Source organism: Canis lupus, chromosome 17 (assembly GCF_011100685.1).
Source record: "Canis lupus familiaris isolate Mischka breed German Shepherd chromosome 17, alternate assembly UU_Cfam_GSD_1.0, whole genome shotgun sequence".
NCBI classification, from domain to species: domain Eukaryota; kingdom Metazoa; phylum Chordata; class Mammalia; order Carnivora; family Canidae; genus Canis; species Canis lupus.
The window spans coordinates 58989657-59202495 of record NC_049238.1 but is presented as its reverse complement, the minus strand read 5'-3'; the positions used below and the strand labels follow the sequence as shown (position 1 = coordinate 59202495).

At 40.5% G+C, this 212839-nt stretch overlaps 3 protein-coding genes and 1 long non-coding RNA gene across 24 annotated transcripts; 2 read left to right on the top strand and 2 right to left on the bottom strand.

Annotated features, from left to right (window-relative positions):
• The first annotated feature begins 8663 nt into the window (after positions 1-8663).
• PDZK1 (PDZ domain containing 1) lies at positions 8664-48892 on the top strand. Of its 3 annotated transcripts, XM_038561993.1 has the most exons (10): positions 8835-9273; positions 21666-21728; positions 25263-25474; positions 26367-26616; positions 28404-28540; positions 29394-29589; positions 32151-32347; positions 37106-37330; positions 46107-46397; positions 47981-48892. In XM_038561993.1, exons 3-10 carry the CDS (start codon positions 25265-25267, stop codon positions 48032-48034), a joined length of 1560 nt encoding a protein of 519 aa, XP_038417921.1. In that variant the 5' UTR covers positions 8835-9273; positions 21666-21728; positions 25263-25264; the 3' UTR covers positions 48035-48892. The 3 variants fall into 3 exon arrangements, with proteins under 3 accessions (XP_038417922.1, XP_038417921.1, XP_038417920.1); XM_038561994.1 differs by lacking the exons at positions 8835-9273; positions 21666-21728 and adding an exon at positions 8664-8688; XM_038561992.1 differs by lacking the exon at positions 21666-21728 and having other exon boundaries at positions 8849-9273.
• On the bottom strand, positions 47360-108510 carry GPR89A (G protein-coupled receptor 89A). Of its 3 annotated transcripts, none has more exons than XM_038561995.1 (14): positions 108291-108509; positions 100984-101043; positions 99446-99549; positions 94707-94813; positions 94166-94267; positions 86572-86692; positions 85567-85647; positions 69827-69936; positions 66919-67025; positions 65482-65574; positions 52873-52968; positions 50843-50932; positions 49835-49900; positions 47360-49707 (listed from the first exon to the last, which is right to left on the bottom strand). In XM_038561995.1, the coding sequence occupies exons 1-14, from the start codon at positions 108330-108332 to the stop codon at positions 49501-49503; spliced, it is 1386 nt and encodes a 461-aa protein (XP_038417923.1). In that variant the 5' UTR covers positions 108333-108509; the 3' UTR covers positions 47360-49500. The 3 variants fall into 3 exon arrangements, with proteins under 3 accessions (XP_038417923.1, XP_038417924.1, XP_038417925.1); XM_038561996.1 differs by having other exon boundaries at positions 66919-67007; XM_038561997.1 differs by lacking the exon at positions 99446-99549 and having other exon boundaries at positions 108291-108510.
• A 6587-nt stretch (positions 108511-115097) lies between these two features.
• On the bottom strand, positions 115098-185231 carry GJA8 (gap junction protein alpha 8). Of its 17 annotated transcripts, none has more exons than XM_038562004.1 (8): positions 168926-169491; positions 147965-148103; positions 146808-147037; positions 146652-146719; positions 134461-134575; positions 134139-134342; positions 130477-130508; positions 115098-121355 (listed from the first exon to the last, which is right to left on the bottom strand). In XM_038562004.1, the coding sequence occupies exon 8, from the start codon at positions 121342-121344 to the stop codon at positions 120025-120027; it is 1320 nt and encodes a 439-aa protein (XP_038417932.1). In that variant the 5' UTR covers positions 121345-121355; positions 130477-130508; positions 134139-134342; positions 134461-134575; positions 146652-146719; positions 146808-147037; positions 147965-148103; positions 168926-169491; the 3' UTR covers positions 115098-120024. The 17 variants fall into 17 exon arrangements, with proteins under 17 accessions (XP_038417932.1, XP_038417941.1, XP_038417942.1 ...); XM_038562013.1 differs by lacking the exon at positions 146808-147037 and having other exon boundaries at positions 115098-117887; positions 120349-121355; positions 168926-169476; XM_038562014.1 differs by lacking the exon at positions 146808-147037 and having other exon boundaries at positions 115098-118127; positions 120349-121355; positions 168926-169475.
• LOC111090704 lies at positions 169128-207077 on the top strand. The gene is made up of 4 exons (XR_005372705.1): positions 169128-169216; positions 179333-179497; positions 204449-204751; positions 205019-207077. It is a non-coding gene; the product is annotated as an uncharacterized LOC111090704 (long non-coding RNA).
• Positions 207078-212839: the final 5762 nt, after the last annotated feature.

Here is a 212839-nt window from a genome sequence, read left to right as displayed (position 1 = left end):
CATGATAATAACACTCTTGTCACAGGATTGATGGCTAGTTTCAATGAGAAAATGCATGTAAAACAGTGTGGTACTTGGCACATAGTACTCAATAAATGTTATTGTCATTACCGAACTTCCCGTTCTACATGGAAGTCCATCAAATCTCTGAAGAAAGTTAATCCTACTAGCTAACATTTCTCTTTCAGGGCTAAATGTCCCTGGCTCCTTCAACTATTCCTTATGGTGCAGTGTCAATATATCCTTCAGCCTTGTCACTCTCTCTGAATGTAATCTAGTTTGTCAGGTTCCCTTGTCAAGTATGTGTGGGGCTCAGACCTGCCATCTGCATAGCATAGTCAGAGACTCGTCTGGTCACTGCAATCAAAGATGGCTTTAACTTTCGTGACGAATTTCCACATTTCACTTGACCATATTGGGCTTTTAGGCAATGAGGAAGCCAGGAACCATGTCTGCATGCAGAGGGAAAATTTTGTCATTCTGTCGCATTCCCCCCTGAAGTTTACCTGGTTGCATCCACATATGGCTCTTACGTGTGTGAGGTTGTGAGGGTGTTGTTTGGGGAGAACACCCCTTATTTTTTATTGGACGTGGGGCTTGCCCCTGTTTCGTGACTGGTGTGACAGTCAGCAGCCAGGTGACTGTGAGGCAGTACCTCAGAGGTTGAAGGATCTATACCCTTCTCTGCCTTGGCCTCAGCCCCTCTTAACTCCAGGGGCTTGGTGAGAGAAGATGAACTGACCCCTCTGTCATAGCCAACAGTTTTCTGGAAAGAAATCAAACTTCCGGGCCAGAAGGCACTTAGCTGTGTAGGTATTTCAGTCCCCATCCCCGACCACTGTCCCCACTGGCTTCTTGCCCAGAGTCCTAGGTAATATATGAGGAGGGAGTCAGGGCTGTTTTATGATGGAGACCAGGTGGTAGCTGCAGGGGTTTGAGTATCAAGATGACAGAACAAGCCTTGGGAAGAGTATCTCTCTCAGTTTCAATTCTAATTTCCAGTCTGTAGTGAATGGCTTACCAGGAATACTGACCTAAAGTTCTGTCCATTTAAATAGAAGGCAGAGAAAATCTGCTCCAGTCACTATGGTGCATTAGCAAGTCTGTCTTGTCTCTCCCTGGTCATTGAGGACACCAGCCATGTCAGGCCTTGTGCTAACAGAGGACCAGGCCCAGAGGACCGCTGGCTCAGCAGTCCAAATGCTGCCACCCTCTCCACCCACAGATCTGCACAGGGGTAATGTGAGTTTCTCCGGGACACAGCCTGATGGCAGAAATGGCTCCAGTCACAGTTCCTGTGTGTCCTCTGGGCTAGCATGCCCTTGCACCCTACCAGAAACCACACTGTGCTGTGTGAACAAACAGGAAAGAGGCTCCTCTCTGCAGCTCAGGGTCACACTGCCTCCTGGACACTGACATCATACAGCACATGGCCCTACAGCTACTGATGCCCCCTCCCTCTCCTTCTCACCTGCTGAGAGCAGCTTGTGAATCCAGTGCTGGGCTGTCTTTGGCCACAGGCGTTGAGGAAACCAGCCTCCCTTACTTTGTGACATCTGCACTTTCTCAGCCTTCCCCCAGCTCCTGGGAACCTCAGGCCTTCCTGATGCCTATTTCTTGGAATCAGGGACTAACAGTTTGTCCTCCAGGATATTTCCAGGCTGGTTAGGGGAAAGGTAAAATATAGTATTTAGCAAACGATCCCTGCCAAGGATGGAATCGCAGGTACTCCTCTAACCAGCTGGGCATGGAGGCCGCACTCCACCTTAAGGCAGATCAGATGAGACTGTCCTTGTTCTGACTTGGGCTTCTGAGAAGAAAATGTACATTCTCCAGTGGATCATGAAGGCAAACATTGCTATTATCTTCCTGGCATGTTAGAATTCTCAATAATGAGAAAAAACAGGGTGTGCATAGATTAAGGTTGCGCTCAAAACTGGAATGTCAATCTAAATAAAGCTTCTAAAGTTTCTAAAAAAAAAAAAAAACCTGGAATGTCAGGAGGCACCAGAACCATCCTGGAGGAGGAAATACTTTGAAGCAGGAGTGTCTTAGTTCTAGCTATTCATTCATTCATTTATTTATTTTAAGTAGGCTCTATACCCCATGTGGAGCCCAAAGTGGGACTTGAACTCACAACCCTAAGATCAAGACCTGAGCTGAGATCAAGAGTCGGGTGCTTCACTGACTGCCACTGAGGCAAGGGTGGCTTTTAGATGATGTCACAGACTTAGGGCCACTAGGCTGCTCCTAGTCTTGATTCTCTCTCACTGGTCCTTTCCCCTTGGGTAGGCTGGTCTCCAGTCTCTCTGTGAGGGGTAGACTCAGACTGAGTTTGTGGCCTTGAGGTGACTGGCACTTTCCCTTGCTGTCCTCCTGTTCCCAAGCTTGTCCCTCTGGGGCCCCTGAGAAAGGGTCCAGATTTCCTAAGTCCCAGATTTCCTTCTGCTTCTGTGTCTGTCGGAAAGAGGCAGGTGGAGACGCAAATCCATCCTCTGAGAGTACCCAGACTTTGGCCCATGCAGGAACCCAGGGCATGGCTTGTCCTGCTTCCGTACCACAGTTTCCTTTTAGTACAAAAGTATTGTGTATTCTGCTCCCCTCAGGCGAAAAAAGAAGGAAAGGAATGACTACTAAAGTATCATTTGCAGCCAGCTTGCAAGTGTTAATAATTCACAGCTCTCTAGGGGTCCTCAGGCCTCCCTTGACCTGCCACCTGGGTGCTGAGGAAAACGAGAAAGTTCAGATCAGCAGTCATGTGGGGCTCCAGTGAGCCATGCAGCAGAGGAGAGTGGCCTGCACTGCTTGCACTGCTGTAAAACATTTATCTCAGTTCTGCATCTGGACCCTGGCCTAATAAATTCCTCCAAAGGTATGCAAACTACACAGGATGCCTCTTCAGGTGGTAGATGAGGCCAGAGTAACATGGGGACTCAAATGTGGGGCAGGGACCGTCATAAATACTGACTCAGGACAGGGACAAAAACTCACTGGACCTTAAAAAGCTAGGCTTCAAGTTAATGAACTACTAAAGCGACAAGGTAAGACAGGGATGATCAGATCTGAAGTTGGAGTAAAACTTTGAGGGCATCAGGAATGGACCTCAGATGTGAGGATCGGAGGCTGGAATTTCATACCCAGGTGGAGGAGAAAAGGGCCTCGGCCTTGGGGATAAAAGCGTCTGGTTGTAGCCATGGCTCTTCTATGAAGCTGGGGTGACCTAGGCTAAGTCATTTCAACTCTCTGGGTCTTTGTTTCATTTTCAGTCAAAAAATTGAGGCAGTACAACTCAATAACAAAAAACCTCAAACAAGCAGATTAAAAAATGGGCAAAAGACTTGGACAGACATTTCTTCAAAGAAGATATATAAAAGATCAATAAACATGTGACCAGATGCTCAACAGCAATAATTTTTAGAGGAATGCAACTCAAATGAGATGTCACCTCACACTCATTAGGATGACTATTATAAAAAAATCAGAAAATAACAAGTATTGGTGAGGATGTAGAGAAATTGGGAACTTTGTGCTGCTGGCAGGAATGTACAACAGTGCGAAAAGAGTATGGATAGTGCCAAAGAAACACGTAAAATCACCATATGATCTGAGAACTCCACTTCTGGGTAAATACCCCAAAGAACTGAAAGTGGGGACCTGTGTTCATAGCACCGATGTTCACAATAGCCAAAAGGTGGAAGTAACAAATTCATCGCCAGATGAATGGATAAATGAAATGTGGTGTGTACATACAATGGAATGTTACTCAGCCTTCAAGAGGAAGGAGATTCTGACACATGCTACAATATGGATGAACCTTGAAGACGCTTGCTGGGTGAAATAACCCAGTCACAATAAAACAGATGCTGTATGATTTCACTTATGTGAGATACCTAGAATAACCAAATTCATAAAGACAGAGTTAGAGTGGTGGTTTCCAGGACCTAGGGGCAGATGAAAATGGGCATTTATTGTTTAATGGGCATGGAGTGTTAGCTTGGGAAGATGAGCAAGTGCTGGAGATGAATAGTAGTGATCGTGGCATGACAATAGGAATGTACTTAATACACTCAAAAATGGTTAAAGTGGTAAGTTTATGTTATATGTATTTTACTGCAGTGAAAACAACAACAACAACAACAACAAAACAAAAAATAAAAAACAAAAAGCCTGAGTTGGAGAGATCAGATTCCTGGCCAAGGTGTAGAGGTAATGCCAAGAAATTGATCCCTTCCAATTTTGGACAGGCCAGGCAGGATTCAGGGCAGCTGAAACCCTCAGGGTAGGTCACCTTCAGCCCTGAAGAGCTTTTTCTGTTTACCCCAGTATGTCTTACACATATTTTTTAAAATTTCTTTTTTCTTAACCTTATAAATTGTGAAATATATAGAGAAAATGCATAAAACTAAAATACATAGCTCAATATTTAATCATTCATAAACACCTATTCACGACTGCTTAGCTCAAGAGCTAGAATGTTGCCAGCATCTCAAAAGTCAGAATAGAGGGCAGCTCTGGTGGCTCAGCAGTTTAGCGCTGCTTTCAGCCTAGGGCGTGATCCTGGAGATCCGGGATCGAGTCCCATGTCGGGCTCCCTGCGTGGAGCCTGCTGCTCCCTCTGCCTGTGTCTCTGCCTCTCTCTCTCTCTCTCCTTTCTGTGTATTCTCATGAATAAATAAATAAAATCTTTTAAAAAATCAGAATAGTGTTTCTATTTATCCTTAGGTCTCTAACACCTTAGAGACATCACCCAAAGTTCTGCCTGACATTTGGGCCTTGCATAACTGGAATCCTAGAATGAAAACAAATGAACATGGGGATACCTGGGTGGCTCAGTGGTTTGGCGCCTGACTTTGGCCCAGGGTATCATCCTGGGGTCCTGGGATCGAGTCCCACATCAAGCTTCCTGCATGGAGCCTGCTTCTCCCTCTCCCTGTGTCTCTGCCTCTCTCTCTCTCTCTCTCTCTCTCTCTGTGTCTCTCATGAATAAATAAATAAAATCTTAAAAAAAAAAAAAGAACTCTAGCTACACAGAGCAATAGGTATGTATCTCACAATTACAGTGAATGAAATAAACCAAAACCAAAAGGAATACACCAGAACAATTTATTGAAAAAGACCAACCTTTCCCTGTGTTCTTTGTCATAAATTAACTGTTTTTATTTGTACTGGTCTGTTTGGGGGGTTTCTAGTTTATTCAATTAGCCCATTTGTCCATCTGGTGCCCAAGCATATTGTAATAATTACCGTCTCTCCACTGTCTTGTTACCCAGGAGGGCTTCCTTAGTCTTATTTATCAGAACTAGCATGTCAACCTCCACCAAAAAACCCCAACCAAATAAATAAACACATGTGCTCTGCAAGAAGTTTGATGGGGAAATACCTTAATCTGTAAGTCAGTTTGGAAAGAATGAACATCTTTATAGTGCTGAAGTTTTAGTCCATGAGTATGGTATAATCTTCATTTCCTTAAATTTTCTTTAGTTGCTCTCAATAATGTTTTATCGTTTCCTATGAGTGTGACAAAATATCAATCCCTTTAACCTTTGAGGAGTCTGGGAGAGCTTGGGGCAGCTGGTCCTAGGTGGGTCACTCCAGTCTTGAGAAGCCTCATCTGTTTACCCTAGGGAACTACACAACTATTAATTTCTCTGTGTGACATGGTGGGAAAGTATTGGGAAGCACTGGGAAGTCTTTGCAGTTTTCTGTTTCTGATCAGTTGCACAGAATGATGCATCATGGGTCTGCAAGAATGTCATCCATAATGCCCCCAAACATCCTGAACTCCTGACTTGCCCAAGGTGTACTCCTAGCCTGTTTATTTGCATGAGCTTGTCTGTACAATATGTGCCCATAAATCAAGAGAGCATGACTTGTAAAAACAATAGTAATAATGTTATTATATGCTTGCTTGCTTTATTTATTTATTTATTTATTTATTTATTTATGTATTTATTTATGCATTTACTAGGTTCTGGGTGATCTACAAAAGTCTTCTCACTTAAGTCTCCTAAAAATCCTATGAGATTGTTAATATTATCTATATTTTATAAAACAAAAAGCTGGAGCTTTGAGAAGAAAAGTAACTGCTAAGTGATAGAACTATTTCTGGAAACATGGCAGACTAGATAACCTGAAAATCCTCTTTCTACAAAGTCCATAGAAATGCTGGTTAAATATATCAAGTATTTTTTTCAACAGAGAGTTAAACTTAGAAGAAAGGAAAGAAATCTCTAAGGTCTAGAGGTGAAGAGGAAACTGAAAAAACAGTAAGCAAGCAATTTGTTCTCACAGAATCACTTTGGGATAGGAGATTAGACCCTCAAAAATCTACATTCCTAGTGAAAGGGCCAGATAAAAACCAAGCTGGCAAAATGAAATGCATCTTTTCACTCCTTTCTCAATTTCATTTTTTGAAAGCTTGCTATAATTTAGGCTTCTATTCCAGGCACTTGGGATGCAGTGATAAAAACGCTGGGCATGTAGGTAAGAGTTATGGGCATGGGCTTATGAGCATGAAATCAAACAAATGCTGTATTGAATCCTAACTCTACCATTAATAATTTTGATAGTTTTATACTTTTTCTCTAGGAATCCTTGGCAGCCCTAGTGGAGGGTTTGCTTTTGTTTTTGTGAGGTAGCACCTCTCCATACCCCTAGAATAATGAAGAAAGGCACTAACAACAGGGTCATTTTATGTAACTTGCTTTAGTGTTTCTAGATCATGCAAATAATCCACATTTATTCATTCATGGAAGACACAGAGAAAGAGAGAGAGAAAGAGAGGGGCAGAGACACAGGCAGAGGGAGAAGCAGGCTCCACACAGGGAGCCTGACGTGGGACTCGATCCCAGGTCTGCAGGATCACGCCCTGGGCTGAAGGCAGCGCTAAACCACTGAGCCACCGGGGCTGCCCTTCTCTTTGATTTTGAACCAAAACTTTCTCTGAGTTTATTATTTTTTTAAGATTTTATTTGTTTATTCATGAGAGATAGAGAGGCAGAGACATAGGCAGAGGGAGAAGCAGCCTCCATGCAGGGAGCCCGATGTGGGACTCCATCCGGGGACCACAGGATCACATCCTGAGTTGAAGGCAGGTGCTCAACAGCTGAGCCACCCAGGCGTCCCAGCATTTATTTATTTTTTTTAAGTTTTATTTATTTATTTATTTAGAGAGTGTGTGTGAGCAGTGGGAGGGGCAGAGGGAGAAGGAGAGAAAGAGAATTCAAGCAGACTCCCCTCTGAGAGTGGAGCCCAATGTAGGACTTGATCCCAAGACCCTGAGATCAGGACCTGAGCCAAGGTCAAGAGTCTGATGTTCAAACGACTGAGCCACCGAGGCACCCTACTTTCTCTGCATTTCAAGGTCTTTTCCATTCATAGGTTCAAACCTTGTGGCTATTTCTCCATCTGTGCTGGGATGAAGGGGAAGTCTGAGAAGTCTCCTGATGAGAATATGCTCTGCTGTGAGGGCTGTCTTTATTTTATTTTCTTTTTGTCACTCCAAAGTTTTTAAATTTTAGAAGTGTCAAGAATAAATATTACTGATTTAGGCTTCTTAGCAATTAAAGTATTTTTTACATGCCATGTGATTCACCTGTTTTACGTGTATAGATTGATGAAGTTTGATAATTTTAGACAGTTGCATAGCCACTCCCACACTCAAGATATAGAACAATTCTCTCACCTTAAAGTTTCCCCCTTTAGAGTCTGGGAGCCGGGGTGGGGGGGGAAGACCTGAAGTCATGGCCTAGGCAGATCACCTTAGGGAATAAGGGACATTCATTGAATCCCAGAGAAAAGAAGGCTTATGGGGGATATAACAGCCTTCAAATATCTGAAGAGCTGCTGTGTAGAATAGACTCAGAGTGGCTCCAGAGGGAACTTTTAGGATTTATGGGCAGAAGTGAGAGACCTTTTGACTCAATATTTTAAAAATCTCTAAAAACAATATAATAACAATTATTTACAGATGACGAAGGTAAGTGAGACTCAGAGTTAGAAATGAATTACTCTAGATCAAACACCTGGGAAATGGCAGAGTCACATTTGAACACAGGTATCCTAATCTTAAATCAAGATTTTTCCATTCTTCTTCGCCACTTAGGGAGAGACACAGGAGGCCCAGGGGGCATGGCAATCCAGGTGGACATAATCTGATTTGAGTTGGCTGCTCAGATGTTTATCATTTTTGACCATTTACCCTCTGGCTTGGGCCAGGCCTTTCTTGGGAAAAGCTAAGGCCCAGCCAAGACCAGTAGCCCAGCATAGGTGGAGGAGGATGAGATCACCCTGTCCTCAGTTTGGGGTTTGCTTTGCCTTACTGCCTAGAGCAATTTCTTGCCCTGATTTCCAGTGTGGGCTGAGAACCCAGGTCAGTCAGAAGCCTGGCTCTCGGTCTGCCTGTGTGGGTGTTGCTGATGGGATCGGCTGCTGCTCCAGGGCAGCTGGGGCAAGGGGCCGAACACGGGGCCCCTCCCCACTGCCCAGGCAGCCATGCTGAGGAGCTTGTGGAAATGCCTTCCACCTTCCCCTGCTGGGCTTGCCTGAGAGGCTCTGAGTGGGTGGCAGTGGAAGACAATTGTTACTAGGTTAGAGAATAGAACACAGTACCCTCAGGTAACAGAAGGGAGTGAAGAGAGAACATGTAAGAAGAGGAGAGGTCTGGGAAATAAGACCAGGGTTTTGCATGTAGGTAAAAACTCCCAGGGGAGGAAGAAGGGAGCCTGAGGGGTTTTGCTCCATTTACTGTGGTTTGTTGGCACACAGGCCTTCTACTAGGTAGGGGTCACAGAGGTTCCTGCTCCCCATGGAGGCCTGAATGGGTGAGGATGCTCAGGTGGTACCCCAAGCCCTGACCCTGGAACAGGGCACAGTGGAGCTTCTTAATGCATTGAGTGTTGGTTGGTGTGACTGACGCATCTGCCAAGGGAGAAAAGCAAAGAAGGCAGAGGCGCCTCCTCCTCCTCAGCTGCCCCTTCCCTCCTCTCCTTTCTCTTCTTTGGGAGGGGCAGGTGAGCAACAGCGTCCCCATGGGGTGAAGCAGGCGGGCCCAGCACTGGGCTTGCTGCAGATGTCTCAGCTTTGCTCTGCTCAGGGCCCACCAGCTGGCAGGAAGCAGGACAGAGGTCACTTGAACTCAGACCACAGGTCGCTGTTAAATACATCAGCTTTTAAATCAATCTTTGTTCAAAGTCCAGTGAGTTCCAAGACTGGAGCTCACTAGCAGAGAGAGAACTTCCAGAACGGACTGGCTCTTCTTCTTCCCAGTTCCAGGTAAGAACTGACTCTGTCCCTCTGACTTAGGGCGCCAGCTGCTTGGGCCTGAACCACCTTCTTTCTTTTCCTTTCTCCTTTTCCAAGCAGTAGCTGGCTGTCCAGGGCAGAAGGGAGGCTTATGGGGAAGCCAGTGGCCCTTTTATGATGGTGGTGGTGGTCGGTGGGGTAGGTATGGGCCACACTCTGAGGTTCTCTCTGCTTGTGATGTCTGACCCTTGCAGGTTAGGGTCTGCTTCACAAAGGAATTGGTAAACTGATTTACCAGAAAAAGCTTTCCAAGGGTTGCCTGGGAGTTTGATGTGCAGCCAAAAGGGAGTGTGACAAAAGACCTCCCAGGTCACCAGGGATATACTCCTCGGAGCTCCCCAGTAGGCAAGGGCTTTGTGTTTTAGAGATTTTCTTCTGGAAGCAGCCCTTAAAGAATAAAACCTAACTTAATTTTCCCACTGGATAATAAAAACAGACACCTCCTCCTTTCATCACGTTATAGCACTAAGAAATGAAGAAAAGACAGTGGGTTTCTAGGCTGAGTTTTAAAGCAACTTCCCCAGGCTCTACCGTTTGGAGTTTATAATTCTTTGGATCTTGTGTGGGTCTGAAAATTTTTGTTTCTTTAACATTCCAGATGATTCTGGTGTGCAGCCTGGTTAGAGAACCCCTGGCCACTTCCTAAGCAGAAGAGTCCAAGGGACTTAAATATGAAATTCGTCTAAGGGCTCACCAGCCAAAGACTTTTCTGGTCTGGGCTGGTTCCTTCCTCCTCAGCTGTCTCTGCAATGTTGCACCGACGTGCTTGCTCTCGGTTCCGTATCCAGAAGTCACAGGAGCTGGTTGTCTAGTCACCTGTAGTCACATGTTTTCTCCTGCGGCAAATAACTCAGGGACTTTGAGTTTGTGTGTTATGACTAAGTAAATTGTTCTTATCTTTGGCTTTTTTGCATGTTCTTTGCACCATAAACTATGAAGCTGCTAGTAATGATGTCTTGTGTTCTGGCCAGACAGTTCCCTCTCCTCCAGGGGAAAGGACACAGGACTGGAATGCAAAGAGCTTAGGCTGTGGTTTGGTTGTTAGTGACAGACCATTAGACAAGTCAGCCAACTGGAGCTTCAATTTCACCATCTATCAGTGAGGGCCTCTCTTTCCCCAGGGCTGTGCTGAAAATAAAATTATAAACAGGATGAGGGGATTAGAGGCACAAATGTAAGGCATGTACATCTCCTGTGTGTGTCCAAAGGATCTGTGGGAAGAAATAGGCTTGCAGTCAGTTGGGGCACCTTGTCCTGGTGTTTGCATCTCAATGAGCCTCTCTTTACTCCTCTGTAAATCAGGAGTTGGGACTAGATCACTGCTAACATCCTCTCCAGCCCACTGGAACTTTAAGTATGAGGACCTCATAATCCTGCAGCTTGGAAGGCTGACTCCTTCTTGTCATTTGAGTATGAATCCAAATGTTACCTCCCCAGGAAGGGCTCTCCAAGCCAGCCTCTCCCTTTGTCCCACCACCGCATCTCCATCTTTCATAGCCTTTGTCACCAGAAGTCCTCTCGTTTACTTTCTACTTGTCACCCTTGCCTGATGTCAAGTTTCAGGAGAGCAGGGATCTTGTCCTTTGTGTTACCTGCTGCAATCCTCATTCTTAGGATGTTACCTGGCATAGAGTAGATGTTTAGATATTTGGTTAAATTGAAGTTAGTGTGGCAGGGAATGAGCTGAAAGGATAGAATCATGGTGTTTTGATAAACTGCTCTTAAGAAGAGGATGCTTAAGAACTCTGATACTCTCAGATCATCTAAGATCCTGGGTTTGATCATGTGGGAGATGTGCGTCTCTGGTCACATCTTGGTTAAATGATTTTCATATTTGTTGCATAGGAGTTTGATAAGAGTAGTTCAACTAGGCATGTTTCCTCAAGATCTCAGCAACATCTGTCCTTTGTGTTTCGTGAGGAACTGCCCAAATTTTCTTAATCCTGTTACTTGGTGGTCGTGGCTAAGTGATGAAGAGCATAGGCATCGGCACTGGAAGCCTGCACTGCAAGCAGACACATTCTTCTTCTCTGAGACTCTTTGTCCTCCCCCATCAGATGGGCACAATAGTACCTCATTGTAGTGTTGGGAGGACTAGATGGGAGAAGGCACGTAGGGCCTTGCACACCATAGGTGCTAGTGTTCTGATGATCTTCAGACAACTTTGCAATAAGCATGACCCCAGGAAGGAAGGAGCCCAGGCAGTGGCAAAGAGTTGTGATAAATAGGAAGGATAACCGCTAGGTAACTTGATGGCAGCTATACAGTTTGCTCTTGGTCTGAGATGGCCTCCAGCTTCTGAGGCTCTAAGCCTCACGTGACACAAACACTGAAGCTCTTCCATAATCTGTAGGAATGAGCCTACGGTGCTTCCCAGTCTAACCTGACCTGCTTCTTCCTTTCCACGTATACCTATTCTCTGGCTTTCTGAACCACTCACCATTCCTGAACACACCTGTGCTGTTCCTTTTACCTAGGGTGTCTTCGGTCCTTCCAGTCTAACTACTTGTGTCTCCTAACACAGCATATACCTCACGGTTGGGAGGCTGGGGAGATGGTGGAAGGAACCCAGACTCAAGTGGGTTTGAATCTAGGCTCTGGGGCTTAACCAGATAGCTATGGGAAATCAACTGAACTTTGTAGAATTTTTTTTTTTAACTTGTGGAATGGACCATTAGGATTAAATGTAAGCTCATGAAAGGCACCTTAGGCTGGTGATTGGCACTTGGTAGAGCTCAGTAAATATGTATAACAATAGTAAGACATTTTCTTTTAAATATTCCAGCACTCATGCCACTGTTGGGTAATTATGTTTATAACTTTCCCCACTGCACTCCTGGGCTCTGTGAGGGCAGGACAGTGTCTTGTCTGGTTAGGGCCTTGGTATCTGTCTGCCCCATGGTAGGAACAAAATATAACTTGTTGATTATAGAAATGATACTTGAAATTCAGACAATGAAGTGATGCCTTCAGACTGTGGTGGTCAGGAAAGGATTTGTGTTTAACTTAACATTTGGACTGAGCCTTGAAAATGGGTAGGTTTTTAATTCATCACTTGGAAAGAATGTTTACTTAGGATCTACTATGAATAAGTAATCAGAGCGAGGAAGGTACTCCAGGCAGAGCAGGTGGCATGAGCCAAGGGTAGGCTGGGTGTGGGTGACTATGAATAGGCCATTTGGGTGTCTGCTGAGGAGCCTAGGGTAATGAGGTAGGGCTGGATTATGCTGAGGCTCATAGCCTGAGCAGGGAGTCTGGATTCTGCTTTTTGAATGATTGTTTTGTTTTTATTTATTATTATTTTTATTTTATTATTTTATTTTATTTTATTTTATATTTTATTTTATTTATTTTGAGAGAGAGAGCAGAGGAGGAGGAGGAGGAGAGAGAATCTTAAGCAGGCTCCATGATCAGCACAGAGCCCAACATGGGGCTGGATGTCACAACCCTGAGATAATGAGCCCAGATCAAGAGTCAGACACTTGACTGAGCCACCCAGGTGCCCCTTGAATGATTGTTTTAGAACCTGACATGATGACGGCAAGATCTCAAGGCAGTGAGTGGGAGAGCCTGGAGGCGGGAGAACTCCCTAACATACGTAAACAATGAATGTGTAGAAAAGCAAGGTCAAGAGGTCTTGTAGAACAAGATGCCAGTTTGAGGGGATAGCTCTGTTCCAGCCAAATCTCAGGACGGTTTGGCTATTTTCAGGTTTTTTTCAGCTTTACCAGCAGCAAAAGGGTATCCTCTCTAAGGGCATCTTTGTTCCTACAAAATATTGACTCTGTCTCTCTCCCAGCTTGCAGAACTCTTAGGTAAGCAAGTCAAGTGTGAAAGACCTTGACCTCCAGCCCAGAGTCCTGCCATATAGAACAAAGTATCATTCATGATGCCTGGGGGTTGGGGGGTAGTATTTAGCGCTGGCAGGCCAAATGAACTTTGAGATAAGCAGATTCATTCCTTATCATAAACGAGAAATAAGAATTACTCACTGGGCCTGGGATCATTCTTTTCCACATAATGCTCAATGGAATGCACTTCATTAATTTCCCACATGTGAAATCTCTTGCTGGCTAAGACCAAATGGTAATTGTGACAATGGGAAAGTAAAGTTAGCAAATACATATTTTAGGGCCCCACTTATCCTTCTGTTTTTGACACTAATTCTTTAAAATGAATACACTTGAGTGTTTGAGTTTCCATAGGTCTTGCTTCTCCAAGAAGGGATCCAGGTGGCCTTAAATGTATTATCTGCAGCAAAGACATAGGATCTGCTCTAGGTGAAATGTTTTTGAAGAAAGATGAAATTGAATGGCCTTTATCTCTTCCTTGCTGGAGACATCAGTCAATACCAGCTGCGACACAATGGGTTTCCTCTTATGCTGTCTGAAGCAACTGCATGTCTGAGGCTCTGAGGCTGGCCCTGAAAGAAGGTGGACATGCCGGCTCAGGGCAAGAGGAGGGCACAAGGAGGCCCTTGGTCACGGCCGACGGCTAGCAGGGATTCTTGGCCCATTCACAGGTGCTGACTTAATCTCTCATAGTCTATACCAACTGTGTTTTTCTGACAGAAATCTAGTGTTTTGCTTGTCTAATTACACAGATGCACACCAGTAGTGAAGGAACAGCATTCTCTGTGAGGGCACAATGTGCGATTTGCCCAGCCAAACTTCCTGGGAATGTTGCCTTCTCCTTGCTGAAGTTCCAAGGGTTTTATAGACCAGCAAGGAATTCAGTGCAAAGTGAATACCATCCAGGTTGAATGTTACCCTGGGCTCCCACCCTATCTTCCTCTCATGACTTGATGAAACGGAAATAATTTCCTCTATGGTACATCCTAGTTATACAGTCAAATATCTATCCACAGTCACGATGACTAGGGTTAAACATTATTTACCTGCTGTCTTGCTAAGTTTTTGCTGTGTAGTTTTTCATGGCTTGAGTGTTGGTTACATAAGAGCCTTTTGAGGAGAGACCGTTTTCTTTGTGGTCTGGTACTTAACTGCACCATTGGTTCCCAACTATTAGATAAGATGGTGCTGGATCCATAGTGTTCGTGACTAGCAGTTGGGTACCATGTTTGTAGAATAATCCTGCTGCATCCTAGATGGAAGACAGTCCCTGGGACCCCTTTCCTGATGAAGTCATTGTACCTGGTTGTCTGTCACTGACAGCACCCTTCTGTTTTTCTGCCTCCAAACAGAATGCATTTTTTCCATACCCTTTCTTTAATCTTTTGGAAATTCAATGATGCTTCCTGGCAAATGAGCCTGTTCGCTACTTATTCCTTGGCTACCATGGTCCATCCCCGGAGCAGCTCTCCGTATGTAAGGTCACGCTTTCCTCATTCTATCTGCTCTACCTTTCTGTTCGTTGGTCCCTGTGCTGGTTACCTGGTACACACACCAGTTAGAGCTCAGCTGCTTCCAGGGGTGGCACCTCCTGACCCACTTAGTCTTGAAGTTTTATAAAAGCTCCCAAGAAACTTATACTTCCTTGATATATGGTATTTGGTTCTATTTTTGCAATTCCCTGGCTTTCAGGCTTACATGATACTTCTGGGTTCAGAGAAATCTGAATTCATTATATGAGTTTTGTTTCATGAGGAACAAGATCTGCAGCCCTGACTTTTCTGACAGCTAATGCTAACTTTATAAGGGTGGACTGCAAGCAGCAGGTAGAGAATCGCTGGCCTGATGATCAAGGTGCCTGGGGATCCCCAGCCCATCCCTTCCAGTCTGCTTCAGAGAGAAAACTGGAAACACTGCTCAAGTGTTCTCACAGAAAGAGGGGTTCCCATGGCATCGGGGCTCCCACCAGAGGACAGGAAGACGATGCGCATGTATTGACTTCTCTGCCCCAGATACTGTGCTTAGATGCTTTACATAGTCAATCTTAAGTAACCTTCACTGTGTGCATTTCCTATTCCAGGTGTACTTCTGTCTTCAGCTCAAGGTTAAGGAAGTCACCCATGCTCTCACAGCTAGTCAGTGGTGATGCTGGAATTACAAACTGGGTTATCTCTAAAACGCTTGTTCTTAGTGATGTCCTTTACCCAGACTCAAATGATTGTGGGACAATGGAATAAAAATACTGATTCCCTTCACAGCAGCTACACACCTAGACATTTCTTTTAGATTTTTCATGACTAGAAATTACTCTGTTCTACAGGTCTTTTAAGATGACTTTTAAGGTGACCCCCCTAATTTTTGAAACTACTCATTCAGTCTCTTCTTCCTTCTCCCCATTCATCCTGCTGAACCAGTCCCTAACACACTTTATCTCTCCAGCCCTACCTTCTGTCTTCTCATACCTGCCAACTCATGTTGGTCTAACATTCCAGCTCTGTGCTCATCGTATGTATAGAAATCCTCATCTCTGAGCCTTCTGTTTTTTAAACATGTCAAACCCAAAATTAGGATAAAAGTTACTACTTTCTCCTTCTATTCTTGGCGGACACTGTGGTGAGAAAAGCCCTGAGAAGCCATTCTGATTGGTCTGTTATCAATTAATGAGATCTACCTATATATCTAATGGGGGAAAAAAATCACCCTAGGCTGTTTCTTAGAAAAATGGATTCGATTTGTTGACTCATTGTAGTGAAACAATGCTGTGGCTATTGGAAATCCTTTTGGCCAGTGGTTATAAACTGCCAGCTCAGGGTCTCAATTCTGTTGAGTTTACATGGAGTTTCTTAAAGATTTGAAATAGAAAAAAAATTGAAATAGCTGTCAGCTTTTTACAGTGGTGACATTTTGCATAAAGCTGGATTTCCAGATTCTCTTGAGAAATTGGGAGATCTGGCATTCTGGGTTCCTATTACCTCCCAGCAGCTGTCTTTTGGTGCTAATAGCAGCAAATCCACGGGCCTCTCTTGGGCACCCTCAGCGATTTGTCAGTTTGAGCCCATTGGACATTTGGGTCCATATCCTCAGAGTTCCTGGTTTGTGTCAGTTACTCTGCGGGAAGAATTGAAGCTGAGGTAAGTGACTTTATTTTCCTCTTTATCTCATTTTTTAAAAAACTTCTGCCCCAGTGGAAATATTCCATCCCATCGGGGTGGAACCCATTTCCTATGCTCCTCGTATCCTCCCTGATACATCAACATACTGCTCATTTTCTTCACCGTGAGAATAAAACCATCAGCCCTGCTTTCCCCTCAAGCTGCTATCCCGATTCTCTCTGTCATCTGTTTTGAGATGTGTCTAGATTCATTGCCTCTATTACTAGCTTCTCGAGCCTTCTCCGTCCTGGACTTCCATGTTCTAAGCTTAGTGACATATTCAGTTTTCATTCTCTTTACTTTGTAATGACGTCATTTTGCCTTGCTAATCACTCAATCTTGAAATTCTTCTTTTAGTTTGACTATGCCATAAAACCTTGGCCTTCTGATTATTCCTTCTCTGCTTCCTCTTCTGGTTGCCTGGATATAGGGTTACTCCAGGCCTTATCCTGGGCCCCCATCTTTCCATGTTCCTACTTGGGGGGTGGGTTTCACCTAACTCTGTGGTGCACACCCAATCCATTGTCCCTGAGCTCCAGCCACACTCCTATCTACCTGCAGGATGTTCTGCAAGTCCTCTGATTTAAGCCCATCTCAAATGTGGCTGTTGCATTTGTCATGGTGACACCATGTTTTAATGGTGTCACTTTTCCGTTAGTGAGCTTGGTTTTCTGACCCCTTCCCTGTGCAACACCCAGCCCAAGTAGAAGACGCATTAGTCTCTGTGCAGCTATAACAAGAATACCATAGATTGGATGGTGGAACGTGTGTGTGCATAAGCAGCAGAAATTTATTTCTTTACAGTTCTAGAGGCTGGAAGTCCAGGATTAAGATGTTGGCAGGATTTCTTCTGTTGGCAGGCAGAAGACTGAGGCCTCTCTCCTTGGCTTGCAGATGGCCACCTTCTTGCCATGCGCCCACATGGCCTTTCCTGGGTGCATGTACTCCTGGTGTCTTGTCATTTTATAAGGATTACTAGATTATTTCCCCAACCTGTGACCTTACCTACCCTTCATTATCTCTTTGTTAAAGGCCTATCTCCAAATATAGTCACCTCAAGGGTTAAGATTTCAACATTAAGAATTTTGGGAGGGATATAGTTCAGTCCATACAGAAGGGGAGTCTAGGGTTGAAAATAGGAAAGATGTCAGAGTGGATCAGCAGGAAACACTGAGGTAAGGCAGCAAATCTAAGTAACAAATGACCTTTATGGAGCAGTGACAGAATGAGAAGATGGCTCCAGGGCTGTAGTATCCTTGTAGCTCAGAACGGAGAAGAGCCAGAAACACAGAAATAATTTTGAACAGAAACTCAGAACTCTGTTCAAATAGAGCTGTGGCCTCAGCAGACTTTACTGTGCATGTGCCACCGAGTGCAGCAGAGGCCCCTTCCTGATGAAGGAGAGGCCACAAGCAAGCAGCATGTGAGTAAGGGAAGCCTATGTTAGGGAGAGGACCAGGGACCCCTGACACTGCTGGGGGCCGCAAATCTGTTGTATGTCCTGCTCACTGGTCACCTAAGTGTTTTGGACATTTGTGTTATGAAAACTGTCCCGTCTGTGGCCACCTGTCATGGAGAAATCTGAGGGAACGGGATTGAAGAGTTGATACAATCCACCCTCACTGTAGTTCTTCTGCCACTGTCACCTCCACTCTACTCTCACAGCTGCCATCCTGGTCCAGGCCTTGCTGCATGTGAGGAGGGTTATTACAACAGTCTCTTGGGCAGCCCAGGTGGCTCAGCAGTTTAGCCGTCTTCAACCCAGGGTGTGATCCTGGAGTCCAGGGATCGAGTCCCACATCAGGCTCCCTGCATGGAACCTGTTTCTCTCTCTCTCTCTCTCTCTCTCATGAATAAATAAATAAAATCTTTAAAAAAAAAAAAAAAAACAGTCTCTTACCTGGACTTCCCACAGTGTACCTTTGCTCCAGTTCATCCCACCTGCTATTCTTGGAGCCCATCTCTGGTCCTGTCATTCCTCTGCTCATAAGCCTTGAGTGGAGTTTGCTGACCACCAAACGAAGGCCAGATCCTTGGGCTGGCATTCAAGGCCTTTACAGTCTAATGTGTCACCATGACAGAAAGTTGGCTTTCAGTCATGTTGAGTTTTTTTTTTTTCATGTTGAGTTTTTAACTCTTCTTTAATCATACACAAAAGCGTTCCCACTTCCATACCTGATGTTCACATTCTCTGTTTAGAATGTTTCTTCCTATTTGCATACATACTGAAATCCTACCTATCTGTTGTCAAGGTCTACATCAAGTCCTCCCTAATCTGTGAAGCTTTTTTGAATTTGTTCCATGTTGGAAGTCTTATGATATTTATCCTCTGTTCATACTGGTAGCTATTTTTGTACTAAAACTTTTCCTTCACCTCTATTCAACTATAAAGTCCCTTGAGAATAGAGTGGTTTTCAACTTTATTCCATCAACCACTTATGAGTGTTTTGCATTTGAATGTGAGCCAATCCAAGGTGGCATGGACAAATGAAATCAGGTTTGGAGTCATAGGTCTTGATGTTCAAGAGAAAGTTGAAGGACCTTTGTTCATGATCCTAGATAGACTTTACCCAGTCCAGTATGTTAACTGAAGAAGCTAAGGGGAGGAAGAGGTTGGCAGGGAACAAGAAACCATGAGGTAGAGCTGGCAGGTGCTACTTTTCCTTAGGAGCTCACAGGATGACCAGTAGAGCCTCAGATATGAATGGAACTTGAAACTCTACCCACAGGGTGATGGGGGAGGAGGCATGGCCTCTGCTTTTAAGGTGGTTAGATTTAGGGGATGGGGAGTGGCCCCACAGATGTAATTCCTAGAATAAAGAACACATGGAAGCTGTTCAAGGTTTTTTTTCATCTGCTTGATTCTGTTTGTCTGGCTCAAAACTGGGACTTGGGAAGGGAGGCGCAAGGCACAGACTTAAGGTCACCATACCCTCTATACTGCTGGCCAGGGCATTGGCTATAATCAGAGCTGGATCCCAAGGACTGCATAGTGTGGCAAGGGCCTCTCCTAACTTGCCCCCTTGGTTTCTCCTGTTGAGTAAAGGTGAGCTTAAGGTAGCTGTTAATAGTTCACCCAACCTTGACATTCTTCTCTGACCCAATGAGGGTATTATCCCAAGACTGAGGAGAGAAAACAGCAGTTAGAAGCAGAAAGGGGTGGTTTTAAGCACAAATGTCTTAAGCTAGTGGAGGGGGTGGTTTCTCAAAATGGGCATGTTCAGGTTTCAAGCAGAGAGGTTGAGTCTGTAGATCTGAGGTGAGGCATAAGCATTTATTTTTACAAATCTCTGGGGGTCACTGGGAATTGAAAAATAAAATCTGTAAGGTGAACGTGAGGGTTCAGTGAGATTCTGTACCATGCCTGACACATAGTGAGTTTTCAAATGGCAAAGTGATTTATTATTGCAGGCATCACTTGAAGGCCTATAGATTTATACTGTTTCAGCTAAATATTTCTGTTCGCTCAGATAAAACCAGATGGTGCCTTTGGGCATGAGTGGACAACTCCCAGGATTGAGGAGATAAATGAAGATCCTATAATTCTTGCTTTACTTTACTTTTCTAGGAGCTGTCCTTTCTTTTCCTTCCTCAGAAGAATTTGCTCTCTACTGACTTGTGTTGTATCTGATCTTTAGCAACTTCAGGATTCCTTTACCAAATAATACCTGGATTCGTTTAGCAACTTCAGGATTCCTTTACCAAATAATACCTGGAAGCTCACAGGTGTTAGACAAATAACTCTGTTTTGGAGTAGGGAATGTTTCAGAGACTTTTGTATTGGGAAATGTTCACTTTTGTACTGGGAAACTCTTTGTGTTTTTGTCAGGCTCCCACTGACCTTGAGACTCTCAAATATTGTTAGATCATAGATTTTTGATGAGTTAAGTGGCTTTAAATTTCTTCACTCCCACCCCTGTTTCCTACAGTGGGTAGACTTATGAGTATTCATGCCTAAGATAGGTTGCTTTTTTTTTTTTTAAGTAGGCTCCATGCCCAATATGTAGCTCAGCACAGGGCTTGAACTCATGACCCTGAGATCAAGATTTGTGCTAGGATCAAGAGTGAGTTACTCAACCTACTGAGCCACCAGGCATCCCTTTAGGCATCCCTTTATGATAGTTTTTATTAGAAATCTCCACTTATAACCATTATTATGGGATGGAGAATTTTCTTATTTATTTTTATTGGGGTATAGTTGACACAGTGTTATACTAGTTTCAGGTGTACAACATAGTGATTCGACAACTTTATATGTTATGCTGTGCTCAATTGTCACTACACAGTGCTATTACAATACTATTGACTATATTCTCTGTGCTGTACCTTTCTTTTTTTTTATAAAATTTTATTTATTTGACAGAAAGAGAGAGAGAGAGCACAAGCAGGGGGGATAGCACGCAGAGGAAGAGGGAGAAGAAGGCTCCCCAGTGAGCAAGGAGTCTAATATGGGGCTCGAACACAGGACCCTGGTGTCATGACCTGAGCCAAAGGCAGACGCACAACCAACTGAGCCACCTGGTGCCCCATGTGCTGTATCTTTCATCCCCATGACTTGCTCATTTCATAACTGTAAGCCTGTATCTCCCACTCCCCTTCACCCCTTTTGCCAATCCTCCCACACCCTTCCATCTGGCAACTATCCATTTGTTCTCTGTATTTATGGGCTGTTTCTTCTTTGTTCATTTTTTAGATTTCACATATAATGGAAAATGTTATGGTATTTGTCTTTCTTTTACTTATTTTCCTTAGCATTATACCCTCTAGGTCCATTCATGTTGTGGCTAATGGCAAGATCCCATTCTTTTTAATGGCTGAGTAATATATACATACATATATATATATAATATATATCTATAAAACTGGCTATTCTGACAGGTGTAACAGGATACCTCTTCTGGTTTTGATTTGCATTTACCTGATTAGTGATGTTGAGCAGTTTTCTTTGGCCATCTGAATGTCTTCTTTGGAAAAATGTTTGTTCAGGTTCTCTACCCATTTTTAAAAATCAGATTATTTGAGTGTTTTTTTTTTTTTTTTTTTTTTTTTTTTTGGTAGAACAGAGAACTTTTTGATGTGCAAGGTGTCAGGGCAGGCATACTTCACTACAAGTCCCAGTGACATTGGAATCAATTGAATGGAGTCTCCCTGCTTTCCCAGCTAGTTCTGCTAAGGAGAGTTCCACAGCCACCAGCCCCATGCACGCAAACAGAGGGGACAATGAGATGACTTCTCAGTGGTGGCCAACTGAATTGAACTCTCCTGGCTTTTTGGGTCTTGTTATGTAGATCATGCTCCCTTCAGCAACAGCTCCTGGCTCAGACTTCTTCTTTTTTTTTTTTTTTTTTTTCTGGCTCAGACTTCTGTCCTGTGTGCAGGCTGCTGGTGAGTGGTGCTGACTTGGGGCCAGAGACCGGCACAGGTTGGTGGCTGCCTGGGAGCTGAGAAACCTTAGCCTGCCTTGAGTTCCCTGAGTCTCATCAGCTATTTCTTTCCTGTGGAAAATAGCCCAGTGGCTTCAATTCTTTCTTCTCTGGTCACATCCACAAGTCTCTGACACCTCTGTTGTCATTGTCCTGCCTTCCCAACTTCTAAAGTGTGCAGAACTTTTCTTCTTGACGGTAGCATGTTATTCTCTTTCCTGGTAGCAATAATCTAATTCCTTTGGAAGAAGGTGGAGTCTAAAGGTATGATGAATAATTAAGATTGATTAAAAACATCTTGGGGGGACAGTGATGCCTGGGTGGCTCAGTCAGTGAAGCATCTGCCTTCTGTTCAAGTTGTGATCTCAGGGTTCTGGAATCCAGCTGCTGGTCAGTCTCCCTGTTCAGCAAGGAGTCTGTTCCTTCCTCTGCCTCTCCCCCTGCTCATGCTTTCTCTCTTTTTCTCTCTCAAATAAATCAATAAAATCTTAAAAAAAAAAAAAAATCTCTGCCTCTCAGCTCTGAGTCTTTGTTGTCCACTAGCCAGCACTTTGTTCTCTTTCCCACAGACAAGCAACTTTGTTGCCAAGAATTGACTTTCCTCCCAGAGCTCAGCAGTGGCCTAGAGCTTTCTTTTATTTCCAGTATTTTATTTTGGCTATCTGAACTGGGGGTAAAGGCTGCTGAAGATTTAATGGATTCCAGCATTGGATGATTGCTCATATGGTATTATAGAAATCCTTACACCTTCACTAGTTAAATACCTGTCCACCATAGGGGTCCAATCTGGATTTTCTCAGGAAGCAGAAGATGGGGTTGGGGGTGAGGAAACAGGAATGAGTATCCTTAAATACAAAGATCTTTCCCATGAGGCCCTGTGTTCCAGAGTCCCAGGCATCTTTGTCACAAAGCAGTGATAGTCTTGCTAAAGTCATGGGTCCCACCCCTGACTTAGGGGCCAGTGTAACACCAGACGGATCCAGGTCTGGAGCTGGACCAGAGCCCAGGCATTGGGATCCTAGTTGAATTGTTATTTGGCAAGATGTCAAAGGAAATAGTTTCAGGGACCCAAGGGCCCCATGGGAGGGCCCGGCTTCTGGGGTTTTGGTCTGCTTTTCTCTGTTGCTGTGGTTGAAGGTGTTAAATATCTCATCAGTGTGGGGTGGGCACTGTCATTAATCCTTCATGGGCTGCATTGTGGGGAGGGGCTGATGTGGTGGCAGGAGGGGGCAGGGGGTTCAGAGTGGCAGCTGTTTCCCAGCCAGCATCCGAGGCTTCAAACACGTAAGTTCAGATCTGAGTGATTGCTGTCTGGCTGTTTGAAAACTTTCACCAAACAAATAAACAACTTGGGGTTTTGCCAAGAAATAGAGCTGTCTTTCCTGTGTGTCTCTGTTGAGACCTAGGAAAATGTTATCCCTTCCCCCTTGGGATAAACATGAGACTAGTCTGGCTAGCAAGGTTCACTTTCTATCCTTACAGATCTTCAGAGAAAGAGATTATGATCCTGTGGCTACACCCAGAGTGTAAGATTGCTAAATTTTAGGGGAGGGTGCCTTAGACACGAGCATGCATATGCTGATGGCAGACTGTCTCCTCTTTTGATGAAAACACAGCATTGAATGGTTTTTATTTTGATTATAAGGACATGTTGCAGATTTTGTAGGACATGGTTAAGGTTTCTCCATCATTACCCCCAAATTTCAGAGGGCTTTGGTATTTTTCAATTTTCAACCCTATGAAACTGAACATTGAGAAGGATCTAGAGGTGAGTTTGGGGATAGATGTAGATTTGAGCTGGAAAATGGAACTGATACATGCAGGTCAGATGCTAAGCAGAAAGAGAAGTAAAGGTTCAGGGATCCCAGGTGCCTGCACATGAGGAAGCCCCCCCACCACCTCTGGTGATGCCCAGTCCCCTCCCCCCACTATCCTTCCCCATTTCTTCCCAAAGTGGTGTTTTCCTGGTGAAGGGTCATGCTATGAGAGCTGCTAAGCTCTGCCAGGGGTGGTGGCCAATGACCACAGGATTGTAGTTCTATTTTTCTCTTCCCTGGAGATGCAGTGGGGAGGGCTCAGGCCCTGGGCCCTTGGCCAGAGATCACTTGAAACAGTGTCTGTTTGTTTGTTTCTTTGACTGCTTAGTTGTTGGTACCTCTGGTGGCATGGCTGGGAGGCTCTGCTAAGACTACTATCTGCAATGGCCAGGTTGTCAGGCAGCGGGAGCCTTTCTGCCCAGTTTGTACTGTATGTCTCTGTGGGCAAGAAGGTCAGAGATGGCTCTGGAATCACCATGTTGTGGCTTCTAGGGAGCCTGGAGCACTTTGCCCTCTCTCCTCCACCCCACCATCCATTCCCTACATGGTCATCTGTTCCTGTCCATCCAGGAGGGAAGGCACAGACAATTTATTCTCTGATTTCCTGGTAGGGAACTGTGATGAGCCACACACAAGGCTCACCCTGTAGGTAATATAACCAGCAGAGTCCAGCCTTCTGCTTTTGGGCGTCTGCCTTGCACCTGGCGCTCTGGCCTCCAATCTTATTCACCTATAAAAGAAAATGCTTAAGCGAGGAGGGATTGATGACATTGGCAGGAGCCTTCCCCATGGGAACTGGGTGCCAAAGGCCCAGCTGGTGGTTTTTACACTTGTCCTTTCTTCTGTGGCCCAGGACCTTGCTCCAGAAGTGGGGCAAAAGGACGGGCAGGAGGGATGGAAATGGAAGCTGCTTCAGGCAGGAGAAAGTGGACCCGGCCACAGGAGTCCTTTCTCCATGGGCCATCCCTACTCTGCTCTGACTAGAACTTCAGGGCTCCTGGTCAACCACTTTCTCATCTCCTCTCCAATAGATCAGGCCAGCTCTGAAGGGGTTGTTTCTCTGTTTTTAATTGTTTGAAGCCTTCCTGATCCTGTCCTACCTCACTTGACTCTGACTAGTCCTTCAGGTCTTAAGAAGGTCATTTTTTCCAGGAAGCCATTCTTAATTCTGCTCATCCCAGTCCCTACTTCCAACACCCTTTATTATATTCTGCTTTATCACTCTGTTTTTCCCTAGCGTATCATTCACCATGTGTTGTTGTAAAAATATATTCTCTCTGATGTGAGAGGCAAAGTATAGTTCCGTCTTGTCTGCAGATTTATCCTCAAGGCCTAGTATTTGGGAGGCTCTCCAAATATTTGAATGAAAATGGGCTTGGAATTTCTTAAAATTTTTAGGTCAGATGTTAAGACCTACTTTCTTTAGATCAGGGGGACAAAGAGGAATTTAGTTTTGGAGTTACTGAGACTGAAAAATCTGTCCAAGACCCAGCCAAATACGTGGGTCTGAAACTCCTGTAAAAAGGACATCCTTGGGGAAATAGATTTGGAAATCATTAGCAAGTCCTGGAAGGCAGCCTTCTATCCTCCCAGTGTTGCTATGGCCTAGGTTTAGCGTGATTAGAAGAATAGGATTATGAGAGATGGAGGACAAAGCTTCTCTCTCCTAGTAGATTTTTCTTTCCCATGGGTTTATTCATTTGTTTCCCATTCCAGAAATGGCTTCCACCTTCCATCCACGAGAATGTGAGCTGTCTAAACAAGAAGGGCAAAGCTATGGCTTCTTCTTACGAATTGAGAAGGACACTGATGGCCACCTGGTCCGGGTGGTTGAGAAGGGTAGCCCAGCAGAGAAGGCGGGCCTCCAGGATGGAGACCGAGTTCTTAGGATCAATGGTGTCTTTGTGGACAAGGAAGAGCATATGCAGGTGAGTGGGACATCTGGGGTTCTTCTTCTAAGATCTCTCTAACCTGGGCAGCCCGGGTGGCTCAGCGGTTTGGTGCCGCCTTCAGCCCAGGGCCTGATCCTGGAGTCCTGGGATTGAGTCCCACGTCGGGCTCCCTGAATGGAGCCTGCTTCTCCCTCTGCCTGTGTCTCTGCCTCTCTCTCTCTCTCTCTCTCTCTTTCTCTCTCTCTGTCTCTCATGAATAAATAAACAAAATCTTAAAAAAGAAAAATCTCTAGCCTCCACATCTCTGCTGATTAGTTTTTGGGATCATCAGAGATTTCCCGGCTGCCACTGGCAAGGCAGACACCTTTATGGCTATACTTTCTGCGTGCTAATCAAATCCCCTCCAAATTAACTGGAAACTATAAAAGTATTCCTGGATTGAATAGTGTCAGAGCCAATAGGCATCATGTTTGCTATATGCCAGGAACCATGCTAGGCAATTTCATATTCCTTATTTTGTTGAATACAATCCATGAGCTACATATCACCACTTCACAGAAGAGAGCTCAGAGGCTCCGAGAACGCATGCTAATGTGTTCATGCAGTGAACACACGTGAAGGTCTGACATCCCAGTTCTGCCTGCCTCCTAGTGGATGCTCTTTTCAATATACCATGCTGTTTCCATTAGTCCAACTGGGATTGGGCCCCACTCTAGGTTCCACCAGTGCTAGAGCCCTGCCCCCTCCAATCAGCACCTAGATCTTAGGAGGGATGGGGTACAGATGGCTGGAGCACTACCTGCTGACTCTTTGGGCTCCAGAGGTCAGCATTCAGAATCTCTAGGTCCCCAGAATGAGCCAGATGGTGAACATCCTCTATGGTGGCTGATGGGGTTCTTGGTTAAAGTTATCTTTTTCTTCCTTCTAGGTTGTGGATCTGGTCAGAAAGAGTGGGAATTCAGTGACTTTACTAGTCCTGGATGGGGATTCCTATGAGAAAGCAATGAAAAAACAGGTAGACTTGAAAGAGTTGGGTCAAAATCAGAAGGAGCAGAGTTTGAATGATGAGAAACTGTCCCCCGTGGTGAATGAAGGAGCACAGACTTGGACCCAACCCAGGCTCTGCTACCTGGTGAAGGAAGGGAACAGCTATGGCTTCTCTCTGAAAACCGTCCAAGGTGAGCTTGAGGGTAGGATTTTCAGGAGAAAGATATAATTGTTTAATGACTTCTTTGACGAAATCTTCAGATGCTGTGATTATCCAACTGCAGCTCCTCCCTCCCTCCCTCCCTCCCTTCCTCCCTCCCTCCTTCCTTCCCCCTCCTTCCCTCCCTCTTTCCCTTCTTCCCTCCCTCCCTGGACCTTCCCTTGCTTTGACAATTGTGCAATGAGGAATCAAAACACTGGAGCCAGCACAGGGTGGGGAGGACCACTGGGCACTCTGTCCCCCAGTGTTTGTTAGGCTGAGCCTTGGAGGGCAGGGGGTTAGAGGACCGCCGATCCTTTGTTATTATTTCCTCACTTCTTGAGGGTGAGAGTGGAGGGGAGAAGTGGGAATAAAAGGCAAGAAAAAGAAGATTCTTCATAATAGCTACTTTTGAATAAGGATATCTTTTTACTACTGAGTGCTCAGGTGATCATTTATTCAACACATTCTTGAGTATGTTGATATGCCAGGCCCTGTTATAGTTGCCAAGGATGCTATACTAATCCCCACCCTCCTGTGACACTGAAATAGTACCTTCCACTGTGGCCCAGCCTCAACTGCTCTGAGATGTGTCCCTGACTTCTGAGAGGTACATAGTGATTTGAAAAGCCCCAATCATCAGGAAGTACTAGAAGCTCTGTTTCTAGGATTTCAGAGATGTACGCTGACCTTTGCTCAGTTGACTGTGGTTCTGTAATGGTGTCTCTGGGATTTAGGTTGGAGCCATAGAAGCTATATTAGCCTTTTGGTTCCACCTTGAATGTTGCTCCTCCCACATTCTTTCTGATACTAGAGAAACACTGGTCTTGGGTAAGTAATAAAGAGCAGAACAAGAGTATAAATAAAGTTGTTTCCAAGGCTTATTTAACCTATAGCAAGAGATATAAAGTAGCTATAAGAGGTATTTCTCAAGTTTTTCTGTTATTAAACATAATGATGTAGGTGGTCAAGGGAAGCTTGGCATTTCTTAGAAGTCCATTATCAGCAAAATGGTGAAAAAAATAATAATTCAGATTCTATTCATTTGACCCTTGTGCTAACATACATAATGAATGGTTTAAAATTAGCTTATTGAAGAAAATGTTTTCTTCATGACAAATATATAACAAGGTAACAGGAGAAATTTTAAGGCAGCAGTTTATACTGTTATTCCCTACAAATGATTTATTTCATCATTATGAAGCTACCTTTTGCCTAGGTTGTAGTATTAGTATCTTGAAAGAATTGACAGCATTTCTATAAGAAGCACCTAAATCACACCATCCAGTAATCCAGACCTGACTGTATATGTGTGTACATCCTCTCCCTTCTGTGCCTCTGTGCTCTTAGGCCTGCATAAGTGAGATTTAGTGACTTCATTAGTATGTGATGCTTGGTGATAGTACTAATTAAAGAGGACAGAATGGAACAGATACCTTCTAATTCCACAAATATGAAGAACGGGAGTAAGACACAATGATACAGCATGGGTATGGCTTGGTGCTTTCTGATTCAAGAGGCCACTGCCCTCTGAGATTCCTTCCTTGCATTTAGTTGGGCTCAGGAATTCTATTCAGATCAATAAGAACCAACTGAATAATGTCTGTGTCAAGCTTTGTATTAGGAGCCATAATTTTAATTCTAGATCAGAAGCCATAAAAGCTAACTATTTGAGTTAGCCATAAAATTAGAAGTTGTATATTACATTATTGGGAGAAAACCCTTTATTGTTGGACTTTCTGTGTAATAGGGTTGTAATGCTTATCCATGTCCTTTCAGGGAAAAAGGGAGTGTACATGACTGATATAACACCTCAAGGTGTGGCTATGAAAGCTGGTGTCCTGGCAGGTGATCACTTGATTGAAGTGAATGGAGAGAATGTAGAAGATGCCAGCCATGAGGAAGTGGTTGCAAAGGTATAGCCCATAGGGATACTTACTTTTCACTCTACTCTTATTAGAAGTGACACGAAAACAGGAATGGTAGTTTATGATGGGAGGAATATAACGATGAGAAGTTAACCAACCCTTTGTATTAAGAATGAACAGACTCACTAGTGGTATCAGCAGTGTTAAGATAGGGTTTTGGAATAAGGCCTTTACTAGTTTCAGGTTTTCGGAGAAAAGTATTCTAAAGAATCGTTAACTTTATCTCTTGGATCTTATCTGTACCTGATTGGGAGACCCCTCTGAATTTATAATAAAATCAGTTTTAGTAAAAACATTTTACTAAAATGTTTTAAGACAAGCTGGCAGATGACCAATTGTGGTTATGAATATAGAGCTACACATGGGGAGTGTTGGAAGACCTGTTACCCCGAATCTTATGTCCCAGCACGGTTCCATGATACATGGATAACACTCTGAGGTTTTCCTTTGAGATAATATGGAACCTTGAAAACTGACCAACTTCGTCTTCTTTTGGTAGAATAATTTTTCAAAGTAGACCTTTACTTGCTTTTCCAAACTCCTTTTCTAGACTTGAGTACCTCACTTAAGTACCTGTCTGGGTTTTTGGAGTTCTAGCTCTCACTTGGGTTCAGTTAGCACCTGTGTGGGTGAGGTCATACTTAACAAAGGGAAACACAACTGTGGATGTGGAGATAGATCAACATCAGTGAGATGGTAGGAAACAGTATCACAGTTTAACTTGGGACTTACATTCTATATTCTATTGAATCTAGAGACTGTGCTTCCAGGCAGAGACTTTCCTACTTTCCAGCATTGTTCTTGCAGCTGGCCATGGGGTTACCTGTGTCTGCTGTTGTAGGTGAAGAACTCCGGAAGCCATGTCATGTTCCTGTTGGTGGACAAGGAGACTGACAAGCTCCATACTGAGCAGAAGATAGAATTCAAGAGAGAAACAGCCAGCCTGAAACTGCTACCCCGCCAGCCTCGGGTCGTAGAGATGAAGAAGGGAGGCAATGGCTATGGTTTCTATCTGAGGGCAGGTCCAGAACAGAAAGGTAAGGCACTAGTAGAGCAGAAAACTTGGTGGTGTCACCATGTAATTCTTCACCCAATCTGACTCCAGGCTTCTGTTAGGCCCCTGAGTCCCTACCAGCTGCATGAGGGTACGGTGAGAGATTAAAGAATATAGCTGGGTCATTTTCTAGGGGGAGCATGACAGGCATCTGAAGGTTTCCTCAACAGAATGATAAGGCAGACTTTTGGATCTGGGCAGCAGTATGTTGTAAATTTGCTCTCTTGGACAAAAAAGGCACCCTGATTTCTAGCTTTTGTTGATTTTTTTTTTTTTTTGTGGTGTGGGTACTCCCAATACATCTGATTTCAAGCTACCAATGTTCTGTCACAGAATGCAAAGTTGAAAAGTCTTGAACAGAATTGGTTCTCATGAGCTTATGTGAGCCAGCTCCAATACACCACTAGATCTGAGACAGGGGTGTCGGCTGGGATCTGGGAATCAAATCAAATAGAATTGGGAATCTTTCTGATTCCTTGTAACTCAACAAGGAAAGAGCTAAGGTCCTTCTTGGGAAGCTGAAGACATAAAAGAATGCAGGTTCAGGCCATTTGCAAACTGTCATTCTAGACGTTGATATTTTCTTCTCATTATGTATACTTACATTAATTTGTCAAATATTAATTTTGATTCATATTATATAAAAATATCTTCAGAGCCTTATATAATACCAAGAGAATCAAACAGGGATTCTTCAGTCAAGGAGCCCACTATTTAGTAGAGGAGATACAACACATATAACAGAAGGTGAGTGGTGAGGAGCACCGTCATATGGGGTAGAGTACAATTGGAATTCAAAGTTGGAGCACATTTTTCTTACTAAATAAGAACCGGAAGGCCTCATACAGCACCTGAGACAGCACCTGAGCTCAGACTTTGTAGTGTGAATACAATTTGGACAAGTAGATGGTATGGGGACAACGAAGCCCGTTCCATGAGGATTGTGTGAACAAAGCAGGGAAGCATGGGCGTAGTTTGATTGGCATCTAATGCATGACACAAAAAGTCACATTGGAAAGGAAGGTTGGAAAGAGATGATGAGGGCCTTTAAGGCCAGGTTGAAGAGTTTGGACCTGGCTCTGTAGTTTATGTGGAGTTAAAAGTTTTTTCAACAGCGTAGGAAGAAAAAATTAAGCCTACCATATCTTGGAGGCTTTACACATCTCAAGTACTCCTAATAATTCTGCAAGAAGAATTTCTGAAATTGAGGGCTGGGAGAAGATACAGTAACTATAAGGACAAATAGTTGTGGTTTAACTGGGATCAAATTCAGGTCTGTTCAGTTCTTTTTTTTAAATTTTTATTTATTTATGATAGTCACAGAGAGAGAGAGAGAGAGAGAGAGAGAGAGAGGCAGAGACACAGGCAGAGGGAGAAGCAGGCTCCATGCACCGGGAGCCTGACATGGGATTCGATCCTGGGTCTCCAGGATCGCGCCCTGGGCCAAAGGCAGGCATTAAACTGCTGCGCCACCCAGGGATCCCCAGGTCTGTTCAGTTCTAAAGCCCACGCTTGTGCTGCTGGACCAGGGAATAATTTGGTTAGATGTTGCATAAAGATGAATCTGAAGGCAGATCTGTATTGGAGAAGGCAAGGATTAGGGACAGGGAGAGCAGTTGGTAAGGTGCTATAGTCCAGTAGAGTTTAAGGCCAGAACTAATACCATATGCATTTAGGGTAGAGGAAGTGGGACCAGAGAAGAAATGTGTCAAATATTAAGGTAGCATCAAATGACCTAGCAGTTGATTAGAATATGGGGAGTGGATACTGAGGAATAATTGATGCTAACTGTTGGTAACTGAGGGGATAATGCTCCCATGAACAAGTGAGCAAGGGGAAGAGCTTTGGGATGGGGGAGATGGGCAAAGATGACTTTTGGTTTGAATATGTTACATTTGAGGGATCTATGGGCTACCTAGCTGGAGATGCCCAACAGCTAGCTGGAAAAGTGAAACTGGAACTTCTCAAAATAGTGGGAGGGACAAAAAAATGTGAGAGACCTGAAGGCATCTCATGAAGACAGTTCAAGTCAGGAGAGGAAGGGTAAAGACACATCCTTGAGGCACACACATACAAGCACATTCACAGTTGAATACACCCAATCGCTACTAAAATGCTAGCATGTGTTTCCTAGGCTCTGAGTTCTTTGGTGTCGTTCTTTTTTCTTCTTCCTCATTTTAATAGCTTAGCTTCTACGTAAGATGTATGGGCACAAAGATATTCACTGACTTCCTGGGAATTTGCTGATTCTTAATGCTTAGGATGTTATTTTGTCAAGACTGAATCTCACACACTTTTAGTAACAACATGATTCTTTTCTGTAAGATCCTTTCATTGGTAGTGGTTGGGTTTGTTCGTGGAGTAAGTTGTGGGCAGGGGATGAGGCTGGATAGGGTGTTTATTGTCATCCTTGGATGCCAGTGGGAGGGGCAGTAGGATTCAGCACACCTTCCAAATTCATTTTATTAGAGTGGTGGGCTCCCACAGAACTTCCTCAGTTTAATCTAGAAGTCTTTCTGATAGTTTAATTTTTTGGGAGGCTAGGTCAAGTCATCAAGGACATAGATTCCGGAAGTCCAGCAGAGGAGGCTGGCTTGAAGAACAATGACCTGCTGGTGGCTGTCAACGGCGAGTCTGTGGAATCCCTGGATCATGACAGTGTGGTGGAAATGATTAGAAAGGGCGGAGATCAGACTTCGCTGCTGGTGGTAGACAAAGAGACGGACAACATGTACAGACTGGTAAGTAATTTAAGGCTGCATATTCATGCATTAAGGTTGGGTCAATTCACTCAAGTCTCAAACTTTGGCTAGGTTACCACTTTGATTTTCAAACTGGAAGGGCATAACAATCCTCATTAAGACTGCACTGAAGTTCAAATTGGTAGTCATAAGAGAATGCCAAGTGATTGGTACATGAGTTTTAAGTCCTTAAATTTAAGATTTTGAAAGAATTTGCAAATATAACTACAGAATTACTCTTGTTGATCTGAGAAAAATCTATGAACAATAGTCTGGAAATAGGCAGATGTAGCACTAACTTTCCCAAATAGGAAACAATTGGATTTTAAATTATAGACCAATAAATTCCATTAACCCCACATAAAAGCCTAGAAAGTATTATTAAATAGCTTCTAAGCCCTTAGCAAGGAAAGAGAAACATGGATTCAGCAAGACTAACTAACCTTAGGATCAAACTAACCTTATTTGCTTGCCACTTTTAATCACAACAGGTGTTAACGTGCATATTTTGCTTTTTAATAATTTTTAAATTTTATCACAAGAACTGAGGTATTCAGTCTAGTTTAACAAACATTTAGGGACCTTCTACATACCTAATCTGTCTTGCTAGGTGACAGTCACAAAGATGAACAAAGATGGACTTGTTCCATGTGATAACACAATAATGGAAGCATCTAAATGTACATAACTGATACAGAGGGAGGAATATGATAGGGGGTGGCATTGGCTCCTTTTTATAGATTACCAATTTCTTAGTCTCTCTAAACTTTTTTTTTAAATACCTCAGCCAGTATTTAAACCCAAGTTTTTAATTCATTATACCATATACATTCTCAGCACATTTTGATTAGCTATTTCAAGATACTTGTGTAAAGAAGATTAAAGAGTGAACTGGATGATAGAACAATTAATGGCTTTTTAGGTAGTTGTACAACCATACCTGAAGAATAATTCGTATTGGAACAATGTCAATCTGAATAGATGTCTCCAGTGGTATACTTCTTATCATAAGCTAGTTTACTGCCAAATTTGGATGGAGACCTGGAAAACGTTTAACATACTTAACTCGTACAAATGGCTTAATGTGTTGATGGGTAATTAATTTACTAGAGATTATAATATTCAAAATATGTAGTCAGGATAGAAGAATAAAAACTAATAAGTTTAAGTTTAAACAGGAATAAGCTTCAGGTACTAAACTAACTTAAAACTAAATTGTATGAGTACCAAATGGTGAGACCTGATTTGAGGACTATAAAAAAAAAAAAAAAAAAAAGACCAGAAACCTGATGATACTCTAAATAGCTACCCCCATCCCCAAAAGGCAATTTAAAGTTACCTTAACTGACACTCGGCTTTTGGAGACGATAGTATTACTGTACTGAGTTATTCAGACCATACTTGAAGTGACTAGTAATGGAATCTTGGGCAAGTTACGCTCCTTGTGCTTGTTTCCTTAGTGGTAAGATGGGGGATAGCTACTATGAAGGGTTATATGAGGTAATATCTAGAACATTCAGAATAATACCTGGCACATAGAAATGTTATGTTTGTTAAGTCAACACTGTGTCCAGTTCTGAGAACATGACTATAAGAAGACCAGTGTCAGGAAAGGTAATCAGGGGGCAGCCCCCCGGGGCGGGGGGGGGGGGGGGCAAGTCCCGGGGGGAGGGGGACAGCCCCAGTGGCGCAGGGGTTTAGCACAGCCGGCAGCTCAGGGTGTGATCCTAGAGACCTGGGATCGAGTCCCATGTCGGGCTTCTTGCACGGAGCCTGCTTCTTCCTCTCCCTGTGTCTCTGCCTCTCTTTCTCTCTGTGTCTCTAACGAATAAATAAAATCTTAAAAAAAAAAAAAAAAAAAAGAAAGGTAATCAGGGCAGAGATTTTGGAAATCACCATGTGAATATTTAACTCGAATAAGCATAGGCTTTGGGGAAGAAAGGAGAATATCCTCAAGTAACTTGAAAGGCTAAATGGTAACTATGTAAGGTGATAGATATGTTAATTACCTTGACTGTGGTGGTCACATCACAATGTTATCAAATAACACTGTACACTTTGAATATATACAATTTGTCAATTATACTTTAATGACGCTGGAAAAAACATAAAGCAAAAATTGACAAACTTGAAAGTAGAAATACACAATTCTATCATAATAGTTGGAGGATTTCAATATCCCATTCTCTATGGTGAATAGAGCCACCACTCAGAAGATAAGGAACTCAAGGACTTGAACAAAAGAAACTAACTAGATCCAACAGAAATACAGAGCACATCTACCCAACAACAGAACACATTCTTCTCAAGGGCACATGGGACATTATCCAGAATAGACCATATGCTAGACCACAGATTAAGTCACATTAGCCCAAAGATGGAATCAACCCAAGTATCCACTGACAAATGAATGGATTTAAAATGTGGTAAATAGGGGATCCCTAGGTGGCTCAGCAGTTTGGCACCTGCCTTTGACCCAGGGCGTGATCCTGGAGTCCTGGGATCAAGTCCCACATCAGGCTCCCAGCATGGAGCCTGCTTCTCCCTCCTCCTGTGTCTCTGCCTCTCTCTCTCTCTATGTCTATCATAAATAAATAAATAAATCTTAAAAAAATGTGGTAAATAGTGTGTGTATAAATATATATATTTATATGTATATAAATGTATATGTATATATATTTTATATTTATATATATATGTAAATATATACATATAAAAGAATTCAGAAGTCTATTACATAGGGAGCTAGCTTTTGGCTTAGGACCACTGAAGCTGCCAGGAACAGGGGGAGCCATTTTTGCTGAGTGGTGACTTCCCAGGTGGTGGATAGTTCAGGCAGAAGTCAGGAGGTTCCTGATCTGGCTGTTGTAAAGGGGATTCAGGCACCAATTATTTTCCAGTCCCTCCTAAATTTATGACAATGATGTAAATAATGTTCTGGTTAATATAAAAGAGAACTTTGATCTAAAAAGATACCTATCCCCATCTTCTTCCTCCTCCTCTCCAAATCCCCTCTAAAGTAGGTTCCAGGGCAGCCCTGGTGGCTCAGTGGTTTAGCGCCGCCTTCAGCCCAGGGCATGATCCTGGAAACCCGGGATCCAGTCCCACGTCAGGCTCCTTGCATGGAGGCTGCTTCTCCCTCTGCCTTGTATCTCTGCCTCTCTCTCTCTCTCTCTCTCTCTCTCTCTCTGTGTCTCTCATGAATAAATAAATAAAATCTTGAAAAAAAATTAAAGTAGGTTCCATACAGGAGTGTGTGGGGGTGGGCGTATCTTTGAGATCTATCAGTGAATAAAACAAATGCCTAACTCAAATATTTGAAAGTGAATAAAAACTCATTAAGTGTTTAACATTACTGTACTTGTCTTCAAGATTAGCTGCTACTATCACTTACAGTTGATTTGCGTGTTGGATAGTGATTCAACAGTATTTCTATATGTGAAGAGTCACTGATAACTTTCCACATTTTAAAGACAGAAAGAAATGTGGGACACTTGCAAATATATCACTGAAATGTCTGAAACTTAGTTGAACTGGGTACCTAGGAAGTTCTTAGCTGTGCTATTCTTGCTTAGGAAGGAAGATGTGGTCTTGTGGTTAGAGAGATGATAATCAGAGGACCCCAACCTAATTTTAACCAGGCTGCTGAACAGTGTGACTTGGGGCAGAGCACACATTGTACTCACTTTCTTTTTTTTTTTTTTTTTGTACTCACTTTCAATTGCTTGATTTTCTACTCATTGCCTAACAAATGTCCTGTATACTCGTGGGCAGCAATTTAATTGCTGATCTCAGCTCTTACCATACCCAAATTTACCCTTTTAATTCTCTCAATTAAAACCCACAGTGTACTAAGCTCTTAATTCTTTTAAAAAATCAGTCATATGTTTCCTGTTCTATGTCTCTTTTGTATTCAAGACCATCATTCCCTTCTTCACATGGATGGTCTGAGAGTGGAGATGGAGTAGAAGTATTTAAAGTTGGTGAACAGGGCAGCCAGGGTGGCTCAGCGGTTTAGCGCTGCCTTCAGCCCAGGGCGTGATCCTGGAGACCTGGGATCGAGTCCCATGTTGGGCTCCCTGCGTGGAGCCTGCTTCTTCCTCTGCCTGTGTCTCTGCCTCTCTCTCTCTCTGTGTCTCTCATGAATGGATAAATAAAATCTTAAAAAAAAAAAAAAAAGTTGGTGAAGAGTTTGGCATAACAAGTGTCAGCTAAAGATTACAATAGTAAAATGAGTACAACAAATTACTGTGTGTACTTAAGATGGTGATAAAAATAGTGTTTTGTTTCACTTTCTCTGATGTGTTTAAGGAGCTCTGAAGACCATCTTACTGAAGAGGAAGGGCTATAGGAACCTATTATGCATGAACTACAGAGCAAGTCCCTTGATGTGTGTAATCTCCCACAGGGAGACTGCCTACAGTTGGTCAGTGACTTGCTTACTATCACAAAGTCAAAAGAAACTAGCAATTTTTTAAACTTATTTTTGAATCTTTATGCAACATTCTATACTGCTTTTATTTTATGTGTATGTGCATTTATTTACATATTTATACATATTACTCCATAGCCAAGCTCAATCTTTCTTCATACGTTTCCTGGTTGGGGTAGTAGAGAAATTTTACTGCCCCCAATCAAATGTATTTGCCAGAGTTGTGGAACATGTATGATACCTTGTAAATTAAGCTACCACATTTAATAAAGTATAACTATTCATACTTACAATTAATGTTTTTTTTCCCCTTTTATTTTCAAAAGGCTCATTTTTCTCCATTTCTCTACTATCAAAGTCAAGAACTGCCTAATGGTGCTGTCAAGCAGGCTCCAGCTCCTACTCTTGCTCCTCCAGAGGTTTCAAGTTCAGATACTACAGAGGAAGTAGGAAATCATAAGCCTAAGCTCTGCAGGCTGGTTAAAGGCAAAAATGGCTATGGCTTCCACTTAAATGCGATTCAGGGTCAGCCAGGCTCCTTCATCAAAGAGGTATGGTAATCTGGTTCCAGCAGCCCACTGACCACAGTCACACTTAGGAGAGCCATAGTTTCTCCCACTCATCCATGGCTTAGTAAAAAGTTTGCATTGAAGACCTACACTGAGGGTCTCACTTGGTTTTAAAGAAATGTCATGGTCCCGTACCCTTTAAGATAGTGAGTAGTACATCCTAAGCTCACATCTTTTGTTTTTCTTAAACACCTAACTGTCTTTAGATACTTTCAAATCAAGTAGAGTGAATCAACATGACTGTACTTGACAGTCACTATCAGCTCTGAGAGTGATAATTATTTACTTTTGTGCATTTGGCATAACGTCCCTAGCCTATAGGGACTGACAGTGCGAAGTCTATCCCTATAGCTCTCAAGTTGGGAATGAAGAAAGGGAACCTATGAAATCTAATTAATGCCTTCAACCCAGAAGACATATGATAAGGTATTTAACCATTGCAATGCTACTCATTTTTTCTTCTGATGATCTTAATAATTTTTTTAAAAAGTTGAAGTATAGTTGACAATGTTCTATTATTTTCAGATGTACAACATAGTGTTTTAACAATTATATATATTACAAATGCTCATCATTAGTAAGTGTAGTTACCACTGTCACCATAGTTATTAAATATTGTTGACTATATTCCCTAAGCTGTACTTTTAATTCCTGTGATTTATTTATTGTATAACTGGAAGTTTGTACTTAATCCCCTTTGCCTATTTTGCCCATATCCCCCATCTGCCTCTCCTTTGGCAACCACCAGTTTTATTCTCTGGATGTGAGTCTATTTGTTTTGTTTCTTGGATTCTATGTATAAGTGAAATCATAAGGCATGTGTCTTTTTCAGTCTGACTAATTTTATTTAGCAGAATACTATCTAAGCCCATCCATGCTGTTGTGAATGGCAAGAGTTCCTTCTTTTTTATGGTTGAGTAATATTCCATTGTGACATACACATGCACACATCTTCTTTACCCATTCATCCATCATGGGCACTTAGGTGGCTTCCGTAACTTGGCTATTGCAAATAATGCTGCTGGGAACATAGGGGGACACAAATCTTTTCAAATTGGTGTTTTGTTTTTTTTTGGGAAAATACCCAGAAGTGGAATCAATGGGTTTTATGGTAGTTCTGTTTTGAAATTTTTGAGGAATCTCTATACTATTTTCCATAGTGGCTGCACCAATTTACATTCCCACCCACAGCACACTGGGGTTCATTCCCATTTCTCCACATCCTTGCCAATACTTTTTATTTCTTATCTTTTTGGTAGTAGCCATTCTAACAAGTGTGAGGTGATAATCTCATTGTGGCTTTGATTTGCATTTTCCTGATTAATAAAGTTGAGCATCTTGTCACGTGTCTTTTGACCATGTGCATGTCTTCTTTGGGAAAATGCCTATTCAGGTCTTCTGCCCACTTCTTAATTGGATTATTTGTTGTTGTACGAGTCCTTTATATATTTTGGATATTAACCCCTCATTAGATATATCATCTGCAAATATCTTCTCCATTTAGTAGGTTGCCCTTTCATTTTGTTGATTTCCTCTGCAGTGCAAAACCTTTTTATTTGAGATAGCCAGAATAGTTTCTTTTTTGCTTTTACTTCCCTTGCCTAAGGAGACTGATCTAGAAAAATATCGTTACGGCCGATGTCAGAGTAATTACTATGTTTTCTTCTAGGAGTTTTATGGCTTCAGATCTCACATTTAGGTCTTTAATCCATTTTGATTTTATTTTTGTATGTGGTGTAAGAAAGTAGTCCAGTTTGATTCTTTTGCATGTGGCTGTCCAGTTTTCCTACCAGCATTTATTGAAGACACTGTTGTATGTTCTTGCCTACAATCTACAACAAAGGTTGTAGACTGATTGACCATATAAGCATGGGTTTATTTCTGGGCTCTCTATTCTGTTCCATTGATCTATATGTCTATTTTTGTGCCAGTATCATACTGTTTTGAATCCTGTAACTTTGTGGTATACCTTGAGATCTGGGATTGTAAGACCCCAGCTTTGTTCTTCTTAGGATTGTTTTACTTATTCAGGATCTTTGTGGTTCCATACAAATTTTAGGACCTTCTGTTCTAGTTTTGTGAAAACCACTATTGGAATTTTGATAGGAAAGGCATGGAACCTGTAGATTGTTTTGAGTAGTATGGACATTTTAACTCAGAGTACAGGTCTTTCAAAGCTCCTTCTTAACCTCCTTGGTTAAGTTTATTCCTAGATATTTTATTCTTTTTGATGCAAATATATATGGGATTTATTTTCTTTCTTCTTTCTTTCTTTTTCTTTCTCTTTTTAAAAAGTTTTATTTAAGTAATCTTTTTTTTTAAGATTTTATTTTATTTATTTATTTTTTTAATAATAAATTTATTTTTTATTGGTGTTCAATTTGCCAACATACAGAATAACACCCAGTGCTCATCCTGTCAAGTGCCCCCCTCAGTGCCTGTCACCCATTCACCCTCACCCCCCGCCCTCCTCCCCTTCCACCACCCTATTTAAGTAATCTTTACACCCTGTGTAGGGCTTGAACTCACAACCCTGAGATCAATAGTCAAATGCTCTTCTGACTGAGCCAGCCAGGTGCCCCAAAATGGAATTGTTTTCTAAGTTTCTTTGCTACTTTGTTATTAGTGCACACCAACACTACAGAGTTCTGTACACTAATTTTGTATCCTACAACTTTATTGAATTCACTTACTCTAATAGTTTTTGGTGAGTCTTCAGGGTTTTTCTACATGTAGTATCATGTCATCTGCAAATAGTGACAGTTGTACTTTTTCCTTATTAATTTGATGACCCTTCTTTTCCTTTTCTGATTTTTTTTAAAAGGATTTATTTATTTGAGAGAGAGAGAAAAAGAGGTGAGGAGGGGCAGAGGGGGAGAGAGAATCCCAAACAAACTTCCTGTTGAATCTGGAGTCTGAAGTAGGGCTTGATCCCATGTCCCCGAGATCATGACCTGAGTGGAAACCAAGAAATAAACCAAGATCAGTTTAACCAACTGAGCCAACCAGGCACCCTTCCTTTTCTGATTTTTGTAGCTAGGACATCCAGTACCACATCAAATAAAGGTAAGAGTGGATATTTTTGTCTACTCCTGATCTTAGAGGAAAAGCTTTCAGCTTTTCACCATTGAGTATGATGTTAACTGAGGGTTTGTCATATAGAGACTTATTTATGTTGAGGTATGTTCCCTCTAAATTTACTCTGTTGAGTTTTTATCATGCTGAATTTTGGCAAATGTTTTTTTCTGCATCTATTGAGGTGGTCATTAGATTTTTAACCCTCATTTTGTTAATGTGGTGTATTACATTGATTTGTGGATACTGAACCATTCTTGCTACCCTGGAATAAATCCCACTTGATTATGGTTAATGATCTTTTTACTGTGTTGTAGAATTTGGTTGGTTATTATTTTGAGGACTTTGCATCTATGTTCATCAGGCATAATGATGTATAATTTTTTTGTGTGTGTGGTGTGTTTGTCTGGTTTTGGTATCAAAAACTTGTCTTGTAGAATGCTGGCTTTGTAGAATGACTTTGGAAGCTTTCCTTCCTCTTCTGTTTTTTTTGGAATACCTTGAGAAGGATGGGTATTAACTCTTCTTTAGATGTTTGGTAGAATCACTTGTGAAGCCATCTAGTTCTAGACTTTTGTTTGTTGAGGGTTTTTGATTTTTTTTTAATTTTTTTCTTTTTAAATTTATTTATTCATAATAGTCACACGGAGAGAGAGAGAGAGGCAGAGAGAGACACAGGCAGAGGGAGAAGCAGGCTCCATGCACTGGGAGCCCGATGTGGGATTCGATCCCGGGTCTCCAGGATCGCGCCCTGGGCCAAAGGCAGGCGCCAAACCGCTGCGCCACCCAGGGATCCCGGGTTTTTGATTTCTGATTCAATTTGGTTACTAGTCTGCTCAGATTTTCTATTTTTTCCTGACTCAGCCTTAGAAGATTCTGTTTCCAGGAATTTATATATTTCTTCTAGGTTGTCTAACTTATTTATTTTTATTGAAATATAGTTGACATGTTAGTTTTAGGTGTACCACATAGTGATTTGACAACTGTATATGTTATGCTATGCTCAACCACAAGTGTAGCTAATCATCTGTCAGCACTCAACATTACAGTATCATTGACCATATTCCCTATGTCTTACCTTTTATCCCATGACGTATTCGTTCTATATTTCACCATTTTTGTGTATGGTGTGAGAAAGTGGTCATTATATAGCTGTTCAATTTTCATAGCACCATTTATTGAAGAGACTATCTTTTCTCCACAGTATATTCTTGCCTCCTTTGTTGATTAAATGATCATATAAGTGTGGGATCATTTGTGGGTTCTCTATTCTGTTCTATTGATCTATTTTTTTGGTGCCAGTACTATACTGTTTTGATTACTGTAGCTTTGTAGTATATCTTGAGATCTGGGATTGTGGTATAACAAATTTTGTTCTCCTTTCTCAAGATTGCTTTGGATATTTGGCATTCTTTTGTGGTTCCACACAAATTTTAATATTATTTGTTCTAGTTCTGTGAAAAATGCTGTTGGTATTTTGATAGGAATTGCATTGAATCTATAGATTGCTTTGGGTAGTATGAACATATTTAACAATATTTGTTTTTTCAAACATGAGCATGCAATGTCTTTCCATTTGTTTGTGTCATCTTCAGTTTCTTTCATCAATGTCTAAGTCTTCCGAGTACAGGTCTTACACTTTCTTGGTTAAGTTTATTCCTAGGTATTTTATTCTTTTTGGTGCAATTGTAAACAAAATTACTTCCTAAATTTCTTTTTCTCCTACTACTTTATTAGTAGTAGAGCACAACTGACTTGTGTTAATTTTTTATCTTGCAACTTTATTGAAATCATTTATTCTAATAGTTTTTGGTAGAGTCTGTAGGGTTTTCTTTGTATAATATGTCATTTGCAAATAATAACAATTTTACTTTTTCCTTATCAATTTGGATACCTTTTATTTCTTATCTGATCCTTGCAGCTAAGTCTCACACTGTTATGTTGGATAAAAGTGGCAAGAAGGAATGTTGTCCAGTTTATTGGCTTCTAATTTTTCATAACAGTTTCTTACAATTCCTTGTATTTCTATGGTGTTGGTTATAACTTCTTTCATTTTTCATTGAGTCCTCTTTTTTTCCTTTGCTGCATCTGCCTAAAGGTATACAGTTTTAGAGAACTAGCTCCTGATTTCATTGATTTTTAAAAAAGATTTTATTTATTTACTCATGAGAGACACAGAGAGAAGCAGAGACATAGGTAGAGGGAGATGCAGGCTTCCTGTGGGGAGCCTGATACGGGACTCAATCCCAGGACCCTAGGATTACGACCTATGCCAAAGGTAGATCCCCAACTACTGAGCCAACTAGGCATCCCTCACTGATCTTTCCTATTTTTTTTTTTTTTTTAGTTTCTATTTCCACTCAGATCTTTATTTCCTTTCTCCTACTAACTTTAGGCTTTGTTCTTTTTCTAGTTCTTTTAGGCACAAGGTTTAATTGAGGTTTTTCCTGATTCTTGAGGTAGGGCAGTAGCTCTATGAGATTCTTAGAACTGCTTTTACTCCATCCCAAAGACTGAATTGTGTTTTCATTTGTCTTCATTTATTTTTTTATTTCCTCCTTGATTTCTTGGTTGACACGTTCATTGTTTAGTAGCATGTTATTGGTGTTCTTTTTATTTTTTATTTTATTTTATTTTTATTTTTATTTATTTATTCATGAGAGACAGAGAGAAAGAGAGAGGCAGAGACACAAGCAGAGGGAGAAACAGACTCTACACAGGGAGCCCGACGTGGGACTCGATCCCAGGTCTCCAGGATCATATCCTGGGCTGAAGGTGGCGCCAAACCACTGAGCCACCTGGGCTTCCCTATTGGTGTTCTTTTTAGACTTTTTTTTGTGATTTCTAGTTCAACCAGTTAGCCACCCAGGTGCCCCAGTGTCTTTGTTTTAAAATCTATTTTATCTAATGTAAGCACTGCTACTTTGTTTTTATTTTTGGCTTCCATTTGCATGGTAAATGTTTTCTAGCCTGTCACTTTCAGCCTGGGTCTTTAGGCCTGAAGTGTCTCTTATAAGCAGCATATAAATGGATCTTGCTTTTATATCTGTTCAGTTACCCTGTCTTTTGATTGGAGCATTTAGACCATTTACATTTAAAGTAGTTGATAGGTATGTACCTATGACATTTTGTTAATTATTTCCTGGGTATTTTTGTAGTTCTATTCCTTTCTTCTTTTGCTCTCTTCCCTCATGACTGATGACGTTCTTTCTTCTTTTGCTCTCTTCCCTTATGACTGATGACTTTCTTTTAATGTTACACTTGGATTCCTTTCTAATTTTTTGTATTATTATAGGTTTTTGATTTATGGTTACTATATAACATTCCTATATAACATCCTAAATATATAACAGTGTATATTAAGTTGATGGTCACTTAAATTCAAACATATGTATGTATGTGTGTGTGTGTGTGTGTGTGTGTGTGTGTGTGTATATATATATATATATTTTTTTTTTTTTTTTTTAAGAGAGAGCACAAGTGAGTATGGGAGAGGAGGGACAGAGGGAGAGAGAGAATCCTAAGCAGGCTCCATGCCCTGCATGGAACCCAATGCAGGGATTGATCTCACAATCCTGAGAAAATGACCTGAGCTGAAATCAAAAGTCAGATGCTTAACCAACTGAAACACCAAGGCATCCCGAATTCAAATATATTCTAAAAGTACTATATTTTTATTCCTTCCCCTCCACATTTAATGTGTCTTATTTTGCATCTTTTTATTCTGTAAATCTCTTATTTATTTATTTGATATAATTGGTTTTACTACCTTTGTGTTTCAACCTTCACACTAGATTTTAAGTGATTGATCTACTATCTTTACGTGTTTTCTTTTATTGGTGAAATTTTTTCCTTTCATAATTTTCTTCTAGTTATGCCCTTTTCCACTTGGAGAAGGCCCTTCAACATTTCTTGTAAGTTTGGTTTAGGGGTTGTGACTTTAACTTTTGTCTGGGAAACTGTCTCTTTCCTTCAGTTCTGAAAATGAGTTTGCTGGGTAGAACATCCTTGCACGTAGGTTTTTTTCTTTTGGTCTTTTGCAGGCCAGAGGGGGAATGGCATATATTTGTCTATATGTTATATGTATATATAATCTCAAAGTTTCTACTGAAAAATCAGCTGATAGCCTTACGAGATTTCCCTCATAGGTAGCTAGCTGCATTTCTCTTGCTGCTTTTAAGATTCTCTATCTTTAATCTTTGACATTTAAATTGTTATAGGTCTTGGTGTTCCTTCTTGGGTTCAGCTTGCTTGGGGTTCTCCTGGACGTCTGTCTCTTCCCCAGATTAGGGAAGTTTTCAGTTATTATTTCTTCAAAAAAAGCTTTCTGTCCCTTTCTCTGTTCTCCTTCTGGGATTCTTATGGCATGAATGTTACTGTCCCAGAGATTCCTTAACCTAACCTCAATTAAATTTTTTTTCTTTTTGTTGTTCAGCTTGAGTGCTTACTGGTCTTTCCGGATCACTAGATTTGTTCTGTATCATCTGTTAATTCCCTCTTATGTATTTTTAAATTTTAATTATAAAAAAGAATGAATCAGAGATAAAGAATATATTTTCTATTTCTTTGAGTTCTTACTGAATTCATTTACTCTTCTCTGAAGTCTGGTGAGCATCTTTATGACCATTACTCTGAACTTCCTCGGGTTGATTGCTTATCTCCATTTTGTTCAATTCTTGTTTTGTCTTATTCTTTCATTTGAAACATATTCCTTTGTCTCAAACAGCTACATCTTCCTGTCTTAAAGGAGTGATCTTGTGTAGAAATGTCCCCAGTGTAGACTGCAGGTGCCTAGTAGCTTTGGGTGGAGCCAGCTCTGGTGGCATAGCTGAAGCAGGCATGGGCTGGGCTGATTTGGAGTGCTTTATGCCATGATTGCTTTGGTGAGGTAGCTGAGGGTGTCCTGGTGTGTGCCATAGTGGGCCTGCATTGAGCTGGTGTGGGCTAGGGTCCCAGGGCTTGTTGAGGATGGCTAGAGCATCTGGGCTTATCTTGCATTATCAAGGTGGAGATGGAATGTTAACAGTGGTACTTGCTAATACCCTGTGCCCCTGAGAATTTCAGCAGTTTCTCTACCATTTGGCAGATGCTCTCGGGTTAGTCAACTGGTTCTCTTCGATTAGTCTAGTTGCTCTTTTTTTTTAATTAAATAATTAATTAATTAATTTTTATTTATTTATTTTTTTTTCTAGTTGCTCTTTAAACTGCTACTATTTTTCTGTGCCCCAGGTCTGGGGAAACTGTGTGCTGACTCCTCAGTGGTCTCTCTCCCTACTGTAGTTTGTAGCATCAGGGGTGGGGGTTTCATCATTACTGTGTCTCCATCTCTTCTGCTGTTCTCTCTGTGGTCTATTCTTTTTTGTGTAAAAGCTGCTCAATTGGCCCTCAGTTCTTCAGGAGGAATTGCTCTTTATGTAGATGTCGATTTGGTGTCTGTGGGAGGAGGTGAGTTCAGAGTCTTTTTGTGCTGTCATGTCGGACCCCTCCTACCGTGGTATTCATTTGAGAACGGAAGTTGAATCTTTCAGAAGTGGAAAAGCATTAGAGCACCTTTCTTATGTACCTTAGGGAGAAATAACATGGTTAAGAGTACATTTTCAAACTCCTCTCTCCTCTGAAGGGAAGCTAAACTAAATTCCTTTATCCATGTCAGGAAGTGATAATTTAGAACCTCTCTTCATAGGTACAGAAGGGCAGCCCTGCTGAATTGGCAGGGTTGGAGGATGAAGATATCATCATTGAAGTGAATGGAGCAAAGGTGGTGGATGAACCCTATGAGAAGGTGGTAGACAGAATCCAGAGCAGTGGGAAGAATGTCACACTCTTGGTCTGTGGAAAGAAGGCCTATGATTATTTCCAGGTTAAGAAAATCCCTGTTGTTTCTTCCATGGCTGATCCACTGGATGAAACTCCTGATTCCAAAGAAGAAACACTGGCAGAACCAGAGCTCGAGTCACATGTGGCAAAAGAACGAGTGAGTGATGACAGACTTCTTTTAGTGATCTAACCTATCAGGGTATGATAAAGTCCTTAATAAGTACACCCCAGGTCTGTGTTGACCACACATTTCCTAGAATACTGGAAAATTACAAAGAGAACAAGCAAGTTAAATTATTTTGGTGGAGAGGAAGTGGTATGAGGACAAGCTTCTTTTTCATAGCATGGAGTTGACAGTAACTGTCTGGAGAAAAATCAATTAATAAAAGTTTATCAAAATTATAATGGAACCACCAGAAGAACCTGAATCAGACTGTGTACAAATTCTGATTCTGTCACTTAACAGCCTTGGGCAAATGGACTTATTTTCTCTCTGCCTCACTTACCCCACTTGTAAACCAAGAATAGTTTATAGGATTATTAGGATTATATTAACTATTCTTTAATTTAAAAAAATTTTAAGTTTAAAATCAATTAATATATAGTATATTACTAGTTTCAGAGGTAGAGTTTAATGACTCATCAGTTGCATAGAACACCCAGTGCTCATTCCATCACGTACCCTCCTTAATGCCTATCACCCAGTTACCCCATCCCCCCCAGATACCTCCCCTCCAGCAACCCTGTTTGTTTCCTATTAACTAAGACTATTAAAGTGCTTCAAACAGTGCCTGGTTAATAATGGTAAGCCTGAAACTGAATGGTAGTGGTTAGAGACATTCTTTTTAAGATAATTGGCAGGTATGTATGTTTTATTAATAGGAAAAAGCATTACTCTGGATTAAATTCCTTGATAAGTCTTTTATATTTTTGTCAAGTTCATAAAGGAAATGAACGGCAAAGCCAAAACTCCAAAAGATTTATGTCATTCTTCTTTCCGTTATATTTAATTCTACTCCATTTACATTAATTTTACAGATTGGTCATATAAATTAAATACTACTTGTTAATGAATACACACTTAGTTTGGGATGCTATAATAAAAGACCATAGACTGGGTGGCTTATAAATCACACACATTTATTTCTCACAGTTCTAAAAGGTGAAAAGTCCAAGATCAATTGAGTCACTGACAGATCTGGTGACTGGGGAAGACCCCTCATCCAGGTGGGAGATGGCCAACTTCTTGCTATGTCCTCACATGGTAGACGGGGATATGGAGCCCTGGGGGGACCTTTTTTCATAAGGCATTAATCCCAATCATGAGGGCTCTGCCCTCATAACCCAATCACCTCCCAAAGGTCCTACCTCCTAATATCACCTGACCTTAGGATTAGTATTTCTATATATGAATTTTGGGGAGATACAAACATTTAGACCATAGCACACACAATAGCCATTGACCTTCCATTCTTGATTGCTTAGCAAAGAAAGCATTCTACTTGTCTTTAAAGAATTCTCTATTTCTATAGCAAGTCAGTTATAGGGCTAGGCAATTATAGAAAAGAGATACAGACATTAAGAAATTTGTTACTGTCAAACAGCAAAGTAGAAACAAAGCCAAGTGTGAAATTCAGGTTACCTGGCTTCTAGTGAGTGACTCTACTCCCTGCCTTAAGTCATTCAACTGCTGACATTCACACTCTCGCACTTACAGATCCTTTGTTTTCTTTTGCACAGGCTCACAGTACAGCCTCACATTCTTCTTCCAATTCTGAAGACACAGAGATGTGATGAAAGCAAATAATGGCTTTGGCTGACAGCTGTTCCTGGGTATTTAGTACAAATCCTTTCCCGAGGAATGAGCTGCCACCCATTTACTGTCTCTATTAGAGAAGAACTCCTCTGGGAACCGCTTCATCATGTTTGACTGTCTTCTGTTGTTATTTGTCTTGGGGGTGACTATTGCAATAGATGGTTTATTTATGGTCAACTTAAGGCAGCAACCAGATTCTTTACATGTGATCTCTTTCAAGCTTCAACTTCACTACATTTCTCTATATGATATTTCTTAATTCTATAGGCTTCTTGTGCACTAAAGATGATTCATAAATCTGTATATGTGAGAGCTGCTATAAAATATCTGAGCAGATAAGCCTATTAAAATTATGCTTTTGTAAGAATGTTGTGATTGCTAAAATAGATGCCATTAAAAATGCCTCTCGAGTATACTTGAATCTTCCCTGTTAGCTGATAAAACCTTAATAGTGCTTTTGTTTTTTGTAAACTTGCTTTTATGCTTTACCCTTCATTTTGCCTCTAGAAACCCAAACCACAGTAAACTTCAGCATAAGATCTTAGAGACTTCCTGGTAATAAAACTCAGGATGGCTTTCCACAAATTGCATTTCGCAGTGTTCTATAAACTGTCTAGCATTGTGCTTTGACAGATGAGAGAGTAGGGTCTAGGATAGGAAAATGACTTATTCCAGTTAACAGTTATTCATTGTTTTACCCCCACAGCATGAAGGGCAGATGGAAGGAAAAAAACAAAAAACAAAAAACGAGGCAACATCAGCAAATTAAATGTACAGTAATTCATTCTCAGGTGATACTAACTTAAAAGGAAATCAATAAAGATGATATACCTGAATGCTCTCAGTAGAATCGATTTCAGTAGCACACTGTCCTATCTCCAGACAAGAACAGAGAACCTGTTGGTTATTTTAATGGGGCAGGGGTTGGCAGGGGAATGCCAACTCATGTTAGATTGCATAAACACACTACACCAAGCTACCCTTGATAAAATGAAGCTAAAGCCAAAGAGTTACAATCTGATTTTAATGATAGTCGATCTTAAGGGAAAGCCATAACCTCCTCCCTGTGAGCCTTGAACAGAAAATCTGGGTGTCTGGCACAGCTACCCGTGACTGCCCCTTTCCCCAGGTTCCAGTGTATTCCCACCACCTAGTTTCTTGGCTTTTTCCCACCTCTTTGTCCCGATGCTGCACCAGCTTCAAACCCCCATGGAATGCTCTCTGCTGAGTGCTAGCTTGAGTTTACTTCACACTCTCATGTTCTAGGTAATGCTACTCATGATCATAGTATCCACTGAGGAGGAAGGCATAAGCTGAGGGTAGAATATGCTACCTCAGCATTTTGATTGTTTAAAAAAGATTACGCCCTGGTCCCCTCCATTTTTTCCTCTTACATCCAAATCCTGACACCATTGGCCTGTCGCAGTCTGTAACAGGCACGTGTTCAAGGTGCCATATGCTTCTCTGGTGCTTGTTTGTGAGCCAAATAGAGGAACAGTATGCTGGAGAGAGCACTGACCAGGAAGATCACATCAAACCAACGGTGATAGAAGTTGAACTGTAGTTCTCCAAGGACTTCAGTGATTATGGTGCGGTATTCTAGAGGCATGCTCATTCGAATCAGTAGCACGGAGGAGACAAAGTACATGCCCTGTAAGTTAATCCAGAAGTCACTCTGAATGTGGTGAAGGGCCAAAGGGAATTGTTAAAATACATAGAAGTATAAACACTTCTGGTATTTTACAGTCATAAGCATAAAACTAGTTCATGAAACGTACCATTATCTGTGCTAATAGCAGGACAATGACGTTGGAGGACTTACTGCTGGAGATGGCATAAAAGAACTGTCAAGAAAGGGAGAATTCATTCAGCACTGCTAGATTCTTGTGTCACGAACATGAAGTACCATAGTTAACATTTAATTAAAAGTTTCTCTTCCACACAAATAATCCAGTACAGAACAACTGATAAGATTAATGCCGTGAAGAAGAGAAAGAGACTGAGAGCAAAGGATCTAGCTGTAATGTCCCCAGAAGGACAGCTGGTGGTTTTAAGAATTACATTATGACATGAAAGGATTCCAATAGCTGTCAAATTTTTCAGAAACTAGGTGATACACATGACTTTCATATCACTATAAAACATTAAAACAGATTACTCCAGGCCACTCCATGCCCTTGTAATTATTACTAGGCTCCTGAGCATTTTCCAAAATTGTGCTAGATGCCTGGAGAGCCCTTTTCCTCTTCTCTCCTCCTAACCTCTTCACTCCTTTCATTCAAACAATTCTTGGATACTGGGATCCCTACACCTCTTCTCTAAGAGAAAATTTACCTCTGCCTCCGTAAAGCCTTTCTATGTTGATCAGAAAACAGTCAAATATTCTGATTCTCCTACTTATATGTCCTCCTTACAAGTGACTTTCAAAGTTACCCTAACCTCAAATACGTATCTTGTTTGTTCATTCCAAGTATCTCTGGAGTTCTTACCATGTGCTAGTTTCTACTGCTAGGTGCCGATGCGGTATCAGTGAACAAACAGACCATGATCTCATTCTATGACCTTTGGTAAATGCACTCAACTGATTGGTGTATTATGTAAACCCATCAACATCAGTTTATATAACAGTTTCACTTTTAAAAAACTTTATTGCAGGTCTTTTAAATATTTGTGAACTGTTATGTAAGATCTCAGAAGGTTGAAATCTCTATTAGGTAAAATTATCTCATGGTGTCACACGAAATATCACAAATAGTAAGCCATTTAAACTTAGTGATACAACATACCTTGGTAAGAGTGATCAGTAATCCTCTGATAGATGTGACAATGATTATTCCAACCAGAATGAAGGAAATGTGCTGAGACCAGAACTTCACCTGCCACCATAAAAGGAAGGAGAAGTGTGTGTGAAATCTCTGTTGAGAGACATGTGAAGGCTATTCTGATCACTTACATGACTGAGAGAACTCCATTAGGCCCTACCTGTTTTAAAAAAATTTAGGGTGGGAGGAAAATGAGTAAGGGGCAACTACAGCACCTAGGAAGACTGCAGTGGATAGCTTTCTAAGAAGATTTAATCAAAACTTAGGATGGAAGCAAGCAAGTGCAGTGAAGTGATGAAAACACCACCAGTCAATTTGAAGAAACAGACAGAACCAATGACACAGCTTCAATGTGTTAAGTGAAAAGCATGGATTAGAAGGAAATTAGCAGCTAAATTATTTTTGACATCCATGAATGATAGTCCCTTGATCATCCAAAACTTAGAGAAATTTTTCTTTTATAATGAAAGACTATGTAAATATTCTCAGCTATGGTCTGGGAAATAAACAGTTGACCTTCACTTGAATTACATGATAGTACAGTTTTCTTCTCCTGGATTGCTTCACTGTGGGACCCTGTGCTGGATTCAGGTCTGAAAAGTATCTATGGGGGAACTGCTACTACTAACATCTAAAAGGTATTATACGTGGAGTATACAGATGGATTATAGATGAAATATACAGACACTACAGCAACTTAAATAGCTTCAGAAAGCACTGATGAAGAAGAACACTTTAATAATTGAGACCAGTAAGAATTTTAAAAGAGGAAAAGAAAACACATATGCAGAATAGTGAAGCCTTTTTTATGGTAGAATTTATAAACTACCTGGAGGAAAGATACCATGCTCCTTCACATGAAAAAGTTTACACTATTGACCTATCATCAAAAAACATGTGCTTTGAGTTGTTTTTCAAAGACTGAAGCTCAATTTCCTGTGTTTAATTTTCATTTTATCTAGCTACTAGGAGAATATCCAGCTGAGATGGATGGCTGGGGGTAGCATGCAGTCTGTTACTAGAATCATAGCATGATTCTGGTCTTACTACCAAAGTGCTGATTCACTGGCCACACACACACACACGCATGCACGTATTTGGAAAATATATTCTTCTATAAATAAAGACATTAAACTTAAACTGGGACAAGAGTGTGTTTAACCGACAAATACCCACCATTTGCTTCAACATGGATAGAACTGGGTATTATGCTGAGTGAAGTAAGTCAATTGGAGAAGGACAAACATTATATGGTCTCATTCATTTGGGGAATATAAAAAATAGTGAAAGGGAATAAAGGGGAAAGGAAAGAAAATGAGTGGAAAATATCAGTGAGGGTGACAGAACCTGAGAGACTCCTAACTCTGGGAAATGAACAAGGGGTAGTGAAGGGGAGGTGGGCGGGGGGATGGGGTGATGGGCACTGAGGGGGGGGCACTTGACAAGATGAGCCCTGGGTGTCATGTTCTATGTTGGCAAACTGAACTCAATAAAAACATATACAAAAAAAAAGTGTGTTTAACAATAGTGATATTATAAAACAGGCACAGGTTACAGTTACCATCTTTAGCTCAAAGTTCACATTAATTGATAGCTTTTTACGGCAGGCATGATTTCACTTCTAACATGGAACACTAATTAGTGATTAATTTTCTACTAGAGGAATCAAAGGTGAGTTTTGGATTTGAAAATCTCATGCATCAGAGATCTCATGTACCCAGTATTTGGGGAAAAAACTGGGCTGGGAAGCTGGCTATAGAAAAGCAGAGGAGGAGCTACAGAAATAATCAGCATTGATAATAATAATAATAATAATCAGTAATAAGTACCAGCTATCACTTATGGTTTTATGTCCTTAACAAATCTGCCATATGAATATGTCAAAAAAACAGAGGAGAGTGAAGAACAAAGGCAGAATGAAGTAAGGAATTAGAATCTTAACAATTTTAATTTACAGCAGATAAAAAAGAAACTAAGATCTTGATACAACTCACATCAAATTGGATTCCCAGATAATTCACAGTGATCTCAATGCCTCTTGTGACAGGATCAGTTTTTCCAACTCGGTCAAAAACGATATTAATGGTTGCCTGCAAAGACATGGACCTTTATATTAGAGCATCTCAATAATTACTATTTCAAAAAGTGACTTAAAATAATGAATCAATATAACATATATTATAGGTGGGATGTTCCTAAAAATGCAATTCTACTCTCAATCTAAATCATATATAAGACATTTATTTTGGTTATTCACATATAGACAAACAAAAGTCCTTATCCAGACCCTATTGTTCTTTTCTGTAAAGAATAAAGGGAGAAAAGGCTATGGTATATACACCTTAATTTCACGGAAGTTAGATGGGTAACATTCTGGTGGATGAAGTTTGAGTAAGAGAATCAAGAATTCCAGGGTCATTCACACTCTATTTTCTGAATGCTCTAAGAGCAATCACTAAAATAATGAAAAGAGAATTACAGCCAACAAGAGATTAGATAGAATTATGAAAAATACCCAATTAATCCAAAAGAAGGCAGAAAAAAAGGAAAATGGAAAAAAGGATAGGACAAATTAAAAACATAAAACAACACAGTTGGTTTAAATCCAACCATATTAATAATCACGTTACATGTAAATAGTCTAAACTAGGGGTTGGCAAACTCCATCACCGTAGTGATAGCCCCAGATGGTATGTGGATGAATGCGCTTGGCTGTGTTCAAATAAAACTTTATGTACAGTGATAGGTGGTGGCTGGATTTGGCCTATGAGCTCTAGATGGCTGAATCCTGGTCTAAACCTGCCAATTAACTGGCAGAGACCATAAGATTGGATAAAAAAAGCAAGACCCAACTATATGTTGCTTACAAGAAACCATTTTAAGTATAAAGATACAAATAGGTTAAAAGTAAAAGAATGGAAAAAGATATATTATGCTAACACTAATCAAGAGAAAGCTGCAAGGTCTGTATTAATATCAAAGTAGATTTCAAAGTAAAAAATATTGCCAGGGATTAAAAGGGTCATTTCAGAACAATAAAAGGATCATTTATTGAAATGATACAAAATGGGGTACAAAATGATCCTAAAGATATATGTACCAAATAAAAGAACTTTAAAATACATGAAGCAGGGGTGTCAGGAAGATGGTGGAATAGGAGGTTCCTGAGCTCACCTTCTCTCACATCAAGAGAACAGCTACCTCGGTGCAAGTCTGAAAACAGCCTGCAAACTGGCAGAACAGACCTTCTACAGTTAACTGTTGAGAGGAAGCCATATTGAAAAGGGTGGAGGGGCTTACATACCTGGGAGCCAAACCCCCTGAGACTAACCAAAAACAGGAGGGACACTACAAGCACAGAGAAGTAGAGAGGATGGATCCCAAGCTAGACACCCCTGGCAGTGAGATGATGAGTTCCCAGTAACATGTGGCTGTGAAAGCCAGTAGGTATTAATTTTGGGAGCTTTTAAAGTCAGCAGGGCTTAAGTCTAGGTACTTTAAAAATTAGTAGGGCTTAATTCTGGGAGAGTCAGAGGGCAAGAGAAAACTAGTCCCTGCTCTTAAAGATTTAGAATAAATAACTTGGCTTAAGAGTATAGAAATAGCTGTTTGAAAAGTGCTTGGGTATATGCGAAGGATATTCATTTACTAATCTCAACATGTGCTGGAGGGGCAGGGAGTCTTCTCTTCAGGAGACTTCAAGAACAAAAGTGCTGGTGGGCACCATTTCTCTTCTCCTCCCCAGCCTAGACAGCCAGATGCTTGTGGGAACCAGCACTAATACTACTCTCTACCTATCTTGCTGGCACCACATGCCCTGCCCCATCTTTCACCTCGGGACCTGCCTGCCTCAGGGGTTGGCTCTTTAAAACAGTTCCTGCCCCACCACAGCCTGCAAGCAGACTGAGTAGAGACCCACACCACTCTAAATTGACTACAGCCCTGGGGAGAGAGAGAGAACCTTCCACATCAGTGTGCCCACAGTTCTAATAGCTGAGTCTCTTAGTTGGGTGTGTAGGGGCCAAACCCTGCCCAGGGTGCCCACAGCAGGCAAAGCAGGTCACTGATGCCAACTAAGGCAAATGCAACTCAGCCACAATAGTAGGGTGCATGCTACCCATATAGGAGGCACCCTTGGGGCACCTGGTTCTGGTGTCTTCTTCTACACGAGGCCACTCTTTCAAGACCAGGAGTCAGAGCTGAGCCTCTGATACACAGAAACAGAGAGCTAGACAGAATGAGAAGACAAAGGAATATGTCTCAAATGAAAGAACAGGACAAAATCACAGCAAAAGATCTAATGAAATGGAGATAAGCAATATGCCTGGATAAAGAATTTAAAGTAATGGTCATAAAGATACTCACTGGACTTAAGAAGAAAATGAATGAGTCCAATGAGAACTTCAACAAAGATATAAAAAAGAACCAGTCAGAGATGAAGAATTTAATAACTGAAAAAAAAGAAAAAAAAACACACTAGAGGCAATCAACGATTAGAGGATGCAGACTGGATCAGCAATCTGGAAGACAGGTCCTTATTGAACAATGCATTAATTAGACTAGATGAACTATATACTATACATACTGAACATTCCATCCAAAAACCATTGAATACACATTCTTTACAAGTACACATTGAACTTTCCCCAGAATACATCACAACTTATGCCACAAAACAAGTCTCAATAAATTTAAGAAGACTGAACTCATATCATGCATCTTTTCCAACCAGACTGGTATGACCCTAAAAGTCAATCACAAGAAAAAAATCTAAAAGAATGTCAATATATGGAGGCCAAGTAACATGCTACTAAACAACGAATAGGTCAACCAAGAAATCAAGGAGGAAACAAAAAAGTACATGGAGACAAATGAAAATGAAAATAGAATAGTTCAAAGTCTTTGAGTTGCAGTAAAAGCCATTCTAAGAGGGAGTTTCATAGCAATATGGGCCTAACTCAAGAAACAAGAAACATCTCAAGTAAACAACCTAACCATACATCTAAAAGAGCTAGAGAAAGACCAAAGACAAGCTAGCAGAAGGAAACAATAAAGATTAGAGCAGAAATAAATGAAATAGAAAAAAAAAAATCAATGAACCCAGAATCTGTTTCTTTGAAAAGATCAACGAAATTGATAAATCTGTAGCCAGACTCCTCAAAAAAAAAAAAAAAAAAAAAAGACTCAAATCAAATCAGAAATAAAGGAGGACAAATAATAACAATTGACAACACTACAGAAACATAAAGGATTATAAGAGACCATTATGAAAAAATGTATGCCAACAAATTGGACAACCTAGAAGAAATAGATTCTTAGAAACATAATCTTCCAAAACGGAATCAGGAAGAAATAGAAAATCTGAACAGATTTTACTAGTAATTACTAGTAATAAAATAGAAATCAGTAATAAAAAAACTCCCCCAAAACAAAAGCCCAGGATCAGATGGCTTCCCAGGTGAATTCTACCAACATTTAACAAAGAGTTAATACCAAAGAGGTGAAAGATCTGTACTCTGAAAACTATAAAACACTGATGAAAGAAACTGAAGATGAATCAAACAAATGGAAAGATCTTCTATACTTGTACACCTTAAATAAATTAATGTATGTAACATTGTGTGTCAAGTCTACTAACAATAAAGAAGACAATACCTATTCTTCTCAAATGACTTTAAATTTTTATTATTTTTAAAAGATTTTATTTATTTATTCATGAGATACACAGAGAGAGAATGGCAGAGTCACAGGCAGAAGGAGAAGCAGGCTCCTCAAGGGGAACCTGATGTGGGACTCGATCCCACGACTCTGGCACCACGCCCTGAGCTGAAGGCAGGCGCTCAACCGTTGAGCCACCCAGGTGTCCCTCAAACAACTTTTAAAAAAAGATTTATTGATTTCTTTTAGAGGGGGGAGAGGGAGAGATGGAGGGAGAGGAAGTAAAGAATCCTAAGCAGACTTCACGCTGAGCACAGAGCCCAATGTGGGGCTTGATCTCATGACCCATGATATGACCTGAGCTGAAATCAAGAGTCAGATGTTCAACCAACTGAGCCGACCAGGCATCCTTCTTCTCAGAGGATTTAAAAAAAAATAGGAGGGAGGAAACTTCCAAATTCATTTTACAAGGCCAGCATCTCTCGGATACCAAAACCAGACAGATACTACAAAAAAAGAAAACTATAAGCCAATATTTCTGATGTGCATTGATGCAAGATTCCTTAACAAAATTTAGCAAGCTGAATTCAACAATATATTAAAAAAAATTGTTCACCATGATCAAGTAGAATTTATTCCAGGGGGTTAGCCTGAGTGGCTCAAAAGTTTAGCGCTGCCTTCAGCCCAAGGCCTGATCCTGGAGACCCAGGATCGAGTCCCACGTCAGGCTCCCTACATGGAGCCTGCTTCTCCCTCTGCCTGTGTCTCTGCCTCTCTCTCTCTGTGTGTGTCTCTCATTAATAAATAAATAATAAAAAAGAATTTATCCCAGGAATAGCAGGGTTTTTCAATATTCTCAAATCAAACATGATAAGCCACATCAATAAAGTATAAAAACTACTTGCTCATCTCAATAGATGCAGAAGAAGCATTTGACAAACTACAATCCTATTCAAACTACAATCCTATCCTATTCATGATAAAGTAGATTTAGAGGGAAGAAAGTGGCTTTAGAGGAACACATGCCAGCATAATAAAGGCCATATGTGAAATATGCATAGCTAACATCCTACTCATTGGTGAAAACCTGAGAGCTTTCCCTCTAAGATCAGGAAGAAGATAAGGGTGTCCGCTCTTACTACTTTTATTCAACAGAATATTGGAATTTCTAGTGCGGCAGTCAGACAAGAAAAAGAAATAGCGTTCAGAAAAAGGAAGTTAAACTTGCTATTTGCAGATGCCATGATAATACAGAAAACCCTAGAAACACCACCAAAAACTATTAGAACTGATAAATGAATTCAATAAAGTTGCAGGATACAAAATTAATACACAGAAATCAGCTGCATTTCTATACCCTAACAATTAAGAACCAGAAAGAGAAATTAAGAAAATAATACCATTTACAACTGCACCAGAAAGATTATCTGAGAATAAATTTAATGTAAGAGGTAAAACACCTGTACCCTGAAAACTATAAAATATTGATGAAAGAAATTGAAGGCAACACAAACAAATGGAAAGATACTCTGTGCTTACTGATTGGAAGTATTAATATTGTTAAAATGTCCATACCACTCAAAGCAATCTACAGATTTCATGCAATCCTTATCTTATGTTTATACAGCATTTTTCACAGTATTAGAATAATCCTAAAATTTGTATAGAACCACAAAAGACCCCAAATAGCCAAAAGTCTTGAAAAAGAACAAAGCTGGAGGTCTCACAGTCCTGGATTTCAAGATATACTACAAAGTTGTAGTAATCAAAATAGTACAGTATCGGCACAAAAACAGATATATAGATCAATGGAACAAAATAGAACAGTATCATATGATCCAGTAATCCTACTACCGGATATTTACCAAAAGAATATGATTTGGGAATTTAAAAAGCTTTATGCACCTCTATGTTTACAGCAGCATTATTTACAATAGCTGAGATACAGACCAAATTTCCAAATGCAAACCAAATTTCCATAGATAGTTGAATGGATAAAAAGATGTGGTGTATATATGCAATGGAGTACTACTCAGCCATAAAAAGAATGTGATCTTGCTGTTTGCAACAACCCTGGAGTGTACTATGCAGGGTGAAATAAGTCAGACAAGGAAAGACAAATAACACATGATTTCAATTATAAGCAGAATCTTAAAAACAAAACAAATGAACAAAGAAATAAACAGACTTAACAAAATTTTTTTAAAGATTTTTATTTATTTATTCATAGAGACACAGAGAGAGAGAGAGGCAGAGACACAGGCAGAGGGAGAAGCAGGCTCCATGCAGAGATCCCGAAGTGGGATTCATCCAGGGTCTCCAGGATCACGCCCTGGGCTGCAGGCGGCGCTAAACCGCTGTGCCACTGGGGCTGCCCAGAAATAAACAGACTTAAATACAAATAATAAACTGGTGGTTGCAAGAGGGGAGATGAGTGAAGGGATGGGTGAAATAGATAAAGTGGATTAAGAGGCATAAACTTTCAGTTATAAAATAAGTCATGGAGATAAAATGTACAGCATAAAGCAGATAATCAATAATCTTATAATAATATTGTATAGTGACAGATGGTGACTACATTTATGGTGAGCACTCAGTAATGTATAGAATTATTGAATTGATATGTTATACACCTGAAATTAACATTGTATGTTAACTACAATTGGATAAAAAAAAATACATGAAGCAAAAACTGATAGAACAAAAGACAAATCCACAACAATGGTTTGAAATTTTATCACCCCTTCCCTCAATAACTGATAAGATAGACTGAAAATTAGCAAAGAGAGAAAACTTCAGCAATACTATACCAACTAACTTGACCTAATTGACATTCATACAACATTCCAACCGACAAGAGCAGAATACACATTCTACTCAATTGTACATGGGATGTTAGCCATAGTTGAACACGTTCTGGACAGAAAACAAGTCTCAATGAATTTGAAGAGATTCAAATCATACTAAGTATGGAATTAAATTAGAAATCAATTACAGAATATTAATAAGGTCCCCAAATATTTGATAAAATATTTTTTTGATAACATACTTCTAAATAGCCCATGAGTCAAAGAAGAAAAATTAGAAATATTTTGAACTGAACTAAATAAAAACACAACACATCAGAAACACTGCAATTTGTGAGATGCTTAGCAAGAAAGTTATAAAATGAAAACACCTATATTAAAAGTTGTAAATCAATGATCTTAGCTTGGACTTTACAAAATTAGAAGGAGACCCAAAATAAGCCAAAGAAGAGAAATTATAAGGACCAGAGCAGAAGTTGATAAAATAGAACGCAGAGAAACTATATAGGAAATCAATTAATCCAAAAGCTGGTTCTTTGAAAAGTTCAATAAAATTGATAAATCTTGATCCAGACTGATCAGGAAAAAAGAGACACAAATTACCAATACCAAGAATTAGATGCCACTTCACATCCACTAGAATTACTCTCATAAAAAGATAAATAAGGGTTGGTGAGGATGTGGGGAAATAGCAACTCTTATGCTGTTGGTGGGAATGTAAACTGGTGCAGCTGTTTCAGAAAACAGCCTGGCAGATTGGCAGTTTATCAAAAGGTTAAACAAAAGGTTGACATTTGACTTAGCAATTTTCTTTCACAGGTATGTACCTAAGGGAAATGAAAACATATATCCACATAAAAATTTATATATGAATGGTCACAACCGCATTATTTATAATGGCCAATGTGGAACGCAAATGTTTCTCAACTAATAGATGGGTAAATAAAATGAGGTATATCTATATAATGGAATGAATATTATTTATCCAGAAAAAGGAATGAAGTATTGATAGAGGCTACAATATAGACGAACCTTAAAAACATTTACTAAGAAGCCAATCATAAAAGATCACATACTGTATGATTCAAGGTACATGAAATGTCCAGAATAGGAAATCTATTGAGACATAAAATAGATGAGTGCCTGTCTAAAGCTGGAGGAGAAATAAGGAATGACTGCTAATGGGAATTTCTTTTCAGGTGAATTGCTTTGTTGTGAATATCTCAATAAAGTTGTTATATAAAAAGAGGAGAGGGATAATATTACTACAGATTTTACAGATATTAAAAGGATAATAGGGGAATATTAAGAACATTCGTATGCTAATAAAACTGACAACTCCAATAAAAATGGACAAATTCTTTCAAAAAGACAGAAACTACAAAGGCTCACTCAAGAAACAAATAACATGAATAAACCTTATTATCTATTAAAGAAATTAAATCTGTAGTTAAATGATTTTCCTGCAAAGATGACTCTAGATTCAGATGCCTTCACTGGTGAATTCCACCAAGCATTTAAGAAAGAAATTATAATTCCACATAAACTCTTCCACATATTGGAAGAAGGAATTCTTCTTAACCTTTAAGGTTAGCATTGCTCTGACACCAGAGCCAAAGACATTACAAGAAAACCATACTCCAGGGCAGTCCCGGTGGCTCAGCGGTTTAGCGCCGCCTTCAGCCTGGGGTGTGATCCTGGAGACCCGGGATTGAGTCCCATGTCAGGCTCCTGATGGAGCCTGCTTCTCCTCTGCCTGTGTCTCTGCCTCTGTGTGTGTGTGTGTGTGTGTTTCATGAATAAATAAATAAAATCTTAAAAAAAGAAAAGAAAACCATACTCCAATATTCCTCATAAACATTGATGCAAAAATTCTTAAGAAAATGTCAGCAAATTAAACCCAACAATATACACCATGGTCAAGTAAGGTTTATTACAGGAATTCAAGGCCAGATTAATATTAAAGAATTAATCAATGTAATTCACTATATTAGTTGACTAAAAAGTCATATGATCCTCTTAATAGATGCAGAAAGAGCACCGTCCAAAACAAACACGCTTTCATGATTAAAAACACTCAATAAACTATAAATAGAAGTAACTTCCTCAACCTGATAAAGGGTACCTATCTAACCCTGTATTTAACAAGATCAGGATGACTGCTCTTAACACTTTTGTTTAATTTTTTACAGGAGGTTTTGGTCAGTGCAATAAGGCCAGAGAAGGAAGAAAGATGGGATATAGGATACAAAGGGAAGGGAAAAGAAGGGAAGGAATAAAAGGCATGCAGATAGGAAACAAAGAAGCAAAACTGTCTTTGTTTTCAGAGATCTGATTGTCTATGTATAAAAAATCCAATGAAATCTATAAAAAGCATTTAGAATAAGGGGATTTAGCAAGGTTGTGGAATATAAGATCAACAGACAAGAATCAATTGTATATCTATATACTAGTAATACTCAGAAACTGAAATCATAAAAATATAAACTATAATTTTAATTATATTATAAATAATAGCATCAAAATATTAAGTACTTGAGATAAAGTTGATGTAAAGATCTATACACTAAAAACTAAACATTGCTGAGTGAAACTAAATAAGATCTAAATAAATGAAGTTACACTGTTTATCAATTAGAAGACTCAATATTAGGATTGTCACTTCTCTTCAAATTGATCTGAAGATTTAGTGACTTTCTAGTACATACTTCAGCAGGTATTTTTGTATTTAGCACCATTAAAAATCTGGTTCTAAGATTCATATGGAAATGCAAAGGACACAGAATGGCCAAAATGAGTTTAAAAAAGAGAACAAAATTAGAGTACTTAAACAATTTGATTTCAAGACTTATTATAAAGCTACAGTGATTAAGCCAGAGTGGTACTGGCATAAATAAAGGCAGACATATGTATCAATAGGAAAGAACAGGGATCCCTGGGTGGCGCAGCGGTTTAGCGCCTGCCTTTGGCCCAGGGCGCGATTCTGGAGACCCGGATGGAATTCCACGTCGGGCTCCCTGCATGGAGCCTGCTTCTCCCTCTGCCTGTGTCTCTGCCTCTCTCTCTCTCTCTCTCTCTATGTCTATCATAAATAAATAAATCTTAAAAAAAAAAAAAAAAAAAAGGAAAGAACAGAGTACAGACACAGACCTGTCCATATATGGTCAATTAGTTTTTAACAAAACTGTAAAGTCAATTCGATGGAGAAAGGATAATCTTTTCAACAAATGGTGCTAGAACAAGTGGATATCTATATGAAGAAAATGAACTTGGATCCACATTCCTTTTTTAAAATTTTTAATTAATTATTTAATTTTAATTTTTTTAAAGATTTTATTTATCCATTCATAGAGACACAGAGAGAGAGGGGCAGAGGCACAGGCAGAGGGAGAAGCAGGCTCCACGCAGGGAGCCTGACGTGGAACTCGATCCAGGGTCCCCAGGATCAAACCCGGGCTGCAGGCGGTGCCAAACCGCTGCGCCACCGGGGCTGCCCAATTTCTAATTTTTTAATTTAATTTTATTATTTTTAAAATAAGCTTCAAGAAGATCAAACTGATCTTTTTTTTTTTTTTTTTAAGATTTTATTTATTTATTCCTGACAGACACAGAGAGAGAGAGAGAGAGAGGCAGAGACACAGGCAGAGGGATAAAGAAGCAGGCTCCATGCAGGGAGCCCGACATGGGACTCAATCCCAGGACTCCAGGATCACACCCCGGGCTGCAGGCAGCGCTAAACCGCTGCGCTACCGGGGCTACCCCCCTTCCCTTTTTAAAAAGATTGATTTATTTATTCATGAGAGACACAGAGAGAGAAGCAGAGACATAGGCAATAGGCAGAGGGAGCCTGATGCAAAACTCGATCCCAGGACCCCGGGATCACGCCCTGAGCCAAAGGCAGACCTTTAACCATTGAGCCACCCAGGCATCCTTTGGATCCACATTCCAACATCGTCTGAGAAAATGAACTCCAGATGTATCATGCACCTAAATGTAAAAATCTCAAAATATAAAATTCGTAGAATAAAACATGAGAAAAGTCTTTATGAAGTCAGGTTGGGCAAAGATTTCTTAGGTACAACACCAAAAGCATAACCCATAATAGAAAACAAAAGATAAAAAAAGAAAAAAAAAGAGATAAACTAGACTTCATCAAAATTAAGAACTTCAATTCTTAGAAAGACACTGTGCAGAGAATGACAAGCTAAGCCAGTGACTGAGAGAGAATATTTGAAAATCACATATTTGATAAAAGGTTTCCAGAATATAGTGAAAAACTTGCAAAACACAATAAAACCTAATTTAAAAATTGGGCAATAAATTTGAATAGATCTATCCTCCTCCTAAAAATATACAGGTGGCAAATTAGCACATGAAAAGTTGTTTAGCACCATTAGGCATTAGAAAAATGCAAATTAATCAATACCACCTCATACCTACTAAAATGTCTATAATTTACAAGACTGACTATAAAATGTCAGCAAGGATGTGGAGTAAATCAAATACTGAAACAATGCAGGTGGAGATGTAAAATGTACAGTCTCTTTGGAAAAGTTTGGCCATTTCTTCAAAAGTTTAACATCCATCTGTCATGTGACCTAGCCATGCTACACCTAAGTGTTTTCTCTCAAGAGGAAAGACAGCATATGTCCACATATAAACTTGCACACAAATGTTCATAGCAGCTTTATTTATAATATCTTCAAAGCAGAAACAAATACCCATTGGCAGGTGAATAGATAAACTGTGGCATAATCATACAACGGAATACTACTCAGCAATGAGGATCACATAATAACATAAATGAAACATAAAATAATTATGCTGAGTAGAAACTTCCAGACAGATAAAGGATACCTACTTTAAGATTTCATTTATATAAAATTCTAGAAAATATAAACTAATGTATAATGACAACAGATTGGTGGTTGAGTGGGGTTGCAAGAGATATGTTACAGGGCTTTTGGAAGTGATGGATGGATGATGTTCTCTATCTTAAATGTGGTGATAGCTGTTGCAACAGATGTATACCTCTGTCAAAACTTACCCAACTATACCTTTTAAATATGTGCAGTTTAGTGAATGTCAATTATACCTCAATAAAGCTGATAAAATGATATGCTCCCCTTAAGGCTATAGTTCAAGAAAAACTTTTTAGTAGCTTAGCTCATTGAACATATATGATCTTCACTTATCATCTTCAACTTGAATGAATCAAAATTTAAAAATGTTCTCTGAATAGGTACTGACATCAATTTATTATAATGTTAGATCCATTAAAATCCAGAATTTTCCATTTATCTCTATCGATCAAAATTAACAAGCTGACAAAGCTCCTCTTTGTGCAAACACAGCTCTAGTAGGGAAGTCACAGAACCAGAAAGTTCAGCCTTTTCTGTAATCACACTGAAATCCATGAATATCTACAGAGGAGTCACAAGAATGTACATAAAATGCACATAAAGAATAGAACGTTAAGAGAGAGCCACGAAAGAATAAGAGCTAAAAGCACATAAGATGAATTTATCTCTAGAAATATGTTTTAGTTATACAATTTACTTTGGATTGAACTTTTTTTTTAAAGATTTTATTTATTTATTCATGAGAGACACACAGGAGAGAGAGAGAAGCAGAGACACAGGCAGAGGGAGAAGCAGGCCCCATGCAGGGAGCCTGACGTGGAACTCGATCCCGGGTCTCCAGGATCAGGCCCTGGGCTGAAGGTGGCGCTCAACCACTGAGCCACCCGGGCTGCCCCGTGGATTGAAGTTTTTAAGATATATACAGGTGATTAAAAAGGAGAGGTGGTTTCTGTTCTGAGCTGAAGGTAGGGATTATGTCACATAGCTATATTCAAGGGTAATAGGGAAAGCAGAGTATAAGAAACTTTCGTATTCCCTTCATATAATTTATAAGCTATGGCCTTATTAATGATATCTGACTGAAGGAAAATGCACCCTCTAGGTGATCTAAAAAAGAGAGGGGTAGGAGTTAGGCTCGGCCATGTGATAGGCAGCATTCTCTGTTGACTCAACTGAATTTGGTATTCAGTTCTGTGCCTCAGTCAAACCCACTTTTCTTTCTGTCATTACCAGGGAAAATAACCTAAACCCTGATAGTTAAAACAAATATACTTACCATGAAAATTTTCCAAACACAGTAAATAGAGAAAAAGTAACCCAGAAAATTAAAGTATTTCCCCTTGAAAGTTTTGGAATATTCTATTCTCTCCTGAGAGAAACAAACAACAAAACATGGTTAGTCTCAGCAAAATGTAAACTAATACTCAACCAAAACATTCTTGCCTCTATGAAATCACTGCTTTGCCAGGGTGAAAAACCCACACGTGATATTAATATTAAAATAATACTAGTGGGCAATATTTATTACTTGATGCTTACTTTAAGCCTGATACTAAGATAAACCCCTTACATACATTATCTACTTTAATTTTTATAACAACTCTTATATGTTCTATTATCTTAATTTTACACATGAGAAAACTGAGGCTTACAGGGATTAGATAATTTGCCCAAGGTCACACAGCCAGTGAGTTGGGGAATTTAGGCCCAGGTCTGTCTTCAAGGCCCATGTTAACTTCTATCTTATATGGCTATTCCTATGAAGTGATCCTTGAAAAGTATAAAAATAGTTCAAACGAACTTAACTAATAGATTTTGCTTATTTATTTATTTATTTATTTATTTATTCATTCATGATAGATGTAGAGAGAGAATGAGAGAGGCAGAGACACAGGAAGACGGAGAAGCAGGCTCCACACTAGGAGCCCGGCGCGGGACTCGATCCCGGGACTCCAGGATCGCGCCCTGGGCCAAAGACAGATGCCAAACAGCTGAGCCACCCAGGGATCCCCCTAGATTTTGCTTATTTAAATTGTATTTTAGTTGTAAAGTTACTTCTTACAATTAGGTCACTTCTTGCTCTGGATCCTTCCTTCCTTTCCCTTCCCTTCCCTTCCCTTCCTTTCTTTTTAAGAGAAAGAGAGCTGAGAGGGTGCAGGGGGAAGGGCAGAGGGAGAGAGGGAGAGAGGCAGGGAGAGAGAGACAGAGAGAATCTTGAGCAGGCACTACACCCAGTGTGAGCCTAATAAGGGGCTCATTCTCATGACCCTGAGATCATAACTTGAGCCAAAACCAAGAGTCAGACATTCAATTGACTGAGCCACCCAGGTGCCACTTGATCTGGATCCTTTAAAACATGGCTAGATCATGGCACTGCTCTTACAATATTACTAATTTATAAGGGAATAAAAAGCAATCAGAAGAGTTATCATATTGACCCTGAATCAGTAGAAGTAGTGTGTGCCACCTTCTGATGTTGAAAAACCTCTCTTGACTACCCCAATAATTTCTATTATTGAGAGTGTTCCAGTAAGAATTTTGCTACGGGTAGGAGCAATGTCATGAAGAATGCTGACTCCTAATGCTTCATGGCTGATACTAGAGCTATGAGGTCTCTCTTGCACAGCTTGGCCATAGAGGATACTAAATCTAAATCTTGTTCTCTTTTCAATCAGACTGGTAAAAACAGCACTTCCATTTCCTTAATCTGTACCTTGGTAGCATATAGATCAGCTGTTTCCAGAAAAAGCTGCCTGCTTAGTTCTTCCAAAGCATCCACTTCCTGTTGAATAAGAGTAAGATCTGGCACAAAATGGGCATCAAGGTTTAAATCATAAGGAAGTTTCAAGAAATAGCAATGAAGAAAGCATATGCTTTTGATTTCTCCTAGAGTAATCCTAGAAACTACCTATTTATTCAATTTCCTGCTTCACTGGCCAACAGTACTCCTTCAGAGCAATTTTCCCAATCTCCAACACAGGTGTGTAAAACTTCTCCAGCAAGAGCATTATCAAACACATACCACTCAGTTTTTCACTAGTTCAAGTGGCTCAGACAGATGGTTCTGTTCATTGTTGTTTTTCTTTGATTTGGTTAGAGTAAGTCAAATATAACCTTGAAATCTCAAATAGTTACACAGGTAACTATAAAATAGCATAGTTTTTCCCTAAAATATCTGAATAAATATATTATTAGGAAAGGGAATTAACATTACTGAGTTCTAATACAGGCTGGGATTTATAAGCATGACCCTGTTTGGTTCTTACAGACATTATTTTCTATTATTCTCCCAACAGTCTCATGAGATAGGTGTTATCACCCATTTTGTAGATAAGGAAAGCAAAACTCAGAGTCAAATAACTTGCTCAGTCATGAGGCTAATAGGTGTGGATGCAAAGTCAGATCTGCCTTCCTCCAAGGCCTGTTCTTTCCATTACACTAATGCTACTTTGCAAAGAACTCAGTGAGATCCTATTACTTTCTCCATTTAGACTTGACATATTGTTGCTAAAATAGCTTAAGCCTACTTTGGTTTTTATGGACTTTTAAGTAATAAAAATATTGAAGATAGCCCAAGTTGGAAGATCCACTTTGATACAAATCCTCCCTACTCTGATTTTTCTCACTAGAGGCATACCCCATTTTGTTGCCCTCCGCAGATTTTTTTTTTTTTTTAAACAAATTGAAGGTTGTGGCAATCCTATGTTGGGCAAATCTATTGGCACCATTTGTGTCTCTGTGTCACATTTTGGTAATTCTCACCTTACTTCAAACTTTTTCATTATTATTATCATTATTATATTTGTTATGGTGATTTATGATCAGTAATTACCACTTACTGAAAATTCAGATGATGGTTAGTATTTTATACACACACACACACACACACACACACGGGATATATATATATATATATAAATATAAAATATATATAAATATAAGATATATATATTTTAAAGAATGCTATTGCACACTCAATAAGATATGGTATAAGCATAACTTTTATATATACTGGGAAACCAAAAATCTTCATCTGAATGCTTCATTGTGATATTTGCTTTATTGTGATGTTCTGGAACCAAACCTGTAACATCTCTGAGGTATGTATTAGGTATGCCAGTAGTACTCAAATTACCAAGTGCCCTTCAGCTCCTTTCTCAGTAGTGGCTGCTACTCACATGGTCCAGGCAAACAACAGGGTGTAACTAAGTTTCAAGTCTGCCTCTCCCATGATTAGATAGCCAGCTTTTTGAGGAGAGAGAGTATACTCTATTCATCATATTTTTTTAAAAGATTTTATTTATTTATTCATGAGAGACACAGAAAGAGAGGCAGAGAGAGGCAGAGGGAGAAGCAGGCTTCATGCAGGGAGCCCAATGTGGGACTCAATCCCCAGTTTCCAGGGTCATGCCCTGGGCTGGAGGGGGAGCTAAACCGCTGAGCCAGCCGGGCTGCCCTCTATTCATCATTTTATCCCTTAGGATTCTGCCTGGAAATAGGAGACGTGAAATAAATGTTTTTGGATTAAATGCATTCAATGTAAACCTTTTTTTCTCTCTCCTAGTCATGTTATCCTGTCTTTCTTTGGTCTAATTCTTATCTACTTTTGACACCAGAAAGATATGCCACAATTTATAGCAAGAACAGATTATATCCTTTTCTTCCAGTTGAAGCAAAAGGGAATTTGTGCTTCCTCAGGCCAGAGAAAGAAGCAAGAATATGCTATCTTACACCAGCACCCCCCCCCCCCACCCCCCAATGCCCCAGAGTTTTGACTTAAGAGCCTGGTAGGGGCAGCCCGGGTGGCTCAGCGGTTTAACACCACCTTCAGCCCAGAGCCTGATCCTGGAGACTCGGGATCAAGTCCCACGACGGGCTCCCTGCATGGAGCCTGCTTCTCCCTCTGCCTGTGTCTCTGCCTCTCTCTCTCTTTCTCTCTCATGAATAAATAAATAAAATCTTAAAAAAAAAAAAAAAAAAAAAAAGAGCCTGGTAGTCACAGAGAGATTTTGTTACTCTATTTAGGCATCAGTTTTTTTTTTTTTTTTTCTGGCATCAGTTTAACACTGCAACCAGCTGGGCCAGGACTAGTCCATTAACCCAGTCTCTTTGATTCTTTAAATCAAAAGTCACTGAAGATACAGCGCTGCTTAAAATGTGTTTAGAAATACTGACTGCTTTAGAAAACAGGTCCCTACCATCCCATACATACACAAACCATCCATTTTAGGGACCCATTGTATGTGTGTGTGTGTTTTTAGCCATTGTGTTTTATGCTGCTTGTTCACACCTGGGAAACAGAATAGTGCAGGGGAAAGAACCAAGAGGAGGCCCTATCTTTGCCACAAACCACAGGGTGACTTAATTTCTCTGGGTCTATTTTCTTATCTATAAAATGGAAAGAGTGACTTTTGGGACTTTTTTAGCTCAAGGACAATGGTTTTATGATCTTTTAGGGGTATTGGAAAGATGACTCTGTATTTCCTAAGCCTAGCCCTGCCCAGCTGGACTCTGATGCAGTCAGGTACCTCAGGAGAGACCACCCCAATACTACTTTTTTCTTCTGGCCTTGGTCCAGAGTTGAGAAAAAAGAATCAAACAGAGGGATAAATAAAGGATACTTTCACTTCCTGGTGCTGAAGTGGTAACACTTTTTATCATTCCCCAGAATCCTGATGGTTTGTTATGCACCTCCCCCTTCTGGAACATAGTTCTCCGTGTCATTGCCATCCTGAAATGAAAGAAAAGATAAAACCTCAGGAAGGGAGCTTGGACCCTCATAGTCTATTCTCATCTACCTTCTAGTCTCATAACTACCCCTTTCTCTTGCTGAGCTGTTCAGGAAAGAATGCAAAGTCTGAAGTCCTGCTTTTCCACTACTCACAGCGGAGGGGAAACTACACACTCCCAAGCAGCAATGTGGCCTAGGCAAAGGAGCACAGAATTTGGAGAAGACAATAAATGTGGAGATTGGCTCTAACTGAGAAGCTGTGAGACTTCAGAGTTTCTATTTACTCATCTCTGGATGGGTAATCATAAGAAATCATGTTGTCAACTACAAAGCACTATGTATATTTTAATAACTATTACCATTATTTAAGGACAAAATAGTTAACACACCTAAAGGACCAGGTTCAGATAGGAACTAAGAAATGTTTTCTTTCCGGGATGCCTGGGTGGCTCAGTGGTTGAGCATCTGCCTTTGGCCCAGGGCGTGATCCTGGAGACCCGGGATCGAGTCCCACATCGGGCTCCCTGCGTGGAGCCTGCTTCTCCCTCTGCCTGTGTCTCTGCCTCTCTCTGTGTGTCTCTCATGAATAAATAAATAAAATCTTAAAAAAAAAAAAGAAATGTTTTCTTTCCTTTGCAAAAGCAGACAGAAGAACAAAAAGTAAATCCAGCAAAATCACATGCACTTAGTCTCTTCTAAAACATCATTCTCTAATGCTATCCCTTCCCCCCACCAACTACTGAATAAGCCAAGAAACTTACTATTCCTTCCTCTTGTCCTTTCAGTGTATGGAGGCCTCACTGCCTCAGTAGCAGTTGCTGGCATGTTCCAGCTTACCGCACTGGTGTTAAGAACAAGGTCCTTGAGGGGGCACCTGAGTGGCTCAGTGGTTGAGCATCTGCCTTTGGCTCAGGGCGTGATCCCGGAGTCCTGGAATCGAGTTCTGCACCAGGGTCCCTAGCCTGCTTCTCCCTCTGCCTATGTCTCTCATGAATAAATAAATAAAATCTAAAATAATAATAATAATAAAAGAACAGGGCCTTGCAAGGGCCTTGCAAGGAAAAGAAAGATTTCTTGTACATAATAAATGGTTACTTCAAGGGTGTAGTGGGTCACGGCCTACCAGCCTAAAATAAAGCACGTGAAGTGTAACAGAGAAGTAGAACTAAAGAAAAACTGAACTGAAGATAGAGATTTTTGGGTGACATGAGAGATAAGTGGCAAGGAGGAAGAAGCTGCATTAATATTTCCTGTTGGAACCAATGTAAAATAATACCAATGGTACCAAATAGTATTTTGTAGGCTGATTCTTTAAGCCACAGGTTAAAATGATATAAATAATAAAAATATTAGGTGTAGGGATCCCTGGGTGACGCAGCGGTTTGGCGCCTGCCTTTGGCCCAGGGCGCGATCCTGGAGGCCCGGGATCAAATCCCACGTCGGGCTCCCAGTGCATAGAGCCTGCTTCTCCCTCTGCCTATGTCTCTGCCTCTCTCTCTCTCTGTGACTATCATAAATAATAAATAAAAATTAAAAAAAAATATTAGGTGTATTGGGCCATGCTGACTTAACTGTTTCCTCCTCAAAATGACTTTTGCCTGGATACTGAGTGAATGAAATAGAGCTCTTAGTTTTAGCTGTCTTTTTCTTTAATTACATACATTCATTGTAACTCAGCATTGTTGGAAATGTAATTAACAACTAAGAAGAGGCTCAGGCCTGGGGAGATTCTGACTTGGCAAGACTCATAACCCTTAGTTTTCCCATCTTCATAGGTAGAAAAGCTAGAACATGTGTATGAAAAGGAAAAGGTTCTATCTCACTTGCTTAAAGGTTCACTTCAGTTTACCCTGCTGGATTAAAGGAGAGGCACTGGGGAGAGAGAGAACAGAGACCCATTTCTATTATCTTTAGTTTTAATGTCTACAGTACAACAAACGCAATGACCAGCTGTGGAGTGGAACTGGTTGACTATAAAAAGGTGACTGACACTGTATCATGGCCCCATAACTGGCAGCAAGGTATAATCCACTCAAAGTGAAGATTATCCACACAGCAAGCATAACCTTGTTTTAAACAACTGACTTTCACTTTTAATTTCATCACTGAACTCTGAATCAATTTTGTTCTTATTGAAGAAGTTGCAGATGAAAATTAATATCTATTTTTAAAAGAAACAGTAACAATATCAAACTTCCTGAGATATGGTTAAAAAAAAAAAAAAAAGGAAAAAAATAGTATGAGGTACCAGAGAAGTTGGTAACTTTTATATTGAACTTTTTGTCACTATCATCACTACCTCCACCTACTGTGATCATCGTCCCTATTGCCTCTTTATAACAAGGGTAGTCCAGATTGAGAAATTATCTATTCATTATTAGCTGAATGCCATTAAAAAACCCCACAGTCAGGAAAAATACATGCACCTGGCTGAGGTTTGGTGGTAGCAAGTCAAGAGGCTTGAAAAGGTCTACTGTGGTTTAACCATGCCCTTCTATTGTTTCTCACGGAAACCAGAAAAGTAGGTATTTAGATATTACTCTTCTTTTTTAATTAAATATTTTGAGATCACTGTAAATTCACACGTGGTTATTTTAAAAAAATAGAGAGATCCCAAGTACCCTATACCTAGCTTTCCCCAGTGGAAATATCTTGTAAATTTATAGTATGTTTTACAACCAGGGTATTGACTCTGGTAGTCAAGATAAAGAAAGTTTCCATCACTACAAGAATCCCTCACGTTGCCCTTGTGGAGCCCATTTCCCCCCTTCACCTCCAACTCTTCTTTAAACACCCAGCAACCACAAATCTGTTTTCCATTTCTAATTTGCCCCTTCAAAAATGTTACATAAATAGAATCATATAGTATACAACCTTTATGGATTGGCTTGTTTTGCTCAGCATAATTTCCTAGAGTCATCCAGGCTGCTTTTATTGATAGTTCATTCCTTTTTGTTACTCAGTAGTATTCATGGTATGGATGTGCCACATTTTGTTTAACCATTCATTCATTAAAGGATATCTGGCTTATTTCCATTTTTGGCTACTATAAGTAAAACTGCTATAAACATTAATGTACAAGTTTTGTGTGAACATAAGTCATTTCTCTGGGATAAATGCCCAGGAATGCAATTCACTGGATTGTGTGGTAGCTGCAGGTTTAATTTTTAAAGAAACTGCTAAATCTGATCCAGAATTACTATTACTACATTTTAACCAGCACTGTATGCGTGATCCAGTTTCTCTGCATCCTTATTAGAATATGGTGTCATCTATTTATTTTAGCCATTCTAGTATGTGTATATTGGTTATCTTGTGGTTTTAATTGCATTTCTGTAATGGCTTATGATGTTAAAACATCTTTTCATGTACTCAATTGCCATCTGTATATGCTCTGTAATGAAATATCTGTATGTCTTTTGCCCATTTTCTAACTGGACTTTTTTTTTTAACTCTGTATTTTGAAAGTTCTTTATATACTTTAGGGTTTTTTTTTCCAGATATGTAGTTTGCAAATATTTTCTCTCAGTCTGTAATTTGTCTTTTTATCCTCTGAGCACAGTCTTTCCCAGAGCAAAAGTTTTTAGTATGGATGAAGTCCAATTTACCAATGTTTCCTTTTATAAAGTATGCTTTTGGTGTCACAAACTCTGCCTAGCCCTAGATCCCTATGTTTTTTTTTTCTCCTAAGTTATAGTTTTACGGTTTAATTTTTGTATGTGAGATTTATATTACTTGTTTTAAAAGAAACCTATGGATGTTCAATTGCTCCAGCATCATTTGCTGAAGAAGCTATATTTTCTCCATTGAAATGCTCTTGTATCCTTGTAAAAAATTAGTTGGGCATACTTATGTTGGTCTGAGTTCTCAACTCTGTTCCACTGATACGGCTATATCTCTGCCAATATCACACAGTCTTGATTAGTATAGCTGTACAGTAAGTTCTGAAATCAGACTGATTCTTCCCATCTTGTTCTTTTTCCAAATTTTTTTAGTTATTCTAGTACTTTTGCCTTTCCATATAATAGAACAATTTTGTGTAGATCTACAAAAAATCTTGTTGCTATATGTTAAACCTGTGTATCAATGTGGAGAGAATTAACATCTCTACTATTTTGAGCCTTCCAATCTATAAACAGGTTATGCCTATTTATTTATTTATAAAGATTTTATTTATTTATTCATGAGAGACACAGAGATAGACATAGGCAGAGGGAGAAGCAGGCTCCATGCAGAGAGCCCAATGTGGGACTTGATTCTGGGACTCCGGGATCACACCCTGAACGGAAGGCAGATGCTCAACCACTGAGCCACCCAGGTGTCCAGCCTCTCTATTTAGATACTTGATTTCTTTCAACAGCATTTTATCTTTTTCAGCATGTAAGTCCTGTACATGTTTTGTTAGACTCAGCTGAGTAGTTCATTTGAGTGAATGTAATTGGTATTGTAATTGATACTGTATCGAACTGCCAGTATAAAGAAATACAATTTATTTCTGTATATTTATTTTGTACCTTACACTCTTATTAAACAAACATTAGTTCCCCTGTATATATCATTCTTTTCTTGTCGCTTTCAAGATATTTTTATCTGTATCTTTTAGCAGTTTGACTATAATGAACCTCGGTGTAGTTTAGTTTTTATCCTAGTTGGGGTTCTTTAGGCTTTTTGGATCTGTAAATTAATGTTTTCCGCCAAATTTGGGAAGTTCCTGGCCATTATTTCTTTACATGCTTTTTTGCTTTTCTCACTCTTTAGGACTCCAACTCCATGTTGAATTGACTTTGTTTTATACTGAGATACTGTGCGTTTTTTCCCAGTCTTTTCTCCCTCTTTTCTTCAAACTGAATAATTTCTATGGATCTGTCTTCAACTCGATTCTTTCTTCTACTATCTCAATTTCTGCTAACCCTATGTATAAAATTTTCATTTCAGTTACTGTACTTTTCAACTTTTGAATTTCTGTTTTCTTTTAAAAATAGTTTCCATTTTTTTTTTTTTTGGAATGCTTTATTCACTAATATTATGCTTTCCTTCATTTCTTAGAATTTATAATAGCTGCTTTAAGTCTATTTGCTAAATCTATTACCTGGGCCCACTTAGTTAAGTGTCAATGAACTGCTTTTAATCTTGTATATGGATTGCAGGGCTCCATTTCTTTGTATGTCTAGTAAGTTTTGGCTGAAAACTTAACACCGTAGATACTATGTTGCAGTACTATGAAATCTGTTTTGTTTTTCTGAGGACTTTGTTGTTGTTGTTCTAATAAAAAAGTTAACTTCCCTGGGCTCAAGCTGTGAAATGGTCAGACCTATTGTGTGCAGCAACTAATGTCTACTCAGTTTTTTCAGCATCCAGCTGCTCTCTTTTTAGCTTGATTCTGGTGGTCTCTGCTGAGCCTGAGTAGGTTAGTGGTCAACAAAGAATCAGAAAAGATTTTATAGTCAGATTTTAAGGCTTATCCCTTCTCTGGTCCCTTTGTTTCTAGGGATCTCTCCAAAATTTCTAAATGCTTTGCTAGTTCTCATATTTGAGGGTGGTTGTGGCTAGTGCTAAAATTTTATCAGTGAATATATTTTTGCCCCATCCCTACAAATTTTCAAAAGAGAACCTAAAAAAAATCCCAACTCAAGAGTACAGGTTAAGATTTTTTTCTTCATAGTAATAGCATGCATTAAACTTTTACATGTTATAATATTCTAGTTTTTTTTTTTTTTTGTAAGTTACAAACTGAAAAATTATAACTTCAGAATTTGTGGGCTGGAAGGAATCCTAGAGACCCTTTAGTCAACCCTGTCATTTTATGAGGAAACTAAGACAGTCTAGTATTTGTTCAAGATCACTTAACACGCTTATTATAAAGTGTCCAGTTTAAGTTCTTTTCATTATACCATGGTATAGTTGCATAGCTGTATTTTCTATCTTCCAGAAAACCAAAATTTCAAAATCGTATTAATATTATTTGTGAATATAAACTTTAATACCTAAAACAAAAGCTAAAATACCTAAGTCAACAGAGAAACAAAACAATGTAACAGATGACTTAATTCTCTCAACCTGAAAAAAACTGAAGGTTTTGATCACTAAACCATCATGTTCTTACTAACTGAACAAGGTTTTTGATGAATGTTTTCTAAATACTATAAACCTCATCTTCTTTTTAGTGTTCCAAGCGAGAACACAGCGTGCCTCTTTCCCACCCTCATTTTCAACTCTTTTGCACATAACAGATGTTATATTTCTTATATGCCATCTCACTATGGCCCTCTGCTGTTACATTAAAAATGGTTTTCTGGCCATTACTCCTCTCAACTATGAGTGTTGTGAAAATAGTTTTTCTAGTATGAATTCCAAGGGCCCCAGTGTTGTCATGTTAGCTGCCTATCTGCCCTGTTAGCTCCACTGCTGTGCTAAGTGGGCTAACACCTGGCCAAGTTGGGAGGCTGACTCTTCTGAGAGCCACTCAAATTAATGAGATCTACTGCAGGACCACAAACCATCCCAGATTCTGACTAGACAAAAACCTATAGGATACATGTATGGATCAAGGCCAATTCCCAACCACAGGAAAAGAATTCCTAACCATTATGATGAAATGGCTTAAAAAGTACACATCCAAGGAAAAGGTTGAAGATGGCGATAGAGGAAGACCCTGAACTTACCTCCTCCATAGACACACCAAATCTACACTTATTTATAGAGCAATTCCTCCTGAAGAATAACTAAGGGTGACTGAACAGCTTCTGCACAAAAGATAGACCACATAGAGAATGGCAAAACAAATGGAGACTCGGTATTAAAGGGAACCCTCCACCCCCAATGTTGTGAAATGTGGGGTTGGGGAGGCTGGGCAGGGGGAAGGAATAGTACTAAAGGACCATTAGCAGATTTGTCTGCCTTGAGGCACAGAAAAAAAAGCTGTGGTTTAGAATAGCAACAAGAATATAAAGGAGCCAGCTCTAGAACCCTACCAGACAGCAGGGGAGCTGCTGGAACTACCTCCGGGTGGGAGGGGCTGGCAAGCACCACAATTTATGTTCCCCCTCCACCTTGATAGTACAGATAGAAGCACTATCTGGGCACCCCAGTCAGACCACCACCTCAGTGAGTCCCAGCTGTCCCACAAAGGCAGCCCCAAAACAATGCACATTGGGACACCCCAGCCAGTGTTCACTACAGTTCCAGCCATCTCACTAGGAGACACAGGTGCAAAGCACCCTAGAATGCTCCAGGGCCATACCAGTTCAGCTCCAGATGGTTTGCTGGAGCTCCCCTGGTGCAGAGTACTCTGGGACCTCTTGGCTCACAGATGCTTCAGTCCAGCTCCAGCTTCCCTGCCAGGGCACTGACTGTGTGGAGCACCTTGGGAACCCCTGGCCTGTGCCCGCTTTAGCTCCAGTGGTCCTGCCAGGGCACCACTTGAGTAGAGCATCCTGGCCTGTGCCAGCCTTGGCTGCAACCACCTGTCAGGGTGCTTCCTGCATGGAGTGCCCTGGGACACCCTCACTTGCACTCATTTCAGCTTCAGCTGTCTTGCCAGGGCCCTCTGTAGAGAGAGGCCTAGGACACCCCCCTACCCCCCCCACACCCACTTTAGCTTCAGCTGTCCTGACAAGGCACTGTCTTTGCAGAGGCCCAGGACCATCTTAGCCCACACCCACTTCAGCTCTAAAAATCCCACCAAGGCAGATGCAGAAAAGAGTGCTCCAAGAGCCCCTGCCCATGCTAGTCACAGCTCCAGACAGTCAACCAAAATTACCAGTTACACACAACCTACAAAGAGGGTGACCATTCAGAGGAGCATTCTCTTAACTTTAGGAGAAGTAGCTGTTCCATCAAATTCACAGAACAAAAACAGAAAGGCAGGCAAAAGGAGAGAAAGAAGAATATGCTCCAAACTAAAGAATAAGACAAAACCTCAGAAAAAGAACTAAATGAAATGGAGACAAGCAATATGCCTGATAAAGAACTTGAAGTATTGATCATAAAGATGCTTACCAGACTGGAGAGAAGAACTCAGTGATAACTTCAACAAAGAAAGAAAATATAAAAAGAACCAGAGTTGAGGAATACAATAATTAAAACGAAAAATATACTAGAGGGAATCAACAGATTAGTGGATGCAGAAGAATGGATTAGTGATCTAGAATATGGTAATGGGAGCCACCTAAGTTGAATGGCAAAAAGAAAAAAGAATTAAAAAAATAAGGGCAGGTTAAGGGATTTCTTGAAAACATCAAGAAAAGAAACACTCACATTATAGGCGTCGCAGAATAAGAGAGAGAGAGAGAAGAAAGGGCAGAAAACTTCCCTAGCCTGGGGAAGGAAATAGACATTCTGGCCCAGGAAGCAAAGAGTTCCAAACAAGATGGACCAAAGGAGGTCCATACCATGACACACTGTAATTAAAATTTCAAATATTAAATCTTAAAAGCAGTAAGAAGCAAAATATACAAGGGAAACTCCATAAGGCTATCATGATGCTGATTTCTCAGCAGGAACTCTGCAGAACAAAAAATGAATGGTATAATGTATTCAAAGTGCTGAAAGGAAAAAAACCCTACATCCAAGAATACTCTACTTGGCAAAGTTATCATTCAGAATTGATGGAGAGAGTTTCCCAGACATACAAAAGTTAAAGTAGTTCATCATCACTAAATTGGCCTTAGAAGAAATGTTAAAGGGACTTCTTTAAGTGAAAAAAAAAGGCCCTCCCTAAATAGAAGAAAATGATGAATATAAAGATATAAAACATGACAACATATACATAAAATGGGGGTGGGGAGTAAAAAATTTTCTTTTAGAATATGTTCGAACTTAAGTGGCTAGCAACTTAATACAGGTTGCTACATACTTGGGATGTTATATATGAACCTCATGGCAACCACAAAACCAAAATGTATATGAGATAACCAAAATATAAAGAGAAAGAAAGCCAAGCATACACTGAAGAAGGTCATCAATCACAAAAGAAGACAGTAAGAGATGAAACAGAAGAACTACAAAAATAGCCAGGAAACAATGAACAAAAGGACAATAAGTACCTACCTATCGATAATCACTTTAAAATGTAAATAGTGTAAATGGTTGAATCAAAAGACATAGATTGACTGAATGGGTAAAAATAAGACAAGACCCATCTGTAGGCAGCATACAGATGGGTTACTTGGCTTACTTCTGACCCAAAGACACATACAGACTGAAAGTGAAGGGCTGGAAAACATATACCATGCAAATGAAAGAGCGGGGTGGGGCTGGGGACGGGAGGTGGGAGGAAGCCAGGGTAGCAGTACTTATCAGACAAAACAGACTCTAAAACAAAGACTTTAACAAGAGACACAAAAGGGCATGATAATGATAATGATAAAGAAATCAATCCAACAAGATATTACAACTGTAAATATCTTTGCACAGAACATTGAAGCAACTCAATACACAAATGTTAACAGACATAAATGGAGAAAGTGACAGTAATATAATAATACTAGAGAATTTTAACACCTTACTTACATTCAATGAATGGAATATCTGGGCCAAAAATCAATAAATAAACAATATTTCTGAATTAGACCAGGTGGACTTAACAGATACACACAGAGCATTCCACCTTAAAACAGCTTAATACACGCTTTTTTCAAGTGGACATGGAACATTCTCCAGGATAGATCACATGCATCTTTTCTGACTGCAAGGTATGAAACAAGATATCAATCACAAGAAAGCAACTGGAAAAAACAGAGACACATAATGGCTAAACATGCTATTAACCAACCAAGGTCAATTAAGAAATCAAAGAGGAAGCAAAAAAATACATAGAGTTAAATGAAAATGGAAAAACAACCATCCAAAATCTTTTGGATGCAACAAAAGCAGTTCTAAGAGGGATATTTATAGCAATATAGGCCTATCTCAAGAAATACGAAAAATCTTAAACACTTTAACCTTACACCTAAATGAACTAGAGAAAGAATAAACAAAGCCCAAGTTTAGTAGAAGGAAGGAAATAATAAAGACCAGGCAGAAATAAATGAAACAGACTCTAAAAAATGAAAATAGAAAGATAAATGAAACCGAGAATTGGGTCTTTGAAAAGGTAACAAAATTAATAAACCTTTAGCCAGGTTCATCATGAAAAAAGAGAGAGAAAGAGAGAGAGAGAAAGAGAGAGAGAGAGAGAACCCAAATAAATAAAACCAGAAATAAAGAGAACCACTGACACCAAAGAAATACAAAAAATTATATGATACTACTACAAAAAATTATATGCCAACCAACCAACTGGACAACCTAGAAGAAATGGATAAATTCCTAGAAACATACAATCTTCTAAAACTCAATCAGGAAGAAATAGAAAATCTGAACAGATCAACTGCTAGCAACAAAACTGAATCAGTAATAATAATAAAAAAAAAAAACCTCCCAATAAGCAAAAGTCTAAGACCAGATGGAATCACTGGTGAATTCTACCAAATATTCAAATAAAAGTTAACTATGAAAACTATCCAAAATATAGAAGAGGAATAAAGGCTTCCAAATTCATTCTGCAAAGCCAGCATTACCCTGATACCAAAAACACCTAAAGACACTACAAAAAACCCCACAAAACTACAGGTCAATACCCCTGATAAACATAGATGCAAAAATCCTCAACACATTAGCAAACTCAATTCAACACTACATTAAAAGGATCATTTACCACAATCAATTGGGATTTACTCCAAGGATGCAAACACAGTTTAGTATTCACAAAATCAACATGATACACCGCATGAACAAAATAAAGGATAAAAATCATATATTCATCCTAATAGAAAAGCATTTGATAAATTCAATACTTGATCATAAAAACTCTCAACAAAATAGTTTCAGAAGGAACTTATCTAAACGTAAAAAAGGTCATATATGAAAAACCCACAGCTAACCTCATATTCAATGGTGAAAAACTGAGAGCTTTTGCTCTAAAATCAGGAAGAAAACAAGGATGCCCACTCTTAATCAGTTTTATTCAACACAGTACTATAAGTTCTAACTGCAACAATCTGACAAGAAAAAGAGAAGTAAAAGGAATCCAAAATCATAGGAAAGAAGTAAAATTATTTACAGAAAGAAAAACTAGTCCTATTTACAACTGCACCAAAAAATAGCAAAATACCTAGGCAGTAAAAACCTGTACTCTGAAACCTATAAAATACTGATAAAGGACATTGAAGAAGACAAACAGATGGAAAGATATTTCATGTCCACTGATTGGAAGAATTTATATTGTTAAACTGTCCATATTACCCAAAGCGACCTACAGACAGACGCAATGACATCCCCATCAAAACACCAATAGCCTCTTTCACAGAATGAGAACAAGTAATACTATAATTTGTATGGAACCACAAATGACCCCAGATATCCAAATCAATCTTGAGAAAGAACAAAACTGGAGGTATCACAGTCCTAGAGTTCAAGATATACTACAGAGCTACAGTAATCAAAAACAGTATGGATCAATGGAACAGAATAGAAAGCCCAGAAACAAATCCACACTTAAATACTCAATCTATAACACAGGAAGCAAGAATATACAAAGGGAAAAGATAGTCTCTTTGATAAAGGGTGCTGGGAAAACCTGACAGCTACATGCAAAGAATGCAGCTAGACCACTTTTTCACACTATATGCAAAAATAAACTCAAAATGGATTAAGACCTATATGTGAGACATGAAACCATAAAACTCCTGGAAGAAAACACAAGTGATAATCTCTTGGACATTAACTTTAGAAATATTTTTCTAGATATGTCTCCTCTACTGAGGGAAACAAAAGCAAAAATAAACTATTGGGACAACATCAAAATAAAAAGTTTTTGCACAGCAAAGGAAACCAATAAAATAAAAGACAACTTACTGAATGGCAACTTACTGAATTGCAAATGATGTACCTTATAAGGGGTTAATATCCAAAATATATAAACAACTTATACAACTCAACATCAAAAAGACAAATAATCTGATTAAAAATGGGCAGAAGACATGAAGAGACATTCTTCTAAAGAAGACATACAGATGGCTAACAGATACATGAAAAGATACTCAACATCACTAGTCAGGTAAATGCAAACCAAAACCATAATGAGATATCACCTCATGCCAGTCAGAATGGATACAATAATAAGAGTAACAAGTGTTGGCAAGGATGTGGAGGAAAAAGGAACCTTCATGCACCAGGGGTGGGAATGTAAGCTGATGCAATGACCGTAGAAAACAGTATAGAGTTCCTCAAAGAATTAAAAGCAGAACTACCAGAGGATCCAGTAATTTCACTACTAGGTATTTACCCAAAGAAAACAAAAACAATAATTTGAAAAGCTACATGCACTCCTATGTTTACTACAGTATTATTTACAGTAGCCAAGGGGGAAGCAACCTAACTGTCCATCGATAGATGAATGGATAAAGAAGATGTGGTATACACACACATACGCACACACACTATACCCACAGAGGAATATTACAGAGCCATTAAAAAAGATGATACCTGGGGATCCCTGGGTGGCTCAGTGGTTTGGCGCCTGCCTTTGGCCCAAGGCGTGATCCTGGAGTCCTAGGATCGAGTCCCACATCGGGCTCCTTGCATGGAGCCTGCTTCTCCCTCTGCCTGTGTCCCTGCCTCTCTCTCTCTCTCTCTCTCTCTCTCTGTGAGTCTCATGAATAAATGAATAAAATCTTTAAAAAAAAAAAAAAAAAGATGATACCTTGCCACTGGCAATAACATGGATGGATCTAGAGGGTATTATGCCAAGTGAAATAAGTCAGACAGACAAATACCGTGTAATTTCACTTCTATGTGGAGTCTACAAACAAAACAAATAAACATATGAAACAGGAAAAGACTCCAATACACAGAACTGGTGGTTGCCAGAGGGGAGGGTGATGGGGGTGATGGGCAAAATAGGCAAAGGGAATTAAGAGGTACAAGTTTCCAGTTATAAAATAAATAAGTCATGGAGATGAAAAGTACAGCCTAGGAAATATGGTCAATAATATTTTAATAACACTGCATGGTGACAGATGATAACTACACTTACTGTAGTAATCATTGCATAGTGTATAGAATTGTTCAATTACTGTAGTGTATACTTTTTTTTTTATAAATTTTTATTTATTTATGATAGTCACATAGAGAGAGAGAGAGAGAAGCAGAGACACAGGCAGAGGGAGAAGCAGGCTCCATGCACTGGGAGCCCGACGTGGGATTCGATCCCGGGTCTCCAGGATCGCGCCCTGGGCCAAAGGCAGGCACCAAACCGCAGCGCCACCCAGGGATCCCCACTGTAGTGTATACTTGAACATAATGTATGTCCACTATACCTCAATAAAACATTTTTTAAAAATGTACATCTGGGGTCCATGGGTGGCTCAGTCAGCTAAGCACCTGCCTCTGGCTCAAGCCGCAATCTCAGGGTCCTGCTCAGTAGGGAGCCTGCTTCTCCCTCTCCCTCTGCCCTTCCTCCTGCTCCTGCACGCTCGCTCTGTCAAATAAATAAATACAATCTGTAAAAAATGTACATCCATACTTGACAGGGGTCATTCATATCTTTACATTCATCTCTCCGTATGAATGCGAGAAATATAGTAAATGAGAGAATAATCCCAGGAACCAAAATAGTATTATTCCTTTATAATTATCTTTCAGTATTGAATAATGTAGCTCTTACTGTTATGTCTTTTAAATCTACATTCACATTTTTATGTAAAATAAGCCGTATAGAATGAATGTAAACAAAATGCAAAGAATAAATGTATATACAACATGTGTATTTACTTTCAATATCCTAGTACAAATGTACACAAGTGGAGACAAATAATGAGCTGGCCAGTCTGGCCCTCTTTATCTTCTATAGTCTATTGTTACCTTTTTACATTAAGCCTTCTTTGACGTGACTATGGAGATTTTATTTATTTATTCATGAGAGACAGAGAGAGAGAGAGAGAGAGAGAGAGAGAGAGGCAGAGACACAGGCAGAAGGAGAAGCAGGCTCAGGCTCCATGCAGGGAGCCTGATGTGGGACTCAATCCCTGTCTCCAAGATCAGGCCCTGGGCTGAAGGCAGTGCTAAACCACTGAGCCACCCAGGGTGCCCAAGACTCATGCAATTTAAAACTTCTATGCCACTGTTTTTATTTGGGTAATAGAACTTTATTTGTTTATTTATTTTTTTAAAGATTTTATTTATTTATTCATGACAGACACACAGAGAGAGAGAGGCAGGGACACAGGCAAAGGGAGAAGCAGTCTCCATGCAGGGAGCCTGACATCGATCCCGGATCTCCAGGATCACACCCTGGGCTGAAGGCGGCGCTAAACCGCTGGGCTACCGGGACTGCCCGGGGAATACAACTTTGAAAAAAGCACACTAATGAGCTTCATGAAAACAGTAATTTATTATATTTTTTTTCTCAAAGATTTTCTTTATTTGTTGGAAGGGGGCATGTGAAAGAGAACACAAGCTTGGGTTGGGGAGGTAGGGTGGGGTGGGCAGAGGCGGAGGGAGAAGCAGGCTCCCTGCTCAGCAATGCACAGCTCGATCCCAAGGACCTGGGATTGTGACCTGAGTCGAAGACGGATGCTTAACAGACTGAACCACCCAGGTACCCCGGTAACTTATCTCATTCCTCATTCTATCTCTATGAGTTCAGCATTTAGTGCAATACCTAGCATAAATTAGGCTTCCTATAGTTATTAAGAGAATGAAAATACATGAATGAATAAAGACAAAGCACTAAAACCTAATGATTGTCCCCCAGAGACTATTAGTAAGTTCAATAGTTTTCCTTAGCTCTGTACTGTTCACTATTCTAAGAGTTCTACATGTCAACTTATTATCTCCATTTTACAGATGAGGAAACCAAGACATAAAGTAATTGCCTCAAGGCCACACTAAATTGTGGGCCAAGGATTCAAATTCAGATAGTCTGAATCTACAGCCTAGGCTGTAACCCACTGTGATACAGATTTCTAGAAAAGGGGCAGCCCTGGTGGTGCAGCGGTTTAGCGCCGCCTGCAGCCCAGGGCATGATCTTGGAGTCCCGGGATCGAGTCCCATGTCAGGCTCTCTGCATGGAGCCTGCTTCTCCCTCTGCCTGTGTCTCTGCCTCTCTCTCTCTCTGCATCTCTATGAATAAATAAATAAAATCTTAAAAAAAAAAAAAAAAGATTTCTAGAAAGGCCACTCTAAAAGCATACACTGTAAAAGTACTTCTTAAATGATAAAAATGACAACAGCTAAAAGTCTTGAAGGATTTTTTTTAAGTAGTTGGAGAAAAGGAAGTTGAAAGATTGATACTAGGCATGGATGCAAAAGCTTGTAAAAATGTAGGACAATAGACTTTAAAAGTATCCAGTGAAGAATACCTTCAAATGTAAAAGTTATTTTAACAGTTTATCTCAAGAGAATTTATCTAAAGTCAGGAAATAGTGGAATTTGAAAATTTCTTTCACGCAAGACTAGACACTAAATCTCTGATGGTACCTTAACTTATAAAAACGAGTACGATGAAATTCCCTGTTAGCCCTAATTCAAAGTCATGTTTTCTTGTCGAAAAATTCTAAGGACAAGTTTTTTAACGTGTTGACATCTTACCTTTTCTTTTTGCTGATGATCATATCCATGGTTTGGAGCAGTCGCCGTTCCAGGGCTACAATATCTGCATCAGTCACATTTCTATAAGAAGCACAAACTGTTAGCAGTTGTTTTGGGATCCATCCTTGGGCATAATAAATACAAAGCAGCTGGAGAAACATATCAACCTCAGTTGTTAGTAATTCAAGGACCTTTTTCTAGAGAATTTAAGCAAAAGCATTTTTGCTTTTTATAGACTATAAAAAGCAAAAATGCTTTTGCTGTCATTTTTAGTATATATGCTGCCGAAGTGAGCACTGCTGTCATTTTTGAGAGCAAAAAGTTTTGCAGTCTCAGGGCAGTGGAAGGTAACTGGCTCTCTTATGGTCTTTCTTAGCTTTGATCCAGTGACACTTACGATGTACATATAAGAACACCTGCAATTTGGCATATGGTCTTCTACTTTCTACTTTTAGGAGGAGCTGATTTACTGAAGTAGGGATTAGCTAACATTGCTGTCCACAAGAAATGTGCCTTTAAAAAGTGTAAGAGGAAGTAAAGAGGATCTGATTGAAATAACTGTTTTTTTAGAAACATTTTTTACTTTAGAGAGAGAGAATGTGCATGAATGCTTGTGGGCTTGGAAAGGGGCAGAAGGAGAGGGAGAATCTCAAGCAGACTCCCCACTGAGTGCAGAGCCTGACAGGGGGCTCGATCTCAATCTCATAACTCCGAGATCATGACCTGAGCTGAAATCAAGAGTTGGACGCTCAAAAAACTAAGCCACTCAGACACTCTAAAATAACCATTTTAAAATCAGTGAATGTAGGACAATTAAAGGGCAAACAATCTAAGTGATAAGACTTATTTATTTTGAGAGATTCCTAGGACAATGTCCATAGGACAGAGCGAAAGAATAAAAAGGCAGTGTCACGGATCTAATATTTAAGTATTAATGATGATGGCACGATAGGACACACGTATTCATGAAGTAATAGGAAAAAAGAAAAGAGACATTCTTTTTACCTAAGGAAGTAGGACATGTAAGTGTATGGGCAGTTGACAGCACCAAATCCCGAAAGAAGAGCCATGAGAGTCACGCCAATCACACCTACTCGGCTGATGAGCTGTTCTATGGACAAAATCCCTAAAAACATCAAAGCACCTTAATGTCAGGTGAAAAAGACAAAATGGCACTGCAAGAGGAAACATCACAGAAATCAACCATTACATACTAAATAAGCCAAATTTTTTATTAGCAGTATGTACATCGTCCATTATATATGTATAAAAGTCTATTGATTTTCCTCCTCTCCCATATGCTTCCAGAATCATCTCTATTACTGGGTGATGGTAATATTAAAATAATATTTGTCAAAATACTTTTTGACTGTTTATTTACTCAAGGTAGTGTCAACTCTAACAAAACAAAGTACTTTTAGTAAAAGTTGGGCAAAAAAAATTAAGGAAAGTAAATCTGCTGGAAAAGTATAAATACCAGGTAATCCTTTCCATTATACTTACCATCAATATATACATTTCCCCCTTAGGTCATCATAAGCTCTTTAGGTCTTATGAGCTTATTTATTATGTCTTATTCATTTTTGTCAATAAACATATAAGGCATCTAACAAATGAGCTGAATACATACATGAATGAGTATTTTCAAGGCAGACATGTGAGTTTTAAATTATCAGTTGTATTCTAACTATCACTTGTTTCCTATTATTTGAGAATGCTGAAAATTAGTAGTTAAAATTCATGCTGTTGATATTTGGGATAAACGAGAGAAAGCAATGCTGAAGAAAAAGCCAGGAAGTTTGGAATCACAGGACAAAACTAGTTTTGTTTTCACTTCCTATTTCTAGGATGGAATCCACTTCAGCATTATCCACTCTGGCCTAACACCAGGGCTGCCGTTCAGGAATTTTGTTAGTTTGAAATTGAAATTCCAACATTCCAGTCCTCCGGCTCCTGTGTTTCCACTACACCATTTCAGAGATCTTTGTGACCTCTGGTCTCTATGGTCTTTTGGTTTTTCCTACCTTCCATTTTTTTCTTCATTGAGCCTGAACTCCACACTTGCTTGCTTCAACTCCTCTCATTAGGACTCTGTCTTGACTCTCCTCCTTCTGAAGCGCTGATCCTGAAAACTCCCAATCTTGGATCTATCTGACACTCCATCTTCCCTGCGTCTCTGCCTGAGCTGCTAAAACTGGTAGAATGCATTCGGATATTGGTGCTATTACAGATTTATGGTCTTAGTCTTAACAGAGCTTATGACACTACTGAGGAACCCTTTTCTTGCCCTTGGTCAGCCATCTCTTCCCACTCCCCTCAGCAGATAAATTAAAAAAAAAAAGATTATTTATTTTAGGGGTGCCTGGATGACTCAGTCAGTTAAGTGTTCTGCCTTCAGCTCAGGTCATGATCTTGGGGTCCTGGGATCCAGCCCCATGTCAGGTTCCCTGCTCAGCAAGGAGTCTGCTCCCTCTGCCCCCACATCCTCACCTCTGCTCGTGCTCTTGCTCTCAAACAAATAAATAAATAAACAAAATCTTAAAGTTTTTATTTTAAAGAGAGAGAGAGTACAACCATTGGGTGGGAAGGCGCAGAGGGAGAGTGGAAGACAGAATCTCAAGCAGACTCGAGGAGTGCGGAGCCCCCCTGAGATCATGACCTAAGCTGAAATCAGGAGTTGAATATGTACCTGACTGAGTCGAATATGTACCTGACTGAGCCACCAGGTGCCATCCGCCCACCCCAGTAGATAAACTTCATTTTCCCAGTCTTTGCCCTCCTTAGCTAATGTCCTTATTACAGAAGTCATTAGACATATACTCTCTTCACTCTACTATACTCACAACTGCAATCATCCTCCCAACTTGTTCCCTCCTAACAAGAGTAAGCTTGAGCCAAGAAGCTAAGACTTCTCTACTTGTGCTTTGATCTTATTCCTTTTCTACCTCTTCTAGAATCTTGTTCCATCACCTGTCCTCTCTCTTTTATCTTCAATCTTTTCTTCCTTGCTGGTTCTTTCCTTCAGTTTCAAGTCTCCTTCTGAAGAAAGTCTGTCCTTAGCCTTGAAGTTTCCCTCTAGTTGTCAATCCTCTATTTCACCCTTTGCAGCCAAACTTCTTGAAAGGAACTTACACTTACTATCACCTCTTTTTCACCTCCATTAATTCATCAACTGGCTGCAATTCAACTTTCATCCCATTCTCCTACCTGAAGAAAACTGCTTTCACTAATAATTGTAATGGCAATATCCATCAAACACCTGTTATGTACTAGGCACTGCCTGAAGCAGTATTAACTCATTTACTCCTCATGATATAGCCCTATGAGGCAGGTATTATCGAAAAACCTCATTTTACAGATGAGGACATAGAAGTACTGAGAGGGTAAGTAACTTAGTTAAGGCCACACAGCTAGTAAATGGGAGTTAGGATTCAAACCCAAGCGCCACAGCCTATACTCTTAACCATTACTGTAATATGGTCACAAATTTTCCTCTGGTTGCAAAATTCAATGATATTTCCAATCCATTTGGAATTGATCTTTGTTTAATCTTTTGTGATACTATTTAAAATTATTTTCCTTTCTTAGCTTTTACACCATTTCCCTCAGTCATCCCCTTTACTTCTCTAGTTATTTTATTTTCTTGGTCTTTCTCTGCTCAGAATGGGCCAGAATCCTCCATCATTTCACTCTATACATTTTCCATGGGTAATTCTGCCTATTTCCCCAGGTTCATCTATGGCATTTAGCTAATGGTGCCTAAATTTTTAGATTCCTGGAGTTATTTCCAGGAGGACTAATAAGTCCATACCTTTCTCCTAAATTGCCAACTTGTGTATCCAACTGCACATTGAACGTCACTTGGATGTGCATAACTCAAATTCAACATATCCCAAGTTCGAATTACCCTCCTCCTTCTGCATAACCTATCCTAGAGAATGACATCATCAACCATCTAGTCACCAAAACAGAAAAATCTATACCACTAGTCTCCATTGTCTTTTACTTCCCCTTGAATACACTAGTTTGTTTTTGTTTGTTTTTTTTTGCCTCACGGCTTTACATGTGTCTTGTGCTGTTGCCATTGCTGGGTCTATCTTTGGTCTTGTTCTTTAAATCTCAGCTTAAAATACTTCCTCAGAAAGGCTGACTAGGCACTTGCATCTAATTTTACATCATTATCTGCATTGTTGTCTATCACTGTAATCTGTTTGCTCCTTCATAATGATCACAATTGGCAATTATTTGTCTATATATTTACTGTTCAATCCTTCCTACCAAAGGCTGTTTCAGGAGGGCAGAAACCAAGTTTGTTTTGTTTATGGCTGTATCTCCAGTACTTAAAGTAAAATTAGGTGTTCAAAAAATATTTGTGGAATGTTAAATGAATGACTAAATCCTCATCCAAATTCTGTTGATTCTACTTCCCACATACCTCTTTACATCCTCTTTATAGGAAGAAATCATGTCTTATTGATGTTTGTTTTTCTTACTGCCTGGCACATGGGAGATGTTCAGCAAATGTTTACAGACTGTAGGTATATAATTTTCATCTAGTAACAAAAAAGCCCAAGGGATTAATACAGGTTATTAAACATAAGAAACTAGAAAAATGTCCCCTCTACTTTTATTCCCTTTAAGGCGATGTCCCTTTATTAAATATCTTTTCTTGGTCTAAAACTTTGAAGATACTATTTATTTAATCCTAGCATTTCTATGAAGTTAAGGTCAATTGTTACTTGTTTTTCTAGCTAATAAATGGAAAGACAGATGGATGAAGTGGCATACACTTAATTTTTATTAATTTTTGTGCACTTCATGTACTTTCTTAGCCTCCCTTACTCTTTTCCACTATGGAATGCCTTCCAACATTCCTAGGTTCAGGCACTGCACAAGGAGTACTTTTACAGACATCTTTTCATTACAGGTAAGAATTAGGTCTTACTGTCTTTTTGTGGTCTCTACAGTAATAAGTCATACTGGTTGCTGGGATAGTCCTGGAAAGGCTCAAGGATGGCAGGGTAAGCCTGGCTGCTTCTCATCCATTGCCTAAAACTTTGTTCCTACTTACTTCCCTGAGTCCAGTCAATTAGACACCAGATGCAAAATCGAAATGCTTATTTCCTGGAGCATAAAGGAAAGATTAAAACTAAAACTATCTCCTTGTTCTTCCCCCCAGTGTCTTCTTTACAATATCTCTATAGAATTTGGAAAAAAAAGGACTAAGATAGAAAAGATGTGATGGTCTTCATCTTTCCTGAGGCTTGGTCTGGCTACACTGGTCACGTGAACTCACTGCTCACAAGGAAAAAGCTGAAGACAGATATCAGAGTCTTGTCTTTGGGCTGCACGTGTGTGCTATCATTGTAAACAGCTTTGGGGGCCTTTTATCATTCTTGTGCCTCGTTTCTGATATTACGAATTTGTCTCTCTTGGGCTTATTTGAAATAGTTCATATTGAGAGCTATATTGTCAAGGCCTCTCTACTCCAAATCCTTCCCTACATGGACATGTGCATGCTAATCATATTAGCAAACCCTAAATTCCTATCCAGAGTGTTACATTCTTAAACTCTTCTACTACCTTGGAGAGCCTGAAATTGTTTTTTTTTTTTATTCACTGATTAAGTAAACATGCACTAAACATTTATGTGCGAGGTTCCACACTAGACACAGGGGATACAAAGACAAGATACAGATTTTGACCCCAAGTTCCTCATGGAGCTTGCGAGATAATGAGGAAGTCAGAAAAGGTAACAAGTAATATAATGGTTAGAGGTGAGAGAAGTACATTGAAGTGGGAACAATTAATATCTCCTAGTGATGGCCTAAAAGATCTTAAGAGGAATTGACAAGAGTTGAATATTGCAAGAATAGGCATTTTCTAGATAAACAAGAGGTGAAGGAATGTCCTAACAGAACAGCTCTAGAAACTTCAAGTAATTCAGTAGGGCTATAGGACAGACACAGAGAGAAAGACAGCAGTAGTCAGGTCCTGGAAGGTCTCGTAGACCATGCTAATAGTTTGAATGTTTCTGGTAACCTAGTGTTTAACTTTTTTTTTTTAAGATTTTATTTATTTATTCATGAGACACACACACACACACACACACACACACACACACACACACACACACAGAGACAGAGAGGCAGAGGGAGAAGCAGGCTCCATGCAAGGAGCCCGATGTGGGACTTGATCCCGGGTCTCCAGGATCACACCCTGGGCTGCAGGCGGCACCAAACCGCTGTGCCACCGGGGCTGCCTGTGTTTAACTTTTTTGACCTTCTTAAATGTTATTTGAAATTTCATAATAGCTATTTCTAATTTAAAAATAGAATAGGGACGCCTGGGTGGCTCAGCGGTTGAGCATCTGCCTTCAGCTCAGGGAGTGATCCCGGGGTCCCAGGATCGAGTCCCACATCGGGCTCCCTGCAGGGAGCCTGCTTCTCCCTCTGCCTGTGTGTCTCTGCCTCTCTCTCTCTCTCTCTCTCATGATTAAATCAATAAAAATCTTAAAAAAAAAAAAAAGTTAGGATAGTGCATACGCTTTTTATTTATTTATTTAAAGATTTTATTTATTTATATGAGAGTGAGTGCGTGCGAGCACACAGACAAGCAGTGAGAAGGACAGATGGAGGAGCAGACTCCCCACTAAGCAGGGAGCCTCGAAACCAGGCTCAATCCCAGGACCCTGATATCATGACCTGAACCTAAGGCAGACGCTTAACTGACTAAGCCACCCAAGGACCCCTGCATATGATTTTTAAAATTGTGCATTTTCTCTGATCCTCTTGCAGCATAATCTCAAAACCTCTTTCCATCAGATCCCTGCTTCAGGCAAGGAGTAGACACAAATGGATTCATGGTAGATTCTAGACACTGGTTTACTCAACATTCACTCTGATTCCTTTCTAGCATGGTCTTCTTGTATTACAGAATCTAGAAAGCCAAATATTCTTTCCCAGATTTCCTTGAAGCTAAGGTTCTGAATGTACCTGGGCTGTATCAAATTCACATGCCTATGTGAGACCTCAAATGTAGAAGTGAATTAACATGGGAGTGTGGACAGCACTTGGGATCTGCGGCCACTGGAGCAGAGGTCCTCTATCTGATCCCTGATGTCACAGGTCCCCAGGGGCAGTGACAACTTCAGTGGGGTTTTTAACCAGTTGACTACTGTGGTATGATTGTATGTTACTCTTCACTATGCAGCATTTAAGTTTGATGTCCTGCTTTCCTAAAAATTCTATAAACTCCCTAATGCCTTGAAATAAATTTCTGATTTAAACTTGTTAGAGTAGATTCTGTTTTCTGCTATAAGAATCCTGATACAGCATGAGAGTAAAATGAATAGATGTATGTGTTTTTTTAAACCTCCAGGTGCCTGGGTGGCTCAGTCAGTTGAGCATCTGCCTTTGGCTTATGTCATGATCCCAGGTCCTGGGATTGAGCCTCATGTTGGGCTCCCTGCTCAGGAGGGAGCCTGCTTTTCCCTTTCTGCCCTGATCCTGCTCTCACTATCTCTGTCTCTCTCAAATAAGTAAAATCTTAAAAAAAAAAATCTCCAGTATCAAAGTACCAGTATATTCCTTACAGATGGCATATATATCTATATTCACATATATATTTCTGAAGTAGTTCTGGAAGGGCTTTTAGCTGACACTTTACTATTCATGGTTTTTAGCACAGAAATTAGGGCTCTATGATTTGCTCTTATATTTAAATATATTTTTTGAGTATTTATTTGTTTAAGTAATCTCTACCCCCAACGTGGGGCTCAAACTTATGACCCCAAGATCAAGAGTTGCACACATTACCAACTGAGCCAGCCAGGTGCCCCTGCTCTTGTATTTAAAATGAACTTTTTTGTGTAAGGAGACATACTGATTCCTAGAAAGCTTTTCTTTATCTACTATTTTTATGTTTTATGTCACTGCTTTCTCCCAAATTTTACATATACTCCCTAAAGACAACATATATCATCACTTGAGCAGTGGTCATTTACCTTTTGGGTCACTGACTGCTTTCAGAGTCTTATAAAAGCTTATGGATACTTTAATTCCAAATAAACATACAAATATTTCCCCATAATTCTGCATACAATATCAGAAGTTTTAAGTTAAAGACAACTTCCCCTACCTCTTGCTCTCCTGAAGTTCATTCACTAACCTAAGGTCAAAACTGCCTGCTCTAAAATCACAGAAGTAGTTTCCAAAGCCAGCATTTGGTATTTCCTAGAATGAAGGGAAATTCAATTTAAAACCAGACTGTTGGGCAGCCTGGATGGCTCAGCAGTTTAGCACCGCCTTCAGCCCAGGGCGTGATCCTGGAGACCCGGGATCGAGTGCCATGTCAGGCTCCCTGCATGGAGCCTGCTTCTCCCTCTGCCTGTGTCTCTGCCTCTCTCTCTCACGAATGAATAAATAAAAAATCTAAAAAAAACAAAAACAAAAACAACAAAAACCACAACCAGACTGTTTTTAGAGAAATAACTTGTTATATGTGCCATAATCAGAAGTTTATAAATAGTCATTATTTTTCAAAATTAGAAAATGATAAAAAAAATTATTTCCCCCTCCCCACCACATAAGACATTTACCGTGTTTTGGGCTGAGAATAGGAAATGGATCTCCTAGTTTCCAGAAGAAGTACATGAAGGTCAACCATAAGAGACAGGAGAAGAGTAATCGCTGTTTATGCACTAGGAAGGAAGAGAGAGACTGTGAGGTTAAATAGATATGTATTTCAGAGCTTGCTCTACTTACGTACATGGAATCATGCTAACTAATATTTGACTGGCTTGTTCACTTGGCAAATGAGTGATGGAGTAATACAGATTTTAGAGAAAGCATCCTAATCACTGTAAGAAGAATTTGGCTGAAATTAAGATGGGGGTTGAGTTAAGGGGGATATTCTAGTAGAGACAGAAGTATAGCTGTAGTAGCACCAATTACCTAACTATTCAACATTGATTTTATGCCAAACTTTTTAAGAGGCTGTGTGTGAGGCACCCCAAACAACAGTTGCTACTGAAAGTTACATAGAAATGGAGCTTTCCAAAGCCTCAATCCCCACAAATCCTCATTTCGATCTATGTGCTGACACGAGAGGGTAAAATACTCACGATTATAAATACTCACATAGTCGGATGTTGCTCACAATAAAATAGCCAATGTAAAAAGGCACCATGAAAACCAGGATCAGAAGGATTACACACAGGTTCATTTTCCAGTGAAAATAACGGGAACTGAAATAAATATCAAAGAATATCAATAGGAGGGGAAGAAGGCAGGAACTTTCCTTCTCTTCAGTTTTCTAAAAGATCTCTTGCTCTTTGAACTCAATACCGAATATATCCCATTCAATTAGGTAAGCAAGCTCCTGTCTGATTGTTTATAGAGGTTAAAGAATATATTTTAGAGTTCTGAAACGTATAGATGAACATCCTAACTTCCTAAGAATTTTACCTATCCAAATGAGAATGTTAATGCTCTAGTTATATTCATAGGCAGTGTATAAGAACATAACAACATATACTATCAGTAGTAGAATGACTATCGTTTCACTTACCACTGGGAGTCTCATAATTAAAAGAAAATAAGTGTTAATAGTAATATGTACTATAAAGACTTAAATATTTCTTTTACATCATTATTTTTATTACTGCTTATAAACTGTATTTTATGAATTGATTAAAAAAAATTTTAGGGCTTTTTTTTTAGTGCTATACCTTTTATTCCCTTGACTTAACACACTCTGTAACTAGAAGTCTGTATCTCCCACTCCCCTTCACCCATTTTGCCCAACGCCCATCTGTGGATTTTTTTAAACAATTTTATTGAGATATAATTCACCTATTTAAGGTATAAATAATTCAATGGTTTTAATATATTCACAAAGTTGTGCAACCATCACCAAAATACGTTTTAGAGTATTTCATCACTCCATAGTGTATCTGTTCCCATTAGCTCTCCTTTTCTCCCAACTTCCTACACTAATCTATTTTCTGTCACTATGGATTTGTCTATTCTGGACATTACACGTTGTCTTATGTCTGCTTTCTTTCACTTAGCATATTTCCAAGGTTCACCCATGCTATGGCATCTATTGATACTTCATTCCTATTTATGGCAAGATAATATTCATTCAATTGTATGGATATGCCACATCTTGTTTATCCATTCATTAGTTGCTGGACATTTGGATTGTTTCACTTTTAAGCTATTATAAACAGTGATGCTATGAATATTTGGGTACAAACTTTTGTGTGGACATGTTTCATTTCTGTCTAGGGATATACCCAGGAGTGGAACTGCTGGGTCATGTGATAACTACTTAATTTTTTGAGGCCTGCCACTATTTCCCAGAGTGGCTGCACCATTTGACATTCTCCCCCGCAGTATAGGAGGGTTCCAAATCTCCACAGCCTCGCCTACATTTGTGACTGTCTTTTTGATTATAGTCATCCTGGTGGGTATCAAGTGGTAGCTCATTGTGGTTTTGATTGCCACTTCCCTGCCAATGGCTAATGATGCTGAGCATCTTTCCATGTGTTTATTGGCCATCTGTTTTTTTTTTTTTTAAGATAGATTTATTTATTTATTTATTTATTTATTCATAAGAGAAAGAGAGAGAGAGAGGCAGAGACACAGGCAGAGGGAGAAGCAGGCTCCATGCAGGGAGCCCGATGTGGGACTCGATCCCGGAACTCCAGGATCACACCCTGGGCCAAAGGCAGGCGTGCTAAACCACTGAGCCACCCAGGGACCCGCTGGCCATCTGTATCTTGTTTGGAGGAATGCCAAGTCAGATCTTTTATCCATTTTTCAATGTGTTGTCTTTTTATTATTGAACTATTAAGAGTTCTTTATATATACTAGACAGACGTCTCTTATCAGATAAGTAATTTACAAAAATTTTTTCTCGTTCTTGGGGAATCTGTTCACTTTATTGATGCTGTCTTTTGTATTTGCAGATTTTAAACTTACACGTGGGTCTTCAAAGAGTTAGGTAGTTAAGTGGCTTATGAGGATATATAAAATACAGGGTGATGAAATTAACTGTAAGAAAGTGGGAAAAGATAGGTATAAAAGCAGGCCAGGCCTGATGACTATTATGAAAATGCACACCACAGAGTTCTAAAAACTTGATATGAGTGGATCATAAATTTAGCTTGAAGTTTCCCAATGGTTGATGTGAAACAGAAAATCTGATCAGTTAAATGTAAGTGACAGTGCTATAGGAAAACCAATTGCTTCAAGGAAACATAATTATTAGTGATTTATTATTACTGAATTATTACCAAGACCATAATGAAATTTCTCCAAAGATTTACTAAAGAGAATGTGAAGGCAATTAACAAGGTCTTTCTTCAACAACATTCTTTCAAGAGAAACATGAAAACGAGTTTCATTGTTTTCCCTCAAAATTGTTCCCCTCAAAATGGACGGGCAGGCATCATAAAACAAAGAGCTATTCATTAAAAGCTATGCTACGGAAAGCCAATACCATTTAGTCTAGATCTACTGACAACTTTTTACTCTGTTACACAGCAGGGCCAAATGTTAGTATGAAGGAAATAGGTGTAACTGAATATGTCTTAGTCTATACAAACAGAAGCCCCCCAAAAGCACCCAAATAACAACCAGATTTCACCAATGCAACTTCCTATATTCTTTAAGATAAATTATTTAAGAAATATATATCAAAGTAACTGAGTGATGTGTCTTACTATATGAATTAATTATAAATGAGTTAAAAGTTGGAGACATCTCCTACCAAACACAATTTTGGGTGTAGAATATTTGAGCCATAGTCTTTTCTTTGGACACTTAGATAAGTGGTCAGCAAACTATTACCTGCCAGACATCTGCTTTTATTTTACTTTTTTGACATCTGCCTTTTTTTAAAAAAAGATTTTATTTATTCATGAGAGAGAGAGAGAGAGAGAGAGAGGTAGATTTTATTTATTTATTCATGAGAGGCAGAGACACAGGCAGAGGGAGAAGCAGGCTCCATGCAGGGAGCCTGATGTGGGACTCAATTCCGGGACTCCAGGATCACACCCTGGGCCGTCGCTAAACCACTGAACCACCTAACATTTGCTTTTATAAGTGAGATTTTACTGGAACAGAGCCGCACCTATTTGTTTATACATCACCCATGGCTGCTTTCACTCTACAACAGCATAGCTGAGTAGCTGTTATGGAAACTGTATAACCCACAAAGCCTCAAATGTTTATTATCTAGCGCTTTACTGAACTACTTGATGACCTCTGGTTAGAGAGCAAAGTTCCCAACTGTGATTTATTATTTGTTTTTTTGTTTTTTAAATATTATTTATTTATTTATTCATGGGAGACAGAGAGAGAGAGAGAGAGAGAGAGAGAGAGGCAGAGAGAGAAGCAGGCTCCACACAGGGAGCCCGATGTGGGACTCAATCCTGGGATCCTGGGACTCGATCCCGGGACTCCAGGACTACGCCCTGGGCCAAAGGCAGGCACTAAACCGCTGAGCCATCCAGGGATCCCTGATTTATTATTTGTAATTAGCAAGTTAAAGAATGTTGGTCTATTCTCATTAGTCATATGACCTGTATCTTGCTTATCTAAAAAAGGTTTTGATTATTAAAGAACTAGTTTAATATAAGAGTCAGGACATACTTTGTTTTAACATGCTATGAATTCTTGATTTATCCATCAAGAGACATTAATTATCAACTCTGATTCTCAAATGAATCTGAGAATACAGTCTCTCCGTAAGTCTCAAGTCTGAAGTAAGTTATACAACTTAGCTCAGCACTGATTCCTGACTATAGAGTCAAATGCCACTTTATTAAAAGATTTTTCCATGCAGTGATAAAAACTACAAAGTCATCATAAAATAGCTGATATAATGCACACACAAACAATGGTCTTTAAGAACTCAAGTTTGGGGGGATCCCTGGGTGGCTCAGCGATTTAGCACCTGCCTTCAGCCCAGGGTGCGATCCTGGAGTCCCGGGATTGAGTCCCGTGTCAGGCTCCCTGCATGGAGCCTGCTTCTCCCTCTGCCTGTGTCTCTGCCTTTCTCTCTCTCTCTCTATGTCTATCATGAATAAATAAATAAAATCTTAAAAAAACCCAAAAAAACAAAAAAAATTCAAGTTTGTAGTTTAACAAGCAAGAAATATTTTGGACAGGTTGTCTAATAAACAATAGGTTTGTTATTTGGAGGGGAATAGGAGTTGCTTTTAAAATATGCTTTAAAGAAGACTAAGTTGGGCAGCCCAGGTGGCGCAGCGGTTTGGCGCCACCTGCAGCCCAGGGCGTGATCCTGGAGACCCTGGATTGAGTCCCACATCAGGCTCTCTACATGGAGCCTGCTTCCCCTCTGCCTGTGTCTCTGCCTCTCTCCCTCTCTCTGCATCTCTATGAATAAATAAATAAAATCTTTTAAAAGGAATAATAAATAAATAAAGAAGACTAAGTTCAGACAGACTTGACCATGCCCCTGAAATCAACAAAGGTAACTTCAGTTAGTGAAAGCTGGGTTCAGACTTCAGAGAAGCCCAGACATAACTAACTTGGAGGAAGGGCCATTAGCAGGATTCAAAGAATAGCCTGAGAAGAATAAAACTTCTAGGAATGAAGCCTGGAACCCAGGCTCTCACAGCCACAATCTCAACTCCTCAGAGCTATGGTTAGACCTTTTTTTTTGTCTACTTCACAATCTGTGTCAAACCAGTTATTTGGTGACTGGGATACATATTTGCTATGATTTTTAGTTACTGAGATTAAACTAAAACATGGATTTTTCAACAATGGAACTCAGGTTAAGGCTTCCACCTGATTGATCACACAGGTATCTTCACAAGAAGAGCTAATTAGTACTCACTCACCTGCTATTTAATACCTTTAAGATTTCAAAGATGATGAGCTCAAACATGGTGCAAGAGAATGCGAAAGTCACAGAGAAGATCACCTGTACCACATACTGACGTACCTATTAAAAGTCAAACAGAGAACACAAGTCATTTCCTTGCATGAAATATTTAATTGATAATCTGGTCACAAGTCAGAAAACTTAATGAAAAAATTCTCAAGTCACTGGAAATGAGGCCCTAATATAAACTTGCCTGGAGCTAAAAAGATAGATGGAAGTAGGTAGTATTTTTAAATTATGGGTCACTACTACCATCATCCTCTTGTGGATGAAACATTTAAAGCACAAGATGAAGTGACAGGGTCAGAAGCAGCACTCAGAATTCCTGATGCACACTGACATAAAAAGGACAGATTTATTACATATATATAGGTTTGTGCTAAAACAGTTTCTTCAATACTCTGCAGACCTCAAACCAGTTCTGGAACCTACCCCAGGGCGGGGGGGGGGGGGGGGGGGGGGGGGGCGGTGGTGGTGGTGAGAGCTTAAAGTATCCAGCAGAGCAGAATCTCTAGAATCCTGGACTCTTTCAGACAACAAACCAAACTCCCTAGAGAGGTTTAATGGTGAACATCTAGAATGATCTAAAAGTAGTCTACAACCATTGAGCTTATTATTACTAAGTGAGGATTAATTATGAAATGTCTAGTCTAGGTTGGTGTTTGTATGAACTCAAGGCTTTTTTAAAAAAGATATTTATTTATTTGAGAGCGAGAGAGAGTACCAGAGGGGGGAGAGAGAGAAGCAGATTCCCCGCTGAGCAGGGAGTCCAATGTGGTGCTTGATTCCAGGACCCTGGGATCATGACCTGAACTGAAGGCAGATGCTTAATGGACTGAGCTACCCAGGTACTCCTCTATGAACTCAAGGCTTAAGAACCAGGTTAGACTTAAGATTTTGGTATTAACTTAGGATGTAAGATTAGTCCTTAACATTGAAGGTCAGATACCTAAATAAATGAGAACATTTAGGAGACACTGTAAGTGAAATTCTCTTCCAAAAAATAACTGTCTACTATACTGATATTACTAAGGCATGTCAGTTTTGCTCCTGGGCTACATAGGATTTGCTTTTTTTTTTTTTTAACATCAACTAAGCCTAATCATATTCTCCAACTTAAGAATTATATAGTACTCATTTGGCTAAAACTTCCTATCTTGGAAGTGATCATGACTTTCCTTGAACAGAGGCATTTTTCTTGTCCATTTTATTTTATTTTTATGTTTAAAGATCTATTTATTTTAGAGAGAGAGAAAGTGCACACACAAGAAGGGAGAGGGGCAGAGGGAGAGGAAGAGAGAATCTCAAGCAGACTCCATGCTGAGTGCAGAGCCCAACAGGGGGCTTGATCTCTTGACCCTGAGATCATAACCTGAGCCGAAACCAAGAGTTGGACACTCAACTGACTGAGCCACCCAGGTACCCCATTCTTGCCCATTTTACAACAATCTAAATTCATTTGGTAGACTCATAATCAAAATGATCTCCTCTTACCTCATAGTCCTTAAATAGTTGGCGCATAAAGAAAAGCCACCCAAATCCAAAGAAAAGTATCTGGAGAGAAAGAAGATAGAATATTAATACATATTATCTTTTGAGAAGTGCCCAATACAGACTATTTTAAGATAAAAGGTCTGCTAACCAGTTAACTTATTTCAGAGATTAAAGACCAGATCCACTTATATAAGATCTACTTATTAAAGTCCATAACACTGGAAGAAGATGTTAAAATGCTCTTCAAGTTTTGAAATTATCCATGTTTAAGAACATTGTTTAAGTTAGGCAAAAATGAAAGTATATACTTTTTCCTGTAATCTTATGATTATCATTTTAGCTAGAGAAGCTAGTAAATCAAAAAATGAGCCAGTGAAACTTGCTCTTTACATTAGATGCCTATATATATATATATATATATATATATATATATATATATATATTTTTTTTTTATTGTGGGTATAAAAGACAGGTTTTATTATCCCTGGTCAGATATCACAACACACAGACACAAACTCAAAGCATGCATTTACACCTTCTTTTTTTTTTTTAATAATAAATTTATTTTTTATTGGTGTTCAATTTGCCAACATACAGAATAACACCCAGTGCTCATCCCATCAAGTGCCCCCCTCAGTGCCCGCCACCCAGTCACCCCCACCCCCCGCCCTCCTCCCCTTTCACCACCCCTAGTTCGTTTCCCAAAGTTAGGAGTCTTCCATGTGCTGTCTCCCTTTCTGATACTTCCTACCCATTTCTTCTCCCTTCCTCTCTATTCCCTTTCACTATTATTTATATTCCCTAAATGAATGAGACCATATAATGTTTGTCCTTCTCCAACTGACTTATTTCACTCAGCATAATACCCTCCAGTTCCATCCACGTGGAAGTAAATGGTGGGTATTTGTAATTTCTAATGGCTGAGTAATATTCCATTGTATACATAAACCACATCTTCTTTATCCATTCATCTTTCGATGGACACCGAGTAGATGCCTATTTATATTTAAAAAAATAAAACTTTATGGGAAAGGAGTTAAAATTAAAAAAAAAAGGAAAGTGATAGAAAAGCAGATTTTTTTTAAAAAAAGATTTTACTTATTCACTCAAGAGAGACACACAGAGAGAGGTACAGAAACACAGGCAGAGGGAGATGCAGGCTCCAATCCCAGGACCTTAGGATCACGACCTGAGCCGAAGGCAGATGCTCAATCATTGAGCCACCCAGGTGCCCCAAAACTGATTTTTTTAAATGTATTTTCTTTCACGGAACTTTCCTATCTTCTCCAAAATCCTGCCTGATCCATATAAAATGGTTTCCTTCTCAGTGTAAAACCAAGAGATTGCAGGATCCCACTTTGTCAGTTTTGATTCAAGCTGGCATCAGAGATAGTAGCCACATGATAGCACTGTTCAGTGTTCTTAAAAGCTGGTTTGTTTTTTACTGGTGAGCAGAATCCTCTGTACAGGCACACACACTCTGACACAGCTCTTCTTTTCTTCTTTTTTGTTTTATTTTTAAACAACTTTATTTTTTTAATTTTTATTTATTTATAATAGGCACACAGTGAGAGAGAGAGGCAGAGACATAGGCAGAGGGAGAAGCAGGCTCCATGCACTGGGAGCCCAACGTGGGATTCGATCCCAGGTCTCCAGGATCGCGCCCTGGGCCAAAGGCAGGCGCTAAACCACTGCGCCACCCAGGGTTTTAAACAGTTTTGTTTTGTTTTAAATATCTAAACCCTATGCAGGGCTCAAACTCACCAACTGGAGATCAAGAGTCAGATGCTCTACCAACTTAGCCAACCAGGTGCCCCAAAACTCCCCTTTTCTTATACTGGTTGGGAACTTTCAGAATAAAATTCTTTTATGCCTTCCCATGAACTTTAGGAGGAAGCACAAACTCTTGAGCATGGTTTAGAAGGCTCCTCTAGCCTCTTGCTGTGTCCCTCCTGTCCATCAAACTCATATTTTCAGCCACATGGAACTGCCTATGGGTCTTTAGACACAATACTCTTTCACATAAAGAACTTTATGGACATTGTCCTCTGACAGGAACTTCTCTCCATTCTCTATTGGTCTTAACTTAATTACTACCCCTGGAAGGCCTTCTCTGACCTCTCAAAGATATGTCGCTCTTTTTATATAATCCTGTTCTATCCTGTATTTCCAAAGCACCTGCCACACAGTTTTGCAAAGTACAATTTAAACACACTTTCTTAGACATTAGATTGTAAACTCTGTGAGGACAAGGATATTTGAATGCTAATCTGTATTCTTAGCTCCTGCACAATGCCTGGCACATGGCAGGCTCTCCGTTAACGTTTGCTAAATAGGTAAATGGTCCACAGTGAAAGACGGTTTGTTCTTAAAGAACACTCAACTTCAATTTTTTTAGTGATAACTTACATGTGCTGTACTAAATGCTGGGGATACAAAGATGAGAAAGATAGTCACCATCTTCAAGGGGCATGTGACAATGCACCAAGAACAGACAGTATTGTGGAAGGTTTTCACAGTGCATTGCAAAGATCAGTTACAAATGTACAAATCCCAGTATTTGGAAAATGATACTTTTCTTAATGAAGGAAAAAATTCTATGGAAAAAAGAAAAAGAAAATGTGATATCAAATGAGAAGACAACTCAACAAGCAAAAAAAAAAAAAAGTATACTGCTATGAATGAACGACTTAGGTACAATCCACAAATTAAATTCATTTATTGGTATAGCATCACCACGAACCTACACTACACATTTGGATGTATTCAAATACTTTGTATTTCACAAATAAACCTTTTTAATTTTGCTTTTCATTTTTCACATTTCATTATGTCCTTTTAAATGAATGTTCCATTTTATTTTTTGGGAGTTTATCTTTTACATAAAATTTCCTTATGGCCAATTAGTTGTGGTGAAAACTAACAGGGAAACTGAACTGATGATGTTAATAATTTACTCTGATTAGCAGCAACTATACTTTATTGACCATTTACTATATTCCAGGAACTCTAAATACTTAGCACTATAATCTCACTAAATCATAAAATCTAAAGTATGTGTGATTATCCTCATTTCAGAGAAAACTGAGGTTTAGAGAAGTGAATTCATTGATAATAATTGTCAAAATAGGATCAAATCTGAAGTCTGTATGGCTGATTCCAAAGCTTCTGCTTTTAAGCATTTTACATAAGTTATGCTAAAGATCAAAGGTACAGATAGAGAGGACAACCTTAAAGACTAAGGGGCACTTTATTTTCTGACAGGGGAGGAAGGCAGCTGGGAACGGTGGCAGACATATATAACTGCTTAGACTAAGACCTAGAACGTAGTGAGACCATCTTTTGTCCTCACTTTTACTGATATGGTAGGAGGCAAGGTCATCTGCTAAGAGTTCAAGAGATGAGGATGGAAAAGGGGCTTTGAGCACAGTGATAAAGATTCAGAGAAATTATGAGGGGAATGGAACAAACACCTGATTGTCTCAAGAAAAATAAATGAAGTCTGAAATAGTTATTTATTTAATTAATTTTATTTCTTTAAGTAGGCTCTATGTCTAGCATAGAGCTCAAACTCATGACCCTGAGATCAGCAGATGCATGCCCTACTGACTAAGTCAGCCAGGTGCCCCCAGTCTTATTTTATTTACTTATTTATTTTATTTTATTTTTTAAAGTTTTATTTAATGGGCGCCTGGGTGGCTCACTCAGTTAAGGAACTGCCTTAGGCTCAAGTCATGATCCTAGGGTCCTGGGATCAAACCCTGCATTGGGCTCCCTCTCCTGCTCTCCCTGCTTGTGCTCTCTTGCTCTGTCAAATCAACAAAATCTTTTTTTTTTTTTTTTAAATAAGGTTTTGGGCAGCCCCAGTGGTGCAGCGGTTTAGTGCCGCCTGCAGTCTAGGGCGTGATTCTGGAGATCCAGGATCAAGTCCCATGTCAGGCTTCCTGCATGGAGCCCACTTCTCTCTCTGCCTGTGTCTCTGCCTCTCTCTCTCTCTCTCTGTGTCTCTATGAATAAATAAACAAATCTTAAAAAAAAAAAATAAAACAAGGTTTTATTTAAGTAATCTCCACATGCAATGTGGGGCTCAAACTCACAACTCTGAGATCAAGAGTCACATGCTTTATGATGAAGCCAGGCAGGCGCCCCACAGACTTCATTTAAAATAAATCTTTGAGTTCACACAAAGTAGGAAAAATGAGGAAGAGGGGTTTCTAACGTAACTAACTATTTACCTAATATTTACTGGGCCTCTGCATATCAGCAGCTGATTTTTTTTTTTAAGATTTTATTTATTTATTCATGAGAGAGAGAGGCAGAGACACAGGCAGAGGGAGAAGCAGGTTCCATGCAGGGAGCCTGATGTGGCCCTCGATTCCGGGACTCCTGGATCATGCCCGGGGCCGAAGGCAGGCGCTAAACCACTGAGCCACCCAAAGATCCCCTCAGCAGCTGATTTAGATGCTGGGGAATACAGCAGAGAACAAGAAAGAGAATAATCTGGACCGCATGCAGTTTACATCAAACAGACATAAATAATAGTGATAGAGGCTAAAAAAATAAAACAAGAAAATGAGATTGAAGGTGGCTGGAATGGGTGCTACTGTGTTGGGCGTAGGAGGTCAGGACAAACCTCTCTAAACTGACATTTTTACTGATACCAAAATAATGATGAAGTAGCTACACAAATATATGGGCAGAGAATAGTCAACACAAACGATTCTTTGGGTCTTAATTCCTCATTTGTAAAGAGTATTAAAATTTTGGGAAATCCCTGGTTGGTTCAGTGCTTTAGCACCTGTCTTTGGCCCAGGGTATGATCCTGAGTCCCGGGACCAAGTCCCACATCAGGCTCCCTGCATGGAGCCTGCTTCTCCCTTGCCTGTCTTTGCCTCTCTCTCTGTGTGTCTTTCATGAATAAATAAATAAAATTAAAAAAATTAATATTGTGTGTGAAAGCACATATGAAAGTTAAAGTAATGTAAAAAAAATCAGGAAGCTACTTGTTTTTTTGCATCAACTTATCAATTATATCCATGTTAAAAAATCTTAGAGGCTATAATGCAATGCCAATCTCCTCATTCACATTCCCGTTAAAAATTGAGTGTAGGGGATCCCTGGGTGGCTCAGCGGTTTAGCACCTGCCTTCAGCCCAGGGCGTGATCCTGGAGTCCCAGGATCGAGTCCCACATCAGGCTTCCTGCATGGAGCCTGCTTCTCCCTCTGCCTGTGTCTCTGCCTCTCTCTCTCATGAATAAATAAATAAAATCTTTAAAAAAAAATTGAGTGAAAAAATAAAATTACTGAAATATTGTCATTTTTCTTGAGGTGGTAGTTGGGCTAAAAACAAACCTGAATTGTCAGAAAGGGCAATTAGCCTTGAAAAAATTAGAAAAGACTAAGAAAAGTTAGAAAAGCAAGAGAATTATGAGTCCAGATTTTTGTGTGTTAATACATTTGAATATTATGAGCCAATAAAAACAATTCTGAAAACTATATTAAGGGTAAAATTTAAAAGTTATCTTATTAGAGTGTTCCTTGTTTCATACTTTCTAAAAATGCCATAATTAAAGTTTTTCAAGAGACACGGACAGTGCTTTGTTCCAAAGACAGAAGCATTTGGATGAAGGAATATGAAAACTGGGTCAAAGATTTAGTTTCATTTGAACAGTTCAAGATGAACTGTTTCTGTCATTTGCCGCTTGAAAAAAAAGAGCAAGAAAATATACTCAACTACTGGGAGAGTGGGGAAAAAAATCAATGATTAGATAATCTGAGCTTCTACAAATATTAACAGTTGGCCAGCAAATAATTGTGTTTAGTACTTGTACTTAAGGGGGGGGGGCAGAATTAAGGCTTGGATAAAACAGGACATCAAAAAATAAATTCATAATTACATAAGTATTAGTGCTACAGTAAAAGCTGTGAAGAAAAACAAACAAACAAAACAAAAAACCAGAGTAGCTCAACAATGAAAACCAGTAAAAGCAAGAGACTTCTACCCTATGACCCAGCAATGGCACTACTAGGGATTTATCCACAGGATACAAATATAGTGATTCGAAGGGGCACCTGTACTCCAATGTTTATAGCAGCAATGTTCACAATACCCAAACTATGGAAAGAGCCCAGATGTCCACCAACAGATGAATGGATAAAGATGTGATACACACACACACACACACACACACACACACACTGGAATACTACTCAGCCATAAAAAACGAATACTTACTATTTGCAATGACATGGATGGAACTAGAGGGTATAATGTTAAGCAAAATAAGTCAAACAGAGAAAGACACTTATATGATTTCACGCATATGTGGAATTTAAGAAAACAGAGGATCATAGGGAAAGGAAGGGAAGAATAAGAGGAAATCAGAGATGGAGACAAACCATAAGTGACTATTAACCATAGGCAACAAACTGAGGGTTACTGGAGGGGAGATGGGAGGGATGGGGTACTGGGTGACGGGCACTAAGGAGGGCACGTGATATAATGAGCACTGGCTGTTATACGCAACTGATAAAACACTTAATTCTACCTCTGAAACTAGTAATACACTGTACGTAAATTCATTGAACTTAAATTTTTAAAAAAGCAAGAGGCTTCCTGAACAAAGCTTCTATGGAACAAGCAGTTAGTGTTTATTTGCGTTTGTACCCACAAGAGTTTTTATACGATGGTGGATAAAAGTCGGCTGACTGCAGGAATGAATGAAGGTGCCCACTGGGTCAGAAAGGAGGGTCAAGAAAAAGATCCGAGGAGCATGGGCAGCAGAAAAAGGACGAAAGGATGCGGTGTTGGTGCACAAACCAAACCTTACAGTACTTTGAAGATCTCTGAGCTGACCACAGCAAAGTGCTGCCAATCTGGACTGAGAATCTGCCAAGTATCCAGTAAGGTGCCCACGTGTCCCCGGGAGCCAGCTGCGATTGGCGTGCTGCGTACTCCGCGCCCGGAACCACTCTTCCCGGGTCAGCGGCGCGGTCCACAAGCTCGGGGGCGCTTCGGGGACCGCGCTCTTTTCGAGGCAGCGGCTCTGAGCACCGAGGCGCCGTGACTGTCCCCAAAGTGGACGAGACAGCGGGGAGCTAGAGGCGGGGTGAGGGCGCGGCCGGCCGCTATGAGGGCAGGTCCCACACTCTCCCCGCGCTCCGGAAACCGATGAGGCAGAGGCAGGCCTAGGCGGCGGACGAGAAGGGCGAGACAGACCCTGGGTCAGCCGGCATCTCCGAAACCCCGAGAAGACAATTCACGGAAGAGGGGCTGAGGGGTTCTGGGGAGGGAGGCAGTAGCTCACCTGAGAGGTGATCATGATGCTGGAGTCGATCAGGAAACTCATGGCGAAGTGTAGGGAAGGCCTGTGCCTCCAGTTTCCGCCCCCCGTAGCCGCAGCAAGCTGGGGTCGCAGGCCCTCTCAGAGGGGAGGCCTTCGCCCCCGGGCCACCGCCGGGACTGCGGCGGGCCAGCCTGACGCCATCAAGCGGCGCCCCAGCCCGACGCCATCAAGCGGCGCCCCAGCTAGCCAATCGGCGGCTCTATCCGGCACTGCCCGCCCCGGAGCTAGGATTGGCGCCCCAGCTAGCCAATCGGCGGCCCCGCCGGGCTTCGGGGCGGGGCCAAGGAAGGTCGTCCTGGAGGCGGGGCTTAACAAAGGGCGGCCTGGCTAAAACGCGCGGGCCGGAATTCGCTGGTCCGAAAATCCCCGAGCTGACGTAATGCCCGGTAGCTTTTCATTTCTGGGGCCGAAGGTGGTGGAGCCTGAGCTAACATCTAAAGTGGTAATTCCATTGGGTAGTGATCATGCCTAGTAGGATGAAGTCGATGATTATTATAGTGAGCTAAATCGTAATTAAGGCATTGTGCTTTGAATGGTACGACTTCTACCTGGCGATGCACAAACAACTGCTTAATTACAGGTGAGGAAGAGTGGAAAGGCAGATGATATTTTTTAGCAAATTTAGCTAACCAAGTGAAATTCTGATATGATAACCAAAAAAAGCACACCGTCTATAACAAGAGAGTGATAAATCTCATTGTAGTTGGTACCCACCAGCCCACACTCGGACTACTGCACTCTTCGTACTACACTTAAGAGGCACAGAGATGTACTGGAGCATGCTCAGAGTTGAGCCACCAGATGAGGACCGATGGAAGGAGCTGAAGTAAGGAGACTCAGGAACATGGTAGTTGTCTTTGAAAGAATGGGTAGAATTGATATGGCCCCTGGAGGTATATGTAAGACAAAGGACTGGATGTTAAATGAAGCTAGCTTTAATTTAAAACAAGGGATAATTCTTTAAGGGTCTGAAGATGAATTATTTTAGGAAATAGTTCCCCCTCCCTTGGAGTTGCACAAATATAGACTGAATCACTACTTCATGCATCGGAGGATACTCATTGCATGAAGGCTTAATGCACTGCTGTGAGGCTTACCCTTTTGCTCTAGGGCTCTAGCTAGTCCTGTAGTTCCTATACTCTCGTAGCACTAGCAGAGAGCAATGACCCAGCGTGGGAGCAGCTGCAGCCCGTACCCGGAAGCATAGACTTGAGTACACTGGCACTGAGGGCCAGAGTGTTTAGACTACTGCAATCTGAGTAATTTGAGACTTACAAATGTATTACACACGAGGGAAGGTGTCTCTCTTTCTTAGAATTGAATTGCCATACTAAGCTGCCCAAACTACCTGTCAGATGTTTAGATAGAAGGCTAGGAAGCCATGGAGGTAGCCCTACTATGGGAGAGTCAAACCAGAGAACTTTGTGTCCCTGGCTACATCTATCAGGGATGCAGGTAGATGCTCACACAGGTGCTACTGCGTAGGCATTCACCTACACATAATGAATTAGAATCTCATCTAACTGAGATTCAAGGCTGTGTGATAGTGCAGAATTCTGGGAGAGCATATCGAGGCAGTTTACCTTGGTGGCTTACTGGGATGCATGGTGGGGATCAGGGTCTCAGTGACCTTGGCATAGCAGAGAAAAGGTATGCAGTCCCACTGGCCCCAGCTCTGTGCAAAGCTTTGAATGGCACCATTCAGGATTTTCCCTACTGTAACACCTGTCTCCAGGTCAAGACCAGGCCCCAGTGACCCAAAGAACTACTACCCCTTGCTTTTGGTTGCAGAATGTGCCTAGAAACCTTTACACTAGATTTATGTCCAACTGACTCACCTTTCAAAACACAGGGAGGGATGGCTGAAACTGAGAGCCAGTCTTGCTTTTTTGTCCTCACCTTAGCTTCTCTTTTGTATCAGAGCTATTACCAACTCCCATGACCAACAATGGCCTCTAAAAGGAAGGAGATCCCTCCTCTCAATTCCTTGAGACCAAGTGCACAAACCCTTCCCTTAAATCTCTGTAACCCAGCAAAGTCTAAGGTATAGCATTTAACAATAAAACTTTGCTAGTCATATGTTGCAAGACTATGGCAGTTATTTTATCACATAGAATAATATTTATGATGGTGATAATAGCTAATATTTACCAAGTGCTTACTATGTGCCAGATATTATTCTTAGATCTTGGCATACAGTAAGTCATTAACTCCCTTAGTCCTGGACTTGCCTCTCTATATGGTAGACAAGATTCTTCTGTTTCTTTTAGAAGCATATTGAGCACATTGTCACTCCTTGGATTCCAGGCCTAGGTGAATGAGGCTCAGACGGAGAAAGCTCCCTCTTCTTCCTATTTCCAAGTCCTCTTTTATTACCCTAGAATCTTTCTCTTTTCAGGATTTGACATCAAAATATCCATTTTCTTCACAGAAACCCTCACCTCTATGAACAGGGTGGGATCATACCCTACCTTCACAACAGACAAGAATGTGAAAACATAGCTGGTAATCAGCAGCACACAAACAATAGCAGGGGTTGTTTTCTTATATTTCTAACTTTGGTAGGATTATGTCTTTATACTTGCAAATCAAAATTTGTCTAGATTTTTTTCTCCTGGGACATGATGAATTCCTTCCAATTTGTGATTTCGGGTCTTTTATCAGACTTTCTAAGGAAGCTTTCTCTCATTATATCTTTGATGGTTATGGTTCCCTTGTCCTCAGGAGGATCCATATTTATGTGTTGGATTTCTATGGCCTTCTCTCCATGTCTGTTATCTCCTCTGTGATAATTTTCATCCTTTTGTTCCTCCTCTTGGCCTCCTCTTGGAAAATTACTGATGTCAATTGTTTACAGTACTGATTTGGGTTTATGTGTTGCTAATTCTGCTCTTTATTCTTAAATTCTGCTGTGGCTTTGCTTACTACCCCTCCCAATCCTTTTCCAACTCAGTCTATCTTATTATCTTCTGTTTCATTTCTTGCTTTACAGAGTCCATGTTTTTTTTAAATTTTTTGAGTGTACAAAACAGATTTTAAGCCTACTTTTATTTTTTAAGTAAATATCTTTTGAAATTATGCTACTCTTTTACTTTTGGTATTCTCTGTTTTCTCTAGGTTGTTAGCCGTCTCTTTGTTGTTATTTTCCTTGTCTCTTACTCATATGTAAAGATGAGAGTCTCATCTGTCCCAGGATATGTGTGGAACCTAATTAGACACAGTAATTAGCTCAACGGGGTTTTTAGAAAGACTACTGGATAAATGAGGATCTAAAAAACATTTAAAGGGAAGACAATTAGTATGCAATTCAAGAATAATGCAGAGTTGTCCTAGAAATTATGGCTTCAGTCTGATACAATTGTGAAAAAAGAAGATGAGGAAAGTTGAAGTTCTGATCTGAGAGACATTACAGATATTCATATTTGTTGTACTGCTATAAGACCATCTCTTGTCATTGTGTCTGGCTTAAAGACACGATTGAGGATTTTTAGGTTACATTATATTTGTTCCATTAATTTCTGGAGTGATTTGTAAGTGGTTCAACTCACATTTGTTTGATCCTTGTTCTTTCTTCAATCTATAGTCCCAGCCACCTGTAGAGATGATAGCTGTAGCAAGTGAGAAAAATATAAAAATATACCTGGAAAACCTGAATGAATTAGAAAAACTGACCAGTTTTCAGGAAAGCTGAGTGTTAGAGAAAACAAGCTAGAGTTGGGGAAAGCCTCTCAAAACTCTGTTCTGGCCAAAAGAGTCATGACCGCACACTATTCTTAGCTAAAAGCTCCCCTCATGGTGGCAACTGCATAGCAATTTGGATTAGCATTATTCAAATCCTGCCTACTTCCAAGAGCATTTGAAGCAGATTAAAACACATATGTACAATGAAATCATTAAAACAAAGAAAAAGGAGTAATATTTGATGTCTTTACCTCAAATCCTGCTCCTTGATAGTTCATTCTTTCCATGGGAGTTGGATGGTCTGAGGGAAAGTGGCCAATAGAATATGATGGAAGTAATTACTGGTATGTGCCTTCTAAGGTTAGATCTTAAAAGACATGGAAACTTTTCCTTGATCTCTTGGATCAATTGCTCTGGGGGAAAGCAGCCACCAGCTCACGAGACCCTCAAACAGACCCAAGGGCAACCGACCTGCCAGCACTAACTTGCTAGTCATGTACCCATGTGAGTGAGTCGATCCTATCACCCCAGGTGCAGGCCCTTGTCAATATCTGACTGCAACCTTATTGAGAGACCTCAAGCTGCTCCAGAATTCCTGACCCATAGAAACTGTGAGTGATGATAAAAGCTGATTGTTGTTTTAAGCCATTAATTTCTGGAGTGATTTGTTACTCAACAATAAATAGCTAATACATCAATCATCACAGGTGACATTTTCACTAAATATTTACATGGCATAGCCTGGAGCTCTAACCTTGTACCTTTGATTTTCATTTCTTCACCATTCACTGTTCAACTGGTAAGTCAAAGCAACAGTAAATTTTAGGTTTTTTGTTAAAACCACATCTAATCTCAGTTTCTTTAAATAGATAAGGTATTTGCTAGATCCTATAACAGATAAATCTTGAGGGCTCAGAGGACTAACACAATAAAGTTTATTTTTAATTTAATTAAAAGTTCAAAAGTCCAATTAGAAATTGCTAGGGATGGGAAGGTCCTCTGATCTACAATCATTCAAAGACTCTGACTGCTGTTTTCAGCATATGACTTCCAAGTTTGTTCTGGGTGATGACATCCAGCAATTCAGATAAAAATCTCTTTCTCCTCCTTCCTTTATTTATGACAAAGCAAGCCTGCTTGCTTTCAAGCCTGGAACCCCTGGGACTTTAGGGAATCGCTTCCTCAGATATATTCCTATGTAGTGCCAGCTTACAGTACGTCCCATTTGGTAATGGGGAGCACTTGGCCAATTATTTCCTTCCTGCATGGGAGATGTCTCAGTCCTCATTCATGCATTCACCAAACATTACTATGTTCCAGGAGCTCTGCTAAGTAAAGAATATTCAGTTACATAGGATTAAACCTCTATCCTAAGATTGCTTGCAGCCAGATGAGAGAAAAGGAGATAAAACAATTTGATAAACTCTATGGTAGAAGTGTACATAAATACTGAGGGATCACAAAGGAGGGAGCAGCTAACTGTAGTGTGAGAAGTTCATGGAATTTCATAAAGAAGGAGAAAACTGAGCTGAATATTGAAGAGTAAGAAGGAGCTGACCATGGAGAAAAAGGCAGGCCAGGGCAGAGTCCTGAAACATCATGGAATTCATTCATCACCATGGGCCAGGCCTGTCTATACTAAGGATAGGCCAATGGTTCCAGAAGGTTGGGAGCACAGATGCATGTGGGTGGATGTGAGAGATGAGGCTACAAAGCTGGTATGACAATCAAGGCCTTGCAAACAATAGAAATAATTTTGGCTAAGCTAAATAAAACAAACAAACAAGACTCTGGGATCATTCAGCAAACTGAAGGGAGGCTAGTGTCCAGGATCTGGAAAAAGGAGAAATCAGGCATGGCCCAGAAATCTAAGTAAGCAGGAACTCGTTGTGGGTCTGTTCAAGGGGATTCTGTCAAGATGAATGAATTCCAGTCAAATTGCAGTCTCTCTGTTACTTCACTCAAGATCTGCATTCAAGGGAGAAGAGGGTATGATTGGCCCCTTTGGGTAAAAAAGACCTGAGCCTTGACCAGAAGAAGTGGATAAACATTACTTAGAGCTCTACCAAGACTGTCTCTAACTGAGGAAGTGTATTTCCCCCCAGATAAAATCAAGATGTTATTATCAGAGAAGGGAGAACAGATTGGAGAACAGTTTAAAACAGATGTACTATCTAGGTGGGTTGAAGTCAGTTATAAAAGCTTTGTAAGCTGTGTTGAGGAATTTTGAATTTATTGGGTATATAATGAAGAACTATTGAAGGATGTTAAGCAGAGAAGTGACATGGTAAATCCCAGGAAGAATTTTTGGGCCAATTTTATTTTGAGTTATCTATTTTGACCTGTAATAAGTAATTTCAACTCTTCCTATAGTTGTCAGAGACATGGAAGAGAACAAACCCTATTCTTCTGCCTCTTCCCATAAGGCCAAACAAGTATATACTTTTTTATTTTTCCTGATTTTTGTGTAGAGAAAGAGAGAGAATGAAGTGACCAAATCTAATTGATAAGGAGAGTTTTCATGTTCTTTCTGAATCAGAGTCTCCTCCATTCTACCCAGTGGTGAGCTGGAACTGACTTATACTGGCCCATAAGAATCATTTGCTAAATTTCCTGGAATTTTGTGAGCCAATAGTTAAGTACAGTCATTATTAACAAACTACATAAACTTAAATATAAAACACAGGGTAATAAATACTCAAAGCTCATCACTTCTTAATTATTTTACTGTTATCTGTCCTAATGGGTTATTTGTAGCTATGGTAAGATGGAAATATTTTATAAGGTTGTGTTACTATACATCTCTCCTCAGCTGTCTGTTCAGCGACATCATGTTGGGAGCCTGAAATTAGTGGTCAATGGTAGGAACATTTACACCAAGGAAAGTGCAAACACTATACACCAGGACCTCTTTACTCTTCAGAGAGCAGGTTGTGGAATGTTTATCAGAATACCACTGCCCCCCTCCCCAGTCCTCAGTCTTCTTTTTCCCCAATCCTTTAATTCCAAAGGAAGAATAACTAGAAAGGGGAGCAGTCTCTTCACAGTCTAGCTTGGTTGACAAGTCAAAAGAAAAAAACAAAGATGGCGAAAAGTCAAGTTAGTTTTATTTGTTTTGTAACAGTCTAACATGTGACTATTAGCTCTAACATAACAATGCAGAGGGTTGGAGAATTCAGGACACAATCCCAATAATGCCTCTTTCCCTTGCCATGGACTTCCCTAGGAAGTTTGTTATGAACGTGTTTCTTAGCTGAGTCTTTACTAATCCTATCATAGATGGAAAATTTTGCAGAAAAAGGCAATAAAGCCATCAAGTTTTCCCTCCAGGAAACTTCACGTATTCTTCCAGAATTCTCTTTATCCACCCTGGAGCAAGAACTTCCAGAAGAAAGTGGGACTGGAGCTTATGGTATATCCCACTGCTACGTTGGTGGCCAACTTTGGGAGCTGCAGTGTCTAGGGCAGTGGAGAGTGACTTGTCTTTCATAAACATCTTCCTTTCATCTTCTCTAACTGCAGAACCTAGAGTTTTGTTTCCTTTTCCTCCTTCCTTCCCAGTTACACGTTTTGTTAAAATATGATAATTACAAGAATGGAAAGCCTCCCTGACTATTCAGTATCACTTCTAGGCACACATTTACTTTGTTTTACAGATTCCATTTACGTGTGGAGGAGTTTTCCATCTAACCTGGCAAATCTTTTTTGTCTAAACTTTGCTAACTTGGGTTGTGTGGTCAATTGTACACAGTATACATGGGGGGATAATTTGGATCTGGGGAAGGAGAGAGGAGGAAATATGTGGAGTGGGATGGGATCTCCTGGGGTGGGGGAGGTATGCTGCCTTTTCACCCTGACCATGACCTGATGACCCTCCTCAGGAACTCATGAAGAACAACTGCCCACACTAGCCTTGCCCCAGGTCTTCCACATGGCTAAACCAAGGAGTTCCTGCAAATAGTTCTTTCAATAGCCAGGGGGTCACTTCTGCCATGAGTCAGAGAGGGTCTCAGGGGCTGGTGTATCTCCACACAGGAGCCCTAGGAGGCTGACTATCTGTAGCACCACCTCGAACAATGAATTCTTGCATGATTAAAAATGTTCTGTTTTCATAGTGTAATTCTTAGGAATTCAGGACTACAGAAATATTGACCATATCCCCCCTCATTTGCTTCCTTCACTTTACTTATTAGCTCACTTTTTGTCAAGATCTTAGTCAACAATCTGTGCAGTATTTGAAAGTGGTGAGTGTCATTGCTTCAGTATACGTTTAACAGTAAGGACTTCTTACAAATTTGGATAAGGCCTTCCTCCCTTTCCTTTTATTTCCAAATTAATGAGTTTTTAAAAACACCCCCTTTTTTCTTCTAGTATGCTCATTGTGTTTCCTGGATATACATCCACTTGTTCCATCTTGTGAAGGAGGGGCAACGTTTGCTACCCCCAATTAACCTAGGGAAGATTATCATTGGGAGCAGGTAAGTGACATCTTGGGGTCCTGAGAATCACAAGGGGCGGCCAAACTTCTGAGTTGAACTTCATTGTTTGTGGGAAATCTTATCCCCAGGTCACCTGACCTTTAAGAGTATTTATATATTTTGTGTTGGATGTGTCACTTGTATGGCAAGTGATGAAGTCATGGTGAAAAGCAGATAGGCTTTTTTTTTTTTTTTTTTTTTGATGCCCCAAATACTAGGCCTGGGGATTACAGAGCCAGGTTTGAAGTTTCTAACTGAACTGCAAGTAACTCTGTCCCTCCTGGTCACAGACCTCCCCTGATGGAGGTGTTATAGCTGCTAGTAAGTGACTGGCTCTTTTTCTCTGGAATGAGCTATACTTTGGATATCCAACTGTCCACTGCTTCTTTTTATCAACAGGTCTACGTGCCATAAGGGTTTTAGTCTAACAAGGAAAGGACCAGGAGTAGGATTTAAAGCTGTATCTAATGGAGCCCAGGGTGGGATTTTTAATCCTGAGTCAGTCACAATTATTTGCCTCAAAACAGACACTGAGAAATCCAGCTGTATAGGTAAGAGCACTCACGGACCCACAGCTGCCTGTGAATGGAACCTGGGACATTTTCCAGAGGATGAGAGTAATCACCAATCTGTCCTCTAGTCATTTCTCAAGATCACAGAGCCTCAGGTTCATACTAAACACATGGGGTCCAGATTTTGCTTCTCTGAGAAAACTGATCTCTAGAGTGTCTATTCCATATTGAGAAACTCTCACTAGGTAACTTCAAGGCAGCTTGAGAGGGTGGGATGGAAACCACCCACCTCCCTTTCTTCCTGGTCTCCCTGCTGCTAGAGGAATCTTTCAAGGAGTGGCAACACTCAGCAGCCTCTAGACTTGGCAGCCAACTCATTAATCCTTATGATACCCCTGGAGGTAGGTTGGTCATGAATACCATCTTGAGTTTGTAGACAGAAAACCAAGATACAGAGAGGGATGACAGTAACACAGCTACTAAATGGCAGAAATAGAAAAAAAAAAATCCTGGTCTCTTGATGCCTGGGTCAATTTCTCCCCAAATAGTCTTCCTCTTTTATTGGGAAGACTAATAGGAAAAATGGCAACTTCCATGGTGGGGGGTGGGTACAGACAGTGAGGCAGGATGCTGCTTCATCCAAGGAGATACACTCACTCACAGGCTTCTGTTCCAGCCCAGACAAGGAGACCAGCAGCCTTCACCCATGCCTCTGCAACCGCTTCTAAACAGCACCAAGCAGCTTTCACTTAGAGCAGGGTGCACTTCTCCTTTCCTTTTCTCTTTCGGATTAGGTCCTAGTTGAGACAGGACACTCCATTCTGGTGATAAGTTATTCTCAGGTTCTGAGTTTATATCTTCTTAAAAATGAGTCTTCGGGAGTAAAACTGTAGGAGCAATAGTGTGGCCTTTGGGGTGAGTACAGTGACACAGTCTCTGAGGCCTGTGACTGTGCTACTTGTCTCATCATCCGGAAGGTCTGGGTGGAATAATGTTGATGGCAAGGGGCAGATTCCAGCAGTGGCCAGAAAGAAAGTCACATTCTTTGAGCTAAAATGTATCTCTTCTCTTCAACTACCCCCTGCCTGATACGTTCTTTCATTGAAAGTTTGTCACTTTGGATTAACCTAGGTAAAATACATTTTAGGCTGTCTTTTAAAATGTAAAATTTCCCAGAGTAGTTATCAAACAATCATACCTTAGGATGAATTTAATTTTTAGACCACTTTGTTTTGGAATGGGGCACTAAGGAATGGGAATATTGTCACTTGGAGAGGAATAGTTTTGGGGGAGGCTTTGCTCTGGAAAAGCATATCTAGAATGATTATCAAAAAAGGAAGGGGATAACCAGAGGGTAGCACAAGGGATCTGCATGTACTTTGGGATAGTATTGGCTGGGGGAAAGATAGAATGAAGGCAGTTTTCTGGGTACTTCTTTTGGATTCCCTGGTAGTCCCCTGTCCAGATCTCTGCCATGTTATTTTGGTTTCTATCCCTCCTTCCTTAGCCTTGGCACTGCAGCCCATGAAGCGTAGTTCTGGTTTATAGAAATCATCTTGGTTCTCACTTTGTCACTTTGTCCCACAGCTCTGGGAACTGTTTGGCTCCAGGTAAAAATTGCTCCCTGTGTGGAATATGTACTTATACTTGAGGATTTCCCTGGACTGGGCTCTATGATTGAGGAAGGCTGGTTGTGAGGGTAAGGGGTAGGAGAACTTCGAGATCCCCCTTGTTACCTTTAGTCTCTATGACCCTTCCAGGATGAGGCCTGGTCTGGGACTAGACTTTGGGATTCTGACTGTTGGAGCTCCCACTTTGTAAGAGGCTCTCCCTAGTATCACTGTGATAGTCCTCTTTGTACACATCTTGTGTCTAGGTAAGGCCTGAGAGCTGACTCTCCTCAAGACAGGCCAGTGGGCAGGTTATCTGCTGGCTCAGACTGGCTTGCTCCCATCCCCTGATGAAAGGGGGTGTGGATTTCAGGCTGACCGCTGATATTGGAAGAGGAGAGGGAAGAAAACTGTGACCAGACTCACAAGGCTCTTTCAGTTCAGGGAGAGGGGGAATGTCTTGCTCTCTTTCTTTTATGGTACCCAAGGCAGAATCCCCACCAATTCAAGGGATAAAACTGAATCAGAACCCAGGGGTTACAGTGACCCAAAAGAAAGGCCAGTGAGAATATTGGGTATCCCCTGGACTGATGATTTTAACCAAACACTCCAAAATGGTGAGATGAGATTTGGGAGCCATAAATAATATGAATAATTCCATAGGAAAGCTGGGCTCACCAGTATAGGCTGATCTTGCAGATCGGTGCCCCATAGGTTAAATTTGGTTTGTACACATTTTGTTTGGCCCACACGGCATATTTAAAAATTAGTTGGCAATATTAAAAATTTCACTGAAAAGTTTGGACTTCTGGCTTCTCTGGGAAAATCAGACAGTCAGGTAACACTGCCTAGTAATCAGTGCCTGGTACTGAGTAGCAGAGCCCCCCAATCTTCACAACCCTAGACGTCCCGTGGCATTAGAACAGGTCCACCCCATCAGGTTAAAGCAGCTGCCTGCATCCCATAGGCATCTGAGTTTGGGCCCCTCTGATATGTGATCATGTGGTGTCTGCTAGGGAAGTGCTGGGGTGATAAAAATCTGGCTGAGCTAGTGAGCTTGAGTCATGACTGGCAAAAAGCTATGAGGCAACCACAGTTCTGATTGGAGGGATTTCTATGGAGAAATGGGGATGAAAGCAGAGCTCCCCATTGTAGTTGGGGTAGAGGGGCAGGGCAGTCATTCGAGACTGGGAACTTTGATGGCACAATGGGTTTATCTTGGTCATCCTTTTATATGGGAAATGTGGTTTCCTAGTTGCACAGCAAGTACTGTGCCCCCGCAGCGCCTGTCCAACCAGGGGCGGGTGTGAGGGGAGGGACAGAAGACTCAAATCATGGTGGTGTCTTTAGGTTTCATCTTGCCCTATGTTAGCTCGGGTGTCCTCTTTTCTTTCTTTCTTTCTTTGGCACCACTTCATACGGTTAGATCGTCTGACCTCGCCCGGCTGCTGGCTTTGCTCAGCCTACTCAGGGGTCTGGTGTCATCCCTGGTCAGGTCTGGACACAGTGAAGGTGACTTCTCTGCGGGCAGCCCTTGCTTTGAAACCTCAGCCTGCAGCTCTTCCTTCTCGCCCTCCTTCCCCACCTCGGGAGTCTCGGCTTTCTCCCCCTCCAGCACAGCCATGGTCTCCTGCCCCTCTGTGCTCACTGTCTCAGCTTCCTGCCTCTTGTCCCCCACCTCTGGTTCGGCCCCCTCCTCCACCGGCTGCTCCTCACCCTCCCCCTCCTGGGCTCCCACCTGAGCATAGGAAGGCAGGGTCTCTTGGTAAGCTCGGGACAGGTCCCCTAGGGGCCCGGTGCCCATCTTCTCCTCGAACTGACTGAAAGGCTTGGCAGAGAGTGGGCTGGTCTCCACCATCCCGACCTCGGTCAAAGGGAAATAGTGGGACACAATTTTCTCTTCCTCCAGCAGCTGGTAGCCCTTGGCTTTCTGGATGGAGGAGACAGCGATGGAGTGGAGGGACTTCTCAGGGATCTCCCCCAGGGGCTGCTCCACCGGCCTCTTGAAGGCAGACCGGATCCTCTTGAGGCCCAGGTGACTCATCTCCAGGATGTTGAGGAAGAGGGACACGGAGGCCACCGACAGCATGAACAGGATGAAGATGGTTTTCTCTGTGGGCCGTGACACGAAGCAGTCCACCACGTTGGGGCAGGGCCACCTGCTGCAGCGATAGAGGGGCAGGATCCGGAAACCGTACAGGAAGTAGTGGCCCACGATGAAGCCCACCTCGAAGAGGGTCTTGAAGATGATGTGGCAGATGTAGGTCCTCAGCAGGGTGCCCTCCAGGCGGAACTTCTTGGCGCCTTTGCTGCTGTTGCCGCCCTTCTTGATGCTGCCCTGGTCGGCGGCCAGCGGCACCCTGTCGCCGCCGTCGCCCGCCGCCTGCTGGCACAGCTCCTCGGCCTCGCGCTCCTTGCGCTTCTCCTCCATGCGGACGTGGTGCACCGCGTGGCCCACGTACACCAGCGACGGCGTGGACACGAAGATGATCTGCAGCACCCAGAGGCGGATGTGCGAGATGGGGAAGGCCTCGTCGTAGCACACGTTTTCGCAGCCGGGCTGCTGGGTGTTGCACACGAAGTCGGACTGCTCATCCCCCCACACGAACTCGGCGGCCGTGCCCAGGATGAGGATCCGGAAGATGAACAGCACCGTGAGCCAGACCCTGCCGATGACTGTGGAGTGCTCATTCACCTCCTCCAAGATGTTCCCCAGGAAGCTCCAGTCACCCATTGCTCACCCACCTGGAGGAGGGAGAAGGCAAGAGCTGAGCGGCCACGGTGCCATCCCCAGTGGCCCCTCTTCGCTAACGCTCGGGGTCCCTCTCCTTTCTGAGCTGCCAGAATGTGCTTGAGCACCGAAACAGCTCCTGTGGAGTGCTTCCTCTGTGTAGGCTAGGATGAGGAGTCAAGAACGCCCCAAGAATCTGCTTCCACTAGCTTCCTCATCTGCAAAGTGGGTTTAACGCTAATACCTGTTCTTGGACACTGTGCAAGTGGTGGTCTGAAAGGATAAATGAGGCAATATAGATATAATTCCTTGAATTCCACCCCAATAAGAGTTCACTGTTGACCGTAAATAGAAACCTATGCTTACATGGATTTAAATCAAGACCACAAGCTAAACTAAGCTTCAAGAAGCACACTGAGGAAAGAATACCCTATACCATGGGTGTTTGGGCCCTCACCAAAATTCTAGGATGTGTAAAATTGTCTGTAGCCATCTTACTTTTGACTGTGTTGTAATGTATAATGATCCTGTGTTTGGAGGGAAGTGGAGGAAAGAAATATTTTTTCAACATCTATTTGACAGCCTTCTGACATTACATTATTTTATTTAATCTGATACTGCTAGGCTATAATCTTCATAAGGCGATGGACTGTGCCTATTTTATTTACTGCTGCATACTCAGTGCCTCTCATAGAGCCCAGAGCTGAGTGAAAGCTCAAAACATGTTTAACCAATTTGATTTGAACACATGAGAAAGCTGAAGTTCAGAAAGGTTAAACAAACTAAGATCAGATGGTTAAATAGCAGCAGTTTTGTCTTCCTGGTCCCAAAGTCTGTTCTTTCCACTACACCCTGGAGATACATTGCTTTCGATCAGAACTACACAATTCTGCAACTCCTGGACTCTTAATTTATGTTTTTTCTTCTCTAGGTTGACATCTGGAAACCATTCTTAACAGCTTCACAAACTAACAGCAATATTCTTTTATAATAATAATAATATAAAAATCCAAAAGAATGGGGAGAGTGCTTCAGGGAGGAATCATGTTATAGGGTGAGGAAGGTCCACTGAGACGCTTTTAGTGTCCCACAGAATGAAAAGGTTTTCGGATCTGTAACATGAGGATATTTTAATAGAGCTAAAAATTGGTCAGGAAAAAAAATACCGTTAAACATGACAGCATATAACGCCCCTAGCAACAGCAATGACTAATGCACATGGGATTGAACTGACAGGGGTGTGCAAACTGGGACATTCACCCAGTGCAAATATGTGCTAATCTATGAAGGATTATGATCAGAACTTCCACCTTGGGGCACCTGGCTGGCTCAGTCCAAGGAGCATGGATGGGACTCTTGATCTTGGGGTTGTGGGCTCAAGACCCATGCTGGGTGTAAAGATTACTTAAATAAATAAATATATATACTTTAAAAAAGAAAAAAAAAAACCAACCCCTTCCACCTCAGCCTGTAGCAGGTGCTCTTCCAGCCTGAACATTTCTAGAATTACAGTGTTTCCTCATCACAGCTCTTAGACCAGGGCAAGAGTTCATGCTGGAGATGCTACTCTGGGCTTCTCTCAGTCATGTCCCACCCTTTGGGATCGGAAGCTCATAGGGGCAAAGCCCACTTTTAAATGAGAGTGAAATTTGTTAGACAGTTGAATGGGTGATGATAAGCGGTATCTTAAATTAGGTGTGATTTTCATTGCTAGGAAAAGATAAACAAAATGGCACCTTAAAGCCACCTTTCAACCTGTCATTTGGAGCCTGGCCAGACAGTATTTGGTGGCAGACAGTGATTGCAGGCATGAGCAATGCCTGACCTGTGCTCTCAGGGTATGCACGACTGCTGTCTGCTTTTAGTTGAAGAGCAGAGGGTGTTGCTCCTCTTGGAGCCCTAGAAACTCCCAATGAGGTAGGGCATCCAACAGCAGCTTCTCTCCTCCTGGGCAGGCAAGAGCACCTGTAGCTCTCTTGGGAATGGGGGACTGAGAGTGGGAGAGGCTCCTCTACTCAGAACCAGCTGTTCAGAATCCCAGTCACATGCATCTAGTTACATTTCTACTATTAACACTCCTCCAAGTGCATTTAAATCTAGTGCTTGCTCTGTAATGAGAGGCAGCCATTTCCATTGCCTTTTGGCAGATGGAATCAGGTAAACAGGTAAATCAGGTAAACAGCCAAGGCATAAATCCTTTTGGTGGCAGAGCCAGGAAAACCCAAGTTTCTTATCACATGGTTCAAACTAACATTCATGTGAAAACAACAATTTGTATAACTTATTCCTATAAGATCAAGTCTGGCTTTAACATACTCTGAATCTAGTGTTGCTAATGTCTTATCCTCATTGATACATCAACTCAGTTTTGACATGGTCTTTGTATTGTACTATATTAGTCCTTTGGGGTTTCTGTGTGTATTTCACTTATGTACCTAATGAATGTGTGGGGTAAGCACACACTCTCAGGACTGTATGTCTATCAGTCTTGTTTCTGCCTTTGAGAATCAAAAGCTCTTGGAGGGCAGGGATCATTTTGTCTTCATCTTCTGTGAATCATAATGACACAAAACAAAGACCTTCACAGAGTGGGTGCTTCATAAATACCGGTGCATGGGACCAACATTAATAGTTTGAAATCTGAAATTCTCAATCTCATGTAGTACCATATAGCACACATGTAGTACCAGTACTACTTAAAGTCTAGGGAACTGCAGCCTTCTTTGCTGGAGTTAGCAGTGGGGAGACTGAGAACTTGCAAAGAAATGCTAAATGCCAAAAAAAAAAAAAAAAAAAAGATAGTAAATTGATCCAAAACTAGCTGTTTTAAGGGACTGTTTTGTATAAACAAACAGGGAAGGTCAATGATTCTTGATAGGTAATGTCATGGCGTATATTCATGGAATATGAAGAGCCTCCTGACCACCCCATCGGTAATTTCCAAACTAAAGCCAAACACAGCTGTGTTCTTCTACACCCCACCCTCCAATACCAGGATTGATCATGTGTATGTGTGTGTGTGTGTGCATGTGTGTGTTTTAATGTCTAGTTACAAAGTTTTTCATAATAATAGAAGGAGAGAAAATAACTTAGGACAAAATCTTTCCAGTTCCTTGCTGTTGAAACTGACCATCTATGCTTTTAAGAGAAGCTTTAGAGGTGCTAACGGTAAGTGCGTTGGGTCCCTGACTTCTACCAATGAAAATTATGCTTAAAGCAAGTCAGATCAGAGTATATACAAACAAGCTATTCATTCCACTGGAGCAGGGAGTAATCCAAACCAAAGGAAGAATATTTCTCTTTTCTTCAAAGAGGAACAGATCTTTTATAGATCTGTTTATAGATAGAAAATAAACCAGTGGAGGTCAAGCCTCCACCCTCAGGGTATCTGCCAGAATATCCCACCAGAGGATTACAGTTTTAAGTAATGATTAAAATGATGCCTTGTATTTGAGTACCCCTTGTCTATTTATAATTCTTCCATTTCTTGTTTTAGTCCTCATAACAACCATGTGAACTAGGCCAGTGGTTCTCAGAATTGGACTTCACAGACTAGTATAAGAACAACAGAATAGAGTGACCAACATAGGGCTACCAACTCTTAATTTGCCAAGCAAGGACATAAAAATAAGAAACATATTAAATCACTAATTATGGGGGTGCTTAGGTGTCTCAGTTGGTTAAGCATCTGCCTTCAGCTCAGGTCATGATCTCAGGGTCCTGGGATGGAGCCCTGTATCAGGATTCCCACTTGGTGGGGTGTCTGCTTCTCCCTCTCCCACTGCTCCCCTGCCCTGCGTGCTCTCTCTCTCTCTCAGTAAATATTAAAATCTTTTAAAAAATAAATCACTAATTATGACTATAGTCTGTATTCACCATCGTTTTGTAAATGGGGAATTTTCATACTACAAAAGTAGAAAAGCCGTATTTTCAGAATAAAAGTCCTTTAAATCAAACATATTTAAATTGGTGAAAAATTGACTACATAGTTTACTACATTATTATTACAGGCTGCTGAAAGGTTCATCTTGGACCAGAACTGACAGGTCTAGAGAATGACTGAGAACACGTGAACCAGGCACATTCAGCCTCCATTAACAGGAAGGCAGATTGGGAAGTTAAATAAGTCTGCCAAAGGGGCTCATCAGCTGGGGGCAGAACAGGGATGTAAGCCTGGGTCTTCCAGTTTTTCAAGCCCAGGGCAATTTCCAGTAAAGTATAGTCTTCTCTTGCCTTCAAAGAGGCAGAATGACACACTTACGTCCTTGTTAACCAGCTCTCTGAAGGAATAGATGGCCACTTACCACTCCGGCTGGTAAGAGAGTGTAAATGTACTTCCATTCATGTCTCTAGAGCAGCCACTTTAAAGAGCGGCTCTCCAAGAGGGCCGACAGAGCCTGCTCCCAGGAAGACGTTTATGGTCTTCAGCTAGACCAGTTCTTGTGTGACATTAAATGCTCCAACATTGAAAATGCGGAGCATGAAGCCTTCTACACCCACAGCCCTCGGTAGTTTTTACTATTACTCCTATCACAGAGGTCAAGTGAAAAAAGTGCAAAACTCATAAATACGAAATACTTGTTCTGTGTCCCTCAGGATTCCTGGATGCATGTTAATTCATTCTGAAAAATGAGAAAATCTTAAAAAAAAGTCAAATTGTGGTTAAATTTTGGGCATCTACCTCCCTTCCCCTTTCCCCATTGCTACATTCCTTTCCCTCCCAAATCTCTGCCAACTCTTAGGTCAATTCCAAGAGAGTTTTCAGAACTGGACTCTAAGTCCAGCCTGTCCAACCCAAGACTGAACTTCAGTGACAACATTTTTCCTTTTATAGAAGCCCAGATATGGCCCTTAGATTAGGCTGGAAAAGAAGCTGGGGTTGCAGGGGGGAAGGCTACAGACCAATATAACCCAAGGAAAACTTGCCAGTAGGAGTAGGGTCCCCCGGAGAAATATGCGCTCTCTTTCTCTCTTGGCGCTCAGCAGCAAAATGGCAACTTTGGCCTCTTTCCTTTGGCACCTAAAAGCCCACCTCCCACTTCTCTATCCCGCCCCTACTGTGCTGCATGACTGAGCAGATATGACTGGATTGGCACTGATGGGTAGGTTTTACTGTCCAGCAATATTTTAAGCTCCCAGCCAGACAGCTTTTATGAAGGGAGGGATGTTTGGAAAACAATAGGAGAGAGAGAATGGGAGAGCTGTGTTGGGCACAGAGGGGAGGAGGGTGGGGAAAAGCTGATGTGGGAAAGCTTAGATGGGCTTCTGTAGCTTCCAAAAGTGTCTTTTAGCAGCAGACTGGCCCTCTACTGCAGAAAACCTTTGGCTTCTCTCCAGAGGGCCTGAGGCTGGGGCAATTTTCCCAGTATCGTCAGCTTAGAGAATCCCTAGGTAGGGACAGTAAGAGGTCACCTATGTGCATCCCCCTGCCCCCAGTCAGACTGTGCCAAAGCGCCTCCTCCCCCCAAAAAGAGCAGTTAAGTCCTTTACAAAGATTGATCTATCATCCTCTACTCGGGGTTTGTTCTTGTGTCTCAAAGTTTCTTCCTTTGAAAGGAGCCTTAATACTCCGAAGAATTCTGGTGCCATTTGTCAATAGAATATTTCCCACCTTGTTTTACTCATAATTACAAATACTTTTGAGAAGCTGCAGAGTCAGGGAGATTGATTATGCAGGGTCAGCTAACAGTTTTAGACTCTTATGCCTCCAACTGCAAAATGGGGGCATGAGGTTTACATTATCAAGAAGCTCCGGGATGAAATGCCTGTGTGTGGCCTAATGAGGAATGATGTTCGGGAAGCTAGCTCTGAGGGCATGAATGTATGCTCTCTGCCTCCCCGAGGCCCATCCTCTTCCCATTGTCTGGGACTGACCATTACATTGATATGAAAAATGATTGTTTTGACCACATTTTCCAAATCCCAAACTTATTATGTAAGTTTATGTATGGAAATAAGGGAGCAAAAATAGTTGGAACTGGGATTGTTTTAGGAAATCTATAATATATGATTACTAAGTGGAAGGCAACTTTGAGAGTAAACCGGAAAAAAATAATCTGAGTGCTTGCCTCTTCTCAACCTTCATTTCCTGTCCTTTCTGGTGTTATGGAAATATTACATTTTGATGGTGGTTATTGGAAGGGTGATGGTACCAAAGTTGTATGAGTCTCCAATTCCAATTGTATTATAATGTTCACTATCTTACTTACTTTAGAATTCTGATTTCTTTCAGACTTCAAATTTGAAGGACTACTCTAACTGGGACAGAGCCTTCTAGAGAATCCCTCATTTAAAAACAACTGGCCAAGGCTGTTCTCCAATATCAGTGAGGCAAGAAGTCAGAGGAGAGAGGGAAGGAAACCCAGTGTTTCTTTTGAGAGCATTTGGTAAATGTTGATTCCTGGAGCTTGTGCTTTCTCTGAGATATTCCAGAAACTACAGACTTCTTTTCAAATGAGTTTCTCTCATTTAGGGCTTTCCAGGCTAACTTGGCTTGTGATAGAGCAGCCCCACCTCCTGACATCATTTTGTGAGAGATGGTCATAGAGGATGTGATTGAGTCTGGAAAAATAAAGAATGTCATCACGGCTCTGAACCAACTATAGTCTCTCAGGTTTGGACAAATCTAGCTTTCTTTGCTTATTTATTCTGTTGGTGTTGAAGACACTCTGCTAATAGTGCCCACTTGATTGAATTATTTTTGTTGTCACTTTTTCTGTTTGTAGTCTTTGAAAACACACTCAATCCCTTACCTCTCGAGGAACATTTTGAAAGAGATGGGAGGGGAAGCTGGGTGGCTCAGTTGTTGAGTGTCTGCCTTTGGCTCAGGGTGTGATTCCCCGGGTCCTTGGATCAAGTCCCTTGGGTTCCCTGCAGGAAGCCTGCTTTTCCTTCTGCCTATGTCTCTGCCTCTCTCTTTATGTCTCTCATGAATAAATAAATGAGTTCTTAAAAAGAAAGGAAAGAGAAAGAAAGAAGAAAGAAAGAAAGAAAGAAAGAAAGAAAGAAAGAAAGAAAGAAAGAAAGAAAGAAAGAAAAAAATGAGAGAGAGGATCATCTTAGGCTCATCTGTTATTGAGAGGTGTTTGAAGCAGCAATTAGAGTCGGTTTTTCAGGTCTTTCAGTAGGAAGTCCTCTTGTGGTGGCTCTATTGTTTGATGTAAATAAAGCTCTAGAGTTCGGGGTCTAACCACATTTGAATGCAAATACCACTTTTCTGTTCTGTAGTATGGATTATTAGAGCATTGATGTTTTGGATAATCTAACAGTGGCATTCTATTCAAGGTATGTTTTGGAAGCAGTGAAACAGTTATGTGTGGGGAGACCATTGGATTTTCAGTGGGAAGGCCTGGCTCTGGGTGGGGCCCTTTCAGTTTCTATTTGTAAGCGGTTTGCTCAGTCTCTCTGTGTCTTGGTTTTCTTATCTATGGAAGAGAGATGATAATGACCTCCTTTCCTCTTTTGTGAAAAGGTGGTGTTGGCTATTGATAATAATGATGGTGGCTATTGATCTAACCCATGCAATGCTGTGAATCCCTGTCCAGTTGTTAGTTATGTTCACTGTGATCTCCTCCCCCCTCTGAATCTGTCTGTGTCCTGTGCCCCAGGATCATGGGTTGGCTTGATTAAGATCATACATGCTCCCCTCCCACAGGGAAAATGTCAGAACTGGAAAAGACCAGAAGAAATTGTGGGCCTCCATCCCTCGTTTTACAGGTGGGGAAACCAATTCAGGGTGGAAATGACATCCTGAGGTTGTGGTACAGCTCTGAGGCCCAGGAACTTTCCATGGCTCTGGATGTTTCTATGTAGGGGTATAGACTCACTAAGCAGCAAGCCTCTTTAGGGAGAACCCGGCAAATCCTATTGTGAGCAGGAGGGCAGGCAGACAGCTGTATGGGGCCCGAGGGGACTGTTATCAGTCAATCTCAGTGACTGGAATTAGGAGGCACAGAATCTTTCTCTTTCAGCTGCTTGTGTGTGCAAGGGAGAATGAGTCTCTGAGAAACCCAGGGCCAGGGGCTGTGGGTGAATTGGGTCATTTCCCTGAATGTCGAGGCCTGGCTCTGACTTCGTGGGCAATGTTTGGAGAGTCACTTCACAAGCATTTTCTGAGCTCCCACCGTAGGAGGTATTTCGGACACATCAGTGAGTAAAACAAAAATCCCCTCCATAGCAGAGCTGATGGTCTGATGGGGGGAGGGGATGATTCTCTTTAAACACAATAACTCAGGGAATTACACAGTAGGTTAGGAGGTGATAAGAGCTACCTCGGAACGAAAAAGTTCGGAGGTGGGAGGGGATGGGAGGGATTGAGAGAGCCAATTAGAGGAGAGGGGTGGTTCTCACACAGACCTCACTGAGCAGGTGAGGTTTGAGCACACTTTAAAGAGGGTGAGGGGGGCACTTGGGTGGCTCAGTGGTTTAGCGTCTGCCTTGGGCTCAGGGCGTGATCTTGGGGTGCTAGGATCCTGCTTCTCCCTCTGCCTATGTCTCTGCCTCTCTCTTTCTCTGTGACTCTCATGAGTAAATAAGATCTTAAAAAAAAAAAATAAAGAGGGTGAGGGAGAGCTCTGTGAGGGTGTAGTGGGAAGAACAAGCCAGGCCAAGCCTTTCAGCAGCAGGCAGGCTAGGTGTGGCTGAAACAGTGGGTGTAGACAGGATCGGCTGGGAAATGTAATTTCTGTCTCTTGATTATTTCATCTACATATGGTTTGTTCATCTTTAAAACTTCGATGATACCAAGAAATGAGATACCCAGCCTCCAACGTGGAACTTTGCCCTCCTCTTCTGCCGCAAAGCTTTTGTGAAGTTGTCAGTGTGTGCCTGGTGCTGTGCTGGGAGCACAAACTTGGATGGAGCACAAGCCCTGCAGTGATGCCTAGTGCACCGAGTGCACAGAGAAGCCTCATGCCCGTCTGCTCAAGGAGATAAGGGCCTGGCAGAGGAGGGGGGTCTGGCCTACGAGAGCCTACCTGAGGCTACCTGAGCCTACCAGAGCCTACCTGAGGCTGTGGCTTCCGTCTTTTAGGAACAGGAACAGAGAAACCATGAAATGCCAGGTTTTGGAATGAGATCCGTTCACCATCACCATCCCCGCCCCCCCCACCCCAATCGGCACCTGGCGTTGCTCACCTGACTGTCCTCAGCTCCTCCTCTGTTTTCTCCTGTGAAAAATGGCAAGAGGCACCGTGATTCAATAAAACAATATGCATAAGATTGAGTTTAGTACTTGACATTCAGTGAGCACTTGCTAAAGAGTAACTGCCGTCATCACTATTAGGAACAAGGTTTGGCTACCACCTGAAGGAGAGCCAGGGCTCTTTGTTTAACCAGCAGAGGGATCAACACTTTTCCTTGCTTGCACCACCTGGAGAGGCCTGGAGGTAAGCTGTGGCCCTGTCTGTCCCTCCTCCCTGGCCAGTTTGGTTGTGAGCCAGAGATTCTTCTTCATCACAGCCATTTGGCTGAGATTCAAGGGCTCCTGTGCCCTGAGGGGCAAGGGATGGGCTGGAGTGGGGGACAGGGGTCACTTTCACTGGGGAGAGGATTTCCCGCACAGACGGTTGTCAGGACAAGGCCGGGCACTCTATTGAACAGAGCAGCTCATGCATGAGAGCAGATTGTGCCAATTCTATAGAGCACGACCCCTGGCCCTGGCTTCTCCTGCTAACAAAGTTATCTTTTCCAATCTGCTTAGGCAGAAGGGGGACACACTTCCTGTCCTTGTGCTGAGCACGCAGAGCAAGCAGGACCCAGGCCAGGGCTAGATCTGCCTCTCGGCACTCACCCCTTCCTGCCAATGCCTCCCCTCTCCCCACTAAAAGTCTTAGGTTCTCTTCAGCTGCCCCATCACCTTAATGAGAGAACTCAGGCTGCAGAAACTGGCCATTGGCTGGGTTTGAGACTAGGGAGTGTCCTGGCATTCTAGCTGCCTGGGGGGGGGGGGGGTGCAGGGAGAACATTCCAGAAGAGGTGTAGGGAAAGAGGCTGATGCAGCCTCATATTCACTGGGGTGGGAGCAGTTATTGATGCTGTAAGTCAGTGGGTCTCAAACTGGGGTTCCCTAGGCCAGCCGCAACAGCAGCATCACCTGGAAGCTTGTTAGGGGAGCGAGCCCTACCTGACATCCTGAATCAGAAACTCTGAGGGTGGAGAATAGTAAACTGTTTTAAAAAGCCCTCACATGGTTCTGGTGCATGCTAACATTTTAGAACCACTGCTTGAGGTAGGCCTGGCTACTAGAATTGGTTGTGCTGGCCCTGGTGCCCAAAATGTTTGTATTATGGCCCTCTCCCACTCCCCACTTCCCAACACCCTGCCTCCCCTGCGAAGCCCTAGAAACATTTCTTTGAGTCCATCCAGAAAACAAACAACTTGTGGAGTTCCCTGCAGTTCCCTCTCAGCTGCCATATAAGCCCATCCTACATATATAATATCATAAATGAGAAGGGGAGAAAAAAATTTTGTTCATGCATGGTATTGGCAGTTGTACCTACATCAAGGGGTGGGCAGTTTGGTCTGCATTTTACTGAGACTCCACAAGGTTAAGTAATTTTCCTGAGGTCACAGAAAGAAAGGGGCAGGGTGAGTACTGGAACCAGATCTGCTTGACTCCAAAGCCCATGTTTGCTCTGGCTGTCCATGCTGTCACCTTTAATTATGAGAATCAGTTCTACAGTGCTGACCTTTCAGAACATTTGGGGTCTCCCGTCTTTGTGCTAATCACTTAACATTTGGGTGTTTAAAAAAGTTTTTTTTTGTTGTTGTTCTGAAAAACCCCACATAACTGCAAATATATTCTAAATACAGTAATTCACTTTGTACATATCCATATATTTTTTTAAATGACAAACGTATAGCATGAATGCTTGTACAATGAAAAGAGTCAAGCAAGGTAGGGACATGCAGGATAAAGAGTAAAGATCCCTGCTTACCTCCTTCTTCCTATCTTCTTGTCACTGCAACTACGCTTAGCAGTTTGGTGTGTGTCCTTCCAGATGCTTTTTGCTTTTTAAAGGTACACTTAATATATACATAACAATATATGCCTAATATATCGCACTAGCTTTGCCGTATATGTACAGTTTTTTAAGAGATTTTATCAATTTATTCATGAGAGACACAGAGAGAGGCAGAGACATAGGCAGAGGGAGAAGCAGGCTCCCCAAGGGGAGCCCAATGTGGGACTTGACCCCAGGACCCCGGGATCATGACCTGAGCCAAAGGCAGATGCTCAACCACTGAGTCGCCCAGGCATCCCAGTATAGATCATTTTAATGCCTGCAATAGTATTCCATGTAAGGACATCCTGTAAATTTGTTCAATCTGTTCTCTGCTGGAGGACATTAGGTTGTTTTTTGCTATTACATGTTTTTTGCTATTACAAACTTTCTTTTTTCTTTTTTCTTTTTAAAAGATTTTCTTTATTCATGACAGACGCAGAGACACAAGCAGAGGGAGAAGCAGGCTCCATGCAGGGAGCCTGATGCGGGACTCGATCCCAGGTCTCCAGGATCATGCCCTGGGCCGAAGGCAGACACTCAACCACTGAGCCACCTGGGTGCCCCTATTACAAACTTTCAAAAAATGATAAACATCTATATGTACATATTTTGGGGCAAATGTAGGAATAGTTTTGGAGGATGTATCCCTGGAGGTAGAACTGATTGCTCGAAAGGTGGATGTGACCTAAAAGTCAGTAAGTACCAATTACTCTCAAAACAGACTGTGCCAGACTATACACTCAGTACAGCGTGTGAATGGGCACTTCATGATCTATCCTTACCATCACCAGCTATTGTCCCTCTTTACATTTTTTTTGACAACAGACGAACAGGAGATATTCTTTATTTTAATTTGCAGTTTTCTGATTATCGGATGACTCATATATTTACTAGCCATTTGCATTTCTTTTTCTCTGAATCACCTACTCCTCCTATCCTTTATTAATTTGAGGGGTGGTGGTGGTTATTTGCCTTTTCCTTGTTGGTTTATAAACTCTTTTTGTAGACTATGGCTAATATTTCTCTGTCATAAGAATTGTAACATTTTTTCATATGATGACTTGTAAATTTGCTTTTGTGTGTTTTGTTGTACAAGGGGATTTATATTTTTATCTAATCAAATCTGTCATGAAAAAACTTGCAGTTTCTCCACGTTGTGCCTGGCTTAGAAAGGCTTCTACATTTCATTAAAATTCAGAAGACCAGTTAGGAAAGAAATTTGCCAGAGTAGATTCCATTTCAGTTCAGCATTTAAGCTTGGATCTCTGAAAAACTGAATTGTCAGAACAATATGAACCTTGCCTATTCTCTGAGTTTTGGCTATCATGGACTTTTAATTTTAATCAGAAAGAAATTATGTAAATTGCATTCATTGTCTTGGTACCTTTGGCCACAGATTTCATCATCATCATCCTTTTCCAGGGCCCATTCCATTTGCAAATCAGAAAACCAAACCCAAGGATCGGCTGTGTCATTTTGCTTCCTGGAGGTGTTTTGTTTTGCCTCTTTATGGTTTTGGATGCCTAATCTGTACTTCTATTCAGATACCACACGCATGGGTGGAGAGAGAGGATAAACATTATTATTTTCTTTTTCACAGGCATATTGTCTACTCTTTTATGGGGAGGACATCTTTTCCTCTTTCTATTTCTTTTTATTTTTGCCTTTCCTTTGTGGTCTGGGCCAATTACCCCGAAATTCAAAAAAAAAAAAAAAAAAAAAAGCCTGCCTCTTTTTAAATCCTTTACCACTTGGTTTCTTTTTGACTTAAGTAAGAGGCTTGACTCTGACCAGTTTCATTGGGAAGAACATGCTTCTGGCAGCTGGAAAACTTCAGTCTGTGGCTTAGTCTGGTTGGTTTCTCCACCAGGGACTCGGTTTCTCCGTCGTTGAAGTAGGGACGGTGTCAATCTCATGTGTATCATCTACCATGGTTCCCAGTCCAAGGAAGACTCACAACAAGTATTGTTTTCTGTCCATCCCTCAGTTTCCTCACTGTAACATGGATAAACAATGAGATATACCTGGGAGTTGCTTTGAAGGTTAAATAAGAGAATACAGAATTTTACAAAATAAACATGACAAAAAGGTTGTTGAGAAGCAAGTTTGGTACCTCAGGGGGGTTATGCTGCACCCACACCACTAGATGGCAGTATCAACACAGACGGCTGGCGAACATGGGTCTGAAGTCCAAGTCCTGAAAGGGGATCCCCACTTCATTTTTTCCCCTATGAATGAAATATATTTAGCAACAATTATTACAGATGTAACAAAGAAGCTTTCATTTTTGCTATAAATCATTTGTTGCTGTCAGAGCTTCTCTTAGGCAACGGACTGCCCTGAGGAATGGTTCCAAGTAGGGCCCAGAAGCCAGAGAGATCTTTCTGAAACACAAACTTGATCATGTCCTTCCCATACGTCAATTTTTTCTGTAGCTTGCTATTGTATGCAGAGATACTGTGCATTATTTCATTTAAAAATTTTTATTTGCTTTTTATTTTAATTTTTAATTTTTTTTTTCTGCGTAACATTTTAATTTCAAGTTCAACCTTACTCTGAATTAAAGGTATGAAATACGTCATTCAAATCAAGGGGGAGCAATGTGCCTGTAGTTCTGCCTCTCAGGCTAAGAATCAATACAGAATGCAGCTTGGATCCTTATCATATCACAGAGGATCCTCTGCTGTCTGAAGCTTGCCTATACTCCAGTCCATATTTTGCCACTCATAACTTTGCTCTTGACCCTTAGCAGCTGTAATATCCTCAATTCCCTATACATGGCACCTTGATTCTTGCCTCCATGCCTCTGTCCATGCAGTCCCTGATACTTTGAACCTCCCTCCCGGGCTCTGACACATCCATCAAGGCTCAGTTTGGGCTTTACCTCCTTCAGGAATTCTTCTCTGCCCCATCTAGGTTAGATTTCAAGAGTGCATTCCTGAGTCTTTCTCCTCTACCAGTCTATGAGATTTGTGAGTGCAGGGAATGTGTCTTTCTCATATCCATTTTAGGAAGGCCAGGCAAATGAGAGAACTCATTGAGTCTTTGTGGAATGAATAAATGAATGAATGATGAACAGAGAGATAGAGAGATGGCAGGAGATGAAGAGGTACCAGTTGGAAAGGGAGGTGAATGTTCCAGGGAGTGGATGGTTTTAGTCCAGGAACAAGGGGAGTTCTTTCCATGTTCCAGGCTGAGCTGCTGGCTGGAGATCAGGGTAAGCCCTGTCCTCTCAAAGCACAAGCACCAGCACCAGCAGTAGCCATCATGAAGGTCACAGGGGTGGGGCAGGGGGTGGATTGTATGGCAGCTGTAAGAGAAGCCCCAGATGTGGCCTGCTTCTAAGAGTAATTTCAACAGTGACCTTCAGTGATTTGGGATTAGGAGTCTAGAGCTGCTCAGGCTGCACCTAAAGGTAAGGACCCTGCTATAAATGACCTCTGCCAGAAATCACACACACACACACACACACACACACACACACACACACACACACACAATCTCTTTATATTTTCTTCCTCTTCTGAGACCAGATTCTCTTTTTCTTTTGAGGGTCCCTGAGATGGGTAGGATAGGGCTCCTCGGGTTAATGAAGGTGAACTTTCTCAAATGGGCAAATACTTGGGGAGGGATCCACCTGGTTCCAGGAGGAAAAAGCCACAGGAAAAAAGAGGCTGGGAAGTGGGAAGGTGGTTCTTGTTCCTTGTAATTGCAGACACAGTAATCAGTCCTCAGCCAGCACGGTGTTTGGGAACCATGACAGCCTCTGGACCATTGGGCATGAGGTCTTAAAAAAAAAAAACTAGAAGATTTACTTTTCCCCTAAAAACAGAAATGGAATTGTCACACTCTTTCACTCACCTTGGCCACTTCCTAAGCAGTAGACTTACCTGCCAAGGTGTGCCAGGGCATACTTTTGAGGTAGGATGTTGCCTTCCAGTTGCCTCATCCCAAGTCTTTTCCATGAAATGGTACCTCCAACCCCTGAAACTGGGGTCTTTATTTGCTTACACTTGTGATATGCTGAGCTGAAGAGGCTTAGGTCCCTGGCCAATTTATGCTCCTTCCCACCCTCCAAGGTGACACTGGGAAGAGGCTGCCCATTTCCCAAAGACTTGCTACCCCAGGGTCCTGTACTTCCTTAGGTCCTGTGGCTACTGAGGAAGCTGGGATTTCTCTCAACTTCTGTGCTGCTGATGTGACTTGCTGAGGCCAGCCTCTTTACAGATAGTCCCCTTTTCTCTAGATAGTCCACCAAAATAGGTCAAAGCCAGTTTACAGTCTCACAGGCAGGAAGGGACTCTGGACATGTAAATAGAGGGTGTGGGAGCCCTAGGGAAGAAACATCTAACCTTCATGACATTATCACAGCTATGGAGTTTCAAATGTGCCCCCTCCAAACTGTATAGGGGGATATGGCGGTGACAAGTTCCATTTTACCTTAAGTGTGAGAGCTGGCAAAGGATAGAGAAGAGTGTTGACAAAGCAGAAGGGGAATTCTAAATCCTCCAAATTCCTAGTAGTGGTAAATGCAGTTCATAGCCAGCTTTGCTCAGCCAGTCCAGGGCTCTAGGGAGGCAGGTACCTTCCTCTCTTAACTCTAAATGTGAAGCTCCCTAGAGGGCAGATATGGCTTTTGACCCAAAACTGGGAGAAAAACCACTTAGATATTTTTTTTAATTGTTTCTTTCTTTATTTTCCTTCTGAGCAGGTCCCCAGGCATCCAAACAATGCCTCTCCAGGCAGCCTGGCATGGCTGTCATAAAATGCAACTGAAATCTGTATCTATGGAAACAGGCTGGCTCCTTTTGCCTCTCTCCCTCCCTGCTTCTGTGTTGGCCAGGGTGAGTTGAGACTCCAGGCTCTGTGCTCTGATGTAGGGGCTGCTCTGGCTGTGCCCTGACCACCCTCTGGTGCCCGCCCTCCTCTCATGAGTGGCAGAGGAACTGCTGGGAGGGGAGTGACCCCGGTGTGGTGGCAAAGCTTCAGATAGTCTCAGAGAGGCAGTGCAGAGGGAAGATAGCCTGTTTGTCGAGGGCTCCAGGGAAAGCAGGTAGTGCCACTCAGTGGGGACCTCACTGACTTAGGCACTTGGAACTTCATGTTACTCTCCTGGCTTTTGAGCTGGAGACCCAGACATTTCCTCAGTCAACAAAGTTCTTCCCAGCCTTCTTAATGCACCCTGGGCTTGGCAATGGTTCTTGAGGTCTTTCTTCCTTTGCCTAAAAAGGCAGTTCATTATTCCTTAGGGGTACATATGTGATGGTGTTTGGTTTAAGAGGTAGGTTTTTTTTTTTTTCCTTTGGATTTAAGACAAATGAAAATCAGTCTGCTTCAACTTGGCAGAATGGACTGAAATGGAAACAAAGACATCAGAGTTCTCTTCTCCTCCCCAGTTCTAATCTGCTACATGTTTTCTTATAGGGGCAACCTGTCTTCAAAACAGGCATTTGCAGACGGGTCTAGCTCAGGAGTTGGAAGTTGGCTGGGAGGGTTGGAGGGGACATGGTGATGATGTTGGGGGAACTCACTATCTGACAAAATGTGCCATGTGATAGAGTTTCTAAGGAGATTGTTTCCATTCCAGCATTGTGCCTCTACCTGGGCAGCCCATGAAAGCATCCAGAAGTCTACCAAGATAGTCCTCACATCACTAGGGGGCGATGCTGTCTCTCTTTTGCTCCATGCAGGGTTTTTGTTTTTGTTTTAGGACGTCTTAAGAGACTGTGGGCCAAGAAAGAGGCTGCTTTCAGGTATGCCTCTGAGTCGTGTGAAATCTGTTCATTGCGCCGGAATAGAAGGGCATGGTTTGAATGTCAGTGGCTGAGAGGATGGGAATGCAAAGGGGCAAAGGCTGGCCTTAACTTAGGGGACCATTTATTGTGGGACCATACTTGCTTGCCCTCCCTCACTCTATTTAGTGAACTGGTAGAGCAGGTACCCCAGAGAGTATCCCTCACTCTCCTTTTCTTTTCTTACTCACTAGCTCCTTTCATCAGTGAAATATTTACCTTGTTTCTCATGGCTCCCCAAATCACCAAACCTGAGAGTCCCAAGATTCTCTGCTATATTCCCCTTCCCTCTCCCAGGCCTGCCCTATTTCCTCTGCTCCTGCACTATTTGACTGTATCCTTGCTTGTATTGAGGGAATTTTTTGATTACAAAAGGGCAAAAGTATATTGTGTAGTGTTGGTTCATGTGATGCCAAAGCAAAGGATGAACCTCAGCAGATGGCAGGCTCTGACCTCAGAGATTAGAGGCCCAAGAGATATACTCTTGGGCAGTACTCTTGGGCCCTTCTGGCTAGGGAAAAGGAGAGTCCATTCTAAGAGTTATAGCTGAGATTGTGTGAAATTTACTCCTCTAGCTGCTTGCTACCATTACCAGAAGCCTCTGTTGCTGGAGGCAGGTTTGGGTGGAGCTCTTGGGGCTGTAGAAGGTAGTTGGTAGGGGGCCTCCTCTTGGGGGAGCTGCCTGCCTTGGACTTGCCAACTGAACGCCTGCAAGAGGATCAAAAGCCAGTGTGATGGCCTGCATCAACAGAGCCTCCAGGCTCCTACTCATGAGTTCATTCCCTCCTTGGCCTGTCTGCAAACCTATTAAAGTGGGGATTTAAGAGGAATTTCTTTGCCTACTAGATCTAGTAGGCACAATTTCATGTCCTTTTAAAAGATGAGGGGGCTTTGCATGGAAGACTCTGTAGCTGGAGTTCATTGTTCGCTTTTTCAACATGGTATAGTATTTTCTTTGCTCTCAGGCTCTATAACCAGACAGCCTGGCTCTGAACTTACCACTTACTGGCCATGTGGTATTTGGCAAATTAACTCTTTGAAATCTCAGTTTTATCATCTGTAAATAAGGATGATTGCTATGGAGATTTAATCAGATAGCTCTGTGTAAAGTACTTGGCCCAACAGCTGGCACATAAATGGTCACTATCATTATCTTGAAACGCAGTACAGTGTAGTAGCTAAGCCAACTGGCTAAAATCGAGACTCTACCACTTACTTACTACCTGTGTGATAGCAAACAACTCATTTAATCTCTCTGTGCCTCGGTTGCCTTATATATAAAATACAGTTTAATAATAGTACCTATTTGTTAAGATTGGCTAGCTAATACCTATGGAGCCCTGAAAACAGTTCCTAGCACATAGATGGTAAGTATCCAAAGAGGAGAGTATCCCTCATAGCCTGCAGAGGTGTGGCTTGGATTATCCATGAGTGATCTGTATTTGGCTCTGGGGTACGGTGATGAATGTTTTAGGAGAATTATTTTCTCATTTGACTTAGTGTACACTAAGATGAATCTGTATTTGTGGCTTGTATAACTGATAAATGCTGGGGCTAGGGATGCAGAACATGGTTGAGAGAAGCCTGTTAGAAATGCAAGATATGAAGCAGGGAGATCAGAAAACAGATCATTCTGAGGCACTAGTCTGGCACCTTTTGACCATGGTCCTGGATAGTTTTTCTTTTACTGTATATCAATGCGGAGAGAAAGATTATATGGTCATACCAATTTTGCAAGTGGAGAAATAGTTGAAAGAGGTGGATTATATGCTCTGCACAAAGCATGCAAAGGCAGGATCCATACTTCACCCACACACCAATTGCATTTAAAAATAAAAATTAATCAAAGCAGCTTTTGGCACTGCCAAACAGAATAGGTCACAGACAGTGTGTTTGACGTGTCATTCAACCGTGTTGGCAGCCTTAGGCAGAGATACAGTAAACCAGGGGTAACACCAGGAATAAAGCACATCTCAGGGCCCTAACACACCTCCCTGAATATTAATTTATTTTTAGAGTCTCCAAAAAGGAAATTTTAAGGAAAACAAAGAAAGAAAATACTGTGGGTGGGAATCAGGAAAGAACAATCTAGAAAGCTCTGAAATTTTCCTAAACATTTCAAAATATATATATTATGAATTTCAAGATGCTTTCTAGGTCCTGGGCCACTGTGATAAGAGAATCTCTAAAATATATCACTGTCTTCTAGGAGGAGGATCTTGAAGAATAGGAAGACCAGAATGAGGGCAATGTGCCATCATTCTTTCTAAAAAAGTGAAAAGATTAATCTGGAGAAATAAGTGTTCTTATTTCAGTCCTATTAAGGCTGACAACTGTTTAGGTAAAACTGATGAAATGGAATTGGGAAGAAAATCCTCTCCTGGCTTCTTAAATGGGATGATGATTCATTAGCAGTGAGAGTTAGGGGTATTGGCAGTCCTTTGCTGATTATCGGTGGAGCGGTAACCTGGATTATCCAAAAAGATCTTCGGAAAATGTCATGGTATTTGTTTGGCAGTAAATTCATATTTCAACTAAACCTGTTAGCTCAGTTACAAATATTTTATTAGAGAGTGATGGGCTTATGTGTGCTATAACATCTTTTTATTCAAGAAATATTTGAGGACTAACTCTGTGCCAGGTGTTTGCCTAGAAGCTGGAAAGACACTGCTGTACTAGCTAGACATGGTCCCCATTCTCTTGGAGGAAGGCATTGAACAAATAATATACATAAGCATTCCTTGAATTAATATTGTCTCAGTGAAGCAGGCATTCAGAGTGCAAAATATGCATACAATGAAGAGTTGGCCTTCCTGGAGGGTTGGAAACATGAAAGTCCTTGGAAAACTGTGAGGTGCTATTAAAGATGAAGCAATGCCTACTCCATGCTTCATTTGGATTTACAGTTAGTTTCTAAATGGGCACAAGTTTGCTCCTGCCTAAATCTCAGACCACTGTTTCTGCTGGAACTTTCTCTCTTGAAGAAGGCTAACGTCCTTCTCCAGACACTACATGGTAAGTGGGAAAAGCCTCAGAGATGGATAGGAATAGATTGGGAAATGGCTCTGTCAATTACTGGAGCAGAGAAATTGGTCTGGCTTTATTCCTCATCCATTTTGGTTGAAAATCGGACAAGAAATAAGACTACAGAAACTCCTTGATCAAAAACTAGAAGCAAGAAGGTCTGCTACTGTCTGTGACTCATTCTGTAAGGGACTGGCATGATGTAGTTTTAATTTACCAGTTATATCCTAAGAGTTAGACATACGTGCATGTGAATGTCAATGTTATTATGAGAAATGAAAATGTTATCCACATAAAACAGAAGAGTCTCTTTTCTAATAGCACTTATTAAATACACATGTAAGAGCTTGTGCTTTTACAAAATACATCATTTCATTTAGTCAGCCTGTAAAGTCCTATAAAGTAGCTCTTTTATTCCCATTTTACAGATGGGGAAATGGAGGTTAAACACATTAGTTTAATTGTCCAAGGTCACAGTGCTAAGAAGTGCAGAATCTGAATTTATACCTGGGCCCCCCTAAACTTTAAAGCCTGTTTTTTTTTTTTTTTTTTCCCATTATGCCACGGTAAATGTCCTTTGGAGAATATACAGGTAGAGATAGCAGCTGAAGTTGAGACTCTGGTAACAGGATTTGCTTTCTCTTGATAAAGAAACAAGAGTGGGTGGTGGTGGTGGTGGAGAGGCTCTACAACTAGCTTTAAACTGGGGATTGATGGAAGCAGATCTTACATCATTTTAAGTTCAGCTTGTTTTATTGGGTGGACCCTAGTGTGAAAGTCTGAGAAATAAGACATCTGCTCTGAGGCAGGGGTGGAAGATCCTGTACCCTCACATGCCCATTAAAGTGTGAGATGAAGTATAATCAGTCAGGAGAGGGCTTGGGGAAAATAAACTGAGATGTGTAACTGGCAAATAAAAAAAGAGCATTAAAGAGACCAGGACCCATAGGATCACAGAAAAAAAAAGGGACACATAGCTCCTTGCCAAGCTGGAGTTATTTTTGTTTAGAGAGACACCAAAGTCCTTCCCTAGCCCTTGTCCTTCAATCTTAGTAACCTGAAGCGCTGTGGGTCATTCATGCTAACTTGGTCCTCTTCATAGCTCCCTGTGTAATTAGATCCAACCTTTTAAGGAAGAGGGCCCTGGGAGATATGTCTTAGGGTTTATGCATAACCCAGTTCCTTCATGTTTCCTGCTGTAAATTTTTGCTTGTAAATTGTTTTCTTTTGAAACCCCATTGTAACCATTCCTGAGATGGGACTTTTTTTGTTTGTTTGTTTTAAATAACCAGACCAATCGGCTGCTGTTTGGCAGACTGCTGAAGGAGATTGGAAAAAAGAGGTAGTGAAAGAACTGTGCAGAGACAGCATGGTAAGAACACTGAGAAGATTAGTGTCCAGGGATTTTGGTCTCGGATATTCCTTTGTCTTTGTACTGTCCATAAGAAATCAGCCTCAGACAGCCTTCTTCAGTTACCTTATAAAATGTTAACCTTCCAATTGTGTGATTTTTGTCTATTGCCATTTCTTCTATTCTTAGAAACATAAAAGTTTTGGTCCTAAAGGGATCTTTTCTCTCTCTCATTATTTAATGATTTTTCATAACCTCTTTAAACTGGTCTTTTTTTTCACTAGCATAGTCCAATGGAGTTAGTGTTTACTCCTGCCTAGAAGTTAATTAGCTTAGTTTAAGAATGGACTTAGTGTGGCTCTAACTTTAACTTAAGAACAACTGAAACAAGGGCGTCTGGGTGGCTCAGTCGGTTAAGTGGCTGACTGTTGATCTCAGCTCATGTCTTGATCTCAGGGTCATGAGCTTGAGCCCCATGTTAGGTTTCTCTCTCTCTCTCTCTCTCTCTCTCACACACACACACACACACAAAGAACAATTGAGATAATAATCACTGCAATCATAACACTGAATATAATCAGTGAAAGCAAACCCTACTGCAGTAGGTGCTGCTGGTTGATCCATTTGTAGTATTTGTTCAATGTACTTATCTGTCGGGCCAACACAGATCTAAAACCCATCATTCTTGACAACCTGTTCAAAGTTTGGAAGTGTTTACAGTGAAGTTGATCAATCTTATTTCTTGAAAAACATGGAAAAAGAAAAATAGTTATCTTCTTGTTTGGTTGGGATGATCCCATCCTATTCATACCTTTGTTATGGAATTTATTAAATTACATGTGATTATTAGTTAGCTTAGCTAGCTCCTCCAATAAAATGTAAGTTCCTTGAGGGCATATTAATTAAAATTAATTTTAAGAAAAATTTTGCTGATCCTTGATTAAATGGTGTCCATAAATTCGCTAAAAAAAAAAATGAGAAGTCAAATTAATTAGGTTAATGAGATAACTGGGGCCATTCAGTGCAGCTAGCCAGCAGGGAGTTCCCATTGAAATTTATCACCACCTGACTGTGTTTTGGCAAATCCTGGTGGCAGTTGTCTGTTTTAGCTTAAATATTGATGGATGCTTCTGGATCCTGTTGTTTGAATTTCCAGGGCAAGAAGAGTGATTCCAGAAATCTCCTGGCTAGTGTTATCTATTTGTTGGCACATCCTAAATAGGTAGGTAGGGATACTGGGACATTCCACTCCTCTGATTTCAAAGGCAAATTTGTCTACTATTGCACAAATTTTTCCCGTCCTGCCTTCTCTCTTGGACATTCCCTCTCTTTTCCCCCAAGTAATAAGAAATTTAGATGGCTACATTTAAGAATGGGGGCTGGATGGAGGATAGGAATCAACTTACAATTGTCTTAATTCTAATTCAATGTCATTGCAGGATTTTACTGTATCGGGTGCTCAAAAAGTGTTTGTTGAATGAATGAATACATATAATTTGTCTCACTCAATATCAGCAAGCAGTGAGTTGAACTATTTAGAAAGACAACAAAATGGGCAAATAACCAATGAAAGGGATCAACATTTGGTCCCACTAAATCTTGGATACCTAGCATATAGACTAGCCAATGGAGTATAATGATCTACTAGCAACTCTAGATTTGAAAAACTGAAAGAGCATATATAACAGACGAGCCTGAACTCCACTGTCAAAACTGTGCCTAATTCTAGCCTGAAGAAAGGTTTGCATTTGGGTGAAACCAAAAATGGCTGTGGCTGTTACTCAGGATTAGACAATTCAAGTGGTGCTGAAGTAGATCCGAGTGTACCAGAGCGTCCAACAGAGTTGACGGCAGGAGCAGAAAACAAGTGGAGATGAAGAAGACAGAAGACTTTTCATTTTTAAATACATATTGTTAGATGCTGAGACCAGAATTCTTTGAATTATGCTGGCAAAGATTGTACAGCTTTTTATATATAGTGTGTTGGGGAAAGCACGGTTAGATGTATTGGAACAGAGTCATTATAACAGATTAAAAGATCTTGGTCAAAGACAAACTAATCTAACAAATAATAATAAAACTTAGTATTGATGGTTAGAGAGTAGATTCATCTGTGGCTTAAGAAGAGAAGACAGCACGGGGTGCCTGGGGTGGCTCAGTTGATTAAGCATCTGCCTTTGGCTAAGCTCATGATCTCAAGGTCCTGGGACTGAGCCACGTGTCAGGTTCCCTACTGCCCCTCCCCTCAGCTCATATTTTCTCTCTCTGTCTCTAATAAATAAATAAAACCTTAAAAAAAAAAAAAAAGAAGAGAAGACAGCTCAAATGTGATGGTTGAGAAATGTGGAAGCATTTCCAATCATTACCTGGGTTACTATAACGGTTTTGCCTCCACTAGACAAGCAGCTTTGGGAATTGGGGTTTCTTTACATGATACACTATTTATACAATGCACTATCTCTTTAGAATAATCAACATATTTACAATTTCTGTTGCCTTTTTTTCCTTTCTGTATCTCCAACCTACCATCTGGGATAACTTCAGTGTTTTTTTCTTAGTGCTAGCAGTTATTTTCTTTCAGCAGCTTAAATATGTCATTGCCTCCTGGTTTCTATAACTTCTGTTGGAAAGTCATCTGCCAGTCTTATTTTGTTCCTTTCTGGATAATGTGATTTAATTCCCCTTCCCTTTCCCGTGGCCCCAGATGCTCTTACAGATTTTTCTTGGTCATGGTTTTTAGCAGTTTTGCCATAATGTGTCTAGCTATGGGTTGGTTATGTATGTATGCTGCTTGTGTTCACTGAGGTTCCAATATGTGGATTGATGCCTTAATCAGTTTTGGAAAATTCTCACCTGTTACCTCTCACCTCTCCTAATATTGCTTCTTCCTCATTTCTTCTCTTGCTTCCATCAGGTCTTAAATTACATATCTTTTACACCTTTCACCATGTTCTGTATGTCTCTTATGCTCTTCTATTTCATCCTCTCTTTCCCTCTCGATATTTTCTATTGATCTATTTTTTCCAGTTTACTAACACACTTTTCAGCTGTATCTAATCTGCTTTCAAACCTCTCCATTGAATTCCTAATTTAAATTATTGTATTTATTTATTTAATTTATTTAAATTATTGTATTTAATTCCTAATTTAAATTATTGTATTTATTTATAATTTCAAATGATGGAATTCCAAATGATGGAATCAGAATTCCATCTGATTCTTTTTTAAAATAGATTCCAGTACTCTGGAGAGAGTTTCTCATCTATATTTTGAACATATTACTCACAACTATTATAGTTTGATAACATCAAGATCTGAATCTCTCATGGGTCTGCTTCTATTTTCTTTTTTTCCCTTTTGTTTTTGAGAAATTTGGTCTCGCTTTTGTTTGAATCTTAGACATTGTGTATAAAACATTTAAGGGATGTTTTGAGACTCTTAACAATGTAATTTTACTTCAGAAGATATATACTTTTGCTTCTAGCAAGCAATCAGTCTAGGGACAATTTATCTCAATCCAGTCTATAAATGAGCTCATTGAAAACTGAAATTTATTCTTTTTGAGGGGTTGTCTATTTCTAGTTCACATTTACACTTAAAGTATAGCCTTTTAGAGGTCCAAAGTGAAAATCAAGGGTGTTATCAGAGCTATTCCTCTTTGGTGGATGCTGACCTCAATTTTTGTAAGGCTGCCAACAGCTCTGCTCAGTTTCTCAGCCTCCCAGAATTTATGAAGCTCAGTTTCCCAGCTTCACTATTTATGAATCAACACATGTCTGTAGGAGAAGAGTGAAGCTGAACACTGGACTCCCCTTTGCCATGGCAGAGATCTTTGTCTTTAAGCCCTTGCTGCCTTGGTAATTCACTGAATCTTCCAATTGATGTTTTTCTTTCAAATAGTTTATCTAGATCTTCTGGCTGTTCTTGGAATGAGGGTTGGTCTGTACAAGTTGGTCTGCCACAGCTGAAGGCTCAATGATGTCTATTTCAAAGGTGAATTTTCCAGATAATTCTCTGTTTTGAGCTTGGCAGTAAAAGATTGGTCTGTACAGTACTTGGCTTATTAGTTCATATCATATTAAGAATATAAGTAACAACAACAACAATAACAACAATAACTTAAAGTTAGTTACTCACGGTAGCATGAGGTTGGTTTGTCATGACCCAGTGGTCAGTCTGCCTCCCACTTCAGGCCCAAGGCAATACTGCAAAGAAAGTGAAGTCAGAATCCGACTACCTCCTTTTCTTCTTCTCAGGAAATTTGTAATCTCTCCATCAAAGTGGAATCTCTACCTGATTTATCCCTGCCACCACAGCACTTATTACAGTATCTTGCATAAGGGTTGTGCATGTGTTGAATGACTGAGTCTGACTTCTTCCTTGCCTTCTGTCACTTAGTAGCTTGAGGAAAATGCTATTATCCAGTGCCACAATAGCAGTTTGGGGGATCTGCAGACTTGTGTTTTTGCCACTATGTGACACAGGAAAAATCACTTCTTCTCTCTGGGTCTCAGTTTCCTTATCTACAAAATGAGAGGTTTGGACTAGATGTTTTTAAAGAGTTCTTCTAGCTTAAATTGTAAATATTTATAAATATAGCCATCCTAGCAGCATTTCTATTTTTTAAATAATAAATATTGAATTTCTAAGTAATAGGATTTGTGTGGAATGAATTAGGAATAGGGATCCTGTCTTCCCTCTAGGAAATTTCCCTTATCATCATCACTTCTACCTGAAAGGAAAAACAGTTATTGGTGCTTGTAGAGTGTCAGGCACTATGTAAACTAGTGATTCTCAGCTTTGTCTGGCTACTAGAAACTCCTCTGGAAATATATATACTGCCTACACCTCAGCCCCAGAGTTTTTTTTTTATGACCTAGGTAAAGCTGGAAATCAATATTTTTCAAAAGCTCCCAACATTCTAATTCTAATGTATAAACGGTGTAGAACCACTGTACTTGGCACAGTTATGCTTAATGCATCTTCAGTCAGATGAGGTAAGTATTACCAACTCTATACTATGAGTAAGGAAATTGAGGTCCATCCAAGGGAAGCTCTTGGACCATGGTTACACAGTCAGTCAATTGGAATTAAAACTCAGATCTTTCGATTCCAAGTTCAGAGCATTCTCCTCATTCAGCAAATAGTGACTAAACCTGGGACAAATGCCCATTAACTGTCAGTTGCTCTAAGGACTTTCAGGCCTAAGAATTACCCTCTAATGGGAGATATTGTTAACTCAATTTTAATATGAGAAAGTGGAGATTCAGAGAAATTCAGAGAAATTCAGCAATTCAGCAACTTGCCCAGTTCCAGTTAGATTTGAATCCAGGTCTATCTGTCTCCAAAGTCTGCTTCAACAAGCTGCACTTTAGTGTAGTGGGTTGGAAATATACACTAATTATTACATTATAAGACAGCATACAATTAAGTGTAATACAAAGCACAACCTGGATTTGGGAAGGCTTCCTGAGGGACATAGCAGTGCTTAGTGTCTGACTTCTGAGGGATTTCTTCTCTGCCTTCTCCAGTTGGATGTATCTTCCAAAATATTTTGAAGCATGTTATAAAGGGGATGTCAGCGGTTTCCTATAGAATTGGTGAGAAGGATAACCCTTTAATATCCAATTATCAAGTGGGAAAACATCTTCCCCAGCAAATCACAGGATGATCCTGGCATCGGAAGGCAAGATGGCTTTGCCCCAGTTGGGGGTTAACTTTCTGCTTTATAGCCCTGGGAGGAGGCTAGATCCAGCTGGAACAAATACTTTAATTGGCAGTAGTATCCATCTCCTCATCAGGAGCACTGCAGCTATCATTTGGAGACATGCTGCTTAGCCCTGGAAGCCTGGGGCCCTGCCATTACCTTCTATAACCTTCATAACTAGGACCCTACAGGTTCTGGGGCAAGATGAGTCTTTATTGAGAGAGTATGCCATGGATGTTTCTTGGCTAGCAGAGCCTAAGGAATTATTTACAAACCCAGGTGCTATATATACATTGTGTATGATCATACTACAGTATAGTGGTTAAGAGCAGAGGCTTTAGAATCAGACAGATCTGGGTTTGAATACTGAATTTGCTGCTTACCAGCAAGTTATTTTTACTCTCTGAGTTTCAGTTTTTCTAATTTCAAACTATGAATTGTAATATGTACCCCTTGTGTTGCTCAAAGGAATAAATAATATACTTAAGGTACATAGGTCAATGCATACACAGCACATAGTAGCTACTTAATCAATATCAATGGTAAGTTCAGCCTTGGTTCTGGACAATCATTTAATCATGTTTGCCTCAGTTTTCCTTCTAATTAATGGGGGAAAGAGATCCATTCATCTCCTAATCTTTGCTTAATTAAGATTAGGAAATGCACATGAAGACTTTGAATGAAATGGTCTAAGTATTGACATAACATATTCCCAGATGTGTTCAGACAATAATTGGTTCACCAGACTAGGAAAGATTTCCAGACTATCAAGTTCATTCCTCTTTCTATAAGCATTACTTGATTATATTTTAAACCATCTCAGATAAACAAGGATCTTTCCTATTTAAAAAGATTTAGGGATCCCTGGGTGGCACAGTGGTTTAGCGCCTGCCTTTGGCCCAGGGCGTGATCCTGGAGACCCGGGATCGAGTCCCACGTCGGGCTCCCGGTGCATGGAGCCTGCTTCTCCCTCTGCCTGTGTCTCTGCCTCTCTCTCTCTCTCTCTCTCTCTCTCTGTGACTATCATAAAAAAAAATTATAAGAAAGATAAATCACAAAGCTCCTGTGTTTAACAGCTAAGCAAGCCCTTCCTTAGAACTAATCTAAATCTTTGTGCTAGAGTTCAGATTGATTTCTTCTCACACCTTTGCTAGGTGGGTAAATTCCTCCAGGTTGGGTAAATTTTTCCTGCTCACTATGGTATCCCCGGTACTTGGCACATAATAGGCTTTCAGTATTTGTTGAATGAATGAATAGAACCCCAAAATTCTGAAATTGAGCTATAGAACACTAGAGTTTGATGAAAACATAGATGTTGGCTAGCTCATCCTATGTCAAAGACAGGACCATCTTCTCCAGCTTCTTCATAGGGAGTCTTACTAATACTATTTGAATACTTTAGCAACAGGTAACTCACTTCTTTGAGATAGTCTCTTTCATTATTGAACAACTTTGGTTGCTAAAATCAGTTTTATTTAGGTAGAGCTAAAAGATTGATTAAACATTTTTTATTGCAGAGTTTTATGTGTCAGGTCTGAAAAGAGCACATGTGGCTTCCACTCACATGTATGTAGCTCCACCCTAACAAGAAGTCCAGTTTAGCCAATTATGCAGAAGAAAAAGAAAATCATCTTGTTGAACATACAGCACTGCCTATCATACAAGTCAGGTAGGTAATTTTTAGTTATTGTCCCTCCTAGAAGCAATATATGGACATATTTTTAAATTCACTTTGTACTTTAAGATTAGATTGAAAAACAGATATCCTATCTCTAAGTCCCACTTTCCAGGGACAATTAGGCATTTCTTCTGGTATTTATCTCACTATTTCACAATAGAAGGTAAGAATATAGTTTTCTTAACATTATCCTTTTTTCACACACATTTTCCCCCTTTCCTCACAATTCTGATTGTGTATATTACATTTTTTCCAGACATCTTTGGGAGACTTCCAAATACCAGGAGACTGGCATGTTCAAATATGTCTTTTTTTCTAGCTCATGCTCAATCAATAGTTTGCTTGGAAATGCAATTCTAGGTTGGAATCATTTCTCTTCAGAATTTTGAGGACATTGGTCCATTATCCCTTGACATGTAATTACTATTCTGATTTCTGAACTTTATTTATTTTTTAAAAATTTTATTTATTTGTGAGAGACACACAGAGGAAGGCAGAGACATGGGCAGAGAGCGAAGCAAACTCCATGCAGGGAGCCCAATGTGGGACTCGATCCTGGGACTTCCAGAATCACGCCCTAGGCCAAAGACAGACGCTCAACAGCTGAGCCACTCAGGTGTCACATGATTTCTGAACTTTAAAAAAGTATCTTGCATTTTTCTTTTAAAGCTTTTATTTATTTATTCATGAGAGAGACACACACACACACAGAGGCAGAGACACAGGCAGAGGGAGAAGCAGGCTCCATGCAGAGAGCCCAATGTGGGACTCGATCCTGGGTCTCCAGGATCAGGCCCTGGGCTGAAGGCGGTGCTAAACCACTGAGCCACTGGGGTTGCTCCGCATTTTTCTTCTTTTCTCTTTTATCCAGGGAAATCCAGGAATATTGTCTTTATCACCACCACCCTTAAACTGCACAATGATGTGCTTGTTGTAAATCAATTCATTGCATAGATTTTTGGTGGGTCCTTTCAATCTGGAACTTTATGTCCTTCAATTTGGGGAACTTTTCTGGTATTACTTCTTTGCTGATTTCCTCCTTCATATTTTTTCTTTCCAAAACTTTTAATTTATCAGGAGTTGGACATCCCGAATTTATCTTCTAATTTTGTCTTCTATTTTTATGTCTGTTTTCTTGTTCTACTTTCTGATACATTTCAATTATATCTTTCAATATCTCTATTGAATTATTTTGTTCTTGCTTTTGTATTTTAATTTCTAAGAACTCTTTTTCCTCCTCCTCCTCCTTCTTTTTTTTTTTTTAAAGATTTTATTTATTCATGAGTGACAGAGAGAGAGAGAGAGTCAGAGACACAGGCAGAGGGAGAAGCAGACTCCATGCAGGAAGCCTGATGTGGGATTCGATCCCAGGACTCCAGGATCACACCCTGGGCTCCTGGATCACACCCTGGGCTGCAGGCAGAGCTAAACTGCTGTGCCACCAGGGCTGCCCCCTCTTTTTGAGTCCCTGCTTTCAAATCATTTGGTTACATATGTAGGAGCAGACTTACTCAACCATAAGGTAATTTTAAAAAATCTTTTTAATATTAAAAAACCTTTTTAATCAATTTACTTAAACTTTAAAAAGTTCACTCATTTCACCACCACCCAACCCCTGGCAACTACCAACCTGTTCTCTATATCTATAAGCTTGTGGTTGTTTTTCAGATCCCACATGTAAAAGAGATCATAGGTATTTGTCTTTCTCTGTCTGGCTTATTTCACTTAGCAAAATGTCCTCAAGTTCCAACCATATTGTTATAAGTGGCAAGATTTTGTTCTTTCTTTTATGGCTGAATAACATTCCATTGTATACATACCACAATTTATTTATTTATTTATTTATCTATTTATTTATTTATTTACTAACTTATCCATTGACGGACACTTCGGTTATTTATATATCTTGGCTATTATAAACAATGCTGCAATGAACATGGAAGTGCACATATCTTTTTGAAGATCATTTTAATTATTGTTAGATATCTGTGCATTTTCTCTTCGTGATTCTTCCCAGATTTCTTATATTCTAGTATAATATTTCTTTAATTTTTTCTCATGGCTTTGTTTTTTCAACTTTTTATTCTAGATATCTAATTTCAATACTCACCAAGGCCTTCATTGCTTTCTTTATCTGGGAAAATATGAGGTCAAAGTATTTTAAAAAATGTTTCAAGAGATTTAATCTTCAATCTGAACATACCCAGTTTTCAATGTTCATCAGTGCAAGTCCTATGGAGGAAATTGTAGTAAAACTGCTGAAAATAAAAAATAAAGAGAAAATCTGGAAATAAACCCATACTTATATGGTCAATCTGTAAAAAAGGAGGCAATAATAAATAATGGGGAAAAGGTGGTCTTTTCAATAAATGGAATTGGGAGAACTGGACAGCTATATTCAAAAAAATGAAACTGGACCACTTTCTTACACCATACACAAAATGGATTAAAGACCTAAATTTGAGACCCGAAAACATAAAACTCCTAAAATAAAACACAGGCAGTAATAGACATTGGTTTTAGCAACACATTTATGGGCATGTCTCCTCAGGCAAGAGGGAAAAAAAGCAAAAATAAACTATTGGGTCTATACCAAATAAAAAGCCTTTTCATAACAAAGGAAACCATCAACAAAATGGAAAGGCAACCTACTGAATGGGAAAAGATATTTGTAAATCATATATCCAATAAAAGGTTAATATCCAAAAAATATAAAGAACTTATACAACTCAACACCAAAAAGACAAACAATCTGATTTTAAAATGGGCAAAAAGGACCTGCATAGATATTCTATCAAAGAAGACATATAGGGCAGTCCGGGTGGCTCAGGGGTTTAGCACCGCCTTCAGCCCAGGGCCTGATCCTGGAGACCCAGGATCGAGTCCCACGTCAGGCTCCCTGCATGGAGCCTGCTTCTCCCTCTGTCTGTGTCTCTGCCTCTCTCTCTGTTTGTCTCTCATGAATAAATAAATGAAATCTTTAAAAAAAAAACCCAAGGAAGATATACAGATGGCCAATAGACACATGAAAAGATGCTCAATGTCATTAATCATCAGGAAAATGCAATGCGATATCACCTAACACCAACCAGAATGGCTAGTATCAAAAAGACAAATAAGTGTTGGCAAGGATGTGGAGAAAAGGGAACCTTTATGCACTATTGGTGGGAATGTAAATTGATGCAACCACTGTGGAAAGCAGTATGGAGGTTCTTCAAAGAGATTGAAGATAAAAATACCATTCGATCCAGAATTTCACTGATGTTTACCCAAAGCAAATGAAAACACAAATTTGAAAAGGTATATGCATCACTATGTTTATTGCAACACTGTTTACACTAACTAAAATATAGAAGCAACCCAAGTGTCCATCAGCAGATGAATGGATAAAGAAGATGTGGCATAGCGGGATACACAATGCACACACACACACACACACAAACACACACACAAATATTATGTATCCATGAATAAGGATGAAATCTTGCCCTTTGTGACAACATGGATGGATCTAGAGGGTATTATTCTAAGTGAAATAAATTGGACAGAGCAACACAAATACCATATGATTTCACTTATATGTGGAATCTAAAAAACAAAACAAATGAACAAACAAAAACAGATTTTTAAATACAAGTGGTCACCAGAGGGCAGGTGAATGTGGGGATGGACAAACTAGTGAAGAGGATTAACAGGTACAAATTTCCAATCATAAAGTAAATAAGTCATGGAAATGAAAGGTACAGCATAGGAAATATAGTCAATAATATAGTCACACTGTATGGTGACAGATGGTGACTACACTTACTGTGGCGAGCATTGAGTCACATAAAGAATTGTTGAATCACTTTGTTGTATACCTAAAACTAATGTAGCATTATATGTCAACTGTATTTTAAGAACCAATTAAAAACTAAAGAAAATGAAGAGGGAAAAACTTAAAAGCAGCCAGAGCTGGGAGGGGACACAACATACTGGGACACACAAAAAATCTATTAGAGCTGACTTCTCACAGGAAATAATGAAGGTGAGAAGAAATGGAATGATATATTTCATAGGTGGAAAGAAAAACAAGTCCTGTCAACTCAGAATTCAATATGCTGTGACAATATCCCTAAATTATGAGGTGGGATAGACATTTTCAGATAAATAGAAGCTAAGAGACTTTGTTGCCAGCAGACCTACATCACAAGAAATGCTAACAAGTAGTTATTAGGCTGAAGGAAGATATCAGATGAAAATTCAGATCTACCAGAATGAAAGCAGAGAGTAAATATGTAGGTAAGTATACAACACTACCTTCGTTTTTCCTCTTAATTTCTTTAAGGGATGAGTGACTGCTTAAAACTGGCAAGAATATCTTGTAGGGTATATGATATAGGTAGAAGTATAACATATCGCAATAACACAAAGGATGGAGGAGCAGATGGAAGTATAGTTTTGCAAGAGTCTCACATTTCATGTAAAGTGCACAATATTCTCAGTAGATTATGACAAATGAACAAAACCTATGGTAATGTCTAGAGCAAACACTAAGAAAAAAATCTCAAGATACAAGTTAACTGTCAATAGAGGAAATAAAATGGAATACCAGAAAAGTTCAATTAAACCCCCCCCCCCAAAAAAATAAATTAAAAAAAAAAAAAACCCTAAAAAGTCAGGAAAGGAGAAATAGAGAGGGGAAAATCCAGATGGGATAAGTAGAAAAAAAAAGCAAGACGGTAGACTTATACCTAATGATCTCAATAATTACATTAAATAAATATGGACTAAACATTTTACTTAAAAGATAGATTTTCAGAAGGGCATGTAAATGATATCCAGAGGAGACAGAGCTTGAATACAAGATACATATACAGGAAAAGATAAACAGTTAGATAGAGGCAACTTGGTGTGGCTATATTAGTATTAGTAGACTTAAAGTCCAGGAATATTTCCATATTTAAAGAGGGACATTTTGCAATAATAAAAGGGTCAATTCACGAGGAAGACATAACAATTCTTTTTCTTTTTTTAAAGATTTATTTATTTATTCATGCGAGACACAGAGAGAGAGAGAGGCAGAGACATAGGCAGAGGGAGAAGCAGGATCTTCACAGGAAGCTGGATGTCGGACTCGATTCCATATCCTGGGATCATGCCCTGAGCTTGAAGGCAGACGCTAAACCCCTGAGCCACCCAGGCGTCCCAAGACATAACAATTCTAAATATAAATGCATCTAATAACAGAAGCAAAACGTGACAGAACTATAGGGAAAAATAGACGAGTATCTAATTATAGTGGGAGATTTTAATAACTTTCTCTAATTTATAGAACAAGTAAATTAAAAAGTTAGTAAGGATAAAAAGTTTTGAACTACACAATCAACAACTTTACTTAACTGACATTTATAGAACATTCTACCCTGTAATAGCAGAATAAACATTTGAGTGCTCAGCAAACATTCCCCAAGTTGGACCATAGGCTGGGGCATAAAATAACTGATAGTGCTTTCAGAAGATTAATATCTTACAGAATATATTTGACTATAGTAAAATTAAGTTAGAAATCTGTAACAATAAGGTATCTAGAAAAATCCTCCAATACTTAGAAATATAACAACACATGCATAAATTGCCCATGTCTTAAAGAAAAAATCATAAGAGAAATTGGAAAATGAAACAAAAATGTCAGTATACTTCTGAAAAAATAACTTTTTAAATGGAAATTTATTTTATTACTTAAAGTCAATTAGCCAACATATAGTACATCATTAGTTTCAGATGTAGTGTTCAACAATTTATCAGTTGCTCAGTCACTTAAGTACCTGCCTAAGGCTTGGGCTGCCTGCTCCATGGGGAGTCTGCTTTTCCTCCCTCCCCTGCTGCTCCCCCTGCTTGTACACTCTCTCTTTCTCTCTCAGATAAATAAATAAAATCATAAAAAATATATTTTATCCGTTTCGTATTAACACCCAGTGTTCATCACATCACGTGCCCTCCTTAATGCCCATCACCCAACTAACCCATACCCTAACCACTTCCCCTCTAGCAACCCTCAGTTTGTTTCCTATAGTTAATTTTCTCATGGTTTTTCTCCTTGATGACTTCCCATTCACTTCTTCCTCCCTTACCCTATGATCCTCCATGCTATTTCTTATATTCCACATATGAGTGAAACCATATGATAATTGTCTTTCTTTGATTGACTTATTTTGCTCAGCATAATACCCCCCAGTTCCATCCACAACAATATAAATGGTGAGTATTCGTTCTTTCTAATGCTGAGTAATATTCCATTATATATACATTGTATATTACCTTATGCATACACACACACATATATGTATATATATATATATTACATCTTTATCCATTCATCTGTCTGTGGACATCTTGGTTCTTTCCATAGTTTGGCTATTGTGGACATTGCTGCCGTGAACACGGGTGCAGGTGCCCCACTGGATCACTACATTTGTATCTTTGGGGTAAATACCCAGTAGTGCAATTGCTGGATTGTAGGGTAGCTTTATTTTTAACTTCTTAAGGAAGTTAAAAGGAAGCCACTTTTCCAGAGTGGCTGCACCAGTTTGCATTCCCACAGTGTATGAGAGTTCTCCTTTCTCTGCATCTTCACCAACATTTGTTGTCTTTGTCTTGTTAATTTTAGCCATTCTGACTCTGTATGAGGTGGTATCTCATTGTGGTTTTGATTTGTATTTCCCTGATGGCAAGTGATGTGGAGCCTTTTTTCATGTGTCTGTTGGCCATTTGTATGTCTTTGGAGAAATGTCTGTTTATGTTTTCTGCCCATTTCTTGACTGGTTTGTTTCTTGGGTGTTGAATTTGATAAGTTCTTCAGAGATTTTGGATACTAGCTCTTTATCTGATAAGACATTTGTAAATATCTTCTCTCATTCTGTGGGTTGCCTTTTATTTTTGTTGACTTTTTCCTTTGCTGTGCAAAAGCTTTTTATCTTGATAAAGTCCCAATAGTTCATTTTGCTTTTGTTTCCCTTGCCTTTGGGGATATATCTAAGAAGTTGCTGTGGCTGAGGTCAAAGAGATTGCTACCTGCATTCTTCTCCAGGATTTTGATTGATTTCTGTCTCACATTTAGATTTTTCATCCATCTTAAGTTTATCTTTGTGTACGGTGTAAGAAAAGATCCAGTTATATTCTGCATGTGGCTGTCCAATTTTCCCAACACCGTTTGTTGAAGATACTGTCTTTTTTCCCATTGGATATTCTTTCCTGCCTTGTTGAAGATGAGTTGACCATAGATTTGAGGGTCCATTTCTGGGTTCTCTATTATGTTCTATCAATCTATGTGTCTGTTTTTGTGCCAGTACCATACTGTCTTGATGATTACAGCTTTGTAATATAGCTTGAAGTCAGGCATTGTGATGCCACCAGCTTTGGTTTTCTTTTTCAACATTCCTCTGGTTATTCAGGTGTTTTCTGATTCCATACAAATTTTAGGATTATTTATTCCAGCTCTGTGAAAAAATTTGGTGGTATAGAGATTGCATTGAATGTGGAAATTGCTCTGGATAGCATAGGCATTTTCACAATATTTGTTCTTCCAATCCATGAGCATGGAATGTTTTTCCATTTCTTTGTGTCTTCCTGAATTTCTTTCATAAGTCTTCTGCATTTCTAAGAATGCAGATCCTTTGCTACTTCTTTTATTCAGCTTATTCCTAGGTATCTTATTGTTTTTGGTGCAATTATAAATGGTATTGATTCCTTAATTTCTCTTTCTTCTATCTGAGTGTATAGAAATGCAACTGATCTTTGTGCACTGATTTTATATTCTGCCACTTTGCTGAATTCCTGTATGAGTTCTAGCAATTTTGGGGTGGAGTCTTTTGGGCTTTCCACATAGAGAACCATATTATCTTCAAAGAGTAAGAGTTTAACTTCTTCTTTGCCAATTTTAGAGCCTTTTACTTTTTTTTTTTGTTGTCTGATTGCTGAGGCTAAGTCTTCTAGTACTATGTTGAACAGTGGTGAAAGTGGACATCCTGTAGTGTTCCTGACCTTAGGGGAAAAGCTCTGTTTTTCCCCACTGAGAATGATGTTCACTGTGGGCTTTTCATAGATGGTTTTTATGATATTGATGTATGTTACCTCTATCCCTACACTATGGAGAGTTTTAACCAAGAAAGAAGCTGTATTTTATCAAATACTTTTTCTGCATCAATTGAGAGTATCATCTGGTTCTTATTCTTTTATTAATGTAGTGTATCACATTTATTGATTTGTGGATGTTGAACCATCCTTGCAGTTCAGGAATAAATCCCAGTTGGTTGTGGTGAATAATCCTTTAATGTACTGTTGGATCCTATTGGCTAGTATCTTGGTGAGAATTTTGGCAGCCATGTTCATCAAGGGTAGTGGTCTGTAATTCTCCTTTGTAATGGGATCTTTGTTTGGTTTTGGGATCAAAGTAATGCTGGTCTCATAGAAAGAGTTTGGAAGTTTTCCTTCCATTTCTATCCTTTGAAACTTCTTTAGTAGAATAGGTATTATTTCTTCTTTAAATGTTTGGTAGAATTCCCCTGAGAAGTCATCTGGCACTGGACTCTTGTTTGTTGGGAGATTTTTGATTACTGCTTCAATTTCCTTGCTGGTTATGGGTCTGTTCAGATTTTCTATTTCTTCTTGTTTCAGTTTTGGTAGTTTATAAGTTTCCAAGAATGTATCCATTTCTTCCAGATTGCCTAATTTGTTGGCATATAGTTGCTTATAATACGTTTTTTAAAAAGATTTTATTTATTTATTCATGAGAGGCAGAAACACAGGCAGAGGGAAAAGCAAGCTCCATGCAGGGAGCCTGATGTGGGACTTGATCCTGGGACTCCAAGATAACACCCTGGACCAAAGGCAGGCACTAAACTACTGAGCCACCAAGGGATCTCCCTTATAACAAGTTTTAAAAATTGTTTGTATTTCTTTGGTGTTGGTCATGATCTCTCCTCTTTTATTCATGATTTTATTTATTTGTGTCCTCTCTCTTTTCTTTTTGATAAGTCTGGCTAGGTGTTTATTGATCTTATGAATTCTTTCAAAGAATCAACTTCTAGTTTCATTGATCTGTTCTACTGTTCTTCTGGTTTTATTTCATTGATTTATGCTCTAATTTTTATTATTTCTCTTTTCCTACTGGGTTTAGGTTTTTTTACTGTTCTTTCTCCAACTCTTTTAGGTGTAAATTTATCTTGTGTTTTTGAGACTTCTAATTTTTTGAGAAAGGCTTGTACTGCCATGTACTCCCCTCTTAACAGCTTTTGCTGTATTCCAAAGGTTTAGAACAGTTGTGTTTTAATTTTAATTTGTTTTCATGAATTAAAAAAAAACTTCTTTAATTTCCTGGCTGACTCATTCCTTCTTTAGTAGGATGGTCTTTAACCTCCAAGTGTTTGAGTTCATTCCAAATTTCCTCTTGTGATTGAATTCAAGTTTCAAAGTATTGTGGCCTGAAAATATGCAAGGAATAATCCCAATCTTTTGGTGTCAGTTGAGACCTGATTTGTTGCCTAGTATGTGATCTATTTTGGAGAATGTTCCATGTGCACTTGAGAAGAATGTATTCTGTTGCTGTTGGATGGGCTGCTCTAAATATATCTGTGAAGTTCATCTGGTCCAGTGTGTTATTCAAAGTTCTTGTTTCTTTGTTGGTCTTCTGCTTAGATGATCTGTTTATTGCAGTGAGTGGGGTGTTGAAGTCCCCTACTATGATTGTATTATTATCAATGTGTTTCTTTAAGTTTTTTATTAATTGGTTTATATAATTGGCCATTCCCAAGTAAGGAGCATAAATATTTATAATTGTTAGATCTTCTTGTTAGATAGAACCTTTAAGTATGATATAGTGTCCCTCTTCATTCCTTACTACAGTCTTTGGTTTAAAACCTAATTGGTCAGATATAAGGATTGTTATGCCAGCTTTCTTTTGATGTCCATTGGCATAATAAATGGATCTCCATCCCTTTGCTTTCAATCTGCAGCTGTTTTTAGGTTTCAAATGAGTCTCTTGTAGACAGCACATGGATGGGTCTTGCTTTTTTTTTTTTTTAATTTTTATTTATTTATGATAGTCACACAGAGAGAGGGAGAGAGAGGCAGAGACACAGGCAGAGGGAGAAGCAGGCTCCATGCACTGGGAGCCCAACGTGGGATTCGATCCCGGGTCTCCAGGATCGCGCCCTGGGCCAAAGGCAGGCGCCAAACAGCTGCGCCACCCATGGATCCCGGGTCTTGCTTTTTTAACCAATCTGTTACCCTATATCTTTTGATTAGAGCATTTAGCCCATTTACATTCAGACTAACTATTGAAAGATATGAATTTAGTGCCACTGTATTACTTGCACAGTCCCTGTTTCTGTAGATTGTCTCTGTTTCTTTCTGGTCTATGTTACTTTCGGTCTCTCATCGCTTATAGGATATCCTTTAATATTTCTTGCAGGGCTGTTTTAGTGGTCACAAATTCTAGTTTTTGTTTGTTCAGGCAGCTTTTTATCTCTCCTTCCATTCTGAATGACAGCCTTGCTGGATAAAGTATTCTTAGCTACATGTTTTTCTCATTTGGTACACTAAATATATCATGCCAGCCCTTTTGGGCCTGCCAGGTCTCTGTGGACAGGTCTACTGCCAGCCTGATGTTTCTACCTCTGTAGGTTAAGGAGTTCTTGTCTTGAGCTGCTTTCAGGATTTTCTCTTTATCTCTGAAATTTGCAAGCTTCACTATTATATGTTTAGTATTATATATTATCAATTTTTATTGATTTTGAGAGGGGTCCTCTTTGCCTCTTGGACTTGAATGTCTTTCCTTCTCTAGATGAGGAAGTTCTCAGCTATGATTTGCTCAAATATACCTTCTGTTCCTCTCTCTCTTCTTTCTCAGGGACCCCACTAATTCTAATATTGCTTCACTGATTTCTTGAAGCCTCCTTTCATGGTCCATTAGTTGTTTTCTCTCTTTTCTTCAGCTTCTTTCCATTCTATCAACTTGTCTTCTGTATTACTGACTCTCTCTTCTGCCTCATTTACCCTAGCTGTTAGGTCATCCAATTTTGAGTGCATCTCAGTTAAAGCATTTTTAATTTCAGCCTGGTTAGATTTTGTTTCTGTACTAAGAGATTCTCTAGTGTCTTTTATGCTTTTTTCAAGGCCAGCTAGTAACTTTATAATCGTTATCCTGAATTCCAGCGCTGACATTTTACTTATATCCATACGAATTAGATCTGTGGCAGAGAGTATTATCTCTGGTTCTTTGTTTTGTTGTGAATTCCTCCTTCTAGTCATTTTGCCCAGAGAAGAATAGATGAATGAGAGAACAAAATAACCATGACCCAAGCAAAATACACACTAGACAATTTTGAAGAGGCCAGAAACTAAAAAAGGAAAGAAAAAAAAAAAAGAAAAGAAAGGGGCAGGGAGAGAGAATATAATCTCTCAGGTGGACAAAGCAGGGTGATCCACTTGGTCCTTGATGTATTTTGGTCTGTTTATTAGAAGACACTAAATCCCCAGATTGTGAAGAACTAAAACTTACATATACACAAAAATAAAAAGGAATACAGCAAAAGGAAGTCAAGAATGAAGAATATATCTATAAAATGTAAATGTAAAAAAATGAAAGTTAAAAAAATACTTAAAAGCAAAGAGTTGATGAAAATAAGAAACTAATTGAAAAGGAAAGAAATTTAAAAAAAGAAAAGGAAAAAATTTAAAAGAAAGATAAATGAATCATGAGAAAAACCCCTCAAATTCTATATGCTATTTTCCCCTAGCCCTGGAATTTTGCAGTCTTGTGTGCTCTGTAAACTTGGTATTCACCTCTTGTTTTAGCTGGTCTTCTTGGGGAGGGGTCTGATGTGCTGATTCTCAGGTGTCTTTGCCTGGGTGGAGTTGCATTGCCCTTGCCAGAGTGCCAGGTTCCATGTAAGCTGTTACTGGTTGCTCTATATTTTCTTTTGTTCTCTGTGCCTCCTGTGCCTCCTTAGAGGATGAAAATAAAAAATGGCTTCACCTTGACGCCCCCAGCCCCAGAGCTGAAAGAGTATGGTCTCCTCTCTGCAGTAAACCTTTAGGGAAAAACATTCTTCACTTTTGTGTGTGCCAAACTCTGCAGACTCCTGTGGTGTGGGACCCCATTGATCCTCCTGACGGAAGGTGGAGGGCCACTGTGTTTCTGCTCTTTGCAGGGCCCCTGCAGGGAGAGTGGTTGCCCAATCATGCTGCAGTTCCCAGTTTATGGTGATTGGAGCTGAGAGCTCCCTCCTGGGCTCACTAACCATAATGGTTTCCCCTGCTGAATGCTTGGGAATGCTGCCTACTCAGGCACCCCATTTTTTCTATGACCCTGGGATCCTGAGACCATGCTGTCCTACCTAGGATTCTGCTCCACTTTACTACTTTTTTTTTTTTAATTTTTATTTATTTATGATAGTCACACAGAGAGAGAGAGGCAGAGACACAGGCAGAGGGAGAAGCAGGCTCCATGCACTGGGAGCCCGACGTGGGATTCGATCCCGGGTCTCCAGGATCGCGCCCTGGGCCAAAGGCAGGCGCCAAACCACTGCGCCACCCAGGGATCCCTCCACTTTACTACTTGAGCATCTTTCAGGCAGGGACTTCTTTTACTGGAGCAGACTTCTAAAAATTCCGATTTTGTGCTCCACTGCTATCACTTTCCGATAGCTGGCTTATAGAGGCTCCCTCCCACTGCAGTTTATCTTCTGAAATATCCCCTCAGATTCACTTCTCCACACCCCCTATTTTGCAAAAAGTGGCTGCTTTTCTATTTGTTGAATTCCAGCAATTCTTTTCTTACATCTCTGGTTGAATTCATAGGTGTTCAGAATAATTTGACAATTATCTAGCGAAATTCAAGGGACCAGATGAAACAGGGTCCCATGTTCTTATGCTGTCTTGCCCTTCCTCCTAAAGAAATACTTGAAGGCACATTTAAAGCTTTTTTCTTTTTTTTCAGAAAAGTAAAAATGTTTAAAATCAATGATCTACATTTCACCTTAAGAAGCTATATTTGAAAATGTTCAATACTCATTCATGATTAAAATGCTCACCAGAAAAGGGATAGAGCCTCCTCAATTTGATAATGAACATCTATGAAAAATTCTATAGCTAACATCATACTTAATAGTATAATATTGAGTGCGTATCTCCTAAGATCAGAACAAGTGTTCTCACTACTTCTACTCAGTATTGTATGGAAGACCCTAACCAGTACAATATGGAAAAGAAACAAATGAAATAAAGTTTGAGAAAGATGAAGTAAAATTGTCTTTTTTTTTTTTTCAGATGGCATGACAGTGTATTCAGGAAATGCTGAGGAACATAAATTCTCCCCCACCCGAAATTGTACTGGAACCACCAAGTGCATTTAAAAAATCAGATGATATAAAGTCATTGTACAAAGATTGATCATATTTGTTTATACTAGCAGTAAAAAATTGGACAATTAAATATAAAAATATTACAATAATATAAAAAACAAAATGCTTGGGAATAAATTTAGTAGAAGTGCAAAATGTCAACACTGAGCACAAAACATTGTTGGGAGGAATTAAGTAAATCATAAACAAGAGGAGAGATATATTGTGGTTACAGATTGGAAGAATCAATGTGGGAAAAGTGCCCATTCTCTACAAATAGATCTATAGATTTAGTACAATCTCAATCACATCCTAGTGGATTCTTAAAAATATAAATTGACATGTTGATTCTTAAATTTATGTAGAAATGCAAAGGACTTAAATAGTCAAAACAATCTGGAAAAAGAATAAATTTGGAGAATTCCCATTACTTGATTACATGAATATAGTAATTAATATTTTATAATATAGTAATTTCTATGAAGCATACAAATTAGATAAATAAAACAGAATAGAGTACAGAAAAGAGATTCACACATATATGGTAAATTGATTTTTGACCAATTATCAAGTTAGTTCAGTAGAGGAAGGGATAATCTTTCCCCAAATAGTGATATAACAGCAGGATAAATGTATTTTTTAAATTAATCTTTACCCTTACATCATACTATATACAAAATTAATTTGAGATGGATCATAGTCCTAAACATAAAAGGTAAAATTATAATAGTTCTAGAGGAAAACATAGGAGAATATTTTTGTGACCTTGGCATCACAAGATATTTCTTAGCTCACAAAAAGCACTAATCAAAGAGAAAAAATATTGACAAATTAGATTTATCAACATTCAAAGCTTCTGCTCATTAAAAGACATCATTAAAATAAAAAGACCAGGCATAGTCTAGGAAAAAAATATTTGTAAAACTTATATCTGACAAAGAACTTCTTTCTGATAAATGTGAAGAATTCTTACAGATCAATTGTGAAAAGATAATCCAGCAAATAGAATGGGCAAAAGGCTTGCATAAACACTTCACAAAAGAAGATATATATGTGGCTAATATGCACATGAAAATGTGTTCAACATCACTAGTCATTAGGAAAATGCAAATTAAAACCACAATGAAATAACACTATGTACATATCCACCAGAATAATTACAATCAGGGGCACCTGGCTGTCTCAGCAGAACATGTGACTCGATCTTGGGGTTGTAAATTTGAGCCCCACGTATGGTGTAGAGATTACTTAAAAATAAAATCTTTTAAAAATGGCTATAATGAAAAAGGGAAATTGGAACTTGCATACATTGGTGGTCAAATTTGCAGCAGTGTTTGGAAGTCCTTAAAAAAGTTAAACATGAACACTGGGGTGCATGTATCCGTTTGAATCTGTGTTTTTATATCTTTGGGTAAATATCTACTAGTGCAATTGCTCGATCATAGGGTGGTTCTATTTTTAACTTTTTGAGGAACCTCCATATTGTTTTCCAGAATGGCTGCACCAGCTTGCAGTCCCACCAACAGTATGAGAGGGTTCCCCTTTCTCCACATCCTTGCCAACACCTGTTGTTTTCTGTGTTGTTAATTTTAGCCATTCTGACAGGTGTGAGGTGGTATCTCATTGTGGTTTTGATTTGTGTTTCCCTAATAATGAGTGATGTGGAGTATCTTTTCATGTGTCTGTTCACCATGTATATGACTGCTTTGGAAAAATGTCTATTCATGTCTTCTGCCCATTACTAAACTAGATTATTGTTTTTTGGGTGTTCAGCTTTATAAGTTCTTTATATATTTTGGATACTAATCCTTTATCAGATATGTCATTTGCAAATATCTTCTCCCATTCTGTAGGTTGAGGCTCATGGAGGAACAACAAATATTGTTAAAATGTCTCTGCTACCCAAAGCAATCTACACATTCAAAGCAATCCCTATTAAAATATCATCAACATTTTTCACAGAGTTGAAATAAACAATCCTAAAATTTGTATGGAACCAGAAAAGATCCCTTTTAGTTTTGTTGATTGTTTCTTTCACTGTGAGGAAACCTTTTATTTTGATGAAGTCTCAACAGTTTATTTTTGCTTTTGTTTCCCTTGCCTCAGGAGACATTTCTAGTACAAAGTTGCTACAGTTGAGGTCAAAGAGTTACTGCCTGTATTTTCTTCCAGGATTTTAATGGTTTCCTGTCTCACATATACGTCTTTCATCTATTTTGAATTTATTTTTGTGTATGGTGTAAGAAAGTGGTCCACTTTCATTCTTTTGCATATGGCTGTCCAGTTTTTCCAACACCATTTGTTGAAGGGACGGTCTTTTTTTCCCATCAGATATTTTTTTTTCTGCTTTGTCAAAGATTAGTTGGCCATTTAGTTGTGGGTCCTTTCTGGGTTTTCTATTTTATTCCATTGATTTATGTCTGTTTTTGTGCCTATACTACACAGTCTTGATCACTATAGTTTTGCAATATAACTTGAAGTCCAAAATTATGATACCTCTAGCTTTGCTTTGCTTTTTCAAGATGGCTTTGCTTATTTGGGGTCTTTTGTGGTTCCATACAAATTTTATGATTGTTTATTCTAGTTCTGTGAAAAACGCTGGTGGTATTTTTATAGGGATTACATCATCAACAATAGCCAAATTATGGAAAGAGTCCAATCGACTAATGAACAGATAAAGAAGATGTGAGATGTATATATATATATATACACACATATATACATATATATGATGTATGTATATATATGCATATATGTATATATGTATGTATATATATGCATGTGAGATGTGTATATATATATATTCATATATACATATATATATGAATAACTCAGCCATAAAAAAGAATGAAATCTTGCCATTTGCTGTGACATGGATGGAGCTAGAGAGTATTATGCTAAGTGAAGTAAGTCAGTCAGAGAAAGACAAATACCAAATGACTTTACTCATATGTGGAATTTAAGAAACAAAACAGATGAACATATGGGGGGGAAAAAGAGAGGCAAACCAGGAAACAGACTCTTAACTACAGAGAACAAACTGAGGGTTGCCAGAGGGGAGGTGGGTGAGGGATGGTCTAAGTAGGTGATGGGTATTAAGGAGGGCCCTTGTGATGAGCAATAGGTGCTATATGTAAGTGATAAATCACTATATCTTGCACCTGAAACTAAAGTTACACTGTATGTTAACTAACTGGAATTTTAAAACTTGAAGAAAAACTGTTAAATATGAACCTACTCTATAATCCAGCAATTTATCTCTTAGATGCTAACCCAAAAGAAATAAAAACATGTTGGCAAAAAAGACTTGTGTAAGGATGTTCACAGCAGCTTTATTAGTTAAAGCCAAAAATTGTAAATAACCCGAGTCTATCAACAGGAGAATGCATAAACAAATCATGGTATGCCCATACAATGGAATTCTATTCAGCAATAAAAAGGAATGAACTATGGATACACACAATATACACAAATTCCAAAAGAATTATCCTAAGTTAAAGAAGCCAGGCACAAAGGACTATGACTGTACAATTTTTTTTATATGAAAAACTAAAAAAATGGCAAAATTACAGTGACGAGAACGAGACCCATGACTGTCAGAGGACAGGGAATGTAGGGAGGGGATTGACTGTAAAGAAGCTGGCAGAACTTTTTTGCATGATTGAAATGTTCTATATCTCGATTGTAGTGGTGATTACATGGCTATATACCCTTGTGGAAATTTAGCAAAGTGTATGCTTTTAATGGGTGAACTTTATTGTGTGTTAGTTATGCCTCACTAAAATAAAGGTGATTTGAAAACACAACCTTATGGGGGCATCTGGGTGATGTAGTTGGTTAAGCATCCAACTCTTGCTCAGCTCCAGTTGTGATCTCAGAGTCATGATCTCAGTGTTGTATGGGTTCTGTGCTCAGTACAGAGTCCTCTTAAGTTTCTCTTGCTCTTTCCCTCCACCCTTCCACCACCTTTAAAATAATATACAAATAAATCTTTTTAAGAAAACACAACCTTATGAAGATAGGCATTATTATCTCTATTTTATGGATGGAAAGGGTGAGATCAGAGAGGTAATATTAACTTGCCTAAGTTCATACAGCAAGTAAGTGGCAAAGCCAGAGTTTGAACTTCCACATCTTTGATGGCAAAGACTATGTTCTTTATGTTACACAAAGAACTTAAAAATGAATATGTGTGTGTTTATTTATACAGGTAGGCATCTTCTGCTCCTTCAATTAGCATGGAAGTGCTTTAAGGCAAGGACTTTCATATATACTTACTTCCCTTCTTGTTCCAGCTTGTAGGATTGCTCTAGAACAGGGTCAAGCAGCATATAGACCTGAGCTTTCCCAGCACTCCTTGACCTTGAATTGATTACAGGCACATCTGAGGTATTGGTTCCCCTCATCCTGCAGGCATCTGGAGTCCCTGGGCTAGTTGCCCTGGCTAAGATCATCTCCATGTGTTACTCCAGGGAGCCAATAAGAAAATATTCTTATTTTCTATTCCGTGAAAAAGATTAGGAGCATTGACTTACACAGGAAGTGCTGCTGGAATTCAAAAGTGAGAGAGGGTGACTCTGATTGAGATGCTCTGGTCAAGGACCCAAGGGGAAGAATTTGCTAATCAGAGAGGAAGGGAAGGGAGTGTGTGGATGGGGAAGAGAAGAATGGATTGGAGTGGGATTGGGCTTGACACATGTTTGGAGACAGTGAGCAGAGCCCCCAGGCTGCTGCTGGACTTTTGGAGATGGACTGGAGAGGAAGATGAATGCTTTTCTGGTGAGGGCCTGGCCTCGGGGCTAAGGAGTAGGAATGCAGTTCAGAGCTCTGCAGTACAAAGCTCCCTGTTCAGATGTCACATAAGCTTTAAGGTGTGTTTAGGGAGGCTGGGGGTAGGGAAGTTAAAGTGTGTGTGTTTAAGAATAACATGCTGTTCCCGGATTTGTGGCTGAGGGTCCTGCTTGATGCTGGGAAGGGCCAGCCCCTCAACCTGGAGCCACTGGTGAAGTCTGGCTTTCCTTTTCACACAGCATTTGTTCCCAGCCCCTGGCTGTCTCCCCCGGGAGGACATCCGTGGGGACGGTTCCTGTTTCCCTGCCTTTGCTGGCTATTGCCTTCCTGAATGTGATATGATTGTTTCACTGGGCACAGTGCAAAGATGCCAGTGGAGAACGGAACTATCTCATGCCTCAGCAATTTTTTAAGGCAAAAAAGAAAAGGCTATTGAACTTGGGACCCCTGGACCTGAAGTCCTCTCTTCCTGGTGTGGAAGCGGGGGACATTGTACAGGATCTATCAGTCAGTCATATGGGCCAGATAGCCAACATGGGAACGATTTGACTCTCATCCATCAGCTAAGCAGTGACAATAGCACTAAATTCCGTCTTGCTCTCAAACTGCTATATTTATGCTGTTCCCCTGGGGAATCTTGGGGCATGGAAATGGAGGGCTTTATCCTTGGCCTGCTCCCCCTTCTCTCCTTCTACATCCTTGGCCTCTTTTAATATTCTTTCATTCATTCACTCATTATTCACTTGTTCAACAAATATTTTTTGAGTATCTATTATGTGCTAGAGACTGTGCTATATAATGAAAATATAGCAGTGCTTAAGAGAAATCCCCATCCTTGATGTTACACACTTACCGTCTGCTGGAAAAGATTGTCCACTGAATACAGGCATTCAGACAGAAAGAAAATACAGAACAAAAGAAATGCTCTTTGAAGCTTGGGCTGTGTCTAATTTATCCTTGACCATCTTGAAACACACCACGATGCATGGCACATAATAGGCGCACTGTGATTATTTGCTGACTTAATAATGACACAATGAGTGAGAAGTTACATAACATAATATAAAAAGAACATAGGCTCTGGAGTTCCATAGGCCTGAATTTGATTTTCAGCTTGACCACTTCTTGGCTGGTATGATCTTAGGTAAGTTGTATAACCCCTCTAGGTCTCAGTTTCCTCATTTGAAAAATAATGTTAATAATACCTATTTCATGGAAATTTGGTAAGGATTAATGGTAAGTATTAAAGAATGTGTAAAGTGTAAGTATGTAAAGTACCTAGCACATAGTGAACAACAAAGAGCTTATATAATTTTTGGTGTCATCAATAATGAATAATAATGATTAAATGATTAATAGAGAAAAAAGATATTATAGTATGAAGAAAGGTATAGCTACAGAGGGCAGAGGTCCTCATAGAGATGAGAAGTCACTGAGCTGTGTCTGAAAGGCCACCCACAGGTGGATAAATGTACAGGGGGGCATGAGCAGTGCAGAGAGTGCAAGCAACAGAGAGGCACTGGGCAAAATCATGGTGCATGTCTGGGACTCAGCAGAGGAGAGAGCCTGAAAGAAGTGGAGAGATGGACTAGCCCAGAGGGCTCCTTCAGGATTTAATTATGGCTCAGTGGAGTCTTCTTAAGTTGGGGTAGTCATGTGCTAAGTGGTGTTCTGGTATCATCAATCTGGGGCAGTGTATAGGGTCTCTAGGCAGGGAGGCAGGGAGGCAGGGGGAACAGCTAGGAGTATACAATCATCCAAGTGGCATGGGGCCTAGATTCAGGGGGAAGCAGGAGAACAAAAGGGAAAGTGTAGATGTGCCACACTTTGAGATGGAAGAATCAGCAGGACCAGCTTTAAAGAAGCTTGACCAGGATCACAGAGTCAGGAGGTAAAAAAGATCAACTCCTCTCTACCACCACCACCAAAAAAACTGCTCCTCTAGTGAGCTCTGCTTCACTGTCTTAATAATTTTTAAGTGCATTGTTGAGTATACTCCTATGTTATGCAACTGATCTCCAGAACTTTCTCATCTTGCAAAACTGAAACTCTGTACCCATTAAGCAACTCCTCATTTTCCCCTCACCCAGTCCTAGAAATCACCATTCTAACTTTCTGTTTGTGTAAGATAACCTTCCATCCCCACCTTTTTTACAACTTGAACATGAGCATTCATGTTGAAGGGGCCTCTGGAATGAGACCTGAAGACTTTACCTTACTCCCTGGGCTAGTCTTTGGTATATTCATGCAGGAAATTGTGTATCCCTTTATCAGGGTCCAGATGCATTTGGACTAGCCCCTTGGTTCTCCCAGCAAGATGCCAGGCTCCCTGACAACACATGAAGGAGTATGACCATGATCCCTGAGCTCCAGCTTCACCTTCACTGTGTTAAGGTTGTTGTTGGGTCACTTGAGCTGTGACTCATAACCCTACTTCCCATTAGGAGTAGGTTTTGAGCTTTATATAGGTGATTCCCCGAACTTCTGGCTTCAACCTCAGCCTTGACTATCAAACTTGTGTAGATGCTTCACTGGCACTTCAAACTCAACAGGTCCCATGCTGAATTCAGTATCTTCCTTTCAAAACTTTCTTTTCTTTCATCTCTGTAAATAACGTTTCCATATTTCTATCTTTCTAGTCTTTTTTCTTTAGGATCTTCATTTAATTTCCTACTCTCCTGCACCCCCACATTCCATCTACAGTTAAGACCATACAAGTCTGATTAATGCCTTGCCTGTCTTCCCTCTCTTCTCCATTGCCCCAGGTTTTCTTTCTTTCTTTAAAAATTTTATTTATTCATGAGAAAGAGAGAGAGAGAGAGGAAGAAGGAGAAGCAGGCTCCATGCAGGGAGCCCGATGTGGGACTCAATCCCGGGACTCCAGGATCATACCCTGAGCCTAAGGCAGATGCTTAACTGCTGAGCCACCCAGGCATCCCAGCCCCTGGTTTTCGAGTCTTCTTTGCTCCTCATCATAGGATTCTGGGTCCATCAACAGTTTTGTATAATTTCTTAATTTACACAAAAGTTCTTTCTAAACTTGAGAGTCTTTCCATGTTCCTCTTGTGCACTCCTGCCACATCGTGTGTTTGACAAACCTGTCTCTAGTCATATCATTATTCCTTTAATACCTCACATTTGATATATATTACAGTAGATATAGGCAAAACATATCAGTCATAGGGCAGTTGTGTCAGTCTGCTACTGAATGTCCTCCAAAATTTGTCTCTAATCCTTTCTAAGTACTTTAATTATTGCTGCAGCATAACAAATTATCCCCAAACTTAATGGCTCAACATAGCATACATTCATTATCTAACAGTTTCTGTGGGTCTAGAGGATGAGTATGGCTTGATTGGGTCTTCTACCTCAGAGTCTGTCATAAGATTGCAATCAAGGCATCACCTGGGACCATAGTCATCTCAAGGTTTAACTAGGGAAAGATCTGCCTCTAAGTTCACCCAATGATTACGGTAGGATTCAGTTTCTTGTGGGCTGTTGAACTGAGGGCCTTGGTGCCTCATAACATGGCAGCTGGCTTTACTGAAATGAATGAGAAAGAGAGACAGAGACAGAGAAAAAGAGAGACAGAAGGAACAAGATGGGAGTCAGTCCAGTCTTTTATAGCCTTATTGCATGGGGGTCAGAGATGGGGATTCCACAAGGAAGGTATGAATATCAGGAAGCAACCACTAGGAGCCATTTCAGAAGCTACCTACTATACCAAATTTCTTGACTTGCTACTCCACTGTGTATGCCCTAGCTCTGCCCAAGTTGTGTGCTGGCTGTGACTTGAATACCTCCCATTATTTTCCACCTCTCTGCCTTTCCTTAGGGTATCCCTTCCACCCAAATGCCCTCTCTATCCCCATAGCTACCTATTCATCTTTCTAAGTGCATTTCAAGTGCCGCTCTCCCTGTGGAGCCTTTCCTAACAAGATCTAGAGTAGATCTTCCACTTTGGAGTCCTAGGGAATCCTCCCTCCCTTCCCCCACCAGGGCATGTCTCTTTATTGGCTGTTATCACATTCTGCTCTGTGGGAGATTAGTTTGTAGAAGTATACTCCACAACTCTCAGTAGACTGAGTTCCTTGAGGGTAATTTTAATCAAATCAACTTTTAAATCTCTTTTGGCCCTATAACAGTTTCTGAAACACAGTAAGCAGTGAAACATTTGCTGAATTGCAAACAATTGTGAGGTCCAAGAGTCCAGGTCTGTGCGGATGGAATGCTGTTATGGGCAGCGGTAGGGGAAAGAAACCCCATGCTTCCCAAATAACCCTGCATGGCTGACTTATAGAAAAACAGCTGCCTTTCTGTGACTTTAGGGATTAGTCAGGCACTGGGAGAGTCTGCAAGGACTATGGGCAGTTGGGGACCAGAAGCCACTGATATCTGATCTCTCTACAGGAACTTGGGAAGACTAGTCAGGGTGTCTTATTCTTATTATTCCATTTAAAGAAACTCTTTTCCTGACCTCTGTCAAGCCAATGAGCTAGCAGTTGAAGGGTGAAGGGAACTAGTATTTATATAACCTATGAATTTTGCTAGCATTTAGTACTCAGAGAATCTTCTATAAGGTGGCTATTATATGCCCATTTTGAAGCTGAAAATAAAAACAAAGCAAAATATGGGGGGGGGGGTCAAAGTAAGTGGATGGAACTTAGTAAACAGTTAAAACAGTAAGTCAAATGTCAGCGTGACTGCAAAGAATGGACTCTATTATCATCACTCAATTCTGCTTATATTTATGAGTACCTAAAATGTGCAAATCTCTGTGATCGAGTATTGAAGATTTGTAAGGTGTGTGTGTGTGTGTTTGTTTTTGTTAATCTAGAGTTGAATGTGGGGTGGGTGAGTTGGTTGGTGCAGAATAACTGAATTTAATTTAAGATGATGAACAGTTCTGTATATATGGACACCTATACCTACATTTGTCTGTATACGGACTATAATGAAAAACAGATTAATTGCAGCTGAGAAGACTGGGACAAGTTTCTTAGAAGAGATGGAGATTGCAGAGAAGGTAGGATTCTGAGTTTAAGGGGGCAATGTTATGTCTCATCCTAGCCTCAGCTATGCTTCATTGTTGAATCCTGGGCACAGTACACACCATTGACACTTCTAGGTATGACAAGGATTAGGATGTAGCTATACTTGGTGCTGTCCGTGAACTCAGATTTCATTAAGCCTAAATAAGGAAATACTGAATTTGCAATCAAAAGGATAAATCAAAGTAAATTTTTATCTAACATATCAGATTCACAAAAGCTAACTTCCTAAGTGATTAAATGAGAGGCAAGCACTTTGTGAATAGTAGAACACTTTATATGTGAAATACCGAAAGAAGAGTCAAGCAATATTCCGGTCTTTTTGTTTGTGCTGCTCTGCAGTTATTTTTGTGACTCTAAATACAGGACTTTACATTTATCTTAATTATATTTCATCTTGTTATCCTGGAGAGATGGGATCCTGACTCTGTCAATCTTTGTATTTTCTATTCTTAGTTTCACTTGTGCTTTACATTGATAAATGTCTTCCTGTATTTTCATCCAATTTCTTGTTAAAAATGTTGAACGGAACAGGACTGAGACCAGTGGACAGAGTCAAGCAGTGGTGGATCTGTTTTGTCTGGGTACAGTCATCCCCACAGTACCTGGTAGGATTTGACAAGGGCACCTCTGGTAAGGATTTGTACCACCTGACTCTTTCCACCCAGAGTGGCCAGGGCAAACAAAAACAACCACGCTCAAATGTTGTATAAAGACTCTGCAAAACTCGTATCTCTTGAGTTTTCTAAGTGGTTTTGCATTGATTATCTCATTTGGGTTTCCCAAGAATCTCATGAACGAGGGTGTGCAGGTGTTGCTGTGCTGATTTTCAGAGAATGCCTAATGAAATCAAGGCTGTCAGAGTTCAGTAATTTCTTGAGGTTCATGTAGCAATAAGTAGGAGAACTCAGTTCCAGATCCTCTTCTGACTCCCAGACCCATGATTTCTTTTTTTACTTGCCTGATAATAGTCATTTTCACTGAAGTTAAAACAGTCTGGTTCCCGGTCTTATTGAGATGTAATTGACATATAACATTGTAAATATTTCAGGTGTACAAGAGAATGATTTGATATATGTATATAATGCAGAATGATCACCACATCACTCACCACACCTAATTACATTTTTGTCTTGTGATGTAGACTCTTAAGATCTACTCTCTTAGCAACTACTAAATATACAGTATAGTATTGTTAGCTGTACATCCATCCACAGTACTTATTTGGAAGTTTGTACCTTTTGACCATCTTCATCCATTTCCCCCACTTCCCACCCCTTATCAATATGTTCTGTTTCTGTGAGTTGAGTTTTTCTTAGATTTCACATTTAAGTGAGATCCTAGAGTATTTGTCTTTCTTTGTCTGACTTATTTCACTTAGTGTTCACTTATTTCACTTAGGGTTCATCCACGCTGTCCCCAATAGCAGGATTTCATTTTTATTTATAACTGAAAAATAGTCCATTGTGTGCATGTATATATGTGTGTGTGTGTGTGTGTGTGTATGCACACACATACATAACACCGTATTTTCTTCATCCATTCATTCATTGATGAACACATAGGTTGTTTCCATGTCTTGATTATTGCAAATAATGCTATAATGAACTTAGGGGTGCATATGTCTCTCCGAGACAGTGATTTTGTTTCCTTCAGATAGACACCCAGAAGTGGAATTGCTGGATCATATGGTAGTTCTATTTTTAACTTTTTGAGGAACAGTTTTTTTTCTAGTTGTCCCTTCCTGCACTTGTGAGGGCTGGCTAGTTGCATATCTTCCCACTAGACTCTATGCTCCAAGAGCTATTATTCATGGCTTCATCCTTGTTCCAGCATAGTGTCTGTACTCAATGAATATGTGTTGAATAAACAAATGATTAAATACAATCTTATTGGGATCCCTGGGTGGCGCAGCGGTTTGGCGCCTGCCTTTGGCCTAGGGCACGATCCTGGAGACCCGGGATCGAATCCTACATCGGGCTCCTAGTGTATGGAGCCTGCTTCTCCCTTTGCCTGTGTCTCTGCCTCTCTCTCTCTCTCTCTCTATCATAAATAAATAAAAATTAAAAAAAAAACAATCTTATTACCTATAATGTAATTGTTAATAATAATTCTTATATTTAGTAGAACTAGGGCTTAAAATTTCTCCTTTTTAAGCACTGAATAAATACAGCAATATGACTATAAATGTTCTCTCTCTCTTTTTAAATTTTTGTTTATTTGGGAGAGAGAGGACAAACAAGCAAGGGGAATAGCAGGCTCCTTGCTGAGTAGGGAGCCTAATGCAGGACTCTATCCCAGGACCCTGATATCATGAACTGAGCCAAAAGCAGACATTTAGCCCACTGAGCCACCCAGGTGCCCATATGATGTTATTTTAATAAAGAACTCAAGACTCTAAGTACACTCTGTTTATCCTCACACACACCTTGACAATAGGTATGGGCTAGTGGTATCATCATATTACCCACAAGGATAGAGAGATTTTTTTTTTTTTAATCTCACCCAAGTCTACACGGACAATATCAGGAGCAGCTGTTAATAGATTTTATGTTTCTTTATATTCAGTCCATTGCTGAGGCTGCTAAATCCTACTAAAGCTGTCAGGCACCAGAGCCTTATGCTGCTTTTCAAGGGTCTGCAATGCTCCCAAGTTAATTCATGGAAATGGCTGCAGGATTGTGCAAAAACAGCTGGTTACCTCCCAGCAGAATTAGCTGTAACCAGTTTAGTCACTTGCTGAGAGAAAGCAGGAAATCTCATGTAAAAGTCAGCAACATTCCCCATAATATAATAGGAAGTAAATCTATTTCTGAAGAGACCCAGACGCCTTGTTGGTTTAGAAAGATTCAGGGACAGACAGAGATCTGTAGTCTGAAGAATGGGAGAGATTTTAGTCAGACCTGGGTCTTTGATTTGGTGATTATATTACAGATGGGGCATATCTTCTGAGAATTGTGAGAATGATTTGTCAGTGAAGTTAATACAGAAATGTGGACAGAAAAATCTTGAGCCACAGTCAGCTGCTGCTATGCTGACAATAGCAGCTCCTTTCCACAGCGTGAGATCAGCAAGAAACTATTGTCTTCCATTCCCACTGTTTGGGGAGGGCCCACAAGGCAGAGATGGAGGACACCCTGCCAGGTAGACCACAGCCTATTTTTTGAGAGTATATCTTTCATTAAGCAGTTTTGGAAAGAATTACAAGGTTCCAAAAACTCTCAAAGTACTATAGAAGTGACTATTTTTCCTTAATCATTTGAGAAAAGATAGCCAGTCCGATTCTTTATTAACTTGGTATTTCCTACAAATAAAGACATTCTTTTATATACCAACAATACAGTCAACAAAATCAGAAAATTAACTTTGAAGCATTACTGCCGTCAGATCTCACTCAAAGTTTAAGTGTTGCAATTGTACTTTTTCCAGCTAAAAGATACAGTGCAAAACCCCAGTTTACATGCACCAAGTCTCTTTGGTTCACTTCAGTGTGGGACAGTTCTTTAATCTTTCTTTGACTGTCATGTCCCTTGCCATATTTAAAGATTGTAGGCCAGTTATTTTGTAGAATGTCTCTTCATTTAGGCATTTATCCTCTTTTCTTGTCTTAGATTCAGGTTATGAATTCTTTGGAAGGAAAACACAGAAATGATGCTCTGTTAGTCTCAGTGCATCATACCAGGTGGTGCAAATTTCAACTTTTCCCCTTACCAATTGGCATTAACTTTGGTTTATTAAGATGATGTCCCTCAGGCTTCTCCAGTCTCAAGTTACTTCTTTTCTCTTTGTAATTAATAAACGGTTATGTGTGGAAAAATACGAAACTATGTAACTATCCTATTAGACCCCAACAAACTGCTAATTTACTCACGTATTATTTTATATCTATAAGGATTCATTGTTTGTTTCCCTCTTAAAGAATTACAGATTTTTACAATTGTTATTTATTCTGATACTCAAATTGTTTCCAATTTGCTCAGTGGAAGTCTCTTCAAGGTGGCTGAAGAGACAAATCTTCAAGATCTGTGTATCTCTATCATTCTTTGAGTACTTCCTTGCCTCTGGCAAAAAAATAATTTATAGGATCATCTTATACTTTCCCTGCCCCAGCCTTCAACTTGGACATCTCTCTAAGAAGCCGTACTTCTTTTAAGTGGAGAATAATATTTAGAAACCAGGAGTTGGAGTAGGTGTGCTTATGGCTAATAAGCAAGACTCCCAAGACTTCTCACCAGAAAGAACTAGGAAAGATATGTATGTATACATATACATGCTTATATATCTACATTTATTTCCATATCTAATATGTATATTGCAAACTGCTAGCTCCAAATTCAACATCACAGAATTCATTCTGATTTTCTGCTTTTCTGTAATTGTAATTCCATTTTCTGATGTTGAGAAATCTGACTCTCACTATTGATAGCATATTTAATTACTTGACTAATGCCCCTCAATAATTCCCCAGTGTGAAACCAATCTCCCATTTTTAAGGCCATCCCCTCACCTGCAAAGATGCTCTCCTCTCTCTATTCTAGTTCCAGTTCCCTGTGTCAGGCTTAGGTGAGGACGCCAAGCTCCTGGCAGGAAGGAGACTAATAAAACTACTTTGCTACAACATGGGCTATCTTTTGTGGAAGAGGAAGGGTGGCTCAGAGGGCAGAACACAGTGTCCAGAGGGTGGAGAGCCATACAGAATTTATCCCCATGCCTTAAAACCGAATCAAGGAAATTTAACATTTATTTGCCTGGCTGAATGTCAGGACTGTGAAGGACCAGGGACTCTTTTTTTTTTTTTTTTTTTACCTCTTATCTTCCCAATTTTTGAGCCAGACTATTGATAGCTATCATCCTTAAGGTGGTCACACCATTGCGTTTGGGGCAGATACCTTCTCTCTTTAGTTTCACAGGTCTTTCAATGGAGAGGAATTGCATCCCAAGTGCTGTATTGCATAGATTACACCTAGGATCTTCATCAGCACTGATTTAGATGATGAGATTTTGGACTTTGAGTTAATGAGGTGATAAGAATTAGATTTAGATGATAAGATTTTGATTATGATGCACTGGGATAAGGATCATGGGGTGGTGTATTAGTCCATGAGGGGTGCCATAACAGAGTAACACAGAGTGGGTGGCTGAAACAACAGAGATTATTTTCTCACAGTTTAGGAGGCTAGACATCTAACATCATGGTTCAGCAGTGTTGGTTTATTCTGAGGGCCTCTCTTGTTGGCTGATGAATGGCTGTGTTCCCTTTGTGTCTTCACATGGTCTTCTCTCTCCACCTGCCTGTGCCCAAATTTCCTCTTCTTTCAGAACACCGGTCATATTGGATTAGGGCCCATCCTAATGACCTCATTTTAATCTAGTCACTTCATTAAAGACCTGTCTACAAGTACAGTCACATTCTTAGGTACAGGGGGGTTAAGAGTTCAACCTATAGTAGATAGGGGTGATTGTATATTGCATGTGGAAAAAACATGAATCATTGGGGACCAGGGGGCCAAGAATTCTGTGGAAGACAGAATTCTTCCTGTATAATTTCCTCTCCTTGAGTGTAAGTGGGACCTGCGATATGATGAGGTGATCTCTTTTGTGATTACCTTACATTTTATAACATCCCATCTTCGCAGACTGGAGAGGGATGGAGGGAGTGAGAGAGAGGTTCTCCTGTTGGTTTTGAAGAAGTGGTCAGTTTGTGAGGAGGCCAATGACAGTTATTTGGGGGGATCTCTAGGAGCTTAGAGCAGCCCTCACTGACAGCCAGCAAGAAAGCAGTAATCTTAGTCCTATAACTACAAGGAACTGAACTCTAGCAATGAGAAGATGAGCTTGGAAGAGAACTCAGAGCTCTAGAACAAAATGGAGCCTGGTAGACACTTTGATTGTAGCCTTGTGACATCCTGAGCAGAGACTCCAGATAAGCTGTGTCTGAACTCCTGACCCACAAAAACTGGGTGATAATAAATGTTTGTTGTTGTAAGTTATGTTTGTGGTAATTTGTTATACAGCGATAGGAAACTAAAATACCATCCAAAGTTTCTATCCCTTGTCTACTCTAGGCTGCCATTCTCTGAACTTGCAACATGCCCCAAGATCTAACCAACTTTGGACTTCCTACCAACCAAAAAACAAGCATACAAACAATAGTTTTTGCAATAAGTATTGGGTCCATTAAACTCACTCTTGTTTCTTTGTCATTTCAGGGTTGGGTTTCATGCAAGGAGCCGGCAGCTGCTGCCAGTTTGTTACCCTATCTTCATGATCCCCAGATTTACATTTGAAGAAGATAACTTTTGATTCTATGTGGTGAACGAATTGGCAAAAATAGCTACAGAAAGGCCAGTTAGGAGGCTGTTGTAGAAGTCCAGGTGAGAGATGATAGTGACTTGACTAGGTGATGGCAAGGAATCTGGAGAGAAGTGGATGGATTTGAGGAAAGGCAATAGAAGTCACTCTCAACCTCAACTCCTGGAGATAACCAGTGTTATATGAACTATGTTAATATTGTGGTGTATTTTCTATCTTCATTTCCTAGATTTGTATATGTGTAATGCTTTATTTTTATAGTGTTGGGATGACATTATGTTTATAATTTTGTATATTGATCATTGTCCTTATCTTGTCGTGACCACTTATCTGAAGAACTAAATGGTATTTAAAATGTTATTTTTAATAAGTGATTGCCTTTTTCATGATCTGTGAAACCACAGTAAGACATATTGATGGAAAATTCCTTGAAGAATTTAGGAGAAAACAAATGGAATGAATGACACCAAGAGCTAGGGGGAGTAAACACCTGTAGACACCACTGATGGAGAGAAGGAGCGGATACCATCTACATTAAGCCTACAGCTGGAAGGTGTGGCCTGGGGAGCAGGACCTGGTTCAATGGTCAGCAGCTGACAACAGTACACTGCAACCCCCTGCACTGGCCAGAGCTCACTGCTCCCAGCTACCCAGAACGGTTATAACTTTTAGCATCTCATACCAGTCAACAACTTTGTCATATTGTAACTACTTACTAAGTGCTTAAAGTGATCTGGAGTGGATAAGGGTACATTTTTAAATGGCCTTTTAGAAGGGAAGCAAGAACCAGCTGGGTATTAGGAAAGCAGCTGGCTGTGATTTTTTTTTTAATGAGTCCATTGAATGACAGATCAGCCATCCCTTGAGAGCCTGTGTGCTCTGCTCAGGCCTCATAAACTTGCCTGCAATCCTTTTTTCAGAACTTGCTGTCTGCTTCCTAGAAGTTGGCTCACAGATTATGTGTGCGCGTGCGCACGCACACACACACACACACACACACACACACACACACACTTCCCACCCTCCCTCTGCCCCTCTCCCATGAGTGCAGGGCCAGTAGAAAAGATGTCAAGGTAGTGGGGACCTATCTTTGGTCCTCCTGTAACTATTCTCTCCTCCCACCTTGCATTCTCCAAACCATATCTCCACTCTTCACCTCCCCCTATGGGGGACAAAGCAGGGTTTCTTTCCCACACACACTTGGAAAGTTGTCAAATAATTTAAGCCAGGGTGTTTGCTGATAACAAAGGTGCTGTGGCTGATAAGGAAAGTGTTGGCTGATAGCTTAACATCCCAGAAATATTTGCATTTTCATGGGGGCCTACTGAAGAGAGAGATGGAATCTTTGAAGAACTGAAATTTGGGGCAGTTCCCTGGCAGAGTCTTAGACCTTGCTAGTCTTTGTGGAAGTGTCCTCACCCATCTGCAGCATCCCTTTTGGATAAATGCCCACCTGCTGCTAGATGGGTGGTCAGATACCCACGGCCCAACCGGCTGGACATGGGCCCTGCCCTCTCTTGGGCCCTGGTCTCTCTTACAGCTGTAGGGAGAATGGTGAGGTAGGAGGTGGGGAAATGCTTGTTTTACCCAAAATTGAGACACAGGGTTAGAAGATTGTTTCCTTTTTTAGGTGCATAGATACATGAGAAACAAATTTCTAGAAAGACTATGATTTCGGGACACCTGGGTGGCTCAATGGTTGAGCATTTGCCTTTGGCTCAGGGCCTGATCCCGGGATCTGAGATAGAGTCCCACATTGGGCTCCCTGGGAGGAGCCTGCTTCTCCCCTTGCCTATGTTTCTGCTTCTCTCTCTGTGTCTCTCATGAAATAAATAAAATCTTTAAAAAAAAAAAAAGACTGTGATTTGAAATGAGCTACCAAAACAAGTTGGACTATCAATGTCCACTTACTGGTGCACTGTTTTTTTTTTTTAATATTTTATTTATTTGAAAGAGAGAGAGAGAGAGAGACAGATAGTAACAGAGAGCATGGGTGCTGAGCTGGAAGCCTGATGTGGGGCTGGATTCCAGGATCCTGGGATCATGACCTGAGCTGATGCTCAGACACTTAACCTTAACTGAGCTACCCAGACACCCTAGTGCACTGATCAATATAAACCTTCAAACTGGCAATCAATAATATACAGTTTAGTACCATAAAATAAAAATTGATCTTGTACTTTTCTGTGTTTTATCGGCATAGGTTCTAGATAGCTTTTCATAGGAAGAACTTACTTTTATTCTGAAATTCTTTCCTATCTTTTAAAACAGCCTTCTTTCCTGTGTTTGGTATTTTTCCTGTTTGCTATTATTATTTCCAATCCTTTTTCTTGTGTTTTGTATTATTATTATTATTATTATTTTTTTTTTTTTTTAGATTTTATTTATTTACTCATGAGAGACACAGAAAGAGAGGCAGAGAAATAGGCAGAAGGAGAAGCTCCCTGCAGGGAGCCTGAAGCAGAACTTGATCCCAGGATCCCAGGATCATGACCTGGAGCTGAAGGCAGATGCTCAACCGCTGAGCCACCCAGGTGCCCCTATTCTTATTTCTATGTTTGGACTTCTATTATCTCTCTGTGTACAGTGTTACTATTTCTCATGCTTTTTATAATAACACATCTTTTAAACATCTTTTTGGTAATAAAACATCCTTGGTAGCAAAACATGATAAATGACCATGACAGGAGGCAGAGACTTGGCTTTGTTCATTGCTGCATCCTAGCCCCTAAGACAGTGCCTGGGACATAGTAGACATCAATGAATACATATTGAATAAATGCATGCATGAATGATATATCTTAGAAATTATATTCTTATCTGTCACATGATTTGGAAACTCCGTATCTCTAAACTTTAAAGTTACTAATTCATGAAATCCATGGGTTTAGAACACAGAACTGGGAGTTAGATCAATTCCAATTTAACTTGATCTTGGGCAAATTACTCAATCTCTATAGGTCTCTGTTTTCACACCTGTGAAAAGAGATTAATACCAGTAGTTACTTCACAAGGCCACTTAAAGATTGCAGAGGGTGGCATGCAGGTGCTGGGTAGTGTGGATAACCTTGGTCCGGGGTTATTAGACAGCATCTGGGGATTGGACTGGGTGCTCATCTTCCAGGTCAGTGAGGTGTGACTTTGCCACTCCCGTTTATGCCTGCCAAGCCCTTTATTTTATTTTATTTTATTTTATTTTATTTTATTTTATTTTATTTTATTTTATTTTATTTTATTTTATTTTATGTTGTTATTTTATGTTGTTATTTTATTTTATTTTATTTTATTATTTTATTATTTTATTTTTGCCAAGCCCTTTAGATGCACTTTATCCCCATCCCTAGTAATTCTGCTCCTAACATCTGAAGACCATTGTAGTGTCTTTATGGTAGAATGATCTGACACCAGGCTCAGGTGTAGGTAGCTAGAATAAAATGAGCACACTCTTCAGTAAGTTATGATTTTGTTTCTAAAAACTTTAAAATTTACTTTTTCAATAGACAAATATTTTTATTACTAGAAAAACTAAGCACTTAATATTAGCAATTGGTTACCTACCTAATTATGTTTCTTTCCCCACTCAAAATAATTGTAGGAAGTATTACTGCTATTTTACAGTTATGGAAACAGAGCTTAGAGAGATTAAACAGCTTGATCATGGTCTCTAGTTAGTAGGTTGAAGAGCTAAGGTTGGAGCCTAGATCAGATTCCCTAAACCATGTGTTAACTACAATTTGCTGCTGCAAGGTGAGGAAAATATATCTATTTGTCTATTTTAGTGGAAAATTTAGAGGTAAGACTCTTTATCACCTCTCTAGATAAGAAGAAGGTAAACTATTCATTCAGTCTGTGAACTAAATCCTTTTCCATTCTGAGTGCTAGAGATCAGGCTCTTTCACTTATTAGCTGTGTGACTTTGAATAAATCACACACCATCTCTGAACTTCAGCTTTCCCTCCTGTGAAGTGGAAAGAGCAACTCCTGCCTCTCTCTCTAGGTTGAGGTATGTGCTATATACAGCTGTAGAATCATTGTTAGTGGATCTCCGTGGTTTCCTAGCTAGGTGCCTCCCTTTTATGGATTGATTTCATTTATTTAAGAGTTCTTTGCAAAGCTCTACCTTATATATATTTAATTACCTCGTTTCTACTTTACCTCTAATTGTCCACTTCCTTCAACTTTCCCTTTCTTTCCCTCACCTTGGGCTATTTTTCACTTATATTCTGCTGATTGGTCAGGGAACAGAAGTTTTTCAAGTGCCTGATATTTCAGTCCATTTCATACTCTCTCCTTTGTCTCTCCCCAACCCCCCCACTGTGGGCTGTCAGTCAATTGTGCTTAAACAGTCTCCAGGCTTCTAGTGCGTTGTTGCTTTTAAAAATTCTGCCTTCCAGTATTTTCCTTCTTGAATACTCCCTATTTTGTTATAATCCTTTTTTTTCTAAGCATGAAAAAAAAATGATTGTACCACATAAATGGAAGAGAATGGTGGCTCATTACCTTGGAAGGTGGTAGAAATAGTGTTAGAAAGTTCTCAACATTGGGTGAGCTTTAGTTTTCTCTCTGAATGAGTTTCAGTGTTCTGAATCTGCATTTGCAATAAAAAACATGGAAACATGCTCTCCTCAAAATGATCATCCTTATTCTAAGTACTATAGAAGCTCTCACATGATCTCTCCCTGTTCTTCAGGGTAGCAACTATGTGCCAGGTCCTGGTTAAGCACTGTGGGGACATACACAATGTCAACTGTGTATGTCCCCACATACACAGGGACAATACACAGTCCCTGACCAGTAGGGCTACTGGGGACAGCAGACTCATAGGCTACATGAAAATAAAATTAATTCCTCCCTTTCCTCCTCAAACAAATAAAAAAGTCAGTCTCAGAACAACACTTCAAGGGGTGCATATGTAACTTACAGTATCTTCTGAGAACAATCTTATGTTAAAGACCACCTCCAGGGGCAGCCCCGGTGGCTCAGCAGTTTAGCGCCTGCCTTCAGCCCAAGGCCTGATCCTGGAGACCTGGGATCGAGTCCCACGTCAGGCTCCCTGCATGGAGCCTGCTTCTCCCTCTGCCTGTGTCTCTGCCTCTCTCTCTGTGTCTCTCATGAGTAAATAAATAAAATCTTAAAAAATAAAAAAAAGACCACTTCCAGAGTGAGCCTGTGTTGCTGGAGCCCAGATCACAGCCATAAGTTTACCTCAGAGAGACCCTTTGCATGCATGGCTCTTGCTTCCATTGTGGTCAGCTCAGAGACTGCACCCACCTCCCATTCCTGCACCTCAGGGAGTCTAGCCAGATAGGGAAAGCAGTTGCCCCATTAATCCCTAGAGGGGGAAGAGAAGAAGATTTTTCCCATTTGATTCCTCCTCAACTTTGGCCAAGGGCTGCCGGTAGAGTATGATCTCTACTCACCAGCACCCCGGTTGGCCCTAGATTGAACTGGCAGCTTCTCTCTACAGAGGCTGTGTGATGTAAAGGACACATCTTCCACTTGCTGAGAAGGTCAAGGCCATTGTCTTTTGCTAGGGCAGCCATAACAAAACATCACCTACTGGGTGGCTTAAACAACAAAAATTTATTCTCTCACAGTTTTGGAGGCTGGAAGTCCAAGATCAAGGTATTGGCAGACTTCGTTCTTCTGAGAGTGTGAGGAAGAATCTGTTCCGTGCCTCTCTTCTAGCTTCTAGTGGTCTTCTGGCAATATTTGGTATTCCTTGGCTTGTTGACATTATCACCCCAATCTCTGTCTTCATCTTCACATGGCATTTGCTCTGTGGCTGTCTCTGTGTCCAAATTTCCCCTCTTTATATGGACACAGTCATATTGGACTAGGGCCCATTCTGCTGACTTCATCATAACTTGATCATCTACAAAGATTCTATTTCCAAATAAGGTCACATTCACAGGTACTAATGGTTAGGACTTCAGCATCTTTTGGGGGAGACACAATTCAACCCCTAACAGCTACCTTCCTCAGATCTCTCAGCTTCTACTCAAGATTCCTCTGTATTTCCACCTTCTTGCTCCTCTTTGGTTCCAGAGAAGTTTTTATCTTCCTTGCCCAGGCTAACTCTTTTCCTGGGTCTATTAATTCCACTTCATCCAGAGCCTTCTATGTTAGTTGGCCTGTCCTGGGCTCTTCTTCAGGATCTCCCAGACTTAGAAACTTGTTTAGGCTTATTTATATCTGCTTCCCATGGTCCTGCCATTCCTGTGTTCTGTTCTGTTGGTTTTGGTTATTTGGTGTCTTTTTTTTTTTCTTTCACAACGTGCTGTGTCCATTTCCTCACCATTCACTGCACCCCCCAAGAGCTTGCTCTGTCAGGACTTGAGATGCAGTCAAGCCTAGTGGCAGAGAGCGCAGGTTTTGGAGTCAGACTACCTGAGTTCAGATCCTTGTTCACTTTATCTTTCTAACCCTTAATTTTGTGCCTCTGTACCTGTGGATAATGACAGCTCCTGATGTACAGTGAGCATTCAGCTGTGTTAGCATTTCAATTTTTGGTGATTTCAGCCTCTCCTATTGCTATGAAGATGGTAATTATGTCTATGTATTCAGCTGCAACTCAATTACTTTCCACCTTTCAACCTCTTCCTACGCTATTTAGAAATGCTACTAACATTTCAATACATCCCCAAACTAAGCTCTCTCCTTGCCTTTTGTCCCTCCCTCCAACACACACACACTGCTGAGCCTGTCTGATTTTCCTATTTGTGTTAATGGCACCATAATGCTTCTATCAGCTCTGGACACAAACCTTGGAATCACTATTCCCTTTCCTGTGCCAACTCTACCTAATCAATAGCTAAGTTCTATGAACTTTATCAATGAAACATTAAAAAATATATGTATATCTATCCTGTCCTTCCATTTACATTACCCCAAGCCTAGCTATTACTCCTCCATAGATGATACCAGTAGCCTTCTAACTGAACTCCTTGTTTCCAGCCCCTTGCCATCACAATCACTTACACCGTGTCCAGATCACTTTTCCTAAAATGTAACTTGACCATGGAAACTCTCCTGTGGAAAAGCATTCAATTGCTCCCTGTTGCTTATTAAATAAAGCCCAAACTCTGCCATTCAAATGCCTTTTTGTACGGCTTTTCTTCGTTCTGGCCCTATTTCCTTGTAGCCCTCTAAGCTTTGGCTACACATTTCAAACATGCACAAAGCTTTTCTCCTTTTGGCTTTTAGTATTCCACCCTCTATTTTTCCATGCTCTTCTTAAATATAGTTTTCTTTTGGGAGAATCTTTGCTCACTTTACGAGGGTGAGTTCTCTCCCTTTGCCGGTCTTCAATGTCTTATTTGGTATCTATCCTTCCTGTGGCCCTGAACATAACCTGTCCTATATTCCCTGGTAGGTAAGAGGACAGAGACATTCTTCTGTCCCATTTTAATATCTCCTGCAACTTCTAAAACAATGTCTGACACATGTAGATACACATAATTGTTGAGATTCTTGACCTTATTTGAAAGGTACTCAGCCTTCCACACCAAGTTTCTTTTTCAAAAGGACTTCAACAGACAAATGTAAATGAATGCTTCAGTGAAGTGTAAAATCAGAAGTTCATCTCTCAGCCCATAGGAGCCTTCCTCTGCCTACTCCTTTGGCAATGTCTCTTTATGGCTTCCCTTTGCCTGTCATTCACACTGGGGAAGTTCATGGTTTTCAGGGGAAAGAGTGGACATAGGACTCTAACATGTCTCCTTCCTCCCTTCTCACACTCCTTTTTCTTCCTAATCCTGGCAGTCTCTTTCAACTTGTACTTCTTGCTCAGATTCTTTCTTCTGATTATTTTTCCTTTCTCCCTTTTCCTCTCTATGTTACTGTCCCTGCCCTCATTCCCATCCAGTTGTGAACAAGATTCTGAGTCCGGGGCTGGACTGGGGATGGGAAACAGAGGGAACATTAGGGCTGGGGAGAGGCTAGCTGGGCACTTCAGGTTTTTTCCTCTGCCAGCAGCCAGGCTTCAGACTTGTCACCTAACTGCCTTCTTCACTAACTGGGGACTCTCAAGACTTGCAGCAACTTCTCTTTGTCTCATCGGTATGAGTTAATCAAGAACAGAGAGTCTTTCAAAGTGAAGGCTTTATTTCAGAGACCTATGGAATGCAAAGTACTTCTTCCATTTACAGAACAAACAGCTGAGAGTCAGGAATTCTTCTCCCCACAAAGCCCTGCTAGCCATTCCTTTCCTCCCTGTGGCTTCTCACCTCTAGATCCCTCTACCCCACAAGTGCACTATCAAATGACTGTGGGTATCTCAGGGAGGTGCAATTTAATCTTCAACCTGTTTCTCCACGGAGATTGCTTTTCTGGAGCACATTTTTGGGAGAGCATAAATGTTTTAGGTCTGATCAACTGGCGTTCCTTGTCCTGCCCGTGGCCAGCCCCTCTTAATGCATCTCCTTATCTCCAACAGCAGTCTCTTTGTAAACCTGTTTTGTGATCTTTAGCTGCATCAGTAACCCTTTCCTTGCTATCATGATTCCTCAAGCCCAGTCTACCCCAAATCACCTATGTGTTTGGAGACCACTGCACTGGGCAGGAGGATGGCTCACTCGGCCATGTCCAAGTGCACAGCCTTTGTCTGTCACAAAACAAGCCCAACACCCCATGCACTCCAAATACTCTCAAATAAACCAAGTCCTTTAACTATGTGTTAAGTTAAATTCTCTTTCTGGTGCAAGCATTTTCAGGAACTAAGAGGACGTTTTGTAGAGTATGTTAAACTCATGTGAAACACATTTCTAGATCTAAGGTATCCTTTATATCTTTATCACTACTGTTATTACTCATAATAACCTGAGTTTAGCACATTATAACAGGAAGGTGGTATTCCTCAAGTATACTACAACTCATTAAGCGTGGGTCCAAATTTCTTGCGAATGTAACAAATGTCTAAAGATTTTGCTTTCTGAGCTGACCTCAGTATATGATATCTGTAACTCCCAAGGCCCCTGGGGATAGTCAGCTAGTGCAATAAATTACTATTGAAATAGTAATATTGAAAGTGGTTGGTCAACCATACCCAACAATATGGATAAAATTCAGAAACAAAATATTGAAAGAAGACAGTCAAAAAAAAAATAAAAACTATAGGATTCCATATCTTAAAATTAAAAACAGGGAAAACAAATCTACGATGCTAGATGTCAGGACAGTGGTTACGTTGGGAGGTAGGGACTGATACAAGATGGGGGAGCATGCAGGGTGCTGACAGTATTTCTTGAACAAGTATGTTCACATTGTGAAATTTCATAGCACTATACATTTTGTGATTTATGTACTTCTTTATATGTGTGCTATATTCTAACAAAGTTTTTAAAAATGTAAACAAAATGTGGTTTGTCAAGGTTCTGGCTGCCGTGCTTGGGAGCAGTGACAGGTAAGAGAATTACATTATGATAGTACTACTTCAATGACTTGAAGTTATCAAGTTCTTTCCAACCTCCACAGATGGCTATAGGAGGGGTAAACCCAGGGGCAGACTCTCAGTAAAAGTACATGGTAAAACTTAAGGAGATCTAGGAATCTTACTGGACATTCCTCATGCTCTAAGATGCTCTACTTCTGAATCCTAAAATAATAGGGGAGAGTGAGAAGGACAAATGTCCCATTAGGAAAGCCAAGGAGAGGAAAGTAGCCATCTTCCTGCTCCCTGGCACTGGGTAGTGGCAATGTGGTCCAGGCTTGGCCAATAGATGTTTTGACCCTGATACTTGAACCTTTGGGGCAGTTGAAACCCTTCTAGGCAGCAGAGGCAGAGATTCAGATGCCTAGAGACTTAGTTTGAGTGTCCAGTAGCAGCAAGAGTCCATCAGCAGTGGAGCCTGCCATAGCCTTCTAGACAGCCTGTTTTTGTTGTGTGATCTGAACAAGTTCTTGGCTGCTTAGCCTTTCTTAGATTCTGTCTCACTTCCAAGCTTCTTTATCAGTTCTGAGGATAATACGTGAAACTTTTTCTAAATCCCCTTTCTGATTAAGGTAATCAGAGTGAGTTTCTGTTGTTTGCATTCAAGACCCTTGACTAATACAAGAGCTCCCCAACAAAAGAGATTATCAATTCTCCTTGCAATTCTTTACTCCAATTTTATCACATGGCTTCTCATTCACCACCTAGAGATTATTTGGTGCTAACTGCTTCTGTTTCAAAAATACCAACATTCTTACAGGACAATTAATCGTTCATACTTCAACATGAATTCTTTCAACCCAGTTGCTTTTTCCTTTATATCTGTCTGAGATCAGTACATTAAGAAAATAGGATGGGGAGGAGTGATTCAGGAAAAGTTAATTTTGGGCTTGAGGGCATTTAGGAAGGGCAGGAATGAGATAAGGCACCAAGGTGGGGAACCTTGGGATGTCAGAGGGTTTCAGGTGGTCACAGGATTCATCTGGGGTAGAGAAAAGAAGACACCACATACTAGGAAAGGGATCAGAGCAATGTGTCAGAGAACCAAAGATAAATTTTGCAATCCACCTTCAGGCTGGTCTTTACATTTAAGTATTTTTTGTTTTGTGTAGGGGAGGTAATTGGGAGCTCTGGCCTGTTAGAGTTCTGGGAGTGATTACAGGTGATTTATCATGTTATTGCAACTCCTAGCTTATGTATAGACTCCATCAGGAGAACCAGTGTGGGTCCAGGATTCGCTCCGCCAGACTAATCTTCATAAAACAACAGGAGCTCACTCAGAACCAGCTATGCCAGACTAAGCTCATTTCCTTTGTTGACGGGGTTATCAGGCAGGATATAGACCTGTGAGCCTGGTACAGTTAAGTGGATTTGTAATTGGTCGAACCATCACAAACAAAGACTAATGATTAATGAATCAGTGTCAACTTTCGGGGAGGTCTCTAGTCATTTGCTGCGGGGGTCTCAGTCAACATTGTTATTAATGACTTGGATGGGTTCACAGAACATAGTGATCAAATTTGCTGAGAGAGTTAGCAACTACGTTGGATGACAACATCAGGATTTAGAATGCTCTCAGCAGACTAAAGCGATGTCCTGGGTATAACAAGGTGGGATTTAATAGGGATAAATGGAAAGTCATACACTTAGCCCTAAAAAGCCAATTGTATGTGTAGTGTGGAGACCCGAGGTGACCTGGCATAACTTGAGCACAGGTGAAGGAGACTTACCCTGAAGTAGGGACTCAGTGTGCCTGTGCTCTGCCTGCCTCACTGAGCCTAGGGCCACACCTGCTGAGTGTTCTTCGTTCTGAGTGTTGCCCTTAAAGAACAACAGGGACAAACTGAAACATGTCCAGAGGTGGGGATCCAGCTATGAGGGATTCTGGGGCCACTTTGTAGGAGAGCAAACAGCGGAAGGTTGCTGACCCAGGAGAAGAAACGGCTTGGAGTCAGGCCACCTGTTTTTAATTATTTGCATGCTGGTAAAGTGGAAGGTGATTAGGTATGTTTTGGTGATCTCAAAGGATAAAATTCACAGCTATGGGTGGAGCTTTCAGCTTCTACCTAAAATACAAAACTTAGGAAAACTTTCCAACAAGTAAGCAGGAAAGCACAACAGTAAGACCAGGCTTAGGAGTTAGGCCTTGTTTGAAATCTCAAATATTCTACTTATTAACTGCGTTTTGGGTAAATTTTCACTTTTCTATTTTCAGGAGGATTAACTGAATGTTAATGCATCTAGCCTATGGCCTGCTACACATAGGAACTTGATATATGAGAGCTATTTGATAAAGCTTGGTACTTAAAAGTATTCAGGTGGAATTGAGTTTGAGCATAGCTGGAATGAGAGATGTCTTTTGGACAAAATGAAATGTGTGTTCCAACAGAAGAAGAAACAAGGGGTATACCCTATGTCTGTATGTTCTTTCAGATTGTTCCTGGAACAGCTAGATTTATGTTTTATTTTGCCTAAGAAATTGTTTTTTTCCTCAAACTCTGTACTTTTCAAACTTTTGGGCCAGATGAAGAGTATAAATCCAAATCTTAGTGGTAGCTTCTCTTTACTAAAGCCATATTATAGGCTAGGCAGTGCGTTAATCACCTTCCATATATCATTATGACAACATTTTAATATGATGACAAAGGAATACTGTATAATAAATATTATATAATAAACATTTAATATAATGACAGGAATATTATGTAATAAATATCATAGAACATTTTAATATGATATAAAATATTACATAATAAATGTCATAGGAACATTGAAAGGGAAGCAATTAACTCTAACTGGAGGATTAGGAAAGGCTTCTTGGAGAAAGTAGCATATGAGTTGGGTCTTAGAGGATGAGTAAGACTTTAATTGATGGAAGGCGATAGGGGCAAGGCCTTCCAGGCAGGGAAATGGCTTAAACAAAAGCACAGAAGTAATTAGTGGAGATAATGAGCCATCTTCCCAGGGCAGGCTCTGCCTTTTTGATTATGGATGCCGTCGTCCTTGCCATCGCTGATGATAGCATGTTAGTATGAAATTATAGGAAAGATTTTGTAGTCAATGACTTGTTACCACTGTTCCCATCCTGAGGTTATTTTTGTGTGTTATTATTCAAGTAGATTGAATGCTTACAACGTGTGTGTGGAGCCCTGAGGTCTGAGGCAGGTGACCCAGGACAACTCAGGAAGGGAGCTTCAGGCAGGGAGAGCTGCATAGCAGTTAAGGAGGTCTTAGATCCCACACTGAAGTAGGCCTTCTCCACGCCTTGGAGAGGCTTTTGTGGCTTTGAGAAGGCCCTTTCTGGCTAGAAAAAAGTCTACCATGTGGGAAGGGCTCTGTGAGTGGGAATCTAGCAATACTCAAGCTGAAGGCCCTTTACAGCTGTTTTCATGCACACCTTACCCACTGGACAAGGAAGATGAGAGTGACTGGAGGCCAATGGTAGGTCATAGGAAGCAAGACCTAAGGTTAGGGTAGTTTCCCATGGATGGAGGAAACCTCCTCCACCTATCCCAGTCTGTCTGCTTTCAGCAAACTAGGCCTTCTGCACCTACTCTAAACCAGCCTTTGAGCATGACAGTGCTTGGGGAGCAGCCTTAGTCCCCATTTACCATAATTGGCCTATCAGTGACCAAAGGGTAGGGCCAGTGATGACTCCAGAATTTCCAGATTTGTGGCACTTAGGGAGAGAAATCAGGTTGGCGAAGATGTTGGGATTCTTATCTTAAAGCTGCTTTTGCATAGCAAGCACTATTTTTACTTGGATGGTATAGTGTAAATCAATAAACAAAGCAATGCTTTTGAAATATACTTTCATTCACATTTCGTGTAAGATTAAGAAAATTACCATGGTCCATATCAGTGGGAGAGGTGCTGATGGATATTAAAAAGACTGAATTTAAGCCACCCCTTAGCAAGTGGGCCATGTAGAATCTGGGGCAGACAATTGATGCCTGGAATTTTTTTGGGTCTTGGCCCAGCCTGAAATGGGATTCAGGGATAGGACTCCAAAGTCCTTGGTGGAGGAAATGTTTAGTCCTCTCAGGAGAAGTGGGGAACTAAAAAGGATCAAAAGCCCAGCTGAAGAGGAGCTGAAACTCAGGACATGATGAAGGAGCCCAGGAGTTAGCCCTGCCATGCCTTATCTAAGTCAGAATATCAGTCCCACCATTCACTCAGTATTTCTTGAGCACTCACTTTTTGCCAGACATGGGGACCTATATATCAGGGGCTAGAGACAGATTAAGATCCTGATCTCAAAGAGCTGCAGATTCAGGGAGAGAATGGTCAAAGTGAAAGACCAAATTGAGGTAAGAGTCAAGAACTGGGGAGGTAAGGGCAAGAAGGTTAAGATTGCTTAATCAAAAGTAATGCATATAGTCATATTTTGGGGGGCAGGTACCATGTTTTCAGGCCTTGTATAAAAGCCCTTTGTATATATTATTCCACTCCTGACAGTAACCCCAAGATGTAGGTATTTATTGTACCCATTTTGCTGAAAGGCTATGTGACTTGTTCAAGGTCACACAGCTAGACTCCAAAGTCTGTGCTTGTTTGTAACCAACCCACCTATCCTGGGATGGGTCTGAGAAGTGGAGCAGGGCTAAGAATGGAGAGAGAATGGTTAATTAAGGGGATGGAGTATAGTTGGTAGAGGCAGGAGCTGACCTACACCTTTAGACTGATGCTAGCTGATATATATTTATCCAATACAATTTTTCTCAAAGAGTTTATTCTGATAAAGAGAGGTAGGATCTTGGGCACTGGTGGAAGTCGGGGGAGGGCAGCCAGTGATGGTGAGAAGAAGACATGAAGAAAAATGTTTGAGACATATTTTGCTAAACTCCTGGCTATAGATAAGACTGGTCCAGTGAATGGGGGGGATTTCAGAATTGACCCAGCCAAGATGGATACCACTGTGCTTCTTAGTCTTGTCAAGCTGGTGCCATTCCATCTGAGGAAGAGAAAGCAGCTGTAGAGAATTCTTTGTGGATTCGGCGATTAGCTCTCTGAAGGACAGTGCTAACCAAGGGGAGATGACTACACAGGTCCCCCAGCCTGGACTGGGGGTCAAATTTATGGGTGATGTAATTATGTCTTTCACTGAATGAGTATTTTCCAGCTGAATTATTTATTGGAAGATGCAGTCCTTGTCCTTAAGCAGTTTATATCTGAGACGGTAGGAAAGGTAGGGGAGAAGAGAATGGGAATAACCAGTCTTTCTACCTTCACTAAGGAGTGTAAGACGTAACATAAAAACGAGCTATAGCATTAAACCACCGAAAACAAAATAATGACACAGCAATTTGACTTATTTCTCAACATTGCATCTGTTTATGTTCCTATTTTTGGAGGATTTTTCTCTTCATTCCCATCACTTGAATACTGACCACTTTCCAGGCATGTCAGCTCAGTAACACTCAGAGTGTATGTCACAAGATCTGTGGGTCTGAGGAAATGGCAGCGGACATGGCCAAGGGCCAAAGTGTCCCCAGCTGCTTGGCAAAGAAAGGTCAACCCATGGCAGGCGCTGGGGACCTAGCATTGCTGGCATCCAACACTCACAATCCTTAGTGATTAGCAAATGAAGAAGGGTGTCTGTGATGACTGTGCTGTCTCATACAGTCCCAATGTCAATCAAGGACTTTGTTTTTTTCTGAATATGCTTTTTTAAAAAAATGTAATGTCATTCTTCAAAATGATAGTTTTTTGAATATATACTGAATGTGGCTTAATCATTTTGCCTTTGGAAGACTTTTCATATAAATAAGTTAACATATCTGAAGGAGGAAAAAAAACTGCCTATCACCCATATGGTGACATCAAACCAATTTTTTGTTTTGAAAAATATGATTATAGGACAGTTAAGAAATCAAAATCTTTTCCCCCCCTCCCTATAATAGGCATCTCCTTATCAGAAATAGAGTTTAGGGCAGAGTAGGAGAAGTCAGGAATGTAATAGGAGTTTTGGCATGGTAGTGCCCCCAAATAAGTTCTGGGGTTACAGTCAGTTAACAGAAGTTGGAAAGGAAACTAATATCCATGAATCAGCTTTTTTGTGTGTGGCTCTGGCCAAGTACTTCATACAGAGTCTCATCTAATTTCAGAACTACCCTCTGAAGTCAGCATCATGAATCTACTTTATAGATAAGGACTCTGAGCTCCCATCCCCATTGGTGCCCCTTAAAAAGACTGAACAGTGGATTCTTTAAGTTCAAAATTTCATTTTACAAGATGTAATTTTAAAGACACTACTTTTTCCTAGTAGAAGAAAAAAAAAGGGAAAGATTATTTTGCCTAGAAGGGAGAAGCCCTCCTTCTCTGCCCTACTTGTGTCATAGCCTGGATCTTCCTCTAGGAAATCTACAGGTGATATGTCATTTGGCTCTGTGACAGCTTCTGAGATGGTCGTATATTTGCACCTCCTTCACACCAGAAACAGAGCTTTGAATCTCCCCCAGGGCTCCCATATCTTGCATGTGAGTTGTCTGAGATAACTCTTTGGACTTAACCATGATAAATAAATCTTTGCTGGAAGCTTCTGCTTTGACTCAAGAGAAACTAAATAAAAGTTTTTAGAGTGCCATTGCATATTATCCACGCCATTACAAAGGAATCCCAAGTGGAGATTACAATATATTGTTTTAATTACAAAGGGATAATAGCTTCAAGTAAAGGAGTTTTACCAAGAAGGAACGAGTCTCACAAAATGAGCAATAAAAGTGACTGCAATTATTATTGGTTTTATTCACGGCCAGACCTCAGTAAGATTGGGACAGAGGCCAGTGTGTACTTGAACACCATTCTCACCTACCCCATACATTCTGTTCTTCTCCAGGCCTCGTTCTGTGTTCCTCTTTCATATTTCTCAGGCCCTAGAGGAGCTCAGGCCTTTCTACTAAGAGGAAAACCTGGGTTAAATGCATTTATACAAAAGTAATAGGGATGTAATGTGTTACTTCTCCCAGAGGTATTTACATTTTAAACTTTGGGCAAGAGAGGGCAATACTTAATTCAAAGGAACAAGTCTCCACTGGTGGGATTGTAGGTCTTAGGGAAGGAAGAATTTCAAGAGAGACTTTATGAAAAGAGGATACCAAGGAAGGACAATAGTATCTTCTTCATTATTTTCATTGCAAAAGAATAATGGTCTAAAGTAAGACATTTGAAAAGGATGAAATTAATTCCCTTGTTTCCCCATGCCATGTCTATAGAGATGCCTGTTGACCTTGCCTCTACATAGGGATAGTCCTGGTTTTATTTCCTGCTTTCTAAGTCAAAGCGAGTCATTTGATAAGTAGCTTAGCTCAACTGGATTCAACTGGTAGAGATGTAAATTCACCATAGTGTGGTGCTACAAAGCAGTAAAATATGGTAATCCCCCTGGAGATAGAGCTGGTTCTCCTCCATGATGTGGCAGGATAATATAGTGCATTACTGAGGGTCATTTGGAGTTTTAAAGTGATCTCCTATCTCTGCCTTCTGCCTCCTTCCAGCAAGATTGCCATCTTTCATATATACCACACAGAAGATTTGAATCTTTACTTCTTACCAGTTTGGGGGGAGACAAATGCATTTACTAAGCAGGTTATGGTATCCCTTTCTCTGCAACAAATTGGCTTAATGCTATCAACAGTTCTTCATTTTCTGTGGTATAATATTATGGCTTATAATAAAAATGTATATTTGGTCTTTGCCATGTCTGGTGCAGAGTCTCTAAAACCCTTGGGATTTCCTAAGTGATAGTATGACAAAGGTGTCTTTTAAAAATTCATAACAAACCTCTTTGAACCACACCTGAGTTTGTGTTAATGAAGTGACTTCTGGGAAACTCCTGAGGATGGGGCCTGGAAACCAACCAGGCAATTGAAATTTTTCCCTCCACTCACCTACCTGATGTAGGGGAGAAGGACTGGGATTTAAATCAATCACCAATGGCCAATGATTTGATCAAGTATGTCTATGTAAAGAAGCCTCTATAAAACCAAAGGACAGCATTCAGAGAACTTCTGGGTTGGTAAACATATGAGGAGTGGGGTGGTTGTAGTGCCTGAAGAGTACATGGAAGCCCCATGCCTTTTCCCACATTCCTTGTCCTAACCATCTGTTAAAAGATAAACTAAGTCATATTAACATTTTTCAGGGTTTATTTGAACAAACATCAAATTGGGCAATACCAAACCAGAATTGGTCAGGAGTGCTCCTCCATTAGGAGCTAAGGACAAGCTTTCTATAGAGAAGACTAGGAAGCCAAGCAAGGAAATTCTTTGATTAGCTATAGCTTAAGGTGTGGGATGATAATTTGGGAAAGCCAAGTTGGCTGTTTGTGATTGGTTGTTCTTAATCTTAAGGCATTTATCGGAATTGACTCCTGCTTAGGTTCCCATTTGCTTACTTTGCTTCTGTAGACTACAAGGCATTAGAGCCACCTCAGCCTAAAGGCCTCCTTGTCTCATGACTTTAACATATCTCTTCCATCTGGCTGTTCCTGAGTTATATCCTCTTATAATAAGCTGGTAATCGAGTAAGTAGAATGTTTTCCTGCATTCTGTGAGCCACTGTAGCAAATTAATTGAACCCAAGAAGCGGATTGTGAGAACCCCTGATTTACAGCTGGTCATCCAGAAACATAGGTATCAATGTGGGCTTGTGATTGGTATGGTGGTGGTGGTGGGGGTAATCTTGTAAGACTGTGCCTTTAACCTGTGGAATACGATGCCATGTCCAGGTGGATAGTGTCACAGTTGAGTTAAATTGTAGGATACCTAACTGATGTCACAGAATTACTTGGTGTGGGAAACCCCTCACCTGCCACATGTGGTGATCAGAAGTGTTAAGAATGAAGTAATGAGAGGAGAGGCATCACACAAGAATTATTTTTCCTCACACATGTGGGAAACCACAGGTTCCCCTAAAAGAGAGACTCCATCTCAATCTCTCATTTACTCTCTCTGGTATTGATTCAGGTTGCAGTCTCTTTGCCTCGTCTTTCTTTCTAGACTACTGTGGACATTTTATTGGACTGCCTCTGAGTCTTGGGCCCTTTTTCGCCCCCAAATGCTGACCTCAATTCCCCATTTACTCAATGCTCCCAGCTGCAGCTGCCTCCCTCCCTTGCCAGCTCAAGCTGTATAAGGACCACACAGGTCAGAATCCTTGGCCTTTGTTTGCTTAGGAGAGGAAGTTAGGCTCTGTGATCCTACCAAGCAAGAACAGCTGCAGTATTCACTGTTCTTTGAGGTTATTTAGATCAATAGATGGGGACTGAGTGATTGGATTAGCCCCTAGAGAGTCTTGAGATTCTAAAATAACTTTACTACTGTGCACTTTCTCCATGATGTAGTGTGGAATTCAGGAAATCCTCCCACATTACCCTGGAAGGATAGAATGAAAAAAATACATCTATAACCAACATTTCCAGCTATTTAGTTCCTAGGATGTTAAGCCATCATAAATAACTTTAAAGAAGAGAAATTTTTAAGTGTAGAGGATATGTTGAGTTTCGTACAAAGGCTAGATTGACAGTCAAATCTGGTAAGCACAAGGCACATGAGGTATCCACCTGAATCCATTGAGATCATCAATCTCATGGAAACATGGTTTTCCCCATACAGCTGGGTTGTTTGCCATAGATTTAAAGCTGAATTTCTCAAAATATGATTTGAATATGATTTGGGTTTACTCTGAATAGCCTAATGAATGACACCAGTGGCTGTGATGAGGATTATCTGATCATGATCAGGATTCTGTTAGGAAGGAGGGAAAAGAGTTGGTGAAATGGACTGAGCATGTCCCCTCAAAATCCATACATTAAAATCTTAATCCCCATGTGACAATATCTGGAGGGGAGGCATCTGGAAGATAATTAGGTCATGAGGCTGGAGCCTTCATGAATGGCATTATTGTTCTTCTGAGAACAGGCTAGAGAGCTACCTAGCTCTCTTTCTGCCACTTGAGTATACAAGGCCAAATCAGCTGTCTGCAGCCCGGAGGAGGGCTTTCATCAGAACCTGAGCACCGATCCCTGACTTCCAGAACTACGGGAGATAAATTTCTGTTGTTGACAAACTACCCAGGTTATAGTATTTGTTACAGCAGCCCAAATTAAGACAGGTAAGATGTGTGCTCTAAATACAATGTGCACTTCATCAGAGTGACTACATTTCTTCCAAGCACTGCAGATAATTCTTATGGATTTTAAGGGTGAGAACATTTCTCCACTGTGTTTAGCTGAGAAAGAATTAAATGGTAGATTGTGCTTCCTGAGAACATTTGATTAAAGGTTCTCTTTGGTTTTTGAGCACCTTTTGGACTAACTGCACATACTTTGAGAAACCGTTTAGAGGTTAGGATTTTCAAGACTAACAATTCAGTGATTGGGTTTTTCCCTTCTTGATGTGTGAAGTTGAAGTGAGGTTAGTGACATTAGAATGATAGGCCTATTTGTGACAGTGTGTACCACCTTTCCCAGCTTTCTATAAGCCTGAGGAGCTGAGCTTCAGAATGTGGGTGTCCACTTCTGCTGAGGATCATTATCTTCTATTAAAGTACAGCTCTACCAGAATAAGTACACAACATTTTAGCTAATGTGCCAACATTCCCAGACTCTTAAGTGCCACATGTTTTCAGAAGTCCCCATTCTCCCCACTTCACAATTGTAGACCTCTCGCATGCCTCCTTCTGTTCTTAATAAGAAGCCTGCAAAAGCAATCAAACCAAATAAACTGTAAACATAAGGTTAAGGTCTGATTATGGAGTTTATGCGAAAGGAGATCTCTAGTCTGACTTTCTTACTGTACAGATAAGGAAACTGAAGCCCAGAACAGGAAGTGTTTTAAATGAGATCATACTGCAGATTACAAGCAGGATTCAGATGTCTCATTTTACCTTTTGGCTGGAAGTTCAACATCCACGTGTCAGCGTGACTCCCTTCTCCAAATTCTTTCTTCCTGCCAGTCTCGTTGTGGAAGTTCAAAGAACCAACTCTGAAAATTCTGGAAAATAAATGTGACTTGGGTGGGTTTCCTTAACCTCCATTTCTTTTCCTTCCTTTGACAATGTTTTAAACTTCAAAATCATCTTCACACCCTCTTTTTTGTGTCCTTTCTCCTATTTGTCCTCTGCATTCAGTTTCTCTACCTCTTAGGCTGGTGTTTATACCTGCCTATAACATTTCTTATGAAGCATTTCTTATGAAGCAGATTTACAAAAATCTTAATAGCTGGTATAAGAATTTCTGTTAGGAAGGAAACAACTGGGGATCCCTGGGTGGCTCAGCGGTTTAGCACCTGCCTTCGGTCCAGGGTGTGATCCTGGAGTCCTGGGATCAAGTCCCATGTCAGGCTCCCTACATGGAGCCTGCTTCTCCCTCTGCCTCTCTCTGTCTCTCTCTGCCTCTCATGAATAAATAAATAAAGTATTTAAAAAAAAAAAAAAAGGAAGGAAACAACTTTATTTAAGAAAATCCCTGGATAGACTTGGGGATGGAAAGCAGGATCATGAGGTGGGCAGGAAACAAGAAGACCCAAGTATCACCAAACTGCTCTGTGTGAGACAGGAGCAGGGCCTGGGGGAGGGAGGAAAGGGCTGTATGAGGAGCAGCTCAGCAATTTAGATGGGAGAAACCTGGGGTTTCAGGGGAAATTGCAGAGGAACCTTTTAAGAACAGGGACTTTTTACTATTAAATTGTAATTCATTAGCATTGCTATAAGGTAAATCCTTTCTTCATTTTCCTCAAAATGTCAGCAAAGGCCTTGTAGGATTTGTAGGGGGTGTGAATCAATCAAGGGAACGGACCGAGTTTTCACTTCTGGGTGAGAAGAGGGGCCACATGTGCTGGGAGGTGAACATTGATAAACTGAACTAATCCTGGAACCAGCAGAGACCACAGCTCTGTGAAGGTGTAGACGTGTTGGGGAGAGCATTGAATTTTCCACAGGATGTAGAATAGAGATTCAAGTCAATCTTATCTGGATTTCAAGTGGTCGGTGTTCCTGCAGCTGACATTTGGGTTATATTAGATTTTTATCTTATTTACAATATCAAATCCATTTCCTTGACCTCCCATAATCTTGCCTCACCCTATTGAAGCCAGCCTCTACTCAGAATCTCTGTGTTCTGGGGCAGCCCAGGTGGCTCAGTGGTTTAGCGCCGCCTTCAGCCCAGGGTGTGATCCTGGAGACCCAGGATCAAATCCCATGTCAGGATCCCTGCAGGGAGCTTGCTTCTCCCTCTGCCTGTGTCTCTGCCTCTGTGTGTGTGTGTGTGTGTGTGTGTGTGTGTGTGTGTGATGAATAAAGAAATAAATAAAATCTTTAAAAAAAATCTATGTGTTCCAGCTACAGTAATGTCAGCATAATCTCAAGAACCCATCACACTGACTAGTGGCACCCAGCCTTGGCTCCATTTTCCCTGGATCTCCAATGCCCTTCCTTCCCTCCATTCAAACTCTACATCCCTCAGAGCCTTGCTCAAATCCCTCCTGCCTACACACTCTGTTTCCAGCACTCTATAGTTTATAACCAAGAGGTCTCCTTCTTTTTCTTTTTAAAATATAGACTTTATTTTTTAGAGCAGTGTTTAATGCGCGGCAGAATTGAGTGGTAGGTACAGCAAGTTCCCACGTACTTCTTGCCCCCACACATGCTTAGCCTCCCCCATTATTGACACCTTCCACTGGAGCAATACATTTTTTATAACTGATGAAACTATATTGACACATCATGTCACCCAAAGTCCTTAGTTTATATTAGGGTCACTCTTGGTGTTGTATGTACTGTAGGTTTGAACAAATGTATAATGACATATATCCATCATTATAATGTCATACAGACTATTTTCACTGCCCTAAACATCCTCTGTGCCCCACCTATTTACCTTTGTCTCCCCTCACCAACCACTGATCTTTTTACCATCTCCATAGTTTGCCTTTTCCAGAATGTCATTAGTTGGAATCATACAATATGTAGCCTTTTCATTTGGCTTCTGTCACTTAGTAATATGCATTTAAGTTTCCTTCCTGTCTTTTTATGGCTTGGTAGCTCATTTATTTTTTAGTGCTGAGTAATATTCCATTGCCTGAAGGTGCCACAGTTCATTTATCCACTCACTTACTGAAGGATATCTCAGTTGCCAGTCTACTCTTAATTAACATACTATTTTGCACATGTTGCCTATACTGTTCAGATCTGCCTAGCTTTCAACTCTGTTGTGCTATGGGTTCATAAAAGTCAGAGCATTTCTTATTTCTTGGATGCCCCATGGTGCCTAACATGGTACTTTGTATTAACATTCACTAGATGCTGAAAGCCTGACTTATACCTTCCTCTTTGGATTTTTATCTTATTTTGCACCAGACTCCCTGTTTTTGCTGCTGCCTCTAGCCCCTTAGCATTATCCTTGCACTCAGCATCCAGGATTCTCCTCTTCTGAGACTGTTGAACCCTCCGCTCAGGCTCACTTGTGAATCAAATCCCTCTGCAGATGCATTGACACCCCTGAGAAGAGATGGCAAGGAACCCCCCACAGAGTTCATAGCCCACAATTCAGGAACCCCCAGCTTGCACTTATTGAGTGGGTAGCATCAGTCTTGGCTTTGGAAGATCCTCTGCTGCAGCCTGTAATAGTTACTGTTCTTTTATGAGCATATTGTGTCATAAGCCCAGCAAAAAAATACACTTAATACTCAACCCAGAATACTCAACACACACACACACACACACACACACACACACACACACACACAGAGTACTTAACTAAAACAAAATTTTGCAAAACGTTTACCCTTTATGCAATGCACACTGATATTTTCTTTTTTCTTTTCTTTTATTAAAAATGGAGATGGCAGCCCACTCAATTGATTTCATGACACACTAATGAGTTGTAATTTGCAGCTCAGAAAATAGTGTTCTAGAGGGTCAAAGAACAGTTGACAGAGGAAGAGAGGGACATGGCCACTCTGAGGCCCTTGAAAGGACCCACTGGGGAGAGGTGCTGGTTCTGGGTGATTACTGCTTCTGCAGGCTCCCTTGGCCCTGCAAGTTCAATGAAGGTGAAGAATCAGCATGAGAGACAAAGTGATCTCGCATGTGCATCTGGTCATTTTAGTGGTCTCTGTGCATGGACCAGGTGGGCAGCTCCCCATAGAATGACATCCAAGGAAAGGCATGGGGCTCTCTGGTGGGGGCTGTTGCACTGTGAGCTCTGTGGATACTTAGGAAGTATCATGGTGGTATTCAATAAATCCATATCAAATTTATTTATAGTTGAATAATGGTGATTTCCTATTTCTATAGTTCTCTATTGGTGGCATCTAACAAGGGAAAGGCCCTAAGGAAAAGGAGCATGGAGAGGGAGGGATGAACACAATTTCTTGCCACCAGTGACAATGGAGGATGAAGCAACCATGTGTCAGCCTTAAAAAAGGCCATCATTGGCTGGGGAGTACTTGGGTCTCCCTCTGCATCCAGAAGTGAGCATGTTCAGAGAGGGTCAAAGACAAATGCAGCCTCTTTAAGGCCTTTAGTGCTGGACAACATTCTTGGGCCTGAGCAGGAGGGAAGCTATGTGGAGCAAGAGAGGAAGGGAGGGAAACTCTGAGGAGATAATACAGGCTGTGGCATATTATTAGAGATGCTGCACACAGAAGAAATTATGAGGAAGCATTAAAAAAGTGTTGCTAATGTGCTCCAAGCTCATCCTCTTCCTGCTGGTCATTGTCACACACAGTGAACAGTGGCCCCCTTCTACTTTCTCCCCAACACCAACCTGCCAGTGGAGGCTACTCTGTTCTCTACCCATCACCATCCCTGGGAAACAGAGTGGCCAGGGAATGAGGCTCTGTTGGCCCATAGGGTATAGGAGACCCTCTCCATGCTGTCATTCTGGTCCTGGAAAGCAGAAGAAGCACTGTCGTGTCTCAGCTGCAGCTTAAAGGGCCTGTCTCCTTGTGGAGTGTGGTAGTGTTGGCAGCCCCAAGCTGTGTGACCCCGGGCAAGTTATTTTTAACTCTCTGTAAATATTCCCACCATTAAATGAGGCTCAAAAATACCATATATATATATTTATATAGTTTCCATGAGGATTAAATTAGATTAATTTATATAAAGTTACAGCATATATTTACCCAAGGAATTAATTCAACAAATATTGAATGACTAGCTGTTGTGAGTCACTCACTGTTCTAAAGATGTAGCAGTGAACAATCCCTGCTCTCATAGAGCTTATATTCTAAAAGAGGAAGATAGATAATAAGTAACAAAAAAAATAAGTAAACATATAATAAGTCATATTGTGATAAATGCTATGGAGAAAAAAAGTAAATCAGAGTAAGGGGAAAGGGGGGTGGGTGGATGGTTGGGAAGAAGTTTGTTATTTTACTGAGGTTGATCAGGGAAGGTGTTGTGAACTAAATGTTTGTGTCCCTGCAAACCCATGTGTTGGTCCCATACCCAATGTGCTGGTATTTGGAGATGGGGCCTTTGGTAGATAAATTGGCCATGAGGGCAGGGACCTGGTCTGATGGGATTAGGGCCTTTGCAAGAAGAAACTTTAGAGAGCTTACACTCTTCCTCTCTCTTTCAGGCGAGGTCACACGGAGAAGGCAACCATCTGCTAACTAGGAAAAGAACTTTTGCTGGAGCCCAAGCATGCTGGCACTGTGATCTTGACCTTCAGCCTCCAGAACTGTGGGAAAATACATTTCTGTTGCTTAACCCATCCCATCTATCTGGTATTTCACTGTGGGATCCCAAGTAGACTGATACAGAAGGCCTCTCCAACAAGATGGCATTTGAGCAGAGACCTGAAGAAGTAACAGAGCAGGTCATACAGACACTTAGGAAGTATATTCTAGGAAAATGGACTAACAAGTGCAAAGGCCCAGAGGTGAGAACATGCTTAGTGGATTCATGGAGGCCAGCTTGCCTGGTAGGAAGTGAATGAGGGGAAGAGAAGTAAGAAATGAGGGATCTTAACAGATGACATATTATCATAAACCCCTTCAAACAGTTGGTTCTTTTTTCCACTCTTTACCCTAGCTGGGAATTCGGAACAATGAAGCAGGTGAGTGGAGAAAGGGATGGCATAGGGGTGGGGTTGGAGTGGAAATAGGTTTGGACATAGCCATGTTTTTTCTTTTGTCTCCTTGGACAGTACATCTCCATCCTTCTCTAAGACTGCTTGCATTTCCCAAGTACCTGTGAATCTTCTGACTCAAAGGCAGTGGCCAGTGGAAGGCCGTGTGTGGTAGGCTGCTTCATTTGTTGACAATTATGTGGTTCCCCTGTGTTTGCCATGCTTCTCTGCAGGTGACATCCCACCCGCTGGCTTTGGGCTGGGCCATGGGACTTACTTTGATAGGTGTCACATGAGCAGACATGTCAGAGTTAAGATTTAGATGTACTGGCATAGCTTGGCTTTGTCCCCTTCGGAGTCGTTCTCTACTGTGAGAACAGCTTGCCTTAGAAAGTGGCTGCTCCTCCCTCATGAGCTACTGAATGAGAAGCCAAGTGGGAAACCAGTGGAGTCCAGTCCGCAAGAAAGAAATGTTTATAGTTGTAAACCACCGAGATTTGGGGCTTCTTTGTTGTTGCAGCAAAATCTGACCAAAAAGATCAGATTCTGTGCTAACTAAGCACTTTCAAATATTATTTCATTTCATTTTCACACCAGTACTTCCCTGTGTAGTGGGTATTCTCACCCAGTTTTGTAGGTGAGGAAATGGAGGCCCAGAAAATTCAAGCACCTTGTCCAGGATTATACAACTGACAAGAAGCAACACTCTAATGTAGATCCAACTGACTTCCTTCCACATGTCATGTGCCACTTTCTTTTACATGTGTTCTGCAGGGAGAGAGTAATGGACACTGAAGTTGCTAAGATACCCCACCCCCACCCCCATGAGTAAGGCTGGACTTCTTTCTCCCTCTCAAGCCCTGTTGACTCTTTTCCTTTCTTCTTCCTTTCCTCTCCCACAACTACCCCTCCACTCCACACCTACTGCTGAAATGCGCTCTGTCTCTCATTTTCTTCCAAATGGCTATAAGCAACTACCTTTTTTTGTGAAATCTTTTCAAATAACAAGAGAAAGTTTGGTCTTTCTTGTCTTTATTATTTCCAAACATATATGAAAATCTCTTGGCTATTTATTCCCCATTCTTTGTTCCCAAATGCATGTTGTTGTTGTTGTTGTTGTTTTTTGTCTTTGTCCTATAAATATATATACTGCCATATTTGGTGAGCAACTACCATGTGGCAGCCACTGTGCTGGGGCTGGAGAGTGACAGGTAAGATATTTTGCTGGAAGAGTTTAAAACCTAGTGGGAGATAGCGTGTAAACAGATCATGTTATTAAAAGTGCTAAGTGCTATAAAATTAGTAAGTACAGTGTTGTGGTCACACAGAGGAAGGCTCAGTGCTCAGTTTGGAAAGAATGATTAAGAAGGTTTTTGGGGAAGATAACACCTAGGCTGAGTTTTGAAGGATGAGTGGAAGACAGCCAGATGCAGGGGCAGGGAAGGGAATAGCACAGCAAAGATGTTGAGGCAATAACTACAGGTGTCCTTGGAGAACCACAAGGAGTTGGGTTTTACTGAAGTCTAAATTATAAGTGAGGTTTGCAAGGGGCTGTGAGAGGTGGAAAGTAGTGGCTGGAGAAGAAGAACAGATGTGCTACCTGATGACCTGGTGAATAATTCAGCAGGATAAAATGCCAACAAAGTCAGAGCCTAAGACCACACCTTGGTACTTGTAGATACGGTACTGCTTCAGTTAGAACAGCAATGCTGGTGCAGACTTATTGACAGTGTGTTTCTGAAGCTCTCAGTCTCCTGACACCTTTTTGCCTATTGCTTCCTGTGTGTTCCCACCCTGACTGAGCAGCTTCTCAAAAAGCCTTCCTTTGCCCCAGGAGTCAAGGTTAAAGCATTCCTCTTTCCAGGCATCTCTGCCTCCTAACAACAGATTGACAGTACTCGCAACACCAACAAGTATTTCCTGACACTTTATGTGCCAGGCTCTGTACTAAATCCTGTAAGTGCAAACATGACATCATTCAATCCTTAGTTATCCTTGCTTTAGCAATGGGAGACCGGGATCCCTGGGTGGCGCAGCAGTTTAGCGCCTGCCTTTGGCCCAGGGCGCGATCCTCGAGACCCTGGATCGAATCCCACGTCGGGCTCCCTACATGGAGCCTGCTTCTCCCTCTGCCTGTGTCTCTGCCTCTCTGTGTGTGTGTGTGTGTGACTATCATAAATAAATAAAAATTAAAAAAAAAAACTTAAAAAAAATAAATAAAAAATAAAATCGTTAATTTAAAAAAAACAAAACAAAACAATGGGAGACCAGGTCTTCTGGAAAACCCCAAGCAGATAAGAGCCAAGAAATGAGAGAGTTTTGGGGGGCAGTGAGCAGGATTCAGGGGGTAGGAAGCAACTTCCAACCCCCAAATTTCACAACATAGACTGACTTTGGACATATATTCCTGAGGCTACCCGTCCTTTAAGAATCAAGTATGAGGAACAAGAACAAGAAGAGCTTCATGGTCTGGTGTGCTTTGGGTTAGTAACTGTTATTTTCAGGCACACGACTTAGCCAATGACATATAAGTTATGTATAGTGAGCCATATAATAAGACTCTGCATTTAATTTTGTTTCTGGTTGGGGTACCTGGGTGGCTCAGTCAGTTAAGTGTCTGCCTTTGGCTCAGGTCATGATTCTGGGGTCCTGGGATCAAGTTCCGCATTGGGGTCCCTGCTCAGTGTGGAGTCTGCTTCCCCCTCTCCCTCTGCCCCTGCTCATGCTCTCTCTCGCTCTCACTCTCAAATAAATAAATAAATAAAATCTTAAAAAGTTTTTTTTTGTTTGTTTTTTGTCTTAAGAGAGGGAGGACTAGAAAGGCCTGTGCCTTACTATCTTCCTGCCTCTGGCTCTTTGAGACACCTGACCCTGTAATGATGCTGATTGAAATAAGTCAGGGGAAGACAAATACCACATGATTTAACTTATATGTGGAATCTAAAAAACAAAACAAATAAATAAGCACACAAACAAAGAGGCTCTTAAATATAGAGAATAAACTGGTGGTTGTCAAAGGAGAGGTAGGTGGAGGACGGGCAAAATAGATAAAAATGATGAAGAGGTACAAACTTTCAGTTATAAAATAAAGAAGTCACAGAGGTGGCAAGTTCAGCACAGGGAATATAGTCAATATATTGTAATAATGTTGTATGGTGACAGATGGTGACTATACTTATTTTGGTGAGCATTGAATACTGTATAGAATTATGGAATCAACATATTGTACACCTGAGACTAGTATAACATTACATGTTCATTATACTTTAATAAACAAGACCACAAACAAAACTACCTGACCCTGCAGGAACTCACCAGCCCATAAAGGCCACAGAGGCCAAATCAGAAATTTTATTGAGATTTCCCAGGGCCACTTTGCTCATACCCTGTTTATCCTTGATTTGACCCTCTAACCCTCAGCCCTTAGCTTGACTTACTCAAATTCCTCCTTTTGGTTCTTTATGCTTGGTTTTCCACACTTTCCCTGTGGGATTCCAATACCTTGTCCCTTGGGTCCAGTGCTTGCTAGATCTAGCTCTACTCACGCAAACCCAGCTTTTTACCCTGAGTGGCAGATGGATGGGAGCAGAGCTGCTGATATAATTGGGTGTTTGATAAAGCCTACTAATGGGGGTAATAATTAGAGTTGATATTTACTGAGTACTCCTCTGACCAAGTCTTGTGTATTAATCAACCACATTGTTAAATCCCATGGTTAGTTTTCCATCTTCATCTTAGAATGACCTGTAGGCTACATTTGACCTGCCTTCCAGGACATCACATTCTCTGGATTTTCCTCCTTTTCACTTTCTTTGAGAATTCTTCCCCTTCTTTCTGACATCTTAATATTGGTATAACCATGGCTTGGTCCTTGGTCTTCTTTTCTCTTTATCCTCACTTCCTTGGTGACTTCACTCATTCCTGAACTTGTATAGCAAACTAGCTACTTGACATATCTACATCTAATAAACATCTCAAATTCCTATCCCTCCAATCAAACCTACTGCACCATCAATTCGTCTTCCTCATCTCAGTAGATGGCAGTTGTATGTTTCTGTGGAGTCATTCCTCCCACTTTCCTTTATATCCAATCCTTCAGCAAATTCTATTGGTTCTACCTTTGAAATATGTCTGGAATCTGACCACTTCTCACCACTCCACTGCTATCACTTTTGTTATATCTTGCCTGGATTATTGCAACAGCTTCCTAACTGGTCTTTCTTGCGTCTGTTTTATCACATGGCAGTCAAATAGATCTTTTTATTTTATTTTTTATATTTTATTTATTTATTTTTAGAAAGAGAAAGACAGTGTGTGTGAGTCAACCAGGGAGCGGTGGAGGGAGAGAGAGAGAGAGAGAGAGAGAGAGAGAGAGACACTGGGCTCAATCTCATGACCCTGAGATTATGACCTGAGTAGAAATCAAAAGTTGGACACTTGACTGACTGTGTCACCCAGGCACTGCAAATAGATCTTTTTAGACAGTATAAGTCAGACCATGTCACTTTGCTCAAAATCCTGCAGTGGCTCTCTATTTCTCTTAATGCAAAAGTCAAAGTCCTCTTAACGGCCTATGAGGTGTTCTGACACTACCTGGTCTTGTTATTCTGACGTCATCTCCTATGCTTCTTGCCCTCCCCTACTTGGTTCTAGTCACACTGTCTTCCTTATGAAGGAAATCAGAATATGTCCCCTCCCAAATATGGCATATATATTTTTTTGCATGTATATTATGAGCTGCAGACAATTGAAAAACAGCAGTTGCAGGATGAGCTCTCTGTCCTCTTTCTGTCTGCCTAAAAGCAGGGCATAAATCTCCCCTTGGAAGAGAAGACAACTCATATTGGAAGTGGGACCAACTTGAATCTGCATAATAAACCTTACTGAAATAACCCTTATATTCCATTAGTTTCCCTCTTATATCTATCTTCCCACCATTTACTGCCCCTCCAAACCCAAATCCTTTTTCTGTGTCTTGGTACTTCACAAATTTATTGCTCTTTGTTAAAATGATATTTAAGCTCTCAGGCCTAACCATTTCTTTGGGTTTTTATTTCCTTTTCTGTAAGACCCCTGTGTATACATTAAAACAAAGTTAAAATATTAACATCAAATAAAATTTATTTGCCTCTTCTTTTGTTGATCTGTCTTTTGTCAGTTTAATTTGCAATATCTCAGAAACTGAATATAAGAGGATACAAGAGAGTTTTTTCTCTTCTGCACTCACTATTCTCAAACACATCAAGTGTACACCTACCTTAGAGCTCTTGTACCAGCTAATCTCTTTGCTACAATATTTTCCCCAAGATACAGACTTGACTCACACCCTTACCTTCCTCAATTCTTTGCTCAAATGTCCCCTCTCAACGACACTTAACCCTAACTACCACATTAAAGATTGCAATGCACTCCCTGCACAATCTTGCTTTTCCTGCTCTTTCCCCTCAGTACTCATCACCTTTTTACATATTAAATAGTTTATTTATTTATGACTCTTGCTCTTACCTCCTATGGAATGTAAGTTTCAATCAGGAATGCAGTACTTAGAAAAATAGCTAGTATTATAAAGTGCTGTGCTCCAGGCCCTATCATAAGCACTTTACATAGGTTAAGAAGTGTATTGTTTATATAAACCTTATGAGGTAGATACTATTGTTATATCCATTTTATGCATGGGCACACTGAGGTATGGAGAAGTTAAATGACTTGCCTAAAGTCATACAGCTAGTAAGTGGCAATCCAGATATTCTGGGTCTAGGGTTCATGCTTTTAACCCAAAAGGTATACTACCTTTTGTTGCATAACACATTGTAGGTGTTCAATGAGTATTCATGGCACGAATACATGAATGAACAATGAAAACAATTACAAAGTGAATAATTTTATTGCTACCATATGGATGAGCTGAGGGTCAAAGATAAGAGGTAGCCTGTTCATGCAGGTAGGTAGGTAGTAGTGGGGCTGGGATCTGAACCCAAGTGCTTCTTCTGTTTCAATCACTTAACATCATAGATAGAGGATGAACATAAACTGATCAGCATCAATTTTCATAGTTTCTTGTTATAAACCCTTCATGCAAACTTTACCTAATGCTCATGTCTAGGCATTCTCATTAAATACCATGAAGGAGGTAGGAAAGAGCATTAACCTCTATTAGCATTAACATGCTCATATGAAGACTATCTCATATAAGTTGATTAGCTTTCTCAAAATAAAAACATAACTCAGGGGCAGAGCTACTGTTTCCCAGATGGATTCCAATTTCCCAGTAATCTATAGAAATGCAGAGGAAATGAAGAGTCACTCCCATTAACTCCTTTGTCTTAAGAAGAATGCTGGTGTTTAGACCTACGTCATTTTGTGACACCAGATTTGGGTGGAGACTGGCCATGCACAGTCACTGCTGGTCCCAGTCCTGGTCTGAGAATCACTTAGGGGCTCAATGTCATCTTTGTCAGCTTTCCCAGTGTGTGTTAAGGACCAAGTTGTCCTGATGCTTGTCTAGCCAGCGCTCCAGCTTACAGAAACATCCCCTCTCTGAAAAACTCCTTTATTTACATGTCTGCATTCTTGACTTCACCATCTAAACAGTTAAGAATTATTGAGGGAGGGTGTCAGGAATATCAGGAAATGAGACCCTCCTAGAGTGTGTTTTGTTTCTGAATGCAGACAAACATGGGCAGCTCGGAGAGAGGGCAGCTCAAATCTCTGGCTAGAATTGCACTCAGTTGTCAGGTCTTAGGCGGGACTGTGTTCGCTATTGTTAAGTCATGTGTTGTTAAGGCCACTGCAAAGTTTCTTCTTCCTCATCGTTGGCTCAGAGGGTTCCTCCTACTGCCCCAGGGAATAAGCCCTTCCCACCTTGGATTGTCATCATCTGTTTACTGTCTCCTCAGCTAAACTGTGAAATCCCCCAAGGGTGAGGTGGATCATATTCATCTTTGTAGCCACAGAGCTCAATGCACAGCCTGTTTGGGTCATAAAATTTGGGACATGAAATGGTAACAGAAATGAAGTCCCGTGTGGTCTCGGTCAAAGGGGAATGGTAATCACATGGAGTTTATATTCCAGTTATGGGACCCATTTTCAGCTCTGGCCAACCTGCCAATTATTCTTTTTGCAAGAGGTTTTCAAGGCCTCTCCCCACTGCTACATTACAGGTAGGGCAGCACAGAACCGGGAGCAGAAGGCAGGCAGCTGAGGGAGAGACATGAAGATGATGAAGGGATGCCAGCGAACGGTTTGTCACATGTATTGGAGGGGATCCAGACCTTATTAACTGTGAGGTTACATTCTCTGTACTCAGTGTATGTGCAGACCAAACCAGGTAAAGATGCTGAGATTCTCCTGAAAGTAAGAATGAGGTCATAACATGAGGAAGTGACCTGCCCCCAGGTCGTTCTGGGATAAGCATAGTGTGGGACATGGGAAAGGATCAGCAGAATCTGGATAGGGAAAAGAGACAAGAAATCTGGAACCACTGAGATGCTGAGGTGGTCCTTTGGTACCGAGGGCTAGGAGGTGTCACTGATTCCTTACTGAAGGGGGGTTGTGCATTACCAACAGGCTTTCACTGCGAGGTGTTTGCACCTGTACATAACTAAGTTCTCCATTTACCATAGAATAAACCACAGACATTTCTCTACCTCCAGCAAGGATGAAATTAACCCTTTTAATGTTTTCACAACTCTCCAGATGTTGGATCTGAACCCTGTGGACCTGACAACCATTTTGGTCCTGATTCTAGAGCTTAGTTTGGGTAGGACCTGGTTCTTAACAAAGCATATTCTTGTATGTGTGTGCTCCGGTTAAATCTGGGATAGCAGGTACTTTGTCATTGTTCAGTCAATGAATAATGGGTGCCTGGTGCTATCCCTGGTACAGCTTCTCCACAATGCC

Bases quoted from the DNA above. Each gene is read 5' to 3' on its own strand.
- PDZK1 (XM_038561994.1), top strand. From the start codon at position 25,265: ATGGCTTCCACCTTCCATCCACGAGAATGTGAGCTGTCTAAACAAGAA. The intron at 26,617-28,403 runs GTGAGCTTGAGG...ATGTCCTTTCAG, and splicing joins CTCTCTGAAAACCGTCCAAG to GGAAAAAGGGAGTGTACATG. The intron at 46,398-47,980 runs GTGAGTGATGAC...TCTTTTGCACAG, and splicing joins CACATGTGGCAAAAGAACGA to GCTCACAGTACAGCCTCACA.
- GPR89A (XM_038561995.1), bottom strand. From the start codon at position 108,332: ATGAGTTTCCTGATCGACTCCAGCATCATGATCACCTCTCAG. The intron at 99,550-100,983 runs GTAAGAGGAGAT...GACTTTTAATAG, and splicing joins AACTATTTAAGGACTATGAG to GTACGTCAGTATGTGGTACA. The intron at 65,575-66,918 runs GTACAGATTAAG...TGTTTCTCTCAG, and splicing joins CTGATCTATATGCTACCAAG to GAGAGAATAGAATATTCCAA.
- GJA8 (XM_038561999.1), bottom strand. From the start codon at position 121,344: ATGGGTGACTGGAGCTTCCTGGGGAACATCTTGGAGGAGGTGAATGAG.